The sequence below is a fragment of the Amblyomma americanum genome, chromosome 4, assembly GCF_052857255.1.
Source record: "Amblyomma americanum isolate KBUSLIRL-KWMA chromosome 4, ASM5285725v1, whole genome shotgun sequence".
In the NCBI taxonomy this organism is placed as follows: Eukaryota; Metazoa; Arthropoda; class Arachnida; order Ixodida; family Ixodidae; genus Amblyomma; species Amblyomma americanum.
The window spans coordinates 76560005-76848362 of NC_135500.1; the positions used below are offsets into that span (position 1 = coordinate 76560005).

The following is a 288358-nucleotide window of genomic DNA, read 5'->3' on the forward strand; positions in this document are numbered from 1 at the left end:
GTTGTTCATGGGACCCATGACGAAGAGCAGATTGTAACGCTTGGAGGGCTGCCTTTGAATCAGTGAAAACAGACCATTGCTGGGGTGATTCTTCACATATATGCTGAATGGTGACACCGATAGCAGTGAGTTCTGCATCAGTCGATGAAGTCCGGTGTGTTGTTTTCGCTTTCTTAACTATGGCTCTTGCGGGGATAACTACGGAGCCCGAGGAACTGGAAGGGGTTAATGAGCCATCGGTGTATACGTGCAGTCGGTGTGCTTGTTTCTCATGCAAATATTCTAGAGTGGCCCGTTTTAGTGCTGATGGAAAGAACCACACGAGGTTGGTGCAGACTCCATAATGGAGAAGACGGTCTAGAGGCTGGTGTAAATTGGGTTGGTAGGAAGTCGCGATGGGCATCAATAATTTTCGCAAACGATCAACTCGGCCAGTTAGCAGGAAGACTGGCAAGATGGCGTGCGGGAATCAGAGAGAGGTGACGAATATGCGATCTCAAGGCATCGATTGTGACATAGGCAGTCACTGTATTCTCCTGAGCAATGAGTACTGTTGCGGGTGTAGACGCGCATTTTGGCAGTCCTATGCACGTCCACCGAGCTTGAGCCTGAACACTTTGCAGACACCGTATGTTCGTTTTCCTCAAGTTTCGTAGTGCACGTACGGATACTGTACCGAAGGAATCCCATGAATAATGTGGTGTACAGCTGGAGCATCGACTGCACTGATGCTCTCCACGCCTTCCCTCCGAGAAAGGGGAGAACGTGAACGATCGATGTCAGTCGGTTTTTCATGTACGAGATATGTGGGCTCCATGTGATATTACGATCGATGATTACTCCAAGGAAGCGATGGCTTCTTTCGTAGGGCATTGTTGACACATTTATGCGTACGGTGTAATGGGAGATGCTCTTGCGCGTAAAGGCAACAACATTTTTCTGCAGAAATATCCAGGCCTTGCAAGAGGAGGTAGGCCGCAAGATTGCCTGCCGCCTTTTGAAGCCTTGCTCGAACTTGTGGACGCGTAACTCCTGATGCACCAATACAAATGTAGTATGCATATACTGAGACTCTCGCCGACTGTGGTAGTACATCGCCAAGGCCGACAAGCGCAAGATTGAAAAGCGTTGGGCTAAGTACTCCGCCCTGTGGGACCCCACGGGATGAGTAATGTGAAGATGTTGGTCCGTCCTCAGTCTGCATAAATAGTGATCTGTTGGACAGATAACTGCGTATCCAGCATAACATGCGACCATTAAGTTGTGCAGCTTCCAGAAAGTTCAAAATATCTTTATGAGTGACGTTACCATACGCCCCTTTACAACCCAGAAACAACGCCGCGGTCAAGCGCTTAAGATGCTTCCGATGTTGAACGGATGACACCAGGTCAATCACGCTATCAATAGACAAACGTCCCCGCCGAAACCCGTACTTTACATCCGGGTATATTTGATAGCGCTCCAGATACCACTCAATTAGCGTAAGTACCATTCTTTCCATGAGTTTGCCCACGCAACTAGCCATTGCGATTGGACGGTACGATTCCAGGTCAAGCAGCGATTTTCCAGGTTTAAGGACTGGAACCAGACAATTTGATTTGCACGTGTCCGGAACTGTACTCGCACACCATGATGAGTTGAAGTGGTCCAAAAGAACACGTCGAGCCTCCTGACCAAGGTTTTCAAGTGCAGAGTATGTAACTCCATGGGGCCCCGGCGATGAAGACCGCCTGCAACCGGCCATGGCGGTGTCTAGTTCTTCCCTGGACAAAAAATATCCATTCGCGAATCCCTAGATCTAGGCACTTCGCAGCAATTCAGAGTTGTGGATTCATTCCTCGGACCTGCTATTCTTGCGCAAAAATATTCACTAATCTCCACTTCGCTACGTCGCTGACGCAGTGCGAAAGACTTGAATGGTTGGAGCTGCTGAGGAGATGTTCGCAAACCACGCACCACACTGCAGATGCGTGAGAGAGGCTTTCGATGATCCAGTGATTCACAGAATGCCTTCCAACGCTCAGCGAGCAAGATTTGAATTCTGCGCTCGATTTTCTTCTGTGTGCGCCTTGCATCCCTTATGTCGTGCAGCGACTTTGTGGGCCTGTATCTTCACTCTGCTTTTAGTCGAAGCGATTGGAGGCGCTGCAGCTCCACATCGGAGTCTGTGAACTTTAGCGTTGGAGTGAAGAAGCGTCTCGCGTGTTCTATAGCCACCTTGACGCACTTTTCAATGCCTGTTGTAATATCTTCTCTGCTGGCTTCCGCCATAAAGGCTTTAAACATAGCCCAGTTTATTCCTTGCAAACGTTTGGCAGATCTGCATCCAGCGGGACCAGGAACAAAAATATCTGTAGTGATGTGGTCCCTTCCGTGCGTTTCTACGTCGGCGGACCACCGGGCGCGTCTCGCAAGGCACCGAGACACAAACGCCAAGTCCAGACAACTGCTGTAAGGCAGCCCGCGAATGTGCGTCGGAGAACCGTCGTTAAGGCATTGTAGGTCTTGGTCAGAGGCGAAACAGACAAGGCTTGTTGCCTTCGAAAACATCCGGATGCCTCCCCACATGGCGTGATGGGCATTAAAGTCACCAGTGACGATCCAAGGCCCAGGTGTTACAGCCAACAAGTCCGTCAGTCTGTCGGCGTCAAACGTTGCTGGAGATAAGTACGCGCCCCCAAGCGTAAACGCCAGGGTGCGCCTTTTCACCGTTAAACAGGCGCACTGGTTATGGGTTTGAGGGAGAACCGTATGCTGCACATAAGTAAGATCCCTTCGAATGTAGAGGATGACCTTGGTATTTTCCCTGCGCGTGGAGGATGCAAAAGCTTCATAGCCAAAAATTCGAATGGGATTTTGTAAATTGGGCTCACAAATAATAAGGATTGGAAATCTGTTTTATCACAAGGAAATATGTGTTTATCACAAATCACAAGGATTGGAAATATGTGTATGAGCGGATGTCCGAAATGCGGGAATTGAGTCCACGGACATTCGACTGGAAAATCGATGCTTCTCTCTTGGTTTTCAAATGGTAATGCTGGGAGAGCCATTGTGTCTGCTAGTGGAAAGCTGCAAGGACTGGATTTAGTGCGTCCAGTACCTGCAATGCATTCCGTGTTGCTGGCGAGTGAAAGCTAGACAGCATCACACGCATGGCGTTCATAAATGACCAAGGTGGCGAACACCTGCACTTCCTCACCAAGGGCTGGATCTCTGCCTTGGGCTCACTCAGTTGTAGGCGTGGGACAGTGGGGGCGTGGTGCCTGCTCAGACACAAAGGTCTAGCGTGGCTGCGGCAATGGTGGCCATGCCACCTGTGAAGAACTCGTTCAGGCTTCACCAGTCACCGGGCTTACATAACTCGGTGGTGGGTGAGGACAAGTCGCAGTAGCGATGGGGGCTCCCCTGCCGCTGCCCGCCTTTTGTCTAGTAGATCGTCGGCGACGAGGACGCCGACACACCGTAGCGGCGGCCTCTCTGTGCATTGAATGGTCTCGCACCATTTGCTTCAACACCGCCCGCCCTTTCTACCGGTGGGGACAGATTTTCGAAGAAGTGTCATGAGGGCCACAGCAGTTGGCGCGCTTCATGGCAGTAGCGCGGCAACTGTCAGCGCTATGTGTTTCTGTGCAGCGTGGACATGCTATGGTGTTATTACAAACAACACTTACATGCCCAATTTTCATGCACTTCCGACACTGAAGAGGCTTCGGGACGAATGGGCGCACTGCATGTCGAAAGTGGCCAACCTTCACCTGCGATGGAATACAGTCGCCTTTAAAAGTGAGCTTAACGCACCTTGACTTGCCGAGGCGCTGAACCTTGGTTATTTGGATGCTGTTCGTCGCTGGTTTAATGAGTATCGGCAGATCGTAGTCAGAGATGTTCGCATCGATGTCGTAAATGACGCCAGCGGTTGCGCCATTGTTTTCAAGAGCAAGAGAGCGAAGGGGGTGTCTCCGATGTTCTTGATGGTGGCTAGACTTTCCAAAGCGCTCCACTCCGGTTCATCGATGGCGAGGAGGTTCCTTCGGCTGTTGATCCTGACATCCTTGATCAGCCCCGGGACGCGAGCCTCGAGGATTACCGACGGAGCTTGTCTGTTAGCAGGTTGAGGTGGTCGGTGGGCGTTTCAGGCGGAAACAGGACTATATGTGCCGATGCACTACACGTCGTGATGACGGTAGATGTACTTGATGAGGACGAGTCCTCACTCTTACGCAGACTTCTCTTGCCTTTCTTGCTCATCACTGGGACGAACCCGTCGTCCGCCGAGGAGTCCTCGCTTGTAGCCATCCATCCGTTCCCGCTCATTGTCACTGGTAGCGGCAGATGGTCCCAGCACAAGCTCCTCATCGTAAACGCTGAGAAACAGCTGGGCTGCTGGCGATCCTGTTTATAATATATGAAAAAAGGAGGAGGCAAAATCGTACAAGCAGGGTTGCCAGATTGGGCTACTGTTCGTCCGATTTGGCACTGAAATTTTGCATTTGTCTATGTGGCTATTTTTTGGATTACATTTTTTGCTGTGCCCATGTCAATATATATTGTTTTGTAATAAATATTCTGAATGTTTTCGTACAACCTTTCTCTACTTTGTGCCAGTGTTAAAAACTGTTTTCTCCGTTGGAGCCCTGTTAGCTGATGCAAATGATACTAAATTTTGTGTGGGCCTCGGGATATACTGGGCAAGTGTCCTGTGTGGGCAGCCCAACAGCCTGTAGACAAAAATGAAGGTAGAATATGCGTGCTTCTAAAGTGTGTGTATATCATTTCCTAGAGCTTGTCTGTCATCAGGCGGTCAATGTGCTACCTCCACACTGACTGCCTTGGCTGCTATTCTAAGGCAAGAATTCATGTGTACGAAACGTTCAAATGGATTACACATTCTCCAAAAGGGCAAGAGAAGGGGGCAATGTCCCTCATTATCATTTGGGACATACCCCGAGGTGATGGTGGCACATCTTGTGAGTGCCATCTTATCGCACAGACACCTACCCGACTCAGTGTGACATGATGGATCAGCATTGCACCTGCCTTGCATGGAATCATGAATCAGTGGGCTGCACTGAAAGCCCACTCTGAAGCAATGAAAAGTAAAACGCTGCAAGGCAGCAAGAGTGCATATTAAGCGGAATGTACACTGATCAGCAAAATCTACTTTTTGTTCTACTTATCGGTAAATTTGAGCGAATGAACAAGCTCATTCAATGCGAGGCCCTTTTCATCTCTTTTGTGAAAAAGTTAATGGCAAAAATTTAAATAGCTTCACCTACACAGGACAACTGAGCGAAATGGGAGCAGCACATACATATTACATTTCAGTGCATCGGAATTCTTTTCTTAACAACCTCGAAACGTCTTTTCCCAGCTTCTCTAACAAACGCTTTCTGTTGGATAGACACCACAACTTTATTTTTGTGTGCACTAAAGAAGTTACCCCTAGCCTAAAGCTTCTGAGCAACCTGCGCCTTCCTGGATAAAAAACGCAAAGTACTCAGTGATTTTTATCTGGCACTCACTCACTCAGTGCTTTTATAACTACAAATTCAATTATGCAATACAATCCGATGATTGCCAGCTATAAATGAAATTCGACGATCTGGCATAGCCTACCCGGTTGAAAATGAATTCTGGGTAAGCTTGAGAAATGTAAAAGATGTTGCCGGCAAGCTGACGTTCCCAATGATGTCTGAGCTGGCACTCTGTTGTCATTCACTTATGAAACGTCACCGTCGAGCGAGTGTTAAGCTACGTCTCTGTCACTAACACAGCCTGAAATATAAAGTGCCTAACTAGATTTTACAAGCGCTCCTTTACGTGAAGTTTGGCCTGGCTAGCAATGGAGGCTGCTACAAGGATTTTAAACCAGCCATAAATTTTTGTCCCGTTTCAGCTCTAACATTTCGTATGGGCCAAGCAGTTAGACTTCGAAATCAGCTCATGATGCCCCAGATCCTTCTATAACCTAATTTGTTTTGTCTGTTGTGCTAGAATTAGGCACCTCTGTATACAAGTCGCGCTAAGATATTCTTCACCTATCACTAGGTGCGATAAAAAGCTCAGCCCACTGGCATGCAACTGTCAGCTCTGCTATCATTTGATTCAGTCCGCAAAGAGTGAGCACGCAGCAGCCTGTGATACACCTCTATGCACAGTCACGCGGTGAACCCTCCCCTACCCCTCCCGAGAGGCTCAGAGAAAGAGAAAACAAGGTAGAACACAGACAACGACATGAAAACTCGAGTGTTTCATGTGTGCTCAAACGGGATACTTGTAGGAAGCCCAGTACACGAGCTTACGGGCCGTGCATGCGGCTTTAGAGTTATCCGGTCGAAATGTAAAACACAAGAAGGCAAACTTAGATGCAGGCATGACAAAAACTTACCGTCGTTCTCACCAGGTACGCAAATTTGCGAAGCTGGCTCGGCCGAATAGGAGCAGTCGCCAGCAAGTTCTTCCTCTAACTGGCTCACACCTCGTCGTTCCTGAGCTGCCCTACTCGTCCTTGAGGCGTCGTGAGCCGTTCCTAGCTTCTTCGAACGCACTGCGCAGCCTGCACTCCTTGGGGGAAATCCTTGGCTCGTACTGCACAGCCCGCGCGTAGTCGGAGAGGTCCTGAAGAATTTGCTCCTTTTCGGTGTACTGCTCTTCGGTCCCCGATCTGAATAGACCAAAAAATACACGTCACATAAACATATGCGCCAGAGCTGCAAAGAGAACAAACAAAAACACGCTCACTTTTTGAGATCCTTCGCATCTTGCCGCCTCCAGTAGCCGATGAGATCTACGCGATCTTTTATCCCGCGAAGCGTTAGCTCTCGGCCTACCGCCCGGTTAACGCTCGCGAGGACGCTCACCCATTTGAGCTCGTCCCCGAATGGCCTTGTCGCGGCCACTTCCCGCAGAAGGCAAAGATCGTCTTGCGCGCTGAAACATTTGCGTGGCTTCCTTGCTTGCAGGCGTGCTTGCGCCGCGCCCGTGCTCGATGAAGCCGACGCAGCAACGTCCGCACGGGAGGCCGCCATGTTAAATCTCGACGACGCTCGCTCGCTCGCACTGGCTGGGCGATCCCCGCTGGAAAGACGAGACGAGCGGGCGAGCGCGCAGCGCCGTAAACCCGCTGGCCGCCTGAGCATCCTGCGCATGCGCACTGGCGTCCTCTCTCGTCCGCTCCTCTCCGCTGGCCGCTGGCCCGCTCTCCTAAAAGTCTCTAGTACTGAGACACCGCGGCGGGTAATGTAGTACAGGGCTTCGGAAAAATTGTGAGCGCACTTAAGTATTCTTACGTGGAGGAATGCGAAAGCATGTGTTTTTAGGAAAGGAAACGTTTTTAACGAAAGGAAAGACCGCTGTAGCACTCAGGTCTCGACATATCAGTGGGCACCTCAGCCCCGCCTTAAACTTTTTGTGACCCATTGTGTGATCCATGACTCGGCCCTATTTGTTACCCATTTTTGACCCATGACTCATCACTTTTGTGACATATTGTCACACGTGACTCATCTCTTTTTGCAACCCATGACTAAGCACTTTTTGAGACACATTTTGTGACCCGTGACTCAGCACTTTTTGTGATCCATGACTGAGCACATTTTTTGTGACTAACTTTGTGACCACAGACTGAGCACTTCTATGACACATTTTGTGTCCATGAGTTGTTCATGACGTTGATCATCGCGACACAGTTCCCCAGGCAATGACTACGGTCATTTCCACATTGATTGATTCGGGTGACTCAAGAGAGGAAGAGGACCTTAGGAGCAATGCAGAGGGGAAAAGCAGCTGGTGAGAATAAGGTAAAAACAGATGTATTGATGGATGGAAGGGAAACTGCTCGAAATACTAGCCAACCTGTATACGCAATGCCTTATGACCTCGACCGTATCAGAAGCTTGGAAGAATGCAAGCATTATCTTAATTCATAAGTAAGGAGACGCCAAGGACTTGAGAGGTTACAGACCGATCAGCTTACTGTCCGTTGCAAAGACATTCCACAGTACAAAAAGCACGGGTGGTATCTCCTGCGTTCGAAACTTAGGTCACTCGGCCAATTTGGCCTGGCCCTACTTTTTGCGAGCCACCTTCAACAGAAGAGTGGTCCGGAAAAAGCAATGATCTCTACCAAGTGTGTCCCCCAGGTTCTCCCAGGAGATCACACATCAGATCATGTGTCTCGCGTAACCGAGTTGCCCGCAAAAGTTGGACAAGCAGCACCCGTGAGCAGCGTAAGACCAAGTGAGGAGATGAGCTCCACCAGCTGCGTCGTCTGGGCTGCTCAGAGCGCCAGCCCCACTGAAGGCTTGTGTGGTGGGGGGTATAGCAGATGCAAGGCCCTGGAAGCCAGCGTCAGCTCGCTGAAAGTGTGCGCTCGCTCATTCGTGAACCCGCCGTGGTGGCTCAGTGGTTAGGGCGCTCGGCTACTGGTCCGGAGTTCCCGGGTTCGCACCCGACCACCGCGGCTGCGTTTTTATGGAGGCAAAACGCTAAGGCGCCCGTGTGCTGTGTAATGTCAGTGCACGTTAAAGATCCCCAGGTGGTCGAAATTATTCCGGAGGCCTCCACTACGACACTTCTTTCTTCCTTTCTTTCACTGCCTCTTTTTTCCCTTCCCTTACGGTGCGGTTCAGGTATCCGACGATATGTGAGACAGATACTGCGCCATTTACTGTCCCCCAAAACCAATTATTAATCATTCGTGAGTCCCGGGTGATAGGCCACCAGAGTCTGGTTTAAAGAACCTCGTGCTAAAAAGTTGGGGGCCACGTTTCTATGATGGCCGAAGTGCGCGGGAACCCAAATCAACTCCACATGACAATAGTAAGATGGAAAGTTGGGCGAGTTGAATCTTAATCATGATGTATTTAACGGTAAAAACGAGGACCGAGGTGGAAGAAAGACACAACACAGGGAGGCGGTGCAGCAGGCGAGTCCAGTATTCAAAAAGCAGGCACGTGGACTCAGCCTCGTGTGCAATTTCGGATCGCAGTTTTTCAATCGGATAAAACATACCGGGCTTTTGTGCTGACAATTTGGAGCGCAAAGGCAGCTTGCTCTGCAGCCACGGGGGAGATGTCTGGAGAGAAGAGTACGGGTACCGAGGGGGGAGAGAGCGTGATCAATAACTGCAGCGGCCACTCCGTCGCCTGTCCAGGCTGCGTCTACTCATGCGGCGTCCGGTTCTGAGCCGTAATATTGGTGGAGTGCTTTAGCGCGAGCGCTATGGAGTTGGTCATGGTGTTCGTGGTGCATGTTACGAGAGAGCGGGCTAATGAGCAGTTCATGGTGAAGAGGTCTTGGTATAGAGTAATCGTGTATCGTTGGTAGGTACTTGGATTGCACGGCAATGCAGGATATGCCGGCCAGTGGCAATTGTGCGTCTAAGATATTGTGCTTGGCAGTGCGCGTCTACGAGTTCCCCGATTGTGTTGTGAAGGTATAGTTAGAGACGGTCGGCAGGTGCATTTACGGGAACGAGGTGGGGCACCTTGTATACCCGAATAATGAGGGCATCCAAGGCGTCAAAGTCAAGGCGAGAGAGCTGCAGATAACTGGTGGAATACAGTTTGCGGCTGAGAAGAAAGGCGCCTAGAAGGCGACACAGGTCGTGCTCTTCATTCCTCTGTGGTGGCCCGATGCCCGACGGATGAGGTGCGAGATCGCCCCTGCTACGTGCGTGAGTCTCCTGAAGGTAGTGGTGTTCTCCCCATCACTCTGGGTTCCATCCCGGTCGCAGCGGTCGAATTTCGATGCAGGCGAAATTCTAGAGGCCGGTGTAGTTTGCGATGTTAGCGCACGTTAAAGAACCCAAGAGGTCAAAATTTCCGGATCCCTTCACTACGGTGTCCCTCATAGCCTGAGTCACTTTGCGACGATAAACCCCCATAAACCAAACCAAGTCATATGCATACCCAGTATTCGGAGGAAAGTTTTGACCTCTGGTACCACTCTGCCATTCATTTCAATGACGATGGGAGAGCAGGGGGAGGTGCGGTTCTTGGGACGGATGCAGAGCAGTTCGCACGCCTCTGGTGAGCAAGGAAGTCCGACGCCAACTGCATTGTTTTGGGTCAGACTGGAGGCTGCTTGGAGGGTGTCCTCGATGGCGCCATCACTCTCATGCGTAGTCCACAGCCTGATACTGCACATCGATAGGAGGCCAGAGCCGCAAAAGTGCGGCCGATAGCTGAGACAAGGAACACTTTCGAGACGCTGCCTGGAAGCGCGCTCAAAGCAAGATGCTGAAGTCCGTACCAAGACCTTTGTCACAAGCAAAGGACTCGTATCCCACCTGGAAAAGGAACAGGATTTCCCCAAACCGATGCGAAGCAGCAGTAGCATTTAAGCCATATGCGTAAATGGCAAAATTGCGATTGAAGCACTTAGCAATAACTATCTGCATTTTCTAAGTTGTAATCGTTATTCCCTTTTCCTCGTAAATTGTTGGGTTTAGCCTCCGCAAGCGACACAATAGGAACATACACAGTAGTCGAACTTGCTTGCTTGTATACATACTGTATACTACGGTATATGTTCCTATTGGGCTTTTTTTAAGAACCTTAGCTCTTACTCATCCCGTTTAGAGATTTCGCGGGATCCGCTGGAACCCTTGGTCACAATGCCACCTGTGGCGGCAACTACTCATCACGTTTCGAGATTTCGTGAGGTCTCCCAGCACCCTCAGATCAAAGCGTCATCTGTGACTGCAACTAGAAAACAGCGGGTCTAGCAATGAGACTTGTAGCGCCATCTACAATAGCATTGTAGAAACAACCAGCTGCCGCGCACCAATGATGAGGCCATGGTCCAATATGTTGGATAAAGGTGAAACTATACAGGTATGATGTCAGGGGACGAAATGGCGGCATAGTTTCGGCTTGTCCAACCCAGAATGGCGGCCATTATGATTGGTTGTGCCCTCTCATCAATTTCTCCCGCACCCTCACCAAAAAATATTCTAAAAACGGGTAGGAGAACTGACCCGTTTTTCCTTGACGTTTCTCTTGACGAAATGCCCTTCTTGACGTTAGCGAAGTCATCATGACATAAATTATGTGTACATGTATACATTCGTCCCGCTATACATATACTCGGACAACAAAGGGCACCCATCCGGGGACAGATGTATACCGAATTTGGTAGGCAAATAAACCCCCTATGGTTTGTGGTACAGAAATAAAACCACAATGAAATTATAGGTAAACATTGTATACACGCAATTACTAATTGAAGCGTTGACATATCGAACCGAAATCCGAATTCTAGGCCCACCTTGACCCCACAAACGACGTAAATTCTATTTGGGACGTATCTTGAGGAGGGGTAACTCGACGATGGGTAGACGTGTATCGTAATTTCTCTGATAGATGGCGCTACGCGGCGATCGTTCTATTAGGCGGCGTGGGTTGGTTGGTTGTGAAACTTTATTTCCAGCGGATATAGAGGAGCGACACGAAGTCGCCCCCCGCTTAAACGGCGGCCGCTATCCCTTGGGCAGCGGCGGCGTCTTCAGCCAGCTGGAGAAGCTTGATCTGTATCCCCGGGTCGGGGCTGAGCAATAGAGCCTCCCAATGAGCAGAGTCGGTAATGAAGTGACTCGCGGGTAGGGACTGCGGGCAGTTCCAGATCATATGATTTAGATCGGCTTTCGCATCACAATTTTTGCATTTGTTTGAGTAGAGTCCTTCCGAATAGAAGCTACACAATTGGGGATTTGGATAAGTGTTAGTTTGAATTTTACGCCAGGCTTTGGCCTGTTGCTTGGAGAGCGTTTTATCTGCTGGGGGGAATCTGAGTCTTGCAAGCCTGTAGTGCTGCAGGATTTCTCTGTAAGAAAACAACCTGTCCTTGCCAGAGTATAGGGCGGGTGGGCTGCACGACCCAGCTCGGCGGGACAGTTCTCGAGCTAGGTTATGAGCCGCCTCATTACCAGCAAGGGAAGCATGAGCAGGCGTCCAGATTAGGCGAATGCGCCGCGTGGGCTGATACTTTAGCAGAATCCGTGCTGCTTGTGGGGAGATTCTTCCAAACGTGTAGTTACGTATAGCCAATTTTGAGTCGCTGATAATGGTTTCTGCCGAGGATCCCACAATGGCTAGAGCGATGGCTGTTTCTTCTCCAACATGTGTGTGCTGAGTGCGTATAGTGCCCCCAGTTATGAGTGTACCACGTTCCGTGGTGACCACAGCTACCATCTTGTCAGCCGAAGAATCTGCCGCATCTACATATACCACAGAGGTATCATTAATAAAGCGTTTGTCTAATGATTTGGCTCTCTCTGTACGACGTTCAGCGTGGAAATCTGGGTGCATGTTCCGAGGTAGTGGAGGAATGACCAGAAGCTGGCGTATATGTTTGGGAAGGTCAGTTGTGGGTCCGCCTTGTCGTTCGTATGTTATGCCTAGTGTGGACAGAATGTGTCTGCCAGTTGGTGTGGCCGATAGTCGCTCGTACTGCGAGACGGATACCGCTTCAATAATCTCGCTTAGGGTGTTATGAAGACCGAGACCTAACACTTTCTCAGTCGCTGTGTGCATGGGTAGCCCAACTGCCTGTTTGACGCATTTTCTGATTATGGCCTCCACTTTTTCTTTTTCAGCTGACTTGAGATGTAGGTAAGGGCATACGTAAGCTATGCGGCTTATCACAAAGGCTTGTACTAAACGGAGAGTATTGCTTTCCTTCAAGCCCGAGTGGCGGTTACTAATGCGGCGAATGAGTCGCATAATTTGCTGCGAGGTTCCCTGAAGCTTCCGAATTACGTCACCATTGAAGCCGTGTTCTTGTAGAATTAGGCCCAAGATTTTAATTTTGGGCACTCGAGGAATGGGGACTCCGCGAATACTGAGTTCGATGGCCGGTGGGGTTTGCGCAAGGGATCTGATGTTGCGGAATATGAGAAATTCAGATTTGGCTGGAGAGCACCGCAGCCCCCTAGGGTCTACATAGTTCCCCACGATATCTATTGCATGCTGTAGTCTCTCCTCGATTTCGGCATCATTGCCCTCGGCGGTCCACAAGGTGATATCGTCAGCATAGAGGCTGTGGTGGAGTTTCGGAACCTGCGCTAATTGGTGTGGAAGTTTCAACATTGCAACGTTGAAGAGAAATGGTGATAGGACCGATCCCTGCGGGGTGCCCTTGTTGCCGAGGGGGAAGTCATGCGAGTGGAGACCTCCTACTTGAAAATGCGCCTTTCTACCTGAGAGAAAGTCGCGGATATAGTTGAAGGTGCGGGCTCCCACCCCGAGTTCATGCAGGTTCTCCAAGATCGCATCATGTCTGACATTGTCAAAGGCCTTTTCCAGGTCAAGTCCAAGAAGTATTCTGGTGTCCCGCGTTTTTGCCTCAATAATCTGATGTTTGAGCTGAAGCATTACATCCTGCGTAGAAAGTTCTGGTCGAAATCCAATCATAGTTGGAGGGTACAGCTCGTTCTCCTCCATAAACCGTTTGAGGCGGGTATGAACTACGTGCTCCATGAGCTTACCTACACAAGACGTGAGCGAAATAGGCCTGAGGTTCTCAAGGCTGAGTGCCTTCCCTGGCTTTGGGATGAGAATGATCTCTGCCGTTTTCCATATTTGTGGGATGGAGCCCTCCGACCAGCATTTCTGCATATACTCAGTTAGTAATTGTAGCGACACTTCATCCAGGTTGCGGAGGATCTTGTTCGATACTGCACCTGGGCCAGTGGCGGATTTGCAGTTTAGCCTGGCAATCTCTGCCCTAACCTCATCCACAGTAATGGGGGAGTCGAGCTGCGTGTTTTCCGGACCAGCATAATCTGGGAAGGCTTGGATAGGAGCATTGCCAATATATCTATCTTTAAGTTCAAGGAAAAGGTCCTCTGGTGGGCCTGCATACTCATGCACAAGCTTCTGCAGGTTCTGCCTCTGGGTGGTTCTGCTACCTGTAGGGTCAAGTAGATGACGGAGCAAGTGCCAAGTCCTAGAGACTCCCATATTGCGATCCATTTGGTTGCATATGTCATCCCAGTTTTGTTGAGTAAGTTTAGCTGCATGATCCTCGATCTCCTTGTTTAGCCTCGCTATTCTTCTGCGCAGATTGCGGTTCCACCGCGGTCGTTTGAGTCGGTTCTCGAGTCCTCTCTTTGCCTCCCATAGGTGAAGAAGCCGGCTGTCCGCAATCTCCAGGTGGTCAGCCTGGTCTAACGTATGGGTGACTGCTTTGGCATCTTGACAAAGATCCTGTGCCCAGATATCTATGTCTAGTATTTCGGGGGTATCAGCTTCTCGAGCGGCTCTTTTAGCGCGGAACGTGTCCCAATCGACAAGGGTGGGGGCTCGAGCGCTACGACGTTTGGGGCCAGTTGAGGTCACTATTTCCAATATGTAGTGATCGCTGCCGAAATTTTGTTGAGTGTTTATCCATGTTGGAGTGCCCGAATTTTTAGCAAAAGTCAGATCGGGAGACGTATCCCTGGAAACACTGTTACCGCAGCGGGTGGGGACAAGTGGATCTGTAAGAAGAGTCAACCCACACTGTTGTGCGGTGAGCCACAGTTTTCTACCCTTAATGTCCTCCTGTGCGTAACCCCAAGCCGAGTGTTGGGCATTAAAGTCTCCCGTGAAAATGACGGGGTGATTGCCTGCGAGCTTCAGTGTCGCCTGAAAAAGCGGGCCGAAGCTTGCTTTCCGTAACTTTGGGCTGCTATAGACATTCAGCACAAACAGACTGTGACATTCCTTGTGTGCTGCGAGGTTCCGCGTTCCACGGCGCGGCGTAGACGGAGACCCAGATGACAGCGGCATCATCAATTACCCAGCCATGCACTTTGAGTGACGACCAGAACGAAGGGACCCGCCGCCGTGACAGCGGCATCATCAATTACCCAGCCATGCTCTTTGAGTGACGACCAGAACAACCGGACCCGCCGCCGCCGCCGCGGGGAAACAGGCTTTATCCTCCCCAATTTCCGGGCACATTCCAGGACAAGGGAGCTGTCAGCGGGCCAGAGCGCGCCGTACCACAGCCGACGCTATGCGCTACCGCGAAGACAACATTCTTTCCCTCCTTCCCCTTTCGACGTGGGCTATCGCCGGGAAGGCACCCACAGCTTCCCGCCGTGCCTCGTGAACAAAAGCGCATTCCCAGAAGGGCCGTGACGGACACCTGTCATGGCGGACAGGCAGTACTCGCCAAGAATGTGGAAAGACAGGCGCTAGTGAATTAGCTCCGAAGAGAGAGCCTTTGTATACTCTCACTTGAGAGAGAGTGGTGGCGTTTTTGTTGTTTATTTAGTTTGTATTGTTAACAGACTCTGGGTTCGAGGCTAAGCCCAACCCAAGGGGTGGTCCCCATCTCGCATGTTATTTTGGATTGGAGAATTGATGCTTTGGGCGGGCCACTGGAAATGACCGCCCTTAGTCCTTTGTTAATCAAGTGCTTAAAAGCACATGTAAACGGATGCAGTCGAGTCTGAGCTGAGGACGACATCGTTCGCCAAGAGGGCCTTCAGCGCCGAAGCCCGACGGCGTGCAGCTTCTGCCAGCAACCGCTCGAGCCCAACTCCGGAGCCACTCCATCGCCCCCATGAAGTCGTCGGCACGTAAGCTCGGACGCCCCAGCCTCTGATGTATAACCTTAATCATGTGTAATTATTGAATATACCTGTTTGTTTAAACTGAAAAAAAAATGTCTTTATCTGAGGAGCTCCCACTCCACAGCCGTCGCTCGGAGCAAGCATGCTGGCATTAGGAAGCGTCATTCCGACGTTTACAGGAGATAAGACAGGGGTTCCAATCTGCGATTTCTTTTCCATGCTAGAAGAGATTGGGAAAATGGGGGGATGGTCCGATGCTCAAATGCTGGGAATGGCGAGGTGTAAGATGGCAGGAGCTGCTCATGATTTTGCATGGCGAGACGAAAAAGTAAAATCCACAAAATCATTTGCGGAATTTAAGAAGCTCGCGTTTGAGCATTTCGACACTGAACCACGTCACGTGCGGGTACAGAGGTTCCGTGACGCCGGACAGATGGTAGGGGAGGACGTGCGAACATTTGCGTCGCGGCTTCAGCGCCTAGCGCACGATACGTTAAGCAGGGAGGAGGAAGGAGACCAGCTTAAGAAGAAATACGCGGAAGATATACTTAAAGAGGAAATGACCGCTTTGTTCGTGGCTGGTCTGCAAGACCCCGTGCGCCGGTTCGTGCTCTCGCGCAAGCCGAGCAATTTCGACCAAGCCGTGGAGGCCGCATTGGATGAGGAACAAAATGAGGCGTTAACGACAGCCGCAGCGAGAGTACGCGTCATAGAGAGAGCGGTGCTCAACCCTGAGGTTGCTCTCTTGACAGAGCGGTTAGATCGCTTAGAACAGCTGCTATCTCAGCAGGTAGAACGCCAGGTTGAAGCGCGCGCTCAACAGCGCCCATTCGCGGGAAACCGGAGACCGCCACAAAGCTACAGGCGCGGTATGCGAGATTTTAAAGAAATCGTATGCTTCGCTTGCCAGGGTCGCGGACACTTCGCCAGGTTCTGCCAAAACGTGCGCCGTGGGGAGCCACAAAGAGAAGCAGGCGAGACACGCCCTAAGCAAGCCTACAGCGGGGCTCCAGATACCGAGTCAAAAAACTAGTTAGTCCTCCCCAGCCTGAGGAGCGTGGGGAGGGAGCAGTAGATGATGAGGTGGTGGTAGTTTGTGTGGCCGACGAGGCATGCCCTGTTGCGCGTTGCAAGTTAAATGGTTGTTGTATGGAATTGTTGATAGATACGGGGTCAAAGGTGACATTGCTTAAGGAGAGCAGTTTTAACACGCTTCGAAGGAAGGGGGACCGCGAGGTGTTGGAAGCGTCTGGTGGTATGGCAACCAAATTTGTAGGCATAACGGGGGATCCTCTTGGCATAAGTGGACTCTACCGGTTACACTTCTCTCTCGGCGGAATTGCATTGGAGCACCCCTGCTACGTATGCCCGGACACGGTGTCTCTGCCAAACGGAGTGTCAGGTATATTAGGGCAGGATTTTTTGAGAAAAGGGAAGGTAGTAGTCTCATTCTCTGAGGAAGAGGTTAATGCGGGCGGCTCAAAAGTTCCGTTTTTGAACAGGAGAGCGGCTGAGATTCGCATTACCGATATTGACACCCGTCAAACAGTGGGATCATTGGAGAAGGTATATTCGCGGGTTGCCGTCCGGCTGGTCGAGGAGGCGGTCGTCCTTCCTTGGTCGGAGCACATTTTGTACGAGTTTGTGCCTTCAGATGTAGAGAGCGGCGCCGTGGGAGTGCTTGAGCCGGTCGACTCTCTCAGCAATGGCCTGAAGGCAGCCGCGTGCCTCGTGACAGTTAATGACGCCCACAGAGTGCCCCTACGGGTGGTTAACTGTAGCCAGCAGCCACTGAGCCTTCCCAAGAACAAAACATTGGCTTTTTTCACCTCTGCGATAGAGCAACGTGAGCCCACCGATACGGTACTCGCAACTGTAGAGCATGCTAGTCCTTCGGCTGCTCCAAAGGTGTCGTTCGATCTTTCTCACGTAAAATCCAGGGAGAGGGAGGCTCTGGCTGGTTTGCTGAACGACTACTCGGAGGTATTCGCCGCGTCCAACCTGGATTTGGGCTGCTGTGGCGTTATAAAGCACAGGATAGAAACCGGCACTTCATCGCCCGTTTACCAGCGTGCGTACAGGATTCCTTACTCCCAACGTGAGGAGATGGAGCGGCAGGTGCAGGACCTGATTGATCGCGGCATTGTCGAACACTCAAAGTCACCCTGGGGAGCACCAGCACTATTGGTGGAAAAGCCAGATGGCTCGTATCGATTGGTAGTGGACTACCGCAAACTAAATGCCGTAACTCGCATCGATCCATACACCATCCCCAATATACAGGAGACGCTTTCTCAGCTGGGCTCTGCCAGGTACTTCACGGTAGTGGACATGGCGGCGGGATTCTGGCAGATAGCAATGGATCCGGCAGATGCCGAGAAAACGGCATTCAACACGCCCTCAGGGCACTATGAATGGAAAAGAATGCCGATGGGTCTGGCCAACAGCCCTGCTGTCTGGCAGAGAACCGCTGATGTTATCCTGGCAGGTCTTCTGGGGAGGCTGTGCTTCGTGTATATGGATGACATTATCATATACAGTGACAGTTTTGAGAACCATTTGCGCGATATTGAGCAGGTTTTTGGTGCGACTAAGAGGAGCGGGTCTCAAGCTGAAGCCCTCTAAGTGCCAATTCCTCAAAAACGAGGTGAAATACCTCGGGCACGTTGTTTCAGCTGACGGCGTGCGACCGGACCCTGAGAAACTAAGGTGTGTCTCGGATTTTCCATCCCCGACTAGCGTCCGCCAGGTCCGGCAGTTTCTCGGCCTGATCGGTTACTACCGAAGGCACATAGAGGAGTTCGCCAAGCTCGCTAAGCCGCTCACCGCCTTAACAGCCAAAAATGTCGCCTTTCGCTGGGACGAAAACGCGGAGAATGCTTTTGGGGCCCTGAAAAGGAAGCTAATGAGTGCACCGCTGTTGCGCCACCCGGATTTTAATTTGCCCTTCGTTATGGCCACAGATGCGTCAAAGTTCGCAGTGGGTGCCGTGCTATCTCAGGTTATCGAGGGCAAAGAACATCCCGTTGCTTTTGCTAGCCGACAGCTGAGCCCCACAGAGCAAAAGTACGGAGCTACGGAAAGGGAGTGCCTCGCCGTTGTCTGGGCAGTAAAGCACTTCAGATGCTACCTTTACGGCCGCAAATTCAAGCTAGTCACAGACTGCCATCCTCTGAAATGGGTGATGAGTGTCAGGGACCCTAGCTCGCGACTCGCTAGATGGAATCTACACCTGCAGGAATACTGCTTTGAAGTTGAGCACAAGTCAGGAAAGACGCATCTGAATGCTGATGCACTCAGCCGCACAGCTGCCGTGGCAACTATAGATGAGTTTGTCCCCGTAGTCGACCCCGCCGAATTACGCACAGAGCAGTGCAAAGATCCGGACCTGAAGCGAATAATCGAAAGCTTAGAGGACGCACCGTCTCACCCCGAACAGCTAGGTTATTTCATTGGCAAAGACGGCACCCTGTGTCGGCGCACGAGGCCAACCAGGAAAGGGAGACCAGAGAAAACCGCTTGGGAGTGAGTCGTCATACCTCGGTCGTGGACAGAAAGGGTTCTTCGCGCGTTTCACGATGCGCCATGCGCCGGTCATTTTGGCGTAGCGAAGACACGCAGGCGTGTGGAGCGTTTGTACTTTTGGAGTGGCATGCGACAGGATGTTAGAGACTACTGTGCGAAGTGTCATTCCTGTCTCGAAAGAAAAACACCCAAGGGACGAAGACCAGCTCCAATTCAGCCGTTCCCTGAGGTTTCGGCTCCCTTCGAGCGGACAGGTATGGACATAATGGGCCCATTGCCCACGACCACTTCCGGAAACAAGTACATTTTAGTATTTGTCGATCACCTTTCAAAATACGCGGAAGCGGTAGCACTCCCAGATCAGAAGGCAGACACGGTTGCAAGAGCATTTGTGGAACAGATCGTGCTCCGACATGGACCCCCGAGGCAACTCTTGACAGATCGGGGAACGAACTTCGTGTCGCAGCTAATGAGGAGAGTTTGCGAGCTGCTTAAGATCGCTAAGAAGCAGACAACACCATACCATCCGGCTTGCAACGGCGCGGTGGAGCGACTGAACCAAACCGTGGCCGGGTTCCTGTCGCATTTTGTTTCGCGCGACCAGCGGGACTGGGACTTGTGGCTCCCGTATGCAATGTTTGCCTACAATTCCGCAGCACACGAGAGCACGGGCGAATCGCCATTCTTTCTTCTCTACGGCCGAGACCCGGACCAGCCTAGTGAAGTGCCAGAGGGCCCCCGTCGTGTCCCATACGCTTCACTGGACGACTATAAGGTTGAGCTAGAATCGCGCTTGCAAGTGGCGAGGGACATCGCAAAGGAGTCCTTAAAGAAAGCGGCGAAGCGCAGGAAGGAGGTGCACGATCGCAGTGCTAGAGACGCGCCGTTTGATGTGGGGGACAGCGTGTACATTGAAAACTGCCAAAGGCAGATTGGGCTAGCTCGTAAGTTCCAGACGAAGTGGAGAGGACCGTGCGAGGTTGTCGAGAAGCTTTCTCCGGTAAACTTCAGAGTCCGAGACGTGAACCGGCGTTTGATAAGGATACACGCAAATCGCCTCAAGTCGGCACCGGTTCAGTATTCACGAAATGAGGCAAGGGAAAGCGCGGATTTTGATGGGGACAGAAGTGAAGCGGAGCGCGCAGATAGTTCGCAAGAAACGCCCTCTCCTGCATTTGTTCGGCAGGCGCCCGAGGTGACGGCCGGAATGCCACCGGATTTACTTCATGCATTGCTAGAAGAAGAAGCGCGCGAGGTTGCCGCGCAGATAACGCCAGGAGAGGCTCCTGCCACGAGCCCTCGCGAGTCCCAAAGCAGACAAAGGGGCACAGACTTACTTAGTATGACTCATGAAGGCCGATATCCGCTGCGAAATCGGAAAGCTAAGTCGGACTAATGGCGTAAACAGAGCGGAGTTGTGAACTGGTTAGAATTGTGTAATGCCGCAGCTCATAACATTGCTATATGCGTATGTGTTAAGTTATCGGAGTTAATAGTTAAACCTTTCTGTCATTAAGTAACACCTTCACAGGAGGAGAGCATGCGGAGCGCATGCAGAACCTGCCCTACTTCCTTTCGTTATCTATATTTTTGTCTGTGCCGTGATCGTGCTAGAAGTGGGAGCTCCTTTGTAACTGTGGTAAATTTATTTCGTCCAGTTTGGACTAGAAAGGAGAGGCTTGGGTGCTGAGTTTCATGTTTATCTGTAAAAGAAGATCAGTGCTGCCCCTGGAGACGCCAGTTATGACAGCGGAGGCATTGGTGTTGTGCAGTGGTGTTGAGTGCAGCGAAAAGTGTTTTGTCGGACGCACTGTGCGAGGCGATTCAGAAAGACAAGGGGAGCTGCAGGGACTCAAATGTTCGGAGAACATTCTTCTGGAGGGTGAGCGAGTGTGACATTCCGTGTGTGCTACGAAGATCCACGTTCGACGGCGCGGCGTAGACGGAGACCCGTGACAGCGGCATCATCAATTACCCAGCCATGCTCTTTGAGTGACGACCAGAAAAACCGGACCCGCCGCCGCCCCGGGGAAACAGGCTTTATCCTCCCCAATTTCCGGTTACATTCCAGGACAAGGGAGCTGTCAGCGGGCCAGAGCGCGCCGTACCACAGCCGACGCTATGCGATACCGCGAAGACGACATTCTTTCCCTCCCCCCCCCCCCTTTGTCGTGGGCTATCGCCGGGAAGGCACCCACAGCTTCCCAGAAGGGCCGCGACGGACACCTGTCATGGCGGACAGGCAGTACTCGCCAAGAATGTGGAAAGACAGGCGCTAGTGAATTAGCTCCGAAGAGAGAGCCTGTGTATACTCTCACTTGAGAGAGAGTGGTGGCGTTTTTGTTGTTTATTTTGTTTGTATTGTTAACAGACTCTGGGTTCGAGGCTAAGCCCAACCCAAAGGGGTGGTCCCCATCTCGCATGTTATTTTGGATTGGAGAATTGATGCTTTGGGCGGGCCACTGGAAATGACCGCCCTTAGTCCTTTGTTAATCAAGTGCTTAAAAGCACATGTAAACGGATGCAGTCGAGTCTGAGCTGAGGACGACATCGTTCGCCAAGAGGGCCTTCAGCGCCGAAGCCCGACGGCGTGCAGCTTCTGCCAGCAACCGCTCGAGCCCAACTCCGGAGCCACTCCATCGCCCCCATGAAGTCGTCGGCACGTAAGCTCGGACGCCCCAGCCTCTGATGTATAACCTTAATCATGTGTAATTATTGAATATACCTGTTTGTTTAAACTGAGCCATACGGTGTCTCTTTGCCTCTCCGTCCCGTGTGGACCTGCGCATTATGGGGGTCATCACAAGACTGTGGTCGGGTTTCCTAGGCGGAATTAATTCGGCTCGGACGTGGCGTGGATCGGACGCTCGCGCGAACGCTCCTCGCTTCACCCATGCCCACCGCTGAATTCAGCGACGGTCAACACCGCTCTTGCCTGGATTTCGTCTTCGAAGCTCGGATAACGCCGTCGGACGCATCGGCAAGTCCCTTTTTGCCTGTTTCTGCGGACTTTTCTGCGTTTTGGCTCTCGCCGGTACGCACGGGCCGCTAGGCCCACGCCAGGCCTAGCGACCCCGCTCTGACGGGGCTGTGCCGCATTATCTGAGTGGGATCTTCCTCCAACATTGGACATGGAAGTCACCGTGGAGGGGACTGACATTAGCCCCGAAGAAGTTTCGCACCAATATGGTTGGTTCACCGTCGGTGAATCGAAACGCTCCGGTCACGAACGCCAAAGGAATAACCCCGCGGCACACAATGGAACCGATCGCGCCCAGGGACAGGGCAGCATGCGGCACTCTGCCGACTCCTCTGCGAAAAAGCTTGGCCGACGACTTGCTCGACAATCGGTGGCGTCGAACCTACCTCGCCTACCCAAGGGCCTAACCAAGGTGATATTCCGGCCATCGGGCGGCCTCCGTGTACTCGAGAGCTGCGGCCAACTCGGCATCTTTCAACTCATCCGGGACGTCGCGGGCCTCACCTTGGCAGAATCATCTGAAGACTGCATGCTACTCAACTTCAAGCAACACACCATACTGGTGGCCACCCATTCCGCGGTACGAGTGGAACGCTACTTAAACATCAAGGAGCTCATCTACGGCGAGAACAAGATCGCCATCACCTCGTATGTCGCCACGCCGGATGGCAGTGGTAAAGGAGTGATCCAAGGCGTTCCGAAACATCTATCGGACGCTGACATCCTTGCGAACCTTCAGCATCCAAGGAATCCTCCAATATGTGGAGTCCGGCGCATGGGTGCGCAGTCGCAGACGGTCCTCATTCTCTTCAACGGTGAGCGAGTTCCCCGTTGGATCAGCTTCGGTGGTGGCATGATTCGCTGCTGCCTCTACAGAAAAAAATACGAAGTGTGTTCTTTGTGCGGACAACTCGGACATCGCAGAGACGTTTGCCCGGACCCGAAAAACGCTCGCTGCCGCGGATGCGGCGTGGCCAATCCTCCTGAGACACATAGCTGCGAGCCTGAGTGTGCCTTGTGCGGTAAGGGCCATGAACTGGGCAGCAACAAATGCCGCGAAATCTACCGCACTCCATACATTGTCAGCAAACGCCGCTGGGAACAGGAACGCCAACATCTGACCCAGCATAGCCAAGAGTCGCCGCAGTCTAAAGAGCGACGCAGCCGCTCCAAAAGCAGGGGACGAAGAAATCGATCCAGCTCCTTTCCACGACTGGAACCGAGAGGCCGGTCGTCCTCCAAATCCAGGACTCCTTCACACCAGCCATGGAACCCCGGTTTGAACCAGGACGCCGTCGGCACGCAAAAGGTAGGCTGGGCAGATAAAGCCTCCCAGAAATCAAACTCCAACCCCTCTGAACTAGCAGACCTGAAAGTGCTGGTAGGGAAATTACTTCGTGAGGTCGAGGACCTAAAGAAAGAAAATGCCGCTCTAAAACAGCAACAAATGCAGGCTGGGTCACCGCCTACGACCGATGGCGCCAATAACCCTACCCCCTCAACCTCCGCCGGAGCGGACATGCATGCTGAATCAACGCGGGCACCCCCGCCTAAGCGAAAAGCAGGCGATTCCCTGTCCGCAGGCCAAACACTAGCCGACACCATTCACAAAATTGAAGAAGCGCAAACGCAGACTAACAGCACCCTCATTCAAGTGCAGATTACAATGACTTCCATCATGGAAGAATTATGCAGACACCGGCAGGAATTAATTAACTTAGGCAGCTGGCAGCAGGAAGCAGAGAGCAGGATCCTTCCTCACAAAATTCGCAAACCCGCTTCTTCTGAAGCGATATCCGACTAGCAACAACATGGCGCCACAACCCAATTACACCATCTGGCAGTGGAACTGCCGAGGATTTAGCCGCAAACGAGCTGTACTCCAACAATTCCTCAACAATAGGGACGGACCGGACTTAATCGTACTACAAGAGACACAAACTAATAGCAAGCTAGCTGGGTATCAATCCTTTTCATCGGGGGGTGGAACGCTTGGAGTCACGACTCTTGTCAAACGAAATATTACGGTAGTACAGCACGATACCCCAGTCACAAATGTCACACACGTGCGGCGTGGGTGCACGCATTGCCGAGCATGGTGGCAATCCACCCGTTTCAAAGGGTATTACATTCCGTTTCTCGAGACCAGCGGCATATTCTTCTTTGCTTTCTTCATCTAGTAAACCAAACAGCTAACGCTCGGTACTTCAACGTTTTCCAGACAGTGGCGGCCTTTTTTTCGACGCGATACCCTTCTTGACGTTGGCGAATTCATTACGACACGAGGTATGCATTGTGTAAAGAAATTACCGAAAAAACAGAGACAAAGCACAGCGGAGGAGACACATGGTACGATTAACAAGCGCGTATGATTAACAATAACCAGGCATGTTAAGAACATTAACGAGACGAGGCATTAACTACAAGGCATACAACAAGACGATTAACACATTGTGTTCGTGGGATTTATACGTGACCGAGAATGCGAAATTGTTACGAATATAAATAGAAATACCACTTTCACAGAAACACTCTCTCTAATAGAAGTTGCTATGTAACGATCGTCGGCCAGTGGTGTTATGGGAAACGATAAATTTTTCTGACGATTTTCCTAACTGTGATCCTGTTGATGTGTAATTAGGTACATGGGCTCGCACAATTCTATACTACAAGAATGATCACCTGCCGCAGTGTCTCAACGATTAGTGCGTTCAAATACTCAACTGCAGAGCCCGGGTCAGAACCATCCGTGGTGGCCGCGTTTCGATGGAGGCGAAACAAAAAATTGCTGACGGCCTAGCTCTTTTAGGCCAGGATTTACGTAACGAAAGCGCGGAGACTTCATCGGAAGAGTGCATTCACTAGATGCGCCTTTATTCACAGTCGTTGCTTGAGCCTTCGTGACGGAGGAAGAGGAAGCCATTCTGAACGGCTGTTTGTCTAAATGCGTCCAGCTGGAAGCAGCGCATCGGCCGTTGACCGAGGTCTCCCGACATCTGAAGTTGCCATGGACTCGTACAAACTGGTCCTCCCTCGACTACCTACCGGCAGTGTTGTCATCAACACCGTCTTTCTGCATGCTGACCGCAAGGCTCACCCATACCGTGCTCCTGACTTCCGAGACGCGCTTGTGCAGGTGTTGGACCTCCGTGGGATTCTCTGTATTGACCGGTACCAAATGAGCCACGTTTGAATGGTTACCTGCGAGAGCAGTTCCTCAAAACTGAAGCTTATTGACAAATCAGAGTTCCACATCAAAGGTCTAAAATGTACCGTGTTTGACCCGGACACCAAAAACGTGAAGCTAAAGCTTCTTTGGCTCCCGCGCTATATGGAGCACCGGAGGATTGTGGAAGCTTTGGAGCCTTTTGGAACTGTACAATCTATGAAGCGCGAGAAGTGGCGGTGCCCCGGAATGGAGCGCATGGAAACAGCGAACCGTGAAATCTCGCTCATGCTCAAGGACGGAGTTTCAGCAAGTACAATACCTCACACGTTCAACGTTTTCGGGGTACAAGCTTTAGTTGTGATCCCAGGCAGGCCTCCGCTGTGTCTTCGTTGTAACCGGGTGGGCCATGTACGATGTCAGTGTTGTACGCCTCGATGAACCCAGTGCCGACACTTTGGGCACACGGTAGACAACTGTGTTATGAGTTATGTTGACAGGTTACGCCAAGGCAACTGGGCACATGAGGATGAAGTGGTGTCAGAGCACATTATGGATGTGTCGGATGTTGTGGAAGCGTCGGGTGAACTAAGCAATGAGCTCCAAACAGAAGATGGACCAAAGGCTTCGGCACCGAATAACGGCAAGGGTCCGCCTGCAAGTACGGACAAACAGGAAGGCCCGTCACGAGACCCAAAGCCACCGGACCCGGGTCTGACTGGGTCTGCTACTTTGAGTCCTGTGCTTGCTGCTCAGGAGCCGAATGTCACCCAACGATCCCGAGAGCAGAACGCCCCTGCTGTAGAGACAGTGGAAGCACTTCAGCCAGTGAATCTGCCACATGACTTCCGTGCCGGCGTTGCCCCTTCATCGCCAGAGTGCAGCAGTGTGTGGCCTGAAGTGCCAGCTTCTAGTGTGTTCGGTGCCCCTTCGGCTGTCAGCGTGGTTGAGAGTGACGTGGCCCACTCGGCTTCATGGGCCGTAGACTTGGCTATCTCAGAAGAGGCGATGGACAACAGCGCAACTTTGAAGCGTCCTGCAGAAGATGAGGTGTGTGTCAATTACGATGTGCAGAAGGCACCTGGTGTGGTGGCATTGGGAAGGGTCACCTCAAAACGCAGGGCGATGTCTGCACTACAGGCCACCGATTTGCAGGCCATCCACCCAAGTACAGGGGATGGCCCTTCAATAAGACAAGCACGAAAAATGGCTGGCGTCACAGCATTTTAGGTCGCTTCCCTTAACATTAGGGGTTTGCGTAATCGTCGAAGGGATTATCAGATACGGCATCTTTTAAACAAATGGGGTGTGAGTGTGGCAGTCATCCACAAAACCAAGCTGTCCTCTGATGAGGAGACTGAAGCTGCTGTCGAGCCTTTTTTGTCACAATTCAATGTTATCGTTAGTCACTCGAGATGTTTATCAGGTGGGTGCATGCTATTCCTGGCCAACACACTGGGGATTACTGCCATGTCGTATAGCACAGATGATGACGGGCGACTTACCTGCTGTGACCTCGAAATTTCCAGTGTACAGTTGTGAATTGTTTGTGTTTATGCTCCTGTAAAGCAGAGTAATAGAAGGCTATTTTTCCTGTCATTAGTAGGCCATTTGTCCACGGATCGTAAAATTATGCTGTTGGGTGATTTCAATGTGTTTGTAGGCATGCAGACCGAGCTGTGTTAAGTAAGCGATATGACCCTAGTGCTGCTTTACTCACTGATTTGGCATGCGAATACAACCTGGTGCATGTTGGGCAAGATAAGGGACATAACATTTATTTCACTCCTTTTCAGTGCTCCTCTAGTGCTCGGCTTGACAGGATTTACGTTTCAGCAGACATGTTATCCAGTGTTCTTGGTTACTGGGTGCGGCCCATATTCTTCAGTGATCACTGCATGGTGTCTCTTCAGATAGGGAGGTACAGTCCGCGCATACTCGATCCTTCCTCGATGGGAACTATGGAAGCTGAATAGGTGCCTGCTCTCAGATGAAATCTTCAAACGTGCTGTATCTAATTGCTTGAAGGACACGTGGTCACGCGGTGACCTCTCTGTTTTGCAAAAATTGGACTTATTTAAACAAGAAACAAAAACATTGCTTGCTATTGAAGCCCCAGCAAGAATCGCGTTTTTGAAGATACATCATCTTTGAGAGCTCGGCGGTACTTTAGTTGAGCAAAATGAGTTAGAGGGGGCTAGCCCAGGTTCCTATGTAGAAGATATCACTGCCGTAAAAGCAGAACTTCAGCAGTTTGAAACCGAAAGATACAAATGGGCCTTGATCAGATCCAGGACCCGTAGATTTCTGCATGAGCAACCATCTCCTCGGGCCCCGAGTGATGAAAGGTAGACTGCTCTAGCTAAAGAGATATAGAAAACTCAGTATGGTGGTTGCAAAAAAATCCAAGGGATTTTGGTTAGGCCATTGGGGTACAACGCCAAGTCATTACGGTAACACAAGCTGGGATTGCGGGCCCCTTCACTACATGTGGGGTTCCTCTTCACCAAATTTGCAACTGTGGCGCCTACTGGGATTCTCAGATAGTCTCCATGAAGCGACAAATCCAGGCTTGGATGGATAGGGAGCTATCAGTGTTGTCTTGGGCTCAAGTCTGCAACATTTCTTCATTTGCAAAACTTGCCTATGTGCTGCAGGTTCTCCGCTGTGCGAGGAAGAAAGTGCAGGTGATGCACAGAATATTTGCTACATTCGTGTGGCGTTCCCAATGGGAACCCATGCGTCGCGATAAAGGATTTCTTTCCCTAGAGTCTGGTGATTCGGCCTTGTTCACTTATTCGTGCATCAGCTTGTCTCGCTTTTTTTTCTTTTTCAAATCTTCACACCATCATTTTTTGCAGCCGTGCTTATTAGGCGTCTTAGTGCTCATTTGCATATCCTATTCGCACCGATGGGACACACTCGTGAGGGGCCTTTATGGGGACTCCTTATGGAATTTACTGACACTTTCAATTTCCTCACTGTGCGCTTTTTTTAGACTACCTGTATAGCCTTTTCAGAAGGCAGATGTCTCAGACACTTAGAGTATTTGTTCCCCGCACCGTTGTACCGGTAACCTTTTCTGGAGTTTCTTGACACCACTGTTTTAAAACGTGTTAGGCGAATGTGCATTTATTTTGTCGCGAAAACATTATTTTTTAAGCTGCAGACGTCAACGCTGCCTGTGAAAGCATGGCTTCATGCTAAGGAGATGCTTGTGCCATGGACGGTGAATTGTTGCCTGTGCAATACAAAAGAGACAATTGACCATTGTTTTGTTCTATGCATTGATGCTGTCTTCTTCTGGGAGTTTTTACAACGAACAGTTAAGAAGGACACTGACATCACAGCCTACAGTATTCGTTTTCTGCCCGCGGAGAAAAACAGTACTGTGCGATATGATCTATTTATGTTGCTGGGACTATTTAGTCTCTGGAAGAGCCGCATGATGGACCGCCACGCCGAATCACCACGGTCGTGGAAATCTTTCTTTCGTGAACAATGCGATTTGGTGCGGGGAGTATATGCTGTCCCGCAATAGCCGCCTAGCTTGCTCCCCTATCTGGATGCATGTGTGCCTCCCAGATATTTGATGTTTTGGAAGGAGGGTTCATGCAGGGATAAGGTGGCCTGGTGTTTAGTGGCGTAAGCGTGTTTAGACTTTTCTTTCCGGCATTATTTTCATGCAATGACGAAAAAAAAAGAGCCTTGTTGCGGGTTGGTAACGTCTCCGCCTCAAACGCCAAAGGCCCTGTATCTATTCCGAGCCTCGGCGCAGATTTTTTTTATTCAGTGATTGTGCGGGGGGTTTCAGTGGCTCGCTATATAGATGCCGCCACCGAATACGTTGGTTAGCGGTTCAGCGCAGGCTCTGTTAAGGCGCGTTTATACTCCGACGTAACGCGCGCGTGCGCGCTGCACGGAAACGTCCCGTCGGCCAAAGCGAGACCCTCTACACTCCAGCTGCGCTTGACCGCCGACGCGTTTGGCGGCTTCGGCTCACTCACTGGCGGAGACTTGGAACACGTCTCTATTTCGCGCCTAGTGCGCCAGCCGCCACCGGCACGGCCAGACCGGTTGGGCTCCGCGGCGAGGCGCGCGTTGTGACCTCATGTGCCTCCTCGGAGCACCGCCACGGCGAAATCGCAATTTCGCGGTTAGTAAGGACCCGTTAACACTTGTCCAAAAATCCGGCGAGGGAAGCGGATTCGGCCGGTTTTGACGCCGAGCGAGACGCAAAGCGGCGCGGTGAGGGCGATCGGGCTGGACCCAAATTTTTCGCGTTCGCCGCCACCGCGGAGAAAAACATGGCGGCGCCCTTTGACGCAGGACCCCTCGCCTCGGAATGAATTCGTCCTTGTTGCGGCCTTTTTCAGCGCGTTCACTGGCCATAAATCGCACACCGGTACATCGCTTCGTCTCACCTCACCTACAAGCAAAAGTGTAAGTGGTAAATTTGCTTTATTTTTTATTTAGTGTGACGATTCTGCCGCTACTAGGCTTTAGAGGTGCACCGGTTTTGTTGACAGTAGTAGTTCCCGTCCTGAGAAGCAAATGGCGCTACTAGGCTGGGCGTTTCTTGCGAGTCTGCATACGCTGAACAAAAAATGGGAATGTGCCTGTGTTTACGTACGCAAGCGTGCATACGGTTACGGTGCACAGACAGCATCGATTTCTGCTCTTTTCTAACCACAGCTGTGAACGCCGCGAGCGGTGACGTGGTGGCCGGGAAGTGTGTGGAAAAGCGAGAAACAGCAGCGGCGCGTCGGTTCCGCCTCGCCCGGGCGTCAACTGATGAGAACAGGTCCTAGTTTTCGCGGCGAGCGAATCCGCTTCGCTCGCCGGATTTTTGGACAAGTGTGAACGCGCCCTGAAGCTTTCGCTTTAAAAAAACGCCACGTGCTGTGCGATGTGTGTGAACGGTAAAGATCCCCAAGTGATCGAAATTATTCCGGAGACCTCTACTACGGCACCTGTTTCCTTTTTTTTTCTATTCCACCGTCCTCCTTTCTCTTACGGCGCATTTCTGGTGTCAACCGACATATGTGAGACAATTACTGCTCCATTTCCTTTCATTAAAAACTAATTTTCGTTTCTCTGGGATGAAGGAACATCGGTCTGGGTTCCCCGCTGCGATGGCTCAGATGTTAGGGCGCTCGGCTACTGATCCGGAGTTCGCGGGTTTGAACCCGACCGCGGCGGCTGCGTTTTTATGGAGGCAAAACGCTAAGGCGCCCGTGTGCTGTGCAATTCCCCAGGTGGTCGAAATTGTTCTGGTGAGTTTTTATACGGCGCTTCTTTCTTCCTTTCTTCTTTAACTCCCACCTTTATTCCTTCTCTTACGGCGCGGTTCGTGTCTCCACAGACATATGTGAAATTGTTACTGCGCCATTTCGGTTCCTCAAAAACCAATTTTCAGTTTCTTTTTGAAAATTTGCGCTGCATGCATTAGCGCTGTAAAATTACTCTTTGGTATTTTCATTCAAACGTGAAGGCCATGTGATTTTCTGCCGTTGGCCGAAGTCCGCTTCATGAACGTTTGAACCTTCCCTTGTAGAGTTGTGTTCTTCAGTCGAAGTTGAGAGTCTCTTCTCGCGTGTGGCGACGGCTGAGCGGAGACAGTTCGTCTTGGGCTGCTGCCTCGTGCCCGCTTTGGCTCCCATTTCTTGCACGTAAACTTTCGCGTGAAGAGAAAACTGTGGGCTTGGCTCTACCTTAGTCTTCCACGAACAGCGTGAGATGCCGCGGTGGCTCAGTGATTATGGCGCTCGGCTGCTCACCCGAAATACGCGGGTTCCGCGGCGGTTGAATTTCGATGGAGGCAAGATTCTAGAACCCCCCCCCCCCCCCCGCACCACCCCCCATCCCCCCGGTGGCTCAGTGGTTGAGGCGCTCGTCTACTAGGCCAGAGTACCTGGGTTCGAACCCGACCGCGGCGGCCGCGTTTCGATGGAGGCGAAACGCAAAAGACGCCCGTGGGCTGTGTGATGAAAATGCACGTTAATATCCCTCCAATTGGGGCCAGGTATGTAATAATATCGCCTGGCAGCTAATATTAAAGAAAGCCTTGCAGCTACTACGGCATCTCATACATGCTACACAATCACGCACCGCCTCCAAAAACCACATAACACGCCTTACACATAACTCAGCACTCACACCTGACACCTTTATAGATGAAATAAAAACCACACACACATCACCCGGTACCTTATTTTCCCCTCCCCACTCGTCCCGCGCTACACAGGAACCTCCAATGAGGTTCCGGATGTAGACATTACGGAACAAGAGGTCAGACTGGCTCTCGAAAACATCTGTAAAGCTCCGCTCCGGGAGAGGATAACATAACAAATTCTATGCTCCGTAACCTGGACGATCACTCGACCACCTATTTTACGACATACTTCAATAAATGTTGAAAGGAGGGATCCATCTCTCAGTCGTGGCGACATGCGAAAATTATCTTCATTCCAAAACCAAACTTCTAACCATAGACAACCTGCATCTTATATCTCTTAGCTCATATTTAGCAAAGCACCTCGAGCACGTAGCGCTAAACCGACTAACGCAACACATGCACGACCACAACCTCTGCCCACACAGCATGGTAGGCTTTCGCCTCCATGTGTCGGCCAACGGTGCATTGCTCTAACTTAAGTATGACAACTTTGAGCCCCTCAAGCCTGCTCACACCAAAGCCGTTCTGGCCTTTGATGTCTCCAAGTCTTTTGATCGCGTTGAACACCAAGCGAATATGAAAGGTGCATTGCTAAGTTCCAGATAGGCCCTCACGCGTCGTCACCAAACACTATTAGTGGGGTTGGCACCCCGCAGGGCTATGTCCTGTCACCTTTTCTATTCAATACCACACTAATGCCACTTGCCACAGCCCTCCACATGGACCCCCACTTCCGACATACCCTCTATGCGGGCGGCATCATGCTGTGGACCATCTACGGCAGATATGGAGCCATAGAGGAAATCCTACAAACCGTCGCTATCATCACAAAACAACACGCGAAAAACATCGGACTTTCCTGCTGCCCAGAGAAGTCCGAACTCCGCCTCATCCGCCCCACCCCCGCTCTCTACCGACCGCTCCCATCACCGTGCCCTTCGATGCACGACCAATCCCGGAGTTGGAAGGACTCCGGGTCCTGGGCCTTCACATCCAAACAATAGATACAACAGCTTTACTTTCCGGAAACCTTGGAGCCTAGGTCAGGAGCTTAGGGGTCAGCCGGGGGTCGTAAAGTCTCCCGTACTACAACCATATCAAGAGCGAAATACAACAGGCGGACGCGATTTAACACAAAGCGTATAAAATCGTGCTTCAACTACACCATAACACCTTAAATGAAAAGCTCTTAGCCTTGGGACTGCAGAACACGAACGAAGAACTACGGGAAGCGCAGCACGTCGCCCAAATGCGCAGACTGTAGCAGACCCCCACCGGCAGAGTTCTATTAAAGAAACTGGGCTACACCGAGCAAATTCGGGAAATATTGCGAACCAAAACGATCCCCCCGATGAGTACCGCAGCACTCCTAGGGTGGCACTTATGCCAAGAAATATGACCCCGACCTCCACAAAGACCGCAGAGAGGTAAGGGCCGACCGCTTACAGAAAAAAACACGAATCCCTGGATACAACAGTGTACGTGGATGCTGCAACATACGCCATGACAAGAGGGCAAGACACCAGAAACGCAGTGGCAACTGTATTCAACTCGGAATTACACGAGATTACCAGCGCCTCATTGCAAGACTGCACGATAGCCGAGGCTGAAGAGGCGACCGTCGCTCTAGCGGCAGCGGAGGGCTATCGGATTTGGCGATCACTGACAATTTTTACTGAATCAGAAGCACCCTGCCGTAACTATCTTTGCGCCAGAGTCGGCCACAGAGCGCTCCGCATACTCCGCTCTGTAGACTGCAAGACACAACAGACAGATGCATAACCGATCAAACATAAGATCATCTGGGTACAGGGGTACACGGGGTGGCAGGAAACCAAGAGTTGCACAGGATAGCTCGAGGATATACTAACTACCGAGCATCCAAAGTCAACGGCCTTGAGGAATCCCTGCCAGTACCTCAATAATACTCGGCCATACTAAAGAACTACAAAGGCAGCAGGATGCAGTACCCAACACCGCACAAAGAAGAGGCTGTCATGTGGAGTGAACTACAAACGGGGTCACATACAAACCTAAACACACTAAGTAAAATCCACTCCGCCCTTTACGAACATAAGTGTCCGTGGTGCCATGGTGCCATGGCACCACGGACACTTATGGGCACAATAACATGGGCATGTCAAAAAGTCGACGTCGTTCCAATTATACCAAACCCAAGCGCTGAGAAATGGGAGGGTATGCTCTCCAGCGACTGCCACGATGACCAGATCGGTATGATATGGCGGGCTCAGCTTACGGCAGTATGCAGCAGAGCCCTGGAATAGGGGCGACCGACCGTTGCGGAGGTGGACTGATCTTAACCGCATAAAAGCACTTGCGCTAGAGCTCAATAAAGTTATCCTATCCTATCCTATTCTATCCTACCCGGAAACTCAAAAAGGTGGTAGAAGCTGTATCGCACATCATCAGAGTGGCCTCCAGAAAACACTATGGCTTGAAGGAGCACGGCCTAAGTCGTCTTATTCATGCCTTTATTCTTAGTCGCTTCCTTTGCACAATTCCTTATCTTTGCCTCTGAGGAAAGATCCCCACCCTGGATGCCATGCTACGCAAGGCATACAAGCTGGGTCTCCACCTTCCTACACAGAAACAAACCGAACAGCTGCTACAGCTGGTCACCATAACTACACAGAAATTCATCAAGGCACACAAAGAAGCACGAAAACTGGAGGACGCTTAAACTTCGCCATTAAGAGTCGAACGCGACAGCGTGCTGCACCACTGCCAGGGAGTCCACGGAACGAACGCCATCGCCCGTTCGGCGCGACGCCTTGCCCGTTAGACAGATCGCTCTGCTAAGTACAGTGAAACGGAGGCGTGGAGCAGCAAACCACGTAGAAGCACTGCCAGGCGCCTTGCAGAAACGCGCGGGACTCAAGTCGCGGTCGTAGTTCGTCAGCACATCGTCCTAGACAAGCCCGATGCCACGACCGCCAGCATAGCTTCCGCGCCGAACGAACGGGCAGCAAGCCGCAAGCTTCGTGGTGTGCGCTCCTTGGATATGCTCTGCGTTGTTAGCCGCTCACCTCGGACCCTGAGCTCCAAATCACCGCCGTCCAACTGGCAGAAGAGGCCGCCGGCGAAACCAACCCGGCCAGCATCGAATGCGACCATCCCGTGCGGCTGGGCCGCTCCGAAGTCCTCTCCCCTGTAAAGGGGGGTGAGACAGAGCGGCCCAGGCGGTGTGGTCTTTCTCTGATGGACAATAAAAGTTTTCAACAACAACAACACCGCGTGATGCCTGCGTGCCCGCACGGCCCCACTGTGCTTGAACGAGAGATATGTCAGGCGCGTCACTTCCTTTCCTTAAAATCAATTTGAATTTCGTTTTCCTTTTCTTACGGCGCGGTTCGGGCGTCCACAGAGATATGTGAGACAGGCCTCACTATCACTTCCTTTCGTTAAAACCAATTGTCATTTCATTTTTCTTCCCTTGCAGTGCGGACCGGGCTGCCGACAGAGATATGTGAGAGGGGCCTCGATTCCTTTTCTTAAAATCAATTTTCATTTCATTTTCCTTCCCTTGCGGCGCGGTCCGGGTTGTCCACCAAGGATTCTTACATTGCCCAGGGGGCGGTGCGAAAATGGTGCTAAAGAACGCCCTCTGCCCTGCGGTGGGTAGCACAAGGCGTAGGCGTCTGCTCGGAAAGCGCGTGAGCAGTATGGACCTGCCAGTTTCGGTTGTTTTGTATCACGGCCTGCAACGAATGTCTGGCGCCGAAATTTTTTTCAGAGATGGCACGCTGCGTAAAGGCAGGAAATTATGCAACGCAAAGTACTTGTACGCCGCACAAGAAATAAGCGGCGAAGTTTCTGCGCGGTGTCATTCACAAGTGAAACGAGTCGAGTACGAAGTTGAACTTCAGGTAATATTTACACGTTGCTAGATTCAGGCACACCATCACGATGAAATGCTACCAACAAACGAATTTGCAGCAGTGATAAGCAGACAATATCTCCACAGCGCTGCTTAAGCGCATGACGGTACGTACGGGGCAGTGCTGTCATCTCTTCTCTTCAATGTGGCCATGACAGAACTTTTATGATAAACTAAAAAGCATAGGAAACCCCCGAATTTGAAATTGCAGACGACATTAATCTCTGAATAAATTGGGACAGCGACGCGGAGATAGAAGAAACTCTTCTGGAAATAGCGGATATTATAGCAAACCACGCGGCAGAAAGAGGGCTCGAATGCTCGCCTGAAAAATCGGAAATTTTCACATACAATACCCGCCGCGGTAGCTCAGTGGTTAGGGCGCTCGACTACTGATCCGGAGTTCCCGGGTTCGAACCCGACCGCGGCGGCTGCGTTTTTATGGAGGAAAAACGCTAAGGCGTCCGTGTGCTGTGCGATGTCAGTGCACGTTAAAGATCCCCAGGTGGTCGAAATTATTCCCGAGGCCTCCACTAGGGCACCTCTCTCTTCCTTTCTTTCACTCCCTCCTTTATCCCTTCCCTTACGGCGCGGTTCAGGTGTCCAACGATATATGAGACAGATACTGCGCCATTTCCTTTCACCAAAAAACCAATTATTATCACATACAACGACAAGGAAGTGAGGAACAATCCACCTTCTAAATACCAAATCCTAGTAGAGGACAGACAGGTACCCGATGCGGAAACAATCATAATCCTAGACCTGCACATGCAGTTGAATGGGCGTTTGCTGGGAACCCTGCGGAGCATGTGGCCCACCTGGTCCCTCGCCTTAGGGAGTTTGGCCAATGTAGTTTCTGGCCGTCAGTGTTTGTGGATGTAGAGTACGAGTACATGTATCTATTTTCGCGCATGGGATCACTGTCAAGGGAAAGACAGATTTGAGTTGTGCACTTTGGCGAGGGGCGGAGGTGCACAATTTCCGATATTTGAGGGGAAAATTGACGACCGCAGCGATGGGTGTAGCGGAATACAATCGTCGCCGCTTTTTGTAGACTGGTTTTAATGTCCGCTTTGCTGTATTGCATGGTCCACAGGGTGATGGCATCAGCACAGAGGTATGCTGCACGCCGGCGACCGTACTCAGCTGGCCGGCAGGTGCATCATAGCCAGATTGAAGAGCAGCGGGGAAAGTACCACACCTTGGGGGTTTCCCCGCGTGCCGAGTAGGTAAGGACCATGCACTGTGTCTTGGATGCGGATCTAGGATTAACGATCCGTTAGAAATCGGCGTATCTATTGCAAATTGTTGAGGCCACAGTCGGTCTGGCTAAGGTTAGTGAGTATGATGTCGTGTGTTGCATTGTTTAATGCGCCTGTAAGATAGAAGGCGAGTACTACCCGATCGTTATGGGGGCATTCAAGGGGCTGAAGGACTTCCCGATTGAGTTGCAGGAGGACATCCTGTGCGGATCTGTGTGGGCGGAATACGAACATGGTGCTCGCAGTCTTGTTTGTGTTCAAGGTATGCAGATAAGCGGTCGCGCACCATTTTCTCCCAAACCCAAACACGAACCAAAACACAGAAACATTTGCAGCGAGCCATGCACGCTTTCTGTGGCAGCACGACTCAACTGGCATTAGAACCTAATCCCTACATCACTTAAAAGAAATTATTAAATTGTATCAAACACAGAATAGCCGCTTTCATCTCACTGCGAAAGGGCTAACCAAAGGCGAGGACCGCTGGCACCTTCGCGTATATACCGACACGGTACTGTACCCGGCAGTGCTGCAATATTTTAATCCGGCTTTTAACGAGGAGTACCCGCATTGTGGATGCGCGCTCTCCTAGGTGTGCCACATGGTGTGGGCATGCCATTCTAATTCTGTTTACGCCCTTTCCCCTCAACTACCCGAGAGAGCTGGTAGGCTGCCCTGCTCGGCTGCTCTATATCAGAGAGCCAAAGAACCCCCGTCCCTAGGGCCCGAGCTGCCGCGGAAGCCACCACAAGGGTCCCTGACTAGGGACACCTAGAATTTGTAAGGGGCTGTCCCAGTCGCCATTCACTCCTGTAAATAGCCTTGAATAAATGCTTTCCATCTCCACCATCACCCTCGTGGATTGCTTTGGAGCACGTAGGCTCTCTGGGAGTGATCGCCGCTGTGCCAGCTGTGCCAGCGTAGAATTTTTCTTTTTTTGACAAAAAAGAAACATGTGGTGTAACTGTGCCACATATCTTGGTGGACACCCGAACCGTACCGTAAGAGACGGTATGAAGGTGCGCATGAATGAAGAGAGAGAGAGAAAGAGGTGCCGTAGTGCAGGAAAGTGAAAATTGTTTTTTGGGTAAAGGAATTGGCGCAGTCTTTGTTTCACATCTCGGCGGGCACCTGAATTAATTATTAATTGGTTTTTGGGGAAAGGAAATGGCGCAGTATATGCCTTATATATTGTTGGATACCTGAACCGCGTCGTAAGAGGGGCATAAAGGAGGAAGTGAAAGAAGAAAGGAAGAGAGAGATGCCGTAGTGGAGGCCTCCGGAATAATTTCGATCACCTGGGGATCTTTAACGTGCACTGACATCACACAGCACACGGGCGCCTTAGCGTTTTGCCTCCATTAAAACGCAGCAGCCGCGGTCGGGTTCGAACTCGGGAACTCCGGATCAGTAGCCGAGCGCCCTAAACACTGAGCCACCACGGCGGGTCGGACACGTGAACCGCGCCGTAATGGAAGAGATAAAGGAGGGAGTGAAAGAAGAAAGGAAGAAGTGCCGTAGTGGTGGTCTCCGGAATAATTTCGACCACCCGGGGACCTTTAACGTGCGCTGACGTGCGCTGACATCGCACAGCACGAGGGCGGGCGCCTTTGCGTTTTGCTTCCATCGAAATGGTGCCGCCCCTGTCTGGTTGGAACCCGGGTACTCCGGATCAGTATCCGAGCGCCATAAACACTGAGACATCTTGGCATGCAAAGTAGTGCAGGGCTCTGGAAAAATTCTGAGGGCACATAAGTATGCTTACATGGAAGATTGCGAAAGCATGTGATTTTAGGAAAGGAAACGTTTTTAAAGAAAGAAAAGGGGCAGTAGCTCTCAGATCTCGACATCTCGGTGGACACGTCAACACCTCCTTTTTTGACTCATTGTGTGATTCATGACTCTGCACTTTTTGTGACCCACTTGTGACCCATGGGTCAGCACTTCTTGTGACCCATATTGTGACACCTGACTCAACTCTTTTTGTGACCTATGACTCAGCACATTTTGTGACGATTTCTGTGACCCATGAGTCAGCACTTTTTGACCCATTTTGTGACCCATGACTCAGCACTTTTCGTGAGCCATGACCATAAAGTTTCTTATTATTAACTAGAGGGAAAGCTGGCGGCACGGCACCTGAATCTCCATGGGCGCGCAAAGCATCATGAGGCTATGAGCTACTTGGTGCGGAACAGTAGGGTTTTTTTTTTCAGGAACACAGAGTGGCGTTAGAGAGATGTCCCATGCCGTATCCACGGCGCGCTCCGCGCGCACACGACTTCGGCCAAAAAGTAGTGCGCGAAAGCCATAGCAGCGAAAGCACAACAGCACACGACTCCAATAAAAGGTATTTGTTTTCTGAAATGCTGTGGAAAAACCTTTTAAAATGTTTAAGCGACAACATTTTTTCAAAAACGTATCTCTTTTTAAAATTGCGCCTGTTAAGCACCGAATGTTGGCTTTTGTGGTCTGCAATGCTTGGCCAATAGGAGAGCAAGCCATTGCTTATTTCGAGCAAAATTTGGATTTACTTGATTTTCTGCTCGTTTGTTACGATTTATAGAGAGGATATTGAATGATAGGACATTCTTGATTATCGAACAATGCTTTCTTTCATTATTTTTTGGCCAAAAGTTGTAGTTCTGCAGGCGGTCGTTCTCTGCCCCATGATGCTTAGAGCGCCCATGGTGGTACAGGTGGTCTCGAGGAAGCTCTATGCAAACTTCCATAGGCGGGGCGCCAGCTTTCGCCCTAGTTAAAAGTAAGAAACTCTATGCCCTTGACTCACCACATTTTTGTGATTCACTTTGTGCGCAATCACTGAGCACTTTTGTGACGCAATTTGTGTCGATGAATTATGTTCAAGACATTGATCTCCAAGACACACTTCCTTCCTCAGACAATGACTACGGTAATGACCGCATTGATTATGATTCGAATGACTCAAGAGAGGAAGAGAGCCTTAGGAGCAATGCAGAATGAAAATGCAGCTGGCGAAAATCAGGTAACGACAGATCTATTGAAGGACGGAGGAAAAATTGTCGTAGAAAAACTAGCCATCCTGTATACACAATGCCTTATGACCTCGACCGTACCAGAAGCTTGGAAGAAGGCAAACATTACCTTAATTCATAAGAAAAGACACGCCAAGGACTTGAGAAATTACAGACCGATCAGCTTACTGTTCCTTTCCTACAAGTTAATTACTAAGGTCATCGCTAATACAGTTAAGGCAATGTTAGACTTTAATCAACGAAATGATCAGGCAGGCTTTCGTAAAGGATATTCCACAGTAGATCATAGTCGCACTATCAATCAGATGATAGAGAAATGCGCAGAATATAACCAACCCCTATATATAGCCTTCATTGATTGCGAAAAAGCATTCGACTCAGTGGAAACCTCAGCAGTCGTGCATACATTGCGAAATCAGAGTGTAGAAGAGCATTATATCAAAATACTGAAAGATATATGTAGGAACTGTACAGCTACCATATTCTTCCATAAAGTCAGCAATAAAATTCGAGTAAGGAAGGGGGTCAGGCAAGAAAATACGATCTCGCTAATGCTATTCACCGCCAGTTTACAAGACGGATTCTTTGGCCTTAATTGGGAACAGTTGGGGATAAGAGTTAATAGAGAATACCTAAATAATCTGCCACTGCGCGGTCCCGCACTGCGTCATTAGGGACCCAGCAGGGTCTAAAACCCACTTGCACCAATAAAGTTTTTCTGTCGATCTGTCTAAATAATCGGTGATTCACTGATGACACTGCCTTGCTGAGTCACTGAGAAGTATTGCAAAGCATGATCAATCATTAGTACAGGGAGAGCAGAACGGTAGCTCTAAAACCGATTTCACAGTGCGTTGCCAGTTGACCTTCAAGTGAGCCAGAGGTCAAGTGTGGCTACAGGCCTTAACAAAAGTCGTCCACCATGATGTCGCACCACTTTTGATCCTTCGTTCCGGTAAAGGGCGGCAGACTGGGCCGCAGCGTTCATTGGGTGACCAACCTCGCACGATCAACCCTGCCACATGCCAGGGTGGCAGGGTGGGCACGCTGCCTATCCAATGTGCGGAACACAACGTTACACACGCCAAGCCGCTTCTACTTGCCCGATGTACTGCAGCTTTCGCTCTCTAGCCAGGTTCAGCAGTAGTTAAGCCGGAGCAAAATTTTCATGGGACAGCGTATACAACCTGCTTGGTCGAAAATCCGTCGCTGTCATCTAAGATTGAGGGGAAGGCCTCAGAAACGTGCGGGTAAAATTATGGAGGCCTTGTGTGATGGGCAAAAACCAACCATGAATAATAATTCATTGTGCTGCCATGAACAGAATGTCAGGAACAACGCGAGCTGACGCTGGTTTGCGAATGCTTGAAAACCGCTCGGGAAATACCCAACTTTTCAAGCATTCCTATGCGCGTTCTTTAATATGACTTGGAGAAACTAGTGCACTGAATAGAATATCTCTCTCTACGCTCGGTCGTCCGTTGTTCATGGCGATGGCTGTTTTGCTACGCTTAAGTATGGTGCGGTCTTAGTAATCACCTGTAGTCTCGTGACCGATGATCAGTGGTCTCAGACTTTGACCTTTACAGTTCAGTGACATATAATCATTATTCGCAATGAATACCGCCGGCTTTGATTTTTTAGCTCGCTTATAGCCTCAGCCATTTTCTTAGAACTTCAGCTCTTACTGACGTTTGTCAAGGACGTGAAGGTCAAACTGACCAAAACCGTGACCACACTGAATCAAATAGCAGTGAAAGTCTTCCAGTGACTCTAGCTACACGCCTGACTCGGTACCTAATATATCGTAATTTATGTCAGTTACAAATGTGCCAGTATAGCGGCCATCGAAGTGGGAACCCCCCCCCCCCTCCCGGGACCACCATTTGCACAAACTTTGGGGGATACCCGTTTGGCGTTTGGCACGGAATGTTGCAAGTGGAGTCAAATGACGGCACGTTCCTGAGGATAAAATTACCAATTGAGACGAAGCCCAAAATATGTGAGGGATTCCCAACGACGACCTTTCCGCTCCCAAATCGTGCATTCCTAGGACTCTCAGACAGCCATTTCGGCTGAACCGTTTGTCGCAGGGGGTTCTGGATGGTGTTAAACTATTCTTCGCATTGTGATGCACACGTTTATAAGACATTAACTGATATAACAAGGAAATATACCGGCTATAGCGTAGCTTGCATTATTTCGCAATTCTAGTGCAAAACGGAACATATAGCGCTAAGACACCAGGACGAACAAAGAAAGAGACAACACGAGCGCTAACTTTCAACTCAAGTTTATTCATTGCATGTGAAGTTCTTATAGAGGCTGAATATCGCAGAAATACTGCCAGGCTATCATGCCGTGAGTCACCACTTAACACGCACTTACTTTTTATTTACACCATCAAGGAATTCAATTTCTTTCTTTGAGAGCCATATAGATGCTGCACTAACACATTTATCTTTGTTTTCGTATTTGTCTGGCTTCTACAGTCTCACGTGTTAGTTACTGTTTATTTTTACTGATGATATGGCATTCTTTGAAAACTGGATGGCACCCCACCGGCTTGCTATCCAAACAGTGTTCGGCAAGGTTTCCTTTGCCGTTCTCCAAGTTCCAATTAAGTTCTCGGAGTCTTTCATTAACACACCTACATATCTGACCAATGTAATATTTTCCACATGACAAGGGCAGTGAATATACGACGCCTTCTGCACATTCTACACGTGTCTGTTGGTGCCTTATTGTGCACTTTTCTTTTTTAACAGCAAAGAGATCGGTCATCCAACAAAGTTTGGCCAGTTTATCGGGTGCTGAAAACACTACTTTAACTCCTGCACGCTGCCCAATTTTTTTTAGATTATGCGAAATCTTGTGAATATACGAAAGCACTGCTACTCTTTTATATTTCTCGGGCAAGCTTTGACCTGGTGACTGTTTTTTTTTCGATCAAGCTTTCGGCTACTGCTACCAGGAGCGCACTCGGATAGCCTGCTTCTTGCAAGCGTTCAACCTGCTGGAAGAAATTGCTGCCCGTCATGTGCTGGCATGACTTGTCCAGCGCTTTCTTAAAGGTGGTTTTGATTATGCTTCGCTCGATTAGTTTCGAATGAGCTGAAGCGTACGGAAGCAATGGTTTGTTAGCCCTAGGTGCGTAGCTCCAGAATGTGCGATCTTCTGCAAATGTTAACTTGATGTCGAAAAAATGAATTTCATTGTTAGCTGGCATTTCATATGTTAGCTGAAGCGGGTTCAAACATTCTTCGAATACTTAAATTATCTCGGAGCTTGTGTTCCGAAGGTCATCCATGGTGTCGTTGATGACGACCAGAAAATCATCAACATAATGAAACACTATTTTTACACTTGTACACTAAGGCGATCATTAAGAGTCCTGTCAAGATGAGATAAGAACAGATTGCTTAGTACTGGCGCCAAGCAAGACTCGACACATATACCTTCCTTCTGAAGGTAGGGTTATGCCTGCCAGTTAATAAATGTGGACCGGAGATACAAAACTAAAAGATCTAAAAATCGTTGTACTGACACACCAGTAGCGTTCTGGAATTCAACGGCCCCGAATTCGTCAGTGCTTTTTTCTATGCACTTTACTAAGCCTGTCTGGGGTAGTGAGTAGTACAAATCTTTGATGTCAACAGAGAAGGCTTGAACGTCCTTGTAATGCTGTACTGTGAAGAATTCTAAGATCTCCTCCGAGTTTTTTTGCAAGGAATGGGTCCTTGAGAGTCAAAAGGTTTAGTTTATCTCTTAGAAAGGAAGTGAGTGACTTCTGCCAGGTGTCATTTTCCGATACAATTACCCGTAAAGGCATGCCAGGTTTGTGTATTTTCGCACTAAAAATACTTCCAAATGATTACGCGTACTACTTTCTATGTGCTTCACGACCCCGTCGAGGTTTAGCTGCAGACATAATTTTTTTTGCACGAGTTTTCAGTCTAGAAAGTGACTCCTTAGCGTGACAGTTAAAGAGGACTGAAATGGCCTCATTTGCTTTTGCATTGAAAATATCCTTAGGGAGAACTGCAAAACCGCCTTCTTTATCAGCATGCAAAACGCTTAAGGAATGTTGCACAAGGTACCCTGCAATGTATCGTACAGAAACTTTCCATGTTGACTGCTTACACCTAGAGAAGACATCCATCCCTTCGGCGACGCAGCAGTCCGCTTGCTCTACAGGGGCAAGCTGGGATACTGTACGGACAAGGGTTAGCAGCTCCTGTGGTGATGTCCTTGTTTCTACGGCGAACTTCGGACCAAGCACTAGAACATCCCTTATGCTTTCGGGCAAGACGACTTGTTCCGGAACGTAGATGGGACCTTTTTGCTCCAGATGCCTGGTGGGCAGACGGAAACAGAGGTGCTTCAGCTGGTGCTGCCACATGAACTGAGTTGTCTGTTCGGCTAGACGAAGGAACTGCTGTAGCTGGCGTCTCACTGTAGCCAAAAGCTTGATCGAAAAAAAACAGTCACCAGGCCAAAACTTGCCCGAGAAATATAAACGAGTAGCGATGCTTTCGTATATTCACAAGATTTCGCATAATCTAAAAAAAATCGGGCAGCGTGCAGAAGTTAGTGTTTTCAGCCCCTGATAACTGGCCAAACTTTGTAGGATGACCGATCCCTTTGCTGTTAAAAAAGAAACGTGCACAATAAGGCACCAAAAGAAACGTGTAGAAAGTGCAGAAGGCGTCGTACATTCCCTGCCCTTGTCATGTGGAAAATATTGTCACATTGACATTGACGTAGAGTGAGCAACGGCGGTAAGCGACCGAGAGTCAGTATCGGCGTAGCCCTGGACGAGAGCGCTACCTCAACACTTCGTTCTCTTCTTGATCGGCGCGTTCGTCTTCCCGAGCGCTGGCGTCATTAGCCACCTCCTCCGAAAGCATCGACACGATGCTGTAAAGAAAGCAGGGGGTCTCGAGAAGAGCTAGGGTGGTGTCCTTGCGTAGTAGGGCTTCAAGCGAACCACGTAGACCACCTCGGGCCGGTGGTGGCGTCGATGTTGTTGAGTCTCATGAGGGACTTCATAATTGAGGGCTCCAAGGCGTCGCACAATTCGGCAAGGACAGAATTGCGGCGCAAGAGCTTTTCACTCAGTCCGCGTCGTCGGATTGGAGACCAATCCCAGACAAGGTCACCTGGGTGGTATTCCACATGCCGCCTTCGTACGTTGTAGCGTTGTGCGTCCTGGCCCTCTTGGTCCTGAATTCGAACCAGTGCGAGTTGGCGGGCAGCTTCGGCGCGTTGTAAGAAAGACGCATTGTTCCGTCATCATTTGGATGATCGTCGACATGAGGCAGCATGGCATCGAGTGTTGTCTTGACCTGACGTCCATAAGCTAGGCCAAATGATGTCATGATGGTTGTTTCCTGCACGGCTCTATTGTATGCGAACGTGACGTATGGTAGGACGTGACGTATGGTAGGACGTCGTCCCAGGTTTTATGTTTCACGTCCACGTACATTGAAAGCATGTCCGCAAGCGTCTTGTTTAGACGTTCCGTCAGTCCGTTAGCTTGGGGATAATAACAAGTCGTTCGACGGTGACTAGTGTGACTGAAAATTAGAATATAGTGCAGGAGCTCAGAGGTAAAGGCAGCCCCTCTGTCCGTAATTAAAACTTGTGGAGCGCCATGACGTAAGACGAGTTGAGTAACAAAGAACTGGGCTACGTCGGTGGCGGTGCTACTTTGAAGAGATGCTGTCTCCACATAACGTGTTAGATAATCAGTGGCTACTATAATCCACCTTTTTCCGGAGTCTGATGTAGGAAAGGACCCGGGCAAGTCCATGCCGACTTGTTGAAACACTTGCGAAGGCGGCTCAATTGGCGTTCGTGTTGTCTTTCTTCTCCCTTCGTCCTTGTTTCTTGCGCTCATACCATGTTTCATAATAATGCAAACCAACTAGCCCAGCTGTCTACTCTTAGTGGCTTCAGGAATCCGGCTGGCTTCACGGGCGGAACTTTGCGGCGCTGGCAATCCCGGCAAGTGCGGACGTAATGCGCAACGTCAGGGCCCAGGCGAGGCCAGTAGTACTTGTCTTGAATCTTAGCTTGTGTTCTAGTAACACCAAGCCAGCCAAAAGCTGGTTCGTCATGGCGGGCGTGAAGAATTTCGTCGCGTAGGTTCACAGGAACGACCAGCAAGTATTGCCTACTGTTCGCGGTGAAATTCTTCTTGAAGAGAACACCGTTTCGTATGCAGAGAGACGACAAAGTTCGCCTGAAGGCTTTAGGAACTCTCCTGCTGGTACCTTCAAGATAACGAATGATGTCGTGGAGGTCGGGGTCGGCGCGTTGATGCTCGGCGAAATCGTTGGCATGTATTGCATTCAAAAAGACTTCATCCTCACCAGCAGCGTCGTCCAGAGCTGCTTGCACGGGAGCATGAGATAAGCAATCGGCGTCTGCGTGTGTGTGACCGGATTTGTAAATGACAGCGATATCGAACTCTTGAAGTCGAAGGCTCCATCGTGCGTGGCGCCCGGAGGAATCCTGGAGGTTGGTAAGCCAGCACAGTGCGTGATGATCGGTCACTACTTTGAAAGAGCGGCCATAAAGGTATGGTCTGAACTTCGAAACTGCCCACACGATGGCGAGGCATTCTTTTTCAGAGGCAGAGTAGCTGGCTTCTGTCTTCGATAGTGCGCGGCTCGCATAGGCGATGACACGTGGTTGGTCCCGCCGAACTAGGACAGCGCCCAAAGCAACGTTGCTAGCATCGGTGTGGACCCTTGTGCCTGCAAGTTCATCAAAGTGCGCCAGCACAGGGGCGATAGCAGGCGGCGTTGAAGCTCATGAAACGCCATCTGCTGTGGTGGTTCCCACCTGAACGGCACATGCGCCTTTGTCAGATCAGTAAGGGGTGAGGCAACGTTACAGAAATTCTCCACGAAGCGGCGGTAATACGCGCATAGTCCGAAGAATCGACGAACTTCCTTCTGATCACGCGGCGGTGGAAAATTGGCAATGGCGGATGTTTTCTCGGGATCTGGAAGGACTCCTTCGTAGTTCACGACATGGCCTAAAAACTTTTACTGTTCATATGCAAAATGGCATTTTTCGGCTTTTAGAGTAAGGCCTGATGACGTTATGGCCTGCAATACTTCCTCGAGGCGACGCAGGTGCTTCTCGAAAGACGGGGCAAAAACGACGACGTCGACCAGGTAGACCAGACAAGTTTGCCACTTCAAAGCCGCAAGAACGGTATCCATGAGCCTTTGGAATGTCGCGAATGTCGAACAAAGACCACACGGCATCACCTGGAACTCGTACAGGCCGCCTTGAGTGATGAATGCCGTTTTTTCGTGGTCCCTCTCGTCTACCTCAATTTGCCAATATCCAGCCTTCAGGTCCATGGAGGAGAAATATCTGGTGTTGCATGAGCGATCCAAGGCATTGTCAATTCTGGGTAGCGGGTATACATCATTTTTGGTGATGTTTAACCGACGGTAGTCAACACAGAATCGTAAGGTGCCGTCCTTCTTCTTCACAAGCACGACAGGTGCCGCCCACTGGCTCCTAGAAGGTCGAATAACGTCGTTGGCGAGCATTTCTTTCACTTGAGTGCTGATAGCCTCACGTTCTTGTGTGGACACTTGATAAGGTGACTGCCGAAGTGGTGGAACATTTTCATCAATAATTATGCGATGTTTCGCAAGATGTGTCCGCTTGACGCGGGACGACGACGCGAAGGCACCACGGTAGCGATACAGCAGTTCGCGCACTTTGTCGCGCTGCTCGAGTGGCAGGGTTGGGTTAATGTCGTACTGAACAGCAGGAGGTATATCAGGCTTAGTCGATGAAGCAGTCGTTAAACTGTGCACATACCTAGTTTCACTAAGAGCGTCAATATATGCCACAGTCGTCCCCTTGTTAAGGTGCTGGTGTTCGTTGCTGAAATTTTTGAGGAGAACGTTCACATTGCTGTCTTCGAGGAAGACAACCGCCCTGGCGACGGAAAGTCCTCTGTCCAGAAGCAACAATTGCTTGCTTTCCACGACACCCTCAATTTTCCATATGTTCTTTGAGCCGACGGTTACCATTACGCTGGAACGTGGAGGCACGGTCAGATGTTCGAATGTGCAGCGCCGCTGGGAGAGCACTATCGACAGATATGTTCTTCTCGGTCGAGAATTTGACGGCCTGCGATTGGAGATCAATGACGGCACTATTTTCAGTCATAAAGTCTATGCCGAGTATGACGTCCCGAAACCACTCGGCTAGCACTACGAACGTTGCCAGAAATGTTTGGCCTTGCACGGTTACCCGCAACGTGCAGGTTCCCGTTGGCGTGATCAAATGGCCCCCTGCAGTACGCATCTGTGGGCCGTCCCAAGCGGTTGTGAACTTAATCATTGCCGCCGCAAATTTTCCACTGAGCACAGAATAATCGGCGCCAGTATCCACCAGCGTGGTTACATCGGCGCCATCGACCGAAATCTCTAAGTCGGCTGTTGCTAGCGTCTTACTTTGGGGATGTCGAGGCATTCGGTCTCGGCTGCAGTGCGTCGAAGGAGTCCGGCATTGAGGAAAGGCGGCGTGGCCACGGAGGGGTACGTGAGGACATCGGCTTGTCTTGAGGCACTTTGTCTGATGAGTCGTCGGTACGACTAGGACATTCGGCGTTGTGTGTGAAATGGAACTGTCTTGCGGCGATGGAGGATCTTGCACATTTTGTCGTTGAGCAGCCGCATCTCCAGAGGCTGCTGCATCTAGTTTCCCCTACGGGAACTCCGAGACTGGTCTCGTCCTCGAGAACTGTAGCGTCGAGGAGATGATGATCGAGAGAAGCGACGCTGTGCTAAGCGCGCTTGCGAGATGTAGTCGGTGACCTCCTGCGGTCGTTCTCTATACGTCAGACGAGGACAGCCGACGGGGAATCCTCGAAGACCCATCTCCTTGTATGGGCAGCGGCGCCAAACATGTCCAGCCTCACCGCAATGGTAGCACAGCGGCTGATTGTGTGGTGCTCTCCTGATATCCGTTCTGCGTCATCCTAGGCGCTGGGGAAAATTCGGCTGGAGAGGTTGACTCCGCATAGCGGCGGAGGCAGGTGCATCGTAACGTGGGCTCGGCTGGGACGGAATAAAACGACGTGTGACGGCGGCCTAGCTGAGATCAGGGTGCTGCGGCTGTACCGGGTCTCGGAGAGGTAGTGGTGTGTTCGTGCTTAAAGCTTGTTGCACCTCCTCGCGAACAACATCAGCAAGTGTGCCAACCTGAGGCTGTACCTTAGCCGGAAAGAGCTTCGCCAGTTCTTCGCGCACAATGGATCGAATTATCTCACGTAGAGATTCTGCCGAATTCATCGTGCCTCCCTACAAAGTGGCCGTGTGCATCGATGCTGTTGGGCGGTCGTATACTGTCGGGCCCTCATGTCAAGAGACTTCTCGATGGAGCCCGCCTCCTTTATGAAGTCAGTTACAGCCACTGGAGGACTTCGAACCAGGCCGGCTAACAGCTGCTTCTTAACCCGTTTCATCAGGAAGCTTACCTTCCTCTCCTCCGACATGCTTGGGTCCGCACGTCGGAAAAGTCGCTTCATTTCTTCGACGTACAACGTCACACTCTCGTTGGGGAGTTGATGTCGGGCACGCAAAAGCAGGCCAGCCTTCTCCTTGCGTAATGTGCTGTCCTTGAACACTTGGAGAAACTCGGATTTGAACGTATTCCACGTTCGAAGGCCAGATTCGTCGTTGATAAACCAGGTCCTTGCGCAGTCTTCGAGGGCGAAATAAACATGACGCATCTTGCAGTCAGCGCTCCAGCCATTGTAGATGGACACCCGATCGTACTGGTCCAGCCAGTCTTCGGCGTCCTCGTGGGGTTGGCCGTGGAAATGCGGTGGCTCACGCTGCTGGTGGAGCAGGACCGGTGGAACTGTAGCTGGGTTGATATTCATTGTGGGAGCCTTTCGGGGTGGATTAGAAGGGAGTAGTCCAAATTCGGGAGATAGGCCTTGCAATCGGCGACTGCCCTGGTGGACTGGCGTGTCTACCTTAGGTATTTCTCCGGGACTTGAATTGCGGCTTGAAGGGGGCGTACGGTACATGAACAACGTACCCAGCACCTGCACCAGATGTCACGTTGGCGTTGGCGTAGAGTCAGCAACGGCGTTAAGCGACCGAGAGTGAGTAGCGGCGTAGCCCTGGACGAGAGCGCTTCCTCAACACTTCGTTGATCGGCGCGTTCGTCTTCCCGAGCACTGGCGTCGATATTACATTGGTCAGACCGGTAGGTGTGCTAATGAAAGACTCAGAGAACATAATATGAACTTGGAGAACGGCAAAGGAAACCTTGCCGAACACTGTTTGGATTGCAAGTCGATGGGGTGCCATGCGGTTTTCAAAGAATGCTATATCATCAGTAAAAATAAACAGCAACTAACACGTGAGATTGTAGAAGCCAGACAGATACGAAAACTGAAAGACAAATGTGTTAGTGCAGCATCTATCTGGCTCTCAAAGAAAGAAATTGAATTCCTTGATGATGTAAATAAAAAGTAAGTGCGTGTTATGTGGTGACTCACGGCATGATAGCCTGGCAGTATTTCTGCGATATTCAGCCTGTATAAGAACTTCACATGCAATGAATAAACTTCAGTTGAAAGTTAGCGCTCGTGTTGTCTCTTTCTTTGTTCGTCCTGGTGTCTTAGCGCCTTATGTTCCGTCATGGCAAACCAACTCGCCCGAATAGCCACTCTGATCTAGTCCAAAACCCACGAAGTAGATGGCGCTGCTTTTGTTTTAGAAGTAGGATGCCTCGATGCCATCGCCGGGTGGAGACAACTTAAGCGGCGCCACCATATTGAATCACAACTGGCCTCTCCCATGTACCGCAAAAGGCTCGACTGGTAGCCCAGTGTAGATCTCGCTAGAAAAAGCCGTTCAAGTTAAAGCACTTTGAAGCGCGCCGAGAGCATGAACGGCGCCGTTTACAAACGCTAGCGCCTCTGATTCTGTGTGATTCAATATGGCGGCGCCGCTGAAGTTGTCTCCACCCCGGCGGCGCTGGCATCGAGGTTAAATAGGGTGCCTCGGAGGTTAAATAGGGTGCCTCGATGCGCGTGCCCCCGCGCGGGCATCGAGGCACCCTACTCAGAAGGGACGTTTCCGGAAAGGAAACATGCGCGGACGTTTGGATTTGGACTTCCTCACTTTTGCTGAGCACAGCGATGAAAACACTTGAGCCTCACGTACCTAACGCTCTTAAGTCGAACACAGAGGCAGTGTTGGTGGAGAATTGCTTTGTTCAGCGAAAGCTTTACTACTCCCTTGCATAGCTTGCCGGCGTTTTTTTCATGACCACGAAGAAGCGCACAGGTGGCACACTGGGAAAGTGACACCAGTCGCGCTTTAAACTACTTGGCATGACGGTAGGGACAGATGTGCGCTGCATGTGACGGCATTGACAACGTTGTGGCAGAAACGCGGCACTGCAGCTATAGGACGTCGGCGTTCATTGTGTTTGTTGGCGTTGAGGAAGTTTTAGACTCCGATGATTTTGAGAAAAGGAAGGGCGCAAATCTGGCTCCTTGGGTCGGTGGACATCTCAATCGCGCTTTGAAATACGTGGCGGTGGTGAGCGAGATATGATAATAATGGTTTTTGGTGAAGGAAATGGCGCAGTACCTGTCTCATGTATCGGCGGACACCTGAACCGCGTTGTAAGAAAAGGAATAAAGGAGGGATGTGAAAGAAGAAAGGAAGAAAGAGGTGCCGTAGTGGAGGGCTTCGGAATAATTTAGACCACCTTGGGATCTTAACATGCACGTACATCGCACAGCACACGGGCGCCTTAGCGTTTTGCCTCCATAAAAACGCAGCCGCCGCGGTCGGGTTCGAACCCGGGAACTCCGGATCAGTAGCCGAGCGCGCTAAGCACTGAGCCACTGCGGCGGGTGCGAGAGATATGGGCTGCATGCATTAGCGCAGACAACGTTGAGGCAGACACGCGGCACTGCAGCAATAGGCCGCAGCGTTCGGTGGGTGACCAACCTCTATTAACCTGTTTGCGACTCCATCCCAATGCTGCAAGCCACTTTATCATAAAGGGTCGAGGAATGTCGTCCAGCACCCGATATTCGGCTTCTTCAGCTTTGGCTACAGCATCACCAGGCAGAGGTTCACACCAGCCGACACCCGAAATAAATCGAGGATCAACTCTGCTGCCGTCAGCTAACAGCCGCCACCTGACATCGCGAACGCCGCCTTCCGCCCCAACGCTGGCTGGCGTGGTGCTCTGCGCTGTGTCCAACGACTAGTACAGCCACCATCTGGAGAACGTTCCGAGCAATTGAAGGCACCCGCTGTGGTGGCTCAGTGGTTAGAGTGCTCGGCTACTGCGCCGGAGTACCAGGATATGATCCCGACTGCGGCAGCCGCGTTTCGATGGAGGCGAAACGCAAAGGAGCCCATGTGGTCGAAATTATTCCGGAGCGGCAGCGTCGCACGCACCGCTTTCGCACTGTGCGGAAAGCTTGTACTGAGGAGACATGTGACTGACGGGCGCACCGCAGGGTGCTCCCGATACAGCTCCAATAGAAGCTGCGTGATCGACGTTGGGGGTTGCATCGCTGTATGCCCCAATGGGAGCCGCGGCCAACCACGGTGTATGGCTATTCGAAGGAACAGCAGCCAACGAATCAAAGGCGCTACTACTCTGTAGGGAGCCGACACGTAACTGCCGAGTGCTCCGCCGGGGGTGGCAGACATGGTGCGCAAGCGTGATTGTCAAGGTGAGCTGCTCGACTAATGTGCCATCAAAGGCGTAAGAGCCAGTGACTTAGCACGTTTGGTGCCAGTTGTGGGTTTCTCAGTGGTCTCAGGCCACCAACCACCGCGGGTTCGGGCTTCGCGCGAGCAAAGGGCCCCTAGTGTCCCTAAACACCTTCGCGACGCAAGGAAGCAATATAATTCTAACCTGTTCAACTCAACACAAGGTCGCACAGACAATGTATGGAAGGCACTTAACACTGTAATTAATAGTGCATCAGAAGCGGTAACTAATGTAGTTAAGAATGGGACAGAAATTCAAGGCACTGAGTTAGCCAAAGCATTCAATGACTTCTTTCTGTCAGTTGGTGACCCTTGCCCCAGCACTTCTGACCTAAAATATATGAATAACCGAAGTAATCCAACCATATTTCTAGAGACTGTCTCAAATAGCGACGTTGTAGCCACTTTTTTAGCCTTGAGCGGCGGCTGCGTTTTTATGGAGGAAAAACGCTAAGGCGCCCGTGTGCTGTGCGATGTCAGTGCACGTTAAAGATCCCCAGGTGGTCGAAATTATTCCGGAGCCCTCCACTACGGCACCTCTTCCTTCCTTTCTTCTTTCACTCCCTCCTTTATCCCTTCCCTTGCGGCGCGGTTCAGGTGTCCAACGATATATGAGACAGATACTGCGCCATTTCCTTTCCCCCCAAAACCAATTATTATTATTATAGCAGAGCCGCGGACGCGATCAATATTCAAATGAAGCCTGTATAGCACGTAATTGATTTACTAGCACCTTGTCTTACCCATATTTTTAATATTAGTTTGTCGACGCGAATTTTTCCCCGAAGCATGCAAATTGCGAAAGTAAAAGTTGTATTTAAAAAGGGTAACAGAGATGATTTGTCCAACTACTGCCCTATATCGATTCTACCTGTGTTTTCCAGGGATTCGAAGAAAATAATTTTGAAACGCCTGACTTCTTGCACACACCGCTTTAACTTGATAATTTCTTCACAGTATGGTTTTCGCAAAAACAGATCTACTGAGTTCGCACTCCTCGCCCAAAAAGAATTTATTTTAGGAAAATTTGAATGATGAAATATGGTACTTGGGCTTTTCCTGGATTTCTCAAAAGCCTTCGACTTAATTTATCATGAACTTCTGCTACAAAACTTGATCACTATGGCATAAGAGGCATCGCGAACAAATTATTTATGTCCTACTTGCAATACCGTTCTCAATTCGTCGTCATTGAAGAAGAACATTCCTCGATAAAGTTCATTAAACAGGTGTCCTGCAGGGAAGGATACTGGGCCGGTTTCTGTTCATCCTTTATATCAATGAGATAGACCGCATAGATGAAACGGCCCATCATATAATCTATGCTGATGACACGAGTTTGTTCTTTTCAGGTGAATCGTGTACAGATTTAGCTAGTCGAGCAAATAGCGCGCTGTCCAAAATTAATGTATGAGCGCAAATGAACTGCCTTAATGTGGACAGTAATAAAACGAAGGCTGTTTTATTTCACCGCCGCCATACACATGTGCAGTTGCCTCCTATTTTGTTAAATAACTCTGAAATGGAAGTGGTCACAAACTTTCAATCACTGGGCGTATACTTTTCACAAAACATGACATGGGGTCATCACGTGAACTATATTATTAATAAACTATCCAGGACAACCGGAATTATGCGCCGTCACTGCTACTTCTTCCCTACGTCTGTTAACATACTCATATATAATTCTTTATTTTCCTCCTTATTAAGTTACGCGTATCTTGTGTGGTCAACAACAACAGCTGGAAATATTAGTAAACTTTCCGTCTTACAAAAAAGAGCTTTACGCCTAGCCTGTAAATTCTCTTATCGCTCTCACACTGCAGGTTTATTAAAGAAGCACCATATAATTCAGGTTTCATCAAAGTATGAATACAAGCAATGTCGTTTGAATAAACTCTGTTTACTAAAAAATAATGATGCCATAACAAGCTTAACACGGCTAACGGAAAACCTCCCAATTTACAATGTTCGCCTTTCCGAAATGTGGTATGTCGCCAGATGCAGAACCAATTATGGACATCAAATGCTGAAATTTCTACTTTCCACACTTTTAAATCACGTATTAAAAGAAAATAACATTAAAAGATCTGGTATATCACCTAAATAAATGCGTGAAATGTTTGTATAATGATGCCATACACTGATATTTTTCTGGTGCTTTCCTCTTCGTATGATGTAGCTTAACTCATGTATGTGTTTTTTGTCTAAGTGTACTTCCTTAGCCGCACGCTTCTATGCTGCCCGTGTGGTAGGGTGTCAGGGCTCCTCGAGCTGTTCCTCACAGCTTTTACCTGCCCTCCTCGTAACCTTTTTTTATTGTTGCAGAATAAATTTGATTTGATTTCATTTGTTAAACATCTTGCTTGCTTGGAAACGAACTTAAAGGCGCTCACACAGGACCGCATATATTTAATATAGCTTCGGTGATATTTAAAACTGTATTATTGCTCATTGTATGCGAAGATATGGAACCAAATCCGGTTCCAAATGGCACGAAACCCCTTCAGATACTTTCAGAAAGCCGAATTGAAAAAATAGCTGATGGCATAGCTCTGTTAGGCCAGGATATATGTAGCGAAATCGCGAAGATTTCTCCATCGGAAGAGTGCATTCACTAGATGCGCCTTAATTTCCGATTAAAGTTTGAGCCGTCGTGGCGGAGTGGTTGCGTCTCCGGCTCAAACTCCAAAGGCCCTGGTTCGATTCCGAGCCTCGGTACAGCTTTTTTTAGTCAGTGTGTGGAGGGTTCCAGTGGCTCCCATAGATGCCGCCATCGAATACGTTGGTTAGCGGTTAATTCCATACAAAAATTTCCTATGGCTGGCTATAGGACTTTGGCCGAAATAGCTATAGACCTTTCCTATTTCTGTCTATAGCTGTATATAAAGGCTGATATATTTTTCTATACAGAGCTTAAGACAGTTGTATGGTTCCAAAGCTATAGCTTTAATGGCATAGATTTTTCAATAGCTGGCAATAAGCACCTCTGTGGGTGCTTATAGACGTTCATGAAAGGCCATAGACGGACATAGCTTTTTCCACAGACGCCCGTAGGACGTTTTTGTTTGGATATAAGCGCAGTCTCGGTTAAGGCGCGTTTATACTCCGGCGAACGCGCGCGCGCTTCACGTCGGCCAGAGCAGGACCCTCTATATTCCAACTGCGATTGACCACTGACGCGTTGGGCGGCATCGACGCACTGTGACCGCACTGGCGGAGACTTTTGGAGCATGTCTTTATTTCGGGCCGAGTGCGCCAAGCTCCGCCGGCCCGGCCGGACAGGTTCGGCTCCGCCGCGGTGCGCGCGTTGTGACGTCATGTGCCTCCTCGGAGCACCGCCACGGCGAAATTGCAAGTTCGCAGCCAGTAAAGCTCTCGCTTTAAAAGAGATTGGTTTCTTGGAGAAAGAAAATGGCGCAATGTGAGACAGGCGTAATCTCCTTTTCTTAAAACCAACTTTCATTTTCCTTCGGTTAAGGCGCGGTTCGGGTGTCCACCGAGACATGTGAGACAGGCATAATTTCGTTTCCTCAAAACCAATTTGCATTTCATTTCCTTCCATTACGGGCGCGGTTCGGGTGTTCACCGCGATATGTGAGACGCGTCATTTCCTTGTTTGACCTCTAGCTATATTCAAGGTCAAACTAGTGGCCCCGCTGATGGCTCAAAAAGCTGGCATAGTGAAGCTTTTCGCTTCAAAAACTTGAAGGGAGCTTACCTTAGAAGCTACCCTGGGTTCATTAAACACTGCCCGGCCATCAGGAGAGGTACCCGAGTAATGGCTGCTTGCAGCCATCATCGCCATCCTAAAACTCGGTGTTGGGAATGGAGGGGCCCTTGATTAGGCCGACTCGTTCATCAACGCAGGTCCCGTCTTTGAATGCGTTGTCGGACTCCGTTACGGAGGGGAACTGTACAGTGGGGTATATTTACATTTTTACAAGCATGAGAATCAAAAGTGGGGATCTCTCCGAATAGAGGATCTTAAAGATCTTCTTCACTGCACTCGCTGTAGAGTTTTATACCGTTCTTTGTCACTAAGTTACCTAGGTTGAGGATGCCCTCGCCGGGGTGGAAGTGGCCTGAAAGTTTCATTCACGCGCGCACTCACGCCACCGCAAATAGGGACACGCCTCCGCCACATGTCGAGCCTGGGAGAGTGGAGGATGCCGTCGGGTTCCCGTCGACTACGGAAGTTGATGTTATCTGGCCAGTCAAAGGTTCCCAAGCACTGCTGACACCTGTTCTTCATTAAATGTTAGTCGACTCGTGAGGCTTGATCGCAAGGTCGGGTCGAGAAGTCGAAAGGGTTCGTTTCGTTCTTTGAGATGCTTGCGAAGATTGCGGACGATGACCGCTAGCCCACCGTTGTACTCGGCACGCCGTCTTCCCCCGGAAACTAGGCCCCTTTGTTCCCCCAGCATAGCCACGACAATTAGGGAAGATAACTGCCGCTCGTTTGTTGGGGCGGCGTCTTTCAGTCCTCCGCTCTCTCGGGTCCCATAATCCAACTGGGCGACGCTTGCTAACTGAAACCAGCTGACACCTGGGTCCACTCCGCGTGGTCCTTGGCTGCAAGCGTAGGAGTGATTACCATCGCGTTGCTCGGAGCCACCGCGAATAAGCATAAGTGTTGGCTTCCAGCAGGTGAGACATGCGGTCACCGTTGCTAATCCATATGGTCTGTCGTCGTCCGTAACACCGATAAACCTCATGACAACATATCCAATATTCGCCCAATTTCTCACGTCTACTGTGTGGAAATGGTTGGAACGTATGCTGCTAACTGTCTACAGTGGTGGCTAGATGTACATCACTGTTACTATCCGTCACGGATTGGCTTTCTCACTCATCTTGGTGCAGAAGATGACCTACAACACTTATCCTCCATGATTCTGATCGTTGCGGATCGTCCCGAATCCGGGCAGTTCACGGCATGGATGTGCACAAGGCATATGATCATACCTGCCATGCTGGCCTCATTTAGGTGCTACACTGGATCCACTTACCCGCATCCATCTGTATTTTTCTTCACACCTCTCCTACATCTAGAGACTTCGCCATCTGTAACAACAAACAAAATGTGCGATCCTTTCGGCCACATCGTGGTGTACCACAAGGGTCTGTGCTAGCTCCATTAATTTTCAACATTTGTCTCCTACCCTTGGCATGGCGCTGGGGCGACATTGCAGACCTGCACGCATTCATTTATGCGGATGACATTACAGTCTGGTCTGGTCATCCATTCCTACAAACTGAGGCCACAAGTTTACAACTCGCACTGACAATTACAGATGAACGGTGTTCTTTTGTAGGAGTCACGTTGTCGCCCCAAAAGGTTGCTCTACCTCCCATCGCCAACTCACGTGGCCGCCGTGCGTTTAACAGCACCGATATCAGCCTTTATGTGAACGAAAATAGAAGTCTAGTCGTCACCTCAATCCGAGTACTCGGCCTTGACGTGCATGATTCCGGCTCTGCAAGCCCCTGGCTTCGCACAGCATGCCAGAAGGCGTCCCATATGCTGCATTTCACTCGCCACATTTATCAGAAGTCAGGTGGCGCCACTTCCACCACCGCCCGCCTCCTCATACGCTCTGTGCAGCAGCCAAGATTGCTTTACCAAGCCCAATTCCAGCATGACACGCGCACACTGAGATCGCTTGAAATCGATCAATCGAGCAGCTGAGCGTGTTATTACGGGCCTACCACAAATTAGCCCATTTTACGCCCTTCATGCTGAAGTGCAAAATAAACACGCTTAACGAACTAATTCACCAGCGTCGTCAAGCACGGCGCACAAAATACCGCAACATTTCTGAAGGAGCAAAACTCCCAAAGTGTATGGAAGATGGCTCCGTGTTGCCTATCGTTTCCTGCTCGTCGCCACCACCGTGGCTTTACCAGCAAGTTACAGACAATTGGCCTATGACTCGCATACGCACATGATTTATTGGCCACCTGAGCGAGTGTATTGTAGAGACGGATGGCATCTGGTCTGCAGTTGAAAATTCACTACGGCGAAACGTGGCGTATGCGACGCTAGTGCGAGTGAAGTTCGTGTGACCACGGCTATCGCTTCCCCTGCATTATTACCACAAACTTCAACATGCTCATATGATTGGTCCTCTGCCTGGCCATCGCCACAGGCATATCTGTTGGCCAATCGGGAAGCGTTAAGCTTCCTCACAGACTCCACAGGCACCGTCTGCAGTTTGCGGCTTGTTCTGAACGCCAACTTATTGGCACAGCTAATTCAGGACATAATTAAAAAATTCTCCCTCACGGTATGTGTACGATGGATTCGTCGACATTTCCACCCCATCCATACAAGCTTTGATGGATGGAGCAAGTCACGAATAAGCTCCTCTACATGCCCTTCAAGCGGCCCCGACCTCTTCGGTGACAATACTCCTTCAAGAAAAAGAAAACCTCCGCCGCGCCACATGAGCAAATCTGTCACTATAGATCACCGACCTCTCTAGCGGCCTTGTACGCTGGAAAGGGGTCTTGCTTTGAAGGTTGCGCCTCCGTATCGCCCTCATCCCAGTGGTAACCTGGTCGTGGTCGGCACAGTACCATGCCCCTTTCGGTGACTCCTGCCCCTTCTGTGCCGCTCCTGTCTGCGAGGCGACCTGCGACGGTCGAGGGAACTGCCACCTGCGAGGGTGGCATGGTGGGCGCACTGCCTCTCCAGTTTGCAGAAAACACTGAACGTTACAGACGCCAAGCCACGTCTAATTGCCTGATGAACCACAGCTTTCGCTCTGTAACGAGGTTCAGCAGTAGTTTAACCGCAGGTAATTTTTAAAGCGAAAGCTTAACTACTCCCCTCCGCATTTTCGCAGTGTGCGCGAGTTTTACCTTGAACCGTGGAGAAACCACGTGGCAGCTATGACGTGACTCAGCCGCCACCGCCGAAACCGAGCGCTCGCCTCTTTCTATTCACGTTTTCATGGTTACAAATTTATTGCCACAAAAAGGAAGGGTTTAGTGGGGCTGGGGCGAGTCCAGTGTGGCCTCCAGTCGGGGGCGACCTCTTGAACTTTCGTGATGAGGGCCAGTTGCGATGTTTTTTTGGAACTGGCCAAGAGCTTATCCCATCCCTCCACAGAGGGAGCTGGCAAGATTGTCGTCGAAGAGGGTTTGCTGGAGCATTCTCATAAAATATGGTCTTGGATGGCGTGCGTCCCGGCACCGCAGTGCGGGCATGCAGGTTCATATTCACCGTTTGTGATTATCGGTAGGGACTAAGAATTGCCTTTGTTTCTAAGCATACACTGCTAAAGCTATTAGGTCGCAGCACCCGTCATGATCATCAGGCGGAGACGCGCGGTATAGAAGAGCTCAGGCATGCCTGTGAGCGGCTTCGTTTCCTCCTGGTAGTTCCAGCTGACCGGGAAACCAGATGACTCAGGCTTGGCTGGGTGGATGCTTAATCAGCACTGACAACCCTGACCAGTGCATTAATCTGTTTTATTGAAGTTGCGACAGGCGTTCTGGGAATCAGTGAGCACAACGGCGTTGGGTGATATGCTACAGCTAATGCAATAGCTGCTTCCTCTGCGTGAGTGGGGTTGGGTGTTTTCATCGAGCCGCAGTTCACCATCGATCGTGAAGGCGTTGAGACAACAATAGTCATCGCTTCATTCTGTGGTCCTGAGGCGTCCACGTAAAGGAATTTTGGTTGCTCGTCCCATTTCTTCTGCAGGGCTTCCCCTTTTGCTTTTCTCCTTTCGATGTTATATGCGGGATGCATATTCCGCGGAATAGGGTACACGTTGATGCGTCTCCTCGCATCGCGTGGTACCTCTTCCCTGTGCTTTATCGTATAGGGCAGATTAATATGAATCTTTTCGAGCAGTTCTTTGCCTGCTTTTGTGAGTGCGAGCCTATTGGGTTGTGAGAGCCATTTTTCGCACATCTCTTTGAAGGTATTATGTGCTCCTGGCACAGAACAGCCAGGAAGGAGTATCCACCACCACAAAAATTCCGCAATAAGTTAGAAGAAAACACCCTTAGGAGACTACAAACCACATATTCAACGCCAGCTAAGTTACACCAGTGCTACCCTATAGGGTAGCCCTGCTGTAACTTAGTAGAGTGTATACACTATACTAACACTATACTATATACTATACTACACTATACTCTCTGCAGTGCCCGCACTGTGGAGAGGTAGCTAACCTCCTCCACATCGTGTGAGCATGCGAATTTAATCCCATAGTTGTCCCCATTCCAAACCCCTCAGATGAGCAGTGGGAGGATATTCTGCTCCGCAATGATCCTGACCGTCATCATTGTCTGCTGGGGAGGGCCAGCGAAGCAGCAATAACCAGTGGACTGCCGGACTAGGCCGCCCACCATTATTCAATAAAGATGTTTTCAATCAGTTAATGTCTTTGTTTGCAGGCGTCTCGGTGTAGCGGCTTGCGCCCTGTCCAGGTCGAGGTGAGGGGTGGCATACGTGCATCTTAGCTCGCGATAAAAGCTTGTATTCTCCGCGTACGAGCTAGGCGCCTCGGCGGACGCGTCAATTCCCGAGAGGTGTCCCGTACCCCGGTTGGTTAAACCTCGGGCTTGTCGGTTGACCCCCCTCGTTTCAGGAGTTACCCGTGTGAGCCGAAACCCATACGAGATTAATGTTGTGATCGAGAGTTCGGGTGCGCAGAATTCGCATTGGGATCGCGCTTACCTAGTTTTTGGCGAAATTTTGAATGGCGCTCTTAGAGCCGTTTAGAATAGTTTTGGTGCGGGGCTCCGCGATGACCAGTGTGATAGCTACTTCCTGTGCCTCGCGTACAGATCTAGCGTGAAAGGTAGTGGCGTTAACGAGGGCTGACTTTGGAGTGTCCATACATGCCACTTATGTTCCGTCTTAAATGTGTTGAACTGCGTTCAAGTACACTGCTTGTAATTCGTTCTCGTACTGTTTCTCAATGGTTTGCGCCCTTGCTTTCCTGCGGGCGTCGTGTCTGCCTGACAACATGTTCTTGGCTCCTGGTTTTACAACTAGTGTTCTAGTAATGTTGACTGATAAATGTGATGTTGCACATACCTCCTCAGCGAGGTGGATGTGGAGTTTGTCGAGAATTACGCGTCCCGCAACAGTGCGCGACAAGCGGGTAACCTGTGCTGTCTTATGGGCTTCGATTAGCTTAGCGAGCACGTTCAAAATTCCCAAATGCAGCAGTCGATCTGAGTTGGCGTATGCCGGAAGGCCAAGGGCCGCCTTCTATGCTGTTCTAATGATGCTATTAAGTGCCTCTTCGTCCCTGCGACGCAGATGTTAGCATGGGCAGGCGTACGTGATTCGACTTATCATGAATGATTGCATGATCCTGCATAGGTAGGCTTCTCTCATGCCCCTGCATCGGGTGGCAATGCGCCTAACCAGCCCACCGATCTGGTGCGCCATGAAGCGTAGACGGCGGATCGCTTCTGTGTTGTGAGCATTATTCTGAATAAACATGCCAAGAACCTGGTCGTGGCTACCAGGGGTATTGGATGGTTCTCAGTGTGCAACTCGATGGGTTCCCGGGGTCTGGTGCTGCCTGTGAGGCTTTTTTGTTTCTAATAACTAAGAGTTCCGATTTGGCCGGTGAACACGCAAGACCGTTCCCCTGCACGAAAGAGTGTACCGTGTCGCTAGCTCGTTGTAATGACTCTGCAATCTCTCCATCGGATCCTGAGTTGGTTCATATGGTGATGTCGTCGTGTATATAGAATGATGTATATATGGAATAGCATCTAACAGACGCGGGAGGCCACTTATAATAGGGTTGAAGAGAAAAGGTGAAAGTACAGCGCCTTGCGGGGTTCCGCTGGTGCCGAGTGTAATTTTGTCGCTACTTTTGTCCTCGAGATGCACCGTAGCCGTGCGCTGGTTCAGAAAGGTGGCGATGTAGTCTTATGTCCGTTTGCCTACGTTCATTAGTGACAGGTGAGAGAGGATGGAATCGTGTTACACATTGTCTAAGGCTTTACTCACATCGAGTCCCAGGATGGTACGCGCGCTCTTATGAGATTTGGATTTAGAATGTCTTGCTGCATCTGCCACATGATAGCCTGAGTCGAGAGACCTGCTCGAAACCCAATCTTGGACGTTAGAAACGTGTCTTCCGCGTCGGCGTGCATTTGCAGCCTGTTTAAGAAAACGGGTTACATTACCTTTCCTAGATATGACGCTAGCGAAATTGGGCGGCGAAGGTTCTCAATCTCGAGTCTTTTTCCCGGTTTATTCACGTGACAACGATGAGGTCACTCAACTGCAGCTACGCCGCATCCGTGCGCTCGCTCTGTCTAGATAGCCGCCGCTGCCTCTCAACCGGTGCAACGGATTGCAACAGCTCAGGTAGCTCGTGCAGTGAGGCCGTGCCTGGCCCGCGCAAGCAGCCCACACCAGCGGACATTAAAGTTTTTTTTTTCTCTCTCTCTCTAGACAATTTAACGGCAGCGCTCGTCATGGATGATTCAGGCGAGACGCCTCGTGAAGTTTTGCGTCTCAGAAGAGCACCGCTGAAGAACTAAGCTTCAGTCATTACCACCAGGCAACAACCAAGTCTAGCCAAGCTTTATTAGACTTAACTTTAAAGGGACAGTGAGGAGAACTTTATCAATTTTTTTTTGTTTGCAAAATCTGATAGTTCGCCAGTTCATGGCTTTGTTTCCGCTTGTCCGGGAGCGAAAGGTGCATTTATTTCAAAGAAATTTGCATTCGAAGTTGAAAAGTTTTTCCAGCCCTCCGATTCAAACTCGGCGAACTCTTATGACGTCACGGCGTCCTCTTATTATGTCACAGAACGCACTGACGTGAAACGTGACGTAAACGCACACTCCGTGATTTCTGGCGGCTAGCGGTGCGGTCTAGCAGCAGCCGAAATGAAAGCTACCACCGCCGCACGTTGAAGGCATCTATCGGGGGTCGCTACCGTCGCTTCGTTTACGTTTGCACCGGTGTCTTGCCAGCGTTACGATGGATCCCGTTCCCGAACCCGCCAACGAAGTTCTCGCAAAAACTCCGGCGTGCATTTCAGCGACCTCAGCCCCAAAGGGCGTGCGATGCTTTTGAGGCAGCACGGTTAGGTTAGGCCCCCTTCCTCAGTGAGCAGCCGTTGCTAATTAAATATCTATGATATTTAATTAGCAATTAAATATCTAAGATATTTAATTAGCAACCCCCGTGCGGGGAGTCGTGAGGGGCAAGGACAAGGTCGGCACGTCGCGCCCATCGGAGGCTGGCCGAGGCTTTGGGGCCAATTGATTGTGATTCCTTGATGGTTTAGGTTTATGGGGGTTTAACGTCCCAAAGCAACTCAGGCTATGAAGGACGCCGTAGTGAAGGGCTCCAGAAATTTCGACCACCTGGGGTTGTTTAACGTGCATGACATCGCACAGTACACGGGCCTCAAATATTTCGCCTCCATCGAAATTCGACCACCGCGGCCGGGATCGAACCCGCGTCTTTCGGGTCTGCAGCCGAGCGCCATAATCAGTGAGCCACCACAGCGGCTTTGATTCCTTGAAAGGCGCTGTTGCATGGTGCAACAGACGGCGTCGAGGAGGTTTCTCACGGTTTCAAGAGCCAAGCTATTTTTTTTGCCACAAAAAATCGGATGGGTGCTCAAGGGCGCTCGCGTTTAAAGATGGCGGCTTGAAAGTAAAACCGATGCACGACGCTTCAACGTGTTCCGCGCGTTTCCGGAGGTACAGAGTCCACTTGATCGGGTTCTCTCGCCCTTTTGCATGTACCTTCAGATGTGTACTGTGAACGGATTAAATTAGCCGAAAGCTCGAGAAGAACAGCTCCGCCCAACTACCAAAGCTATTGAATGGAGGCGCTAACAAACGAGTTGGAGGAGAGCGGAGTCACGGTCTCGGCAGGTTCCAAATCTCTTTTAAAGCTTTACTGGCCGCGAACTTGCGATTTCGCCGTGGCGGTGCTCCGAGCAGGCATATATGAGGTGACAACGTGCGCCTCGCCGCGGAGCCGAAATGGTATGTTCGGGCTGGCAGCGGCTGGCGCACTCGGCGTAAACTAGAGACGTGCTCCAAGTCTCCGGCAGTGCGGTCAGAGTGCACCGAAGCCTCAGAAAGCGTCCGTGGTCAAGCGCAGTTAGAGTATAGAGGGTCTCGCTTTGGCCGACGTGACGTCGCCGTGCAGCGCGCGAGCGCGTTGCGCCGGAGTATAAACGCGCCTTAACAGAGCCTGCGCTGAACCGCTAACCAACGTATTCGGTGGCGGCATCTATGGGAGCCACTGAAACACCCTGCATACTCACCGAATAAAAAAAAAAACTTTGCCGAGGCTCAGAATAGAACCAAGGCCATCGGTGTTTCAGGCGGAGACGCTACCATTCCGCCATGGCGGCTCATGACGTAACCCTGAATAAAGGCGCATCTAGTGAATGCACTCTTCCGATGCAGAAGTCTCCGCGCTTTCGCTACGTATATCCTGGCCTAACAGAGCTAGGCCATCATGATTTTTTTTCTGAACTGCCTTGTACCTTGTCTCCCGTCCCTAATAAACGATTTCCGTTAAGTAGTTCGAAGTTGACTGGCACAGCCGAAAACGTTTCGCCGGGCAAGATTATGAAGACACAAGTGCTCTTTATACTGCTAACTGCCTTGCACGATCCCCGACCATCGTGCCATCATAGTGTTTCATCGACCGCGGCAATCATCTGACCAGCGTTAACAGGCTCCTTCAAAGGTTAACTAGCACTTGAAGCAGCACTTGCAGTCCCTCTGCAGGTCGGCGCTTGTAAATCGAGGCGCGTCAAAAGCAAAACCGCGGGGCACGCAAAGCTTATAGTAGCGAAGCGCCATAATAAACCGGAACTTTCCTGACCGCCTGTGGCACCACCAAGCATCGGTTTTCTTTGCTTCCAACATCCAGGATGTCTTTTGTCTCTCTTGCTTGTGTGATAAAAGTGCACTATCGGTTTCAAAGCAAAACTTACTTCAATACTGAACCAAGCAACGTTCCTTTGTCAGCCTCAGAGATTCGTGGCTCCATGGAGTAAGGAACATTCCTCCAAGGTGGCGTCTCTTGTGCTATGACGTCATCATGCTAGTACTTGCACGATTGGCCTGTGGCGGCGATACCTGTATTTGGGTTCTTGCTATTTTCTACCTTACAAGAGCAGTGTTTTCAGTAAGACTGGCGTTTTTGTGATCAGTAGCTGGTATTCTAACGATACAAGCCAACTTCAATTTCTCCTGAGTGTCCCTTTAAAGCTTTCGTTTTGGTTTCTTAGGTTTAGTCCGGTCAGCCCTTTGCCTACCTTTTGAGTAAAGGAAATGAGGAAATGGCGCAGTAACTGTCTCACATATCGCGGTGGACAAACGAGCCGTGCCGTAAGGGAAGGGAGGAAGGTGGAAGTGAAAAAAGCAAGAGATAAAGAGGTGCCGTAGTGCGGGGCTATGAAATAATTTCGACCACCTGGGAATCTTCAGAGCCACTGGAAGCTGGTGACTATAGGGATCTTCAACGTGCACTTTCATCGCACAGCAGACGGGCGCTTTTGCGTTTCGCCTTTATAGAAACGCGGCAGCCGCGGCCGTGTTCGAACCGGGTAGCTCCGGATCAATATAGCCGTGGTCTAACCACTGAGCCATCACGGTGGGTTCAGGAACCCACGTTTTGACAGGTAAGGTTGACGTGTTAAGTTTTAAAAAAATCTTCGCGGCCAATTAATACACATCGGCTGCGCCAGCTTTAATACACTGTTGTACAGAAAAGAGAGGTACTGCTGCCAACATATCGATATTGGAAATAATGTCTCAATCAGAACTTTTGTCACCTGTCTTCTGAATAGACTCTATAGACGCTATTCTAAAGAAAACCGTAGGCTGAAGAAATGGAATGGGTCGGCGACGTTCTTATGAAAACCGCAAAGGCCCCTCAGTACTATGACCAGTGGACGCAAACAAAATAGGCAAATTGGTTTACCCACCGCAGTGACTCAGTGCTAAAGGCGCTCGTCTACTGAGCCGGATTACCAGAGTTCGAACCCGACCGCGGCGGCGACGTTTCAGTGCAGGCGAGGAGGCGGAGGCAAAAACATATATTGCTGCACTGCACTAAATTGGGGATGAGTGATGGGGATGGTTGTTGCACTGGGTGGCTGTCCCTATTCCGGTATGCCATGGGCCGCCGCTGCTGCCCGTGCTCTCTGGACCAGGGCCCGCTGGACCTCCAGGTCCGAGATGGAGAGGGCCGCCTTCCAGCCCTCCTTAGTTGTACTGGCAGGCCCATATCATCTGGTATAGGTCAGCATACTGCCCGCAGAGTGCACCTGCCCGTTAATGTAGGGTCCACGTCTTTTATTATGGCGGGATTTAAGAAACACCCGGTTTGAATGAATGAATTAATGAAAAAATTTTTCTTAAGTAGAATTCTCGCGGCCTAGGTGGGTCCCTCAGTACAAGGCCCCAGTGGCCTTTGCAATCTTGCGAGCCCTGTCGATCAACCAGATTGAGCTCTTGTTCAGGCTTCCAGTAGAACAGCGCAGCCCCCCACTGCTCCGGTGTTGGTGTGTTGTTTATTGGCGCTGCCTGCGTTTTCTGACAGACCCATGTAAAGGGGTAAAGCGTTATGTGTTCCCCGCAGAGCGGGCATTTGATGTCATATGTTGAAGGATAGATTTTGCTTAGTAAAGTGAGGTTGGGGTATGTATTAGTCTGCAGTTTTCTCCAAGAAACCGAAAACTCTCTACTAAGGTTTTTTTTTTGTGGAGGGGGTACGTCCTCCTGAGGGCTCGTTGGTGTTCCAAGATGGCTCCATACCGCCTAGTGGCTACGTCCAGTTCCCCTTCCGTGTGGGCCTTCCGGTGGGCGTATGCTCGGGCATTTGCGTCCGCACGCTAGTTCCCTTTGACAGTCTCATGGCCTGGTGCCCACGTGGTGAAGCATCTCGCAAAAGTGATTGTTCTCGCCTTGAGTATGCGGATGGCCGCAGTGGATATGCGTCCACTGCTGTACCTTCTGCACGCCTCATGCGAGTCTGTAATTATGTGTGCATGGAGCTCCTCGCCCTGGTGGGTGATGGCGAGTGCGATTGCTGCTTCCTCAGCCTCGAGGATGTTTTGATCGAGGCACAGTCGATTTCTCTGAGCTGGTGATCCACCAAGCCGGCTCCCGAGCCCTATCGTTCTGTGTATGTGGTTGCGTCAACGTTTTTTACCAGCGAAGCTTCTTTCGTGGGGTTCTGATCTTGACTTTCTTCTCGCTTTGTGTATACCTGGATGCATGTTTCTCAGAATTGGGCTGAACTCAATGATCCCCCTGATTTCATTCCGTACGCTCGCTGTGCTGTTGATTTCCCTCAAAGCCTCCCTTATGCCTAGTAAACTCAGCGCGTTTATGCCCGTTCGGGACAGCATGAGTCTGGCTTTCTGCGCGAGAAGATGGGCCGTGATATGCCCTTATACTGTGTTGTTTATGCCAAGTTTAAGGATTTTCTTCGTCCAAGTTGTAACCAGCAGTCCGAGAGTGCATTTGTATGCTTCCTAAGAATTGCGTCCAACTGTTCATTTTCCTGCTCGAGTGGTGTTTCGTAGGGGACGCTGTATAATATTTTACTGACGACGAGGGCCTGTACTAGTCTACATGCGTCCTCCTCCTTCACACCTCTTCTTCTGCTGTAAATTCGTGAAATCATCCTTGTGATTTGTGCTGTGGTATTTGCTAGCAGTCTGATATTTTGTGATACATGCGACGGTTACTCTGTATCCACAAGCCAAGGATATTTACTTTTGATCATTGTGGAATCTTTGTTTCCCCTATGTAGATGTCAATGGAATTTTGAAGATCATACCCTCTTCTGTAGACTGAGCACCTCGGAGTTTTCAGGGAAGCATGCAAGTCCAGTTTTGGGCGTATGCGTTGACCGTGTTTGCTGCTCGCTGAAGAAGGTCTTGTTTTTCTCCTAAGGATCCCCTTGTCAGCCTGATTGTGATATCCTCTGCACATATTGCATGTCTGCTTCCTTCCATTTCGTCGAGTTTCCTTACTAAGCCAACCGTAACAATGTTAACAGCATAGGTGATATCACAGAGCCTTGCGGTGTTCCTTTTTTTGGGGGGATGAAGGTGACAGTCCTGATGCCGCCTATTCTAATGATAGCGGTTCCGTTGCTGAGGAAGGCTTTTACATAGTTGTATATTCTCCGCTCGCAACCAAGGTTTTCCGAACCCCTCCATCACAGCCCTGTGACAGACATTGTCGAAGGCCGCTTGATCGAGAGCGACCAAGATGTCTCCGTATTTTGGGATAGTATTGAGCACTTCCCCCTTGATCTGCAGGGAATGTCTTATTCTGATAGGTATTTTCGGAATCTGGTTTGAAGCCGCCAGTGCACGTGAAAAATCCCCAGTTGATCGAAATTATTCCGAAGCCCTCCACTATGACACCTATTTCTTCCTTTCTTCTTTCCCTCCATGCTTTATGACGTCCCTTATGGCGCGATTAGCATGTCCACCAAGATGTGTGACACAGTTACCGCGCCATTTCCTTTCCTCAAGTACCTATTTTTTCACATAATGATCTCTTAAACAGAACTAGGAGGAAGGGATGTTTTGCTGTTTAAAAAAGAAAAACCTTGAAACAAGGTGATCAACAAACAAGTGCCGACGACCAGCTCCTCCAGCCTGTTGTTAGTGGCTATTTCTTAATAAAATAACAGTGGAAGGAAAAGATGTAGCTAGCCACTGCATCTGCCATCGAAACCTGAAGCACCTGAGCTGCGGTTATCTGGAATAAAAAGAGAGGGAGAGGACAGGGAAAGGGAAAGAAAAGGGGAGCGATAGTAAGAAAAGATAGGGGTAGGGGGTAATATACATTATGCACAAATACAGAACAATAAATAAATGTGGGAAGCTGCGCCGCGCTTGATATCGAGAGGGAGAAACAAATTGTCTCGACGCACTGGCTGATGTCGAGAGCGCCCCACAAAAGTCGCAAAAGTTCTATGGAATGTCTATACTTTTTTCCTTGCGCAATGAAACACCTGAATGGACATAGGTTCCTATTGAGAGCGCAACATAAAATTCGCAAAAATTCTATGCATTGCCTGTACTTTTTTCTTCCACAATGCAACACTTGCATGGAATAAGCTTCGAAACCAAGAAGATATTCAATAAGGTGGAAACTTGGGCCTTTTAGAGGCTGTTCGTGATGGAAATATGTGGGCGCAAACTAAACGAGGAACAAAAAAAGAAAAAAAATTGCCTGTGGTTTACCTATGGTTAACCCTAGTTGAATTGCGAAAGCTTCGTTTCCTCGGCACGTCGTCTACGCAGCGTCTCATTCCGACGCTCTCGAGAACTCAAAGCGGTCTCTTCCGCAGTTGAAGAGTCACTCCGGGACGTGGCACGAGTTCTAGCCGCATCTTCGTTACGACGTTTCACGAGTCGTGCGGCGCGTTCTTCTGGCATCTCTTGAGCGCGTTGTCTCTTCCTTGCTTCCTTCTGTCTTTGTTGCGTATCTTTCGCGCTCTCCATAATGAATACAATACACTGAGGCGAACCGCATATATATATATACCCCCGCGAGGCGCCTTTTCTTCTCCCTTTACCCCAGCGGAACACTTCTGGTGGAGCGAGCGGCGACGGCAGCGGCGTCGACGGCGGCGCCATCTGTTGGAGCGCGGTTGGGGCGTTGCTAGGCAACGGCGGCTCAAGGTCGTTCGTCGGCCACGACATACGGCATACGGCTGAATTGCGCGACGAGGCGAGATGGCTCGCTGGCTGGCGTAATAAATCTTTCGCTTTAAAAGAAGACAAAGGTCACGCGCGTGTCCTGTGTCTTGTTTTTCGTTTTTTTTTTGTGCCTCGTTTAGTTTGCGTCCAAGTATTTTCACCATGAAAATAAGATATTGCAAACGTGCGCTCGTGCATATAGAGACAGCTCCCTACCGATCCAAGAACGGGTGGATGGATAGATGGAAGCAACTTGATTAGAGAAAAAAATAAATATTCCAGGGTGGTCCCCTACTGGTCCAGGAGTCGACGGGCTTAAGCTTCACATAAAGCCCGATACACCAGCCATTTCTGGCCGGCGGGCTGAGCGGTCCATAAAGCAGCCTCCGAGGAAGAATGAGTGGGATTGGGGGTGAGGGTACTGCCTGTGGGAAAGGGCATTCCCACAATTAGTGGAAAGTATGGATTTGTCCACGCCACAGGTTTTACAATGAGGAGGGAAACTAGGGTGAAAGCATGAGAGAAGGTAGGGCGAAATAAAGCAGCCTGTCTGTAATTGTCCTCATGGGGCTCTGGATAAGGGCGACAAGGTACTGTAGGGTGGTGGCAGTGTCATGCGGCGGTGTTTATAGAATGTGGTGATTTAATGATATGTAGAAAGGACGGATGTGGCCTCTTCCGCGGACTGGGTGCCTCATCATCCGAGGTCCTGGAGGAGAGTTCTTGGGCCAGCGCATAAACGCGCTCATTACCGGGGATCGAGGCATGACCAAGCATCCACGACACTAACCACTCGGTCGAGAGAGGTGGCTGTGGCAAGAATATGATGTGTGGCCGGCGTCGCCATGCCCTTTGGGTAATGGCGGTGTGACGCCTGAGAATCAGTGCAAATTTCTGTTCTGTTTTTGTCAATGGTGGAGTGGGCCAGCGCAAGTGCGATGGCTGCTCCTTGCCTCTCAGCAGGCGAATTAGTTCGTAAACCATTTTTTAAAGCGTTATACTAACACTGAAAAAGAAGGAACAGACAGGGACGAGCACAGACAACGCTCGTCCCTGTCTGTTCCTTCTTTGTCCGTGTTCGTTTAGCGCTTCGGTAAAATTTCAAACGTGCACCAACTTGTCCGATCCGCCACTCTTCTGTAGTTCGTATAGTGGCGACCTCCCCTACTGTGGTGTCTGTATAGGCTGCGACTGCCGTGAAAAATCCTGCTTAATTATTTTCAGCCACGTTGACATAAAGGGTATCGGATCGGTTTCTGTATGCTCTGGCGTAATAGGTCGCTCGAGCCTGCCGCCTACCCTGATAGAGGCTAGCGCTCATATTGCGCGGTAGGGCCTTCTGGTATATGTGATTCTGCGTGCGCGCAGAAATCGTGTAAGGTGTAGAACTTGTTAGGGTGGAAATGGGCGGATTGAGACGGAGCTATCGTCGTCGGCGTTGTCCTGTTTCCGTGCGACTCAGGCGGACTAACTGGTTGGTGCTTTGAGCCTCTATTAATTCGATCACGGTATTGTGGGTACCAGTGGCGAGGAGACGTCTCATGCTAACTGTACGTGGAAGACGCAGGGCGGAGGTGACAGCCGTGCGTATTAGGATGTCTGCCTGTTGTTTTTAGCTCTGATTGAGCATGTTGATGGGAGGTGCTATGTAGATAAATAGATAAAAAGGAGGAAGGAAAGGCAGGGGTGTTAACCAGAAAGGGGTTCCGGTTGGCTACCCTGCACTGGGGAAGAGGAATTAGGGGACTAAAAGAAGGAAGAGAGAAGGGGAAAGGCATAACACACACACACACACACACGCACAACGCTCTCACAGTTTGTCACTCAATCCAGTCGCTCTCAAGTAGGCAAAGAGAGCCTTGTATGCCTTGAGGGCAGTCGACTGCTGTGGCCACGGACCGAGGATCTTTTGCTCTGTTAATGGGCGAGAATCGAGGCGGTTCAGGGCACAACGCAGTGTATGTCTTGCACTCGAAAATGCAGGGCACTCACAGAGAAGATGAGCGATGGTCTCCTCACATCCACAGCTTTCACAGGCAGGGCTGTCGGCCATCCCCATCCGGAAAGCATAGTGGTTGGTAAAAGCAACACCGATCTATAAACGGCATAGCAATATATATATATATATATATATATATATATATATATATATATATATATATATATATATATATATATATATATATATATATATATATATATATGTGTGTGTGTGTGTGTGTGTGTGTGTATGTGTGTGTGTATATATATATGTAATAACGTGACAGTCTGTTGGCCTTGTCAATTAGGGGTGGGAGCCTCGTCAAGCTACTGAGTTTGTGGCTTTTTGCTCCTACCCTAGCATTTTTTTCTGTTCTTCAGGACAAAAAATGCTGAATAAAGGTGATTGATTGATTGATTGATTCGCGACGTGCTAAGTTACGTGGAAGACGAAGGCGCAGTCTAGGGACCAGTGCCTTAAGGCGCACGTTGCAAAACTCTCCCGTGTTCCACGCTGAAAGTGTGAGCACCAGCGCCAAAGGGCGAAGCCCACACGCAGCGTCAGGTCTTCATTTTGGGATCCTCACTGAAAGTCCGTGTGCTGTGCGATGTCAGTGCACGTTAAAGATCCCCAGGTGGTCGAAATTATTCCGGAGCCCTCCACTACGGCACCTCTCTCTTCCTTTCTTCTTTCACTCCCTCCTTTACCCTTCCCTTACGGCGTGGTTCAGGTGTCCAACGATATATGAGACAGATACTGCGCCATTTCCTTTCCCCCCAAAACCAAAACCAAAACCAACCACTGAAAGTCCGTCGTTGTGAGCAGAACGCGCAGCCGCATCGGCCCGGTGATTACTGTTAATACCACAGTGTCCTGGCAGCCATTCAAAAATGATGTCATGACCTTTGGATACGGTGCCGTGGTACAGTAAACGGACCTCAGCAACAAGTTGTTCCTGCGACCCGCGGAGTAGCGCAGCTTGCAGGGCTTGAAGGACTGTTTTAGAGCCGGTGAAAACCGTCCAGTCATGTGGAGGCTCTTGACGGATAACTCAACCGCAGCCCATAAGGCTGCGAGTTCCGAACCAGTTGAAGATGTTGGAGAGGTCGTCTTCACTTTCATGAAGATGGATCTGGCCGGTATCACCACCGACCCCGCAGAACTGGTCGAGCGAACTTCTCCATCTGTGTAAACATGTATGCGGTGACTGTGGTAAGAGTGCAGGTGATTCAATGTCAGTTGTTTGAGAGCGGGCAGTCATACACCAGCTTTCTTCGTAATGCCAGGAATATAGAGGTGAACCCGAGGTTCATGAAGACTCCATAAGGGTGAGCATGGTCTTGACGCTGGGAACTCCGATGGAAGATATGCGCGATGGGCTTCAATGACTTTGGCGAATGCAGTACGGGGCCTAATTATTGGGAGTGTTGCGATGTGATGACAGGGAACCCGTGTGAGGTGCCGAATATGTGTTCTCATGGTGTCAACAGCAATGTATGTAGTAACAGGATGTTCCTGGGGAACAAGAACAGCTGCTGCTGTTGATGCACATTTAGGCAGTCCAAGGCAGATACGAAGAGCTTGTGCTTACACACTTTGAAGAGTCTTGATATTTGTCTTTCTAATGGAACTGAATAACGGAAGACCGTGCCGCATGTAGCCCAGAAATAGGGAACGGTACAATTGTAGCATCGAGCGCAATGATGCGCCCCAGGACTTTCCCCCGAGGAAGGAGAGGACGTGAACAATCGCAATTAGTCTCTTTCTCATGTAGTAGATATGTGGACTCTACGAGAGGTTCCTGTCGATGACAACACCAAGGAATCTGTGGCTTCTTTCATAGGGAATAGCTTCGCCGTTGATGCGAATGGTGTAACGTGACATTATCTTGCGTGTGAACGCCACAAGTGAGCACTTTTCGGTCGAAATGCTCACGCCCTGCAATCGATGATAAGATGTCAATATCGAAGCCACCTTTTGAAGTCTCGCACGAACTTGAGGACGGGTCACCCCTGATGCCCAAATACAGATATCATCTGCGTATATAGAGATCTGAGCAGGTTGTGGCAATACGTCGACCAGGCCGATGAGAGCAAGGTTGAAGAGAACTGGGCTCAGCACTCCACCATGAAGGACTCCGCGCGAATTTCGGTGTAAGGACGTTGGTCCGTCCGCAGTCAGGACAAAAAACAACCTCTCTGATTAGTAGTTGCGTATCCAGCTGAACGTGCGGCCTCCGATCTCAGCAGCTTCCATTGCGTCCAAAATGACCTGATGCGTTACGTTGTCGTACACGCCCTTGATATCCAAAGTCAATGCCACGGTCAATCTTTTCAAACTTTTGCTGTGTTGCACCGATGTTACAAGGTCAACCACGTTGTCGATGGAAGAGCGGCCCCGTCGGAACCCAGACATGAAGGTTGGATAAATCTGATATGGCTCCAAGTACCATTCCGCGCATATGTTCAGCATTCTTTCCATAACTTTGCCGACGCAGCTGGCGAGTGCAATTAGACGGTATGATGAAAGGTGGAGCGGTGATTTTCCCGGTTTAAGAAGTGGAACCAGACGACTGGTCTTCCACTCATGGGGAACTATGCCAGCAGTCCATGACTTAATATAAGTGTTCAAAAGAGCCCGTCGAGCTTCTTGGCCAAGGTTGGAAAGTGCGGAGTACGTCACACCATCGGGCCCTGGTGATGATGACCTTCTAAAACAAGCCATCGCAGCATCAAGTTCTTCCATGGAGAATAGTACAACCATCCGAGAATCCCATCAGGGTGGATCATTGTTGTAGCGCAGCGTTGCGCCTGGATTTGGAGAGCCTGTTATTCTTGCGTAGAAATCTCATGATTGATGAATTGGTCATATACAGGGTTTCGCGTACATACAGCCGATGATTGCGTACTGCCACGCGCCTGATTAGTGAAGCGACCTGTTTGGTCTGTCTTTACAAGGGCTGAAGGGTGGCGGTTGCATCGAGTGTGTTGTCAATGAGAAGGCCGAGAATCTTCACCTTAGACACAGTGGGCACTGGATTCCCGTGCATGTGCAGTTCAATGGGGGGTGGGGGGTTGACTGGGGTGGGGTTTCAGCTGCAATAGTTCTGATTTAGTTTGAGAGCAACGGAGGCTTGTGTTTGACAAATGGGTGGTGGTGATGTCTATGGCAGATTGCAGGATATCCTGGGCTCTTCCAAGAGATCCGCCCGTTGTTCAGATGGTTATATCATGTGCGAATGTGGCTGTGCGGAGCCATGGGATAGCAGCAACGGCCTTTGTCAATGGCCCTAGGACAATGTTAAAACAAACGGCGATAGGACCGCCCCTTGAGGTGTTCACCGGTTAGGCAGGGGGAAAGGCGGGGAGGCGATATCCCCAAGATGATATTCTGCTGTGCGTCACCGAAGGAAGGCCCGAAGATATTGGCTTATGCGTGTGCCGCAGACCGTGGTGGCTAATGTCGTCAGGATATGGTTACGGCTTAATTGTTCTGTCGAAAGCCTTATGTATATCCAGGGCCAGTATGGCTCACGTAGCGGCTGTACTGCGCTTAGAGGAAAAGAGAGACTCTTTAAGGGCAAGAAGTATGTCTTGCACCGAGATGTTTGGATATGTTGGGGATGGGGCTGCAAGCTCATCGCAGGCCACCAAAGTTGGAGACGGAGGGGCCCTGGAGTAGGTTGACTAGTTCAGCACCGCAGGTCCCGTCTCCGAATGACTTTGTCGGACTCCGTTAAGGAGAGAAACTGTACAGCAGGGTTTATTTACTTTTTTACAATCATGACAATCAAAAGTGGGGATCTCTCCGAATAGAGGATCTTAAAAGAGGATCTTCTTCACTGCACTCGCTGTCACGTTTTATGCCGTTCTTCATCCCTAAATTACCTAGGTTGAGGACGCCCTCGCCGGGGTGGGAGTGGCCTGAAACTTTCATTTACGCGCACAAACTAACACCACCGCACATAGGGACACGCCCCCGTCACATGTCGAGCCTGGGAGAGAGGAGGATGCGAGCGGGTTCACGTCTGTCCACTGAAGGTCATATTTTCAGGCCAGTCGAAGGTTCCCACGCGCAGCTGACACCTGTTCTTCATTAGATGACAGCCGAATCGCCAGCCTAGATCGCAAGGTCGAGTCGACAAGCCGAAAAGGGACGTTTCGTCGTTTGAGATGCTTGCAAACATTGCGGACGATGACCGCTCTCCCGCCGCTCTACTCGGCACGCCGTCTTCCACCGGAAACAAGGCCCCATTTGCTCCCCCAACATAAACACGACAGCTGGGGAAGATAACTGTCGCTCGTTCGTTCGCTCGCTGCGGCGGCGGCGTCTTTCAGACCTCCGCTCTCTCGGGTCCCATAATCCAACTGTGCGACGCTTGCTAATTGTAACCAGCTGACACCTGAGTCCGCTCCGCGTGGTCCTTGGCGGCAAGCGTAGGAGCGATCACCATCGCGTTGCTCGGAGCCACCCCGAAGAAGCATTAGTGTTGGCTGCCAGCAGGCTAGACTTTCTGTCGCCGTTGCTAATGCAGACGTGCTGTCGCCGTTCGTAACAGACGGAAGCCAAATTTAACGTGGGAGAGAAAGCCTGTTGTTTCTAGGAACGGTTGCATGGGGCTGAGAATGACATGCTTGAGCTTTCCCACACAGCTCGTTAAGAGATGGGGCGCAAATTTTGAAGGGTTAGGGGTTTGCCCGGTTTCAGTATGAATCACATGCTGACATGGGTCCAGGCTTATGGGAGCGTACATGCCGCCAGTGGTTATTAAAGAGCTCCGTGAGTTCCCGGAGCGAGACCGTTCAGATTGAGTAGTGTCGTGTGCGTTATGCTGTCCGGCCCCGGCGCTGTAGAGCAGCGAGTACCGAGAGTGCTTAGTGGACTTCATTTATGGTGATGTCGGCATCAAGTTGTTACGTCGAGATAGATTGGGTAGATCTACTGAACGAAGGGATGTGGGTTTATAGGTGTTCTATAGTTGGCCAATTACCTCGGTGCCCTTTTGGAGCTCTAACTGTATTAGACGTTGTGTGTTTACTTGTGTCTGAGATTTAATGGTGTTTGGATCTCAGAGAGTTCGTAAGAGCGCCCACAAGCCTTTAGTGTTTAATGCGCCTTTGAGGACGTTACAAAAGGTTGCCTAGTTTGCTTTGGCTAGCGCGTTCACGTATTCTTCTGTCTCACGAGTGAGAGCGGCTATGCGGAGTCTCAATATACTATTGTGTCGCTGGTGACGCCAGCGCTTGAGAAGTCCCTGTCGGGCCTCCCATAGATGAGCCTGATGCGGATCAACCTGCGGTGCCGTAGGAGTATCTTTAATGCGTTTGATGTTCGCCCCTATGGCCTCCACCAGATGGTCTGTCCAATCGGTGACTGTACGGGAACAGTTGAGACGGCTGCCAAGTATGAGCGCAATTAATCCCAGTCAGTAAGAAGCTGTGCGCAAGGGTTGGAAATCTTGGAATCGTAAGCGATTGCAGTGGGGACTAGAAAGTGGTCACTCCGAAGGCTGTCTTGGAGCACCATGCGAGATTTAACAAATATGTTTGGTGTGGCGCCCATGTTTTGCCTGCATTTTCCCCTATTTTCGTATAATTACGTCTTTCCGTGCAGTTCGATCGTGTCACAATAGTAGAGTGGTTAGATGTGTCGCAGACAATGCAGTGCTTTTTGCAATCGACATGTCGTGGTGAAGGATTGCTTATGCCGCAATTGTAGCATCCTTTTTGTGGAGTGGGGAAAATGTCAGCACGGTGTCCTGTTTTCAGGCATCATCCGCAGACCTGTATCACTGGTCGGAATGGTTTGCACCTGTATGGTTTGCTGAGGTAGAGAAACCGCGGTATTGCTTTGCCTTCAAATGTATATAGACATGTCCCCTTTGTGCCGAAAGGCCTCGCTTGAATGATGTTTATTTGTTGAGGATATGTTTCCGTGCAGTTTAGCCACTCCTCTTCTGTTGCTATTGGTAAGGCGTCGATAATGATGCCTTTACATAGATTGTCCGGTGAGGCTGCATAAGCATTCATTGAATATTCCTTTCCTCCTAGATTGATTGCCTGGATGTTGCATATCTGTTCAGGGAGGTCCGGATCCGGGGTGCTCAGAATAGCGATGTTTTGTTCCAACTTGACTCTGACCCTGGCATCGTTAATTGGCGGTTGAGCTCGAATTGCAAAGCGGCAAGTAGTGACCTACCGGAGTTGTTCTGCAGCGTCACCACTCCGCATAGACGTATTACCACCTTGTAATCATCATGAGGCAGCCTCGGTAATTTGACGGGGCGCGCCGGTCGGGGTCTTCCTGCAGGCTTGTGTGCTTCTGCGTCATGCAGTGACAGGTTCGAATTGTTTTTTTCGTCATCCTGAACCATGGCGTGGCCTTAGGATAGGCTTCAGTCATGTCTCGTGTAGTCCAGTTGGAGTACGAGTTGGAGTACGGGTCCTCCTGCGGCGTCTCGTGCGGTAGGCCACCCTCCGGTTCGTGGATGTTAGAAATTCCGGGTGTGGAGTCCACGGTTTCCATGTCGGCAAGTTCGTGGCATCACTCTGTTGTCGTGGGCAGCGAGGAAGACCCGCTGTGGCTAGATGGGAAGGCAGCGGCGTTGGCAATATCATGCGTTGACGTGGAACGCCGCTGCACCGTGCGCCGTCGAGATGGCGTTAGGCTTAGTGCTGCGACTCCGCCTCGGAGGTCTTCGTAAGCCGCCTGCGCAAATATAAAGCGTGCTCACAGGCAAATAAGTCCTGGTAAAGGTCCCTGAGTTGCTTTGGGACGTAAAACCACCATAAACCAATTCAGCGTGCACGAATGCCTGAGGTAGGAATTTCGGGCACTATGAAGGGTAATTGGGAGAATAAAGCAGGAAGTTCGCAGTGCTCATGGGAAGCGCGTCCGTTCCGCTCGCTTCCCTCCTACTGACGAGATATCTAGGCCGGGTTTGTCACCTAACTGGGGAGATCTGAGAACACCAGTGAGGCTGACTATTACGATAATGATGCAAGGTCTCTCCTAATACCACCAAAAAAGCTTGGTTTTGCACCCGAGTAACCTAGCCAGAACGCCTTTCATTTGTCAAGGTTAAGAGACGCACTCGAACTATCACAAAAGTGCTGAGTTAACGCTAAACCTCAGGCACACTCTTTTTGCCAGACAAAAAAGGGCAACGCCATCAACATAAGCAAAAATCTTAATTTCACATTGCGGTAGTGAGAAGCCACGAATAGCATGCTGCATTCTTGATCGCACTGCGACATAGGGGCTCAAGATATACAGCGAATAACAAAGGCGATAACGGGTAGCCCTCTCAAATAGATGATTTAGTCGAATAGCTTTGGTAAACTTTTGATAAACAGTCAGCCTTATAGTTGCCGCTTTATAACATAGTTCTATGCCTTTAAGCAAGGCATCACCAATATTTGCACTCTCCAATATAGCAAGCAAAATATCGTCACGCACCTTATCAAGAGCTTTTGCCAGATCAGTCTGAATAATGACCCCTTTACTGACCTCATCTGACACTGCTTCTAACACGGGACATGTGATATGGATATGGTTTCGGTTACTGCGGCCTTTAATCACGCACACTCGGTGCGGCCCTAATAGATCTAATGCCCACAGCTGGAGACGAGAAGAAAGAACCTTCGCAAATATCTTATAATCCACGTTGCATAAGGATATCGAACGATCGCCTTCAACAGTTTTCAACCACTCCCATACACGCCTCGTGTTCAACTGCACCATACTCTTGCGCTGTGGATTGCAGGGCGTCGTCTTCATCAACTTTCATCGAATCCGCCCCGCGTAAATGCCCGCTCACTTTCGTGTTCTACGTAGCACAAATCCGAGCTTTCGCACCGATTCGAATGTAGTAAACTTTCACTGTCGTTTCGGAAATTATAAAATATGAGTGGGGCCCACCCCAGAAATCTGACCTTGGCCGACTGTGACCATAACCGATGCCCTTCCTTAATTAAGTGCGCCCGACGCCGCGGTGGCTCAGTGCTTATGCTGCTCGGCTGCTGACCCGTAAGAAGCGGGTTCGATCCCGGCTGCGGCGGTCGAATTTCGATGGAGGCGAAACTCTAGAGACCCGTTTACTGTGCTATGTCAGTGCACGCTAAAGAACCCGAGGTGACAGAAATATCCGGAGGCCTTCACTACGGCGCCCCTCATAGCCTGAGTCGCTTTGGGACGTAAAACCATCATAAACCAATTAAGCGTTCCCGAAAAGAAGGCTGCCTCCATATTTGGCCCTTGGCATTGCCAGATTGCTATCGTTCGACCTTTGTGTAAAACCGTGGTTGAACACTGCCTTTTTTTCCTCTACTTCCCAATCAATTATCTTTCAAGTAAAAAATGATCACACTTCTTTTTCCCCGTCGATAACTACTGCAAATAAAATTAAAAACTATTTTCCTGGGTTTCTATGAATATTAGCTTCTTTTATGTTTATTAATATTACGGGAGGTGTCTGAGCAGCAGGCTCGACAGGCCGCAGTCAGGGAGCACACAAACATCAGGTCACCCCAGCAGTAGCTCCAGCGTCCTCGACGTAGTCAATAGCACCGCGACAGAACAACGTCCTCTTCGACTCGACACTTGCATAAAGATGATGTCAAACCGCTTGACTTGATATTGCGTGAAAGGGCAAGGTGAAGCGAAAATAAAGGAACACAAACAGCAAGTGTAACGTATTCTTTGTCTTTGGCGTTGGTAGAGCATTATTTTGTCATTTTTTTCGAAATTAACCTCTGTCTCTGCATCTGTATTATGTCTCCGTCCGATCAGTTTTTGCACCGTTTAATTCTACACAACATTGCAGCACCAAGTCATCAAAGTGTCATTGTAAATAAATTGCAAGCACGTAGACCTGGTACTTTTCTAGCAATACAAAGAATGACAGAATACATTGAAGAGCTGACGACTTTTAAATATGGTCTGCACTCTGTGGCTATTTGATATGTTCGCCGAAATGTTGGCTGCAGCTGTAGCTCGAGAAGCGAAGGTCCAGGCACCTGCACATTGATTCACCATGAGACTTTTATACTACGTGTCTGCCGTCTCTCTTCGGCCACCGGTGTGCATAATGAGCGTGCAGTGGTCACGCCTCAGAGCTGTCGCCCTAGCCCTTGCGCAGCAGCTCCCGCACGACGCGCGTCAGCGGGTATCCGCCGGGAAGTTCGGGGTCCCGGCACGTGTCGTACAGGTCGGCCTTTTCGATGCGGTCCACGAGCCAGCCGAAACGGGCCCGCTTGTAACGGGCGGACACGTAGTCCACCTGCGAATATGCATGCGCCATCCGTTGCCATATTCCCAAACCCGATGGCATGAAGCAGCAGTTCTCTCTTGTATCTAAACGCGGCGTCCTTTAGAGGAAAATACAACGTATGATTCGTGAAAAAAAAAGACCACATAACCCTTCTGTGCCATCCGTTATATTTTCCGTAGTGGAAGCGCCATGAATAATCAACTAATCAGGACCAGCAACGTAGCGAAGTGTAACCAAAAGCAGTTCTATAAATTTCAGTTATTACCTAAAAGTAATTTTCCCCTCGATTTGCGTTATTCAGCCTTAGCCAGCGAGCAGTTTCACCCGTCTAATTTTTCATAGCTTGCAGAAATAGATACTTCCACACAGAAATATCGTGGTTTTTCTTTCATCGGATCATATACATGAGCTCGACACGGTGAAAATCCATGCTTGCAAGGCGGACGGGTCACAAAAATTACTCGGCTATGCAGCACACCACGGCGTCCAGGGAACTGGCCCGACTGCGTAGCGCCCAAACTGCTTCAGCGTGCGTGTACGCAAGACAAGTCGGGATGGCGGTGCTCTATTCTGAGGCGATTTGCCGAGAGGATAAGCCGTCTCAAACGCCTACGATATTTGCCAGCAGTGAGGAAAGAGGCGCCTCTGTGCGATATGAACATGCCCGGTGCACTACGCAGCTTGGCGTCCCGGTTAGCTCCGTTGGTAGGGCGAGAGCTCCGGTGAAGCAGTAGTCTCGAGCTCGAAACCCGGAACAGGACGAATTTTCTTTAACTACCAGATTTCTGGGAAAACTGTATAGCTTTCCTTTCTAGCCTTAGGGCTGCTCTTGGGTAGATGCCAATGAGTAATTACTCGGTTATTATAAATCTACTCCACTTCGGCGGATTTTCTTCTAAACATTTGACCAACGCTGCTCTAAGCATAGACAAGCATAGACAGCTAGCATAGGCTCTCGGTTCACTGTTTCTAGACGGTCCCAATTCTTCAGGGTAATTCGACCGAACTTAGTTCGATGAAGAAGTCGAAGCTGTAAACAAAGCGCACTTGTTCACGGGCCATATGAGAGCATACACCCCCCAGCTTACTGAACCGTGCACCGAAACAGATGGGTGTGCCAGTGGCCTTTTGCTATGCAGAATACACCCAAAGCACTGCAGAGCCAGAACCTCCCTGTTTAACTCCTAGCACTCGCATCGACGAGGCAAAGTGAGTTCTTGAGCGTTCAGTGAGTGCTGTATAGGGTTTCTGAAATTCCGCATCGTCCCCATCGGTTCGAGATAGACAAACTTTTTCTGTTAAGCGGAGAGCGTGTTGTTGATTGAAGCGCATCACTGCGAGGACTTTTCCAGAGGTCCAGAATGGACTGACGGCCTGCCTCTTGGAAGCTAAGATTCGTATGTGCTTACCAAACTGCCACATCGTCTGCATACATCACAGAAAACATACCCGGAACAGTAGCCAACTACCATGCCAAGATAAGAAGTGTCATGTTAAAGAAGTAAAGAAGAAGCACATCATGCCAAATACGACATATTCCAGAAAATGCAAAACTTTTGCCACCCAGTATTCTAAATGGTCTTCTAGAAGATCATCTGAGGACCCTACCTACAGATATAGCAATAGACACTGATGCATCGCAATGCAATGAAAAAGCAGGTGTGGGAATATTTTGCTCGCATTTAGACTGGTCCTTTTCACTGCGCCTTCCAGATTTCACCCCTATTTTTCAAGCAGAGTTTCTTGCAGTTGTACTTGCTCTACGCAAGCTAGACCCCTCTATTACAGCAGTTGCAGTAATTACTGATTCTTTATCTTTGTGTTCGTCCCTCGCTGCACATGTTGACGGTCCCATTTTAACAACTTTCTTATCTCTACTTCCTCCACAATTGAGCCTTGTTGCATAAAAAAGGAACCAGCGAAAATAGACGCAAGACAAGAACAAAGGAGGCACACACCACAACGCTGGACTTACAAATGATTTATTGCGATGAAGAATCGCTCATTTTAAAGGCATTTCCGGCCTGTGCACCCACCCTACAGACAATACACTTCGCGCACCACATGATGACATGCCTACTATAACGATAAAAACTTGTACTCCTTTTCAGTGATAATCACAGACGGCTCGCTGACGCATTTCTGCTTATTCTTTCTGATCATGAATGCCTCCAATAGCTCACGCTCACGTTTAGATTTCCCCCGCCCGATAATGCTGGCAATGTGAAAACTAGGAGAACATTTACAGTCCTTTAAATGTAAGGCTACAGTGCTGCCTGTGCCTGTGCCCAAATCTAGCCTTACATGTAAAGGACTGCAAATGTTCTCCTAGTTTTCACATTGCCAGCATTATCGGGCGGGGGAAATCTAAACGTGAGCGTGAGCTATTGGAGGCATTCATGATCAGAAAGAATAAGCAGAAATGCGTCAGCGAGCCGTCTGTGATTATCACTGAAAAGGAGTACAAGTTTTTATCGTTATAGTAGGCATGTCATCATGTGGTGCGCGAAGTGTAGTGTCTGTAGGGTGGGTGCGCAGGCAGAAAATTTCTTTAAAATGAGCGATTCTTCATCGCAATATATCATTTGTAAGTCCAGCGTTGTGGTGTGTGCCTGCTTTGTTCTTGTCTTGCGTCTATTTTCGCTGGTTCCTTTTTTATGCAATATGAACCAACTAGCCCAGCAGTTTGCACTCTTGAGCCTTGTTCATTTAGTATGGGTTCCCGGTCACAGCAGTGTGACAGTAAATGAGATTGCTGATAATCTCGCAAAGGCTTCCCTCAGCGGCCCCGTGTTGCCAATCATCCCGGCTACAGCCTATATTACATCATCTAGATTTCGGCGACGTGCGTTTTTAAGCACGCAAGACACATCATTTTTAACATCAGCGGATTATGAGCACCTTAAATATTATTGCAACAGGAAAATTTGTTGCTCTCGGCAGCTTGAAGTATCACTGACGAGGCTGCGCTGCCGCATCCCCCCTCTAAATTTCTATTTACACAAGTCGGGCTTGGCGCTCTCTCCCCTTTGTGCATTTTGCCGTGAGCCTGAATCTATTGACCATTTTTGGCTGTATTGTCGCCGATTCAACTCTCTGAGAAAAAGGTTGCTGGAGGAGTCCTTGCAGCATCTTGGCCTTAGGTTGAGCAGCCCGCTCTTGCTATCATTTGGCGCCACCACCTTTGGGTTCAGCCAGAGATCTGTTTGTACCGCTGTTCTAACTTTCCTGATAGAATCTCACCGACTGCCTCTCTAAGTGTTCCAACCTTTTCTTTTCTATCAATTATTACATTTTGACTAAATTATTAATATTTTTTCCCTCTCTTTATTATTATTCTTAAAACTTTAAAATCAAAACACTCATCCCTTTTCTGTTCATGACGAAAAATTCACCGGTGTTGCGCTCCCACGTGCTTTTCCTTTTTGTTAACTGCGTTCAGGTGAATAGCCACCCGATTTTTGGCCGATCCCCCAGTGTGGGTATGTGCCATCTTTTGACAGGCTAACAACAACAACAACATATCTAGGACTTAACACAGAATAATACTTCGTACTCTCACGTAACGACAGTATCTATGAAGGCTAATCGTACTCTCGGCTTTCTCATGCGAAATCTGAAATTGCCCCCCCCCCCGTCCTTAAAAACCGTGGCTTCAAAATCTCTTGTAAGCACCAAGCTAGAATATGCATGCTAAGTTTGGGACCCTCATCAGACTAACCTTAACAGTCCCGTTGAATCTACACAAAACAGCGCAGCTCGATTTATCTTCCATGACTATTCTTCGTATACTGGTGTCGCAGCACTAAAAACTGATGCAAATCTTGCGAATCTAGAAATACGACGTAAAATATTCAGGCTCATTATCATAAATGCTGTCAGTTTTGAACTGATAACACCGTTATATCTTCTGCTCACCGCTCACCACCATTCCTCCCGCACCAGTTATAAGCGCCCACATCACCGCATCTTCACTCGTTTTTTGTGCAAACAGCAAAAGAGTAAAATGCCCTGCGTGAAGAAGCGGTAAACCACTCCGGCGCAACGAATTTCAGGACCGCAATTGAAAACTTTCTTCTGTGAAACCGCCCGCCACTCACGTAAAACCCCAGCTCAGGGGCATTTCAGGAGTAAATAAATAAATAAATAAATAAATAAATAAATAAATAAATAAATAAATAAAGAAATAGGTATCTCCGCAGGTGTCTGTGCTCGACCTGGTTGACTTCGGACTGTCCTCGCCGCTGCTGCCGTCGTCCCAGTTTCTTTCAATAAATCCCTGCCTTATAAACACTACAACAACCAGCACAAAACCGTGAGGTAGACCCTTCTTTACCACGAAGTGTACAGTGCGTTCTTTGCCGATGCTAATTAACTTTATTGCATGTCTGTGTTAGTGCACGCTAACGAACGCTGAGTGGTACAAATTAGTCCGGAACCTTCCATTACGGCACTTCTTTTTTTTTTACTCGTTTACCCAGTCCTTGAAGGCAGGTTTGAGGTCTGCAGTGAGATGTGAGACAGCTAGTTCTCCTCTCCTTTTTCTCTATATACGCGGAGAATCAGACAGGCGGAGACTCAGGATGGTGGGTGTAAAAATTAATACGCAGGAAAGTAAAGTAATATTCAATGGTCTCGTAAGGAAAGAGCTGTTTACAACTCGTGGCGAGGTGCTGGAAAGGGTAAGATAATACGTTTAGGGCAGGTAGTGACCACTGACCGGAATCATGAGAGGGAAACAGCTAGAATAATAAAAATGGGTGGAGCAGATAGGGAAGGTTCTCTCAGATACTGGATGACAGTTTACCAATATCTCTCAGGAGACAAGTATACAACAGCAGTACCTTACCGGTACAGAAACGGAGCAGAAATGTGGAGGCATACGAAAAGGGTTCAGCTAAAGGTAAGGACAACGCTGCGAGCTACGTAAAGAAAGATGATATGTGTGACGTTAAGAGACAGGGAGGGGGTCAGGTACCAAACACGAAAAAATGACATCCTACTTGAGATGAAGTGGAAGAATTGGACTTGGGCATGGCATGTAATGCGAAGGCAAGACAACCGCTGCTCCTTAAAGGTCACAGACTGGATTGCAAGGGAAGGAAAGAGTAGTAGGAGGCGGCAGAAAGTTAGGTGGTCAGATGAGATTAAGTTTGCCTGGAGATGGTGGCCACAGCTGGACCAGGACAGCGTTAATTGCAGAGATATGGGAGGGGTCCTTGTCGTGCTGTGGGAGTAGCCAGGCTGATGATGATGGTGGAAAATCAGAAATAGCCTTCTTCGCCACTTCTGGCGCAAAACGACTTTCCGACTGTCCCCATGCGATACAATCATTGCCCACGGGGTCCGGCGATTGTATGGCTGACTTGCATGTAATGGAAGGTGCGCCAGATCGACCCTTACATAGACGATGGGCCAAGAGACGCCCACCAGTCCAGGCATCCCTGGTGGGTGAGGCACTTCTCATGACTGCGTGCCACAGCTGTTAGCCGATGTAACATGTCTCGGCGTTCCGCCCACGATAGGCATTGATTTACCGCTATTTTCTCACGTCGAGGCGTTGCCCACAACAGGAGGAGGTCGGCTTTCCTCCACCCAACTCTTCCGAGTGGCATTTCAAAGAGTTTCCCACAGAGCTTGTCGTCCCGATGGAGCTGTTAAGATGAAGTCACTTAGGATCTTCTGGAACAAAAGTATCATTCCGCGAGCAGCAACAGAATAAAGAGAGGAGCGAAAAATCCAGATTCAGGCCAAAAAGCCGGAGAAAATATCGCTGCCCCAACAGTCCAGTTCTCAGTCCCAGGATATAGGTTGCGTGCGAAGCCACCAACACGTCGTTTGTGGAGGGATAGATCAAGAACTCTGCCTCAGAAAATGTATTCAGCACTTAACTGCACCACGCACTGAAAGACAGACAGCCCGAAATCTGATGAGGCGCATTATTTTTGCTGCCGACCAGTAATACACATCTCGGATACGTGCGACGAAGGTGAGCTATGCAACCCAGCCGCAGACGAGGAGCTCTGCCAATCAGTGAATGCGCGTAGTACGGCCCAATAATCATGTAAGTGTGAGAGAGGCAAATTAGCACGGCCATTACCACTTGTCAGGTGTTGCACTAAAGACGCCAGTGAAACTTCAGTCTGGGGATGGCAAGTGGCTGCGTATACCGAGGGTGTTTACAGGTGGTATCGATGCAGTCCTGTAACGGCAGTCTCAGAGAGTCGGGCACGCGTGAGCGATAAAGCCAAAGAGCGGCTGCAGGGCAATTGCCTCTTCAAGAACTAAATCCCACGGAGCAGTTTGCCTATGCGCAGTTGATGGTGGATCTCCCCTACCCTGCTGGTTGAGCCCCGGCATTTACACTGCAGCGCATATCAGTGTCGCAACAATTCCATAGTTCCGAATACACATTGCCACAAAGCTTTATAATGTTTTTTTGTGTTTTGCTATCTCGAAACTTAGCTCTAAATTGAGCGTGGCCGAGAGCGGCGATGAGCACGCTTATTATTGTCGCTGCCGCCGAGTTGCTCTATTCTTTGAGGGTGCAAGTGAGCCCAACTAAATGTTCATTCTCATCCCACACCCGCGTACTCGTCTTTTCGCGGCGTTGTCAGCACCTCGTGACATCTGGTGGGGGTGCTCGATCGCGGACCTGCTATAACACTGAAGATGGAGACTGGTGCACTGCCAACGGCCATTGGGTTTCGCCAGTACCGTGAGGTGTCTACGTTCCAAGGACTACGCACGGAAACGTCGAAGAGTGCTTGGACCTGTTCGAGCGAGTGTCCTTTCTTCATTCCTGAGTCAAGACTAGTAAGCTAGAAAAATCATCTTGTGACTTAAAGCCCCAGCAGGTTCGTGTTACTAGAATCATGAGAGTTCTGTGATGACGTAGTGCTTTGAAGAAAGAACTCCTGAGAACGTTCGCGAGTATCCTTCGCAAGAAAATTGCTGATGTTTTGCTCCTGTCCCGAAAACCAGCATGCACCCTAACGAGACAGTGATCCCTACGTCAGTGTGATGGTGCGGCTTCTTCGCCTTGCGGATACACAGCTGACTTAACAAAACAAAGTCAGCTTCCTAATGCGAGGCATCAAAGAGAAGTTTTAGCCAGACGAATGCGGAAGGCACCAAAAACAGTGGTCGAATTTGCCAAAGAAGGATCGGCAGTGAGAAAACTTTGAAAGCAAGAGCTAACCAGTATCAGTGAGACTTGGCACTTACTATAAAAGACATATAAAAGCAATCAAAACAACAGCAATGACATTCGAAAAACCGTCCAAAAAATCGGTTAAGAACTGTACCGTCTTGTGCTGTCTCCAGCACAGTCTCACCTAGCGACACCTGCGGACATCGCCTACGAGGAAGCACAGGAAGCTTTTGGAGTCCCGCAGAAAATGACCACAGCCTCTAGCAGTGATCTACGCTGAAGAAGTACGCGGTCCTAAGCCACGAAGAGATCTCCCAAGCCCTCGACGACATGAACCTGCTAAGCTAGAACGTCGTTCTGTACCAACCACCAGACATGCATACGAGCGACGTTCAAACCCCAGGAAGTGCGACGCCTGGAGAGCTAATGCAAATCGTCCAATGTGCTTTCACTGCAATGAAACTGCCCATATCTTGAGACAATGCCCATACAAGTGCAAGTGTTTCGCGATTTCTTCTACGACGCACCGTAATCGCGACCCGGACAGGCACCAAGTAAAGTCGAAGACTACTTGCGCCACATTCAGTATGCACCAAGCCTCTCGTCGAGATCTCTATCACCTTTACTTTCCCACTTCGCATCGCCAAGCCAAGCTTATGCAGCGGCTACTCCCCCCCCCCCCCCCCGTAGGAAAAGCCCCCGTAGGAGAAACTAAACAAAGCAATCTTTTGAGGTAAGGTTACTTCCCAGCGAAGCGACGAAAATCTTCCAGCGAAGACGACGCCATGTGCGAAGGCCGCAACATGACCCAGCTAAGCTACTGCGACGTCACACAGTATTCTCAGGACCACGCCCCATTACGGCTCTAACAAAAGAGCAAGAGGTGACCCGACGCCGAGAACGGCGTACAACACGACAGCAATACCTCTCAACCAGGAGGTAGCTTTAGCTTACACGGGAGCAGACTAATCCATGATAATTGGATCCTTTGTCTGGCAGCTCAAGAAAGTGACAATCGCATGGGATGGCCCACAAATCCACACCACTAGAGGACACCTCATTATGCCATCGGGACGGTGCACCGCGAAAGTAAAGGTCAACAGACACACATAGCTTGGCAGCTTTCTAGATCCGCAGCAGTGTTCCCGCGGCCGAACCTTGGACATCGAGTTTCTGTCCGAAAATCAACGGTCATCGGCTTCTCATCCAATCTCACTACACTTTCGTCGGACAAAAGCATACCTTTGAAGACAAATCTGAAACATCACGGGGCCCTGAGGGTCCTCGATAGCGTCCAACCCCGCTGAAGCTCGTTCGTCTCCTTGTGAACAGGGGATACCGAGAACATAGAAGGTATCATCGAGGGAAGCACGCAGTTGCTTTTAAATTGAGAACTCCGTATTGCAAGAGAAATCGCCTGCTTCTGGAATGGGCAAGCGGAGGTGCTGGTGACAAACTTTAGTGCAAAATACCGCCGCCTCATCAAGAGCTCGATCATCGCCTTCTTGGAAGACACTGCTAAGCAGAACAACGCATTCACTCTATCATACCCGTCGTAATCATCCAAACCTCGGAGCCGACTTTCGACATTAACCCAGCCCTGCACCAGCGCAGAACAGAACTTCTGGAGAGCGACTTTTCCTCTTCTTCATAAAAAGTTTGGTGAATTCCTATTTCCAAACCTTGAATTACTGCCGATCATAACGCCCAATTTCTCTTTGAAAGTTTATGCTGTGAGTCGCCGCAAAAATGCAAAGCCTTCCGGAAAGAAGGGGAGGAAATGCGCCGTGACGACGTTACCCAGCCATCAAAGAGCCTTTGGGCGGCACCAGTCGCCCTCAGAAAAAAAGACAGACGACAGTATCCTGTTCTGCATCAATTACCGTCGACGCAACTGCCTAACAAAGAGAGACATCTGTCCAGACACAGAATCCGGGATAGGGGGTAAACACTCGAAACCGTCTTTCCGACGTCAAGCACTCCTCGTCCGTGGATCGAAATAGTAGGTATTGGTAAATCAATGTTGATGAAAGGGACGGTGAGCAGACCGCCTTCATCGCACCCGATGGCCTCTATCCACTCAATTTAATGCCTTTTGGGCTATGTTCTGCACTGCAGCGACGCTCCAGTGGGTAACGGACACAGTGCTGCCAGCCACGGAGTGGCAGATTTGTCTAGTATATACTTGGGCGTCGGTGTCTTCACCTCGAACCTTGACGACCACTTTGAAAGCCTTCTAACGATGCTGGAAGCAATCAAGTCGGCAGGATTAGCCTCGAAACCGGAGAAGTGCCACTTCGCTTAGAGGATCTGCTGTTGCCTGCTCACACCTCCAGCAAGGATGGAGTAAGCCCCGATCCAAAAAAATAGCGGCTATACACACATTTCTGAGACTGCACGCGTATTACCGACGATTTGTGAAGAAATTTTTGCGCATTGTCGAACCCTTAACATTCGGGGAAAAATTCTACAGGCTTCGAACGAAGACCCGACAGCTGAGCACCTCTTGTTTTCTTGCACCGTCCACCGGATTCAAGAGAAATATCAGCTGCCAGTGTCGTACGTTACGTGAAAATCTGTCGAGACTGTCAGCGATTAAAGGAGCCAGTGACCCACCGTGCAGGACTTCTGAACTCTGAAGAACGACTATCAAGGCTCTTCCAGAAGATCGGCATGGATCTGCTTAGCCTTTTCACGAAGTCAAAATCTAGAGTAGAGGGATAATCGTGGCGAACTATTTCCTGACCCGCTTAAGGGAACAAAAAGTCCTGCCGAATGGGACAGCAGCAGAAGCGTAGAAATTCTTCATGGAATTCACGCTCCTGCATCAGGGCAGGGGAAAGGCTCATGGTGTAGGTGACGCCAGGCATCTTGTGCTACAACAGACAAGCCACCGAAGGCAACTGCATATCATGCATATCATCCGCAGAGATATTGCCTCGCGAAACGGCTGAACCACGCCATTGCAGGCGTGGTTGTCATATATGCCGACGCGTAACAAAATACCTGGGATGCCCCTACGTCGTCTTTGCCTTCAACACCACAGTGCAGCAGACCATCGAGATTACACCATATGTATTTGTCCACGGCAGAGAGGAAACGGCCACGCTCGACGCCATGCTGCCGAACGCCACCGACGAAACTAACCTCGACGTCACCGCCTACCTCCAGCGCCTGGAAGAAGCCCGGCGGATTGCCCGGCAGCACACTGCAGACCAACAGCAGACCAACGCCCGACACAACAACCTACGCCGACGTGCCACAGAGTACAATCTGGGTGACTACTTTGTCTACACGGACGCGAATTCACCGCCGCGGACTCAGTGAAAAACATTTGCGCCGCTACATTGGCCTGTATGAGGGACTTCGTCGACTTGGAGAACTTGAATTCGAGGTCGTCCGCGACGGATAAACTGCATCCCAGCGACAGCAGGTGTGACTATAAGTGGTGCATATCGGGCGTTTCAAAACTTATTACAAGTGCTCACTGCTAGACTATACTTTGTGTTTTCATTCTCATTGTTTATTTTTCCCACCTTTTTTCCGCTGAAGCATCGTGTCGATGCGTTCCTAAGGAGAGGGGGAATGCAGGAAAGCTTTGTAATAGTTGTTTATGCCGGATATCGCCGTCACGCGCCTTTGTGATGAGAGATGATACAAGATTTATCTGGAATGTTTGTAGCCTGGAGCAGATATTGCTACGCTCTTAGAGATAAGCGTAGTTTCTTTGCACGACTTTGTCAAAACTTCGTCTGATTTGAATTGACCCCAGCCGAGAGCGGTGGCAATCCTATTCTTCGACAACCGCCGAGCACGCTTATTGCTGTCGCTGCCACCCAGTTTTTCCGATCCTGTGTAGGCACAAGTCAGCCCAACTGCAAGATCATTTTCGTGCTCCGTCAGTATACATCAGTCTGCTCCTCTGCACACGGCATTGTCAACATCACGTGACCATATAGTTACGCAATCTGAAGAAACTTATCTATCGACAGCTGCGTCAGCTGTTGCAGGTGCTTCGCCTCCATGTGAATGGGCCCTACGACGGGCAGATTGGCAGGCTAATCTGTGGCGCCGGGGCAGGCGGTGTGGGTGCATATCACTGGGTCGCCGTAGGTGGAAGAGCCTGACGACGAACGGGTGATCGGGCAAGGAAGGTGCTTCATTCGCTGAGCCACTGCAGACGCCACTGCCAGGCGCAAGTTGCAGGGTGCTCTGTTAAGACGTGCTTTGTTCCGTATCACTACTTCCCTGTACGTTAGCCTCTTGCGCAGAACTCTGCAACAGTTTGTGTAACAGTATCCTCTCAGGAAGGCTTCAGCAGTGTAGATCGGTTGATGTAAGCACGTCATCATTTGAGCACTGCGCTTGTCGCATCGGATGAAAGCCCTTAGAGCGCATGCATCGCTTTTGTTTGGCGCGTCACGTTACCGAACATTACGCCCTCTGAAGGAATATCCGGTGAAGCGACGTGCCATCTTTGAACGCAATGTCGTGATTATCCCTGCGACAAAGGCCGCATTGATAGTGTGGAAGTCTTGATATAGGCGTCTGCAGCATACGGACAACATGCTTGCGTCTGTCCACGGTGAAAGTGCCGCTAGCAGTGAACAACTCATGGCTTGTATTAGCGGTGCAGAAGGATGCCACTAAAATACATCACGCAAGTTGGAGCATTAACCCGCCGCGGAGGCTCAGTGGTTAGGGCACTCGGCTACTAATCCGGAGTTCCCGGGTTCGAACCCGACCACGGCGGCCGCGTTTTTATCGAGGCAAAGCACTAAGGCGCCCGTGTGCTGTGCGATGCCAGTGCACGTTAAAGATAATAATAATAATAATAATAATATAATAATAATATTAATTGGTTTTTGGGGGAAAGGAAATGGCGCAGTATCTGTCTCATATATCATTGGACACCTGAACCGCGCCGTAAGGGAAGGGATAAAGGAGGGAGTGAAAGAAGAAAGGAAGAATGAGGTCCCGTAGTGGAGGGCTCCGGAATAATTTCGACCACCTGGGGATCTTTAACGTGCACTGACATCGCACAGAACACGGGCGCCTTAAGCGTTTTTCCTCCATAAAAACGCAGCCGCCGCGGTCGGGTTCGAACCCGGGAACTCCGGATCAGTAGTCGAGTGCCCTAACCACTGAGCCACCGCGGCGGGGAGTTAAAGATCCCCAGGTGGTCGAAATTATTCCGCAGCCCTCCACTATGGCACCTCTAATTCTTCCTTTCTTTTTTCGCTCCCTCATTTATCCCTTCCCTTACGGCGCGGTTCAGGTGTCCGCCAATATATGAGACAGATACTGCGCCATTTCCTTTCCCCCAAAACCAATTATTTTTATTATTATTAAGTTGGAACAGGCAGGGGTCGCTGGAGCGTGACAACTCGCATGTTCTGAGGCCAAATAGCCAGCTTCCATCAAGTTACGCTTTGGACATTCCAACATAGCAGCAAGATGTTTCGTTGCCACGGCTGATCTTAAAAACGATGCAGGAATTTTGTTGGTAATGGCCGCAACGGTACACGTCAGATCAAGTGACCTGAGAAGACCTGTGTGGCCGGATTAATACTCCCAGTATTCTGTCCGCAGTGTAAGGTGCGTTTAGCCATAAAGACGTGTTAACTTAATGACTGCAATTATGGTAAGCAAGGTCGTGGAGAAGGTGCACAGGGAAGCGCGATCGCCGCTAGCGTGCTCTAGACAAATATGTGTGTGTCTGTACTCCGTGCACGATCGGCAGCAAATGTTTAAACGATGCGTTTCTGGACAAAAATGTTTTGGGACAGCTTTTTGTGCAATAGCGTCAAAACGAACATTTAGTGTAGCCGTCTCTATAAAAAATGCAGTGATGATTCAGTGTGTATATTTTCTGAGAGCCTGGGATATACAGGGTCTGCCCTGAAAATAAAGGGACAAGTCTCGGTACTGCGCGTATGTGCACTTGATTGAGAAACCGGCGGGGGGGGGGGGGGGGGGGCGAAGGCGGAGAAACCTCTAACTTCAATATGCAACGAGCTCGGCTAGGCTGCGAACAGGCGAAGCGAGTGAATGTGCTTAAGAGTGTACCACTGTTTCGTCGCTGCATTACGGAAACAATGGAGCGAACACTACAACAGCGCTATGCCCTAATGTTTTTTCTTATGCTCAAGAATTCCGCTTTCGCAACATTCGGCATGAGAAAGGCTGCATATGACAACGATGCAAAGTGCAGATTGAGTGTTCAAACGGCAAAAAGCCTTTACAGACGGCCGAGAAGGCGCCCACAACGAGCAATGGTGCGGCTGCCCGTTCACGACGGTTATGGACGCTAATGCTGATTGTGTGCGTGTTTCTGAGCGATTGGCGTTTAAGTGCACGTATGATTAAAGAATAATAATAATAATAATAATAATAATAGTAATAATAATAATAATAATAATAATAATAATAATAATAATAATAATAATAATAATAATAATAATAATAATAATAATAATAATAATAATAATAATAATAATAATTGGTTTTTGAGGGAAATGAAATGGCGCAGTATCTGTCTCATATATCGTTGGACACCTGAACCGCGCCGTAAGGGAAGGAATAAAGGAAGGAGTGAAAGAAGAAAGGAAGAAGAGGTGCCGTAGTGGAGGGCTCCGGAATAATTTCGACCACCTTGGGATCTTTAACGTGCACTGGCATCGCAGAGCGCACGGGCGCCTTGGCGTTTTTCCTCCATAAAAACGCAGCCGCCGCGGTCGGGTTAAGGACCAGAAAAACGCAAGCTCGTGAAGCTTCGAACAGTTTTGCAGATTGAGACCCGAATGTCTGTTTCTGCCGAATTGTTGCAGCGAGTCAACAATGATGAAAACTTTTTAACGCAAGTTTTTACTGGAGATGAAACATGGGTGCTTCAGTATCATCCAGAAACCAAAAGACAGAACGCGCAGCGTGACACCAGGGTGGCCGCTGCGCTTTCTGTCTAACTCGCTCAGAGTGGCACAACATGAAGGCGCGGATGTCGAAATATAAAGTGAAATTCATGTTGCTCGCTTCCATGATGGCAAAAGAATAATCCTCCATAATGGATTTGTTCCGTCGGAGACGGCGGTGAGTGCGTTTCTACGTGCAAGTCTTCCATGGACTGAGAAAACGCTCCTTGCGCTTGTGACGAAAGATCGCGGCATCATAGGTTCTGCTCCATGGCAACGTTCCGGCGCACACTGCGCTCAGTGTCAGGGAGTTTTTAACTGTACTGCGCATATTTACGCTTCCCCGACCGCCATGCAGCCCCGACGTCTCTCCCTGTGACTTCTTCCTAAGGACACCGATACGACACCGTGGAATACGACCAAAGGGTCGCAACGAAGGTGCTCAATGATGCTACATAAAAGCACTTCCAAGACGTTTACAAACCCAGGGTAAATAAATGGCTCGGCTCGCGGTGTTGATGCCACAGGTTCTTATTTTGAAGAATATTAGATGTTGTATATACTCTATTATAGTACAGTGTGTTTTTATAAAATAAAGATTTTATGCGTGAAGATTTAGTCAAATAAAGTGTGTTTTTTAGTCTCAGTCTCCTGCATTTGGACAGGCCTTGTATATAAAATGCTTCTTTCCCCTTCACTTTATTTCACGTCGACGGGGGCACAGTTTCAAAATTGGTGTCACCCAATTCCAAACATCGTCTTTTTTTTCCTACACTTTCCGTAAAGGCAAAATTTGTGTTCGCTGTATGCTATAGCAAATAACCGTTATTACATCATTTCGTTACTCAGTTTAATAAACCATTCCAGAATGCTTAGGAAAGTAAATGGTTTCGACTAATAATGTTAAAACAGAAGAGCAGCGCTGTTCCTATGATGAAATAGTTTATGTTATTCTGAACCTGTGAGAGATGCACCATTTATGAAATTTTCCCTTGTTTAGGAAATTTTTGGCCTAAAATTGGGCCTCAGAGAAAGAGAATCTTCACGAGTCTAGAGCAAATTTTCAAAAGTAACATGAAATTAAGGGATTTTTTCAGTTAAACATAGTTTTGGCTAACCCGAAAAACTACGGCCTGAGAAATGCACAGACAAGGCTAACAACAATATGAACGAATAAAGCGAAAAAAAAACAGGATAGAATAGAACAGACAGGAAACACCTAACGACGGAGGAAAGAAAGGCAGATGACGGCAAAAATCTACGCCAGTGAGCAAAATTTTTTCTTGCGACCACCTTCGAAACTTCCGAAATAAAGACAGTCGCTACCGCTACTACCGCGCAGTTTAATGCGCGTCATCTTTTCATGAGAGTCGATTCAAGACTCCGAGATCATGGAATTTCTAAATATCACCTAGGGGTTAAGCTAGCGCCACCGTCTATGCGAGTTTCTGAGAGCACTTCATCCACCTCCTGGAATGCCTGGAAAAGGAGGTTTTGTGTTTGGCTAGGTTAGTGTTGGGCTGCTGCAAACGTGGATTGTGCCTCGAAACTGGCGTGATCTATATTTTATGCCCAACAATAGTCAAGTCAAGTAAGAAGCTTCGTCTTCCCGGAATTCTTGCGCCTCTCCATGATTGATTAAGTGTAGAGCAGCAGCTTTCCCTTTAGTTATAAAAAGCTTCATACAGGGTGTGTCACCAAAGACTTTACACAATTTATAAAAATTGGCCGTGGTTTAACTCTGGTTAGCCCTAGTTGAATTGCGAAAGCTTCGTTTCCTCGGCACGTTGTCTACGCAGCGTCTCATTCTGACGCTCTCGAGAACTCAAACCGGTCTCTTCCGCAACTGGAGTCACTCTGGGACGTGGCAGGACTTCTTTTAGCCGCATCTTCGTTACGACGCTTCTCGGGTACTGCGGCGCGCTGTTCTGGCGTCTCTCTTCCTCGCTTCGTTCTGTCGTTGTTGCGTCCTTTCGCGCTCTCCATAACGACTACAATACACTGAGGCGAAGCGCTTAAACCACGCGAGGCGACGCCTCCTCACCCTCTACCCCAGCGGAGCACACCTGGTGGAGCGAGCGGCGTAGACGGCGGCACTATCTGTTGGAGCGCGGCTGCGGCGTTGCTAGGCAACGGCGGTTCCAGGTCGTTCGTGGGCCACGCGTATGGCATACGGCGCGACGAGCCGCAATGGCTCGCTGGCTGCAGTAGTAAAGCTTTCGCTTTAAAAACAGCTTGTGGAGACCCGCCGCGGTGGCTCAGTGGTTAGCGCACTCGGCTACTGATCCGCAGTTCCCGGGTTCGAACCTGACCACGGCAGCTGCGTCTTTATGGAGGAAAAACGCTAAGGCGCACGTGTGCTGTGCGATGTCAGTGCACGTTAAAGATCCCCAGGGGGTCGAAATTATTCCGGAGCCCTCCACTACGGCTCCTCTTTCTTCCTTTCCTCTTTCACCTCATTGTTTATCCCTTCCCTTACGGCGCGATTCAGGTGTCCGCCGATATGTGAGACAGATACTGCGCCATTTCCTTTCCCCCAAAACCACTGTCAGACGCACTGTCAGCGGTACAGTACAGACTACATCACCCTTGTGTAGAGCGCTAGAGCTGTGCGTACCTGGCTACAAAAGCTGGAATTAAAAAGCAGCCCCTGATTTCTGAGCAAAATGTTCCTGTCTACTTTGTTTGCTGGTCTGTCTGACACTACGTCCGTGCATGTGTTGCCTCTAGACCCTAGAGGCTGCGACAAGATCTGGATTTGTTTGCATCTAAGTGCAGCGGCAGAGCGCTCTCTCTCTCTCTCTCTCTCTCTCTTTATATATATATATATATATATATATATATATATATATATATATATATATATATATATATATATATATATATATATATATATATATATATATATATATATATATATATATATACACAAGCGTCACGTACACTGTACACCAGAATAAAACTAAGACGGGCTAACTAGCAAGCTGGTTAACTACTACTGAATAGTTAGAAAGTTAAATATTACTGTTAGGCTTCTTAATTGTTCATAGGCGCGTAGAGCACCGTAAGAAATATCCGCATCAGTTTTTAGAATTTCGAAAGCGCAGTTACCCTCTGCGCTGTGGCACAACAAATTTTGGCTATTTCTACGGGTAGCGTGCACTGAAGAGGCTACTTTGCCTGCAAGCTTCCCGAAAGCGCATGTATTTTGGCGCGACGAAACCAAGATTTGGTGAGCCACTGAACCGAAGGTAACCGCTTTTTCGAAAAGCTGAAAACTGATATTGATATTATTTACAATGGGCTACATGACTCTCAAAAATTAGGAGCCTAACACTACCAGTTAAAAAGTTAACTATTCAATATTCGCTAACCACCCTGCTAGTTAGAACGTCTTGGCTGTATTCTGGTGTACCAGACCGCTACAATGCTATGGCGAAAAAAAAATGGTTTTCCAACTCAAAAAGCCTATTTTTAAAATTCTGTAAATTCTTAGACGAAGCACCCTGAACATATCTGAGACAAGGCCGATACGGTGATCAGCACTCGAACGCGGCGTCGTCTTACCATAGGCGCGCGTTCGCACTGCCGTTGCTTCTTTGTTCGATAATACACAGCTGCTAATATACAAGTACTTTGCAGATAATATACTTTGCTCAGCGCTCGGATGTTTAGGTTTTGTGCAAAACATTAAAAAATTCAAAATAAGGCGGTTCCATCTTGCGTATTCTCTGGCGCTGTCCTCTACAACCAATGTGTTCAGGGAAACCCATGAAAGTGGAATAACGTTTGAAACAAACGAGCGAAAACACATGGACATCCACATAAGTGCCATACTGCTACGAAGGAAAGGTCTTCAATTTTCGCAGAAATTAAGTTCAAGAAAAATTCTCCGCCGCATGAATCCTCCTTTTCATGTCGTACCTATTGTTGTACCTGCTGAAATTCTAAGGCAAAGAAAAATTATTCGGGGGGCCACCACCTGTCCCAGGCTGTAGCTCCACCGACTAAGCTAACCAATTGAGACTACCAGTAATTACTTCCTTGTTTCAAATGTAATCTACCGTGATGGATTCACCTTTACGCACTGGCCTAACACCATACCCACTTCGAGTTGTTGGACATTTCGGCCTAGCCCTGCCATCTGCTTGCAGCAAATAAGTAGATAATGCTACAAATTTCATTACCGAACTTTTTAATTGAAATGCGCGGATGAAAACTGGCTGTGCCGATCAGTGGCGCGTGACGCCGGTACTCATGCGGGCCTTATGCATCAAGTATGGCACTTTCACTGGTTCAGACCGCGGAGGTCAGCTGACTCTGTCCCAGGCTGCTCAATGTATGGATATGGTGGAGAAGGAAGTGTTGCACAGCCAAGCGCTCACAGCCAGCCCATCCACCTTCTGACCTCCAGAAACGGGTCACGGGTCATTCTCAGGTTCGCAAATAATATGATTGCCACTCCACCACTGCGGCCATTGCAACCGGTGGCAATAGACGGACACCCTCGATGGTGAAAGGAAAATCAGCATTGCTTGAGCCTGCTGAAGATATGCTGGCTTCGAACATACTGGATGCAACCGTTATTGAACACACACAATTTTCTTTTATCTTTCGGGCGTCGGGGGCAATTGTAATCTATTCTACGCGGTGGCCTTTCCTGTTCGCGCTTACTGGAGTCAGGTCGATTTATTAAAGGCACATTCAGCACAACGCAGTTGTTTTCAGTAAAATTCAATATTTTCCTTTTTTTGCTAATTAGTGCTTGCTCGGCACTGGAATACGTATTTAGTGCTGCAAAACTGGGTAGTTTTCTGTGCCATTGTATTCAAACTTCTGAGGTTGATTATGACGTCAGTGCACCGGTGACTGTGAGATTATTAGCTGCGTAAAAGGGTATCGTTGTGTACTAGCTTCTTGAGATTCGTAATAAAAATGCACTATGGTTTATTTTATTGACGTGTGGTGGCTCCAACTATTGTTAATTTCTTGTTTTTCAATACTGCAAAGCCACCGTTTTCAGTGAAAATAGCATCTTTTTCATTAGGACATGGCAATCGCTCGAAACAGGCCAATTTCATCTCGTCCTCAGTGTCCAGTTTCCTGCGCTTGTGCAAGCGTCGTACTTGGGCCGCCCGTTCACAGCAGCTTTTCGTATGACTGCGCATGTCTTCGATTGAGTAAGTTGTCTCTTGCGCAAACTGCCCACTCTTAAGTCATATACGGCTCCTTAGTCAGCAATTTATACCTCAAGGTGGAAATTCGGGCTATTTGGAAATGGTCGCTTGAATTTATAACGCTTAAGACAAAGGGCGAAACAGAGAACAGGCACGCTAGTCCCGTCTTTATGGCCTACCCCAGGCCGAACACGTAAAGGTCTTTGGCTAAGCCCCATTATGCCGTTAAATATTAATTGTCATTTTAATCATATACTAACTAGCCCGACAAGAGGTCCTTATAGCGTGGGTTTTCCTTAACCCTTCCTCAACATGTTGCTGCGTATACTATAGCGCAGGCAAGTAGCGCCTCTCAGGACACCGTAGTCCGGCCGTGCGCGTGCAGCCACGCACCTTGTGCCGGACCGTGTGCTTGGTCTCCCAGAGGCAGGGCTGTCCACTGGGGCTCATCTTGCCCATCATGACGTGCGCCTCGTTCACCAGGGCGGCACTCTGCATCTGCTCCCAGCAGCTCTGCCTCGCAACACAGGGAGAAAGAGAGAGTTCGCTGTTAAACAATGCGGTCAGTTAAGGGCGCTTTGCCTCGTATTTGGAGAGCACGCGCCGTAACAGTGGGAAGGATGGCTGGAGTCGGCACTGTACAAACGGTCCGCTTCATTTAACTAGGGAAACATCGAAATGCTTTTGGCAGGTGAAATATGTGTCAACATCATCCGTTTCACGACGTCGTTGTTTAAATCTCTTTTTGTTTCACAGTAGTGTACACTCTTCACACTTCAGTAGTAATTAGTCTTCATACTTTTACAGAGCTCGATAAGTTGCGAGTTTGAGTATTGTGATGACCCCCATAATGCGCAGGTCCACACGGGACGGAGAGGCAAAGAGACACCGTATGGCTCAGTTTAAACAAACAGGTATATTCAATAATTACACATGGTTAAGGTTATACATCAGAGGCTGGGGCGTCCGAGCTTACGTGCCGACGACTTCATGGGGGCGATGGAGTGGCTCCGGAGTTGGGCTCGAGCGGTTGCTGGCAGAAGCTGCACGCCGTCGGGCTTCGGCACTGAAGGCTCTCTTGGCGAACGATGTCGTCCTCAGCGTGTATGCAGTAGAATTTCAATAGTCGTCCGTTTCTTCGAGGATGGTTCACAAACCCTTCCTCTAGTGTCGTTCGGCTTGGAAGATGAACAGGAGGCGAGCTTGTAGATGATGACAGCAGAGCATAATTTTACAACAGAACAAACTTTGCACTACTTTACTCATCGACCGGGCAGGTTAGTGCCTAAGTAGCATCACATTACATGCTAAGCATGGAGCCCCAGCTCAGATTGAACTGCATCCGTTTACATGCGCTTTTAAGCACTTGATTAACAAAGGACTAAGGGCGGTCATTTCCAGTGGCCCGCCCAAAGCATCAATTCTCCAATCCAAAATAACATGCGAGATGGGGACAACCCCCTTGGGTTGGGCTTAGCCTCGAACCCAGAGTCTGTTAACAATACAAACTAAATAAACAACAAAAACGCCACCACTCTCTCTCAAGTGAGAGTATACACAGGCTCTCTCTTCGGAGCTAATTCACTAGCGCCTGTCTTTCCACATTCTTGGCGAGTACTGCCTGTCTGTCTGACAGGTGTCCGTCACGGCCCTTCTGGGAAGCTGTGGGTGCCTTCCCGGCGATAGCCCACGACAAAGGGGGGGGGGGGGGGGGAAGAATGTTGTCTTCGTGGTAGCGCATAGCGTCGGCTGTGGTACGGCGCGCTCTGGCCCGCTGACAGCTCCTTTGTCCTGGAATGTAACCGGAAATTGGGGAGGATAAAGCCTGTTTCCCCGGGGCGGCGGCGGGTCCGGTTTTTCTGGTCGTCACTCAAAGAGCATGGCTGGGTAATTGATGATGCCGCTGTCACGGGTCTCCGTCTACGCCGCGCCGTCGAACGTGGATCTTCGTAGCACACACGGAATGTCACACTCGCTCACCCTCCAGAAGAATGTTCTCCGAACATTTGAGTCCACGCAGCTCCCCTTGTCTTTCTGAATCGACTCGCACAGTGCGTCCGACAAAACACTTTTCGCTGCACTCAACACCACTGCACAACACCATATGCCTCCGCTGTCAATACTGGCGTCTCCAGGGGCAGCACTGATCTTCTTTTACAGATAAACATGAAACTCAGCACCCAAGCCTCTCCTTTCTAGTCCAAACTGGACGAAATAAATTTACCACAGTTACAAAGGAGCTCCCACTTCTAGCACGATCACGGCACAGACAAAATATAGATAACGAAAGGAAGTAGGGCAGGTTCTGCATGCGCTCCGCATGCTCTCCTGTGCAGGTGTTACTTAATGACAGAAAGGTTTAACTACCAACTCCGATAACTTAACACATAAGCACATAGCAATGTTATGAGCTGCGGCATTACACAATTCTAACCAGTTCACAACTCCGCTCTGTTTACGCCATTAGTCCGACTTAGCTTTCCGATTTCGCAGCGGATATCGGCCTTCATGAGTCATACTAAGTAAGTCTGTGCCCCTTTGTCTGCTTTGGGACTCGCGAGGGCTCGTGGCAGGAGCCTCTCCTGGCGTTATCTGCGCGGCAACCTCGCGCGCTTCTTCTTCTAGCAATGCATGAAGTAAATCCGGTGGCATTCCGGCCGTCACCTCGGGCGCCTGCCGAACAAATGCAGGAGAGGGCGTTTCTTGCGAACTATCTGCGCGCTCCGCTTCACTTCTGTCCCCATCAAAATCCGCGCTTTCCCTTTCCTCATTTCGTGAATACTGAACCGGTGCCGACTTGAGGCGATTTGCGTGTATCCTTATCAAACGCCGGTTCACGTCTCGGACTCTGAAGTTTACCGGAGAAAGCTTCTCGACAACCTCGCACGGTCCTCTCCACCTCGTCTGGAACTTACAAGCTAGCCCAATCTGCCTTTGGCAGTTTTCAATGTACACGCTGTCCCCCACATCAAACGGCGCGTCTCTAGCACTGCGATCGTGCACCTCCTTCCTGCGCTTCGCCGCTTTCTTTAAGGACTCCTTTGCGATGTCCCTCGCCACTTGCAAGCGCGATTCTAGCTCAACCTTATAGTCGTCCAGTGAAGCGCATGGGACACGACGGGGGCCCTCTGGCACTTCACTAGGCTGGTCCGGGTCTCGGCCGTGGAGAAGAAAGAATGGCGATTCGCCCGTGCTCTCGTGTGCTGCGGAATTGTAGGCAAACATTGCATACGGGAGCCACAAGTCCCAGTCCCGCTGGTCGCGCGAAACAAAATGCGACAGGAACCCGGCCACGGTTTGGTTCAGTCGCTCCACCGCGCCGTTGCAAGCCGGATGGTACGGTGTTGTCTGCTTCTTAGCGATCTTAAGCAGCTCGCAAACTCTCCTCATTAGCTGCGACACGAAGTTCGTTCCCCGATCTGTCAAGAGTTGCCTCGGGGGTCCATGTCGGAGCACGATCTGTTCGACAAATGCTCTTGCAACCGTGTCTGCCTTCTGATCTGGGAGTGCTACCGCTTCCGCGTATTTTGAAAGGTGATCGACAAATACTAAAATGTACTTGTTTCCGGAAGTGGTCGTGGGCAATGGGCCCATTATGTCCATACCTGTCCGCTCGAAGGGAGCCGAAACCTCAGGGAACGGCTGAATTGGAGCTGGTCTTCGTCCCTTGGGTGTTTTTCTTTCGAGACAGGAATGACACTTCGCACAGTAGTCTCTAACATCCTGTCGCATGCCACTCCAAAAGTACAAACGCTCCACACGCCTGCGTGTCTTCGCTACGCCAAAATGACCGGCGCATGGCGCATCGTGAAACGCGCGAAGAACCCTTTCTGTCCACGACCGAGGTATGACGACTCTCTCCCAAGCGGTTTTCTCTGGTCTCCCTTTCCTGGTTGGCCTCGTGCGCCGACACAGGGTGCCGTCTTTGCCAATGAAATAACCTAGCTGTTCGGGGTGAGACGGTGCGTCCTCTAAGCTTTCGATTATTCGCTTCAGGTCCGGATCTTTGCACTGCTCTGTGCGTAATTCGGCGGGGTCGACTACGGGGACAAACTCATCTATAGCTGCCACGGCAGCTGTGCGGCTGAGTGCATCAGCATTCAGATGCGTCTTTCCTGACTTGTGCTCAACTTCAAAGCAGTATTCCTGCAGGTGTAGATTCCATCTAGCGAGTCGCGAGCTAGGGTCCCTGACACTCATCACCCATTTCAGAGGATGGCAGTCTGTGACAAGCTTGAATTTGCGGCCGTAAAGGTAGCATCTGAAGTGCTTTACTGCCCAGACAACGGCGAGGCACTCCCTTTCCGTAGCTCCGTACTTTTGCTCTGTGGGGCTCAGCTGTCGGCTAGCAAAAGCAACGGGATGTTCTTTGCCCTCGATAACCTGAGATAGCACGGCACCCACTGCGAACTTTGACGCATCTGTGGCCATAACGAAGGGCAAATTAAAATCCGGGTGGCGCAACAGCGGTGCACTCATTAGCTTCCTTTTCAGGGCCCCAAAAGCATTCTCCGCGTTTTCGTCCCAGCGAAAGGCGACATTTTTGGCTGTTAAGGCGGTGAGCGGCTTAGCGAGCTTGGCGAACTCCTCTATGTGCCTTCGGTAGTAACCGATCAGGCCGAGAAACTGCCGGACCTGGCGGACGCTAGTCGGGGATGGAAAATCCGAGACACACCTTAGTTTCTCAGGGTCCGGTCGCACGCCGTCAGCTGAAACAACGTGCCCGAGGTATTTCACCTCGTTTTTGAGGAATTGGCACTTAGAGGGCTTCAGCTTGAGACCCGCTGCTCTTAGTCGCACCAAAACCTGCTCAATATCGCGCAAATGGTTATCAAAACTGTCACTGTATATGATAATGTCATCCATATACACGAAGCACAGCCTTCCCAGAAGACCTGCCAGGATAACATCAGCGGTTCTCTGCCAGACAGCAGGGCTGTTGGCCAGACCCATCGGCATTCTTTTCCATTCATAGTGCCCTGAGGGCGTGTTGAATGCCGTTTTCTCGGCATCTGCCGGATCCATTGCTATCTGCCAGAATCCCGCCGCCATGTCCACTACCGTGAAGTACCTGGCAGAGCCCAGCTGAGAAAGCGTCTCCTGTATATTGGGGATGGGGTATGGATCGATGCGAGTTACGGCATTTAGTTTGCGGTAGTCCACTACCAATCGATACGAGCCATCTGGCTTTTCCACCAATAGTGCTGGTGCTCCCCAGGGTGACTTTGAGTGTTCGACAATGCCGCTATCAATCAGGTCCTGCACCTGCCGCTCCATCTCCTCACGTTGGGAGTAAGGAATCCTGTACGCACGCTGGTAAACGGGCGATGAAGTGCCGGTTTCTATCCTGTGCTTTATAACGCCACAGCAGCCCAAATCCAGGTTGGACGCGGCGAATACCTCCGAGTAGTCGTTCAGCAAACCAGCCAGAGCCTCCCTCTCCCTGGATTTTACGTGAGAAAGATCGAACGACACCTTTGGAGCAGCCGAAGGACTAGCATGCTCTACAGTTGCGAGTACCGTATCGGTGGGCTCACGTTGCTCTATCGCAGAGGTGAAGAAAGCCAATGTTTTGTTCTTGGGAAGGCTCAGTGGCTGCTGGCTACAGTTAACCACCCGTAGGGGCACTCTGTGGGCGTCATTAACTGTCACGAGGCACGCGGCTGCCTTCAGGCCATTGCTGAGAGAGTCGACCGGCTCAAGCACTCCCACGGCGCCGCTCTCTACATCTGAAGGCACAAACGCGTACAAAATGTGCTCCGACCAAGGAAGGACGACCGCCTCCTCGACCAGCCGGACGGCAACCCGCGAATATACCTTCTCCAATGATCCCACTGTTTGACGGGTGTCAATATCGGTAATGAGAATCTCAGCCCCTCTCCTGTTCAAAAACGGAACTTTTGAGCCGCCCGCATTAACCTCTTCCTCAGAGAATGAGACTACTACCTTCCCTTTTCTCAAAAAATCCTGCCCTAATATACCTGACACTCCGTTTGGCAGAGACACCGTGTCCGGGCATACGTAGCAGGGGTGCTCCAATGCAATTCCGCCGAGAGAGAAGTGTAACCGGTAGAGTCCACTTATGCCAAGAGGATCCCCCGTTATGCCTACAAATTTGGTTGCCATACCACCAGACGCTTCCAACACCTCGCGGTCCCCCTTCCTTCGAAGCGTGTTAAAACTGCTCTCCTTAAGCAATGTCACCTTTGACCCCGTATCTATCAACAATTCCATACAACAACCATTTAACTTGCAACGCACAACAGGGCATGCCTCGTCGGCCACACAAACTACCACCACCTCATCATCTACTGCTCCCTCCCCACGCTCCTCAGGCTGGGGAGGACTAACTAGTTTTTTGACTCGGTATCTGGAGCCCCGCTGTAGGCTTGCTTAGGGCGTGTCTCGCCTGCTTCTCTTTGTGGCTCCCCACGGCGCACGTTTTGGCAGAACCTGGCGATGTGTCCGCGACCCTGGCAAGCGAAGCATACGATTTCTTCAGAATCTCGCATACCGCGCCTGTAGCTTTGTGGCGGTCTCCGGTTTCCAGCGAATGGGCTCTGTTGAGCGCGCGCTTCAACCTGGCGTTCTACCTGCTGAGTTAGCAGCTGTTCCAAGCGATCTAACCGCTCTGTCAAGAGAGCAACCTCAGGGTTGAGCACCGCTCTCTCTATGACGCGTACTCTCGCTGCGGCTGTCGTTAACGCCTCATTTCGTTCCTCATCCAATGCGGCCTCCACGGCTTGGTCGAAATTGCTCGGCTTGCGCGAGAGCACGAACCGGCGCACGGGGTCTTGCAGACCAGCCACGAACAAAGCGGTCATTTCCTCTTTAAGTATATCCTCCGCGTATTTCTTCCTTAGCTGGTCTCCTTCCTCCTCCCTGCTTAACGTATCGCGTGCTAGGCGCTGAAGCCGCGACGCAAATGTTCGCACGTCCTCCCCTACCATCTGTCCGGCGTCACGGAACCTCTGTACCCGCACGTGACGTGGTTCAGTGTCGAAATGCTCAAACGCGAGCTTCTTAAATTCCGCAAATGATTTTGTGGATTTTACTTTTTCGTCTCGCCAGGCAAAATCATGAGCAGCTCCTGCCATCTTACACCTCGCCATTCCCAGCATTTGAGCATCGGACCATCCCCCCATTTTCCCAATCTCTTCTAGCATGGAAAAGAAATCGCAGATTGGAACCCCTGTCTTATCTCCCGTAAACGTCGGAATGACGCTTCCTAATGCCAGCATGCTTGCTCCGAGCGACGGCTGTGGAGTGGGAGCTCCCTCAGATACAGTCATTTTTTTTTTCAAGCCCTCCAGTGCCTCAAGCCTCTCAAATGGGGGTAAAAGTCCCACAATCAGTCCCGTGATTCCCTTTTGATTACAATTTTGAAGTCATGAATGTCACAGCATTCAGAGGACATTTGCTTTTGAGACCCCACTTCTGACACCAGTGTGATGACCCCCATAATGCGCAGGTCCACACGGGACGGAGAGGCAAAGAGACACCGTATGGCTCAGTTTAAACAAACAGGTATATTCAATAATTACACATGGTTAAGGTTATACATCAGAGGCTGGGGCGTCCGAGCTTACGTGCCGACGACTTCATGGGGGCGATGGAGTGGCTCCGGAGTTGGGCTCGAGCGGTTGCTGGCAGAAGCTGCACGCCGTCGGGCTTCGGCACTGAAGGCTCTCTTGGCGAACGATGTCGTCCTCAGCGTGTATGCAGTAGAATTTCAATAGTCGTCCGTTTCTTCGAAGATGGTTCACAAACCCTTCCTCTAGTGTCGTTCGGCTTGGAAGATGAACAGGAGGCGAGCTTGTAGATGATGACAGCAGAGCATAATTTTACAACAGAACAAACTTTGCACTACTTTACTCATCGACCGGGCAGGTTAGTGCCTAAGTAGCATCACATTACATGCTAAGCATGGAGCCCCAGCTCAGACTGAACTGCATCCGTTTACATGCGCTTTTAAGCACTTGATTAACAAAGGACTAAGGGCGGTCATTTCCAGTGGCCCGCCCAAAGCATCAATTCTCCAATCCAAAATAACATGCGAGATGGGGACAACCCCCTTGGGTTGGGCTTAGCCTCGAACCCAGAGTCTGTTAACAATACAAACTAAATAAACAACAAAAACGCCACCACTCTCTCTCAAGTGAGAGTATACACAGGCTCTCTCTTCGGAGCTAATTCACTAGCGCCTGTCTTTCCACATTCTTGGCGAGTACTGCCTGTCTGTCTGACAGGTGTCCGTCACGGCCCTTCTGGGAAGCTGTGGGTGCCTTCCCGGCGATAGCCCACGACAAAGGGGGGGGGGGGGGGGGAAGAATGTTGTCTTCGTGGTAGCGCATAGCGTCGGCTGTGGTACGGCGCGCTCTGGCCCGCTGACAGCTCCTTTGTCCTGGAATGTAACCGGAAATTGGGGAGGATAAAGCCTGTTTCCCCGGGGCGGCGGCGGGTCCGGTTTTTCTGGTCGTCACTCAAAGAGCATGGCTGGGTAATTGATGATGCCGCTGTCACGGGTCTCCGTCTACGCCGCGCCGTCGAACGTGGATCTTCGTAGCACACACGGAATGTCACAGTATATTTATTCCTCAACAGCTGATTGGAATTACTTACATGCTTCCTTATATTATCTCCGATCAAAGCCGGATAGCATGGTGTTATTCTCCTGCTGCGTACGAAATATTTCGCAGCCCAGGGGTTAGATGTGGCCCCGTGACTCTATGAGGCAACGAGGCAATGACTGCATGACTGCGCAGTGAACCCGAGTAACACCGAAAATTAGACTGTTATAAAATAAGTTATGTAAGATGCAGTAACGTTACATGTTACATTAGAACGCTATTTTAATGTAAATATTGACAGTAACATAATGTGCTGTATTGTAAACGCTCTGTATTGTCGCGCTGCTGTATTGTATTATTACTATATTATGTGTTCTATTGCCGCGCTGCTCCGGGTCAACTACCGGTGATCGCTTAGATTCATCTCTCGCGCTGTTGGGAGTTGAAGAGGTAAGTTAACGATCAAAGGAAACTGGCCTGCTAGATTTATGAACTTCATTTGCCAGAAATTAGTCTCCTTTCTTTCAACCCACTTTCCCCATCTGGGAATTAAGTTGCACCCCCCTCTTTTCGTTTGGAGGCCAAATACAGTGAGTGCGGCCCCGCAAGAACGACCTCGAGGCTTCATATTGCCTTCGAAACAGCCTTTTGCTAGTTGAGCTGATTTCTCTACGGCAGGGGGCTACTTGGGCACGTTGCCTGCTGCCCGTTTGACTCGGAAATGGATGGAGCTCTCCCAGCACCACTGTCTGTGGCATGGAACTATTCGTAGGGAACATCACTATTCTGTCTGAGGCATCGGGAATGAACGAGCCTCCTGCACCGCCACTTGCACAAATGATGACAACTGCCTCAAGACCCAGGTCTTAATTTTTATGCACGATGCAGGGTCGCTATTGATGGATGTAGCTCTCCCAGCACCACTGCCTGTGGCATGGAACTATTCGTAGGGAACATGGCTATTCTGTCTGAGGCATCGGGAATGATCGAGCCTCATGCACCGCCACATGCACAAATGATGACAACTGCCTCAAGACCCAGGTCCTGATTCTTATGCACGATGCAGGGTCGCTATTGATGGATGCAGCTCTCCCAGCACCACTGCCTGTGGCATGGAACTATTAGTAGGGAACATCGCTATTCTGTCTGAGGCATCGGGAATGATCGAGCCTCATGCACCGCCACTTGCACAAATGATAACAACTGCCTCAAGACCCAGGTCTTGATACTTATGCACGATGCAGGGTTGCTATTGATGGATGTAGCTCTCCCAGCACCACTGCCTCTGGCATGGAACTATTAGTAGGGAAAATCGCTATTCTGCGTGAGGCATCGGGAATGATCGAGCCTCCTGCGCCGCCACTTGCACAAATGATGACAACTGCCTCAAGACCAAGGTCTTGATTCTTATGCACAATGCAGGGTCGCTATTGATGGATGTAGCTCTCCCAGCACCACTGCCTGTGGCATGGAACTATTCGTAAGGATCATCGCTATTCTGTCTAAGGCATCGGGAATGATCGAGCCTCCTGCACCGCCACTTGCACAAATGATGACAACTGCCTCAAGACCCAGGTCTTGATTCTTATGCACGATGCAGGGTCGCTATCGATGGATTTAGCTCTCCCAGCACCACTGCCTGTGGCATAGAACTATTAGTAGGGAAAATCACTATTCTGCGTGAGGCATCGGGAATGATCGAGCCCCCTGCACCGCCACTTGCACAAATTATGACAACTGCCTCAAGACCAAGGTCTTGATTCTTATGCACGATGCAGGGTCGCTATTGATGGATGTAGCTCTCCCAGCACCACTGCCTGTGGCATGGAACTATTCGTAGGGAACATCGCTATTCTGTCTGAGGCATCGGGAATGATCGAGCCTCATGCACCGCCACTTGCACAAATGATGACAACTGCCTCAAGACCCAGATCTTGATTCTTATGCACGATGCAGGGTCGCTATTGATGGATGTAGCTCTCCCAGCACCACTGCCTGTGGCATGGGACTATTCGTAGGGAACATCGCTATTCTGTCTGAGGCATCGGGAATCATCGAGCCTCCTGCACCGCCACTTGCACAAATGATGAGAACTGCCTGAAGACCCAGGTCTTGATTCTTATGCACGATGCAGGGTTGCTATTGATGGATGTAGCTCTCCCAGCACCACTGCCTGTGGCATGGAACTATTAGTAGGGAAAATCGCTATTCTGCGTGAGGCATCGGGAATGATCGAGCCTCCTGCACCGCCACTTGCACAAATGATGACAACTGCCTCAAGACCAAGGTCTTGATTCTTATGCACGATGCAGGGTCGCTATTGATGGATGCAGCTCTCCCAGCACCACTGCCTGTGGCATGGAACTCTTCGTAAGGAACATCGCTGTTCTGTCTGAGGCATCGGGAATGATCGAGCCTCCTGTACCGCCACTTACACAAATGATGACAACTGCCTGAAGACCCAGGTCTTGATTCTTATGCACGATGCAGGGTCGCTATTGATGAATGTATCTCTCCCAGCACCACTGCCTGTGGCATGGAACTATTAGTAGGGAAAATCGCTATTCTGCGTGAGGCATCGGGAATGATCGAGCCTCCTGCACCGCCACTTGCACAAATGATGACAACTGCCTGAATACCCAGGTCTTGATTCTTATGCATGATGCAGGGTCACTATTGATGGATGTACCTCTCCCTGCACCACTGCCGGTGGTATGGAACTATTCGTAGGGATCATCGCTATTCTGTCTGAGGCATCGGGAATGATCCAGCCTCCTGCACCGGCACTTGCACAAATGATGACAACTGCCTGAAGACCCAGGTCTTGATTCTTATGCACGATGCAGGGTTGCTATTGATGGATGTAGCTCTCCCAGCACCACTGCCGGTGGCATGGAACTATTCGTAGGGATCATCGCTATTCTGTCTGAGGCATCGGGAATGATCGAGCCTCCTGCACCGCCACTTGCACAAATGATGACAACTGCCTCAAGACCCAGGTCTTGATTCTTATGCACGATGCAGGGTTGCTATTGATGGATGTAGCTCTCCCAGCACCACTGCTTGTGGCATGGAAGATAAGGCGCCGGTTCAGAAGCTCTATTTCCTGGAGGCGCGCTTATAACCCTCATCGCTGGCGAGGGAGGATGTTGATAATAAAGAAGTGCCACCCCGTCTTGAGCTAGCGCGCACGGGCTCTAGGCAGTTCGCTTCCATAAACGGCATGACCGTGCGGTTAATTACGCTGCCGGATTTGCAACCATTTATAGTACTGAAAGGCAATTCCAACAAGCTTTTGCCGATGCTCTAGAGTTCAGCCAAGCCCTTTGAGCGTTTCCCTTCTTCCTCTGACAGCGTCAGTGGTCTTGAAAAAAAGGCAGAATTGTGCGCTTATACACGACGATGGTTGAATTTCGATGGAGGCGACATTCTAGAGACCCATGTACTGTGCGATGTCAGTGCAGGCTAAAGTGCCCCATGTAGTAAAAATTTCCGGAGCCCTTCACTGCGGCATCCCTCATAGCCTGAGTTGCTATGGGACGTTAAATCCCATAAACCAAACCAAACATTACAACATCGGCGAGACCCTGTGAGAAAACCATCATTGGGAAAGACATCACTGTGAAGACGTTACTTTGTTAAATACCTAATGAGTGCCAGAGAGCGTTAAGCTTCAAGCCAAAATTCCTAGAAAACACTTCGTAAGAACCGTGGTCCAGTACTTTCCGCCGACACGGGAAATCCTTTTGGCCACACATTAGGCCGAATTCGAGCATTATTCGCCCTAGGTTTCAAAAAATTACTCCATGCATCGGGCGGTAAAATTCGCTGCTAATGACACACAATTCACTAGAATTATGTCAGCTACTGGCGCACAGGTGCTGGGCCACGCCCACTGAGTTCTTTGAAGAAGTAAACGATGCTTTGCGGCGATATTCTCCTTCATGTGGCTTCAAAATATCGGCGATGCACTGTTAACACGAATACGCCAATAAAGCGGTGAAAAGAGAGTATACTGTAATATAATGCAATCTCTTTAGGGACAGGGTAGACTGCCAAAGTTCTCGAGTAGATTTCAATTACTAAATAAGCGGAATGTTACTAGTGACAACGGGGGTATACATAGTTACACTTGGAAATCATAGCAACCTGATGCAGTTAGAAATGGGAGGAGGCTTCTAAATGCGGCACCGGAAGTCCTGAACTTAGCCAATAGAGGAGATGACAACCTGTTCTAATATATTCGTAACTGCTATAACATCACATATTATGAAGAGCAAATTTGTTTGAGTTGCCAACTGTAAATATTACGTGTTTTAGTCGTCGAATTCGACCTCATGGCTTGGACAGCATACGCTGTCCATTAAAGGGAGTGGGCTAGGGGACAGATCGCAAATTTTTTACTCATTTCGTGTTATTTACGCACGAACGTCCTCACGCTCACACGCGCATACATATACATATATGTATATATATATAAACCAAAGCCCCAGACAAGAGAAAGGAGATTAGGGGCTCGTTATAAATATTGTTGAATGTAGGGCTTCAACCCCCCCCCCCCCCCTGAAGGCCCTCAGTCTTGGAGATGGAGGGGCCCTTGAGTTGGCTGACTCGTTCGGCACCGCAGGTCCCGGCTGCGAAGGGTGTTGTCAGACACCGTTAAGAAGGAAACAGCACAGTAGGCTTATTTTACATATTCGAAGTCGAGATAGGAGTGTGTCGGTAACAAACCAGCACCCCGTTAAATATCCTTCGTATTCTCCAGATCCGTGACAGGGGAATCAGATTCGGAGAATAATGTCCAAACAAGGAAGCGGATGTAGACATGGCAAGTGGCGGTACTGATGCTCTCTCAGAGCTCCGTCGATGGAAATGGGAAACAGTGCTACAACACTGCCACGTCGATGACGCCACGGCGACCAGGTCGATGCCTTTGTGGGAAAGGAAGACACGCCGATTCCCAGAAGGTGGACAGGAATAAAGACGCCTCGAGCACCGACGTGTCGTCTTCACCGTTTGTGGAGGGTTCGGCACCAACGTGAGCAAGGAATGTCAGCCGTCTGCCAACAGGCGGTTGAACGACCTTGTGCTTCCCCGCCTGTTATCCGAAGCGCTGGAACTAACGAAGTCGCAGCCGTCTTTCAATTATCCCCTGAGTGACCGATGCATAGTATTACTCCGTCCAGCGAGCCGAAGCAGACGCGGCCACCTGGCGCCGCCATTGTCGCCGCTGCTGTAGTCAATGCCTCCGCGAACGTCAGATCTCGCCGCCGCATGCCATCTCGATGACTCATCCGCCTTCACGTTGGTATTCTACTAATTCCTGCCAGGTACGAGTTCTCCGAACTTAACATTATGATGGAAGCCAATAGACACAAAAGAAAAAAGCTGCTTGGTGTCTGTGGCTCTTGGCTTCCTTCATATGTATATATGCACTGGAGTGAGTTCTCGGCATTTTTCGGTTAAAACCGGCAAGTGCACTGCCTAATCGTTCGACAGCGCTCGCTTTTTACTTTGCGTTCTGTGGCTGCATTTTCGTCATGAATGCAAGTGCATAAAGAAGCAGAAAGGAAAGCATGCGGTCATTTAGAAAGCTACAGCTGCAGCTTCGAACAGAAAAACCGAAACGAAAGCGCAGCCTATCCATTTATGAAGTAGTGTGATGCCAACTGCAAGGAAGCAGAGCTCATGCAGGGGACGATGCTCATGAGCACTCTCGGATAGCGAATTCCCGGAGCAAACCCCCTATTGCCACTTGCCCTTATTTAATGTCAAGAGAACAAAGAAACCAAATGAATAATGTTATCTCCGCATTATGCTGGAAAATGTCCCTACAATGAAAGCATATCAAAAATTAGCTAGCGCTGCTAAAATATGAGAGACGTGTGGGTCACCAATTGGAAAAATAATAGCAACGCGTTATATTCGTGCGTTAGTCCGAGTTGTGTGAAAGACCGAATGGGATTCCTCTAACAAACCCGAAGGCCTAGAGTGGGTAAACATTCTTTTATCCAACAAATATCTCCCTACCTTCCCCGGAACAGTTGTCAGCAAATGACTGAGGAGGAATTGTTGCACGCTGAGGGGAAGTCGCGCATTAACGCCCTATATTTACAGCGAAAGCTGTCATATATCTTTGGTCTAGCCATACAGCCCCGCATCCTAATGTATATCTGGTAACAACAGCGTCTGCAGCAAGAGCGTACCTTCTTAGTTATCTGATTTAATTTGCTTCCCTGAACTGAGCTATTTTAAATATGCCACCTAGCTTCCACGTTAGAAGGTGGAAAGAGGAGAGGGAAATTCCTCTCTCCGTGTTTAGGCGAGAGAAAAGAGAGCAGAATGTCCGAAAGAAGACAGGCTTGGAAATGACGGGTGGCCAGATCAAATGTCCCTGATGCGCATGAGCATCGCTATTCTTTTCTTAAGGCTGACAATATAAGTTACACAGTCGAACCCACTTATAGCGAACCTGACGGTCAACTGACTGGCGTTCGTAGTATCTGAAGTTCGTAGTAACGTAATTCCCATATTACAGCGAAGAAAGCAAAGTCCGATAAAAGTGACATTTGGTCCTTTAAAAGGTGAGTTTTGTGCGCCTGCTTCAATGTTGATCCTGTCGCGGTGGTTTACAGGCTCTGCTGACCGGTCATGTTCTGCTGGCGGAGACCTTTGCTGCTAACAATACGCTTTAGGAACGTGTTATAACTTAAATATGACCGCAGATGAAGCGTCCACGGTAGCTGCTGGCATTTCGGCCACCGTAATCAAATTCCCAGTGGTCGGCGAATGCTCGTACTTCGCGTAGAATAGCTTCGTTAGCGCTCGTCTCTGGAATGCTGGCGTCCGCACCAATGAAGTCATCCCATGAGACATCCGAGTAGTAGCGCATCAGAGACGCGTTGAACCAAATCCACTTGCGTCTGATCTCATGGGCATTCATAGCTTCAGCAGTAGTTTTTGGGCCCATGTAGGGACGAAGGTAGAGCGGAGTCTACGTTGGCATAGAATGTATCAGCTGCACTGTTTATTGTGTCCGCGTTGTCTGTACACAACAGAAAGGTCTGCAGTCGGCTGGGCAGGAGTTGCATACCACGTGACCTATTGTTACAGCGAGGCATTGCGACTTCTCAAACCTCTACAGTTCATTGATGGCTGACCGCGCGCACTGTAGCTTGGCTTTCGACACTGCCCCTGTACCGTGCCCACCGCACTTCTACTCAAACCCGACAATTGTGGAGAAAAGCATTTTTGAGCGGGAAACCGTTTATGAACGCAATTTTTGATATAATAGAAGATTTCACTATAACAATCGACATATCGGCTGGTCACCCGACGGCAATCGCATTTTTTTCTATTAGCGTTTTTGATATCCTCATGAGCGTTCCCTATCGGCTTTTTATGGCAGTTCTATGCGATCGATGGAAACACTTTAATAGAAAGATTTTGATACATATCAGAATAACGAACCATTACTTTAAATATTTCCACAGAGTACCTTACAATTTTGCAGGCCATCGGCGCACGCTTGGCCGGCGGTTATGAAAATTTTCAATGCCGCCTTTTTATCTTTATTGGAGTCACCATGTTCTCTCCGCGGTGGCGTCAAGGGGGATGAGGGATGCTCTTCCGTCTCCGCACATGCAGGAAGCGCGTGTTTTTCGGCTCCGGGAGAAGTTTATTGCGTCTGCTCGTTCGCTATAACCGACTGGTGCGGCAACAGTCGTTCGTTTTACATGAGATGCGTATTTGAGAAGCATATTTGGTCGGTAGCACCCCCCCCCTCCCTCTATCGCAATAACCGATCGTTCGTTACATCTGTTCGTTATAAGTGGACTCGACTGTAGAGGTTATATAGCTTTGGCTAAGCAAAGATAGATAACAGCTTTCGCTGAATAATATGCAAAGCCGGTAAGCATCACTCAACACATTTTTGTTCACACAGCTTGCTTAGAGTGACGTCAAAAATTCTGATCGGAAAGCGCTGGTTATTGAGAACATGACATAAAACTTAGAATCCAAGCCTCCAAGCTCCACTTACAAACGTGTTCACGGCGTAGAAGCGGTATGTCGCGAATTCGCGACACTGAGCATTAGGTTAAAGCGCCGTCACCCCCACCCCCCACCCCCCTTTCAAGGAGTGCCTCACGCAGTAGCTGTTCTGCGGTGCCATTCTATCTGTACACACGTCCATGCAGCGAATACCTCAGGAGTTCATAGAAACGCTTGGCATCCCAGCGCACGCTGCCTGAAATTGATAACGGGTCACGCAAGCGAAAGAAGTGAATTAAGGTGCAACGTAGTGTCGAGGCGGAGAAACTGGATAAGAAGAAAAAATGCTTAATTCCTGGAAAAAAATGGTTCATACAATCGCGCGTGTGCTTTTGGCGGGTTCATCGATTCATCTCTTCAGCCCTAACAAACACGATAGTTGAGCAACGGGAGTTGACCGAAAGCTACGCGAAAAAACAGGAGCGCCAGTTCTGCTACCGGACGGCGCTAGAATGCGCACATAGAATGCCGTGGGGTGGTGCTGCCGTGCGGTGTTACAATCCTTCGAGCAGATGTCGGATGTTTTAATAAAAGAGCCGTCGGCCGGAACTATAGACACTGCCTCTAGAGTGAGGTTGCTCCAAATATAATTTTTTAACACTTCAAGAAAGTGAGAAAATTACGACTTTAAGAAGAATGTTGTTACAGCTGTAGACGTGGACCACATCCTCCGCTCGTGCGTGGAACGCGAAAAGAACGAGCTGCGTTGGTAGTGCTGATATTGTGCCTAGATTAAACTGGCAGTGCTGGGGCCCCGCTTGCTCCGGTTGTTCGGCGGCGTGGCGCTGTGTGCTTTCCCTCTGCAAATATATTCACTGTTTCAGTTAGACGTCCTCACATTACATTATTGGTGCGATGTGCTCAGTGCAGCTACAGCAAGCACGGAGCTCCGCAACGGTCGTCAGCTTTCCAGCTCTTCAACCATGCCCGCTGAGGCAGCCGCTCAGTGGGCGTCCACCACTCCGGTGGTCATCATTGCCCATTCGAGAAATCCCGGTACCTTAAGCTAAACGTACGGCGTTGATGTGGAGGACTGGCTCGCAATGTACGATCGTCTGAGCTCACACAACAGGTGGGACCCGAGATTGCAGTTGGCTAATGTCACCTTCTACCAGACGGGCACTGCCGGAATCCGATTCGAGACCCACCAGGACGAACTCACCAGTTGGGACCTCTGCAAGCGCGAGCTTTGTGACTTCTTCGGTAGGCCAATTGGGCGCCAGGTGGGTGCGAAGGAGCTTCCGTGTCGTGCACAAACGTCCACAGAATCCTACATCTCATACATTCAGGACTTACGAGCTCTCTGCATAAAAGTCTACACCACTATGCCAGAGTCCGACGAAGTTGATCACCTACTCAAAATCATTGCAGACAACGCCTTCAACCTGTCTGTGTACAAGGACAGCGGAACGGTTGACGCAATCATCAAAGAATGCCGCCGGTTCGAACAACCAATAAACCGCCGCATTTCTCCGCAGTTCACGTGGTTACCGAATACAACTTCAATGCCGTCCTGCGCAGACTCGACACCACCGTGCCGCCCACCGAAATCTGAGAGCCTGACACGACTTGTGCGCCAGGAACTAGAGGCAATGCCCCCCGTTGCTTTTCAACCGCCCGCATCAGACAGCACTCCAGCAGTATCCCTCATACAGGCTATTGTTCGGCAAAAATTCGCCAATCACGGGTTCCAACCTCTTCGCTCAAAGTTCCCCAGGTGGTCGCCGCGTGCCCCCGGCTCTCGCTGCATCCGCAATCCTGATGAGTGGAGCACACAGGACACCTACTATCACTGGCCGAATTCTGCATATTCCTGTCGCTCTTCCTTGCCCTCAGAACCTCTCTTTTCTGGTCACAACGATCAGACCCCTCATACTAACCGTACGTAGCACCTCAGAGCCGTCAATCTCCATCGCCCCGACTCCGCCGGCATTCATCTTCGGCCCCATATTACCCCACCTGGTCGGAAAACTGATGACTGGAGCGTCTGGGGGTGATGCTGCTCTGACGAATAGGCCTGAAAATCTTTAACTCTTCATGCCCATCGGAACATCCTTAGCGTCGACGTGGATGGGGTTCCGGTTACTGCTCTGATGGATACCGGAGCGCACGCATTCGTCATGACTGCTTGTCTTCGCCGTCGTCTAAAGAAAGTGCGCACTCCTGCCCCCACAACAGTTGTCCATGTTGCAGATGGTGGTACCTCTAACTTCTTTAGAATGCGTACTGCTCGTGTGTTGATCGCCAAACACCATACTTCTGTGCTCTTTAGTGTCATCAAACGCTGCCCTCATAACATAATCCTCAGCACTGACTTTACCTCTGACCATTCCGCCCTTATCGATTCCGCCACAAATATCGTTCAGCTCACACTACCTCTTCCAGCGGAGCCTCGGGATCCAACTGTGTACCTACTGTGCACCGTCGACTTTGCGCGCCTGGGCCCCGAAGCCGGCACTTATGTCCGTTTCTCGTCTGTCCCGCCAGTTCATGATGATGACAGCATTATTACTCCAGTCCCTGATGTGCCCCTTACATGAAATGTTGCCCTTGTACATGCAGCTGTCAACATGTGTGCAAATAAAGCGTCCCTTCCAGTTCTCAACTTTGAATCGTACGTTCAGCCGCTGCCGCAAGGTATGTCGCTCGCCGCGCTGTGCTCTGGATCGGAATGAGTCGTATCGGCGCTGGCAAGCTGCGTGCCACCTTCGTCAAATTGCAGCGAGTCTGACATCCCACCATCTTTTGAATACCAAAAATGATTGCTACTGACCTCTTACCAGGGCAAGCTCGCGACCTCCGCTGTCTTCTGTCGCCTTATCGCGACATTTCTGACTTCGATGACCGCCCATTGGCTCGAACCACATTGGTTACGCATCGCATTAGCCCTGGTGACGCTGCTCTTAAACAGAGACGACCGTGTCGGGTGTCCATTACAGAACGCACCATCATACAGCGGGGGTGGAAAAGGTGCTCAGTAGAGGCATTAGAGAGCCCTCATTGAGCCTCTGGGCCTCAACAGTTGTGCTCGTTAAGAGGACGGCAGCTGGCGCTTTTGCGTTGATTTGTGACACCTCAAGAGCATCACGGGAAAAGACATCTATCCTCTCCCAAGAAAAGGTGATGCTTCGCACGGCCTCCACAGAGCCAAAAACTTCTCTTCCACAGATCTTCGGTCCGGGCAATCGCAAACTGCTGTTGATGACAAATACCATCAAAAAACCGCATTTGTCACTCCGGACGCTGTTTTTCTCGCGCTTCCTTCCTGCTGTGGGGTTCGGCGAAGTTGGGCGGGGGGAGGATTCCCTGAGGACCACCGCGAGGGTGGGTGAGCCCTCTGGGGGAGACGTGGCTGCAGGAATGCCGGAAGCAGCGACGACCATGGCGTCCCCACGTATTCGTGCAGGAATGCCAGAAGCAGCGACGACCATAAGTGTATTCGTACCGGTCCTCAGACGACGAAGTGCGGTATCAGTGTGGTCCCCTTCGGTCACGCTGTGGTTGAACAATTGCCCGAGCGCCGCAGCTTCGACAGAGGTTCCGCGTTCCGGTCATCAGTACAAGATCTTTCAATACCTGCTGGGAGACAGCCTGCATTCCTGTGTCATGCAGGCGCATCCTGGGTCAACATGGGCGCGGTCCGGACACACGTGCGCGCCCACCTGGAGGTTGCGTGGACGACAATGTGACCGGGTCCTGTTCCCTTTCCCTCGACCGAGCGGCGAAGAAACATCAGGACAGCCCTGCCGTGTGTGGTACCATCAGTGCCATCGTGTGATTGGACATCATTCTTCGAGCTATATTCCCCAGCTAGGGATCTGGGGAATACGAAGAGTATTTAAATAGCTGCTGGTTTGGTAGCAGAGGAGAACCCCCTCTTAAGAGATACCAGAGACTCCCGACTGCTAAGAAGCTCTCTTTACTGAGAATCACTCTCAGTTGCCCGTACTTGTACATTATGTAAATAGTCCTTGTATAAAGTTTTCCAAGTTTTCTTTCTCCAATCGTCCACGTCTCTTCTCCGGCCCAGTCACGCTACCTTACTCCCAACAACTGGTGGCAGCGGTGGGATGCTGCTACCTGAATCCGCCTTTTTCACGACGCGACTGCGCATGCGCCCATGCCCTGGTGGCGGTGTCACGAAACATATTGGAAGGGTCGCGCGCTCCACTCGAGACTGGCCGTGGAAATGTAAACAAACCGGCTTCTTACGCGGGGTGCGTTCCTGCAGCCGTCGGGCGTTCAGCGCGACGCATTTGGCGATGCATACGACATGTGTTGCATACGGCGGCAATGCCCAATATGTGAAGGGAAGCAAACTCGGATTTTTTCGCTTTCCGAACGCTTCCCGGGACCGCCTTCGACGCAAAGCGTGGATAAAAGCAGTTCGCCGGCTCGACGATCGTGGTCGCCCTTGGGCACCGTCAAGCAAGTCAAGACTGTGCGAGAATCACTTGGTGACAGGTACGGACGAGGTACTCTGGTTAAATGCGTGTGCAGTCTATCACGAAATGTTTTGTTCATGGGCAGGGAGGCCTCGCATGTCGCCACCGCACCCAGACTTCGTTCGGACGCTTTTTGCTTTCTGAAGCAAGAAGGCCGAATGGGCAAGTGCTGTGAGCCGCTTTCAACGCGCGACAGAGCGGACAACGAAAAAGAAGCTACGAGAACATTCACGCTTGGTGCTAGAATTTTGTCATAATATCCTATTGAAATTTCTTACTTTATGCCACTACACCTTGGCCAATCCCCCGGTGTGGGTATGTGCCATGTATTATCAGGCAGAAGAGGAAGATGGTGCGTTATGCGTGTGTTCGTATCATATCCATGATGAATAGCGCTGCGTGGTATCGCCGGAATGGCTCAATGTGCGCCTCTCGCGCTCGTATTTATGGATGCGCACGCTTGTTTAAGCTATGCAGTGGTGTGCTGTGGGAAAATAAAGTGAAATGCTAGCAGAGCTGCCACGTTGCGAGTACGCTTGCGCTTTTATAGCTCGTGTAGCTATTCGGCAGCGCTTGAGCACAAGGATTTCTTGTAAAAACTGTTGTCCCCAGTCGTTTTCAGTGCTACGGCGTGCACGATGTAGTATCCACCTTTCATGGATGGCAGGCATATACAGCGGAAAACGCCAACCTCATTGATCGGGGTTATTTCATTGAACATTATGTTCCGAATGTAGCCTTCATCTCTGAAGCGGCGGCCCTTGCTCAGCTGGCGTTCGCATCGCATGCTGGTTGATCGCAGATACTGAAGAATTTGCTCTTCGGTGGGCACAGCAGCCTGCTTCGGACTTCGCACCGAGCCATCAGTCAATCCTAGAAATCCTCCAGGTACCAGGTGCTGTCCAGGACACGCCATCGTTGACAGATACAAACAAAACTCAGTCCGGCCGGGTAGGGCGCACAGTACCCTTCCAGTGAGCTTCCAGCGTTGTACACGAGGTGGCAGCACAGGAATATGAAAAAGGCGGATTTCAACAAGGCCTTATATGGGCTTTAAGTTACGCTATTTGGTCGGCGCAATGCGCCAGCTACCTTCGAAAGAGTGATAGACTGCTTGCTGCGCGGCTCTAGGCCCACATGTTTATGTTGCTTGGACGATGTGGTGGTTTTGTCGCCCACGTTTCCCAGGCACCTCAAAATTCTGGCGATCATTATTTCTGTCTCCTGTAGAGTCGGACTGCAGCTGAACTTGTCGAAATGCGAATTCGGTCGCCGCCAACTCACCATTCTCGCACACCTGGACGACACTTCTGGTGTCCACCCGGAACCTGATAAAGTTTAAGCCGTCAAGAACTTCCCTAATATCCAATCGTATACGAATGTGCGTAGCTTTGTCGGGCTCTCCTCTTACTTCGGCGGTTTCATAAAAAAATTAGACGGCATCGCTTGTGCCCTCAAGGACCTCCGAATGAAAGGCACCCCTTTTACTTGTGGTCCTGGTCCTGTCCCCTAGAAGGCCTTTTGTTCGGTAGTCGACTTGCTCACCTCCCCAGCTGTATTGGCACATTTCGATCCCTTGGCTGAGACTGAAGTTCGCACAGACGCCTGCGGATATGAGATCGGCACCGTGCTCGCCCATCGCCATCAGGTCCATGAACGTATTATTACTTATGTGAGCCGCCTTCTGCCACTGAGCGAAATTACAGAATTACAGAGCGCGGTGTCTAGGCCATGAGCGGGCCGTGGCTAAGCTCCGACCCTACCTGTATGGCCGTCCATTCTTCCTTGTGACCGATCACCATGCCCTTTTTTTGGTTTTATTCACTGAAGGACCCCACAGACCACCCCTGCCGTTGGGCGTTGCGCTTACAAGAGTATTCTTACACCGTTCATTACAAGTCTGGGCATTTCTATCAAGACGCCAACTGCCGGCCTCGGCAGCCTTTGGAGCCGCCTGATCGTGAAGACAACGACCTCGGCCCATGCCTCTTCGCTATCTCCGATCTAAACATCGCGCACGAGCAACGGAAAGACTCTTGTATTCCAACATTGATCGCCTCATCTGTGCCAGCCCTGATTTTTCTCTTCAACTTTTCGTCCTTCAGGATTGCTTCCTATGCCGCCGAAGCGTTCATACTGACGGACTTCCGCTCTCGCTAGTCATCTGTCCTAGCGGAACTACACGACCTACCGACCGCGGATCATCTCGGGGTCTCCCACACGTACGATCGCGTTCAACGCCACTTCTTCTGGCCCGGCCTGCAGCGCTGTGTTCTGAGTTACGTTGCTTCTTGTGACCGCTCACAACGCAGCAAGAGACCATCCACGCTGCACGCTGGCCTTCTACAACGTATTGAACCTATTTTTGTCCCGAGTAGTAAACGACATCCGCCGGTCATGTGCCATGCAGCATAAGCTCACCAAAGCCTATCATCCCCACACGAAGGGGCTTACCGAGCGGCTCAACAAGACCCTGGCTGATGTGCTATCTATGTATGTCTCACCCGACCATTGCGATTGGGACGTTGCGTTGCCCTACACAACCTTTGCGTATAATTCGTCGCGGCATGACAACACCACCTATTCGCCTTTCTTAATTGTGTTTGGTCGGCATCCTGCCCTGCCCTTGGATACATTGCTACCGACTTCTAATCTATTCACCACTGTCTATGCACGTGACGCCATCTCCCAAGGAACTATGGCCCTCCAAATCACTAGAGAGCGGCTCGCCGCCGCCCAAATCTACTGAAGCCCCTATACGACCGCCGGCGTCGCATAGTAGACCGTTTTCCGGGCTCACTCGTCCTCGTTTGGACCGCTTCGTGCTGTGTCGGTCTCTCTGAGAAACTTCGTTAGTACAGTGGCTCTTATCGAGTGCTCCGTCAGGTGACCTACGTGACCTAGGATTTTAGTCCCCTCGCTTCTTCGACGTCGTCCATTCGTCCTGAAACTGACATAGTGCACGTCGTTCGCCTCAAACCTTACCACGCGACTGCTTATCCTCCATTTAGCACCGGGATTTATGTTACGGCCGTAGATGCGGACCACAATCTCCGCTCGCACGTGGAACGCGAAGAGAACGAAGTGCATTGTTGGTGCTGGGCCCCGCTTGTCTTGTTGTTCGGCTGCGCCTCGCTGTGTACTTTCCCTCTCTAAATACATTCACTGTTTGCGTTAGACGTCTTCACGTTACAATAAATTAGCATTTGGCCAAATAAAAAAGTAACATTGTTGTAATCTTTCGCTGCTACCTAGGAAAGAGTTCACAAAAAGCACTAAATAAATTTACAAATGACGTATGAGCAAGCCGAACTACTAATTAAGTAGGAAATGACGATTATGAGCAAGCCGAACTAATAATTAAGTAGGAAATGACGACTGAATAAACAAATGAATGATTGCATGCAATACCGAGTCAGTGACCGCTAAATCAGTGGGTGCTCAAACGAGCGAGAAGAAAAAGGAGCTAGGCACCATGCGATACTCCTCGAGGTTGGCGTGCTTGCAGGTGGCGCCGTAGCCGCTGGGCGCCGGCTCGATTGGTGAGAGGCTGAATTTGACCATGGCCACGCTCAGGGAGAACAGCACCACCACCTGGTCCCCAAGCTGCGCCTTGTTCATCAGCTCCAGCGCTGTGTCCTTACGGGGGACATGCGTCGCATACGTAAGGACTCCCAGGCACTGCTCGTATCAAGACTGCTTCAGAAACTAGCGATAAGGGAAACCCGCAGCAGTCACGACTGAGTGATAGTGCATGCTGCAGGGACTCACTTTCGAACCAACTGAAGTGAGCAGCCTAACGGGAATAGAGCGGATAACTTAAGTAACAAGCCATACGCTGATCTCTATATTAAGTTACAAAATACACTTCCAAGCACCTTATATAGCTTCCACAAAGCAGTTTCTCATCAAAACACCTCCGCGAATAGGCCAGGTTACAAACCAAGGTGCACGAAAGTTTACACATTTCTCTCTGCAATTGTTTACTTTTATTTATGTTGTTTTTATTTCTGTTTTCAATTTTAACTTTATTCTTGTTTTTATTTGTTTTGTTTCTTACGTCATTCTAGTAGTCCACGCTGTTATTGTTTTCATTTTTCTTATAATATTTTTGTTTGCGTTCCGCTGCCTCCCAGTGTTTTTTGCATACCGGCATGGACCAGAAGGACGCAACGAGTATTTTAATATTTGTATTTCGCGCCCCGCTGCCTCCCAAGGTCGTTTTATCAAATCGACATGAACCTGGAGAACGGGAGGGGTAGAGCTTTCGTTGTAAAAAAAAAAAAAACACTGCTAACCGCGTGATGCGTCGCGTGTGCGCGCTTGGTCTGGCGCAAGTGCGAAATAGTGGGAAAACGATTTTCAGGTGAATAGCAACATCGAAAAACGGAGCTACATTATGAGAACACACGATTACAAATTATTCTCGCTTAGAATAACTCTATTCTCGCTGAACCAGTGCCACTATCCCGCGCCGCGCGCAGATTACACGGCTTTGAAGCCAGGTTGAGGATGTCAAGTGTTAACGCTGGACATGATAAAATTTTTGTGCAGTCGCACTCTTTCTTTACCTCCGCGAAGATTCATGAATTCCTGTTCAACGCAAGCGAGTTTTTTGTCCCTGTGAACACTGCGCAGCTTAGATTCACAACAAACTGACACAATTTAAACTCATTCACATCAATATCGAGTAGGCCGCATTTTTGCTCTCTCGCGTTGCGAGAGTTGTGAGCTTTCTGTATAACCAAAGAGTTAAAATGAAAAACAAAAAGTTGGCGAATAAAACGTTCACCATTTTCAAGACGCTCGTGGACATTATCGAAACCGTCACAGAACGCATTTTCAAATTCACAACTTCGCGAACGTCCGCGCGGCGTATGTAACTTTTCTTTAGCGCGCGGTGATCGCGGGGTTTCAACTGAGTTTCTGTTATATCGCACACAGAACGGCACTGGTGGAGCATTGTTGCATACTGCAGATGTACTTTGGCATCACCCTCATTTGCATTGCAGTTTGCAAAGCATCACGTACGTTTCTTTGAACGACAGAGTCATGAATGCGTGACGCTCTCGTTCAGTGCAAACAAACCAAATTAAGTGGAACTGGAGTAACAAACCAATGCCTTTCAGAATTCCCAAAGGCCTACTAGAGATCGCGAGTGATCCAAAGAAACTAAAAGGACTGACAATGATGTTTACGGCCCTTTTTCAATCAGTCAGCATCCACAGTGTGTACCTACGCACTAATTAATTTGCATTCAGACCTGCGCCACGGTCTTATGATCAAAGTCAGGAGCGCGTAAAACGCAGCAGCGCAGGTATAATTGCTCGGAATGAAGTATGCTTGCTGGATAACTTTCACGGGAAAGCAAAAAGAGTTTTGACCATAGAACTCACTATATTCGGCAGCGGTTGGGGTAGTGTGTTCTGGAGGACGGTCGGCCCGGCTATAATACATTCGGGAGTCCAACTTGTTATGTGGGTGTACACGGCGAGCAGGTCGACGCTGAATTCCCTGAAGCGAAAAACACGCGACGGGAAAGAGCGTCACCAATGGACTCTGCGGCTTGCGGTGTAAATGGCGCGCGGAAGTTGAAGGGCAAGCAGTGCATTAACGTCTGGCTTTGAATGTTACCGCTGAAACTTGACTGCTTCGATTGACGTTGACAGTACACGAAGGAAACAAGCACGAGCAGCAGCTGATTATTTCAGCAGTTAAAAAGGCTTCCGCTTAAGCACAGCTCCCCAGCCTGGACGTTTTCAACTGGTCGGATTTTGTACACACACATTCAACAACTCCGCTACACGGTATAAAATACCCAGCCCGGACGTATTTAACTGGTCGGATTTTGTACACACACATTAAACACCTCCGCAACACGGTATACATTACCCAGCCCGGCCGTTTTTAACTGGTCGGGTTTTATACACACACATTCAACAACTCCGCTATACGATATACATTACGCAATGTCAAACCACTATGCTAGGCATGATGAAGCAGCAACCAATCTTCCCATACCTGACATTAGGTGACGCATCTTCAAGATTGGCGGACTTGCAATGGACCAAATGATGTAACTAAATGAACAGATCACTGCACTAAAAGCGCATGTGGTACCTCCTCCGCCCTTTACTCGGTCCACCGGTCCGCACAGTGATCGAACATTTGATCACGGTAGGCGCGAAGCAACCGACACAAATCTTACAAACATCTACTGGCCTTTTTTCTGCATTCGTCGTCCCCACCATGCACACGAGCACCTGACCTAGGAATAGTGAACGAGTTCACCGTAGTTGCACTGGAACACGCCCTACACGCACTATTGAGTTCAGTTTATTACCTTAAAGGCTCCCTTTTAGGGGGTATTACATAAGGGTGAGATTTTAATGAAATGAGCAAACAAAGAGCGAGCATTATTTAGCACTGAAGGTGATCGGTGAAGGTGAAGGTGACACACTATGCAACAGATCAGCACAGGTGGCAGATTGTGTCCCATATACCCTTTTAAAATATTTTCCGAATAACCACAAAATTATCCTACACAGTGAAATAAACCGACACCGAAACGCAGTCACCCTTCTCACCGATCGGAAAAAGTCTACAATTGAGTTCCTGCCCAAAGCAGAAGACACACAGAACCTTCGACTAGTGTCCTTTATATAGGCCAGATAAACAGGAAAGACACCTGGGTGAAGTATTTCATGGTATCAAATTGGCTGCAAACGTACCATGACCTAAATTCACGCACTAGTCACCACTTCCGTTAGGAGAGCATTCGACAATACTGAACGTGACCCCCTCTCCCAGAATACAAAGTCCACCAACTGCAGCCCTCTACAACTATATCAGGGCTTTTCTATGGAACCGAACAGCCTGACTCCACCTACCTGAAAAAACCTCTGCCCCGATTCTTCTCAAGAGGCATACCACAGGGCTCAATATTATTGCTCCATAGCATCCTCAGCCCCGTTCAAAATAAGTAAGCGTAGCAGGGGGCGGCAGAAGGTTAGATGGGCGGATGAGATTAAGAAGTTTGCAGGCAAAGGGTGGATGCAGCTGGCAAAGGATAGGGTTAATTGGAGAGACATGGGAGAGGCCTTTGCCCTGCAGTGGGTGTAGTAAGGCTGATGATGATGATGATGATGATGATGGTGATGATGATGATGATGATGATGATGATGATGAAGGGCACCTGGGGAGGTTGGAAAGCCGTACAGGAAACCTAGACACGCTGGAAACCTACCTTCTACCATTGGACTAACTCTGTCGCCGGATAAATGGCACCTTTTACTTTAAAACGGAACAAATATCAACGAGAACACAACCAACCGATGCGCGCTCTCCCGGCAGATTAAGACATTCCTCGAGCACTCACAGGTTGTGTACAGGCATACACGTACAAGAAACTTCGTACCAACAGAATGTGTCCGCCCTATCTCTACATACGAATATTAAGCCACGTGATCAGAACAATCATCAGAAGCTACACATGACTGGAGGCGGGTCACACGTGCCTGGCAATCCATGCGCTGGCACTAAGAAAAATTCTCTACACCCACCCATATCTTCAGATGAATCAACTCAACACCTTATTGCATTACCTATACAACTTATTCCAATTCCAACATCTCATTACGTTTCTTCCCCGTAGGTGAGTACCGGTAAGAAACAGCTGTTGCACACTTTCACTTTTCTCTTGAGGGATATTGGTAGACTGTCATTTATGATATGAGAGAACCTGCCATATGCGCTCGACCCCATTCGTATTATTCTAGTTATTTCCCTCTCATAATACGAATCAGCTGTCACTACCTGCCCTAAGTAGACTTATTCCTTTACCACTTCCAGCACCTCGCTACCAATTGTGAACTGCTGTTCCTTTGCCAGACTCTTGAGCATTACTTTGGTTTTCTGCATGTCCATTTTTAGACCCACCCTTCTGCTCTGCCTGTCTAACTCATTGATCATGATTTTCAGTTCACCTCCTGAGTGACTCAGCAAGGCAATGTCATCAGCGAATCGAAGATTATTTAGGTATTCTTCATTAACTCTCATCCCCAACTGTTCCCAATTCAGGCCTCGGAATACCTCCTGTAAAGAGGCGGTGAATAGCATTGCCGAGATCGTGTCTCCTTGCCTGATGCCCTTGCTTATTGGAATTTTATTTCATACTTTACGGAGGACTATAGTAGCTGTGCAGTTGCAATACATATCTTCCAGTATTTTGACATGCAGCTGTTCTTTACCCTGATTACGCAATGCCTGCGTAGACTACCGCCGTCTGAACAAATTTTTCCGCTAGGACATTCACCCTATCCCTCGTATCGACGACGCCCTCGACTGCCTGCAAAGCGCTGAGTTCTTTTCTTCATTGGACTTACGTTCCGGTTACTGGCAGGTGACGATGGCCGAGGCCGATCGCCCAAAACCGCTTTCGTCACACCCGATGAATTTACTGTCATGCCTTTCGGTCAATGCGGTGGGCTAGCCACATTCGAGCGCATGATGGAAATCTTCTGAGAGGGCTCAAACGGAACACATGCCCTTGTTACCTTGACGACGCTGTGATCTTTTCCTCGGATTTTTCGTCTCACCTCCAGCGCCTTGAGGCTGTTCTTCGATGCCTTGCCGAAGCTGGTCTCCAACTTTATTTAAAGAAATGCCGCTTCGGAGCTCAGCAGCTCACTATTCCCGGACGTGTCGTGTCAAAGGATGGCGTTCTCCCTGACCCTGCAAAGTTGCGCGCTGTGGTCGAATTTTCAAAGCTCACTTCTGTGAAAGAACTCCGCAGCTTCATCGGCCTCTGCTCCTACTTCCGCCGCTTCGTCCGCAATTTTGCCATTATCATCAACCCCCTGACCAAGATCCTTTCCAGCTACGACCTTTCGGACTGGTCGCCAGCCTGTGATGAAGCCTTTACGACACCCCGCCTTCTAATGACTCCGCCAATCCTGCGTCATTTGAACCCTCGTTCTCCCACGGAAATCCACACCGATGCCATCGGCGTCAGCCTCGGTGCAGTACTCGCTCAGCGCAAGCCTGGCTTTGACGGGTACGTTGCCGCTTGCGCCAGCCGGACACTCACAAAAGCTGAAGCCAACCATTCTGTCACCGAGAAGGAGTGCTTAGCCATCCTTTGAATAATAATAATAATAATAATTGGTTTTTGGTGGAAAGGAAATGGCGCAGTATCTGTATCATATATCGTTGGACACCTACGATCCTTTGGGCAATCGTCAAATTTCGCCCATAGTTGTACGGCCGCCCTTTTGACGTTGTCACAGATCACCATGCCCTCTGCTAGTTGTCCTCTTTGAAATATTCCTCCGGTAGACTGGCGCGTTGGGCTCTGCGACTCCGAGAGTACGACGATAACGTTGTCTATCGTTCCGGCCGTAAACGTGCAGATAATGATGCCCTCTCACGTTCGCCTCTGCCATCTTAGGCAGTGCCTTGTACATCCGCCCTGAGTTCTTTGTCCTTTGACCCCACTAATATGGCTTCCCAGCAACGCAGAGAACTATGGATCGCTTGCCTCTTAGATTTCTTATCTGGCCGATCGTCCCCACTTCCTTCATGCGATCTTCGTCACCAGTCCCATCATTTCGCCATAAGAGCTGAGCTCCTTTACCGTCGAAACTACCTCCCGAATGGTCGCAAGCGGCTGCTTGTCATATCCATCCATATCTGCTCTGACATTTCCTCCCAATACCACGTTGATCCCCAGTGTGCCCACGCTGGCTTTGAAGACCTTCAACCGCCTACGACATCGGTACTATTGGCCTGGGATGTACCGTTATGTTCGTCAGTTCGTCCAGTCCTTGCCCGAATGCCAGCGCCGAAAAAACCCACCTCGCTGACTCGCCGCTCCTCTGCTGCCGCTGCCCTGCCCATATAAGCCCTTCTGGCATGTTGGCAATGTTGGCAAACAGCAACCGCTAGATCATCGTGGCTGTCGATCATCTTACACGCTACGCCGAAACGTCGGCTTTATCATCTGATACAGCCCACGACTGCTTCGTTCACCCTTCGTCGTATCATTCTTCGCCATTGTGCTCCCAAACTGTTGCTGAGTGATAGAGACCCCGCCTTCATCTTTGAAGTTGTTGGGGCTGTTCTTCGGGAATGCAACATCATTCTTCGCACCACTTCCGCCTAGCATCCGCAGACCAGTGGCATGGTTGAAAGTTTTAACCACACCCTCGGCGACATGCTGGCTATGTATGTTGCTTCCTATCACTGCAAGAGGGGCCGCGTTCTACCTTTCGTCACCTATGCTAACAACTCTGCTGCTGAAGCCACCCAGTTGACCTTCTTCATACTTTTTCCTGTACGGCCGTGAGCCTTCTTTCACAATGGACACCATTCTCTCATACCGCCCTGATGCTTCCGAATTTACAACTATTTCTCCGCAACTTTGCCGAAGAATGCCGACAGCTTGCCCGGTCCTTCACTCCTCATGCCCGCAAGCAGCAGAAAAGCACCGGGGATAACTCTGCACTTCCTGCTTACCTTCCTGACTCTTTGGTCTGGCTATGGGTGTCTTCCTCAAATCTCGGGCGTTCCGCCGAAGGCTTCTCAGAAAGTACCAGGTCCCCTACTGCATTCTTAAGCAGACCTCACCCGTCAATTACATCATCCGACCCCTTACTCCGTCCACTGATCACCGTCGCCGAGGCCGTGAAATTGTCCACACAGACCACCTCAAATCATACTACGACGCCGACGTCACCACATCGCCCTAGGCCGCCAGGATGGCGCCGTTTAGCCCGGAGGAAATTACAAGACAAGCCTTCGGCTCCACAACGGTCAGCGGCTGGCGCTTAAGGAAGACGACGACAAGCGCTGAACGTTCCGATGCTCATACGTGCTCTGGACTGGTCGCTGCTGCTGGACTGGATCTGCATTGTACTGGTAGTCGTTCGCGGCGCAGCGCCCCGAATTACTGCATATATATATATATATATATATATATATATATATATATATATATATATATATATATATATATATATATATATATATATATATATATATGTGTGTGTGTGTGTGTGTGTGTGTGTGTGTGTGTGTGTGTGTATGTGTGTGTGTGTGTGTGTGTGTGTGTGTGTGTGTGTGTGTGTGTGTGTGTGTGTGTGTGTGTGTGTGTGTGTGTGTGTGTGTGTGTGTGTGTGTGTGTGTGTGTGTGTGTGTGTGTGTGTGTGTGTGTGTGTGTGTGTGTGTGTGTGTGTGTGTGAGAGAGTGTGTGTGAGTGTGTGTGTGTGTGTGTGTGTGTGTGTGTGTGTGTGCGCGCGCGCGTGCGTGCGTGCGTGTGTGTGTGTGTGGGGGGGGTGTCGACACTTCGTCCTTTACGGCATCAAACGCACTACCAGGCGCGCGGGTCGCTACAGGGCTCCCCCCCCCCTCAAACAGCCGATATGTGATGCACAAAATGGTGACAAAAAAGTGCTGGCCAAGTCGTGAAAGAATCGTGCAGGACTTTCGGGGTCCGAAGGCACGGCTCGAGCGGTTGACTTTGGCAGTGGCGCTTTCGGCCTAGCTCTCGGAGGGCGTCGAGGGACGCGTAGTGGCAGTTGAGGGCAGCTAGGCCTGCTGCGTACCGTGAGATTCTCGTAAATGCTGCCGGGCTGAGCGGCCCGGTACCCAGGCAGGCGGCTACGGGAGGAGCAACGAGGTGTGTGGCAGGGAAATGGCCGAGGTAGACTGCATGTGACTCCTGGGACATGCGCACAGGCAGCCGTGATTGACTTGAGCGCAGCGGGCGGCCGCACGACTGGCGCCCTTGCCACTGGCACCGAGCCGTTCATGGAGGAGAACGCCGGTGATGTAGCGGAAATCGGAGGCAGCCACGACACCGGTGCTGCAACCGGGGCACGTCAGCGGGACTGGTCAGCCGATTTAACTTCCTAGACGGCGGCTGATGAAGCTGCTGTGTGTGTGTGGGTGGGGAGCAAGAAGAACCCACATCAGAGGCCTGGTTTGGCTGGAGGACGGGCGCTGGCGCCGGTTCAGGGTGCTTGTCAGGCAATGTAGGGCGGGTGACAATCGCCTAACTTAGCACTTCTGTCACCGGTTTGGCCTTCTTATCCTGCTTCGTGTGGCTTTTACACGCATTTCGAACCTTTGGAGGCGCTGGGGGTGTGGCGAGCAGGCTACGGGAGCTGTTTAGCACCAGCTGGCTGCGGCATCGACGTCACTTTATTATGGCGCCTTTTTATTCCTCATTATTAATGATAGGTATTGCTTCACATGTGTTAATTTTGGTAGTGAAAAACAGTGCTGATTAGTTTGGATTACGAAGATTTTATTACCACTGTGTTCGTGAAGGTATCCGCTATCATCCGATACCCGACTTTCCATCCAAGGTGCGTTTTTCATCGATTCATCGGACTTTTCCTGGTTCACCGCCAAGAGGAGACGCTAGGCCGAAGCGAACCCAGGGCTCGCTAGGCCTAGCCAGCTGTTCTTCTGCCACAACATGGAGGGTTCCGCCGCCGCTTTGACGCACGGTTCCCAGGTTTCCCAAATGTGCGTGCAAGTAGAAGGAGAAGAAATTACGCCCGAGGAATTCCGACGCTCGCCCGGATGGCTGCACATCGGCGGGCACACGAGCCGAACACGCCTGCAATGAACGCAGGGTGAGTCGACTTCTCGTGCCGATACTCCGAGCTCTCGACAGAAGCCTAAATTCAACAAGAACGTTAGGAGCGCAGTTATTCGGGCGGCTCGCATGCCCGCCATGCCTGTAGAAGAAATTAAGATCGTCGTGCGGCCCCGCGATGGGCTCGATATTTTCAAGGCAGGAGCTGCATGCGTGGCTAATGCCATCATGGCGGCAGCGGGAATTGAGACGGCAGACCGAGCTGAGGATATGGCGTGTCCCAATACCCAGCAGAACATTATGGTGCTCAGCACTCCGAGCGAGGAACGAGCGGAGAAGTATGCTCGAATTCAAGCTATCAACGTCCGAGGCAAAATATACGAGGTGCGCGCGTACGGAACGACCGCCCACGACACAGTCAAGGGCGTGATCAGGGGCATAGCACTCGAGGACAGCGAAGCCGAAATAATGCAGCAGATTGTTACCAAGTACAACCCCCTCGCCGCGGAGGCGAAGCGTATCGGAAACACGACGACAGTAATCGTAGTGTTCAACGGTATCAAGGTTCCCAAGTATGTGCGTTACGGATCCACGCTCTACCCGTGCAGTCTCTACAGGAAGCAAATAGAAGTTTGCAAGGTATGCGGCAAGGTCGGCCACAGGCGCGACGTGTGCCCCACACCGGACGTTCGCGTTTGCCTTGCCTGCGGTGTTTCTAATCCAAGAGAGGGCCACAAGTGTGTCCCCAAGTGCAAGCTCTGCGCCGAAGAACACCCCACCGGGGACCGCCTCTGCAGAGCCAAATACAAGGTTCCATACGTCGTACGGCGACGGCGATGGGAACGCCGTAACGCCGAAGAAGAGCAAAAGCAAGCACTCGAATCAAGCTCGTTTCCACGCCTCGGACGCTCCCGCTCGCGCAGTGCGTCCCGTAGTGGATCCCGCAGCGCGTCGCGCAGCGCGTCGCGCCATGCCTCACGCCACGCTTCCCGTCATGCCTCGCGCAGCGCATCCCGCGGCCGTGACTCATCTGACGGGAACAGCTTCGGCGTTCAGCGATCGCGCTCCCGTGACAGAGTCAGCTGGGCCGACGCCGCAAAGGGCGGAGTTAAAAGCAGCAGCGCTAGCTCCAGCAGCGCCACTAGTGGCCGAACCACGCCGAGCAGCTGGCAGGCGTGGATTACCAGCCCCTACTACAAGGAACTCGAACAACTCCGCGCAACCAACGCGACGCTGGTAGAAACCACGCGCCGGCTCGCCCAAGAACTAGCCGAGGCCAAGAAAGAACTCCAAGCACAGCGAGCCCAGCCAGCCACTGTCCCAGCTCAGTCATCCGAGACACGTACACCCGCCGTTATCACCGAGCAGAAAACCGACACGCCATCACACCAAGGCACACAATCAATGGATACAACCCAAGACGAGCCCCAGCCGGAGCAGATCACTGACCCAACCCCCAAGAAACGAGCACGCACCTCATCACGACAGTACAAGGACCTGACCCAATTGGAAACTCAGCTCGAAGCAAAAATCGAAGCGTTCGCCAACACCTACGCCAGCACGGCTGCCGTCACCGACCAACGCCTGGCGCGGCTGGAGGAGCTGATCACCACGTCCTTCTGCACCATACAAGAGCGTTTTGCCTTCATTGAACAGACCCTTAAGCCCATAGTACGCAGCCCCACCTTTGTGGCGCAATTCTCCAACCACCCATACCTTCAAGAAGAGACGCAAGCCCCAACTCCGACACAATCATGTCCCAGCCCCAAGCCACAATAGGATCGCTACCGGGCCTTACGGTCTGGCAGTGGAACTGCAACAGTTACAACAGCAAGAGAGCAGTGCTGCAACAACACATCACCACAGTAACCAAGAAACCCGACATCATCCTGCTGCAAGAAACGGCGACGGTGACCCCCACCCTCCCTGGGTATCGCGCTCATGTTAGCCCGGCGGAGAGACGGGGCGTCTGCACGTTCGTCCGCAAAGGGCTCACGTTCATCGAGCACCAACTCAAACACGGCCGCAGCAGGGTGGAATATACCTTCACCGAAATCATCCCAAACAAACAACGGAAAGGCAGCCTGTTCATCGCCAACATCTACAGTAACCCCAAGCACCAAACACAGAAATTCAAGACCCTACTACACACAGCCAGCACCCAAGCCAAAGACAACACGTTGCTGATCGGAGGGGACTTCAACGCCGCCCATCGAGCGTGGGGTTACGTGAAGGATACGGCCAAGGGACGGGACCTATTACAAGATATCCTGGACCACAACTGTGCCCTGATCACGGACCCCGCTCATCCCACCCGCATCGGCAACTCCGTAGCACGAGACACCACACCAGACCTTACGTTCATCAAGAACGACCACACGGGCAAAGTAACGTGGCACAACACCGGCGTCGACCTGGGCAGCGACCACTACATCCTCGAAATTACGATACCGAACCAATTCCGGGGCAACACCATTATGCACAAGTGGACGGACTGGGAGGGCTTCCGTAAGGGACGTCCCACCACAGCACAAGACATCACAGACATCGAAACCTGGACGGAAGAGCTTTGCGATGCTGTGCACTCGGCCACCAAAACCATCGAAACGGACGAGGACGTCATCGCCATGGATAGCCGCCTGGCCCATCTGTTCGAGGCCAAACGTTCGATACAGGCGCGCTGGAAGCGGGCAACGGTGGAATCGCAAATTGAGAAAGAAGGTAGCCGACTTAAACAGGGCCATTGAACACCACTGCAAGGTCCTGTGCCGTCAGCAATGGAACGAAATCTGCAACCGAGCTGACAGGCAACTGCATCGCGGTTGCACCTGGAATCTATTTCGGCACCTCCTAAACGAAACCAAGACCAAGTCACACCAGCGCGACCGCCTCGCCCGCCTCCTGCACACCACAACACAACAACAAGGAAAAGACGCCGTTATCAAGAGCCTGGAAGCCAAGTATCTGCCGGACACGCCAACGGAAATCCACCCGCCGTACGGGGGGCTGCCCAACGCGTGGCTCGACCGAGACATTACCGTGTCAGAGGTACGAGTAGCGCTGCACGAGCTCAACACCCGCTCAGCAGCCGGCCCCGATCTCGTTACCAACAAGATGCTACGAAACCTCGACAATGCATCGATCGAGGCACTAACCCGTTACTTCAACGAATGCTGGCGTTCGGGCAAGCTCCCCGGACAGTGGAAAACGGCAAGAACAATCCTGATCCCGAAACCGGGCAAACCACCGGACATCGGCAACCTGCGTCCCATCTCGCTTACATCCTGCGTGGGCAAGGTGCTGGAGCACGTGGTGGCCAACCGGTGGCAGGAATACCTGGAGAAGGAAGGCCTCTATCCGGACACGATGATCGGCTTCCGACACAGACTCAGCACACAAGACGCCATGCTACAACTAAAACAAGAAATCATCGACAACAAGACACAAGACAGCAAAGTAATTCTGGGGCTCGATCTACAAAGCGCATTCGACAAAGTCAAACACTCAGCCATATTAGCACAAGTATCACGACTCAACATGGGGGTAACGAGCTACAATTACATCCAAGACTTCTTGACCAACCGCACGGTGGAACTGCACGCCGGAGACCTCAGACTCCCCGAACGCAAGCTCGGTAGCACGGGTACCCCGCAGGGTTCGGTCATCTCGCCGTTGCTCTTCAACCTCGTTATGATCGGGGTAGCGAGGGCAGTAGCGGGGACCGGCGTCCGGCATACGATCTACGCCGACGACATTACCCTGTGGGCGGCCGGCGGCACCGACGCCAGCATCGAGCAACAGCTACAAGCCGCGGTTACCGCCATCGAGCAGCACCTTGACGGCACCGGCCTAGTGTGCTCGCCCGCCAAATCCGAGCTGTTCGTCCTCACACCATTACGACCGGGACTGAAACGCGCTCCCCCTCGGGAGTGCGATCACATCAAGATCATGACCGCATCGGGGCAACGCATCCCCGAAGTTACCAAGATCAGAGTCCTGGGCCTGCTGCTAAACAAGAGCGGCCGCAACGACGACACCATCAACAAACTTACCACCAAGGCAATGGACGCCATCCGGCTCATACACCGAGTCTCGACACGACGGGCGGGCATGCGTGAAGACAGTCTCGTGCGCCTCGTCCAGTCGTTCGTGATCAGTCACATCGCCTACGTTGCGGCCTACCTCAACTGGCAGGTCACTGACAGGAACAAGATCAACACGCTGATCAGACGGGCTTACAAGACGGCGCTGGGCTTAACGGAGACCACGAGTACGGCTCGGCTCCTGCAGCTCGGCGTCCATAACACCCTAGAAGAAATAGCCGAGGCGCAGCTCACCGCGCAAATGGAGCGCCTCTCTACCACCAAGACGGGGCGCAGTATACTGACATCCCTGGGTTACAACCCCCGAACCCCCAGCCGGCAACCATGCGAGATCAGCGAGGAGGCGCGGGCTCACATCCATGTGGACCCCATCCCGAAGAACGTGCACCCCGAATACAACCAAGAACGGCGGCAGGCACGGGCCCAGGCCCTCATCGAGAAACACGCCCAAGACCCGCACGCCCGGTACGTGGACGCAGCGGAATACAAACGAGAAGGCTTCGCGGCAGTGGTCGTTGCGGCGGCTACCGGCACCACGACAACGGCAGCGAGCGTGCGGTGCACGGACGCCACAGACGCCGAGGAGGTTGCCATCGCTCTGGCGATCTCCGAGGCCGAGTGTCACACCGTGCTCAGTGACTCGAGGAACGCCGTGCGCAACTTTGCCAAGGGGAGAGTGAGCGCGCCGGCGGCCGCCATCATCGGCAAGCTCCAGCCCCAAGACCGCCGCAGCACCATCCGTATCAAGTGGTTCCCGGCGCACGCGGGCGAGTGTGCATCCTCGCCGAATCACAACGAGACGGCCCATTCGGCGGCGCGAGCGCTTACCCTCCGCGCCCCCGAGAGTGACCGTTCCGTGTGGTGGTTCGAAACCAAGGACCGCGTAACCAGTTATGGCGAAGTTACCATGTGTTACCGCCTAGCTCGACGGACAATGCCGCCTCCCCACCCGGCACTCAGTCGGGAGGAGGCCGTCATCCTAAGACAGATACAGACCGGGTCACTCCTCGCCCCGGCAGTGCTACACGTACTTCACACAGAACTCTACCCGAGCGATGTGTGCAATGTTTGTGCAGCTGGTCCGGCGGACCAATGGCACATCATGTGGGACTGTGCCAGGTTCCCGACCGAGGCTACCTCCAGGATATACCCGCCCGAACTTCAAAGTGCAGTGCAGTCTGCAGACAAGGACATTCAACTATGGGCCGTCCAGCAGGCCCGGGGTGCGCTCGAAAAGCACAAGCCTCACGACCCACCAAAAACGGGCCGAACGGGGGTAGTGCAGAGGAGGGCATAACCCCGGGTCGACGCTTGGCCAACGTCACGATGAGTCAAACCGTCGGTTGCCGGCATTTTCAATAAAGTTTTTCCTACCTACCTACCTGGAGGAGACACTTAAGCTCCGTTGTAAGCGCGTAACGCGATAGAGTTAATGGGCTGATGCCCATATATGCGTAATTGGTCATTCTATGCTTTTAACGCGACCGCGGCGGCTGCGTTTTTATGGAGGCAAAACGCTAAGGTGCCCGTGTACCGTGCGATGTCAGTGCACGTTAAAGATCCCCAGGTGGTTGAAATTCTTCAGGAGCTTTCCACTACGGCACCTCTTTCTGCCTTTCATCTTTCAATCTCTCCTTTATCCCTTCCCTTACGGCGCGGTTCAGGTGTCCAACGATATATGAGACAGATACTGCGCCATTTCGTTTCCCCAAAAGCCAATTATTTATTAACGCGACAGCGTTAAGCAGCTCGTGTCGCAGAAAAGCCGCTGTCATCGGCGTCGGCCGTGAGCTAAAAATCCCTCTTCCTCCTCCTCCTCCTCCTCCTCCTCCTCCTCGCAATGTATGCCACTGCCCCAACAGATAGCGCGCGACGACAGCGCAAGGAAAGGAAGGGACGCCTGTCACATATTTCGGTGGAGAACCCGTACCGCGCTGCAAGTTAAGGGAAATGAAATGAAAATTGGTTTTAAGGAAAGGAAGTGAGGCCTGCCTCACATATCTCTGTGGACACCCGAACCGTGCCGTAAGGAAAAGAAAATGAAATGAAAATTGATTTTATGTAAAGAAAGTGACGCGTCTGACATCTCGTTAGGGCGCAGTGGGGCCTTGCGGGCACGCAGAAATCACGCGGTAAGCGGCGACCAACGCAGCGCACATCCAAAGCGCGTTCACGACGAAGCTTGCGGCTTGCTGTCCGTTCCTTGGGCGCGGAAGCTATGCTAGCCTTCGTGGCATCGGGTCTGTCGAGAAAGATGTGCCGACAAACTACGACTGCAACTTGAGTTTTACGCGTTTCGGCAAGGCGCCTGACAGCGCTTTACGTGATTTGCCGCTCCGCACGTCCGTTTCACCGTACGTAGCAGAGCGATTTGTCTAAAGGGCAAGGCGTCGCGCGGAACGGGCGGTGGCGTTCCGTGGACTTTCTGGCAGTGCTGCAACACGCTGTCGCGTTCCACTCTTTAAGGCGAAGCTTAAGCGTCCTCCAACTTTTTTTATTCACATATTCCAGGGAGACCTCATACCCATCCTGGAGATGTGGTGCGGCGGTTAAGTAACGCGCCATTGCCTTGCGATGGCAGGTGCTGCCATCGGTGGGGCCTGTCAGACCCAGGTTGCTCTTCCCGAGGAACCTCTTGCGGCCAATCATTAATTTAACTGCCACCTCCCAGGGTAGGCAGTTCGCTCACAATCCGGTGGGCAGACTTTGATTACGCCACAAGGTAACGTGACCTAGGATTACGTTACCGCATCACGTGACCGGCTCAATTTTTTCAAGAGTGTTAGCCCTTATGTTTCTCGATTTCTTGGGGTCTGCTACCACCTCCCTTCGGCGTGAAATTTTCGGAATCAAAGCAATTCAAGGTGGCGGCCCCCATAGCAAATCGATATAGGAAACCAATTGGTGGTTCATTGGTGACGTAATTAGTATATGGAATTGCTGACTGATTGGTGATGCCACGGATATATCTAATTGGTGACGTCTCTTATAAATCGAAGACGTCGGCCAATAATTGTAATTAATTGATGGCATCATCAATTATTGGCGCCTTTCATAGCCTGAGTTGCTTTGGGACGTTAAAGCCCCATAAACCAAACCATTAATTAATCCAAGATGGCGGCAGCTAACGCTCGTTACTTCAACGCCTTCCAGGCGGTGGCGGCATTTTTTTTCGACCATGGCGAGTTGCGCGAGGCTGAGCCGACTCTTATTCCGGGTTGGCCACAGGGCAGCCACCCTATCCCGATATTTGACACAGCCCCTAACAAATCAGCAGAGAAGGGAATGGAAAGAGGTGCTCGCGCTGTTGGCTTCTGTCATGTATGTCATAAGGAGCCCCCCTTTCCAATCCCTTGTCTGCTGAACACTTCATCGAGGGACTCGAATCACGTGGTATTGATGCCGCAGTTAGCATTAGAGGGGTATCGCACTGCTTCCGTCCTCGACGTTAGGCTACGCTCCTAAGTGGCAGTCGCGCTAGTACAGGAGGTACTACGTGCACAGCTATGGATGAGGCTGGCGCTGGTGAACACTCTCGTGGTTTGATTACTCTACACATAAATACGAACGAAAGCAGAAGATTGTACAGCCGTAGCCGTAGCTCAGTTATTATAGCACCGGACGTGAAATTCGGAGGTCGTGGGTGCGGAGCCCACCGGCAGGATGTGGTTTTTTCTTCTTTTATTTGTATCCGATTGATGAAAACTAAAAATTGAAATAAAGACTTCTCCTATGCTCCATGATTTCGGTGGCTGTTGGTTTTCGTTAAGCACCTAACAAACGAAGATGGCGCATGCGAATTCCTTCTAACCCAGTAAAAGGCATCCTTTAAGTGCTACGAGGCGCAGAGCCGGATTTGAATTGATCCTAAATGCTTTCAGCTGCCGCCACAGATAACGGCGCATGCTGGAGACGGCTTCGGACAGTCAGCCCGATGAACAAAGCAGACAGAGGCCACAATTTGAGAGCACGACGATAATGCAGAGATGACGTCGCACTCCCATTGTTTCTTTGTGCTTTCTCTCTCCGCTTCCCTTCTTTCGTTTGAATACGGTAGTGGACATTTTCTCTAATTCACGACTCCTGTCGTACTCACTTGTGTGAGCTGTCTTAATGCCAGCATCGCATCGAGACGTCATATTCGCAGTTAGTGTTCCCATGTATGCTCCAGGAACATATAAGAACACTGGTCATGGTTAAGTAGCTACACCATCTGAAACCATTGCTGCGAAACGAATAGCCGGCGGATACGCCAGCCATACTGTCTCGACCGACATGGCGCATTTAACAACGTGGCCCATGCTGCCATCTACGCTGGCCTTAACTACATTTATTGCGGCTTCAATACCTATTCGTACCTAAGCAGCCTCCTCTCGTCTTGTACCGCAACCCTCGTCTTCTGTTTTGAGCAATCCCCCTCCTACACCTTGGGAAGTTTTGGCACTCCCTAAGGCTCTGTCCTTACGGCATTCCTCTTTAACAAGGCTATGATGCCCATACCTACTTCCCTTCGTTCCACTCTCTCCCTCAATTTCTCTCTTCACATCGATGACATTACCCTCTGGGTATCCGGAGGCTCTGATAGTCACATCGAAGATACCCTTCAAACAGCTGCAAATATGGTAGTAGAGCTTGCTACCGCAGTGAACCTACGCTGTGCTGCTACAAGGACTGAACTCCTGCTCTTTCTCTCGCACCGTCGTTATCAAGACTCCCCCTCTATCTCTGTTCCTGTTAATGATCACTTCATCCAAAAGGCCTCTCAAATTGGGGTACTTTTCATTCAAGCCAACCCACCGACACGCATACTCTTCAAACCTTTCCTACAGCTGTCGATCACACCCACCGCCTAATAGCGGGCGTGTTCAACAAGCACGGAGGTCTCAGTGAATCGGAACTTCGTCTTGTCCAGGCCGTCGTCCTGAGCAGACGTACTCACTACCGTACCTTCGCCTCTCCCGTGCTGAAATCGACGCCGCGGTCATTCTTCTCCGTTGTGTCTATAAATACACATCCAACGAAAGACTTCATACCGCCATCCTCAGCACCCTCCCTGAGAGTAGAGGCTCGTCGTCGCTCACGGTATGCCCGTATTGCTCGTATCACCACTGACAGGGATATACTTCAATCCCTACCCATCGACTTTATCTCGGTTACTCAGTCCAAGCACACTATCCCCTGCCAATTAAATCAAAACCTACACAGCCCCCTTTACCCAACAATATGCACATTGTTTTCAATCGACAACGATGAAAAAAACGGGAGGAAGCTCTTCATAAAGGCCTTTCCAACGCCAGGGATTTGCTTTAGGTTGAAATCGATGCGGCTAAATATCCCTCTGACCTCCCTTGTGCCGTTTCAGCACTTCATTCCCGCGGCTGCCCTAAAACTGCTGCCACCATACACACCTCCTCTTCGGAGGAGAGAGAGACGGTCGCACAGATGCAAACAATGTGCGGATAGTGGGTCACTAGACCATATTATTTGGAAATGTGAGCAGAGTCCAAGAAGGATATCGGGGATAACAGCCAAGACAGCATGGGAGACCCTTCTGCTGAGCAGAATCAACTCAAAGTAGCCCGACTGGCCGAGCATGCCGCCAGGAACCAAGAGCTCCCGGCATGCAACTAAGCTGACCACCGGAACTCTGGGGCCCTGCCCCAGGTCTTAGGCGCGGTCTATTCTGCTGAACAAAATAAAGTTTACTCTCTCTCTCTCTCTATCTCTCCAGGAGTGCAAATTTCAACGGTGGCGTCTTTAAAGGGGTAAGATCGGTTGGAGTGGACGTTTTTCGCAACCGGCTCAATGTTGACATCAGAAACAGGCCACGCTGGAGTGGGCAGAAGTGGCACAGGACTAGGCAAGGTGGTAAGGGGTAATGATGATTCGTCCCCTACAAGTGAAGACGGCAACTTGAGTAGCGATGGAATACCAGGTGCAGGAGGTGCTGAGGAGAAGCTTTTGAGGTGGAAGGGCCGGCGAAACAGCAGAGGCATTCCTAGCGGTATGTGATCTTGCCATGTCATAATTACTGTTTATGTACGTCGGCCAATCTGAGGAAGTCCAGTGCGTCTCACGGAATGAACGTTGGCATTGTGAACGCAACGTCGGAGGAATCGTCCTGGGAGAGAGAGAGAACAACTTTATTTATTTGCCACTTGAGGGTTGGGAGTTAGGGCAGGTGGACTGAATGTGGCCCAAAGTGGGGGCGACGTCTTGAGCCCACGAGACGAGTGCGAGTTGTGTATTCTTGCCTGGTCCTGCAAGAAGTTGGATCCAACCCTACGCGGAGGGAGCTGGCAGTAATGTTTGTGGGGGCGGATTACCCTCGCATCCCCAAATGATGTGTGCCTGAGTGGCAGACACTTCGTGGTCGCAATTAGGACAGATGCGGTCGCATTCCCCGTCAATGATGAAGTATAGTTTAGAATGACTATGAATTGAATTGGTCTGCAATCTGCGAAGCATGGTGGCTTGCGTTCGGTCGAGGACGGGGTGGGGAGGCGAGTACACGCGTCTTGTCTCCTTGTAGAAGTTGGTGATTTCCTCTTAAGATAGGGGGGCCTCGGAGAGAGCATCCGGGTTCGTTAAGCCTTGGGGAAAATGGTCCACCCCTTCATTCCAAGAGTTCCTCACGTGCGCAGGTGCAGACACTAAGCCTACAGTGCGGTCGAGAGTGCAGCCGCGGAGGATTTCTGCGGCAGGTAGACAAATTGAGTACATCGAAAAATTTTGAATGGCTCGTTTAGAGCCACTGAGAATCGTGCGTGTGCGGGGATCTGCGATGTAGAGCGCGACCGCGAACTCTTCGGCAGCGGTGGGGGAGTGTGCGCACTGTGGCGGTGTTGATGAGGGTAGTGGTTGGCGTGGCTACGCAGGCCCCGTATGTGTTGGAGTCGCATTTCGCCGCGTCCACGTACATGGTGTGTTCATCGGCGGAGTACGTGTCGTCGACAGCCTGGGCCTTGAGTTGGCGGCACGTATCGTGGCGGCCGGGCAACATGTTCTTGGCCATGGGTTTGACGATTAGTCGACTATAGACTCCAGTTGGAAGCGGAGAAGTGGGGCGGATGTCACCTGTAGGGTTGATGTTAAGACGGTCAAGAATGTAACAACCGTGTTTGGCTTGAGAGAGGCGGTGTATCTAGGCAGTCTTGTGTGCTTCGATAAGCTCTGTGAAGGTGTTGTATACCCGGAGCTGGAGGAGACGGTGCGTGGTGGCGAACTGGGGCAGTCCCTTTGCCGCCTTGTACGCTGAGCGGATGACGCTGTTTACCGCGTCTTCATCTTTGCGGCGCAGGTGGTACTAGGGGTATGAGTAGACAATCTTACTAAGAAGCAAAGCTTGTGTGAGGCTGCAGAGGTTGGTCTCCCGCATGCCTCTGCGGCTAGTGGCCTTGCGGCGCATGAGGCGGTTGATCTGGTGGGCGGTCGTTCGGAAGCGTTGGATGGCTTTCGAGTTCTGCGTGTTGTTCTGGGCCAGTATACCAAACACGCAAATAGTCTGTACGGGAGGTATGAGGTGGTCGCCGATGTCGAGTGTGATCGCCTCTTGGAGTTCGGGGACTGGTCGGCGAACCCGCCTATCCCGGATGACTAACAGTTCGGATTTGGTGGGCGAGCAACCGAGACCGTTTGCCTGCGCGAAAACGCGGACGGTGTCGATTGACTGTATCTCCCTGTCCGAGCCAGAGTTAGTCCAGAGAGTGATATCGTCGCCGTGTAGTGACTGATGTGGGGTACGGTGTCCACAAGTTAGGGGAGGCCTCGAATAGTGATGTTAAAGAGGAACGGGGACAAGACTGCTCCCTTTAGTGTCTCCTGGGTTCCCATGGTGATTTAGTCGCTGCAGAGGTCCCCAGTGTGTTCTGCAGTGCGGTTGTGGAAAAAGTTGGCAATATGGTTGTAGGTGCGAGTGCCTACATTCATCTTTGAGAGGTTGGTCAGTATAGATGCGTCCGACACGTTGTCGAACGCCTTACTGGCGTCGAGGCCGAGAATGGTACGTGTGGCCCGGATGGGATCCGTCTCGAGTATGTCGTGTTCTATCCGCCACATTATGTCCTGGATGGAGAGTGCAGTCCGGAAACCAATCATGGTGGGCGGAGGAAGTTCTTTTCTACGTGGGTGTGATGTCTGTGTAGAATTACGTCCTCCATAACATTCCCCAGGCAAGACGTGAGCGAGTTGGACCGGAGGTTACCCAGCTCGAGTCGTTCGCCTGGTTTGGGTATGAAGATCATCTTGGCATGCTTCCAGGAGTCTGGACGGCGACCTTCATGCCACTATTTGTTGAAAAGGTCCGCAAGTGCTTCGACCGAATGGTCGTCGAGGTTGAAAGCGGCCCTCGCTCTTGCTCTGACCACTCCCGATATTACCAGCATTGTCAATGACTCTAAATCAGCCATCCACAATTTCGGATCGGATATTCCGTCCAGCCCGGTTCCCTCTTAAAACACTCTTCAACCCACTCTATAAACCTTCTTTGGACCCCCTCAAACGTAAGCCTAGCTGGTAACGAGGTGACTCATGCCTTCGCCCGAGGTTTCACTGTGCGGGCGCTGGCCATAAAGTCCGCCTTCGACCACGTGGTTCCGCTTACTGAACGGGACCACTTCCTCTGCTTTACATGATATAAGTCACTATTAATGTCTCAGTCCTCTTGTATACAACGCCTGCCACACCGAAAAACATCTCGGTATCGCGGGATTCTGTGGAGTCAGCTTCGGACTTGCACTTTTCCCACTCCTAGCTTCCCCCACCTCATCCAGCCAGCTATCTATCCCTCCTCAGCCTGTAATTTCTGCTCGGCCATAGCCAACCTCGACCGCGTCATTTGGAGCATTGTTCGTGACCCCCATCAAAATCCCTGAATATTAATTCAAAGGAGCAGTAGGAGGCTGCCCAGCGCCTGATCTCCAGGACAAGATCCTGGATTGGGCTCAAAGGGCAGCGGAGGCCTGCCCAGAATAGGGCTTCGCGCCCTCCCCAGCTGCCCCCTTCCATGATAAATAAAGTTGGCACTCACTCACTCACTCACGCACTCACTCACTCACTCAAGCGGAACGCGTTCGATAGCGTTGTGCGTACATAGTATGACGTGACCACAGATTCAAGTCACAACGCAACGTTTCGGTTGCACCTAAAAGCTCCACCGGTATGAAGCATTAGTCGCACAGTGTTATCCGGGTAGTCGGATCTTCTGCCTGCTCAAGTTCACGGTATGTTGCTATCAAGACGCGACAGCGCATTTCGGTTCTTTTCTTCGCGCATACGCTGTCTCCTACTTGATCACTTTCGTTAGGTGGTGGGCAGCCAATAAAAAAACAAATTGAAATTCCCTGACCGGCATCACTGTATGCTTCGAATGCCAAGTGTAGCTGCTTAGCAGATGTATTTTGACGTACGTGATGAGCGTCTGCAGGAGGGGTACCCACTCGTCCATGTAGGTGCCGGCGCCGCGGGGATGAAGGCCCAGCATCGTGTACGACTTCTGAGTACTGTAGGTGCCGTTGAACGCGTGCAGGATCATCTGAAGGTCACGGAACCCCTGCACCGAAGACACGGCACTGAGTGGAAACCGCGCAGGGGATTATGAAAAAGCCGTAGTTGCGTCTCTGCGCCAGAGGCCGATGTAAAGGGTGGACTGACCGCTCCCATTAAGAAACAATATATTTTTTTTACCGAGGAGCCACATCGACTTACCATTAATTGAGCAGATAAAGTTGCAAATAACTGCATGGTTAGGAGAGAGGGGCATGTGGTACCGCCCTTCTCCACTTCGTCCTCTCCCATCAACCGCCTCTTCGACGAGTTGCCCTTAAGATTCGAACCTGCGCTACGGGCGCCTAAACCCTTTCACGGAAGTGCAGGGAAAAATGTGCAAAAGAGCTGAGCAGCTGGGTTATCTACTACTTTGTAACAAGGCTATGTGGTATGCTCCAAGGGTAGATTTATTGGTAACTTTCACAGGGCAGTATTTTATGGTGGCGTCATATCTGGCAGAGTCATTGAGAAGGACCTCTCTAACGTATGCAAGAGAAGAGCGAATTCTGCATCGCTTGGCAGCAACCTTGAGTACTTTGAGATGGGTGGGGATGAGGCCGCGCACAAATGCCGGGTCACCGTCGACGAAGTTGACGCCGTGGTGCTTGACGTGTAACTTCCACAGTGCCACGACGGCGCGGATTCCCGTATCTTCAGAGAGGTCCTTCATCGTCGTCTCTCCATACCTGCGGAGAACAAGGCAGGGCCTGACCGGTGATGTGAACCGACCGACAGCTGGCATGCTCAAAAAAGTTTTTTCCGTCGTAATGTTATCGCAGCGGTGGCCTCGTGGTTTGAACATCAGCTTCATATGCGGGAGGTAAAGAGTTCGATCCCTAGTGGCTCGAACGCCAGCCGCCGGTTTTCAATGGGTACAAGCTGGACCATGTCACGTGCTCTACACTTCTAGGGTGAAATGGTTGGCAAAATTGGGTCTCGGAATCCATCTCTAGAAGAACAAATAAATTATCCGGGACGCTGTTATGCCTGGACGCCCCTGCGGCATTGCAATCAAATCCTCTTCACCGCCATCAGCCACCGTGGTTACCATTTCCACGCTAAACTCCAAATCTAGTTCATTTCTGTCGCCGCTTCGCCCTCTGATAGCTGACGGAGGCAATAATAATCGAGCGGGGTATACGCGCTCGATTTAGCTTCCGCTTCAGTGACATAATTCGCTAGGGGTGCGCAAATACTCGAAAACTTCGAATAGCAAATCGATTATCCTCTAAGTCGATTATTTCAATGCATCAAATAGGGCGCGTTAAAATAATTTTAAACGAATCGAATATGTTCTATACGTTACGAATACTATTGAATAACTGGAACGAAGTTCGAATAAGGCCCGCCGTATTTATATTCAACGGCTGTTCCGATAACAGGACCGACACCAACTCCGGGTACCATCCTGTCGCGATCAGTATGCGTGGGATGGTGGGATGAAGTGTTCAACGACGAGATGCAGTTCATTCGTGGGGTGGCGATAAAAACACCCACACATGACTCTAGCCCTGGACGACATGGTAGGGCTTGTGCAAGTTCAGCAAACCCTGCCTTGATGCCCAACCTCGCAGGCCAAGGCTCATACGCTGCTGTCGTACGCTCCAGTTTCTCTTTCGAGAAGAAGAGCGAAATTCAGTTGTCGTATACGTGTCATTTGACGGCCATACAAAGTTATACTGACCTCGTGTTGCGACCCCTTAGTGGAGGCTAGTGTAGCGCCTTTTAATTATAACACCGTACCGCAGCACCTGCACCGGCGCTTCAAAGTTTTTCACGATTGCTCGGTTTTTACTAATATTCGCGTAAGTAGCGATTATTCGTAATAATATTCGATTCGTATTCAGTTCAATTTTCTCAATATTTGATTGTAATTCGATTTGTTGTTTATCTACATTACTCGCATTAGATTCGATCTGGAAAAAGTAATATTCCCACAGCCCTAACATTTGCTCTTCTTTTCCACTGGCAGCTTCCGGAAACAGCGATATTTGATGATGATGATGATGATGATCAATTTTTTTGGCGATGGCGCATCTGTGCCAAAGAGCGCTATTGACCAATGTGTTTTTCAGTGCGTCAGAACTCAGAAACAGATCTCTCCGATGTTTGTTTGTTCGAAGCCTCTCTCCGCGACCTTGAGATTGCTCGGCAGGAGCAAACTAGGTCCCACACGCCCCACCGGTGGCAGCACTTGCCAGCGCAATGCGGTGATGCATCGCTTAACCGCTGCACCACTGCGCCGGGTGTGGTGGAGCCCCGGCGATCTATGAATATATATAAAGTAGAAAATGACCAATTCCGCATACACGAGCATTGCTCAATTAATGCACTCGCGCCATACCAATAAGTCACCGATTTATGTCTGAAGCTTGCTTGACATTGAAAACAGAGCTTGGAACCGCAACTGAAATGAAAATTGAAGTGCTTGCGCACTTAACTCTAATTTGGCCTAACGGCGTTGAATCGTCCGCCATCTTTTTCATACACTCGAGTTTCAGGGGGAGGGGGCAGATACCGATTTCGCGAGCATTTCGGCCTGAATAAGGCAAGCACCAGGCCAGGAGAAAGATTGTACACACTGTACCACAGGTGTGTATCCGGTGTCACTGGCGATGGAACCCCGCACCTTCGGCATGCGAGGCTGATGCTCAAACCACCTAGAGGCTACCACTCCGGCATAACAGCGAATATTTGATAGCAACCGCTCCAACATTACTCGTGTCCAATCAGGTAGGCAGCAAGGGTGCAGCGTCTGTAGAGATGTACCGCACTTCCAATTGCTTGTCCACCCTCCGCTTCGCAAATCCTTCCCGGACACGCATTAGACTCGCAAGTAGAAGCGCTGTAATGGCAAGCACTGCGGGACATAACATGCCCGTAGCCGGTGCTCGACTTCTCTGCAAGCCCTCAGTAATGAGGGCGTATTACCTGTCGCATAACTAAGCTCTTTAAATTTTAACGGCAACTGTTTCCCGATTTGTCTGCATGATTCCTGTTGCAATATGCTGTAGATTTGAGCAGCCAACTCTTGCAGGCTTTGTACCGGAACAGTTATCTTCTACAATTAGCTCACCACGACCAACAAAGATGTTTTTGACGCAAAATAAGCGACAAAAACATGCACGCCACCATAGTTGCCACCGCTGCTTGCAGTAAACGCTTCGTTTCCGACGAAGCTAATTCCGCAGAAACATCGCGACGCCGATTTGCCTCACACTGCACTTCATCCGACAGTTGCGATAAGTGTGTCGAAAACCCGCTCACGTGTCTTGGCTACTACCTGCCGCGATGGCTCGTTGTGGTTAAAGCGCTCTTTTATACTGAGCAGGAGTACCCGCGGGTGCGAACCGGACCGCGGCGGCCGCGTTTCGATGCTGGCGAAACGCATAAGGCGCCCGTAGGCTGTGCGATGTCAGTGCACGTTAAAGATCCCTAGGGGTCGAAATTTCTCCGGAGCCCTCCCTGTCTTCCTTCTTTCACTTCCTACATTATCCCTTCCTTACGGGGCGGTTCGGTTGTCCACCGAGATATGTGCACCATTTACTGCGCTATTTATTTTCCTCAAAAACCAATTTTCAATTTCGTGATTAGTAGAATCTCTCCTCGTCGCTATCTCACGGCTTGAACACAGCTGCCGTTTAATCCAATGAGCAAGGTAGGTAGGTGAAACCTTTATTGATGAGCCTTATGGATGAGACACTGCCTAGGGTTGGTCTGGCTCTTGATCCCGGGTGGTGGCCAACAGTCCATTTCGTGCGGCGACCACTCCAGCCCACTCTACCAGCCGCCTTTGTGAGGCTGGTTCGGAGCTGGAGACCGCGATCTCCAAACCCTCTTTGTCCGTGAGGTTCCAGCGAGATGGTGGTTGGAATTCTCGGCAGAGATATAAAATGTGGTCAAAGTTGGCTCTCGGAACCCCACAAAGAGAGCATTCGGGTCTTTATTGGCCTGGATGGATAAGGGCTAACAAAGCCGGTGAAGGGAATGTGCGAGCCTGGAGCTGTCTCTAGGTAGTTTGTCGTTCTTTCGAGAGGGAGATGTGTGGGGGGGGGGGATATACAAGCCTTTGCTCCCTGTAATGGAGGGTTATTTCATGATAGGAGACGAGCCGGTCCCTAGCGCTAGCCCGGTCTACGGTGTGCCCTACTCGGTTGACGTACGCTCGAGCAAGAGAGTAGGCCCCTTCGTTGCCGGGGTTGCCTGCGTGGGCTGGCACCCAAACAATTTGAACTGGTTGGGGTTCTGTGGAGCAAACATTGAGAATTTTTCGGGTGGTAGAATGAATCTGTCCCCGTGCAAAATTCGTGATTGCTGTTTTAGAGTCACTCAGAATGAGTGTGGCAGCGGATGAGGAAATGGCAAACGCTATGGCTGCTGCTTCGGCTTCAAGTGAAGTTGTTGCCTTAATCGAGCACGAGGCTATGTGTTTGAGGTCATGCGATGCTACAGTGATGACGTAGGCCGAATTGTGGGTCTACTCTGCCGCGTCTACGTAGACCGCGTCCTTGTCGTTTGTATGAGCTTTGTGTAAAGCCTTGGCACGAGCTTCGCGTCTGGCCTGGTTGTGAACTGGGTGTACGTTTTTGGGCAGAGGGTGAACTATGAGTCTGTCCCTGATATGTGTTGGGATAGCGTGGGTGTTGTTGGGGGATGGATCTGCTGGCTGGATCTTTAGAGAGGTGAGAATGTGTCTACCTGTAGCAAAGGACAAGAGTCTCAGTATCGCTCGGATGAAGCGAGCGAAGCTGCACATCAAAGCTTGCGGCTTCGTTTTGTATCCGCCCGCGGCGATAACTTACTGTTTAATGCAATGACACTCGTTTCGATGGCTTGAAGTCCAACCAATGTGTTCAAAACGTGAAGATAAATTAGGCGTTACAATTTACCCCTTATAAGCAGCAATAGGTAACATTCTGCCCTTCATCGCACTGGTTTAGTGCGAAAAAGTGCCTGGTTTCTTTAGGTGCTAAACATGGTAGGTGGCATCTTTTAAAGGGACTAACTGAAATCGGTCTGTGTCTAGAGGGCACCACGTTCTAATCACCAATACACAGCTCTCACTGAAAACCGACCTTCTCAAGGCTAGAAAAGTCGCAAAACTTAAATGCAGGTGCCGCCATGACCGGCCGATTTCGAAGGTGAAATGCATGCGTCGACATCTTTTTTGCGGATCATAGAGGCTACGCTACCCTCTCATTCAATTCAAAGCAGCGACAAATTTTCTAAGCGATAAATGCGTCTTTTGCTGCAGGAGACACTTAAACATACATAGAATATGTGACGGAATTAGTTTTTACTCAGCACATTACTTCCATGGAGCTGTCCTCATAGTTCTCTTAACAGCATTACTTTGAACGGCACAAAGCGTGGCCGCTTCCCATAGCCTTGTAATATACATTGCACCCGGCATTTGGTTTAAAGAATTAGGTATGAAAAATATTTCCTGTACCGCTTCGAAGCACAAGTCGGTACTTCAACTACTGTAACATGCATCCACATGTTTGTCCAGGAAGCAGCGTAACTTCCAACGGTAGCCTAACGTATACTAAGGTTCTGCTGCTGTGTTATTATATTGCAAATAATGTAGGAGTAATTACTCATTAGCATCCACCCAAGAGCAGGCATACGGCTAAATATGAAATACATGCAGCTTCCACAGAGACTTCACAGTTTAAAAAAAAGTTCGTCCTGGACCCCGGACCACGGCGAATTTTCGTTCATTTTGGTTGAGCTTTCTTGCAAACGTCGGGTGGCATGGTTCACCTCAAGCTCAGTAGGCTAAGCTTCACCATAACCTACTGATTAGGGTGAACAAGCTTCAGCTTATTCACCTCAATTCAGAAGGTTGAGCTTAAACCGACCACCTTGATAACAGAAGGTATCAGTGACTGTAAATGAGTGGGCGAGGAAGTAACTAAAAAATGAGCAACCAAGTGCGTGAGTGAATGCTTAATGAGGGAGGATGATATACGAACGATCACGGTCAATTGTCAGAAATGTGAAACAGCGACGTATCCGCACAGCGCATTCCACTCAGCGCTACTGCTTGCTGCGACCGCCGCAGACAGTGCGCCTGCGCAGGCCGCCTCGAGGCGCCAGTTGCACCCGCAGCTGGACTGCTCCCGCCAGCTAAGCGATGCAGCATGCGGTCCGCGCCCATTTTGAGACAATTAATCTTCGGACTGCTCCTAACAGAAAGCTCTCGCTATTGCTTCCACAGTGATGGAGCCATGTGCACACAAGTGCATAATGGCGTGCATGAAACGCAATTAGAAAGGCGCGTACGCTATGCTAAAACGCCGTATTGATTTGGACCGCACTCCAAGGGAGCTAGACGTCGCTGCAGACACCCACTCGTCGTCCACGGAGACACCCATGAGGGTGCGCCTGGCGACGGTAGCGGCTGCGGCGATCTTGGCGGCACAGCGACTCTTCTCCCACTTGGCCAGCGGCACGCGCTTGCCGTCCAGGTGGTAGAAGAGGAAGTCGCACAGGCCGTCGTGCGGGAAACGCGCGTGCCGCTTTCCCGCCTCCACGCAGTGGTACGCGCACAGCAGGGGCCGCTCTGGCATCGGTGGACCCACGATGTCTGCGCGCGTGCACCAGCACTCAGACGCGCGCCTTCATCTACACTGTTAACTGGGACGTGCAGTCGCTCACCCTCCGGTCCAATCAGGATAATCGGTGTGGCTGAGATGGTAGATTCTGTACCTGCGTGTAACAAGGGAAAGAAAACAGGGCCATCAGAGCTAACCCTCATTAGGAGCTGAGAAATTGCTAAATTCGCTTAACTTCTAGGGCTGTTCTTATCTATCTGTTCTTCTGGACTATCTGTTCTTAGTTGCAAATAGGTTCCAGCTATCTCCACACATCGTAGGTTCCGCATCGAGCTTTATTGCAGGAACTCATTTAACGGCTGCACCTTCGCCTCCTCTTTACTGCTCATTTTTGTACGTCTGGTTGCACAAACAAATGCGAAAAGGAAAGTCGTGCTGCAGGGTACAGCTTAGGTGGGATTCGAACCAAAACCTCTTCGATGAGCAACTGAGAGGGGACTTCGTTGGCACTTCTAATCCCTTGGCTATCATCGCCTTTCTGTTTCTCAAGGTCTGCAGCTCAACAAAATGTTTTTTTTTATGTATGGATTAAGAGGGTTTAATGCCCCATAGCAACTCAGGCTAACAGGGACGCCGTACTGAAGGATTCCAGATAATTTCGGCCACCTGAGGTCCTTTAACGTGCACTGACATCGCACAGTGCACGGGACTTGTAGCATTTCGCCTCCATCGAGATGCGGCCGCCGCGGCCGAGATCGAACCCGTGAGCTCCGGCCGGACGCGCTAACTGAGCCACCGCAGCGGGTTCATGTGTAGTTTAGTCGCCGCTTTCGAAGTAGTCCAAGTGGCGGAAAAGAAAAACGTAAAACAGATCCCATTGAATACAAGGCGGCCATCATCAAAGCATTTGGTCTGGCGGTCGTATTCGCCCCAAGTCAATTCTGTCGTGCGAAGAAATGTTGTGGCCCATGTGCTCACTAGCTGTGCGGCGAAGCCAACCGAAACAGGTGCTATCGCGGAAACCACCGCTGCTCGCCGCCCTCTTTTACAGCAGCAGGTCTAGGCTTCAGAATGTATAAAAGAAAGCTAAATATTCTAGATAATTCTGCCGATTCTCCACGACATAATTTATTTAAAGTCCCTTTGATAGGCTGTGAATATCATACGGGTTGCGGAAGACACGTAAGCGCGTTGGCAAGGCACATACATGTACGGCGTACTAAATGCCGGCTCCGTTGTCTCCGCTATACGTAAAGGCAATGAACCTGCTGTGATGCGACAGGTCGCATATCGCTTTAACGAATCAGATGGTATAACGAAGAAATCGCCGGGCCTCTTAAGACTTCGATATACCAAGTTCAGCTACCAAGAACAGAATGACGTTGCGCGCTTGAAAAAATGTGACAAAGTACCGAATTTCACATACTACGCTGCTTTGATTTATTACTGCTTTTGTTTCTTATTTTGGCATAAATAATAGTGTAAATAAAATATATATTCGATTCAGCATTTCCTCTTTATAATCGAAATGGCGCTGGTCTAATGCGATTAAAACGTGTACGGCTCCCTTTTTTAAATTTCTCGGAAGATCTCTCTGAAGACAGCGCACATTCAGTTCAGTTCAGTTCAGTTCAGTTTTATTCCTTAAAGGCCAGACGTACCTCCAGACGTACCAACCTCGAGCAAGAATCTTGTCATCTTGTCTTGGGCTTCAAAATTACCCGAGATTGCGCGAGTTAATCAGATAATTTCGGAGGAGCTTCGCGCAAGCAGCAGCCAATGGGAGCAGGCGTCATCACAACCTGCCGTGGCAGTCGGCCTTTAAGTTAATCATTGGTGGCGAGAGGTTGCTCGGGAAGAACAACACGGGTCGCACAATCCCTACCGGTGGCTGTGGCAGGAACAGCCACCTGTCAATGCAGTGGCGTATCGCTTAACCGCTGTGCCAGTGCGCTGCTGATAGTCGTATGAGGAGCCGCCGCGAGCTGTGTTAAGTAGAGAACGACGAATTCTGCATGTATGGACATTAACCAAATAAAGCTGTCGCTCCATACCCTCAAGGCTGAGCATAGGTTTACCCTCCAATTGAAGAATCAATACCTTCTTTCGAACGTCGACTCGGTTTAACTACGTTAAACCCATTCCACTTGTCTAAACGTAGGCGCCATGGACGCCTGAGCGCAGCTTTATATTGTGGGGTTTTGATTGTAAAACATTTTATTTGTTAGAAAGAGCTTGGTGCTAAGACGTTGCGTTAACTGGTCGAAAGTACGTAGCCCTCGACGACTTTGTGAGCCCACTCCCCCGCCAAAGACTGCGTTCTGGGGTCAGAGCTAGCCAGCACGGCCTCCCACCGCTCGAGAGAAGGAGCGGTAACTAGGTCACCCTGAGGTGGCTCTATTTTACAATCCCACAGGATGTGATCGTAGTTGACTCGATGGCCACAGTGTTTACAAGTCAGTTGTATAGATCCGGATAAATTTGCGCGCGGAGTGATGGGGTGCGTATCGATCTCGCCTGTAGACGATGCCACGTAGCCTCTTGTTCTTTAGTCACGCTTTTGTCCGGAGGGGGGAAAGCTCTTCTCTCTAGATTAAAATGATTGGCGAGATCATGATATGTGATCATGGAGTACTTCGTGAAATTCAGAGAGCCAGGCTCATGCACTGCCCGGTCGACGAAACCTCGGGCTTTATTGTGGGCTGCTTCGTTCCCCGGATTCCCCGTTTGGACTGGGACCTATATCAGTTCGGAATAATTTGGTGAGAATTTTTGGGGTTCTACGGCCCCTTTTTATCCATTTGAACTGCGCGTGCTGGCTGTGAGCCTTCTAGGTGCACACCGGTGCAGGGCAACTGCGCATGACCGAATTGTTGCTCGCTAGATATGGCATGTGATCTCTGCGGCGATGACTTGGTAAGGACGGCGAAACCAGCGCGCGGGAGGATTCCGGCGGGAGCACTTCTGGGGCGTTGTCACGGTATCGGCAGATGTCAGCATGTATACACGGACGGGCCGGCACCTTAGCAGGAAGAGAGAAGACGGAATAGCTGTTTTGCGTGAGTGGCAGCTATGCGAGCTGCCTGGTTTCTTGTACCGCTTCCAGCCCACTTAATCTGTGCCACTTCATCCATTATCCCGTGTGTTTGTTTTGCCGCGCTCAGGCGTTAGGGGTCGTTTTCTTGTTGTCCGAGCATTGCGCTCTCGAGAACCTAGACCGCATGCTATGCTCCGCCCCTGCGTTCCCTGTTGCTCCCTTTCGAAAGCGTTGGTTTGGACCGCAATAAACCGTTGTCTATACTATGCCGGCTGTGGGTGTGTCACTCGTCGGGCGGGACCATGGATCGCGTACCCCATTGCCTAGAAGGTGAGGCCTTCAATATAGAAGCACGAATGCATTGGCCTGCGTCACATGTTCATTAAGGTGCAGGCTCCTCATTTCTCCTTCCATGTTTATTAATGAGAAGGTGTTATATGGCTGATTGGCAACGAAACGCGGCGTTGTTGATCGCAAAAATGTTCACAAAAATCCCAGGTTACGTCACTATGATAGCAAATAAAAATAAAATTTCTTCCCAAGGTGCGGGGAATTGAAACCCGGACTGTCGGATCGCGAAACGACCGCGCAACCTATAGGCCACAAAAATCGCGTTGCTTCCGATAGAACAAAGAGCATATGCGTTGCCTTACGACTGTATGCTAATGATTAGGTGTGCCATTAGGAAGTAAGAGCAAAAAGAATTTGAGGACGATTACGCTACTACCTAATGAGAAATTTTAGCGCAGCCCAGTCTGCCGCAGCGGCGCGAACGGCAGGGTCATCTCGGCGACAGCGCTGAGCCTCTGTTCGGGCAGTTCGTTTAGCAGCAGCGGGAGACGAAGCAATGCTACCGGTTGCGCCGCTCATTCTTCAGAAAGAAATGGCTGAAACTATTTTGTGTATTTGTAAGCAGAGTGTTTATACTAGGAAGGCAACACTCAGTGGCGTGGCCGACGCGGACAGTTTATCGCCTGCAGCAGATTTCACAGCACCGCCCGCCAACGGAGCGGAGCTTGGGCGCAAGTGCGAGGACGCAGCGTGTGGGTGCGTGTGCCGCTGCAGAGAGAACCTTCCCTCCCCTAGCGGCCCTACCTTCTCTCAAGCCTGGACTCCATGTACGCGAAAACTCACGCGAACGCGAAGGCGACGGCGGCAACCGACTAGCGACGCCGTCGCGCGAAGCGAAAATGCAGGTGTCGTTGCCGTGTCGCTCGGATCTGCACCCACAGAAAATTTCGCTCGTCGCCCGGACGTCCCCCACACTACAGGCCAACCACAGCCCCCCAAAGCCGTTTCCGGTTTGTCTACGGTTTCTCACGGGTACATTTCACGAAACCCGTCCGTCGTCTTGATCATCGCCACCGTCGATAAAATATTTGGTTTTGTAGCTGAGAGGCAGACCCGCATGATCTAAATAATTAAAATAATCTACTTGTTGGTTGCGGAGGGCTAACAGCATTTGGAGCGGGCTACGCGAGCGGGCGTACTGCAGGGAGAGATGCGTGTCGAGCCGCGGGTACCGGCGCTCGATCCACCGTGCCGCTGCGCTCCAACTGTGCAGAAACACTCACGGCGCGCATTCTCACTGGTAAATTATAGTTTGCTCACTTACAATCAAACTGCGGTGACAGTTTATGGGAGTGTTTTACTAAGCCGGAGTGCACAGGCACCGAACGAAAGCACACCTCCCCCGTGAACCCGTGATGTGACTTCGTCTCCGTAAGCACGCTTTGGCTATCTCTACTGCCGCTACAGCGCTGCCGTAGAGGAAATATTCCTTTGGACCTGACTATCAGGCACACTCACAAAATTTTAAGGGAGAGAACAGGTTACGGGTGTGTTTCTAAGCTTGAGTGCGCAAAGCACGGATCGAGTCCGCTGCGCACGTCGCGGGTTCGCGTCGCCTGCCGCCCTCGCTTGCATGGAGGTTGCCCACAAGCGACGGAGCGAACGCCAGCCGTCGCCACCGCCATCGCGTTGGCGTGAGTTTTCGCGTACTTGGAGTCCAGGTGTCACGCACTGGCGATGGACGACGGCAGCGCGCCCAAAGCCCCTGGGCTCGTCCGTGCAACTACTCTGGCGCCATCTGTTAGCGAGCAACAGTGATCTCGTTCGCTCGGTTACGCCAACGACGGCGACGCGGCTCAACCCACTAACAGGCGCTTAACAGCTGCTCTATGAAACTGAAAATTGAAAGAAGAAATCAAAACAATGCTTTCTCCTTCAAAGCACGTCAGTAGTCGTAAGTTCCCCCGTAATTTTTTATTTCACAATGCTGCAGGCAGCGCCGCTGCCCAGACTAGAGAGGTTACGGTAAGAGAGTCTTCACTCAGCGCTTAATCATAGCCTCATCAGTACATTCAACTACAGATGGAAGCAGACAGTTCGATTTATCGATGGTGGGTAGAAAGGACAATTTTTGACATAGTTTGCTGCACTAAAGGTACGGGAGCACTGCTTTGGAGTGGTTAAGGCGTGGGTATCATTTCGGTGAAAGAAGCAAACTTTCTCACTTTGTATGTAAATATGCTTTCTCATGGTAGATATAAGGGTCCCCGAAAAGGGTGTTTGAGGTTGTCTATAAATTGCTGCTGTAAGACTGGACACGGGCTTTAGAATCTTCAGAGGCTGGCGCTCAACGAAGAAGACGACGAGAAGCGCCGAACTTTGCGAAGCTCGAGCGCCGAACACTCCGAAGCTCGAGCGCCGAACACTCCGAAGCTCGAGCGCCGAACGCTCGGTCGCTCGTGCGTGCTCTGGACTAAACGCGGACTCTGTTTTGTGCCTGGACGGTTCGGCTGGTTGTTCGTGACGCTGTGCTTATTACTGTGCTGTGCTCTTATTACTGGGGTGTGTGTGCTGTATTAGTAGTGTGCTGTGTTCTTATTACAAGTGGTGGAGGTGCCAACGATCCCTTGCCCTGGCGCTTCGCACCCGCGCATTGACTACCACCTCTGCAATGCCTGAGACCGTCACCCAAACCGCTTCACCGCTTCCGTCGGCTGTCTTCTGTTCCGGTGCCGCGCGGCAGCGTGACCCGGCCATCTACAGCGGCACAGATGACACGGATGTGGAGGATTGGTTGGCCTCCTATGAACGCGTAAGCGCATACAAGTGGGACGATAGCGTCAAGCTCACCAACGTTATCTTTTGTCAGAGCGACGTAGCCAATCTCTGGTTTCGAAACCACGAGGCTGACATCTCAAGCTGGGCAGCTCTAAAAACCAGTCTGACCGAAGTCTGGCCGTTGTTACGTTTCGCCTACGACGCGCGGTATAGCCGGCGCGGATGCAACAGACGCCGGGGCTTTGTTCAAAGTGGCGGTCATTTTGGCCCGTGCAGCGCTGCCGCAACGCCTCCCGCCAAGCGCGTCCAGGCAGGTTTCAATGCCACGTGTCTTATTGTGTGCGTGTGTGTGTGTGTGTTGGTGCCCACGCTTGTCAAAGCGCGGCAGCTGGGTCCCCAACTGGGAGGCGAGGAGGTCTGACCGGCGCCGGCCCGGCGGACGCGTCACTTCTCGTCTCAACGTCTCCGTGCGTCGCCGTCTCGTGCGCATCATCCCGAGCCGTTCCTTCTTGCCCTCGACTCCGAGAGTATAAAGGCAGCTGCCCCGGACGCCAAGAGATTTCTTCCGTCGATTTCTTCCGTCGAGTAACGTGGTCGCCCGTTTCTCCACTTCGGTCGGCCTGACCGGCTGCTCTTTTGCGATGCTAGAATAAACAAGTTGTTCTTTTGGCAGTCGACTCATCCTTTGCCAGGACCTTCGGATGTTTCCAGCTGCGCCCCAGGCCGCCAAGCCAACGTTACACTTGGGGCTTGCGACCCATTTGCAACAACTGGTTGCCAGCGGTGAGATCGCGACAACGGAGGGCAGCAGCGAAGATATGCGGTCAACTGTATGCTGAGCAGCACAACGACCATCCGGGAGCAGTGCAACGAGCCCTGTGTGATGACTGGTTGCCTGCAGCGGAACGATTGCGCTGAATTCTTGGCTGCGAGGTTTGGGGAGTGCGGGACTTTCTTCTGAGTTTTGCCAGGCTTTTGTTAGTGTCAGAAACAGAGCTGGTAATTGTGGTTGGCGTTGCTGCCGGGTTAGTTTGCGGCAAGACAATAGTAGGCAGTAGAAAAAGCAGCATTCGGAGCAGCCATGGATTGGAAGTCGTTGCGCAAACCGAAATTGCTGGAGCTTGCAAGAGAGTTGGGTCTGGATGTCTCAGACAAACTCAGAAAACCAGAACTGCTAAGGGCTATTCTTGAGTTGGAGGCTGAGGATGACGAGCTGTCGGAATGCCTTGAGACCATTGAGGAGAGGGCAAAAAGACAGGAGCGCGAACGTAAAGATCAAAAAGAGAAAGACGAGCGCGAACGTAAAGAACAAAAAGATAAAGAGAAAGAAGAGCGCGACCGTCAACACGCTTTGGAAATGAAGCGTCTCGAGGTAGAGATGGAACGCGCTCGTAATGGAAGTCAGGCACACGGTGCAGGAGAACGAGTATCGTTCAAAATGACTGACCTGATGCGGCCGTTTAAGCTTGGAGAGGACATTGGTTTGTTGCTGGTTAACTTTGAGCGAACTTGCGAGAAGCAGGGATTCTCTCGGGAAACGTGGCCACAGCGCTTGCTCACTTTGTTACCCGGCGAGGCGGCCGACGTAGTCGCTCGCTTGAAGAGAGAGGAGGCAGAGGATTTCGACCAAGTGAAATCGAGTCTGCTAAAAAAGTACAGGCTGTCAGCGGAGGCGTTCCGTCGGAAGTTTCGGGAAAATGAAAAAGGCAGAAGTGAGTCATATACAGAGTTTGCCTACAGGCTTATGTCAAACATGCAGGAGTGGCTCAAAGAAGAGAAAGCGTTTGGTGACCACGAGAAAATTCTGCAGTGTTTCGGGCTGGAACAGTTTTATAGTCGGTTGCCTGAAAACGTGTGGTACTGGGTCTTGGATAGGCCAGACGTTAGTACAGTGGCTAAAGCCGCCGAGCTAGCCGAGGAGTTTGTGACGCGTCGGGCTCGCGGAGCTAAGGACGGTCAAAAGGGTGAATTTGGCTCCAAGTCTGAGAGGCCGAAGTTCACACCCATGAGAGAAAGGGGGGACACACGTAGTGCGGATGCGAGTGAAAGCAGTCCGACCGAACGTAAAGAGACGGCGGCAGCCGAAGCCGAACGCAGAAAGCGGTTCGAGACGAGGCAAGCGCGCGTGTCTTATACGTGCCAGAAGCCGGGTCACTTTTCGGCGCAGTGTCCAGAAACAAAAACAAAAGTCGTGTTTTTGTCATTCTGCAGCACTTCCGAGAACATGAAGCTTCTCGAGCCTTACATTCGAGACTTCCTCGTTAACGGGAAAGAGTGCCGAGTGCTTCGTGATTCCGCAGCTACAATGGATGTAGTTCACCCCTCTTACGTAGAACCCGATATGTTCACGGGCGAGTGCGCATGGATCAAGCAAGCCGTGGAAGCTCATAGCGTGTGTCTGCCCGTAGCAAAAGTGCTTATTGAAGGACCTTTCGGAGCACTTGAGGCGGAGGCCGCAGTGTCATCTATGCTGCCCCCCCCCCCCCAGTACCCGTACCTATTTTCGAATAGGTCCGATCACCTCCTGCGCGAGAAGGGGCTTTTGTTTGGTGAGGCTAGCGTTCAGGCCTTAACCAGATCGAGAGTTCGGGAGCTCGCTGCAAAGGCGGTAGTTGCGGGGCCGACGTTGTCGAACAATGAGAAAGGGTCGGAGGCGCAGCAAGCTGATATTCAGAGCACGTCCGAACTGAATAAAATTGAGCCTGTAGCGTTGAAGACACCAGGTACTGGAGAGGAAATGCCCGACGCGGGAAAGTTAGAAGAGCTATCTGCAGATTTGCTCATCGCGCCTACGTCAGATGGACTTAATAGGTTGCTAAAAGTCAGCCGGTCGGCTTTGATAGCCGAGCAAAAAAAGGATGGCAGCCTAGAAAACATGCGCTGCAGTGTCAAGGAAGGTATCGCCAAGAAAAATGCTCGTTTTGCGGAAAGAGGTGGGGTCCTGTACCGGAAGTATCTAGACCGCAGGGGAGTGGAGTTCGATCAGCTGATCGTGCCTCAGTGCTACCGTCAGGATCTGTTGCGCTTGTCGCATGGGGGTTCGTGGTCCGGACACCTAGGAGTTAAGAAGACTAAGGACCGTCTCTTGCAAGAGTACTATTGGCCAGGGTGTTTTCGTGACGCAGAACACTTTGTGAGGACATGTGACACCTGTCAGCGGGTTGGCAAACCAGGGGACAAATCGAGGGCGCCGTTGAAGTTGGTACCTATCATTACGGAGCCTTTTAGACGGCTCGTTATGGATACAGTGGGACCTCTGCCGGTAACAGCCACGGGGTACAGACACATTTTGACTGTGATCTGCCCAGCGACAAAGTTCCCTGAAGCAGTGCCGCTAAAAGAACTCAGCTCAGTTGAGATAGTCAATGCACTACTGTCCATATATGCGCGAGTTGGTTTTCCTGCGGAAATCCAGTCAGATCAGGGCACAGTGTTTACTAGCACTTTGACGACAGCCTTTCTCGAAAGGTGTGGGGTAAAGCTGTTACACAGCTCAGTGTACCACCCACAGTCGAATTCCGTTGAGAAGCTCCACTCCGTCGTGAAGCGCGTGTTGAGAGCATTGTGTTTTGAACAACAAAGTGATTGGGAGCTGTGTCTGCCTGGGGTGATGTTTGCATTAAGGACCGCGCCGCATGCGGCTACGGGGTTTTCGCCAGCTGAGTTGGTGTACGGTCGCTCGCTGCGGTCTCCGCTTCGCATGCTTCGAGACTCGTGGGAAGGCAGGGGCGACGACCCAGTCGTGGTTGAGTACGTGCTTAGGCTCCTCGAACGCTTAAAGAAGGGCACAGGAGTTGTCAGGTGAAGCAATGGCAAAGTCCCAGCAGAGAGCCAAGGTTTATTATGACCGGACAGCCAGGGCCCGTCGTTTTGAGGTAGGCGATGAGGTAATGATATTGCGCACATCGCTAAAAAACAAACTCGACGTGCAGTGGGAGGGCCCAGCACGGATTGTTCAAAAACTGTCGGACGTTAACTACGTGGTGAGTCTGCCAGGAAAACGGAAAGCACAGCAAGTTTACCACTGTAATCTGCTCAAACTCTATAGACAACGGGAAGCAGTGGTGTGTATGATGGTAAACGTTCCCGAAGAGTTTCCGGTCGAGCTTCCGGGACTAGGCTCAGTGACGAACAGGGAAGACACCGATCAGGTCATTAGTGACTTAATCAGTAAAGCACCGCTGTCGCCTGAGCAGAAAACCGAACTACACCAACTCTTACAAGAGTTTCAAGGTCAGTTCTCTGAGAGGCCTGGTAGGACTTCTGTCCTTACTCATGAAATAGAACTTACCTCCCCAGAGCCAGTACGATCCAAGGCGTACCGGGTGTCACCCCGCCAGCGCGATATTATGGACGCTGAGGTAAAGAAAATGCTACATCTCGGTGTTATTGAGGCGGGTGAGAGTGATTATACCTCCCCTTTGATTTAGTTGAGGTACCGGGCAAGGAACCTCGTCCTTGCGTCGACTACCGCAGGCTTAATTCCATCACTAAGGATCAAATTTATCCGATCCCTAACATCGAGGAGCGCCTTGAGAAAGTTAGTAGCGCTCAGTTTATTTCCACCCTAGATCATGTCAGGGGTTATTGGCAGGTTCCACTTACAGAAAAGGCTAGTAGGTATTGTAAGGTTTCTGGCGACAGCCGGCGGTCTGATTCAGCTGCGTATTCGGCCAGGACACCTGCAATCGGGGTCCCTGCACGGCGATAGGCATCTGGTTTCCCACGGCCGGTCCTCGCGAGGTTTATTGGATTCGAGACGGAGGATTCCACTGCCGTTTGTAAACCTTGTTCCCGGAAGATCGTACTGCCCGGAGGCAGTTAGCGACCGCCAGAACCGAGCAGGGGGTGACTCACCCCTTCAACTGTGCCTGCTCGCCGGCGCCTCGCCCATTCGGACTTCCCGGAAGGCGTGTCCGGCTGGAGCGTGGGAACTGTCGTTCGGACGCGAAGACAACGCTCTCTCTGGTGGGGGCGATTGTCCAGCGGCACCCTCTTTCTCCGGCGAGGCATGTGACGGGGACGTGTCCCTATGTGAAGTGGTGTGTGAGTGTGTGTGTGTGTGTGTGTGTGTGTACGACAACGCAAGTTAGGCCACGCCCAAACTGGCGAAGACTTCCTCAAACCTGGGAAATCCTAGGGACCGGACCCTTTTTAAACCGGACGACGAGTGCCGTGAGAAGAGAATCCTCGATCATCCTCATATCTTCTCAGATCCTCCGACCTTCCTCCATCACCCTCCAATGGGTTCCAAAATCTTGTAAATAGTGTAAAATAAACCCCCCTGTACAGTTTCCTTCATAACCAAGTCCGACAACGTCATTCGGAGTAGGGACCTGCGGCGCTGAAAGAGTCAGCTCACTCAAGGACCCCTCGTCCCCAACAACTGGTGGCAGCGGTGGGATGGACCGTGCGACATCGTGCTTTCTCAACCGGTAAGCGTTTCGGCATTTTGCTATAGGATTCGCCAGGCTTCAGATTTTGAGAGAATAATCTACAATCACTGGGAAGTGTATGTCAATTGAGAAAGGGTAATCTCATGACATTTTGAAGATAGCATTGCCAAAGCGGAGAAAGCATTGTCATGGACCTTATGGAATTGTCAAAGTCGGACTTGCTGTTGTTATGCGAGGAACTGTCAATAGAAGTACAGGGAAAAAATACAAAACTTGAAATATGCAAGACAATTCAAAAGCACGTAGATGACGATCAGCTGGTAGATACGTGGAATTTGGTACAGGAAGAAAAAAGAAAAAGGGAAGCGGAATGGGAAAAAGAGAAAGAACGGCCAAAGTGATAAGCTGAAAAAGAAGAAAGAAATCTAAAGCGATTGCAGCTTGAAAGCGAAAATCGAAAAAAAGGCGACAGTTCGAGAGCCGGGTCTCCTGAAAGAGCAAGCGATGTACAATCATATAGAATGAACAGATTCATGCAGCCCTATGAAAGTGGAAGGGACATAGGATTGTACCTGGGAAACTTTGAGAGAACTTGCGAAAGGGAGAACTTTGCTCGCAGTACATGGCCGCAACGGCTTCTGACACTCTTGCCATGTGAAGTAGCTGAAGTCATAGCGAGACTTAGCACACAAGACGCAGCTGACTACGAAAAAGTCAAAGCCAGCCTGCTAAAAAGGTACCGGCTGTCAGCCGAAGCTTTCCGACAGCGCTTCAGGAACGCAATGAAAAACGATAGTGAGGGCTATCCGGATTTCGCGTATGGACTAAAGACGAATCTGCTAGAGTGGCTAAAAGGAGCCGAGGTTTATGAAAGCCGAGACAAAATCATTGAGTGTTTTTGCCTTGAGCAATTTTACCGAAGCATTCCCCAAGTGGTGAAACTGTGGGTTCAAGACAGGGAAAAAGTCGACACAGTTGAAAGGGCCGCTGAGCTAGCAGAGGAGTACGTTTCGCGCAGAAGGTTGAGCACTGAAGAGGGTGCGTCACACGCTCGAAACGCGATGCGAGATAAAGGGCCTAGCAGAAAGACGCGAAGTGCTAGAAGTTCGGAGCAATCAGAGGCAACGAAGGTAGCGCCAGAAAAGCGTGAAGAACAGGCGAAGAGACAGGGAGCAGACAAAGCCGCGAAAAAAGAGTTTGAGGCTAGTAGGCCATTTGGTTGCTACAACTGCAATGGTGTCGGGCACTTTGCAGCCAAGTGTACAAAGCAACGTTTGGTGTTCTCGTGCGTCGAGGATAACGCCGAGAATCTAGAGCTCCTTAAGCCATACCTGCACGAGCTGCACGCTAACGGGAAACCGTGCAGGGTGCTTCGTGATAGCGCCGCGACAATGGACGTTGTCCACCCGTCTTACGTGTCAGTGGACGATTTTACGGGAGAAGTCTCGTGGATAGAACAGGCAGTAGAAGAACACAGTGTATGCCTTCCCATAGCTAGAGTGATAATTTGTGGACCGTTTGGAGAGCTAATCACTGAGGCCGCAGTTTCGAAGGCCGTGCCACTTCAATATCCTTACCTCTTCTCGAATCGATCAGACCAATTGCTACGCGAGAGAGGCCAGAAACTCGGAAGCGGGGTGATACAAGCTTTGACAAGATCGGAAACTCGTCAGCTCGCATCTCAACTAAGTCAGATTACCGAACCTCAGGTAGCCAGAGACGCACCAGCCAGCATATCGTTGCAATCAAATGAGGAGGGAAGTGAACCAACGAGGAATGAAAGACAGACAGCTGACCGAGCAAATGAGCGACGAGGGACTTCAACCACTAAGTCGGTAGAGGAATCAGAAAACGCTGAAGGATCCGTTTTATCTCCAACATCGCGTAGTTTTGATCGCCTTCTGCAGGTGAAAAGGGAGTCCCTAACAAAAGAACAGAAGCAGGATCCCACTTTGGAAAGACTGCACTTTACAGCTAAAGAGGGTATCGCGAGACGCAACATAACGATGCACGAGAAGGGAGGCTTACTATACCGACACTACCAGGACAGAAAAGGCAAAACATTTGATCAGCTGGTCGTGCCCGAAAAATACAGAGCGGGCATTCTGAGTCTCTGCCACGGAAATGGCTGGGCAGGACATCTGGGAATCAATAAAACAAAGGAGCGCCCATTAATGAAATATTATTGGCCGGGTTGTTTCAAAGATGCAGAACGCTACGTAAAATCATGCGATGCGTGCCAGCGCGTGGGCAAGCCGGGAGAGACATGGAAGGCTCCACTGAAAATTGTTCAATTGATCTCGGAACCTTTCCGCCGGCTTGTAATAGACACAGTAGGCCCTTTGCCTAACACGAAATCAGGCTATAAGTACTTGCTTACTATGCTTTGTCCCGCCACAAATTTTCCCGAAGCAATTCCGTTGAAGGACTTGAGCTCCACAGAAATAGTTGATGCCCTTTTGTTAGTGTCCGCGAGAATAGGATTTCCGGCCGAAATCCAATCCGATCGGGCGACGGTCTTTACAAGCGCCTTGACGACCACATTCCTAGAAAGATGCGGAATAAAACTGTTGCACAGCTCGGTGTATCATCCGCAGTCCAACAGTGTAGAGAAATGGCATTCGGTGCTGAAGCGGGTGCTACGCGCTCTTTGTTATGAGCATAAAGCAGACTGGGAGGATTGTCTGCCGGCCACACTTTTCGCTTTACGAACAGTCCCCCACGAAGCTACGGGGTTTACGCCAGCATAACTCGTGTACGAAAGAGCCCTCCGCTCTCCCCTCCGAATGCTGAGAGAAATGTGGGAAGGAACAGGAGAGAATCAGACAGTGGTTGAGTACGTGCTTAAGCTACTGGACCGCCTTAACAACACGAGGGAATTAGTAAATCGAAATATGAAAGCTGCCCAGGAGGCCGCCAAGGTCTATTATGACAGAGACGCTCGCCTTCGAGGTTTCACCGCGGGCGATCGCGTGATGATCCTCCGGCCATCGAGAAAAAGCAAGCTGGAAGTTCACTGGGATGGTCCAGTAGAAGTGTTGCAAAAACTTTCGGAGACGAATTACGCACTAAGGGTTCCAGGCAGCGGAAAGCAAGTGAGAATCTATCATTGCAATCTGATGAAGCCGTTCGTGGAACGCAGCGGGATCGTCAATCTGACTCTAAATGAACCAGAAGAGCTGGACAGCGAGAGTCAGGGTTGGAAGGGAGGTGCGGACGCTAGTGACAACGTGGAAAACATTCTGGCTCACTCCGTGAATGCAGATTTCCTAAGCGGGACACAGGTCGACACGCTAAAGCAGTTGTTGAGCGAATTCGCTGACCTATTTAGCAGTCGCCCGGGAAAGACACACCTCTTGACACACGAAATCGAGCTCACCTCTGATGAGCCGGTACGGTCGAAACCCTACAGGGTATCACCGCGACAAAAAGAAATAATGGACGCGAAAATTCAGCGCATGTTGGAGTTAGGGGTTGTAGAGCCAGCGGAAAGTGACTATACCTCACCGCTAATTCTTGTTGAGGCTCCAGGGAAAGATCCTCGTCCCTGCGTGGATTATAGAAAGCTTAATGCGATTACCAGGGATCAGCTATACCCGATTCCCAACATAGAGGAAAGGATAGAAAGGGTGAGCGGCGCGAAATTCATTTCCACCCTCGATCTCGTACGGGGATATTGGCAAGTTCCCCTCTCAGAAAGCGCGAGCAGGTATGCCGCTTTCATCTCCCCAGCGGGCACCTTTCGACCCTTAATGCTTAGTTCTGGGTTGAAGAATGCCCCCTACAGCTTCTCGAAACTCATGGACATCGTACTGAAGGACATGCAGTGCTTTGCACTCCCTTATTTAGACGATGTGGCAATTTTTTCGGAAACCTGGCAAGAGCATCTAGAACACCTAAAGACCATGTTTTCCAGTTTACGACAGCCTGGACTGACACTGAAGGCAGAAAAGTGTAGATTTGGTTGCGCACAGGTGACGTACTTGGGCCACGTTGTAGGCCAGGGAACTAGGAGCCCATCCGAGTTAAAGATTGCCCCGATCGCAGCATTTCCGCAACCACGGACGAAAACGGCCATTCGCTCATTTTTGGGATTAGTTGGGTACTACCAGCGATATATTCCTAACTACTGACAGCGGGCTAGTCCCTTAACTGACGCCTTGCGAAAGGGAGCACCTACTAAAGTAAGTTGGGATAACCAAAAAGAAAACGCCTTCAAAAGCCTGAAGGAAGCACTCGTGTCCCGACCCTTGCTCAGGACCCCTGACTATGGGAAAGAGTTCATAGTCCAGTGTGATGCCAGTGATAGAGGGCTGGGTGCTGTCTTAAGCCAAGTTGGCTACGACCATGAAGAACACCCAGTTCTGTACATCAGCCGCAAACTGACCAGTAGAGAGGAAGCGTACAGCGCTTCCGAAAAAGAGTGCGCGTGTTTAGTTTGGGCAGCGCAGAAGTTGTCGTGTTACCTGCACGGAGCAAAGTTTGTATTTGAGACTGACCATTGTCCTTTAACGTGGCTGCGACAGATGTCCCCCAAAAATGGTCGCTTGCTCAGATGGAGTCTGGCTCTCCAACAGTACAATTTCTCGGTGCGTTATAAGAAGGGGAAACTGCACGGAAATGCTGATGGCTTGAGCAGACTGATGTAAGCGGAAGAACTAAGGGGAATCTCCTCCTGTGTGAGTGTTTTGTTTTACTTTGTTCCGAGTAATCCGGCTGTGGCAGTTTTAAAAGGAGATGTTTCGCGCTCAGTCGCCACAACATTAACCCAAATTTGAACACAATTTTTTTAAAGTGTATTGTTGTCAATGGAAGAAGCCTGGTGATTCTTTGGCGAAGTCCGAGCGCTTGCGGGTGGGGCAGCGCTTTGCTGTTTGGAACGTCCCACCTGCGCTTTCCTTTGTTGGTGGTGCTTTGGGTTCTGCCTTGGGGGCGATGATATTGCAATCCAGGGGACCAACACGGACGCCATCTCATCTCTTCCTGCCCAGCGGTCGTCAACGCTGGACATTCGAGATTTTTCGGGCCACGGAGGAGCTGTAAGGTTTCTGGCGACAACCGGTGGTCTGATTCAGCTGCGTATTCGGCCAGGACACCTGCAACCGGGGTCCCTGCACGGCGATTGGCATCTGTGTTCCCACGGCCGGTCCTCGCGAGGTTTATTGGATTCGAGACGGAGTATTCCACTGCCGTTTGTAAACCTTGTTCCCGGAAGATCGTGCGGCCCGGAGGCAGTAGGCGTCCGCCAGAACCGAGCAGGGGGTGACTCACCCCTTCAACTGTGCCAGCTCGCCGGCGCCTCGCCCATTCGGACTTCCCGGAAGACGTGTCCGGCTGGAGCGTGGGAACTGTCGTTCGGACGCGAAGACAACGCTCTCTCTGGTAGGGGCGATTGTCCAGCGGCACCCTCTTTCTCCGGCGAGGCATGTGACGGGGGCGTGTCCCTATGTGAAGTGGTGTGTGTGTGTGTGTGTGTACGACAACGCAAGTTAGGCCGCGCCCAACCTGGCGAAAACCTCCTCGAACCTGAAGATCCTAGGGACTGGACCCTTTTTAAACCGGACGACAAGTGCCGTGAAAGAGAATCCTCGATCATCCTCAGATCTTCTCAGATCCTCCGACCTTCCCCCATCACCCTACAATGGGTTCCAAAATCTTGTAAATAATGTAAAATAGACTCCCCTGTACAGTTTCCTTCATACACAAGTCCGACAACGTCATTCGGAGAAGGGACCTGCGGCGCTGAAAGAGTCAGCTCACTCAAGGACCCCTCGTCCCCAACAGTATGCGGCGTTCATTTCACCAATGGGAACATTCCGTCCTAAAGTTTTGAGTTTTGGTTTGAAGAACGCGCCCTACTGCTTTTCAAGCCACATGGACAAAGTGTTGCGGGGACAGGAAGAATTCGCTTTACCGTATTTAGACGACGTAGCGATATTCTCCGCATCCTGGTCTGAGCATATGGCACACTTGCGGGCAGTGCTAACCCGCCTGCGCGAAGCGGGCTTGACAGTCAAGGCTCCCAAGTGCCAATTAGCACAGGCCGAGGCTGTCTACCTCGGTCACGTGATTGGACAGGGTCGTCGCCGCCCCTCTGAAATAAAGGTGGCCGCTGTGCGAGACTTCCCGCAACGGCGCACGAAGACTGATATTCGGTCGTTCTTAGGTGTCGCCGGCTACTATCACAGGTACATCCCCAGGTATTCTGATATCGTGGCTCCCCTGACGGATGCTCTAAGAAAAACAGAACCCCAAACAGTCGTCTGGGGCGAGGCAAGGGAAAGGGCTTTTAGCGCCCTAAAGAGCGCCCTAACAAGCCAGCCTGTGCTACGATCGCCAGACTACACAAAAGGGTTCGTTGTTCAGTGCGATGCTTGTGAGCGAGGCATGGGCGTTGTACTGCGCCAACGGGAAAATGAAGAAGTGGAACACCCCGTCCTGTATGCTAGTCGTAAGCTGACCTGTCGTGAGCAGGCGTACAGCGCCACCGAGAATGAGTGTGCGTGCCTCGTGTGGGCCGTTCAGAAATTGTCATGCTACCTAGCCGGCTCGAGGTTTATCATTGAGACGGATCACTGCCCTCTCCAATGGCTGCAGACCATCTCTCCCAAAAATGGCCGCCTCCTGCGCTGGAGACTCGCTTTGCAACAATATTCCTTTGAGGTGCGTTACAAAAAGGGGAGTCTCAACGGTAACTCCGATGGCTTAATTCGAGGCCCCTAACGTAGGAATCCCCCTCAAAGTTGTTTGTTACTGATGTTTTCTTCCTGAGGCAGGATTTTTAACATATTGCTTTTGTTTAGTGTTTCAAAGTGATGACGTTCTTTCTAGTGCAATTTTCCCATTTGTGGACGCGTTCTGAGTGCTGTTTGACTACTGTAAGGAACTAGGTAGTAGTATAAAAGGGGAAAGAGCCTGGCAGCGCTTAGTGAGGGTTGTGTCGTGCTTGCTGACTGAGCGGTTGCGTTTCGGCGTAGTTCTAACACTTGCTGGAAACGAGAACAAAAATGGCAACTCTCCCGAAGTCAATTTGCAGTGTCCTGTGTGAACCTGAACCTGAGAACGAGGCCTTCTCTGTGCGCTGCGCTCAAGCAACGCCGAGGGACGACCGATTTCGATTACGAGCATCATCGAGCGACATCCCTCCGGACAGCGGATGCAGTCCCCTGACCATCGGGATCTCCTTCTCCCGGCGGGGCGGTCTGTTACGTTTCGCCTACGACGCGCGGTATAGCCGGCGCGGATGCAACGGACGCCGGGGCTTCGTTCAAAGTGGCGGTCATTTTGGCCCGTTCACCACTGCCGCAACGCCTCCCGCCAAGCGCGTCCAGGCAGGTTTCAATGCCACGTGTCTTCATGTGTGCGTGTGTGTGTGTGTGTGTGTGCATGTTGGTCCCCACGCTTGTCAAAGCGCGGCAGCTGGGTCCCCAACTGGGAGGCGAGGAGGTCTGACCGGCGCCGGCCCGGCGGACGCGTCGCTCCTCGTCTCAACGTGTCCGTGCGTCGCCGTCTCGTGCGCCTCATCCCGAGCCGTTCCTTCTTGCCCTCGACTCCGAGAGTATAAAGGCAGCTGCCCCGGACGCCAAGAGGGAGGCTTCGATTTCTTCCGTCGAGTAACGTGGTCGCCCGTTTTTCCACTTCGGTCGACCTGACCGGCTGCTCTTTTGCGATGCTAGAATAAACAAGTTGTTCTGTTGGCATTCGACTCGTCCTTTGCCAGGACCTTCGGATGTTTCCAGCTGTGCCCCAGGCCGCCAAGCCGACGCTACCCTTGGGGCTTGCGACCCATTTGCAACACCGTCCCGCCGTGCGAAAGCTTCGCGCCGGGCAACGCTTGCGAAGTCGGGCCCAGCAAACCGGTGAAAACTTCACCAGTTACATAGAAGATGTCGTCGACCTCTGCAAGCGTGTCAACCCTTCTATGAGCGAGGCCGACAAGATCAGACACATTATGAAAGGCATTGAGGATGATGCCTTCCAGATGCTCGTCGCCAAAGATCCCCAGACTGTCTCCGGTGTCATCGGCTACTGCCAAAGCTTCGATGAGCTGCGCAAACAACGCCTTTCTACCCGGCGTGCAGGCTTACAGGAGACCGCACTTTGCAGCTTGGCTCTGCCAGGGGACGGTCGCTCCTCCAGAGCCTCCAGCAGTTTGTACGTGAGGAAGTCTCACGCCAGCTATCTTTGTCTACCTGCCCGCCTACGCCTGCGCCGTCGCTCACTCCCAACCTACAGCGTGTTATTGAGGAGCAGGTCGCTGAAGTCCTGCCACCTCTTTCTCAGCCACCCCTGATCGCGGCTCCTCTTACGTACGCCGATGCCGTGGTGAGGTCGCGGCCCTCACCTGCTGCTCCTGTCTACAGGTCACCTACCCGGCAGTTAGAACCCCAGCGACCTGCAACCCCACCTTACCGTCCGGTTGCCCGCCCCCGATCACAGCCGCAGCCACTCAACCCCTGGCGCACATAAGACAACCGCCCTATTTGCTACGCCTGTGGCGTCGCTGGTCACGTTGCTCGTTTGTGTCGCAGTCGTGACCACCGTCCCTACGATCATAGGCGTGAGCCGACGTACGACCTTCCGCCGTCGTCCTCGCCTGCGTCACACTTGCCGCCTCCGGATTCTTCTTCTCCTAGTTACCATCCCCGCTCCCACCGCTCGCTGTCTCCTGGCCGTCGTTCCCGTTCCCCAATGCTCCGTCGCCAACCCGCCATCCACGCGGAAAACTAACCACCGCAGTTCCGCAGGCAAGAACTGCGTCACCAGCGGCTCACTCAAGACCTGTTTCTGCGCCTGCCAATATTATTACCGTTTTCGTTGAAGGAGTCGCCGTCGAAGCACTTGTTGACACTGGCGCAGCCGTTTCGGTTCTCAGTCACACCCTCTGTCGCAGACTCAAAAAAGTGACGACGCCCCTTCCTCCCGTTTCTCTCCGGACGGCCAGCGCTCAGGACATTCGACCGTTAGCCGCCTGCACCGCCCGCCTGCTCATCGGGAACGTTCCCTACACAATCTAGTTCATCGTCCTCGCCCGCTCCTCTCACGACGTTATCCTTGGCTGGGACTTCCTCTCCTCACATCACGCCGTTATTGATTGCACCCGTGCTCAGCTTGACTTGTCGCCCTACAGTGACGCCCCCTTGGACGTAACCGGTGCTGCTGCCGCTACTGTGGTCGTCTCAGAGGACACAGACGTTCCACCTTTCTCTTCAGTGCTGGTGCCTCTTTCTAGTGCTGCGCTCTCAAATGCAACAGTGACTTATACCCCCTCTTTACGATGCGCTGACCAGAAGTCTGTTTTGCTGCCTCATGCTGTGCTGACAATTGTTCGTGGCTCCAGCGCTATCTATGTGGCCAACCCGTTCTCCTGCCCTACCACTTTACTCCGTGGTCAATCGCTTGGTAGCGTTGCCGTTCTCGATCCCGCCTCCGCATACACCCTCGTGGATAGCGCGGCCGGCCTTCACGTCAGCGCCATTACGCCGGTTCCCATCACGAATCAGTCGTCTGTAGATATTTTTCACCGTTCCGTCGACGCCGCCCTGACGTCTACCCAACGAGACCAGCTTGTAGCCGTTCCGCAGCGTTTTCAATCTTCGTTTGACTACCAGCAACCTTCCTTGGGCCGCACCACCACCGTTACCCGCTGTATTGACACTGGAACCCATGCCCCTTTGTGCCAACGTCCGTACCGCGTGTCAGCCGCTGAGCGCAGCATCATTGACGCCCAGGTGACCGACATGCTCCAGCGTCACGTGATACAACTGTCGCACAGCCCGTGGGCATCGCCAGTTGTTCTGGTCAAGAAAAAAGACGGTTCCATCCGTTTCTGCGTGGACTACCGTCGTCTGAATAAGGTTACACGCAAGGACGTTTACCCTCTCCCCTGTATCGACGATGCCCTTGACTGCCTGCAGGGCTCCGAGTTCTTTTCTTCATTGGTCTTGCGCTCCGGTTACTGGCAGGTGCCGATGGCGGAAGCCGATCGCCCAAAAACTGCATTCGTCACACCCGACGGGCTCTATGATTTTAATGTCATGCCTTTCGGCCTCTGCAATGCACCCGCCACATTCGAGCGCATGATGGACAACATACTCCGAGGGCTCAAATGGCACACATGCCTTTGTTATCTAGACGACGTTGTAATCTTTTCCCCGGACTTTCCGTCTCACCTCCAGCGCCTCGAGACTTTTCTTCGCTGCCTGGCCGGCGCTGGCCTCCAACTTAATTTGAAGAAGTGCCGCTTCGGAGCTCAGCAGCTCACCATTCTCGGTCATGTCGTATCGAAAGATGGCGTTCTCCCGGACCCGGCCAAGTTGCGAGCTGTGGCCGAATTTTCAAAGCCCACTTCTGTAAAAGACCTCCGCAGCTTCGTCGGCCTCTGCTCCTACTTCCGCCGCTTTGTCCGCAATTTTGCCACTATCGTCGACCCCATGAACAAGCTCCTTTCCACCCACGACCTTTCGGCCTGGTCGCCAGCCTGTGATGAAGCGTTTACGACACTCCGTCGCCTCCTCACCACTCCACCAATTCTGCGTCACTTCGACCCTCGTTCTCCGACGGAACTCCACACCGATGCCAGTGGCGTCGGCCTCGGTGCCGTACTCGCTCAACGCAAGCAAGGCTTTGACGAGTACGTTGTCGTTTACGCTAGCCGGACACTCACAAAAGCTGAAGCCAACTATTCTGTCACCGAGAAGGAGTGTTTCGCAATCCTTTGGGCGATCGTCAAATTTCGCCCCTACCTGTATGGGCGCCCTTTTGACGTTGTCACCGATCACCACGCCCTCTGCTGGTTGTCCTCTTTGAAAGATCCCTCTGGCCGACTGGCGCGATGGGCTCTGCGACTCCAAGAGTACGACATTCGCGTTATCTATCGTTCCGGCCGCAAACATGCCGATGCTGATGCCCTCTCACGTTCCCCTGTACCATCTGGGGCAGCGCCTTGTATATCCGCCCTGTCTTCTTTCAAGTTTGAGTTCGCTGATATGGCTTCCGAGCAACGCAAAGACCCGTGGATCACTTGCCTTTTTGATCTCCTATCTGGCCAATCGTCTCGACCTCCTTCCCGTGCTCTCCGTCGTCAGTCCCACCATTTCGCCATCCGAGACGAGCTCCTTTACCGCCACAACTATCTCCCGGATGGTCGCAAGTGGCTTCTCGTCATTCCGACACATCTGCGCTCCTTCATTTGCTCTTCCTACCACGATGATTCCCAGTGCGCCCATGCTGGATTCTTGAAGACTTTCACCCGTCCACGACAGCGGTACTACTGGCGTGGGATGGCCCGTTACGTCCGCCAGTTCGTTCAGTCCTGCACATGCCAGCGCCGAAAACATCCACCTCGCCGACCCGCCGCTCCTATGCAGCCACTGCCTTGCCCAGTACAGCCCTTCGAGCGTGTTGGCATCGACCTCTACGGCCCTCTTACCAGCACATCAACCGGAAAGCGCTGGATCATCGTTGCCATCGACCACCTTACACGTTACGCTGAAACATCGCTTTTACCATCCGCTACAGCCCACGACATTGCATCCTTCATTCTCCATCGCATCATTCTTCGCCATGGTGCGCCCAAAGAGCTGCTCAGTGATAGAAGTCCGGCCTTCTTCTCAGAAGTTGTAGAAGCTCTCCTTCAGGAATGCAACGTTGTTCACCGCACCAGCTCCACCTACCATCCCCAGACAAATGGCATGGTTGAGCGTTTTAATCGCACCCTCGGCGACATGCTGGCCATGTATGTTGCCTCCGACCATTGTAACTGGGACCGCGTTCTCCCTTTTGTCACATACGCTTATAACTCCGCTGCTCAAGCCGCCACCGGATTCTCTCCGTACTTTCTTCTGTACGGCCGTGAGCCTTCTTGCACAATGGACACCATTCTACTTTACCGCCCTGATGCTTTACAACTCTTTCTCAAGCCGCAAATTATGCCGAAGAATGCCGACAGCTTGCCCGGTCCTTCACTTCTCACGCCCAGCAGCAGCAGAAAAGCACCCGTGATCCCCTTGTACTTCCTCCCGCTTACCGTTCTGACTCTTTGGTCTGGCTCTGGGTACCCTCCTCAGGTCCCGGCCTTTCCTCCAAACTTGTTAGCAAGTACCAGGGACCCTACCGTATTCTTCAGCAGACATCCCCCGTCAATTACCTCATCGACCCCCTTACGCCATCCCCTGATCATCGCCGCCGAGGCCGCGAAATTGACCACACGACCCGCCTCAAACCTTACTACGACCCCGCCGTCGTGACATCGCCCTAGGCCGCCAGGATGGCGCCCTTTCGCCCGGGGGGAAGTGTAAGACTGGACACGGGCTTTAGAATCTTTAGAGGTTGGCGCTCAACGAAGACGACGAGAAGCGCCGAACATTGCGAAGCTCAAGCGCCGAACATTGCGAAGCTCAAGCGCCGAACACTCCGAAGCTCGAGCGCCGAACGCTCGGTCGCTCGTGCGTGCTCTGGACTGAACGCAGTCTCTGTTCTGTGCCTGGACGGTTCGGCTGGTTGTTCGTGACGCTGTGCTTATTACTGTGCTGTGCTGTGGTGTGCTGTGTGCTGTATTAGTAGTGTGCTGTGTCCTTATTACACTTCCATTATTTAGAGTACAGGCCAATGAGCGTTCATGCGGCGGACAAGACCTCAAAAGCGAGGCGATAAATAACAGTACAATTTTTAAAACTCCCGCTTACGTGCCTAGCGGCGACCTGCGGTGCTGGGCTTTCGCCCGAATCCGCGCTGGGTGCGTCAGCATCCGCGCTCGTTACGTCTGCAACAGACCGCTGGCATTGGCTCGCGCGCTTCGGCAGCCGGCCGAGGGGGTAAGTGCGAGGGGCCGGCTGAGGAGCACCGACATTTCAGCGTGCAAAAAGTAACGAGAGGAGAGGGAAAGGCGCGAAGACGCGGAAATCCAAATTTTGACTACGAATAACTCAGCTTCCACAAAACGCATCTAAAAAATTCTTGCTGGAGGATATTTGTGAAGCGGCGTCCTTTACCATCCTACGCACATCGCATCTTTGTTGAGACCCCCTTTCACAGCCCCTTTATAAACTGGAATTTTAACTTTCCTATATCTCGTCGTGCTTTAAGTGTCTCCAGACAACGCTACGTCATCATGTTACAAACCGATGGTATATGCCTGTCATCTAACTTGCTAGACTTAGCTGGCTGCAAGTAACTGGTTCTGGTCCAGCCTAGCCACACATCTGCTCCATTATTTAACTGATGTAGGCCTGTTTATAACGTGGCCGTTGGTTTATTAATTGAAAATAATGGGATTGTTTCGTTGTTATGCTCAAGGAAACAGTTTTAGTAAAGTTGATTTCCGCACGTATGGGCATTAACTTGTGATGCAAGAGTATCGATAGTACTATTGATAGTTGTGCCACTGTCGAACTATCGATAGTAAAAAAACTATCGATAGTGGTATCGATAGTACTATCGATGGCAGTATCGATAGTGCTATCGATATTATTATCGATACTAATATCACTAGTAATATCCATAGCACTATCGATAATACTTACCAACTGTCCCAGCCACCTTTTAAACTGAATTGTTTCGCTTCTGCTTCTCAATTTAAAGGGGTAGTCATTTTATTCTAACTCTAGCAAGATCTCACAACCCCGACAGTTATTTTCACAATTCGTTAACTTGTATACAGCTCGGCGTGCTGAAGAAATATGCACTAGGCTTGCACAGTGCATGGGCCATGCTATCATGAGCCACAGCAATTAACGTTCGTTCTTCTTCTTGCGTCGTCTTGCTACATTCTTCGGGATGCCTTCAGTGCCTTCGCTACGATGTTATACATAAATAAATATATTTATGTAGAACTGCTTCCTGTGATCTCAGATTTTTTTCTTATATTTAACTGTTATCTAGTTGGTGCATCAAGGCGTCCTTCTTATTTGTTGTTCCATTGAAATGCTTCCGAGGTTTGAACAATAAACCACTGCTACGCTTACAACCTCACCACCGACGAAATGCTTAATAAGAATCACCATACATTTGCACAAGGTAGATATGGCCGCGCATCTTCTAGACAAGTATGCTGCAGTGAGGGTGCGACAGTTCAGTAAACAAAGATCGCACAGCTCAAAATCGTGCAACAGTAATTTTTCCTTATGCATCAAGCCATGCATATATGCTTGTAAAGAAATTTCCGTGCCATTCACATGCCGCACGTAGCGAGCCAAAAATTCACCCGGATGCCCTTAAGTAGTCTTTAATGCCACCACTAATGGTTAACCCAATTTCCTTTTACGTGTTTTCTGTTACGTTTTTACTAAATATTTTCCCAAAAATTAATCTCAATGAATGACACCATGTTGAACTAAATTCGTAGTAAAGATGTTACAAGGCCGTTCCTTCTTCGCACCTCACTTCCTCGAGGTGCTCGGTTATTTGGCATTGGACGTGTAGCCAACAGTTATACTGTGGACGATCGACGACAGACAGACGAACGAAGAAACTGGGCTGTTATAACACTTGAAAAACTCCACACAAACAAGAAGGAAGAAGATGAAAGGCAAAAACTATACACAGAAACCACAGGGGCTGCACATTCAGCTACTAAAGCTGACACAAATTAACGCTCCTTCTCGGCGCTTTTATCTCAGCGACCAGTGTATAACCCCTTCGGACTGTCTCAGAAGGTTCGCTCCTTTTCTCGGTTGCTATCGCCACCCTGTGGGTTCGCGCACTCCTTCCGGTGGCGTTGTCCTTTTTGCTTTTGCCAGTGTGCCCAGAGAGCGGTCAATCTCTAGCGATGTGGCCTACTCCGTGGCATTCGAAGCAGCCGCTCCATTTTCCCTGCTTGTTCACATCGCGCTCCTTCGTGCGCCCGAGCGCTGTCACCGGTTTTCACACAGCTGCACCTCTACCTTTCGCATCTTCAAATGTGTCGAGCTCGCCGCGTAGCTCCAGAGGCGTGAACCCCTTCTTGCCCTCACGCAGCCGGATGTACTCTAGTCCTTCGGCGCTGAAGCCAGCTTTCATGCGGTCTGCTACTACTAAAGAAACAATTTCTTCTTTTGTTTCTGCCTTTCTGGACTGGAAGTAATAGTCAAAGTATATGTGAGCGTAACGGAAGCAAACTTCATCCACGTCTCGTCTTTTGTCTTGAGCGTCTTTTCAAAGCGCTCCAGGTACTGTGCCGGGGTCAGCTTCAGCTCGTTGAGTACTGCGGCCTTCACCGCATCATAGCTATTGCGTTCCTCGGCTCCTAGTCCCTGCAGGAGGTACCTCATCCGTTCGGTCAGCGCTGGCATGATGAGGTGCACGCGGCTGTCGTCTGGCACATTGCACGAAGCGAGCATGCTTTCTACCTCAGCGGACCATAACGCTACGCCCACATCATCGGGGAGGTTGAGACCCTTTAGAATTTTAGTGCACTGAGTATAATTGTAATGATGAACTTACTCCGGAACTTTTTCTGCGGAATTAAATATTTTACCCGTCTGCAATATGTTTATTAAATGCATGAATTGAGAATTGCTGACAGTCAATTGTCGCAAATGAGTTGCTGTGGCACGGGGGTTATGGTACTTGGCTGCTGACTAGAAAGACGCGGGTTCGATTCCGGCCACGGCGGCTCTATTTCGATGGAGGTGAAAGGCTAGAGGTCTATGTACTGTGCAGCGCCAGTGCACGTTAAAAACCACAGCTGGTCGAAATCATTCGGAGAACAGCACAACGCACCCCTCATGGCGTGAGTCTCTTTCGGGCATTAAGCCTAATAAAACCGTGAAACCAACAAGTTATCGCAAATGTTTTGGCAATATTGCTAGGCAACGAATGCAGAATATCGATAATGTTACTATCGATAGTGTTATATCGATAGCCTTAGTATCAGCGGTCTTACTATCGATAGTCTCACTGTCGACAGTCTCACTATCAGTAGTCTCGCTATCGTTACTATTATCGTTAGTACGTACAATAGTCTATCGATAGCTGCACTATGGATAGACTTTTACACTATCGATAGTACTATCGATAATACTATCGATAGTACTTTCGATAATACTATCGATAGTCTATCGATAGTAGCATATATGACAGTTTCTTTACACTATCGATAGCTTAAAAAACTATCGATACTATCGATAGTAAATTTTTCGATAGTTTTGCATCACTAGCATTAACCCATTAAAGCTATCGCGTTATCGAGTCATGAACAAAAACAGTGCAGGAACAGGGATAAGCGCTAACATTTACTTCTTATCGCTTTTGAGGCAATAACAACAGCAACAACTTATTCTTTGCTCGCCTTTCTTGTCCCTGTTGATGCGCTGTTTTTGTTCAAATATGTACCAACTCGCTCACTCGCCGTGTTACTAAAATGGAGTCATACACTTAAGACGGAGCTGACTGTGCACTTTATTTTCAAAAATGTGCAGCTGAATTGATGTGAGGCCTCTTTATTTTTATAAAACCATTTCCTATTTTTTTTAGGTTGGTTTGTGGAACGTTTCTTTGTCTGACAAAAGCCTCCAAAACTTCCGAGCGGACTCTAAGGAAGTTTAGCAGCGTTGACCTGCAAAAATGTCATTGTGTGTTTTTGTCTACTCAACCAAATCGCTTTTGAGAGAGGCAATCTCAGCTATGTTTCTCGCGCGACCCTTTCGTTTTCACGCAAGGCGGTGCTTCAGCGGTATCATTTCCTAGCGATCCATGGGTTGTAACAGTTTAATTTTCTTCTACGGATAGGGACAAACTTGTCTATACGCTCCTTATTACCAAGAAACTCAACCGTTTCCAGTATAAACGCACATCACCGCGATTCTCCAATTCCCTAAGCGTAAGTGCAGGTTATGGTGGTGGTAGTGGTTTTATTAAAAATAATAGTAAAAAGGAAGGAGAAGATTTTTGCTAGCCCCGGCATCTGCCATCGACACTGAAGCACCTGAGCTGGGGCAGCGGAAATAAAGGACAGCAGGCAGTATGGAGAAATGAAATGAAAGAGGTGAGGGGACAGGAATAGAGGACAGGGGGAGAAGTAATATGTACAAACTATTTACACAATAAGAAATGTGTCCAGGTTGTGCGCGTGATTAGTTCATTTTAGAGGAATTAAATCACACACGCGCACAGCACTGTGTTGGTTACAACTGGAGTGGGGCGTCCAGTTATTACGTGCAGGCTATCTATAACGGATTCATCATGAGCTCACGAATAGTCAAGAAAATTTCGGGTCATTCGCGTTGCTCTTTCAGGTGTTACACCCATATTGCTGTGAGCTAAACCATGGTCTGAAATGTCTGTGTTTGTTTCTGCTGCGCAGTGTTCAGCAAAGTTTACAAAAGCGAGAAGTGACACGTGTTGATACACAAACCAGCTGAGTTAAATCGCGAAAATTTGTAGTTTAGGAAAGCAAATGATGCAATAACTGCATCACTTATCGATGGACACCTCAACCACGCCGTGAGGCAAGGGAGGAAGGTGCGACAGAAGGAAGAGATGAAATGCCGTAGTGTAGAGCTGCGGAATAATTTCGACCAACTGGGGGGGGGGGGGGGGGGAGGATCTTTAATGTGCACTAACAACGCACAGCAGACGGCCGCTTTTAGCGTTTCGCCTCCACCGAAACGCGGCCGCCGCGGTCGGGTTCAATGCCGAGTACTCCCGCTTAGTAGCCGAGTGCTCTTACCACTGAGCCACCACGGCAGGTCTTAAAAAGAGGTCAAATCTAGCCGGGCGCTATCAGCGTCTTGGGGTGATAATATGTCACATCGATTGCAGTTGATGCAAAGCAAGTAAAACTTTTCGGTAACTATACATTTTCGTCTTGAATTGAATATTTGCGAAATATAATCAGCTAAGGATTGTATGAAGGGTGGTGGGCTGTTTGGAAGCTCATCAAGCCAACCGCATGTAACCACAGTGTTTGCTATTAGCGAAACATCGTCTCCCCTACTACAGTGGTCCCGTATAACAATTTTGTGTAATATTTAGCGTATACGGTAGCCGAAGCACCTTGTACGAAACTCGTGAAATAGCTCGTTATCAGAATAGTAGCATGGGCGGAAGCGCAAGCTTGGAAGGCCATAATGTTTTGAATACAGGACGAGATCAGAGCAGGTAAACTGCCTGTCGCTTAGTAAACTCTCTCAGGGTAACAGCCTTTAAAATACTTCCAGACTCTTTCGCCTTGGCGGAGAGGTGATATCGCCTGCGTAAGCGCCAACGACACGGTCTCCTTTGCCCGTCTTGCTGCCCAGCTTCCCATCTGGTGCTCAAAACATCCTGCTGCAGAGCACTGTAAATTTGGCCGCGCTTACTTGATTATAAACGTACGATAAATATTCAGATCTCGGTTTCTTTAATGTCACGGTGCGGTATTTCCGAACTGTGTGGGAGTTACACTTGTGCACGTAACAGACTTCAAGAAATGGATTAGAAGAATATGTTGAATGAAGTAGCACTTCCGCATGTGGCGTTAATTTATGACATCCATGCTTACCTCATCAAGCTATCTCAGCGATTAAGCGCGGAAGATAAAAATTGAAGGACACTTAAGCTCCGCCTCAAGAGTATGACGCGGTAGCGTAGTTGGTTAGGCTTTATTGTGGGAAGTTAAGCAGCTTTGAACGCATTTTTTCGATTCTTTCAATTAAACAATTGATCAATTGCACACTCAAAATTTTCTTAATTAGCATTATCAAGCATTGTCTTTGTGCTGTGAGCATTCTGACACCTTTAAGCCTTCTTTTCATTTTTCACTTATTTAGTAATTGATTAATTACAATGAGGTCAATAACTCGTCATCGCTTCTCACACACCAATAAATGATCAATAACAAGAAGCACAAATTACCATGATACGATTTGTTTACGCAGCCCCCGATTATTTCTGACACGCGGTTCCGACTAATACTGCGCCGAGGACCTTTCGACCCGAACCAGCTGTATAGGCTGTCACGTAAAGTTACAAAATTTGAAGACTTCCCGCACTGCCGACAGACAAGCACACTAAAAACCACCGCGTGACCCACGCAGCTGTCTTTCTTCTATGCAGTGCTTACCGGCCGCCGTTGGAGTTCTTTTAGTTATTGTGGATGAGTTGCATGACACTGGAAACAGGCAAAACGTACAGGGTGTGAGCGAAGACTGCGTATGTGACATTGAGTACGTAGCTGAAAAACGAAAATGTCAGTGCACGTTAAAGATCCCCAGGTGGTCGAAATTATTCCGGAGCCCTCCACTACGGCACCTAATTCTTCCTTTCTTCTTTCACTCCCTCTCTTATCCCTTTCCTTACGGCGCGGTTCAGGTGTCCAACGATATATGAGACAGATACTGCGCCATTTCCTTTCCCCAAAAAAACCAATTAATATTATTATGCACCTGTCGGTCTGTGCCCTCAAGCAGACGCCGAAAATTAACAAGTATTTATTAGCCTAGAGATTAATCTTGCACTATTGACATTTCGAGTTTACGTGGACCTACAACCTAAATATATACCTGCCTCCGTAGCAGTGCTGCAGCTGAATGCCTATTTGAAAAAAATATCACTAAAAGTAGCATTTGCTGCAATTTATATTACTAATAAAAATTGTGTGTAATACTGAACAAATATTATAAATGTCAACGCTGAGAACGATTATGCGCAAGAGGGCACTTGGAGACTACGTTGCGCAGTACTTGCGTTTTATCCCTTAAGAAACAAAAACTGTTATGCTGGTTCTTTTATACAAGACAAATTCAGTACACTCTCACTAGTTTAAACACGCTTAATTTGAACTTTCGGTCTATTCGAACTGGCACACTAGTCGCAGCAAAATCAGGCGTCCTGAGAAGTTTGAAACACGTAAATTACGAAAAAAAAATTTTTGGTCCTTTCCCAGATCGAATTGTCGAGAGGCGACTTAATTTGAAATGTCAGAACGCCAGCACGAAATCCAAGTGCTGTTCTCTATGTGCTGTCTGCAGGCAGTCATGGCTTCTTGCAATGAGCGGCTATCTGGTAGGTGAATATTACGACGTGCATGTGGGACAAGAATGGATTATTCCCACATTAAACAGGCGCACAGCGTGCCACTAGCAACGTAAACTACAACACAGGGAAGAAACCTGCCTACCTTTAAAAGATTTTTCTGTTGAAGAAGGAAAAAAACAATTAACAGCATTAATGGCACATCCTATTCATTGCGTCTTATGCGCACTGTACTATCACAATACAATGTTTACGGGACGCAAATGCGAGGAAAAAATATTATTTCGGTGCAGTCAAGATGTCCAGTGTTACCTCTAATGTGTCATGATATGAGGAGGTCTGCGTATTCTATTCGCTGGTAACAATACCGCCCAACTAGTTTGCGCGGGAGAGCTGGAGTAAACGTTTTTTTTCGAGAACAATCATCCCGGAAAAAAATTGATAGGTACAGTAAAACATAGTCGAAGCGTTTTGTTTTATAGCACTTGACTCAGGAGCAAGTTCTGCAGCGAGAGCTATAGTTGCGGGATGAGATCCGCCGACGGTCAGGCTTAACTCTCCTACGAGGTGAAAAACATATTGGTCTTTCATGTCCAGCACTTTCGACAAAAGTTTTGAAAATTGGTAAATTATAAGGTACTTTTACGGTAAAATTGAAGGTAATGGTCCCCTCTACTGATATGTAGCAAACTTTTTCTTTTAAAGTGTTCCCATTAGTCGCATCGAACAGTTAACACTCCCATAAACAACAGATGGGGAACGCTTTTGACAGTAGCAAGAATGTTAATAGAAAACAAGATGCAAGACTGCAGTCGGGTGATCTGTAGATATGCTGACTGTTATACTGAAAAATTACCATTATACGAAATTGCGTTCATATAACATTGCCGGCCTTTGGGCATACGTTAAAAAGCTATGAATGAACAGAATACCGCTCGTAAACCTGCAGAAAACAGCAGCGGGGAAATGTGTGTCAACCGCCGCGGTGGCTCAGTGGTTAGGGCGCTCGACTACTGATCCGGAGTTCCCGGGTTCGAAACCGACCGCGGCGGCGGCGTTTTTATGGAGTAAAAACGCTAAGGCGCCCGTGTGCTGTGCGATGTCAGTGCACGTTAAAGATCCCTAGGTGGTCGAAATTATCCCGGAGCCCTCCACTACGGCACCTCTTTCTTCCTTTCTTCTTTCACTCCCTCCTTTCCCCTTCCCATACGGCGCGGTTCAGGTGTCCAATGATATATGAGACAGATACTGCGCCATTTCCTTTCCCCAAAAAACCAATTATTATTATTAAATGTGTGTCACCCCGCCGCGGTGGCTCAGTGGTTAAGCCGCTTGTCTACTGAGCCGGAGTACCCGGGTTCGAACCAAACCTCGGTGGCCGTGTTTCGATGGATGCGGAACTCAAAAAGCTCCGGTGTGCTGCGCTATGTCAGTACACGTTAAAAACCCCAAGTGGCCGAAATTATTATTGCGAAAGCATTACTGGACTGTGTACGCAGCTGACGTGTCCGCAAAAAGTGGACGCAGCATGGGGAAGCACAATGTTGAAGTGAAATCTGTCGCAGGCTATGACGTCATCAGCTAGTGTACAGTGTCATGACTGAATGTGCATGACAATTGGTGTATAAATAGTGTCAGATCAATGTCATCGTCATGTGAGTCATGAGCCTAAAATCATGAGTCATGACCGGAATCATAATCAATGTGCTGACGAAAGCGAAATCAGCGTTTTATAAACGAAGGTTTGAAACCTCAGTCAATAACAGCCGCAAAGTCTGGAAAATTTTTAATTAATACAACACTGCCAGCATAAGTATTGTGCCTCCTCAGAAATTGATGGCTAACATTGCTCGGATTTAGCACTGGCAAATTTGTTCAATGAGCATTTCATAAATGTTGGTGCGGCCAATATATACTAAAAACAATATTACAGACTATGTTTCTTAGACCTGTTTGTGAAGAGATCCTTGCATTCCTACTCTCGCTTGACAATAGATCAGATTCTGGCTATGATGATATCAAGGCCTTACCTAATATAGAGGTCGCACACGAAATCGCAGGTCTCCTAAAGGATATATGCAACAAAATGTTGGACTCGGGTATTTTTCCGAATGCACTGAAAATCGCCCGTGCAGCTGTCATACACAAAGGTGGCCGGTCTAAAGGCCTAAATAATTACCGACCAATATCGGTGCCGCGACTTTTCTCGAAAATAACGGAACGCGTACTGTACACAAGGTTAATGAATTTTTTTTTTCAGCTTGACACGTAAATGCTGAACAACAATGTGGCTTTCAAAAAGGAAAATGCACTGAGACAGCCCTTCTACAGGTGAAGGATATTATTATCAAAAACATTGAAGACCGTCTTTTTACACTTGGTATATTTCTTTCCTTCAGGAAAGCTTTTCACTGCCATAATACAAAACATGCTGCTGTAAAAACTACCGCTGTCCGGTATCAGGGAACCAGCAAATAATCTTATTCGTAGTTATCTTGAGTCTCGCTCTCAGTATGCGTCTTTAAATGGGTTTCATTCTTGCAAAAATGTTATCAAGAACGGTATCCCACAGGCATTAAATCTAGGCACGTTACTATTTCTTGTTTGCATAAATGACATTGCAAACATTCCCAAGACCGGTAAAATTGTATTATACGCGGACAGTGCAAACGTTTTCTTGTTTTTTTCTGGTAGCAGCCTACAGGAACTAAAAGACGCTGCTAACGTCTGGTTGCACGAACTAAATCAATGGGTCTCTCTAAACCAGCTAGAATTTAATGCCAAGAAAACTAAGTTCATGTGTATTCACGCCAATACTGAGGCAATAGATTAGAACACAAATCTCTTTTATGCCTCCTAGCGTTACCTTTCAGTCTAGTTTGAGCTGGTCAGGTCATATACAGAACGTACATGTAAAAATAGCTAAATCCTTTGGTCTGTTGCACAGAGCAAAACTTTTTTTACCCTTATGGCTGAAAAACAAATATACTTTTCAATAGTTCCCTCTCACCTGAGCTAGTGGGCATCAGTATGAGGAACCAGTAACTGCACCGACGCCTGCACCGACGCAGACAGGCTTTCCAAATTGCAAAGGAAGGCCGTTCGCACACTTCAGTCTTTCACGGGAATGCATGACTGCTAGAGAAGTTTTGCATACACATAATATTCCAACATACAGCAATGCTTATAGGCTTAAAATGGCTATGTGCACGTTCCAGAAAGTTGAAACCCGAATACAACACGTTTATGGCCCAGCATTACAATAGAGATACAGGTCAATACTTACTTCCAACTTCCATTATTACCGACATTCCACGGACTAATTACAATAAGCAAGACTGCCCATTTCACAGTCCAAAGCATCAAATTTAAAATGCGTGCTTTCTTTCGCTCACTGCAAGGTTACACTAAACCTGATAAATTTGGCATCTATGTCATTTATAAATATAATTATGAATCTTTCAATGATTTATTCCTTGCAGACACTTTTTATTTGAAGAAGCCAAATGTCGTTTGTATTCTTTTTGCATTCTATCTTGTATTTGCAAACAATTGGTTGTTATACATACTTTTGTATTGCGGACCCCATTTGTCTTTATGGTCTGCCTTTCTTTGTGTTGGATGACTAATTCTGTCTTGCGTGCTTAACACAATCATATTCCCATTTAATGAGCCGAAGTTCACTTTGTCTTACATTTATGCCATGGTATGAGTGTTTCTGAATGCTAATTATAGGGTTGTTCATTCTACTCTATGCATGTAATATATCGTTTGTAATAGTACATCACTGCTGCTGTGCCCTGCGGGGTCAAAGCCTAGTCAGGAGGCCTTTTATCTCCTTTAGACCTGCCTCGCAGGCAATTCCTATGTATTGCGAAATAAACAATCAAGTAAAAAAGAAAAAGAATGTGGTCAGTACCGGAGTCATTAGCGGAGGAAGGAATTCAGTCGTGGTCATCAAAGTCATGAGTGGTGATCTCATAAATCATGGACCCAAAATAGGCTAAAAAAGAGCTGAGTCACGGTCACAAGAAGGACCGACCGAGTCAACGGTCACAAATAGTGCTGAGTCAATGGTCACAAAGTGAGCCACAACAAAAGTGGTGAGTCACGGGTCACAAAATTGATAACAAACAGGGCCGTGTCATGGGTCACACAATGCGTCACAAAAAGTTTAAGGGGGAGTTGAAGGGTCCACTGAGGCGTCGAGATCTGAGAGCTACTGTGCCCATTTCTTTCCTCAAAAAAATTTCCTTTTATTGTGTAAATAGTTTTTGTGTACATCACCTCTAGCATTTTCATCTTTCCTGTCCCCTCCTGTACCCGCCGCGGTGGCTCAGTGGTTAGGGCGCTCGGCTACTGATCCGGAGTTCCCGGGCTCGAACCCGACCGCGGCGGCTGCGTTTTTATGGAGGAAAAACGCTAAGGCGCCCGTGTGCTGTGCGATGTCAGTGCACATTAAAGATCCCCAGATGGTCGAAATTATTCCAAAGCCCTCCACTACGGCGCCTCTCTCTTCCTTTCTTCTTTCACTCCCTCCTTTATCCCTTCCCTTACGGTGCGGTTCAGATGTCCAACGATATATGAGACAGATACTGTGCTATTTCCTTTCCCAAAAAAAAACAATTATTATATTATCCACTCCTCTCTTTCATTCATTTTATCCATTCTGCCTGCTATCCTTTACTCTCTGCCCCAGGCCAGGTGCTTCAGTATCGATGGCAGATGCCAGGGCTAGCAAAAATCTTTTCCTTCCTTGCATATTATTATTTTTAATAAAACCACTTCTTCAAAACACATGCTTCCGCATTCCTCCAAGTAAGCAGACTTAAATGTAGTAGTACTAGTAAGTGGTTTAATAAAATATTAATAAAAAGGAAGGAAAAGATTTTGCTAGCCTCGGCATCTGCCATTCATACTGAAGCACCTGAGCTGGGGCAGCAGAATTAAAGGATAGCAGGCAGAATGGAGATATTAAATGAAAGAGGTGAGGGGACAGGAAGAGAGGATAGGGGTAGAGGTAATATACACAAACTATTTACACAATAAGAAATGTACAGGTTGTACGCGTGATTAATTCATGATGAAGCAAGATTGTTTTTTGAGGAAAGGAAATGGCGCAGTAATTGTCTCACATATGTCGATGGACACCGGAACCGCGCACATCTGACGGGCCCGACCGCGGCGGCCGCGTTTCGATAGAGGCGAAGCGCAAGGCGCCCGTGTGCTGTGCGATGTCAGTGCACGTTAGATCCCCAGGTGGTTGAAATTAATCCGGAGACCTCCACTACGGCACCTCTTTCTTCGTTATCTTCTTTCACTCCCGCCTTTATTCCTTCCTTTACGGCGCGGTTCAGGTGTCCAACGATATATGAGACAGATACTGCGCCATTTCCTTTCCCCAAAAAACCAATTATTATTATTATCCTCAGAATTTTCCGGAGCGCTCCCGTACTGCCCCTCTTCTTTCACTTCATCCCTTTCCTTAGGGCGCATGTGAGGTGTCCACCGAGTAGTGAGACAACTACTGTGCGATTTCCTTCTAAAATTGCACTGGTGACCGCACGATGTTGTCCAGCGTCAGCTAGTACCTTAAGAGTCAGAAGCCTTTAAGTATATTTAATTAAATACAGTCTTGCCAAGGAAATTGTAAACTCTTGCTTGTCGTTAAACGTAGTGTAGCAGGCGTACTGACAATATCGATATTCAAAAAAAAATATTATTTATAAAGTCAAGAGTTGCGATTTAACCCAGACCACCGTTGCAATCCCTGTGAAACGTCGTGACGGCAGGAACATAATAAATCGGTATAGAATCATTAAAGCACCTCGACGTGTGAATATTGGCTTTAAGGTAGCAATGTGCCACAGCGTGTAACTGAGGCGTCCGGCTCACTTGTAATGCCGCAAATTAAATAAGATTTATTTGCTCATGTAGGATGGCGCCTAGAAGAAGGTTGATGCCTCTGTAACAAGCTTACATATATCTCGAATTGCCACAACCACGCCAAACCGGTTCTAACCTGTACCTAACTGGTGTGGTTACATTGTATGCGGTGGGTGGAACCACTTATTGTCGTAAAGGTATTCTCCTAGCAACCCGCCGCGGTGGCTCAGCGGTTAGGGCTCTCGACTAGTGGTCCGGAGTGTCCGGGTTCAAACCCGACCACGGCGGCTGCCTTTTTATGGAGGTAAAACGCTAAGTCGCCCGTGTGCTGTGCGATGTCAGTGCACGTTAAAGATCCCCAAGTGGTCGAAATTATTTCGGAGCCCTCCACTACGGCACCTCTTCCTTTCTTCTTTCACTCCGTCCTTTATCCCTTCCCTTACGGCGCGGTACAGGTGTCCAACGATATATGAGACAGATACTGCGCCATTTCCTTTCCCCAAAAACCAATTATTATTATTCTCCCATAATATATATATATATATATATATATATATATATATATATATATATATATATATATATATATATATATATATATATATATATATATATATATATATATATATATATATATATATATATATATATACGCTTCGCGTGCCTGATACTTGATTTAATATCTGCTGCTGGTCCTTGGACCCAAGATATTAAACTTATTTTTGGGATATGGCGGAGTGCTAGACGCACTCTGGCACGGGTCGGCCCGGTATTGCACTGCCTCCGGGATCGGCCCGGGGCCTATGGGCCTATTATCACGCGGCGCCTTTTCTCTTTCCCTCCTATCCTTAAAGTCTCCTCTTTCAGCACGCGGCAGCGAGCGTGGCTCGGCTTGAGCCAGTAGGCTCGGCTTGAGCCAGTAGGCAGGCCCGTGCTCTTTCCTTTTCCTACTTCCTTTCAGCAACATCAGTCAGTCGGCGCTCCGCCTCAGTGTATTGTAGTCGTTATGGAGAGCGCTAAAGACACGCAACGACGACAGAACGAAGCGAGGAAGAGGCAACGCGCTCAAGAGACGCCAGAAGAACGGGCCGCACGACTTGAGAAACGTCGTAACGAAGAAGCGGCTAGATGAAGTCGTGCCACGTTCTGAAATGACTCTTCAACTGCGGAAGAGACCGGTTTGAGTTCTCGAGAGCGTCGGAATGATACGCTGCGTCGACTACATGCCGAGGAAACGAAGCTTTCGCAATTGAACTAGGGTTAATCAGAGCTAAACCACAGCCAATTTTTTCCAAAGAAATATGTCATATTTTTGCACAAGCCATTCAGTAAGAGCAATTTCGGGGCTTAAACGGCAGCCATGGAACACGTTATGTATAACTCGTTACGTAACACATTACGTGGACAGCACCACCACATTCCTCGTAGGGCAACAGTGTTAACTAGACTATCTTTTTCATGCATGGGGGCTCTCGAGTCCGGCTCAAAGTCCGGGGATCGGACGTGCCTGAACCAGATAGCACATCAGTACAATGGAACGGATGAAGAACTACTTAACGACTTGAACGATAAGTACCTAAAAACGACACAGGGTGGGAACGCAGCCACGGTGTACACTACGGCGGAGAATGAGGCACTAGACGCGGAAATCACTGCCACGTAACTGATGGCTGCGATGGGGGACTTCGGACGTCCTCGACCGCACGGCAGGATGGAGTAACTAACAAAATCCTCAGAAATCTGGATGAGTACTCGGTCCAGGCTCTAAGAGACTACATGAACAAGTGCTGGAAAGGAGGGAGCCTCTCGTCGGCATGAAAACACGCAAGAGTCACTTTCATACCGAAACCCGGCAAGCATCTGAACATTGAGAACCTTCGACCTATCTCCCTCACATCGTGCCTGGGTAAGCTCATGGAGCACGTGTTTCTCACGAGTTCGCAAAACTACGTGGAGATCCATCGCCTCATGCCGCACACGATGACCGGATTTAGGCCACACCCGTCCACGCAGGACGTAATGCTGCAACTCTCTAGGGAATTCGTAGACCAGGTAAACGGTCACAGTACGCCGGCCATCCTAGAGTTGGATTTGAAGAGAGCGTTCGATAACGTCTCGCACGAGGCGATACTCGCCAACCTCTCAAAACTAAATTTAGGCTGACGCACGCCTGTATAAGAGATTTTTGTCTAACAGGACAGCGCAGCTAACTATAGGGAAACTCCAAATCGGAAAACATACTACTGGGAAATAAGGGTGCCCTGTAGGGGTCGGTTTTATTGCCCTTTGTATTCATAGCCGCGCTGATCACGCTCCCTGGAAAGCTTGACGGCATAGAGGGCATTATAAATACCCTATATGCGGATGGCGTCCTGATTTGAATGAATTGTGGATCGTACGGGCAGGTAGAAACGGCCCACCAAGAGGCGGCGGATGTCGTAGACGCTCTCGTCCGTTGGAAAGGGCTGGAATCCTCCCCACAAAAGTCTGAACTGCTGGTCATCCATAATAACGGATGAGCCTGCAAAGCGATGCCGAATATGGTGCAACTAAAAACCCAAGGCAATGAAATTCCGGAAGTAGACAAAGTACGGGTGCTAGGAATGCTTATACAATCCAACAGATGCAACACAGTAACGCTGGACAGGTTGACGATCTTAGTCCAGCAGGCGATACGGCTCATTAAGAGCGTGGCGATTCGGCGACAGGGCATGACAGAGCGCGACACATGTAAGCTCGTTCCGGCTTTCGTCGTCAGTCGACTCGTCCACGCCACCCTTACCTGGATCTCAAGAGAGTAGAAAGTGAAAAGCTGAACTGCCTGAGAAGGGCAGGCGAACATGGCGGCTCTCGGCCTCCCCAAAAACACGTCCACCACGAGACTTCTGTCTCTTGGGGCCCACAACACCCTTGAAGAGTCCACTGAGGCGCAACTTACATCGCAAGAGCAGCGGCTCAGGTAGACAGATACGGGGCTCTACATTTTGCAAAGATTGGCATACAGGGCGAGCACACTTCATGCGATGTGACTATACCTGCAGAGATGTGTGAACGCTTCAGGGCAAACCTATCCCAAAGCACATGCAAGCGGACCGTCACGAAAACCGGAGGAGGGTCAGGGCGAAGACGTTAAGCAAAAAATATCAAGGGGACAATAGTGCCGTGTATGTTGATGCCGCACAATATAAAGGCAAAGACGCTTTCGCTGTGAGCGCGGTGAGCATCTCCCGCAGGGTAGCGACTGTGGTGGTCACGGACAGAGTGGAAAAGGCCGAAGAGGCGGCAATAGCACTATGGATTGTTCAGGAAGGCACCGGCACAATTCTCAGTGATTCTAAAACGGCCCTTCGAAGCTTAACGAACTGCTTACAAAAATTATTCGTACGATGCCAAAAGATAGGAAGGCAGTGGATCTGGTATGGGTCCCGACCCACGCGGGTGTTCCAGGGAACGAGGCCGCTCACCAGCATGCTCGAGGTTTGGTCAATCGAGCCAGCGATGGGGTCTCGGACCCGGATGTCCCCAGGAGTGAAACGACAATTACATATCAGGCCATAACCAGCTATTACAGGGAGCTTAGAGTCAGCCTTTCTCCTCCGCAAATTTTGCTCAGCCGCGAACAGGCTACCACGTGGAGGCGGCTGCAAACGCGGTCGTAGCCAAACCCGTGGACGTATTCCAATATCTTTCCCGATTTGGTAAATTCGTATTTTCAGCTGTGCGGTGAGTCTGACACCTTAGACCACCCGGACTACGGCAAGAGCGCAGGAGGTTGCCGACAGACAAACTCCCGGCCACCTGGAGCAGCTGAAGTAACCCAAGAAGATCATCTTCCTCACAATAATATTTTGTCTTTCTCTGTGCCGGCAACTCGGTGGAATTGAAGACGCAAGCTGAAGAAGACAGATCATGAACGTGAGCATATTGACGCCAAGCCTCTCGAAGGCTGTTTTCTCGGCATGCAGGCACCACAAATCGGTTTCAAGTTGCCAAAGTAGGTCAGGTAGGTCAAGTTGCCAAAGTAGGTCAGGACACTTAGTCCAAGACCACAGCGGCGCTGTCCGACGTGGTCGCAATGAGCATGAGCTCTTCTTCACCCTCGAGGGTGGCACTTGTCAGCTCTAACCTCTTCTAAAGCACTAACCTGTAGGTTCAGACGAAACGCAAAAGCGGCAAAATGCTATGCGATGTCAGTGAATGTTAATGATCCCAATGTGGCGGAAATTATTCCGGAGCCCTCCAATACGGCACCTCTTCTAATGCGAAAGCATTTCTTGCCTCATGAGTGGCGTGGACAGGATACGTCTGCTGGCACTAATCAATAACCAATACATAATCCAATCCAAAGGCATGCAAAAAGCCAATCCATAATAAAAATCATAATCCAACAAACCAAACAACAATGCATAATGTAATCTATATTCCAACAAGGCACAAACCATCAACGAAGAGAAATCAGGAAAGAAAAGTCTGGTCTGAGCGAGAAACGAACCCGGGCCTGTGGCGAACGGGAGGGGGGCGATTCCACTTCGCCACGACGATTCCATGTTTGCAGCAGAACAAAGGTACCACTAGTGAATGCAGGGCTGTCTTAGAAACGTATGTCCGAGATATGTTCTGAGATGTACATGAGTAATTATGAGCAGATGAATTGCCGATTTCGCAGCCAACACAGCACAAAAAATGGCTGTTATTTAGCTCTGGTTAAACCTTGAGTGAAGCCAGAGCTACATCTGGCCCCGTGGAACTGGCTCAGTGGTGGTAGTGGTGTTTATTAAAATAATAGCAAAAAGGAAGGAAAAGATTTTTGCTAGCCCCGGCGTCTGCCATCGATACTGAAGCGCCTGAGCTGGGGCAGCGGAAATAAAGGATAGGCAGAACGGAGAAATGAAGTGAAAGATGTGAGGGGAAAGGAAGAGAGGGTAGGGGGAGAAGTAATATATACAAACTATTTACGCGATAAGAAATGTGTCCAGGTTGTGCGCGTGATTAGTTCATGTTGGGAGAATTAAAACGCGCACAGCACTGTGTTGGCTACAACTGGAGTGGGGCGTCCAGTTATTAATCGTTCAAGGTTGAACTCGCGGAACGTTCGGTCACTGAGTGTAACTACCCGACGGAAAAAAGACGGGACGTCAAGCCCGTGAGTTCGAAGAATGCACAGAGGTTCAACAAGGTTCGGTCACGAGTGCGCGCACTGCCCTGCGGCCACAATAGCGTCTTGAGGGAGTCTGGTAGTATGCCCAGGGCCTATATCGCGACGAGCATCGGCGAACGCGGCACACTGAAGTAGCAGGTCTCGCTCAGTCGAATTGCAAAGTCGTCTTTCGCCACCCCGTTTCGCTGGGCGTTCCTTCTTCATCTTTGTCCCTCGACGTGGATTCACTCCCTCCCCTTCTCCCCCACCCCACTTGACACGGCGCATGCGCACAGCTGCTGCAGCTCGGTTTCTATAGTGCGCCGCGCCGCCAGCAGCAGCTGCTGCTCCTCGCCACGTGACCAACCACGTGACCAGGGGTGGCCACGCTGAAGGCTCGAAGAGGTGGCGCAGTGTAGCTATCGCTACAAAATACGTTTCTGGTAAATTTACTCTTTGCTTGGCGTGTGGTAGCGCCATCATGCGGCACCCACTGAAAACCCCCTCGCAACGAACAACGCTGGCTCAGCAGATAGCGCGCGCGCTGTAACACAGCAGACACCAGCTCGGCCACTTGCCATGCTCCGACGAAAATTCAGATAGCGGACCGCGCACTGCTTTCGCATTTCCGCATGTAACGAGACTTAATGAAAATTGAATTTGGCTTTTGATAAAGGAAATAGCGCAGTAACTACCTCATTTATCTCGGTAATAGAATGAATAAAGGAAGGAGTGAGAGCAGAAAGGAAGAAAGAGGTTCCTTAGTGGAGGGCTCCGGATTAATATGACCACCTGGGGATCTTTAACGTGCAGTGGCAACGCACAACATACGGGTGCATTTCGCGTTTCGCCTCCATCGAAACGCGGCTGATGGGGTCGGGCTCGAACCCGGGTACTCCGACTCAGTAGACGAGCGCCTTAACCACTGAGCGACCGCGGCGGGTGAGACTTAAGTGCACCTCGCCTCATGATTTGACGGAGGCCTCCTCTGCGGCACCGCTCTCTCCCTTTCATCTTTCATTCTCACTTTCCTCCCTTTCCGCATGGCGCACATGAGGTGTCGACCGAGAAATTTGGTTTATTTGTTTATTGGGGTTTAACGACCCAAAGAGACACCGGCTGTGAGGGATGCCATTGTGAAGGCCTCCGGAAGTTTCGACAACTTAGGGATCTTTAACGTGCACTGACGTCGCACACTACACGGGCCTCTAGAATTTCGCCTCAATCCAACTTCAACTACCGCGGCCGGGATCCAACCCGCGTCTTTCGGGTGAGCAGCCGAGCGCCACAAACACACAGCCACCAACGCGGCCTAAACCGAGAAGTAAGAGTCACCGCACCATTTGATATCCTCAAGAAACGCTAGTTTATCACCGTTTTATATGGTATTTCAGGCCTATTTTACAGCCATAGATTTGTACGAGCCATTTAGTTGGAGCAATGCCGCGGTAGCTGAGTGGTTAGGGCTACTGATCCGGATTACTCGGGTTCAAACCCGACCGCGGCAGCCGCGTATCGATGGAGGCGAAATGCTAAGGAATCCGGGTGATGTGCGATGTCAGTGCAAGTTAAAGATCCCCAGCTGGTCGAAATTATTCCGGAGCCCTCCACTACGACACCTCTTCCTTTCTTTCATCTCATAGTCCCTCTTTTATCCCTTCCCTTACGACGCGGTTCAGGTGTCCGCCGATATTTGAGACAGATACTGTCCCATTTCCTTCCCCAAAAATCAATGTGAGGTTCTTCTCTTCTTGATAGGCGCGTTCGTCTGCACGAGCCCTGGTGTCATTAACCCCTCTTCCGAAAGCATCGACCCGATGCTGAAAAGAAAGCAGGAGGTCTCGAGAAGAGCTACGGTGTCCTTTGGTAGTGGGCTTCAGGCGAACCACGTGGACCACCTCGGGCCGATGGCGGCATCGAGATTGTTGAGTCTCATGAGGGACGAATTCATAATTCAGAGCGTCCACAATTCGGTAAGGATTGAAGTAGTCGCGCAAGAGCTTTTCAATCGGTCCGCGTCATCGGATAGGAGACCAAACCCAGACAGGGTCACCTGGGTGGTATTCCACATGCCGCCTCCGTAGGTTGTAGCGTTGCGCGTCTTTGCCCTGTTGGTCCTGAATTCTAACCCGTGCGAATTGGTGGCCAGCTTCGGCGCGTTGTAAGAAAGACGCAACGCCGTCATTTGGATGATCGTCGACATGAGACAGCATGGCATCGAGTGTTTTCTTCACCTGACGTCCATAAACTAGGCCAAATGGTGTCATGTATGTTGTTTCCTGCACGACTGTATTGTATTCGAACGTGACGCAGGGTAGGACGTCGTCCCAGGTTTTACATTCCACGTCCACGTACATTTAAAGCACGTCCGCAAGCGTCTTGTATAGACGTTCCGTCAGTCCGTTAGTTTTGAGATGATAAGAAATCGTACTGCGGTGACTGGTGTGACTAAAAATTAGAATATAGTGCTGGAGCTCAGGGGTAAAGGCAGCCCCCCTGTCCGTAATCAAAACTTGTGGAGCATCATGACGTAAGACGATTTGATGAACAAACAACTGGGCTACTTCGATGACGGTGCTACTTTGAAGAGATGCTGTCTCCGAATAACATGTGAGATAATCAGTGGCTACTATAATGCACCTTTTCCCGGAGTCTGACGTAAGAAAGGTTCCGAGCAAGTTCATGCCTACTTGTTGAAACGCTTGCTAAGGCGGCCCAATGGACTTGAGGAGCCCAGCTGGCTTCACGGGTGGAACTTAGCGGCGCTGGCAATCCCGGCAAGTGCGGACGTAATGCGCAGCGTTAGGACCCAGGCGAGGCCAGTAGTCCTTGTCTTGACTTCTGGTTTGTGTTGTAGTAACACCAAGACGCCCGGAAGCTGGTTCGTCATGGCAGGCGTGAAGAATTTCGTTGCGTAGGTACACAGGGACGACCAGCAAGTATTGCCTACTGTTGGCGGCGAAATCCTTCTTGAAGATACCACCGTTTCTTATGCAGAGAGACAACAAAGCTCGCCTGAAGGCGTTCGGAACTCTCCTGCTGGCTTCTTCAAGATAACGAATGATGTCGCGGAGGTCAGGGACTGTGCGTTGATGCCCGGCGAAATCGTTTGTATCTATTGCATTCAAGAAGAGTTGATCGTCGTTAGCAGCGTCGTCCAGAGCTGCTTGCATGGGAGCACGAGATAAGCAGTCGGCGTTTGCGTGTGTGTGACCGGATTTGTAAATGACGGTGATATCGAACTCTTGGAGTCGAAGGCTCCATCGTGCGAGGCGCCCAGAGGAATCCTTGAGGTTGGTAAGCCAGTACAGTGCGTGATGATCGGTGACTGCTTTGAAAGAGCGGCCATAAAGGTATGGTCTGAACTTCGAAACTGCCCACACGATGGCGAGGCATTCTTTTTCAGGGGCAGAGTAGCTGGCTTCTGTCTTCGATAGTGCGCGGCTCGCATAGGCGATGACACGTGGTTGGTCCCGCCGAACTAGGACAGCGCCCAAAGCAAAGTTGCTAGCATCGGTGTGGACCCTTGTGCCTGCAAGTTCATCAAAGTGCGCCAGCACAGGGGCGATAGCAGGCGGCGTTGAAGCTCATGAAACGCCATCTGCTGTGGTGGTTCCCACCTGAACGGCACATGCGCCTTTGTCAGATCAGTAATAGGTGAGGCAACGTTACAGAAATTCTCCACGAAGCGGCGGTAATACGCGCATAGTCCGAGGTCCGAGATCCGGAAGAACTCCTTCGTAGTTCACGACATGGCCCAAAAACGTTATGCAAAATGACATTTTTCGGCTTTTAGAGCAAGGCCTGATGATGTTATGGCTTGCAATACTTCCTCGAGGCGACGCAGGTGCTCCTCGAAAGACGGGACAAAAACGAAGACATTGTCAGGTAGACCAGACAAGTTTGCCACTTCAAACCCGCAAGAACGGTATCCATAAGCCTTTGGAATGTGGCGGGTGGCGAACAAAGACCAAATGGCATCACCTGAAACCCGTACAGGCCGTCTGGAGTGATGAATGCTGTTTTTTCGCGGTCCCTCTCGTCTGCCTGAATTTGCCAATATCCAGAATTCAGGTCCATGCAGGAAAAATATCTTGTGTTGCATAAGCGATCAAAGGTGTCGTCAGTTCTGGGTAGCGGGTACACGTCGTTTTTAGTGATGTTGTTTAACCGACGGTAGTCAACACAGAATCGTAAAGTGCCGTCCTTCTTCTTCACAAGCACATGTGCCGCCCAAGTGCTCCTAGAATGGCGAATAACTTCGTCGGCGAGCATTTCTTTCACTTTTTTGCTGATAGCCTCACGTTCTTTAGTGGACACTCGATAAGGTGACTGGCGGAGGGGTGGAACATTTTCATCAATAAATATGCGATGTTTCTCAAGATGCGTCCGTCTGACGCGCGACGACGACGCGAAGGCACCACGGTAGCCATCGAGCAGTTCGCGCACTTTGTCGCGCTGCTCGAGCGGCAGGGTTGGGTTAATGTCGTACTGAACACCAGGAGGTATATCAGGCTCAGTCGTTGAAGCAGTCGTTAACCTGTGCACACACCTAGTTTCACTAAGAGCGTCAATATATGCCACAGTCGTCCCCTTGTTAAGTTGCTGGTGTTCGTTGCTGAAATTTGTGAGAAGAACGTTGACCTTGCTATCTTCGAGGAAGACAACCACTCTGTCGACGAAAAATCCTCTGTCCAGAAGCAACAACTGCTTGCTTTCCACGACACCCTCAATTTGCCGTATGTTCTTTGAGCCGACGGTTACCATTACACTGGAACGTGGAGGCACGGTCACGTGTTCGTCTAGAACGTGCAGTGCCGCTGGGAGAAGTCTATCAACGTATATGGCCTTTTCGGTCGAGAACTTGACGGACTGCGATTGCAGATAAATCACGGCACCATTTTCAGTCAGAAAGTTCATGCTGAGTATGACGTCCCGGGAGCACTCGGCTAGCACTAAGAACGTTGCCAGGAATGTTTGGCCTTGAACGGTTACCCGCGACGTGCACGTTCCCGTTGGCATGATCAAATGGCCCCCTGCAGTACGCATCTGTGGGGCATCACAAGCGGTTGTGACCTTTTTTAGTGCCAGAGCAAATTTTCTACTGAGCACAGAATAATCGGCACCAGTATCCACCAGCGCGGTTACAGTGGAGCCATCGACCGAAATCTCTAAGTCGGCTGTTGCTAGTGTCTTACTTTGAGGATGTCGAGACATTCGGTCTCGGCTGCAGTGCGTCGAAGGAGTCCGGCATTGAGGAAAGGCGGCGTGGCCACGGAGGGGTACGTTAGGACATCGGCTTGTCTTGAGGCACTTTGTCTGATGAGTCGTCTGTACGACTAGGACATTCGGCGTTGTGTGTGAACTGGAACTGTCTTGCGGCGATGGAGGATCTTGCACATTTTGTTGTTGAGCAGCCGCACCTCCAGAGGCTGCTGCATCCAGTTTCCCCTAGGGGGCTCCGAGACTGGCCTCGGCCTGGAGAACTGTAGCGACGAGGAGATGGTGATCGAGAGAAGGGACGCTGTGCTGAGTACGCTTCCGAGATGTAGTCCGCGATCTCCTGCGGCCGTTCTCCACACGTCGGACGGGGACAGCCGACGGGGAATCCTCGGAGGCCCATCTCCTTTTATGGGCAGCGGCTCCAAACATGTCCAGCGTCACCGCAGTGGTAGCACAGCTGCTGATTATCTGGCGCCCTCCAGATATCCATTCTGCATCGTCCTAGGCGCTGTGGAGAATTCGGCTGGAGAGGTTGACTCTTATAGCGGCGGAGGCGGGTGCGTCATAACGTGGGTTCGACTGGGACGGAATGAAACGACGTGTGACGGCGGCGTAGATGAGATCAGGGTGCTGCGGCTGTACCGGGCCTGGGAGAGGTAGGGGTGTGCTCGTATTTAAAGCTAGTTGCACCTCCTCGCGAACATCAGCAAGTGTGGCAACCTGAGGCTGTACCTTAGCCGGAAGAGCTTCGCCAGTTCTTCTCGCACGATGGATCGAACTATATCACGTAGAGATTCTGCTGAATTCATTGTGGCTCCCTCCACAGTGGCCGTGTGCGCGGTCGTACTGTCAGGCCCTCATGTCAAGAGACTTCTTGATGGAGCTCGCCTCCTTTACGAAGTCGGTTATAGATAAAGGAGGACTTCGAACCAGGCCGGCGAACAACTGCTCCTTATCCCCTTTTATCAAGAAGCCTACCTTCCTCTCCTCCGACATGCTTGGGTCCGCACGTCGGAAGAGTCGGTTCATTTCTTTGACGTACACCATCACACTCCCGCTGGCGAGTTGATGTTGGGCCCGCAAAAGCAGGTCAGCCTTCTCCTTGCGTAACTTGCTGTCCTTGAACACTTGGAGGAACTAGGATCTGAACGTATCCCACGTTCGAAGGCGGGATTCATCGTACATAAACCAGGTCCTCGCGTAGTCTTCGAGGACGAAATAAACATGACGCATGTTGCAGTCGGCGCCGCAGCCAATGTAGATGGCCACCCGGTCGTACTGGTCCAGCCAGTCTTCGGCGTCCTCGTGGGGTTGACCCTGAAAATGCGGTGGCTCTACTGGTGATGAAGCGGGAAAGGAGGAACTGGAGCTGGGGTATTCATTGTGGAAGCCCTTCGTGGTGGATTAGAAGGCAGTAGTCCAAATTCGGTAGTATAGTCCTTGCAATCGGCGACTGCTCTGATGGACTAGCGTGTCTACCTTAGGTATTTGTCCGGGGCTTGAACTGCGGCTTGAATGGGGCGTACGGTACATTAACGACGCACCCAGCACCTCCACCAGATGTCACGTCGGCGTTAATCGACCGAGAGTCAGCAGCGGCGTAGCCCTGGACGAGCGCCTCTCCAACACTTCGTTCTCCTCTTCTTGATATGCGCGTTCGTCTCACGAGCGCTGGCGTCAATATTACACACCTCCGATCTTTATAGCAAACATATACCAGACCAGACTAGCTTCATGGCCATCCTCGATTCACTACTCGAACAAATACACCATATCGCGGGTAGAAATCCTCTAATCATAGGAGGTGACTCACTTCCAACATACAGACTGGGGATAACACCGGTCTGTACGTTGGGAGTAAACCACACTACAGCGATACACTACAGCACGGGGTCGCAGGCTTTGGACTACTATCCAAGACCTGCGCTTCACAACAGAACTTTCTTCGGCATTGTTATTGCGCTACTTGAGGTTTACACAGACAAGAACGACACATACAGACAGGGCGCAAACTATCAACTGATTTTATTGCGTGCGTAATTCGTTTTATATGAGTAGCGCAATAACAATGCCGAAGATTACAAACCAACTAGGCCCATTTGAAGCTCTTCTTACATAACTTGCATGCCCCAGCAAGGATCGGCAATAATGTAACCATGGATGTTAGCCCGGAACTCACATTCAGCCGCCACCACAAAGGACTCTCGGGGTCACTTACGCCCCACATAATTGGTAGCGACCAGTACATTATCGCCATCCAAGGACCCCACACACAACATGGCTCACGACCGCTAACTCACAGATTTATTATTTGGGACGCGGTGCGATCCACACGCCACCAACTCCCAGACACCCCCAAGCAAGAGGTTGATAATTGGGTCATCTCTATCCTGGACGACATAACAGCACACGCGCAACACATTACCACATCGCTCGACCCCCCTACTGGAATCTCGCCTAGTCCACCTCTGGGAAGCCCATCATAGCATCCTGGAGAAATGGAATCTACAAAAACATGGTAACGTTAAAGCGTCGGCTGGCCGCGCCACAGACACTAAAAATGTTCCAAGTCTGTCTGGTACCATTAGCAATTATATAATGATGTTTCATGCAAAAGACACAAATTAAATAGTATAGAAGTTTTTACTTCTCAGAGTTCTCTTTTAAAGGATTAACATGTGTAAGCAATCTTTCAATATTTTCGTATAACTACGATCGTGAGGTGCTCTGAATACAAAGTGCAGCTTTCCAAACATGGAGTCTTCTCCACGCTTCTGTAGATGTGCAGTTACTTCATCCCCTCCTGCCTCATTTTTCCTCTGCATTGTTTGTAAGGCTTTTACGACTGCAACTTCGTTCACAATTATCTTGCTATACATCTAAAGGACATCACTAATGACACTGTTTTATCTGCCTCTCATGGCCTGTAGTCATCAAAAAATGTTTACGTGGTGTGAGTTCGCAGAAAAAATGAATGACTCGAGAATACGAAATCAGTTGAAGAGCATTAGCCAAGTTGGTTTCCCCTATGCTTTCGACAAATCGGATACCAACGTGTACACCACGAGACTACTATTCGTTTGATACCACCAGAATTCCTCTGCGACTACTCGTTCGCCCGCCACAGCCCTTCAAAGGTCACCCCCAATTACGGTTTCGAGGGCCAAAGGTCTTCAATGCGAATCCGTCAAACTCTCCAGGCTTCAAATTACAACTCTGTGAGCCGAATTGTGCCAATTCGTTTGCCACCACACCGAACCCTCTGCGCCAAACGAGTGGCCACAGTTTTTTCACCAATGGCAACCCCAAGTGGCACCAGTTTCGGCACCCGCTCAGACGGTACATTTATAGCGAAACGCCAGCATAGTTGGTAAACCGGCTGCCGTGGCAACCCGACGACTGCGCGCGGTCACGTGGTGGTTGATCCCATTTTGCTCACTTGGATTTCCGGCCGCCATCTTGAAATCACGGAAAAACAAGAAACCTTAGATTGCGAGTAGTAAGAGCTAACGCTCTTAAAAATAGGCAGTGACGACGTTACCGGGAGACAAGACTCGCGCATTAGTCGTAAGGCGCCGATTCGTTCGGACTGTATTTCACATAACGGATCAACACAGCAGTCTGCAAAGTACCCCAGTAAATTATCCTAATAGAGTAGAACACAGGAGAACAGCTTCGTCGCCTAATATGTCGTTTTTCCGAATATTTAGCACATTTCACTGCTTGCGAAACATTCGGGACAGTGCGTGATCGCCGTCACCTTTCGAAGGCGCCTGTGGTGTAGCCGACAAAGCTACCTCAAAGCGAAACTACAGCAGTACTGCCTGGTCTGCAATATGCTGCTACTGGAAAAACTAGGGTGCGTGGCAAATATATAATAGAATTTAACTATTGCAAATATGGGCTCGATCAAACTTGTTCGCTTTCTGAGAGACCCTAACTGCATATGTGCGAGGCAGCCCCAATTTTAATGCCGCATCTCCTGAGACTTTTCACCGCATTTTGAGGCTATTGTGTCAAGGGCTTTAGAGTACTCACCTTTGTACAGGTCTGTTGGGCCACTACGAGTGATGAGACATCGCGCTCACGGTAAGCAGCGCGGCGAAAAGTTTGCCCCCCCCCCCCCCCCAAAAAAAAAAACAAGCAAAGCGGTGCGTACCGTTGGCCTTAAAAATCCACACAAAGGAGGCGAACAGCAGGCAGATGAGAGCGACGACCACCAGCAGCATGGTACAGTCGAGCACGAATATCGTGAACGGGTCCATGCCGTCCGCCCTGCAGAGCGCGCATCGTGTCTAAACTTAGCAAGGTACATGAATCAGCATGGCCTACGCCATGCGGATAGTGACGGAGACAAAGTGGCCGCCGTGAAGCTTCACAATTTACACACTTAAAATGTTGACTGTCACCTTTATAGACCTTTATAGGTCCGAAATTCGCCGTGGAACCCAAGAAGTCGCCACCGGATCTACTGGGCTTGGTCAGGCAAGTGGCTCATCGTGCTCAGGACTCTGATTTCGCTAGCTGCCTGTCTGAAGGAGTTGACGTCAGCGCTGTGGTGTCTTGTCTCGCTTCGTCCCCGTCTTTATTCGCGCTGTATCGCATTATGAAAAATTACCAACTAGCCCGATCTGCCACTCTTGCAAGTTATATTTCTAGTTCCTCGGGCCCTTTCATGTGTTTCTCTGCTGAACCTTCCTGCCTCATTGCCCTCTTCGCTACTGCTGTCTGTCGCGCCCGCTCTCTCGCCTTTTGCATCCGTGTCAAGCTGCTTCCTGGCGCGATTAAGACCCTCCTGGGAGGTTTCCAGCCCTCGCTCCATCATGGCATAAGAATCATGAAGATCCTACGGTCAGAGTGGCAGCGCCAAGCACGCTTCTTCCGTGAAGCGCTGTACCTGCAGCTTCATCGCCTCGACAGGTTCCCAAGGGCCATGATGAAGTGGCGTGAGCTTTCCGCGCTTGCTGACAGAACTGCTGAGGCCTTATGGCAACGTGAGCTTTGCTACCTTCGTGCCATCTCACCGAAACAGCGCTCAAGTCACAGCAATCGAGTGCACACCCTTGGTGATGTGGTGCTCCCGGACAAAGTGGCTCGTGTTCTCAGCCTAGGTCCGAAATTCGCCGTGGAACCCAAGAAGTCACCACCGGATCTACTGGGCTTGGTCAGGCAAGTGGCTCATCGTGCTCAGGACTCTGATTTCGCTAGCTGCCTGTCTGAAGGAGTTGACGTCAGCGCTGTGGTGTCTTGTCTCGCTTCGTCCCCGTCTTTATTCGCGCTGTATCGCATTATAGAAAATTACCAACTAGCCCGATCTGCCACTCTTGCAAGTTATATTTCTAGTTCCTCGGGCCCTTTCATGTGTTTCTCTGCTGAACCTTCCTGCCTCATTGCCCTCTTCGCTACTGCTGTCTGTCGCGCCCGCTCTCTCGCCTTTTGCATCCGTGTCAAGCTGCTTCCTGGCGCGATTAAGACCCTCCTGGGAGGTTTCCAGCCCTCGCTCCATCATGGCATAAGAATCATGAAGATCCTACGGTCAGAGTGGCAGCGCCAAGCACGCTTCTTCCGTGAAGCGCTGTACCTGCAGCTTCATCGCCTCGACAGGTTCCCAAGGGCCATGATGAAGTGGCGTGAGCTTTCCGCGCTTGCTGACAGAACTGCTGAGGCCTTATGGCAACGTGAGCTTTGCTACCTTCGTGCCATCTCACCGAAACAGCGCTCAAGTCACAGCAATCGAGTGCACACCCTTGGTGATGTGGTGCTCCCGGACAAAGTGGCTCGTGTTCTCAGCCTAGGTCCGAAATTCGCCGTGGAACCCAAGAAGTCACCACCGGATCTACTGGGCTTGGTCAGGCAAGTGGCTCATCGTGCTCAGGACTCTGATTTCGCTAGCTGCCTGTCTGAAGGAGTTGACGTCAGCGCTGTGGTGTCTTGTCTCGCTTCGTCCCCGTCTTTATTCGCGCTGTATCGCATTATAGAAAATTACCAACTAGCCCGATCTGCCACTCTTGCAAGTTATATTTCTAGTTCCTCGGGCCCTTTCATGTGTTTCTCTGCTGAACCTTCCTGCCTCATTGCCCTCTTCGCTACTGCTGTCTGTCGCGCCCGCTCTCTCGCCTTTTGCATCCGTGTCAAGCTGCTTCCTGGCGCGATTAAGACCCTCCTGGGAGGTTTCCAGCCCTCGCTCCATCATGGCATAAGAATCATGAAGATCCTACGGTCAGAGTGGCAGCGCCAAGCACGCTTCTTCCGTGAAGCGCTGTACCTGCAGCTTCATCGCCTCGACAGGTTCCCAAGGGCCATGATGAAGTGGCGTGAGCTTTCCGCGCTTGCTGACAGAACTGCTGAGGCCTTATGGCAACATGAGCTTTGCTACCTTCGTGCCATCTCACTGAAACAGCGCTCAAGTCACAGCAATCGAGTGCACACCCTTGGTGATGTGGTGCTCCCGGATAAAGTGGCTCGTGTTCTCAGCCTAGGTCCGAAATTCGCCGTGGAACCCAAGAAGTCGCCACCGGATCTACTGGGCTTGGTCAGGCAAGTGGCTCATCGTGCTCAGGACTCTGATTTCGCTAGCTGCCTGTCTGAAGGAGTTGACGTCAGCGCTGTGGGGTCTTGTCTCGCTTCGTCCCCGTCTTTATTCGCGCTGTATCGCATTATGGTTGAGCGCGTGGCCTCAGACGTCTGCGCCCTCGTTTCTCTCTAGCCACGCATGTGCTGGGGTGCAGATGTGAAGACATGTGTTCGGGCGATCCCGATACTCGCATCTATGTGAAATTTTGGCTGTGCGTCGAGAGATGCGTCCATGTTCTTCATTCCGGTAGGCTCCCCGGGAGTCGGTTATGGTAACCCCAGAGCCTGGTACTGCCGCGGCGAGTGCTATGGTGACCTCCAATGCGTGTGTAATGTTTGGGTAACGGAAAGTAAACCCCCTGAACGTAGGTGTTTTGATGGATTACTGCCGCCGTATACCATTCCTTGAGGTGTGGGCCAGCAGCATCCGTGTAGAAGACTCCATAGCGAGAGCCGTAGCGGTGGCTAAGGGGCGTCGCGCGTGTGGTTCGACGGTCCTCATGAGTCTCCTTTGTCATGTTTTGTGGCATCGGTTGGACCTGGAACCCGTGGCGCCAGTCTTCTGGAACATCAGTCCTTTCATCTGCATGTGATTTGTAGGTAATGTGCCGACAGTCGAAGAGGTTTTTCCGGCTGACTATTTGCTCAACCTCATGTATTGGTCGTTTAAGAGCGCCTCGCGTAACTCCGAAAAGGTGTTGGTGATTCCGAGATCTGTGAGCTGTTGATTGGACGTCGTTATGGGGAGGTCGAAGGCGTGCTTATGTATTTTGCGAAGGATCACCTCAAGGACGTTCTAGTCACATTTCCGCAAGTAGAGGTACGGTGCCGAATAAACTACCCGGCCGGTTTCGAATGCATTGACCAGCCTCAGGGCGTCTTTGCTTGGTACTCCCTGTTTGTTAGATAACCGGTGGACCATGCGGCCCACCTGGTCCCCAATGTTGCGTAGCTTCGGCAGGCTTCTATCGATCTTGCGGTTGCGGTGGTTAAAGAGTCCCAACACTCTTACCTTACAGTGTTCAGGGATGGGGCCACTAGGAAGGGCGAGGTCAATTTTGGTGATACACTTCGGTTTGGCCCGAAAATGCGCGAATTCTGATGTGGTCGTGGAGCATTCCAGGCCACAGTGGCGAGCATATCCGCCCACGATAGCCGCCGCTTGTTGCAGGTTGGCCCCGATCTGTCCCAACGAACCATGTGTTGCCCATAGCGTGATGTCGGCATACAGGGCATGTCTGATGCCTGGGACATCATTAAGCGGTGTGGGTAGGTGGGCCATGGCGAGATTAAAGAGGAGGGGAGAGAGAACTGCTCCCTATGGGGTTCTTCACGTATTTAGGGGATATGGGCGCTATGCGCCTTGTCTTGTACACGTATGTAGGTTTGCCGATCAGTGAGAAACTGTCAGATGTACCTAAACGTGCTGTGGCCACAATTCGTCAGTGACAAATGTGTGAAAGTGATGTCGTGAATCACGTTGTCAAACGCCTCCTCTGAGGTCGAAGGCGAGGACCACCTTGTCGTCACTGGAGTGTTCGATCGGATCCAACACTTCCTTGTTTAGTTGGAGCAGGACATCCTGCGCGGATTGGTGTGGGCGGAATCCGTACATGGTGTCCGCAAAGGGGCGTTTGGATTCTAGATATGTTGAAAACCTCTGTCTGACCATAGTTTTCATCAACTTCCCCACACAAGAAGTTAGTGAAATAGGTAGGAGATTCTAAACATTTATGTCTTTTCGGCGTTTCGGTAGGAAAGTGACTAGCGCAGTTTTCCTGTACATTGGAAGGGGTGTGCGCCCGCCACATACTGTGTTAAGGTGGGGAAGAAAGCAAAGGTATGCCGGGTCCGGGAGGTTAGCAAGGAGCTTAACCGTCACTGTATCCCGTCCGGGCGCTGTGACGCGCTTTATTTTTTCCAGGGCCGCTTTGAGGTCGTGGAGCTAGAATGGTTTGTCTAGCTCGTCATTCTCAGAGCCTGCATATTGTCGCGAATCTTTGCAGTGTTTGTTTGTTCATTCTTCAGAACTGCCGGCACGTCGCTTTATCGCTTTGTTTACGATGCAAGACGCGTTTAGATTTATCACGATTGATCGCATCCAGACACAGCTAATTCTACGTTGTTCCAGAACGTTCCAGTAACTTCGCATGCTTTATGTCGAAAGTTCGCTATCAGCTTTAAATTGAGCACGGCTGACAGCGGCGGGCATTCTGTTCGACGACCGCCGAGCATGCTTGTTGCTACTCCGCCGCTGAGTGATTAGTCAATTGTGGGCGCAAGTCAGCCCAAATAAAAGTTCTGCTTAGACACCATTTTCGCAGCCTTTCTTTTCTCCGGACTGCAGTCCCCACTTTGTGACATCTGGTGGAGGTGCTGCGTGGCCTTCCATGTTCCGGACGCCCCCTTCAAGTCGTGACACCAGCCCTCTGCGCATCGCACCGGAGGACGAGCCAGCAAACGTCTTCAGAGAGAGAAGTCTGAGTTTGGAACCCTGCCGGATCGCGCCCGACAACGAAAAGACACTGCTACGAGCACCACAACCTCGCCAATGATGTCGATCCCGATCGTATTGCAACAGCCGCGGACGCCGCCAGCTATCAGTAGATCCCTAGGCGAAGATCCCGAAGAATGGTTGGACCAATTCGAGCGCGTGGCATCATTCAACAGTTCAACAAGTGTGATGATGCGGCAAAAAACTGGACACGTATTTTTCTCACTGGAGGGCTCAGCACGTGCGTGGTACGAAAACCACGAGTCGTCGCTAACGACATGGGAGCTATTCAGGAAGAAACTGTTCAAGGTTTTCACCAGTTTCATGAGGAAAGAAAGAGCCGAAAGACTACTCGAATACAAAATCCAGCACGCTTGTTTCTATGCCGCCGATAAGATAAGATCCAAGCACGTGTTTCGTTAACGGATCGAGCAGCTTCGGTGCCGTTTGCAGCTCCCAACACAGACGGTGGCGCCTCGCGAAGCCGTACACTAAAAGAAGAGGTGTGGTGCTCATGATGACGGCCAGGCAGACGTGCGTGCATCTCAGGTAGAACAAAAAAGTGCAGTGCCCGTCTGCATGCTTCGAAATAAGCCTTTCAGCAAACTTACAGCTCTTTCTGAGAGACTGGTGCACCTAGCAGTGACTTCGTTGTTTAAGTCCAATTCAGCACCCTTCTTGTCGTAAACAAGTTTTTTTTATCGTGTAGCCAACGCAGCAAATAATATTCTACATAACAATGAGCTAGGTAGCACTTTGTCCGCCATTTCTGTGCAGGTAGGTTTTGCCGTTTTGCCGTGAATAAAAATATCGCTTGTTTTTGCTCACTTCTAAGTGTAATGTGCATCTTCGAAACAGAAGGGGATTCCACGTTCCCTAGGGTGCTTACCTGACACACGAGAACATTTCCAAGTTACTATTTCTAAGAAATCTGACACTTTCTACGGAATTCTGCACATCGTAGTAAAAACTTACCCGCTGGTCTTCCACACTCAAAAACTCACAAATTCCCTTACTTGAAGCCTGAATATACTACCTAGGTAAAAATATAATTGATTTCAATCAAAACAAAAATGACGCCTGAAAGGGATAAAAAACGCATGATTTGGTAACCTGCCGCACTAAGGGTTTGAGCGTGCGTGGGTACTACAGTTAACGTCTCCTTAATGCACGTGCCTCCACGAAGACAAGGGAAACACTCATAGCAGAGTACGCCGCCTTCCAACATAGCAGCCGTTTCCTCCGGTCTGTTTTTGCGACTTTTCCGAACCGATATGATCCAACCACTCTTCTTTCTTCTCTGCTTGTTCGTTGTCCCGTCCTTTCTTTTGTGATGTCTTACAATTCTGTAATATATTCTGGGTACATCGTTTGTCGTTGAAGCGACATCCGCTGAAGTAGTGTCTGATCCGGTGTTTGGGGGAATCCCCCAGGGAGAAGTAAATTTGTAACAGGGGAGTAATTGCGCATTTGCATCGACCAAAGCGCCGCCGTATGAAAGCTTTACAGAGTTCACGAAGACTTTGTAAATGAAGAAAATTTCGCCCTAGTTGTGTCGACACCGAAACCTCTGTTTATGTCTATAGCAAAACCTTAAATTAGAGTAGTTGCTGCACAGCAAGTATAACCCAAGTGGAATACTGTGCACTGAGAAAATTTTTGCGCCCATGGATGTTTTAAACAAACACGGAAAACAGGTATTTTTCTTTTAGTTTATTTGAATATGTCGTTTTGCCCTACTGAGACCCAATTTTACGATGTCGAGGAGGACTGCCGAGACCTTCCTATTATCGGGAATTTCGTTAAATCTCAAAACAAAATCACAAAATATCTGAAAACCTCAAAATCTTGTTTTCTAGCGAGTGAGTCGGTTGTTTCGCCGCTTGCGTGGTTTCCAAGCTAGGGCATTTGATGATTTTTGCAGCTTGCCGGAGCGACAAGAGCCTCATCAGCTTTCATTTCAAGGTATATATCACCAAAGCGTCTACGGGCTCGACAACATCGGCGGCTTTTTGCCGACTGAGGTGTGCCGTACTCATGAAGTGATAGCACGTCCAGGTGTAGCTTTGTGCGTTCTTGTTTATGTCATATTTTGCTTGTAAGTTTTCTGCACCGTGCTTGTAACATGACCGATTGATGTAAAGGCGGCCGCTTTTACCTAGCCTACCCAGCGGATGAATGGATGGAAGGTAGGAGTGTCCCCTTTGAAACGAGATGATGGCAGTAGCCACTAAGTTCAGCTTTTTTCCCTTTATTTTCGTTTGACTGTGTTGTAAGTTATTAAATTTCGCCCTTTTCTTTAAATTCGCCTTCCCACACTTCTAACCTCATGTCACCTCTCTGCTTTTGAGCCACCAATCCTCCAATCACTTTTTCCTAATTTCCACTGCAGATTTATTTACATGACTATTGTTATCTCTAAACCCTAGGGCCTCAGGAAGAGTGACTGTGCCTGCATCGACACCGGGATGGATACCATCACATTTTAGTATGAGGTGTTCTATTGTTTCTTCAGGTTTACCTCACACAGCACATGTGTCATCTTCTTCGTTAAATTTCTTTTTATAGCTGCGCGTTCTACGACATCCTGACCTAGCTTCAAAGGGTGGGGCACTGCCTCTTGAGTTATCATAAAACGCTTCCTTCCTGATATGCTGTTTCCAGAATCGATATAGTTCTACACTCTGCTCCTTTCCCATTGAATTTATCCAATGTTTACCTTCCGCGTTTTTAACCTGTGGTTTAATGGTCTTTTTTTCTCCGCCCTCGTGTCTGGCATATTTGCTAGTTAGCTTCCCAGTTCTTTTCCGCCATTGTGAGTCAACCCTTTCTCTGTATAGGTACCTTAGCTGCCCACATGCTATCGTCCAATTTCCTCGGGCGTTCTTCATACAGAATTTTACTTTGAGCTTCCCGGGCTTCGAACGATTCCCAGCTCATATCCCCCTATACTACCTCGATCGTTTGTAATTTTCCCTTGGGCACGTAGTGCTAATCTTCCAACGGCTCTGATTTACCTGTAATTCCGACTGAACTTCTGCCCTTAAGCCCAGAACCGCATTCCCGAATGTATACCCCGGCACCATTATCCCGTTTCCAACTACCTCTCAGTACTTCATACCTGTTGTACCCCCACAATGCCCTATATTTCACTATCCCGGCATCTCTTCGCCCTTTTGCTATGAGAGACTGTTCGTGCTTTTCCGTGTACATCCGTGCACCCTGATTAGCAGCGCCGTGGCGGTGTTAGAGCGACTAGGCACCCAGGTACGCTGTGTGATACACCACTCTAGCACCTCCGGCGATTCTTCGCAGCACTTATTTCTGCCACCTCTCTTTCACCCTCCAGCCTTTCCTTCACATGATGGTTCAAGTGCCCATTCCAAATCATAAATGTGCCCCTCGTTCTCCGTGCTCGTAAATTAATTCACAAGGGCCGGCTAACAGTTGACTGCATTTTATGATGATTGTAGAGTAAAACTCTGGCCTTTCTCTCGATAATGCTGCCGTGTGTGAGTATTCTACTCCCACCACATGTGGCCGCCGCACACACTTAAGCAGCGCAAAGCAGAAGGTACAAATGCAGACGCTGGTTTCGGTTTTGTTTACGCACGCTGGTCGCATCGTCAAATGCTTCAGCGTTTCTCCGGCGGCGGTTGCACTGCAATCAGGGTCATTCATGCTCTCTCCCATCCGTAGCTAGAGTTACTGGACAGCCCGTACCGAGCGCTTTGTATTGAGCAGCTATGGTGGAACTTTATCCATGCATTTTAACCGTCATGCGGTGAAGTCACACGGGCGCAACAACCTAAAAACTGCTCTGTGTTGTTAGTAAAAAGCAGTGCAACAACGCTGGAGGGAAAGCCACAACGCAAGTTGTTTTTTTCTTCTGCCCTTGTGCGCAGAACAACTTATCCAAAGATCCAATGAACAAAGTAGTCACTCACTTTGTACTCCTTTGTAAAATCCGGTGGCGCCAAGATATCATTCCTCTTTTTATTCAATCAAAACATTTATGTTTTTATTAAGGATAAAAACGAAAACGGAAAATCTACTGTTGTACGTTCTGCAGAGCGATGTATTCAAAACGTACATGCACAGACCTATACTTCACTGACAGCTGTGCAACATCCATCACAAGTTCGCCACATTGTAAACGAACTACCGTAGTAACTCGCACAATGGACCCCCACCCTCCTCCCCTCCTCACAATTTGGATCGCAAACAGTACATTTCCTTTTTTTTCGCATAATAGATGTATCGCTTGGTTTTGACGCGCAGCTCGCTGATAGCTATAGTGAATGGTAGCACCTTTTCTCGATAAAGAAACAACGACGCAGTAACGTAAACCAACAACATATGTCGATCGTCAAGAGCAGTACACCTCTCCCTTATAAGGAAACGAACAGCTAATAAAGATTTCCACGAAGAATCCGAGTATGCCAACAGAAACAGCACCTGGTCTCAGAGGGTTTTTTTGTTCGAACTACCATATTGAGAATTGTAGAAACTTGGCTTTCGCGCAGAATGTGGTTAGTTTTATGAGATTGAATTCTGCTCTCTTTGAATAGAATTATGGGCCGCTACGCGAGTCACAGGTGCGAGTACAAGAAAGAAGTTGTTGGCTATGCTCTCGGTCGCGGAAGCCGTGCTGAATAGTGCAATTTGTCTTTTTTAAGAGGTGAGTCATAATGTAAACAATACTTATTCTTCTAGCCTACTCCTCTCCTGTTTTTACCGCTTCAATTCTTCCTGATTATTATATGAGACGAAATACGTTGTCTAGTTGTCAGTGGTAAAAGTTTACAAAGCATCCCGGCAATGAACAACAGACGCTATTCTTACCTTCCTTCGAGCACACCGTTGATCCCGGTAACCTTCTTTCTATTTACATTTGCTGCTGCAGACAATCATGCTTATCGTTTTCCCAGCACAATATTTGCGGGTTCTTACTTACACATTTCCACATCCACCTCGCTGGATGTTGTGTGTGCGCGCTCAATTTTATGCGTACGCAGTATAAACCTAAGGACAGCGATATGAAAAGGAAGTCAAATACTTACCCTGGTTTATTTTGAAAATAAAGATAAGCAAGATATCAATGTATAACCGCTCTGGAATCCTATACCTAATGCCGGAATATACATCCGTCAAGAGGATCTTGCGTCCATAGAAATAAGAACATAGAAAACTACCTGGAGCACTTACGCATGCATGCGTGCTATGAATGCGAAAGCCTTGTGCACCACTGCTGTTTCCATTGGTGCGTTTGTGATTCGTGTACCTTAGTTCGCGTTGGCCTCCAAACCGCACACCATTCGGAGCTCCTTGGGTTAATGCGCATATATGAAGAATTGGTCATTCTCTACTTAACCTTCATAGATGCGGAGAGTCGTCATACCACTACCAGTGCAGTAGAGCAGCGGTTAAGCGATGGGCCAGTGCACTGGCAGGTTTCGGTACCTGTTGCAGCCACCAATGTTTCTCCTCTTGAGCAACATCTCGTGCAAATGACACGACGCTACTCCGAACTTGCCCGAGCTTACCCGAGCTGCCTCCCATTGGCTGCAGCTTTTGCGGCGCTCCTTCTAACTTACGCGAGCTTAACCGAGTTTCTACAGAGTGACCCGGGTAAGCTCGGGAAAATGTTCATACTTTATGTTAACACTTCCTGTACGAACTTCGTGTGCACACTTTCCGTAGACGCCACGCACGAACCAAGTAATGCTTACGCATTAATAAACGGAAGTTATGGATCCCTCATTCCTACTTGGGGAGTTGTCTATAACTGCATTCCAATAAAATGTTGGCTTCAGTGCTATTGGTTCATGTATGGGCTGTTGCGACCGGGGGCCAAGTCCATTGACTAACCCGAGAGGGTGACTCGCTTGCTCGTCTTGTAGTATACGCTGGACTCGTCCGACAGCAAATGGGCTGGCCGGTTCACACTGCAACGCGCGTCAACAAACAAACGGAATGCGTTAGGAGTGCCGCTACTAGGTGCACTCATCGTCATCCAATCTCTCACCAAGAATTCAGGACTATTGTTCACTACTTTTGCAGCCACGTGGCACATGACAGGGAACTGAGGGTTGCAGCTCGTGCCGAAAACGAATAACAAGTGAGTGTTAGCGATGATTTGATCTGGGAGCCTCTTGTTCTGTGCGGTGCGTTGCCAGATCACTCGGCTACTGGACGACGTACACGCGCGTGATGACGTATTCTCTGCCAAACACGACCTTGAATAATGAAAAGCAGAGCCCCCGGTCTGTTTTTAGCCGTTTGAAAAGCACGCTTGCTGCCGTAGATTACTCAGGAATCGTGTTTTTGCCTCCGAAAAATGTCACTCGGTTTCGGCCGTGTTTACAGACTTCTATTGTTAAAACTTTTAGTGCTCTTGCAAACAGATTCTTGGCGAGGCCTCAGAACGCCGCTGCTATCGACATGTTCGGAAAATCACCTATAAACTAAAACGAGTAGAAAAAATCAGTCTGCTGTCTGTACGATTAGTTATTGCGAACAACACTTCTCCGTCGAAGCACCTTAGGCCGCCTGGCATAGGGCTGATGGCTCGCAGCTCTGCCGAATTGCAGACAACCTAACGTTATCAGTCAGACAGAAAACCGTTCGTTTTGTTTTGCACGTTGAAGACGATAGTTAACGTCGTAACTGTGCTTATTGACTAGGGAGGCGCAGGCGTTCAAAAGGAGAACAGATGTTGTGGCATTCTATTTTGGGACATCTTGGACGTTTCTCTCAAGTTTTTGTACATGTTCCGTGGCACCGTCACCGGCAGAGGAGTTGACCAGACAGTTGCTATCCTGAGAGTTGAATCGGTCAAAAAATAACATTATGACAGTTTTGGTTTGGTTTTAAAGGATTGACGTCCCAAAGCGACCCAAGCTATGAGGAACGCCGTCGTGGAGGGCTCCGGATAGTTCCTCCTCCTGGGGTTCTTAACGTCCACTAATGTCGCACAGTACACGGGCCTGTAGCATTCGACCTTCATCGAAATGTGACCGCCGCGGACGGCTCGAACCAGCGACTTTCGTGTACTGTTAGATGACAGTGCACGTTAAAATCCCAGGAGGTCGAAATTATCCGCAGTATTCCACTACAGCGCTCCTCACAGTCTGAGTCGTTTTGAGATGTTAATCCTAAAAAACTAAACCGAATGTGCCGTAATCCTATTTTGCAGACCAAACCTATACACATTTTTCGATAGAGATAGCTGCGCTTCGTTGCATTTGCATCGCCCTTGCGCTTTTTGTGCCGTTTTTCTAATGAAACTTCCCCAGTTGCGCAACAGAAGAACGAAGATCGACTGCAAAAAAGCGCTGTTTAGACAGCATACCTTCCCAAGGTTTTTCACACGCCGTAAGTAACGACTGTAACAATTGAAGGAGCGGTTGTTGTGTTGTAAGCGAGCGTTGGCAAAAGTTAAGTACAGCCCGCAACATCAAACCGCGCGCTTGTGATCCTGCCTCAGCGCAAGCACTTCGTTCGTCGATAAGAGTGGCTATCACGAGACGTTGACCCAAAGTTGAGAGGTCAAACGCCAGGGAGTTGTCAGAAAGTTGTGTAATCTTTGTGGAAGTTAACGCGGGCCGTAATTAAGCACGAAATAGCTCTATAGCCGACGCCATCAGCTAGCCATCATCGACAAAAGGCCCTGTTTTGACCGCTACTCTGTACCATTGGAGGCAAAAGTAAGAGCCCCCCTCCAAGTTCTGGCCCGTGAAACTCTGCGTGGGGGCGCCACCGGACAAAACAGTTCAGGAGTTGAGACCGGCGCAGTGGGTCCATCGCGACGCCAGAAGTCATGGACGAAGGATGCCAGAAGTGCTTCATCAGGTGGTGCCAATACGCAGAGTGGCACAAGTCGGAACCTGGAGGGGGGAGCGCGTTCTGGTGCATTTGGCCCGGCGGTGCATATCAGCTTACACACATTTTAAACACTGCCTTTTGTGCAAGCACTGTGATCACCAGATAAAAATACCTGTTATATAAATATCTGTGTTTTATTGATGGCTGGTCTAATTTATAGTGATTAATAGGTAACGCCGAAATGAAATTGAAAATTCCTTATGTTGAACAAGCAACAAGCTGTTATACAGACCACCCATAGTAGACTGCTTTGTACAAAGCGTAGAAGTTTTGCTTTCATAAATCAAAATCTAGACTGTGTCTAATTTTTAGCAGGCGCGCCGTGCAGTGGTGACAGCTATTGTGGTATGAGAAAACGCCATACTATCATGTCGCAATTAAGATATGCCATATGAAGTACAGTCAATGTTTCAAGGATGTCTTCAATTATTGATCGCGTTTGCTAAGACATTAGCCCTAAGGTGCCGCACTGTATTTAGGGCTTGTTGCTTTAGAGCTGACTCCTTTTTACTTGAAGTAGTTCGAAATCGCGTCGCTATTCAGCGGACGAAAACTAAGTGCGCTCTCACGAATTCAGCTGCATCTGCGAAATGGTCTAGGACCTAGCGATGCTGTCCATGTAAAACAACACGTGTATCTTACTCGCTGCCGGACATGCCGCTCCCATAATTCACGCTTCCTCCTGCACAGAAAAAAAAGAGGAAAAGAAATAGGATAAGTATATTATAAAGGCAGAGAGATGGAAGCGTACTATGCAGTGCCCTCCGAAGAGATATCCTTGCGAGCAAGGTCAAGTATGACACATTTCGCGTGATGCTTCATCTACGCTGCAACTAAAAGTGTATTTGATGTTGGGCTTTGGTGACAGTGTTTTGTTTCAGGATGTGCACTGACCGAAACGTCAAAAAAAAATGTCTCACCTAGAAGCGCCTGCCTTCTTGGCTTATATGGCGACTGTTTCACCTAAGATTTTCTGCAATTTTCAAAAACAGGTTTTTGAGTCAGAAGAGCGCTTTTTCCGACATAGCATTCTCAGCAGTGTACCAAATCAGAATACAGCTAAGATGTGCTAACTACTAGGCTCGTTAGGTCTTACCCAACAATTCTGGACAAAAGCATTTTTGAGCGAGAAACTGTTTATGAACGCAATTTTTTCATGCAACGTAAGATTTCCATGCAACAATCATTAAAAATGCAGATCACCAGACGGCAGTCTTGTATTTCTTTTTCGATTCACGTTTTTGCTATCGTCCAGCGCGTTCCCCATTGGTTTTCTATGGCAGTCTAAACTGTTCGATGAGATCAATGGAAACGCTTTAAAAGAGAGATTTTGCTACATATCAGCAAAATGGACCATTGCCTTCAATATTTCCATACCATTACCTTACAACTTTTCAATGTCCAATTTTTTTGTCTGAAATTTTTGGGCATGCGATACTGAGTAGTTCGGTTTCTAACTATTAATGTTAGCCTCCTTATTTATTGGGAAGCGTGTAGCCCACCGTAAGAAATGTTTATATCAGTGTTTAGAATTTGTAAAACGCAGTTACTTTCATTGATGTGGCCCAACAAATTTTGGCTGTTTGGACGAGTTCGTGTACTGATGGGTTACCCTCTTGCAGAAAGCGAGAGTATATAGGTGCGATGTAGGCAAAATATGTTGAGCCGCAGCGCCGAGCATAATTGCGTTTTCCAAATTCTAAAAATTGATATGGATATTACTTACGGTAGGCTACACACCGCTCAATAAAAAAGGAGAAAACAAAAACAGTTAAAAAATTAGCTACTCGATATTATTTATCCAGCATACTGGTTAGAACATGTTAGTTGTATTTTGAAGCGCTACACCGCTGACAATTTTATACCAGAAAAGCTCTCTTGTAACTCTAAAAACCAATTTTCAAAATTGCAGAACATCTTAGGTTAAGCGCCATGTATATATGTGTATGGATTCAGAAGGTAGGTTCTGTTGGGCCGGCTTCCGCAGGTGAACTGAAGAAGGCAAACACTTCCGAGTCAAAACATCGAGAATAATTGCCTCGCTAGGAATCACTAATGTTTCAATATAGACTTACTGAGGTACAAAGATGGCTTTTGAGACATTACTACCAGCCTTGGCAGACGTGAGAAAAGAGGTATTATGTTAATTAGTAAGCTGGATAATTATTTTTTTACCCTAGAGGACCAGGACTGGGCATTGCATAGGAGGGGAATGTGTCAAAGAAAGCAGCAACGGATAACAAATGATCGAAAATGCAGACCAAGCAGAGTTGAGTTAACATTTCGGCATAAGAGAAGTTTCAAGAACGGAGAAAACACGTTCGTGCACAAAGCAAGGACACATTTCTTATTGTGTAAATAGTTCGTGTATATTACGTCTCCCCCTACCCTCTCTTCCTATCCTCCTTACCTCTTTAATTTAATTTCTCCATTGTTCCTGCTATCCTTTGCTTCCGCTGCCCCAGCTATGGTGCTTCAGTATCGATGGCAGATGCCGGGGCTAGCAAAAATCTTTTCCTTCCTTTTTATTATTATTTTAATAAAAACCACGTACTACTACTACTACACAAAACAAGTAGGAGGTGGAGGAAAATTTTTCATTTACACATTTTTATATAGATTGAACATATTCAGAGGACGGCTCCCAATTTCAAAACGCTGTTGGTTTGGTCTGCACTCGTGGCCCGGTCGACCAGCCACTTGATGTGGTCGGAGTCACAGCCGGACACGGTGCGCTCCCACCTATCCATGCTTGCGCTGGGGATGACAGAGATACAGTGGTTGTCTCCGTAAGCCCATACATCATAGTTGGATGTGGCTGGGTCCTCTCCGCAGTGTTGTCAAGTCAGTGGGATACCACTTGTGGAAGAGTTGTGGTCCAACAGGAGGAGTTGTGGAGGAGCAAACAGTCACCGAAACCAAGGTGCATAGGGGAATGTTTCATTTTTTTAATGTGCAATGGGATAATAATACTTAGATTAATCTATCGAGCGAAGAAAATTACTTTTGAAGCAGCAGAAGAAACAACCATGCCGCCGATGGGATCCGAACCCACGACCTCCGGATATCACGTCCAGTGCTCTACCAACTGAGCTACAGCGACGGCTGTCCAATCTGCTGCTCTCATGGGTATTTATTTTTATTGCGTTTAAGCGAACCCCGACAGTGCTCACCAGCGCAGCCCTCGCCAATAGCGGCGGGCGTAGCTCGTCGTCTATTACCGCGGGTGTGACGTGGAACGTCATCTAACGGCGAGGGCGGAAACTGTGCGAGAGCCCTCTTATGCGACCTATGGCATGAAGACTGCCAGAACCGAGACGCTCGTTAAGCTATTAGCAGACAAGGTATAAAAATGAGGGGCTCGTTTTGACAAACTTATAAAGGGAGCCAACGATCACCGAAACCAAAGTGCATAGGGGAATGTTTAATTTTTTTATGTGGAATGGGATAATAATACTTAGATTAATCTCTCGCTTAAAGAAAATTACTTATAAAGCATCAAAAAAAGCAACCATGCCGCCGGTGATATCCGAACCCACGACCTCCGAATATCGCGTCCAGTGGTCTACCAACTAAGCTACAGCTGGTAATATTATTTTTCACGCACAACCGTGTTGCCGTGAAGCTGACATGAGGGCGATATTCTGACTATGCTTTCATGCGTTCCTGACTGAGTATCTAGAGCTGAGTCGTTAGATTGGCCTAAATAAAAGCATATCGGTGCGTATGAACTGTTCAAGCCGAGGAGGGAAGCTGCACAGCAGGGTAATATAGGCAGAAAGCATATTGTCACCAAAGCACAGAGGCCAGTCTGATCAGCGAACTCCTAGTCAAGGTTCTAGGTTTCAGTTTCTATTTTTTTTTTTTGTAATCATGTCACTGGCTGAAGAGGAGGGGAAAAACCGTAATGGGCGGCTTGACGGAGCTCCTCAACTCCCGGTGGCTTCGGTTAGTAGTTCGGCGGAAATAATGCAAAAGGCCGAATCATTGAAAAATGTCTTCAGGCGATTTGCAGAGGAAACGATCGGGGTTGGGGCGAAACAGAGAAGAGACGGAGAATAATGGTGCGCATGATGAGAACGCGGTGGATGGCATAGCAGTACTTAGAAGGCAACTCTGTCGGGAGCCGCCCAATAGTTGTGCTCTCTTTCTGCCCCCCCCCCCCCTCCCCCCAACCACATGTAGGTCTGGGCGACAAAAGCTCCGAAAGAATAGAGAATAGGGAAGGGAATAGGAAACAAAATAAGGAACACGTCGTCGGTTTCCTGTTTCGCCCTCAAGATAGGTGCGACTGCAAAGCGCACAGTGCGGTGCCTTAGTTATGTATTAGAGGTTGTCATTTGGCTGTCTCGAACAGCCTGCGTAGAGTTTGCTGAACGACCCTGCAATTCTGTGCGACGCGCGTTGATCCCGAGGGACTGCATTTGAGGCTGGGTTTCTACAAGGAGATCACGTTTTGTGGGTCGCGCACGTATACGACATCGACTTTGAGGGTGCAGTGGCTGAGCTTAGTTCTTCGCCGCAGAACTTCGCATGAGCCAAGACAGGAAGTAGTTCGTTTACGAAATTCGAGACTGGGCATGCTCTTCCCTTTAGTCACGGACTACTGTCCCTTTTCAAAGTTCGTGGCTTCAGCTGAAAAAGCAGCTCCGTGCTTACTTGCATTGAAAAACTGGCTGGCGGCCATTTTATTGCTCAAGGCGGGCAGGATAAGATGTGGGCGGAGCCAGGCTATAATAGGAGCCTTTTCATACGACGCAGTCAGCAGCCATTCATTGTCGCCATTCAAAGCAGACAGCTACCGAATAAATGAGCACTGATTTTTGATCTTGCTGACGCAAATATGGGACCATGTTTCAGGAATAGCGAAGAGTGACACCAATAAAACTTGAAGGATACAGCTGTAGCGGTGCGTTGAGTGAAAATTGCACACGGCTAGATTAGAAGCAAGAAAACAATTCCCGCGTCGAGCATACAGCACCCGTGAGCAACATTGCTACTTGTGCTCCACGCGAACAGAGTACGTACGTATTAGTCATACTCCTATATAAGTAGCGGTTCTGGACACATCGAACAGAAATTTTTTTTTAATCTGAAAAACGTAACGAAGGATATTTAAAACACGAAACTGATGGAGCACGTTTAGAAACAACGAGAACAGAGAAGCCTGTGGCACTCTGGCATCAAAAAATGAACGCGAAGAGGGCAGGGCCCTAGGACGTCTATTATATGGACACGCACCTCAACTGTTGTTTTAATTTTGATGTGCCAACAAAAAGAGCGAAGTTCAGACCACCCCATGGTTTTAAAATTTCGTGACGCAGAACCGTGAGGAGACGCTGGCTATTTCGTATAGCGATTGGTAAGCGCGACTTCGTTTGTTTTGACTAGCGGAAACAGTTCGCAGCGCCTTTCTATCCCTCCCTTTCACTAATGAAGCCATGCTAGCGAACAACACCAATATCATTGCATGCGCATGGCCGAAACAAGGCAGCAGTCCTGGATCAGCCATGTGCAGTTCAAAAAGTACTGTTTGTAAGCGTCGCTCGGCAAGCGTGCACTTACGCGACGCGCGTTTTCTCCCTCGTTGAGTGAGCATGTTCGGCTGGGACGGAACTCCAGTGGAATCGCCTACGAAGGTTCGCCAAAATGAGCTTAATCTTCATTCGACGACACTCGGGCGGGGGGCTCCTTACTTCTTCGTTCTCTTTATTGGTCTGCGCTAAGAGGCTGATGATGTTGGCTACGGATGCAGCTAGCCTAGCGGTATATCTGTGCGCAATTGCTCCACCGTAGTGGCACATTATAGAACAATTAAAGTGAAATGTTTGTGTATTCGTGTGATCTATCAAAACACAAAAGCATCCACTAGAGTCAGATCGCCAGTGTAGCCATTTCAAGTCCGGCTCAGTTTCCTGAAGGAATTGTAGGAGAAGGCGCTACTCGTGGTGTGAGTGCCTGCTTGAATTCGAGGAGGCGCTGCTCGTGGACGCCGTAATACGCCCAGTTAGGGTTGTGTTCCTTGTTGCGCATTATATACGGCCCACATATGACAGCTTTTATCATCATCATCATTATGAGCGATGAGCGTTAGCTCATCGGCTCGTTTGGTGGCGTCCGGTGTCGCACTTAGGTACCAAATGTAAGTGCATGGTTTGTGTCTCGGAATGGATCATGTAACAGTACCAGACATAGCACGGTGTCAAGCGTAGTAATGGCCATGACCCATCAAAACGACTGAGCGAGTGTGACGCCAACCAACCGGACGTGGCGACCGCAAGTGACGTCACCGAAAGAACGCGTCAGCGATGGTGGCGTGTGTAGCGGGACGAAGGGCCTCAGAAGGGAAAGGTGACGAGGCTCTGGGTCGACAGGTGAACGAAAAACCGACGACCCTTTATTAACGCTAAAGCTCAGTAAACACTAACTAGTGCTATGCACAACTCGGAGCCACAACTTGTGCTATCGCAAATCAGGCTGAGCATTTTTTAGGCGTCCGCTAAGTTTTATGCCTTGAGTCTCAATTAACTACGTACCCTGCGAAGGAAATGTATGATGTCCGTTGGTGACGCCATGGACTTCGGTGTGGTTTGCCTGACTTTGAGCTTCCCGTGAGCATTTGGCCATTGGAGCTTGACAGACAGACAGACAGAAAAACTTTATTGATGAAGTGAGTTTTAGACCCAGCTGGGTCCCTGGGTCACTGCGCGGTCCCGCACTGCATCAAGTAGGTCATGCCGGGACATGAAGTCGGCAGCCCGAGTCACCGCAGCAAGCTGCGATGTCGGGCCTGCAGACAAAAGCAGGACCTCCCAGTCCTCCCAGCTCGAGATGGCGTGCTGTCGCCGCGGGGGAGGGTCAGCAGGGCAGCCGAAAAGGATGTGGGAGAGTGTGGCGTGGGGGTCACCGCATAGGGAGCATGCAGGGGATGTGCCACATTAGTGGGATAAACGCTCAGGGGATGACAGCGAGCGGGTCTGGAGGCGTCTGAAGAGGATCTGTTGGGAGTGCGTAAGAGAGGAGGAGGGTAAGTACGACGGTTCAAACGGGGTATTTGCGTGAACTCCGCAAAGGTGTGCGCCCGCTCCCTTGAGAATCCTGGATCGAGACTGTCCTGAGCCCGGAAAATCAAACCTCGGGCCAGTTTATCGGCAGCCTCGTTTCCAGGGATCCCAGAGTGAGCCGGCACCCACTGAAGCTCTACCCTGCGCGGTAAATTTTGGGTAGGGGTGTTCAACAATTACCAGGCAGGGGCGTGAATCCTGCCTTTGGCAGAGCCGTTTTGGAGTCGCTGAAGATGTATTGGGCGTCCGAATGTGCAAGGGCTAGGGCGATGGCGGTCTCCTCTGCCTCCTCAGGCATAGAGCCCGAGGGAAGACGGTGAGTTAGGGGGTGAGGTAGGGTTGGATTGTAGGCAACTGCTACCACTTCATGCGCTGCACATGCGGCGTCTACCCAAACGGCATCGTGGGCTTGCCCATAATACTTATGGAGGGCATTAGCGTGAGCTACGCGGCGAGAGATGTGATATTGGGGATGGACGTTTCGAGGAAAGGGTTTCACAACGAGCGGTGTATGGATGTGTCGAGGGATGGCTATAAGGGTTGACTGGTTAGCGGGTATGTTGATGCGAAGGGAGAAGAGTATATGGCGGCCAGTGGCGCCCATGGCAAGTCTAAGGTACTGTGTCTGAAGGTGCGCGTCAACTAGTTCCTGAATGGTGTTATGCATGCCTAGTGAAAGGAGTTTGGCTGTGCTAGTGCTACGAGGTGGGTTTAGGGCTGCCTTAGTCGCAAGGCGGATCATTGCATTCACGCGTTCGGTTTCCGTGCGGTTCAATTTGAAATATGGGGTTGCGTATAGGATGCGGCTAAGCGTAAATGCGTGCACTACTTTCATGTTGTCCGCTTCGTCTAAACCCTTGTTAAGGGAGGACACTAGACGTACAAGGTGCAACATGGATTGCGTGGAGGCCTTGAGTCTTTTAATGGTGTGTTCATTTCGTCCAGAATCCTGCAAGTGGAGGCCAGGAATGCGGAGGGCGGGTGTGATGGGGATAGGGGATCCTTTTAAATTGATTTGGATGGGTGAGTTAGCGCCATATTTTGGCCTAATTAGGAAGAGCGCGGACTTAGATGGGGAACATTCGAGCCCGATGGATGACGCGTGAGAGGAGATGGTGTCTGCTGCTAAGTGAAGAGTTTGCTCAATTTCCCCGTCAGAGCCATGAGTGGTCCATGTGGTAATATCATCAGCGTACAGGGTATGGTTTAGGTGTGGGATTAGAGCCAGTTTGTGAGCTAGGGGGATGAGAGCAACGTTAAAGAAAAGGGGAGAAAGGACCGCCCCTTGAGGGGTTCCGAGCTCTCCGAGTGTATAAAGGGATGTGGTAACCTGGTCTATGTGCAGGGAGGCAGTGCGGCCCGAGAGAAACGCGCGAGCGTAGTTGTAGGTTTTAGGGCCTACCTGTATAGCCTGCAGTTCCCGTAAGATGGCATCGTGTCGAATTCTGTCAAATGCCTTGGTGAGGTCAACTGCCAGTATAGCTTTAGTGTGGTGGGGGATGGTATCATCAAGCACGTCATGCGTAATTTGAAGTAGGGCGTCCTGCGCAGATAGATGCGCACGAAAGCCGAGCATACTGTGAGGGAGAAGGTGGTTCTCTTCCATGTACGTTGTTAGCCGATCAAGAATTATGTGCTCGAAGACCTTGCCTAGACAGGATGTAAGAGAAATGGGGCGGATGTTTTCTAGGGTGATAGGCTTGTGGGGTTTTGGAATAAAAGATAATTTTTCCATGCTTCCACGAGGCAGGGAGAGTACCTGCCTCCCAACATTCGTTAAAGTAGTTGACTAAGTCAGAGATGGAAGCATCGTCAAGGTTTCTGATAGCTGCATTGGTAATTTGAACATCTCCGGGAGCGGTATTCCGTAATTTCAGTAAGGCGGCGCGAAATTCTGATTCTGTAATAAGGGCGTCAAGCTCGGGCTGGGGTGGGCCTTCATAATCAGGATACTTGCAAGGGAGACCGGGGGTTGTATAGGTGCATTTCACCTGGGCGAGGAAGGCGTCGGTGTCCTGTCGATGGTTGTGAGCGAGGCGGCGAATGCTAAGGCGCGTCTGAGATTTGTATTGCGTGGGGTCCAGCATTTGCCGTAACAGATGCCAAGCGCGGGTTGTGGAGAGATTGCCGCGGAGACCGTCACAAACCTGAGCTCAGTTAGCTTTGAAAAGAGTGGCACTACATTGTTCTATTTGGGATTGAATCTATCTATTGAATCTCCTATTGTGCTTCTGAGTCTTCCACCTTTGCGTTATGTTGTCCTGTGCTTGGAGGAGGCGGGCGAGATTGATGCCAATAACAGGGGTGTCTGGCGTAGAGTCGAGCGTTTGAGTGTGTTGGCGAATGTCTTTTTGCAACTGAATAATCCAGGTGTCTAGGTCGAAGGGGGCCTGTGTTGGCTGCGCTTGTCTAAATTTTCGGAGCGCGTCCCAATTAGTGTGCTTAACGGTAAATTTGCGCTGAGATCGGCGATAGTTTAGCGTTATTATAATTAGGTGATGATCGCTGCCTAGTGTAGAAAGCATCCTTTCCCACTGCACGTGGTCCAAGTTTCTACCAAGCGTGAGGTCTGGGCTAGTATCGGCAGTAAAACTGTTACGAATCCGCGTAGGTAAGCTGAAATCATTAAAGATGGTCAGGTGGAGCGCCAGCGTCTCATTGTATAAAACTGTGCCTCTGTGGTTGGTGCGCCGATAGCCCCAGTCCACGTGTGCGCAATTAAAATCTCCGGCAATAAGTAGGGGGTTTGATCCGGCCAACTGGGTTGCGGATTTGAGAAGTGAGGGGAGTAAGTTAATTGGCTGACGTGGGAGAAGGTAGCAATTAAGAAAGAACAGGCTTGATTTTGCAGGGGTGGGCGTTAAGACTTCAATAAGGCTGTTAGCGATAGGGGAGGTAATTACGTGCTCCACGTAATGCAAGGATTTACTGACATATGTGACCACCCGAGGAAGATCAGTGGAGTCTGAGGGGATAAAAGCGTATCCTGGCAGCTGCCTGTAAACATTGGCGTCCTGAATGGCGATAATGTCTGGTGGGGATGACGAACTTGCGATAATTTGCTGCAGAGGATCGCGCTTTCGCCAAAAGCCCCTGCAATTCCACTGAATAATCTGTAAAGAATTAGGGCCCGTCGGAGGAGCCATGTTGTTGGGTAGTGAAGGGAAGGAGGTGTGTGGAGAGTGGGACTGTGGGAGGATAGTCCGTTCAGAGTCCAGGAGTGAAGCGAGTTAAGCGCTCCTCTACCTTGGTCATGATGCTACATATGACACTATCCATCAGACGGGTAATGGTAGATTCAATCATAAGCTGGCACTGTGCAGTGAGCTGCGCAGTAATGCGCTCTGTGAGTCTGGCTTCCAAGTTTTGGGCGAAGGCCTGAAATTTGGCGTCTAGGTCTATTGGTTCGACTGGGCTCTCATCCGGCCTTCTTTTTTTAGGGGGAGGTTGGGCGGGTTGGGTGGGTGAAGGGGAAGGGGGTGGTGGATGGGGAGATACAGCAGAGGTGGCGGTAGAGAGGGCTGCCCTGAGCTGCTTTACCTCCTCTCGCAGAGCCTTCACGTCCGGGTCCTGGGAGGTCCTGGAGCTTGAAAGCTTGAAATAAGAATGCCGCGACTCGTACTCCGGGTCCACGATACCATGATGAGTAGGAAAATGCAGGTGTAAACGACACCAAAAGCACAACAGCGACGACCAGTGAACAACATCAGAGTGTCGCGCTCGTGAACGCACTGTCTCCTGTCAACGCAGCCTTGAACGATCCCGTGGGAGCCAGAGCCTGAATCATCCTGTGCCCCCCCCCCCTCGCCTATTATGTGTTTAGTCGGGGGAGGTAATCCGCTACGGTTGCATGCTGCCAGGCCAGCCTTCAACCCAGCGGCAGCGGGCTCCACCGTCACCAGCATGACGGTCCACAATGGTCTCCGGCAGCTGGAGCAGCTCGCAACTCGGCGGTAGCGGGCGCCACTGTGAAGCATCGCACGCTGACGGCAACGCGTCGGATGAGCGGCGGAGGTTAGAGGTGTTGCGTCGCGATGACCCCGAATCCCAGGGACCCTAAACTCTTGCGCAGCTCGCCGGCCGACCACGTGCCTCGGCAACTTTGCGGCATTTTGCTGAGCGTCGAGAGTGACCGCGACAGTGATTGGTAGCCCGCTCCAGGAGCGAGGGGATGCACTGGAGGGGGACTTCGCGCTCCGTCCCAGGGGTAAACATGTTTATGATTCGAGTGCTTTGTTCTGGATACTTATTTAATCGTGTGTTTTGGGAAATGAGAGAGAGCGTGCCATAAGCGGAGTCAAATCTTCTAATCCCCAAGTCCCACCTTTTCTCCAAGGTGCCAGTAGGCACGGCCCAACAGACCGCTGGACCCTCTCACGTGCACGGCAGGCGAGGGCAAAGAACTTCACCGAGGTGGAGTGGCTAAACAGACCGACGCACCTGAGTGTTGCACATCAGGTAGCAGCCAGGAAGCGACCAATATAAGTTTTACTGGTAGTTATGGCTGATTTGTTGGTGACTGACTGCAGTATAGAGCATAGGCTTCGCTGCCCTTTTGATTAACTTGGTCGACTCGCTTGGCGATCGCATCGACAGATTGACTCCCGGTCTGGCTCGAAAAATGATAGGTTTACAAGCAACGGCCACCAACCCGCGCCCTCCCGCACCAGAAAGCGTGCCTTTGCATGCAGAAAGCGTGCGACATTGCATTTTTTGCTTCCGCGAGTGATATACACTCTCTTAAATATACTTTGCTGAATTACGGCAATGTTCTTGACAGATGGTTGTGAGGCACTTATCTGTCCCTCAGTGTGAAGAAATCGCATTGTTAGTTTTGCTGGCTACTCACCCTGTATATAAATATCTGCGTGTTCTATACAAATTATACAATTCTTCAAGTTCAAGTCAACTATCCCGGAGTAATATAGCACACTACTCTACTCTGGGGGGCCCACATTGAGCAAGTTTCTGCAAAAGGGGTTGTGGCCGTTGGCATGCTCTATAGGCTTTGCGACGCTAGGTTAGGCATGCGGAGGCGCCCAGTACTGTTGATTGTCATAATATATGCCCACCCAATTTTAGAGTTTTGCTGTGATTTATTCTTTGGAACTCATCTATATAAATTTCGCTTACTTGTGCTCTTGGAGCGTGAGGCGTTGTGCCTGTGTCCGTGGATTCAAAACTATGTCGCTAATGCTGTTCTGCACCTTGAGTCGCGAATGCCATCTCTGTCAGTTAGGTGTCCTCTATTAACAGCTCACATTTTTTCTTAAACTGTGGGACTCACCTCTTCACATTTCGAGTATAATATTGCTTTGTCAATCTATGTCAATTCTCTTCGTGCAGTCTCTCCTGGATCCCTTGAACATTCATTTTACGGATGTCCTCGCAATGTATAAGTCTTCTCATTTCCAGAAGTATTTGATGATATCTTCTCCAAGAATGCAAAGCAAGGGCCCTTTCTTCTCTTTCACGGTTTGATTCAGGATAACCTCAGCTCCCATTCCTCTCATTCTTGTTGCTAGTGATGCCTCGCAGTGTCGCGAAAAAGCAGGTGTGCGCATTCCCCCCCCCCCCCCGCCCCCTCAATGGATTAGTCCTTTTCCCTACGTCTTCCCAACTTAACTTTAATTTATCTGGCCGAATTATTATCAGTAATCTTAGCCTTAAGTAAATTAGAAAATTTTGTTTTCCAAATCATGGTTATTACGGACCCCCTGTCTACGTCCTTCACTCTCTACGTCCACAGAGTCTCGGGGACTACGAAAATTTCAGATCCTTATGCTACTACGCATAACAGTGCTACTACGCATGTGATGACAGCACTGTGTCTCGTGAAGTGCAACCAATGAAGGTAGCTTTCATACGTGATAGCTAGCCAACAAAATTAAGATAGCTGCGCATGCTCTATTTCAGTGCTAAAATCGTAGTGAATAAAACAGGCGTACTGGAGGCACTTTTGATTTCATATGATCCCCATATTTGTGTAACTATTGAGACCTGGTTGCAGAAAGATGTACTTGACGATGATATCGGGCCATCTCGTTATCCCCTATATCGGCATGACAGAAGCGCACTTGCTGGCGGCGTAGCAGTTGTTGGGAAGAATTTCGCTGATCACGGATGTTAATAACGGCTTCACAGATCGTTTATGCAACCACCTCTAAGGACTGGCCAGATAAATCGTTCTGATCACGGAGGAATTTAGCTTGCCTTCTCTTGATTGGCGCTTCTTCAATTATGGCGCTTCCATATCAGCAGATGTAGTACTGTATATGACGGTGTATCTCAATTTGGAACATAGTGTGCGTGAATTCACTCATGGGACATCGATTCTCGATATTTTACTCATTAGAAAATTATATAATGGATCAGTGATTTCAGCACAGTAAGGAATTTCTGAACACAAGGTGATATTTTTAAGGTGGTTTTCACAAAATTGGGATTGACCGCAAAAAAATTTAAGAATAGGCAAAGACTTTTCCTGTGCAGATGATGTTACTGGAACTGACACATAAATTCAATACTGTTGCTTTGAGTACCGGGTCACAAGGGCTTTCACTTAGATGAGGTTGCAGAATCCTTAGGAAGAGCCTCTCCCTGCGGCCCAATTATTGCTGTCCTGCCAACCTGTGCACATAGAGCTGCGGTGAAGATTCACAGCTACAAAGTATTTCAGGAATTTGCTGCCTCGGCACTTACATTATATCCCAAGCACCAGCATCCTCTGCATCCTTGGAGTTGCAACGACTGGTTCTCGAGGATGCTAGAGGTCTATTTCATGCGCTTGACTGCTAAACTTCTACCTCCACAGATCTCGCCTGGTGGCCTCCTCATTGAGACCATTTTGTGCTGAACCTAAGACAATAGATCACTACCTGCTGTATTGCCACCGCTTCACCTCTTTGAGGAGGCGCTTATTACAAATTCCGTTTCAACAGTTGCAGCTGTTCTTTATACTGGCGCTTCCTTGCTTGGTCGAAGCAACATGAATGTGCGCTCTGCTGTCAAATTTTTCTTCAAAAACGCAGCGACTCCCATTGTGAGACTTTTTTTTTCTTCCAGTTCATTCAATGCGAACTGGAAGCATTGCATGCAATATAGCGGAATTCGCACATAAAGCCATTGTTCCGTCGTCAGTCTTCTAGTTAACACGTCCCCTGCAGTTCTGGCGTCTAATCTGTCAGGCAATCATCTGTTTTTTTTTCCTCAAATGCTCCTGTCTCCTGCACTTAATCGCCTGTGTTCTGCCAACTCCCCCGTAGTGGGTATGTGCCTCCTTTATTCGAGGCCAGCAACAACAATGCGATGCTATCTAAAGCCTACCAGACGTCATGATGTTTTTGGGTAGATAAAATTGAACGCAAAACCCAGCCAAATTTCACGGAATTGCGCCGAAAGCACCAGCTGTGATGAACGTTTCAGGGCCAAAGACACCTTCCGATTGCACAAAAAGGTCGTATATATGCTGTTTAAACACGGGACTTCATTTGTTTTGCGAAACTTCACCGAATCATCCAATTCATCTATCATATTCTTTCAATAATAGCCCTAAATGTTTGTCCAATCTTCTTTCTCTTTTAGTTTCATAGCTCCCTTTTCTTGATACAAAGCTGCGCACAATTATTTTCATACATTCGTCGTACCATGTGCACGGTGGAATTAGTGAAGTCATTTCTACTTGTCAGATCAACGCACCTCGTATGTGCGTGAAATTTTTGTGAGAAATCAGCCCCGCGAATTTCGGCGCAGAAAAAAAAGTATCTACTCGTGTAGAAGAAGAAGAAATAGCCGCTTGGACGGACGCTGCCATTATGTGAGGCGAACAACAACAGCGTCTGTGCTCTGAGGCTCCAGGAAACGACTTCTCCATATGGGCGACGCAACGAAGGCTAGCGGCAGCAGAGAGAAGAAGCGGCCGACGGACAATACCGTGCAGCCCGCTGTCGCAACCTCTGACCGGCCCTCGCCGCTGGTGGACCCCGGCGCTCCGCAGAGCCGCGTCAGTCCCCGCTTATCCTCGCCGAAGGTCAAGAAGAGGCGACGGGGAGGCAGCGGCGCCTCGGGGACGACGTCGCCCTCTGTCGGCGGACGGGGGCCTCCTCCGGTTCTCCACTCTGGCCGCTCCAGCCTTTCAATACCCTCGACTTTCTTCGACATATCCGAAGGAACGTCGACAGCTTTGTTACCATCCACAGCCGCTGCCGACGAGGATGGCGTCTGCGGTACGACCCCCTGCTCCCTGCAGTTTTCATTTGGCGCTGTCCGTTTGACAAGTTCCTGGCTACTCGCTCGTAGCACAGAACTCCCCAAAGGCGGCCCCGAGGCACAGATGCACGTCAAATGCGGCAGAGCCAGCCCCTCGCTCTGAAATTCGGTTTGTCCCTTTCACAGGAAGCGCTCTGCTACCTTTAAAACCTGCTCGCCCCTTTGAACCCGAGATTTTGAAGTTATGCCTCCCGGAGTATAAAAGCGTACGCCTGCGCCCTTCAAAGATGCTGCGAATTTCAGCGCTCGCTAGTCGATTGACAAGACCTCACGACGATGTTAATGCTAAATGGTGAGGTTACATGTAAGGATATACCATTGAAACTGGCAGCATCTTTGAGAGTCAGGAGCAAATCGGAAACCCAAAAGCCGACCGGGTTTGCGTTGGATTAGCGCTGAAACGCCGGTCTCTCCCGTCTGGAGACCTTGTCTTCGTGGCGCGCGCTTCTAATCCTGGCGCCGTTGTCTCAACTCCTCTGCAGCGCGTGCTCGCACGTCCGGATCCTCGGCTTGGAGAAACATTTAAGTCTAAAAGATCAATGGGGTGAGATTAGTGGCCCCTAACAAAGGGCGACCTCTCCCGCCTTCGCCCGCCAAACCGAAAGCTAGGATGGAGTGTTCTTGTACGGCTGTCTCAGCACCAGTAGCCAGGCCTCCTGTGAGGGAGCCGTTAGAAGGTCTTTTGGAGGTGGCTCTTCCATAAAGTGTCATACGACGTGTCCTTCTGTTGCTATGTGACCGCAATGTAGGCACTTGCCATCGATGGGTTGTTTGATAATTTTGACCGAAGAGTGGAAGTCGTGACAGTCCCAGTTTGTGCTCTACGTAGATTTCTTTCGCCGATGATGCTTTGTGGGCCAGCACCTCCGTGGCTTGACGCTGCAATCGCTTGCGCTGACGGCGATGTTCTTGTACGTCTTCTTTCTGACGCATTAGCTTAGGTCGACCCTTCTCTCCATATGATGTCACCCCGAGAGGCCTCGACGAAAGTGAGCTTTTCAACGTAATCTAGCACAGTTCCGTCGTGGCATTAGAACCGCAGTGGTGGCCTAGCGACTTGTGCACCCGCTTTGTAGACGGGACGTGCGGGGTTCAATCTCCAGCGCCGCCGGGCACCCAGCTGTTTCCAATGGGTACAAGCATTCCCTGGCGTGGTGCGCAGCTTCACTGCAGTGAAACGCTTGGAAAAAAGTGATAGGAGTGTCACCACTGTGTAAAACCAGATTCTGCGACAGCTGTTAAGGCATTAATATTTTACGACATGTTGAGGTAGAGGATATGAGAGGGGCAGCTTATCAGTAAAGTTCTCGAGCGCTTTTTTTTTTAAATTCACTCATACTCGTTTTTCGACCAGCTATCCTCTCCAGTCCACCGTCCTAAGCGCGCGGCGTCACCGATGGCCCTATACTCGGGCGGCGCGTTTCGCAGCAGCTCCCGCAAAAGGATCGTGATATGTTCTTCCGCTCTCGCCAAACTTCCCTCCTCTTTCCACGCCAACCATCCTCAGAATGTTCCCGCGGTAATCATCCTCCGGTTACGCATCCCTACACCTCCGCCATACTCTCCTCCTTCCAAATTAATCCTCATCTTCCTCTTTCCAAGATAACTACCCTCCGGGTGGTTGCCGTGGCAACCACCATCCGTTTTCTCCTTACGCTGATGCCATACGCTCCTCTTTCCACGGTAACCACCCTCCGGATTGTTCCCATGGCATGGCAATGCCTGCATCGGTTGCGCCAGCAACTACTACTACTACTACTAACTACTACTGAGCCGCCGCGGTGGCTCAGTGGTTATGGAGCTCGGCTGCAGACCCGAAAAACGCGGGCTCAATTCTGACCTCAGCGATGGAGGCGAAATTCTAGAGACCCGTGCACTGTGGGATGTCAATCCACGTTAAAGAGCCCCAGGTGGGCGAAATTTCCGCAGCCCTTCACTGCGGCGTCCCCGATAATAATAATAATAATAATAATAATAATAATAATAATAATAATAATAATAATAATAATAATAATAATAATAATAATAATAATAATAATAATAATAATAATAATAATAATAATGGTAATAATAATAATAATAATATTATTAATAATAATAATATAATCTTTATTTGCGCCATATGATATGACACGGGAGACCGGCAGTAAAAGCTGCCTCATAGGACAGCTTGACAAGGCCGCCGGCCCCCCTAAACACTTAGCAGCAAGGCATGGCACATTACACACAAAACAGGAAGAAACTGCAGGAACTATGCAACTGCAGATAAATAACTGCATAAAAGAAACGCAAGTTTATACACAAGAATGCAAGATTCATTTCATTTTTTGTAGCAACAACCAAGCAAACAAAACAATCCAAAAAAGGAGCAAGCAAGAGGTCACTCAGGCATTTTAAATAACAGTAAGCAGGATTGGAATGGTGATGAGTTAGGTAATGAATAAATTATATTCATTGCTTGCTTGAACAACATTCAAAGATATAACTAAATCTAGAATGAGATACGCGACAAGGAAAACATATAAATGGCACGGAAACTTATACTGTGAAAAAAATACTTGCGAAGTTCTTTAAATGTTATCTTTTCAAACTGAATATTTGCACAATGTAATCTGTTTAACAGTCTGGGTAACTTGTTTTGTAAAGTTTGTAGGCCAAATGTTGTTTTAAAGGTTCCTACTTTGCAAAGTTCTGTGTGGCGTGTCTGGCGTGTAGCAGTATTTTCTTGCAACCTGGCTAGATTATGTAGATGTGCACCATTATTTGCCTTTTCATTCTTAAAACCTTTACAGACAACATAATTAAAATAGTTAGTAGCAGGGAATATGTTGTACTTGCTGATCAAGTGATATGTCTGTGAATTAAAAAGCAGATTTTCCATTCCTCTCAAATATCTTTTCTGTAATTTGTGAAGCTTCTGCAAATTTCCATAGGTTGTTGTAGCCCAAACTAAATGACAATAGTTAAGTCAAGATGAAAACCAGGCATTATAGATTAACATAAGAACCTTTGGTGGCAGTACATAACGATTGCGATATACTAACCTTATTACCTGAGCCAGCTTGATTAGCATGCTGTCTACGTGAGCATCCCATGACATATTTTCCTGGAATATAACCCCTAACGTATTAAAGTGGAAGTAATTTCGAGAGGAATAGTGTTTAAATAGATAGTCTTTTCTGTAGCTATTCGTTTGTTTTTACTTCGAAAGAAAACAACTTGTTTTGCTTGCATTAATTTGTATACAATTTTTACCCCTCCACTCATCCAATTTTGCCAACAATACATTTGCAGCATCGACAAGTTCATCGCCAGTGCTACCTGTTAGTATTATGCTGGTATCATCCGCGTACATGATAAATTCAGCTGTTGTATCAATAGTTACAATGCCATTTAAGCACATGTTAAATAAAAATGTCCTAATATACTTTCCTGCGGGACACCAGAAAAGATGCGTAATGAGTTATAGAGGTGGTCGTTTATGACGACGATTTGTCTCCGGTTTTTCAAATAGGAGCTTATAATAGAAGCCGCTTTTGCACGAAAGCCGTAGCGTTGAAGTTTCTTAATTAAGGTGTGATGATTGATAGAGTCAAACGCTTTAGATCAATGAATATCCCCAATACAAGTTTACGTCTTTCAATCTGATTCAAGATGTATTCTTTTTGTTCTAGCAAAGCGAGCTGTGTGTCTAAACCTTTACGAAAGCCGTATTTAAGAATAAAAAAAAAAACAAGCTATATGTTTTTCTCGAAATTTGTTAATCGCTTCAGGGTCACTTTCTCCAAAGGTTTTGAAAATGCCGGTAGTATTGATATGGGTCGATACTTTCCTAAGTCATTTCGATCCCCTTTTTAGAAAATTGCGGTGACTCGTGCTATCTGAATTCTTTGGGGAAAGATTCCTGTGTTTAAGCAGAGATTAAAGATATAGGTAACACAAGGAGACAGAATATCTGCCACGTACTTAATGGGTATTATTTGAAAGTCGTAAATATCATTGGCACTACTAGTGTTTAGGCTACGAATTATGTTAACTATCTCTTCCTCATCTACTGGACATAAAATATAGATCTCGAATTGTATAATATGCCTTCAAAATCAGCGTCTGGTGTAGTGTTACTTTCTATGTTGACGAAATGTTCATTACATGCGTCAGCAGGTTCTTTATCCTGTACCTCAACGTCATTTATTTTTAAACGGCGTATTTCTTCCCCATGAGCATAGTAATTCAACAATGAAGTCAGTTTCTTCCACAACTGAGCCGTGCTAGCAATTGATGAGTTAAAGTCACGTATGTAGTAATCTCGCCTTGCCTTTTTTATATCTTTGTTCTAAACGATTTCTAAATGTCTTGAAGGACTGAAATAGCACTGTGTCTTTAGTCCTTATAAATTCGTTGAATATGGCAGTTTTTCTACGTATCTTGTTAGAAAGCTCTGTAGTCATCCATGGTTTACGTATTTTCTTTTTTTGTTTACCGCACTTGATCGGAAAACTTGCTTCGTAACTAACTTTTAATAGCTTGCAAAAAGCTTCATACACCAAATCTGTGTCTTTCAGACCGTATACTGGTGCTCAAGAAATGTCTGCTATTTTCTCACGAAAAACAGAAAGAGTATGGTCTGTTATAAGCTGAATTGTTTGGTTTGGGGGTGCATTAATTTTCTGTGCATGTCCCGTGAAACACATGTAGATCGGCAAATGGTCACTGAAACTCGTTGCGAAGGTGCCAGCTTTAACGACCTCAGAACGCAAATTTGTAATAAACACATCAATTAGGGATGTTGAATTTTCAGTCACTCTCGTAGGAACACTGATAGTATTCCAGCATGCATTCATCTTTAAAATAGTATTTAGCCCAAGTTGTATTGGATCGTTTTTCAGCATATTGATGTTGATGGCTCCTCCATAAACTAAGTTCAGTTTGTTGTTGTTTACAAAGGCAAGAAAAGTGTCCAGGAAATCCAGGAATGATGTTGCTGAGCCATTTGGCGGATGATAGCAAACAGAAATAATAATGTTATTTTTTTTCAATGACAGATTTTCATAGTCGTCTGTTATTATTGAGAACTGATTAAGTATTTCCAGTGAAAACTGCTTTTTAACCAAGATACATATCCCACCACCAAGACCAGTTGATCGATTGAGATAGAACGTGGTGTATATTTGTAGCTGAAAGATATTCACGTCATCCACGCACCAAGTTTGTGAGCATAATAACATCAAATGATTGCTCTGTCTGTTCAAAAAATAGTTCAGGATCCTGTTTCTTGTGAGTTAATGACCGTATGTTGAGGTGAAAACATTTGAAATTATTTGAAAACGCGGTACCTAAGTAACTACAAAACAAATGTGGTAGTATGTAGGGCTGATTAGGTGTGTGTACCATTTTGATTTCGTGTTCGTCTACATTTTCTACGGAAGTTTGTCACGGACACTAGCGCAGGAAGTGACCACTGCGCTCGCACCATCAGCCTCCCGGACCAGCACCTTGTTGTTCGAGTGCCAACCATACTTGTAGTCCTTGGCCTTCGCCCAGAGTTGAATTTCGCTCAGCAAGGCACGTGTCCTTGTCAAATTTTTTTATATGAAGAAACCTTCATTTCTTTCAGTCAGCACTTTCCGATGTTGCCATCATTGGTCTCGGACCGATTCCTTGACGAAGCGACAGATTATGCCAGGTATCTTATCTGGCTTGGAGGGGAGGCTATGAACGGCTAATATGCCACTTTCCAAAAGCTGCGGCAGTTTGATTAGGGTAGCCAGCTTATTTATCTCGACAAGCAGCTTCTCATTCTGCGCTTCTTTGATTCCATGAAATTCGAGGTTAAGTTTTTGGTTCCTCCATTCAAGACTATCCATTTCATTTTTCAGGTGGCTTATTTCAGCATCTTGCCTCTCAATCTTATCTACCATGCACTTTAGTTCCTTGACCTCACGTTCATTCCTTTCCACCCGTGACAATAGCGCGACATACTGGTCATTCATGTACTGGATGTAATCTTCAACACTATTCACTGTTTGTTCAGAGGTAAAAGGCACTCCAGCTTTTCATTTATGGCTCTCAAAAGTTCTCGAACATCTTGTTCATCGGAAATACTGCTAGATTTATCAAGTTGTGTAGTTCGATTTTTGGAGCACTTGCAAGTTGCGCAACGCCACGCACTGCGGTACTGTTCCCCTTTCGACTGTATAGTACTATCCGAAATACACTGATTTACAGTCACTGCATTCTATAATGGAATCTAGTTCCTCAATTTCTGCACCACATACGCCACACTGTTTATCAAAAGGCATACTGACATTGGTGAAAACACTTTGGCAGCAGTGGCAGCAGCAGAGAAAAACTGCAGGTAAAAGTATTGAGAAATTAGCAACCAACCTGCAATAGCAAAAAACACTTCTTAGAACGGTGCTCTGCCGGTGCCGCTGCCAGCGTGACAGCCGATGGGAGCAGGCCTTTCTTTATAGCACTGCCCGATGGTGCATGTCCGCTGCCGTTCGTGATGAGGTAGCGATGCTATCTTCCGCAGCAAGCAGCACAACGTTTTGGGACAGTCAACCGCCGCAAACTAAACCAACTGCTACTACTACTACTACTACCACTACCACCAGTACTACTATTACTACTACTACCACTGCCACTACCACAACCACCACCCCCACACCACCACCACCACCACCACCACCACTACTACTACTACTACGAGGACGACGACGCGGCGGCTCAGATCTCCTAGTGGTCGAAATTATTCCGGAGCCTTACACTATGGCACCTCTTTCTTCTTTCACTCCCTTCTTTAACCCTGGCGCGGTTTAGGCGCCCGCCGGTATGTGAGACAGATACTGCGCAATTTCCTTCCCCAAAAACCAATTTTTTTACGCGTAACAAGTTAAATGGCTGCCGTTTTACTCCTTAAATTGGTTAATTCTTATTGTTTTTTGGGGAAAGGAAATGGCGCAGTATCGGTCTCACATATCGGAGAACACCTGAACCGCGTCGTAAAGGAAGGGATAAAGGAGGGACTATGAGAAGAAAGAAAGGAAGAGGTGCCGTAGTGAAGGGCTCCTGAATAATTTTGACCAGCTGGGGATCTTTAACCTGCACTGACATCGCACATCACCCGGGCGCCTTAACATTTTGCCTCCATCGATACGCGGCCGCCGCGGTTGGGTTCGAACCCGGGTGCTCCGGATCAGTAGCCATAACCACTCAGCCACCGCGGCATTGCTCCTACTAAATGGCTCGTACAAAGCTACGGCTGTAAAGTAGTCCAGAAATAGCATATAAAACGATAATAAACTAGCATTTTTTGAGGAAATGAAATGGTACGGTGACTGTCTCACTTCTCGGCGAAGGCCGCGGTGGTGGCTCTGTGGCTGTGGCGCCCGGCGGCTTACCCGAAATACGCGGATTCAATCCCGGCCGCGGTGGTCGAATTTCGGTGGAGGCGAAATTCTAGAGGCCCGTGTACTGTGCGATGTCAGTGCACGTTAACGACCCCCAGGTGGTCGAAATTTCTGTAGCCCTTCACTACGGCGTCCGTCATAGCCTGAACCAAACTACTACTACTACGACGACGACGATGACTCGAGGGCCACGATGCGAGACCCAGAACGATTAGCAGCTGTCGCTGTAAAATGGGTATTCCACCCAACCCTAAGTAGGCAGAAACACAAGTGCCATGGCGCTCTTTCACAAAAAAACTGCCCCATTTCGTTGCGTCATACGACCTTCGGCTGTGCATCGCATCAACGCGTGCGTCGCACAGCTGAGCCGTCTTTGTGGCACTATAGTGCCGCCGGCCTGGAAAGGGCAAGAAGATCGCTGTGTCTGGACACCGCTTAGCCCCTGGCTTACATAGCCCAAGGCCAACCCTCCTTGGATTGGAAACGAGTTGCGGCGAAGCTGGGAAAAAAGATATGCCCTCGCGGAGAAAGATGGCGCGGCTGCTCCAGCCACTACAGATGTTTCTAGGCGACATAATGCGCGACGGCGCGAAGCCCGCTTACTTTGCTTTAGACAGGTAGCGCTTTAAAAGGAGTCTTCCCCATTTTTCAGCCCCGCACGAAACGCCCACTCTCCATTAGATATTGCGTCCTCTTCCAGCCTCGCCCGCATCACAGGATCATAGATGACACATGCTGGATGCACAATATTGCCCATAGGGCCATATTGTGCATCCACTATCCAGCATCCAGCCTTCCTAGATAACATTTTTTTTTTCTGGACAGAGGGACGCAGATATTACAGGTTACGGCTATGCTCACAGCGACGCCGCCTAACCTGGTCGAGGTCCCCAGTATTGCTGTCTGTAGGCTATGTTACTCCAATGGTGACATCAACAGTCTGCTCTAATAAGCAAAAACACCAAATTGCCGGTACAGGCTTTAAATTCGGCGGATGCATATAACTGCTGTACGGACTGCTGGCGCGCATAGATACATGGAATCTTGAATGCGAGATCTGGGTGCATTTTCCCGAGTTATCTTGAAAGTATGGGGAGCCTGGCAGCCGTCTATCAGCAACACGTTTTCCCTGTACTGTGTAAAAGACCCTCATCTTTCTGGCTAACGGCCGCGCATAGTTACATCTCGAGGGAAGCTGTGTGCACGATACTCAGATGCTGTTCTTTACGCAGCCACCAAGATTCACACATCTCAAGAGGGTTGGTCCAGCATTAGCGTCCTGAAGAGGCTAGGCTCGGCGGAAATGGAGGGCAGCTCTTCCACGTACGCCACCCCGCAGCAGCAGCACAGCGAGAGACTGGGAATCCTCACATTGGTACGCGCTGTTTAATAAAGACCTAAGCGCTTCAGGGTAGGCTTAATACTTTTTAGTCTCCCCTAACCTCACAATGTTCATTACGGAGCGCATGCAGTTTTAACAACAGGCAGCGAAAAAATGGCATGTTCTCTGTACAAACTGTACAAATGAAAAGCAACAGCTGGCTTTGCGGGAATATTGGAGGAAAGGCACTCTATGTTGGCTAATCAATCACCCAAGTGTTCGCAGGTTGGAATGGTTCATGCTGTACTCTTCTCTTATATTTATTTTTTTACTTACCCGGCCTAGAATGCTGAGCTCATGGACGGGCGCTGCAAAAATAAATTAATGAAAAACAAATTGCGTCATGGGCATACCCTCGTTGATTCAGCGTGCTCCGAAGGTACGTCGGCAGTGGTGTTGCACTCCGTTCGGCTATGGTTAAAGGTGAAGCGGGGGGGGGGGGGGGGGGGGGCGGGGGGGGGGCATTATTTTAAAGATGGAAGTACGCTCCCTGGATCAACCATTTATAGAAAGTAAAGCACGGTGCAATCCAGTACCATGCACAGAGAAGTGTTGTCCTATTACTAAGTTCGGTGCAATCCAGTACCATGCACAGAGAAGTGTTGTCCTATTACTAAGTTTTTTCTGCACAGGCACAGAAATGCCTCTTTCTAATCTGTTAATTTACAGGATGTGTCGCTTTTTGAATTCAAATTTAGCCAAAAAGGAAGGCGGTAAGAAGTAACTCCGAAATTTATTGCTAAATAATAAGTGTTTGCAATTCTGTTTTAACAAGGTTTCAATTTCGACAGACAACGCGGCCTCAAAAACGAAGCAGTGTTTGTGCAGCACTAATATATATATATATATATATATATATATATATATATATATATATATATATATATATATATATATATATATATATATATATATATATATATATATATATATATATATATATATATATATATATATTGCTATGTGGTCCAAGGCAGGAACGACGCAAGAACGCCCCGAGCACAGCACACAGGCCGAGAGCGCAAGGCCCGAATAGAGCACAGCACGCGCACCTCCGAGACACTTCGCTCACTTCGTCGTCACCAAGAATATCCGTTGGAATATATATATATATATATATATATATATATATATATATATATATATATATATATATATATATATATATATATATATATATATATATATATATATATACATTATATATATACATTATATATATACATTATATATATATGTATGTATGTATGTATGTATGTATGTATGTATGTATGTATGTATGTATGTATGTATGTATGTATGTATGTATGTATGTATGTATGTATGTATGTATGTATGTATGTATGTATGTATGTATGTATGTATGTATGTATGTATGTATGTATGTATGTATGTATGTGTGTGTGTGTGTGTGTGTGTGTGTGTGTGTGTGTGTGTGTGTGTGTGTGTGTGTGTGTGTGTGTGTGTGTGTGTGTGTGTGTGTGTGTGTGTGTGTGTGTGTGTGTGTGTGTGTGTGTGTGTGTGTGTGTGTGTGTGTGTGTGTGTGTGTGTGTGTGTGTGTGTGTGTGTGTGTGTGTGTGTGTGTGTGTGTGTGTGTGTGTGTGTGTGTGTGTGTGTGTGTGTGTGTGTGTGTGTGTGTGTGTGTGTGTGTGTGTGTGTGTGTGTGTGTGTGTGTGTGTGTGTGTGTGTGTGTGTGTGTGTGTGTGTGTGTGTGTGTGTGTGTGTGTGTGTGTGTGTGTGTGTGTGTGTGTGTGTGTGTGTGTGTGTGTGTGTGTGTGTGTGTGTGTGTGTGTGTGTGTGTGTGTGTGTGTGTGTGTGTGTGTGTGTGTGTGTGTGTGTGTGTGTGTGTGTGTGTGTGTGTGTGTGTGTGTGTGTGTGTGTGTGTGTGTGTGTGTGTGTGTGTGTGTGTGTGTGTGTGTGTGTGTGTGTGTGTGTGTGTGTGTGTGTGTGTGTGTGTGTGTGTGTGTGTGTGAAAATAAGAGGCACGTTGTGCCTCTTATTGTGCCTCTTATCTGGCCACAATGTGCCTCTTATTTTATCGTGTGTGTGTGAGAAAATAAGAGGCACATTGTGGCCAGATAAGAGGCACAATAAGAGGCACAATGTGCCTCTTATTTTCTCGGCGCCAAATAAGTTGGCCGAACTATGCCCCCGCATCTGCGGGGAAGTTGAGCGCGGTTGCAAAAAGCAACATGAAGAAGCCTTCGTCAAATGTGTCTTGGGAGTGGTCTATACGTCATTCACCTGTCCTGTGGAAAATGCTATATAGGGCAGACGGGGCGCTGTCTCAACGACCGTTTAAGGGAGCATGCTCAAAACTTAATCCTACAAGATAGACTCGCAAATTTAGTTTCGCAAGTTCTGACGTGCAAGTGCGAGCCCCGCTTTAAAGAGGCAAAGATTCTGGGCAGGAGCGCAAGCACCAAAGCCAGAGTTTTGCTGGAGGCTTTCTACATTAAGAACAAATCGAGCAATTGCATCAGTGACGCGTCAATAAGTTCGTTCTCCGAGCGCGCTTTTCTGGAAAGGTTTCTGTAAGAATCAAACCGCCTTTTTCGTGCGTGCCTGTTTTCCTCTTTTTCTTTTTCTCTTTCTTTTTTTCCTGTAGGTTCATCTTCATTGCCTGTTTGCCCCGCGCCCCTCCCCCTCTCCTCTCCCCCTTTTTGCAGATGATATATTTTGGTACTCGTTCTTTCTTCGATTGTACATATGTAATCAATTTTCCCCTTTTTTTCTTTTTCTCTCAAGAAGCCTTGTGTCGCCCTAGTGTCATGTGCGCATGCGATGTGTACACGTATATATTGACATCTGTTACGGAAAATAAAGCCAGTGGTTAGTAGCGTTCGTCGTTGTCGTGTCTCCCTCCCGTGCTCGTCTCTTTTGCGCTACATCTTTTTTCAAGCTCACGTCTTCGTACACTTCGTACAAGAATCGGCCTAATCCGCTTTTTAACATTTAAACTCCTTGAACGATGACAACGTGGCTTAATATAATCATTTCTGTCAATTTTTGGAGTCCCCTGTGGTAAGGAAGAAAGAGGAGTTCCATATAAGCGACGCGTCGATGACACCACATAGAAGGGAAACGTGCTTGTGCTCGTAGAGCATATGCACTGACGTGGCGTCAGTAGCCAGAATAAATAAAACGAAGCGACTTATTTTGGAATTCTTCTAGCTTTTGCTGAGGTGTGATTGCTGAGGCTTCCAAATTGTGTAGCCGTGCTGAAGGATGGGTCTCATGAGGGCGTTATAAGCTTTTAACGTTAAGTGAGAAGGCGCTGCTGCCAGTTTTCTGCTCAGAAATGCAGGTTGTTTGAACGCTTTTGCACACATGTAATATGTATTAATGTTCCGGATTAATACAGGAGTAGATAATGTGTTTGTGTGGAATCCTCCAGAGTAGAATAACTGTACTTTTTCTTCACTTACGAAGCTTTTGTGTAAATGTGATGTAAAAAGTTTTCTTGGCATTAAGTTTGCATTTCCTATGATTAGCACCGCCCAAATGTCTTTTTTAGCCCGTCGTCCCGCGTACGCACAGTAGTGTCCTGCCCGCAGTCATATTCGGAGAGCCTTAAATATTCTTTCTTCTGTTTCAGCGCAAGCATGAATGGCATTAATATATGTTAGGAAAACAATCGGTCCTAAGACAGATCTGTGTGCGTCCTGGAAAACCGGTCCAACGGTTCTAATTTCACATCATTTATTTCAACGTACTACGTACGGCCTGTAAAAGAAAAGGTTGTCCGGGTTACTACTTTACAATTAATTCCAACAGTTTGGACTTCGGCGAATAATTTATAATCCCGAGGACGACAAAATGGTCTACTAAAATCAGTATGGCATCTGCTGCAAGCAGGGGATCGGTCACTCCAGCAAAATAGCCAGATATTTCCAGGAACTGGCTTATTGCTGAGAGGTTTTAATTGAAGAAGTGTTGTCAGTTGTTCAGCAGGTCATTTTCTTCTGAATAAGTTTCCTCGGTTTAGTTTTGGTTTTTCGAGTCAGCAGCCGAGCGCCATAACCACTGAGCCTATGCTGTTGACATTCAGAGGACATAGCGCTGCTAACAGCTCAATCATAGCGCCGTTTTTAGCAGTTATATTAGCGCTATATCTCGTGCGTATCAGTCAACTACGTTCCGCTACCTCCCTGCCCTGGTACCAAACACCGCTAGACGTGTTAGACTGAACACCAACTATTCGTAGCCCATGTTCCTTTGACAAGACTTCACTGTTCTCCCTAGAACACGGGTCTGAAACTTATCTTCTCTCGCGGGCCTCAGTGGCAATTAAATGTTGGACTCACACGCGATAGGGGCTGCAAAAATATGAGAGCAATCAAGTATAATGCCTATTTTATGATGTTGCCTTGCAAGAATAAAACTAAAGCTTCAACCTGCATTGGTGACACATTCATGGGCACGCTTCGAAGGTCATCATTTCAGTCATTAATCAAACTGAAAGATATCGCGCTTCATTGGCAACTCCTTCGACTGCCATTGAAGCGTTGAAGGGGAGTGCTGATGAAATAGACGGTGTTTCACCTAAGATTTTCCACACTTTTTAAAGATAGGCTTCTTGCCACAGAAGAGCTCCTTTTTCGGCCTAGCATTATCAGCGACGTAGTACATCAAAATACAGCTAAGACGAGCTAACCAGCAGGCTGATTAAGTAATATTGAGTAATTTTTAACTGTTACTGTTATGCTTCTTAACTATTGGGAGGCGTGTAGCCGACCGTAATAATATCCATATCTGTTTTAAGAATTTTAAACACTATTACTCTCGCCACTGTGGCCCAACCAATTTTGGCTGCAACGCGCAAAAATACACGCGCTTTCGAGAAGCTTGCAGGCGAAGCAACCTTTCCAGTGCACGTAACTCATCGAAATAGCCAAGATTTGTTGGGACGCAGCGAAGAAGGTAACCGCGTTTTCGAAATTCTAAACACTGATGCGGATATTTTTAGATGCTTCTCATTGAGCTTAACAGTACAAGTGAAAGCGTTAATAATTCAGTATTAGTTAGCCAGCCTTAACCAGCCTGCTAGTTGTTGTACTACGCCGCTGACATTGCTATGTCGAACAAAGCGCTATTTAAACTCAAAAAGCCGATTTTTAAAAATTGCGGAAAGTCTGAGTTGAAAAATCTTGTATGTTATACCCATAGAAGATTCTGTTTCGTCCTTAACTGCCTCTGATGTCTGCAACACTCGGAGCGCCGAACGAATAAAAAGCGCTGTGCAACAGGGCAACTCCTAGGGGGTGGGTAATGATCCAGTTTACAATTACCGCCCTGTAATCATTACCAGGAATTATGGACAGCTTCCAGCCAGTGCCACTCAGCACAGCGGCCAATTGCTTTCTGTTCTGTCGCCACTCCGTCACTCTCTTCTTTCCTTACGTCACGGATGACGTCAGTGCAGTTTCTTCGGATGTTCAAATTAGTCATGCGCCACGTGGGTGGGAACTAGAAGCACTTGTCCCGAATTTCTGGTAGTGCACCGAATAGCGCGCCACTCATGCAGCCCACGAGCACTTAAATGCTTCTGCACCTTCTGTAGTGGCGAACCGTAAACGTTGTCTCAGAGCAGGTGAACATTTTTAAGGTAGGAGATTGCTGCCTCTCGATTTTCGAGCAAATAACTTCTAGCCGCTAACTTGCAAAAGATGCGTTGCGCAACCAGCAGGCACAACGGGAGCAAAAGAAGTGCGCGATACAAATGGAAAACACAGAAATAGTCTGCTTGCAAGGCGGCTTTGGCATCCGCGTGCCAGACGTCTCGTTTAGGCCAGCGAGTAGCGTGTTTCAGGCTCCTTGACTGGAATGTTAAAAAATTGGCGGTGGTTTAGCTCTGGTTAAACCTGGAGTGACGCGATAGCTGCAGCTAGCCGAGTGGAACTTGGTCACGTGACCAACCACGTGATCAGCCACGGCGCCGGCAGCTGCTCCGCATCACGTGAACAACCACGTGACAGCGTGGGGGCGCAGCCACAGGGTGGCGCGCTGCCACGCTGAAGGCTCGAAATGCTACCTTAAAGGGGCTCTGAAACGCCTTCCAAGGAGAGCACATTAACTCACTCAATCACTGCACTGTGTTGTCATGAAAACCAGGGCCGAATAATACTCTTCTACACGCAGCAGATGACCCACAATCACGCGTCAAAGTTGGCGAGGCCTTCCCGGCGACTTTTTCATGCTCGCACCATCCTCCGTCCCCCGCATCTGCGTAGACAAGGTGAGAGGGGGCCATTGGTTAGATTATTTCAGACGTCAGGCAGCTACCGAGGCCGCGGCGAATAAGCCGCTTAGCTCCGGCGGGTCGGGAAGCTCCGCTCCCAGAGGGAGGTCGGCGAAGGAGCGCCTACCTTCCAGCGTGCAAAAAGTTACGAGAGGAGAGGGAATTCGCCAAGACGCTGAAATTCAAATTTTAACTACAGATAACTCAGCTTCTACAAAGCGCATTTAAAACATTATTGCTGGACACTACTCGTGAAGCGGCGTGCTTCAATATTCCAAGCATGCCGAAACTTTATTAGAGCCCCCTTCACAGCCCCTTTAATGTAGCTATCGCTACAAAATCGCCGCGGGCAGGAGCACACAGACGACACCTCGTTGTCCGACTGCAGGACGGGGTTGTCGAGGCGGTGCCGATGAGCGGATCGCTGTCTATTTTCGAGTCCGCCGGGGGTCCGGTGCCACCCGGAGCACCCTGTGCGCCCTCACGCAACGAGGAGTACGCCACCGGCCGGAAAGGCCGTCACCAGTGGTTCGTCAGATGTGAGTGCAATATTCCTCAACGCTTTACGGAAACAATGCGGGGGGTGAGGAGGGGGGGGGGGGGGGGTAAAACTTGAACGCTCTAGTGGCCATGGTTGCAACACGACTACAGGGATCTGTCATTGGTAGGTGTGCGGCTCCCAGTTTCAGGAGATAAAGCTATCGGTTATGTTTAGGCATTGAAGAGAGTAACCGCACAGATCTATCCGACTGTTGGTGTACACCTGAATAGCCGCGTGAGCTAACAGGGAGGGGTTCAAAAGACGCTGGCGGGGATTGGGGGATGGGGGGGGGGGGGGACAGTAAGGCACCATCGGCAAGAGTCCAGCAGAGCGTCATACTCTGGATTGGGCCACACGGGTTGCAGTGTTAGAAATTCACAGTGCACGTGACCGCTTCCATTGTATAAACGCCGTCAAACCGGTGTAACGCCGACAATGTGCCGACGATTGCCCAATTTACTGCCCCATCGTTAACAGCACTGACCCCGACATCTTTCATAGAGATCTTACCTAAATTGAAACTTGGTGCAAACACCAGTTAATATCTCTGATTATCATAAATTATGTTTAATGGCTTTCTATCGCCGGCAGCTGCACGTCCCATGCATTCTTTCCGTTTCACAAGTGTCATTCGTTTCTTCCTGCCAGGTTTGGCTATTACTCTAAAGCACAATCTAACACGGTCGTCCCATATCATAAACATTGCGAATGAGGCCAACCGTACCTTGTGCTCTTTGCGTCATAATTTCTGGCTTGGCTTATGGGGGTTTAACGTCCCAAAGCGACTCAGGCTATGAGAGACGCCGTAGTGAAGGGCTCCGGAAATTTCGACCACCTGGGGTTCTTTAACGTGCACTGACATCGCACAGTACACGGGCATCTAGAATTTCGCCTCCATCGAAATTCGACCGCCGCGGCCGGGATCGAACCCGCGTCTTTCGGGTCGGCAGCCGAGCGCCGTAACCACTCAGCCACCGTGGCGGCTCCGTCATAATTTGTGATTCGCTACGCCATCTATTCCATCAAGTCATTAGCATACCTAATTTTTGTACGTCTTAAACTAGAATATGCGTCCACAGCATGGAGTCTTCATCAATGTAACCTCTTTTTCACATTATAAAAGATGAAAAATCGAGCTATTCCCTTCATATATTTTAATTACTAATATTACACTGTTATTTCAACCCTAACAGCTAGACCTAAGCTCTCTAACCCGGAGACGCGACAGAAAATTTCTAGATTGTCTATTTTATAACTTTTATCATTAGCCTTTTTGAACATCATTCACATTACTAATTCGTTGTCTATACAACCGCATATGCCATCATAAGGCTGTTTTTGTACCCCCCCCCCCCCCCCCCGTGCTAGAACCACCGCTCACCTTCGGTCATGTTTCAAGTTATGTAGGGACCGCTGGATGCCGTACACCACGCCAACCCAATCTATTTCAAGAATTACCTTGAGGTTATCATTATACAGCTCTGATATGCCTAACCCTCATGCATTTTCCCATTCCCGCAGGGCCTTTGAGGAAGTAAAATACTTGTACCACACGGTCGTTTCGTACGTCCCAAAAGCCGTTTTCTGCACCGCTGCTACACGAGTTACTCCGACGGGCATTTAGCCTATACTATTCCGGGTTAATGATGACGACTTAGACGAGCTATTCGACGTCTACAGCTACCTGCACCATGAATAGCGAGGTGACACCAGCCTCGTAGGTTCGTCTCTACGCGAAGTGATCAGCGCGTCTATGCGAGACTGCACGGTAGCAGAGCCCGATGAAGCAGTCGTTGCTCTAGCGGTGGCGGAGGGCTATAGAACCGGGCGGTGGCTAACAATACTCACGGACTCTCAAACAGCCTGCCGAAATTGCATGAATGGCAGGATAGGTTCTCACGCGCGGCGTATACTCGTCGCAGTGAACGACAGAATTTAAAACGACGAAGTAAACGACAAGATCACACGCAAAATTGTGTGGGTATCGGGACGCACGGGCGTGGCAGGGGAACCAAGAGGCCGACAAGATAGCTCGAGGACCTTTCTAAGCATTGTGGGGTTTTAATCGGGGCATAAATGGTTTCTCCCCGGTTAATCGCTGCTGACACAGCTCAAAACCACCAGACCCGACCCCGTGATCGTGTACGCTACTGAGCGCACGCCAACCTCGGTGGGCCTTGCTCTGAGGGAACTAAGGAACGACACCTTGGCTGACACACACAGGCATTTATTGCTACAGCAAGCTAGCAACAAAATACGCTAATGAATCGAGGTCGTCCGGCTCACCAGTACGGTTACGAACGAATGTTCGCCCGCGCTAGGGCAAGGGCTATACTCCGAGGCCGGACGGTACGAGATACGGGAGCGAGTCTCCCCATCGCTTCCTCGCCCCCTTTGGAAGAACGGAGCCGCGAGTGACACGTCCGCTCGCGCCGACGATCCCAGCCGAAGACCCTCATGCCCTCTCCCGCGCGTGGGCTTCAAGCAGTCTCTCGCGCTGCGACGCTGGCACCCTCTCTTGCTAGTTGATGCAACTCACAAGGGAATGTGTTCCTCCTCGAGGCGAGGCTGCTGCACGGTGCCTCGCGGGAAAGCAAACACAGGGGACTGCAAGGCAGGTCCCCACAGCTTCCAAGAGACCGCGGAACTCGTGCCAGCACCCAAGGAACACTCTGTCATACTGCAAAACTATAGAGGCAGAAGAATCCGATATCTCCTGCCGCACACATCTCTCAACAGAGAGGAAGCTGTCACTTGGAGACAATTACAGACCGGTTCTTACCCAAACCTACACATACTAAACAAAATTGGTTTGCAAATTGGTTTTTGCGGAAAGAAAATGTCGCAGTACCTGAACCGCGCGGTAAGAGAAGGGATAAAGGAGAGGCTTAAAGAAGAAAGGACGAGGTGCCGTAGTGGAGAGCTCCGGAATAATTTCGACCACATGGGTATCTTTAAGATGCACTGACATCGCACAGCACACTGGCGCCTTACCGTTTCGCCTCCATCGAAACGCGGCAGCCGCGGTCGGGTTCGAACCCGAGTACTCCGGATCAGTAGCCGAGCGCCCTAACCGCTAAACCAACGCGGCGGGTCAAGCTCAGGCTTTTCCACACTCTCAGACTAATCTTTCGCCTAAACAAAATGCACCCTATGATATACGCGGACAAATGTCCCTGGTGCGACGAAAAACCCACACTATATCACATCACATGGGCTGTCAAAAGACAGACGTAGTCCCCAAAATACAAAACCCGAATTCGGAGCAATGGGAGACTCTGCTGACCAGCGACCACTCTTTTGGCCAACATGGCCTGGTACAGCGAGCTCAACGGGCGGCAGTGGCCAGCCGAGCCCTGGACTGAGGGCAGCCGACCATTGATTAAAGTGGTCGAGCTCGACAGAGGACTCCTGGGGATACAACCAAGGAGAGAACATCTCTGAATATGCCCAAAACCACAGAGTACAATAGAGCTTTCTCCCCCTCTCATCTTCCTCATAGGGATACTGAAACATTTTTAATTGATTTTGAGGAAAGTAAATGCAGCAGTAACTGTCTCACAAATCTAGGTGGACACCGTAACCGCGCAGTTAGGGAAGGGGTAAAATAAAGAGTGAAAGAAGAAAGGAAGAAACAGGTGCCGCAGTTGAGGGCTCCGGAATTATTTCGACCACCTGGGGTCTTTGACCTGAACTGACACCACACAGCGCACGGGCGCTCCATCGAAACGTGGCCGCCGCGGTCAGGTTCGAACCCGGGTACTCCGGACCAGTTGACCAGCGCCTTAACCACTGAGCCCCCGCGGCGGGTTAAGTGCTTTGCGACATCGTTGGCGCCACTAAATGTCGCTCAGGAACTGGCAGCGATATTTACTCAGCTTCCGCTGCTTAGCCGTTTTTCGGGATTAGACAGTACCTGTCACCCTCATTAGTTATCACGAGCTCGTGAGTGGGACAGCAGAAGGCTCACGAGGACAAAGTGAGACTACAGGGCACAACACATGCGTTGTGCCCCTTCCTGTTTCATCTTTCCATATCAATCATGCAGTTAAGAACTGAGAGCGCTACCGTTGGCTCTAGTGATAAGGGAGCATTTAGAGCCCACCCAATGTGGCAGCGTTTTTGCACGAAAGCATCGTGCATGCGGCATTTCCTTCAGAAACGTGCATCATGTCTTTCGTCCATATTCGCCCTTCCCCGAAGATAAATATAGCCACGCGAAACTCCATACGGTCACCTCCCTTCATTTTCGCAACCTTCTCCTCTCCGTGTGCCCCGACTTCAGCAGTTGCCCCAGTTTTGTAGCGATAGCTACACTACGCTAACATTTCGAGCCTTCAGCGTGGCGGCTCCGCCACCATGTGGCTGCGCCGCCACGCTGTGACGTGGTTGGTCACGTGGTGCGGAGCAGCTGCCAGTGGCGCGTCGCCGTCGCTGATCACGTGATTCGTCACGTGGTTGGTCACGTGACCAAGTTCCACTCGGCCAGCTGTAGCTATCGCATCACTCCAGGTTTAACCAGAGCTAAGCCACCGCCAATTTCTTCCCCAGTTCGCGTTAATGCTACCTATGGCTACTGCCACAGCTGCCTCTTCCGCTAATATTTCTCGGATTCCAAATTGGCCGCCCGTTGCTTTGCGGAGGGCAGAATCTCGACTGCGGCACAACACATACTGAAACTAACCAGACAACCTTACAAGCAAAGTGAGGTGATATGGGTGCCGGCTCACTCGTGGAATCCGGAAAACGAGGCAGCCCACAACATGGTTCGAGGTTTCGTCATCCGAGTCGGTGAGTCGTCCGTATCCATGGATTACGTCCAAGGTGGGGCTTGCATCTTTCCACAATATATCAAGGCATTACAAATTGGAAAGGCACAAATTTCCACCTCCTGAAAAAAAAACGTTGGTAAGGCGCAAGGGACCGCCAGGAGGAGACTCCAAACGAGATCGTTTCTTAGCCCTTATCTATTGGCAAAAATGTACCCGGATGACTTTAACCCCGAGTGCACGTTCTAAGGCGAGACAGCCACGTATGATCACATATTATGGCAATGTGAAGAAGAACCCCCACTGGAGGATCTAGTACAAATTCCTTCTCTTGAGCAATGGGAGGCCGTTCTGGTCGGCTCGCACACGGGCATTCAAGCCTTGGCCACCGAGTTTTCCGCTAAAGTCACTCCTATAGCTACGGGCTGTAGGCCATCTAGCGCGGTCCGTCTGCGTCTGCATTTTGACAAAATAAACGCTTCCCAATCCAATCCCGAGTTTGCGCCACGGCAGTCAGGAAAAGAATATAGCGCGCGCGCGGAACGTGCAAAAGCAGGCGACAATAAAGTGGGAACATAAAGCCGCGTATATTAATGAAAGCGCAACTTACGCGTGCAACGTCCACGTTTCAAATGCCCCAGACGGAACAAGGCTAAGCGCCATCACCGCTAGTGTTAGCAACGCAATGTTTCAAATCTTCCTATCGTGACTAACCCGCTGTTTTATCTACACACTCGCCAGAAGCCGTTTGCCACGCCTTTTTCGGGCCCGACATGGGCGTGTGTCCTCTGATAGGCATTATCTGTCCCGTCACGCTGGAAAGCGAACAGTGCACATGCGGTGCATTCTTTCACCAACCCTTTCGATTCTTTCGATGAAAGCATGACCGCGCTAAGTGAACGAGCTCTGTGACACCATGCTGTTGCAGGACGGCGCAAGCTTCATTGCATCGCTTCGTTGTCATCGTAAACCGTGGTTAACGACTTACAAGCAGCTGCAGTGACAGCATGCAGCGTTTTGCTATGGGCTACATGGTTGTAATGCATTGTATAGTCTTTTATGCTATCTCAATCCGAGAGAAGAAACTCACGATAGTAATGCGTTGCATGATTTTGACAGTGATGCTCCGATTCATCATCGATTACGCCTATTGTAGCTGTCATATTTCGACAGTAAACATTGTTGGTGTCTGTCAGCACGGCTTTGCTGTAGCCAGGAGGAAAGTTCGGCTAGCTCAACCATAGTGTGTAGGCGCATAAAAGTTGTGGGCTGCGCCTGGGGTGTGGAATGTTTCTGACTGACAGCCAAACTCGGGCCGAACACGTGAATGGTGAAATCGCACAAATTCAACTCTGGGTCTGTCATGGCGGCGGCGGCAGCAGCTTGGGCCATCACTTAAAGAAGCGGAAAAGGCCAGTATGACCGAGTGGAGCCCTTTAATGACACAACCAAAGAAGAGTTTCAGCGTCATATTCGCCAGTCCAAAACGTCTGTGCACTGGCTGCGCAACGAGCGTGGCGACAGAGCCACGTCTGAGGATACTGCGTGGTAGCCTCGATTGCTCACAGTCGAAGGGCAAGTACTCGTGCCCGCCTATTTTACAGGGCCGGGAGTTTGCAGTGAAACGTCTGCTCAGACCCGTACATTAGACGTCAGACCACCGTTAGACGCTGTATAAGGGACGTCTCCAATGCACTGCTCAGATGTGGTGGCCCGCTTTTCCCCCAAGACTGCGGTCGACCGTGCATATATTAAAGAACGTCGCCTTCTTTGCTGCAGCAGCGCGGACGTTGTGGGATGTCACCGGCACGTATATAGAAATAAAGCCTCCTTAAAATTTTAGCCTAACCCTGCAGACTTGATCAAGGAAAAAACGAGATTATGCTCTCGTGAGTCCGGAAAACTACGAGAAGAGGAGCTTGAATGTTTCAGAGGAGCATAGACAGGGAATGAATACACCATTTACCGCAGTGATCAAACACTTGGTAAATGAAAACTTCGGCAGGGACACTTAGGAGTGCTTATAGGCATCAGAAGGCTAAACCCCGCCTGCTCACTTCCTGAACGCAGTCGTTCACTGTCCATACCACACGAATGCACACAACCGCTCGCTATGACTACTTGCGGTGAACTGACGTGGCAGAGGGAATCGCGTTGCCACGCAGCCGGCAGCTTTCTACCTCTTCATGGCTGTTTGAAGCTGCCGCTGCGGCGCCGTTGCGCCCCTCCTCCTGCTCCGCGCACTGCGGCGTGATGCAACTGCAGATGCCACGCAGCTTGAAATTCTACCTCTAAGACGTCCCCGCGACGTCGCGCTAACTGCGTGAACGCGCAGCTGCCGTGTTACCACGGCCCGCGCTCCCCTGCCTTACCAGCTGCTGCATCAAGTTGCGTTCGGATGCGCCGACCGCCAGCATGCGGACGCCATGTTTTATGGGTAACGTCAAGAGTTATCACACACACAGAATGGTTTTTGCTCAGTCTGGCAAGTAACGCTTTCGCCTTAAAACTTACGCTATTAATTGACAGTTAAGGTTTCGGGTAGTTCATCTTTAACAAGCGAAAAAAACTGTGAAGGCGAGTGTGGGCATAAATTAAACACTAGCTCGTTTAGGGATGCTTAGCTTGCTGGCTTTGCCCTGAAAATTCTTGTCTTTGGGATCGAGGTGTCTGCCTAGCACAGCTGTTCTGGTAACTTAATTTGCGGCCCAAGAAAAAGCTGTACGACGGTACGCATCTAGAAAACAGCTGGGACTTGATTTTCATGTCATTTTACTTGAGAATAATAGCTGAAAACTCCTCTCATACCACTAGTTGTTTTGCGTAATGTTGTAACATAGGCTAGCGCTGCAGTCGAAATCTGTTAAACATTGTCAGAATCTAGGTAGTCCTCAGCCGCAACTGCCGCGAATTCCCCACTACAAAATGTGTTTTCATCAGGCTGTAATCAAGCTTAAAAATCGGAAATTGAAACTTGGTTCTTGAGGAACACAAATGACGCAGTATCTGTCTCGCATCTCGATGGATACTTGAACCGCGCCAACAGTGAAGGGAAGAAGGTGGGAGTGAAAGAAGAAAGAGAGGTAGAGGTGCCGTAGTGGAGGGCTCCAGAATAATTTCGACCACCTGGGGATCTTTATCGTGCGCTGGCATCGCGCAGCACACGGGCGCCTTTGCGTTTCGCCTCCATCGAAACACAGCTGCCGCGGCCGGTTTCGAACCTGGGAACTCCGGCTCAGTACCGGGATTAGAACCCGGCTGCTGTGGCTGTGCCGGCGAAAAGTAATCGTATACCTCTTGACTTAGTGTAAAGGTATTCAAATTCTCGAAACCTAAGGTCCCGATCTTGGTCCAGAAGTTCAAAGAAGCGACGACAAGTGCTAAAAGAGGTGACCACATGCTATCGGGCGTGTTCTGACATTTGTAACTGGAATCGCGAAATTATGCATATTTATTTCACGGCGCAAGGTTGTCGATTTTCAAGCGATCTACGTATATTTACTTCCCACTGATGCAAGGTGCACACGCGGCCGTTGCTGATAAAATGCCGAACTTGAGTGCAGCTTTCTGCTAAAAGGAAAGGAGGTGCAATGAGGTGCACGGAAACAGACTTTTCGGCTCTCCTCCGCCGCCACTGTAGGCGGCGCGTCACCTTCGTTCGCACATGGCTGCGCGAAGGTAACCTTCATAACCACCGCTCCATTCAAATTACGCGCGGTATCTGCCAGGTCATTTAGCAAGAGGAAGCTCCTTTGCTCATGGAATTCTCGCCAGTTGTTAAAGCCGCCACAGCGTTCTCTAGGGGTACAAGGAAAAATGTCATGAATTACAAATTATTCCAAAGCTGGTTCAAAGCGCATCTTGCGCAGTATAAAATGTTTGGTACGATAGAGTGCGTTAGAAAAGTTCACTAATAACATTGCTTCCCTATTCATAACTCACTTGGAAAGGAAATGCCCTCGGTGGGACGAAACAACTGAAAGAAGGCACTGACAGTGTGATCACGTGTCGCCATTTGGCGACTGCCCGCGAAGCACACGAGATGACGCCCAAGTGTTCCAAAGCAAGAGTGAGCTAAGATAGCTCAATAAAGCAGGAGGCGTGCCAAGAGATGAATTTCGTGTCTTGATGCCTTTAGTTCATTCATTTCGGGGCGTCGCCAGAGCTCGGAGAGATCCTGAGTATCGCCATGCTCGGGGTATTCTGCATAGTGCCCCTGGTCTGCACTGAACGACGCCAAGCCCGTGTACAGACTTTTGCGTGATGTGCTCCTTGCGTCGCCATATTGCTTTTTGTGGCACATATACGATGCATGGAGGGCGCAGTAGCGCGAGCGTTGTGCACGTGCTCGCAACGGTCCAAGCAGGAATAGCTTTCACTCCATCACGCAAACTAGCCCTGGGGTCTGCAGCTTCGTGGTCCTCGACTCCCGTATCCTGTCTCCTCGCCTGCGCAGTCGGCGCCACGACGATCCGCGAGATCACCCAGCGCACCGCGTCGGTGCTGGGGCCTCGCGGCCTGCAGCACCTGCTGCTGGCGCTCATGGCCGTCTCGCTGTTTGTGCTGCTGCTCGCCGTGCTCGCCATCATCTTCGTGCGCGTCGAGGAGCCGCTGGTGCTGACACGCTGCTCGTCGCCCAACTGCCGCCGCGCCGCCCGGGACCTCGAGGCGCTGGTTGACGCCGGGGTGAGCCCCTGCCACGACTTCTACGGACACGTGTGCCGCCGCTGGACCGAGGGCGCCGAAGCCGCGCCCAAGGAGGACTTCGCAGCAACCGTGGTTCGGAGTGAGCACGGCGTCAGATGACGATTCCGCCTGGCAACTATATATGGCGCGAACATGCTAGCCACTATGTATCGATAAGTCAGATGCATAACGGCGTGCTTTGTGTCACTTTAATTTTCTATCTCACTTGGCCCTGCCGTCCGTCCCGTTGAAACAGAAGTTGAAAAAACAAACTGCCACTCACACGTTCAGCCGTACACTGCTAGCCATACTCCTGCCGCCTCATCCAGTCTACCTTATTACGTATTCCAATCTTTCATCTGGAGCAGCTTTCTGACTCCGCGAAGGAGATAGATATCCGTCGCGGTCCAATCAGAACTCAGGAACTGAATCCAAATCGTCCATTGAAACACGCTCTTCGATTTCGCGGAGCAGGAAAACTTGCTCCTCATGGCCAATTGGTATACGCTGTTAGTTGCATGCAACACCTTGCGCCAGTTCGCCACACAATAGCCACCCAGTTTTTTTTTTTTTTTACGAGACTGCATTACCACCTATGAAGCTCGTCAGGTGCATAAAACGTGTTTGTCGTGGTCTGTCGCTCGTCGACGCTCATGGATGGAAGAAGACCAAATTAACGCCAAATGAAGTGGATTGTTAGAAAACATGGTCTTCAGATTGCAGCAGTAGCTTAATCAGCCGTATATGATATTGGTTCTTCAGCGGCAGGAAAGAACTTTTGCGTTTTAAGCGTGTTGACATCGAAGTTGTTAGCAAACAAACGATAAGACCCACCTCCAGAAGTCTCCCGTTTTGCTGGTCTACTGCCAATAAAAACACGAGTAGATTTATTTCTTAACTGGCTCTTGCCGTAATTATAGTATATATGGGCCACGCGCATGAATAAAAACTCGTTTCATACGGATTACTCCAATTTCAGGTCTCTGAATGAGTATGCCAGTTGCTTACGCAAATAATGATCCTGAAAATGCCGCAATTAGACTTAAAGTGACCATTATGTGTTTTAAAACCTCGTATCTGCTTCCACAGGCGTTAACGCAAGTAACTTATAGAGTCCGGCAAAGAGAGATACAAATTCAACTAGTTGTCCCCCATCACTCATCGTCTCTGTGAGGACAATAAAAAACAATAGAAAACCTTCTCCTTCTATGATCCTGTGCACAACTGAGCTTTCATTGTACTTCTTCCATTTGTTTTCTGAATATTTGCTGTGCAGCACAGCTGAGTTTCGCGGCTGCTCGCAGTGTGACGTTTTGGATAAATATCCGAAAACCAAGTTATCTTGAAACTTGACGCGCTATAATGCTTCTCATAGCACTTACGCACCCAGTCGGAATAAAACGACAAAACTGTGTGGAAAATACGACAAAGTGTTTTGTAGTTTTGTTGTAACAACAAATTTTTCTGCAGTTCTGTAGTTTCTTTTCTCCTTTAATTTTCGGAACTAAGTCCGCAAATTTCTGTTGTTCCTACAAAAATTTCTGTTGTCACTAGAAGTTCATGGCCACAACGATTGCAGCAAATATGCTGTGACGACAAAAACTTCTCTGTTGTGTGTTGCGGCTGCAGCATAAGATAGCAAGGACTAAGAAGCCTCTAACAGCCACAGCTTTTAGGGCCTGCCGTAGTGACTGTATACTTCTCGCATGCACTAGCTATGAGGAGTTGGTCAGATATTATTTGCAAGAAGAACACGAACATTAGCTGCCAACGTGAAACAAAATTTCATTTGCTCAACATTTAGATCCAAGTGTTGCGCACCGTTGGCACACGGTGTATGTCCAGTTTTTATTAACCACTATTCCAAAATTCCCAATGAACTTCTCCGCTGCAGCAGCTACATCTTCGAAATCGCTCCAAACCTGCCGCCCCTCCGGTAGCATTTGAAGCTTTCGAAACAGAAAGTAGTCAGGTGAGCTAGGCAAAACCTAGTGATTAAAATGGTTAGCGAAGGTACCCTCGTGTCCCAAATGAGCAAAACAATGATTTCGTGTCGATCCTCGTAGAGGTGCAGTGGCCTACAAGAGGAGCACCAATTTTCGCAGCTTTTCCATTTTAATGCGAAAGCATTGCTTGTCTCATGAGTAGCGTCATCGGAAGCTGTGAACAGAGCGTGTCCGCACGAACTAAATAAAAGTAATGAAAGAAAACGGCAGCACAGGTGAGAATCGAACCCAGACCTCTGGCTTGCGGAGACTGTAATGCGTTCTGTCCGCCACGACGGTTTCTTTTTTATTGCCTGACTTAGGCAAAATGCCACCTAAACAACAGTAAGAATACAATCGAGCACACACTATACATTGAATAGACAATGTGCACATTGCGGATTCGAAAACACACAGCTCAAGATTGACTTCGCCCAACTAAAATTCACGCATCGCCACAAGTGGCTTTGCTCTTCAGAGCCACTCAGAGGTTCCGCGGCCGATATATGCACTGCGACAAACAAATCTATACGCGCCTCAAAATAAATCCTAGCCGGTCTGGTGTCTTTGTCACAATGATATCCGGTCATTCTCGATTGTCACAATTATATCCGGCCATTCTCGAGCGCCATATGCAGTGGACGCCCAAGAGCATTATGAGATCAAATGGTAACCCCTCCGCATTGTCAGTGCCCGAATAACGGATTCCTTGCGCGTAAAGTGGTAGCTCTTTCTTTATTGTTCTTTGTAGTACATCCCAAAAATAAATCCCTTCCCAGCAATCCAAAAAACAAGGTCTATTGTTTCTGGCTGTTTACAAATTAGGCAGTTCGTTCTTCACGGTAAAAAGTAATCCTTTCCCTGTAAAAACTGTTTAACTGTTAGCAGCACGGCGTGTAATTTAAAAAAAAGGTCTTTACTCCTGATGGCACCTGCATTTTCTTTGCCCTCTTTAAAAAATCGCTGCCCGGGCCTTCACTGTACAAGGCCCTGTACATGGGCTCTAGGAAAACAATATCACAAAGGTCACGATAGAAGATTTTCGTTTAGTTTTTTACAAACAATCGCTTGAAAAACGTGCAGGAAGAAATCTAAACCTTGCCACAATCTCTTTGTAGTAACCAAAAATCCCACCCGAAAGTTCTTTTGTGGGTACAACAAACTCTGACAGCAAGCGCGGCGCCCTCACTTGGCACACGGTGCGCAAGAACGGGTCTGTGACGCCGCGAAAAACAATTAGATTCTGAATGTTTACACGAGAGCAGTGCGATATCTGCATTACATACCAAAGCTTTCTGATAAAAAAAAAAAGGCTGCAGACTGCAGCTCTGGCGGAAATCGAGAGGTTAGCCCCTTTCCATTTCTCAGCTGGAACGAATTTGACAGTTTACTTGCCGCGTGTCGCCTTAATAAGGCTCTGAAAGGGGCTCTAAAAATGTTGTGGTGTGGCTGAGATGTTAAAGCAAGCCGTTTCACGAATATTTTCCAGCACGAATTTTCTTCTTAATGTGCTCCTCCGCCGGACCCACTTGGGTGCCTCGATGCCAGCGCCGCCGTTCGGCGGCGTGGGAGGCACACATCAAGGCACTCTAGGCCCCACCTCTGGGAGTGGAGCTTCCTGACCCGCCCGAGCTACACAGCTTGTTGGCCGCGGCCATGATAGCTGCCGGACGTCTGAAGGAATCTGAAGCTGAGAGGTGGCTGTTGGTTAACAGCCACCTCTCAGCTTATATACGAAGATGCGAGTGACGGCGATGTACATCACGAGCGTGATGTAGTCGCCGGAGAGGGCTCGCCAACTAGGCCACCACAGCGGTCTGAGCATCCGCCTCGCATGCGGGAGGTGCAGGGTTCGATCCCCAGTAACGCCGGGACCCATTGGTGATTCAAGGTGAAATGCTTGAAAAATGAGTCTCGGACCCCACCTTGAGTGGAAGAAGAATACATTGTGCCCTCGCGCCATAAAAATCCATTATCACCATCATCATCATCAACATTCGCGTGTGATTTTGGGTCATCTGCTGCGCGTAGAAATGTATTATCTGGCTCAGGCTTTCATGGCAACACAATATAGTGGCTGAGCGAGTCAATGTGCTTTTCTGTGAAGGTGTTTCCTAGTGGCTTTAATACTGGCACGATCTTATTAAAAGTGTTGCACATTCTACTTGAATGTGTCCAGTCGCCGTCGGCTTTCGAGAGCGTTCGTTGTTCTAGCCGATAAGCTCTTCATTGATCAATGACATAACAAGCCTTGCCTTTCATGTGGCCCTCAACTGTAGGTCCCTTTTGTATCTGCTGATCTGTCTACGCATTCCGGCGGAGTCTTCAAGGTCAGAACAGACTGACAGCGCAGACAGTACGATGCGCTGTCTCGTGTCAGTCGTCAAGTTTGAAGGCAAGGAGGAGAGAGAGAGAGAGTTTTACTCGTCGCCCCGCGTAATTGTCGCGCGGGGGGTGACGGCCCCATCAGATGGCCTTGAGCCCTTGGCGCTCGGCAACCTTGGTTGCCCGGGGCGGGACGTGCGCGTTGGAGCCGCGCAATGCCGCCTCCCACTGCTCTGGACTAAAGAGCTGTAGATTCGGGTGGGCGAGCGTGGCTCGGTCACCACACAGGCGACATTCGGGAGATTATACCCCGGTATAAATAAGCGCATTTACGGTGGGCTTTGGGGAAGCGTGTGCCACTTATTGAGGCCTAATAAGGGAGATGTGGGCAGGGGGGTAGACGAGCCTACCTTTACGGTAGGGCATAGTAATGTCGTTCTACTATCGCGAAGGAAAGAAACGCGAACAACGCGGCGCCTACGCGCTCTGCTGTTCGAATTTCTTTTAATCGCGCTTTTACCTGGATGATAATAAAAATACTTTACAATCGTCCTAGAATGCATCACAGACGACTGCGGCGTCTGTCTTTGTGCTACCAGCGAATAAAAACCACGGTGAAAATAAATGCGAACAGCGGAGCGCCTATAGGCTCCGCTCTGTTCGTGTTTCTTTCCATCGCCCCTGTATGCGTCACCATACAATCCCTCCCCGACCGCAGGTGCAGGCAGTCCGCTGCCCGATTCACGAAACATTTGGCCAACAGCCGACGCACACCGCTGTGCGCGAGTTAGCGGGTCTTAGCATCACCAGTATGGTCAGGAAGGAGCAAAGATGAACTGCTGAACTTTTGTTCGGTAACGAAGGTCCTAGTTCATGCTCTGGTCCTCACGAGTAATGTTTTCCGCCTCACTTACGCAGCCAGCAGCGACTACCTGGACGCCCATTGGCGGCTCACAATGGCGCACGTAAACGCCAGCCTGCACGTGACCGCGGCGTCTACGAGGGCGGATGGAACCGACTTCTCCGCAGGCACGGGACTGCGCACCGTGGCTCACTTCTACAGGTGACAACGCTGCCAAACATCGGCTGGGTGATAGTCAGATGCCTCTGGGCTCGCTGCGATCGTCTCCCGATCAGCTGCGAGTTGCTGCTTACACGCGCCTAGATAATTAGGCCCACCCGCTACTGCTCCGAGGTTACATGCGGCCTCAGACGGAGCAGCCGTGTTTGTGGCAGATTAGCGATTAATTCGTCATTAAACGTTCAGTCATGACTTGTCCTCCATGGTATGTATGTATGACTGCATCCTTCTTCTTTTCTGATTTTCAATCCGTTCTAGATGTCCCATTCTCTAGAAGTGATGCGATTCTTCGAGTGCAGTTTCAGTATCATGTCAGGACTTCCAGTGCATATGTGTAAATGAGCGTTTCTCTCATGGCCCCTTAATGGTGAGCGTAAAAAGGTGCGTAGCATATGGCAACAAATAAGAGCCAAACAGGGTGTTGTAATGGGCTTAGAGAGGTTAACTGATAAAGGCAGCTAAGTCGTCTTAAACATCATTATCTTGCCTGCTACTCTGCACTGTTCTTGAGACAGAGAAGAAAGGTGGTGTGTGACGATGTGAATAGAACAGAGAGGCAATTATTAATTGGTTTGGGGGGAAAGGAAATGGCGCAGTATCTGTCTCATATATCGTTGGACACCTGAACCGCGCCGTAAGGGAAGGGATAAAGGAGGGAGTGAAAGAAGAAAGGAAGAAAGAGGTGCCGTAGTAGAGGACTCCGGAGTAATTTTGACCACCTGTGGATCTTAAACGTGCACTGAGAGGCAAACATATCAGAATCGGAACGCTTATTTTCATATTAAATATTACAAGAAATATTGCGTGTGTGGCGTAATACGAAGGAGGCGACTCCTTTGTGGCCCTAGGCGTGAACGACTCTGGTGAAACATTAACGGCCGGTTCGGTAAAAACAAAGAACTCAGGTACAGCGGAGGAGGCGGCTATCGCCATGGCAATGACCAGCACCGAAGCAGTCACCATAATTAACGACTCCAAGGTGGCTAAATAATTTCGCGTGGGGTATGATCTCCCAGGAGGCAGAACGAATCCTAAGACACCAAGACTGGAACCATTGAGAGTTGGATCAAATATGGGTGCCGGCACAATCGGGGAACAGGGGAAACGAGTTGGCTCACAGTACAGCTCGAGGTTATGTCAGCCGAGCAGTGAGTCGGGTTGAGTCCCCAAATTTCGCGAGAGATGCATTGATATCCTTCCCCGACTACACCAATCAGTTTAAACTGTAAAGGAGGATCTATCCGCCACCAGACAAAAAGCTCGACAAAAGCCAGGAGGTAACGTGGCATTGGCTCTAGACGCGAGCATTCTTTAGCCCGTCGAGACTAGCACTCATGTATCCAACACAATACAATCCCACTTGCAAAGAATGCGGCGAGATAGCCAGATACGATCACATTCTATGGAGCTGCAAAAAGGCGCCGCCACCAGCGGACCTACTACCAGTTCTTTCTCTAGACACGGTGGGAGGCTATACTGGCCGGCTCAGACCCGTTTACGCAAGTCCGGGTTTCTGAGGGAGCTCACAAATTCGCCGAGAGCCATGGGCTCGAAGCCATCAAGTATATAGTGCCCACTAGGGCTCAGTGCTGACAATAAACGTTTTCCAGTCAATCGACATTGGCTCCAGGTTACACGGAACATTGTTCATTATTTCAGCCCCGATGAAAGATATTGAGCGCCGCCGTTATATGTTATGAGCCATAGGTAAATTAAAATTATATTGTGCCTGCCTAGTGTCACGTTCGGGAGAGATGAATATGATAGAGGGATGCGGAGTGTTTGTGCTAATTATTCGGTGGACTACAATAGCCGTTTTGCAGTGGCGGTTCAATGGTGAAGGGCATAATTTTTAATTCGTTGAACAGGGGTTTAAACACTTTTCCTTTCGGTGCAGGTGATATTATTCTGATAGCGCTTTTCTGGAGGATGCTAACTTCTGTTACTACGATGCGAGGGCTAATCCCCAATATTCAATACAGCATGTTAAATGAGTATGAAAAACACCGAAATATATCATTCATAATGTTTGCTTGGCAAGATGTTTTTGTGCTTTAATTAATGCATGACAGCCAGGGGTTAACTTTGTGCAAAGGTCATTTATGTGAGGCGCACAGTGTAGATTCTCGTCGAAAGTTGTTCCTAAATTTTCGTGGCTTTAAGTACCTTCAATGGGTATTCCATCGAGATGCAGGTAGCATGTTATTGGGGTTGATTTGCTTCGGGAGGCGAAAGCAATGGACTTCGCTGTTTTTAACATTCAGAGCTAGCTTGTTAGTACTGAACCAAGTTACTGCTTTTTGAAGACTAGTATTGGCGAGTGATTCATTGTGTCTTTGAATTGTGTGATATTAGTAGGCCGTTTCATCTTGTCCATGCTCAATCTTACTAGGAAAATCATTAATAAAGAGGGAAAAAAGTAGGGGGCCAAGCACCGACCCTTGCGGAACACCTGTTTTAACCTCCCCATTGGAGGTATTTCGTCTCATATTTTCACGAAGTTCATGTGGTTAGTTAGATAGCTACGGAACAATTTGGTGGCTGATCCTCAAAGTCCGTAATTCTCAAATTTCTGCAACAAAATGTTATTGTTAACAGAGTCGAATGCTTTTATAATGTCAAGAAATATGCCTGGAATAATCTTGTTTGAATTTAAAGCACAGCTAACTATTTCGGTTACAGAGTGTACTGCTGTACCTGTAGAATGGCTTCTGCGGAAGCCATGCTGTTCTCTGGCTACGATATCGTATTTTTCAGTAAAGTCCCGAATTCTCTTAGCTTTATGTATTAGTTTTTTTAGCAGTGCGTTAATACAGCTCAATAAATAACTTGGAGGAAATTTTAAACATCATCAGGATTATCGTTTTTGTAGATTGGAACAACCCTCGCAATCTTGAGCTTTCCGGATAAACTCCTGTTAAAAATGCCTGAATAAATAATTTTTACAGCGCACTTCTTAGTGGCTCGTTCATCGGTTCAGCAGCAGTGATGTGACCAAATCACATAACGACGCCCGCATCACGTGAATATGTTACGATCACGTTAATCAAACAACGCTTTTTTTTTTTGTTCTCGAAATCATGGCACCATCATCAAGAGTATATTAGACGATGCCCGCCTCAGCGTCATCAGTTCGCTCCTGCTAGTGCCATGGAGCTGCACGCAGGTGCGAGTCTCTCCGCATCTGCAGCCAAACGCAGCTGCCGCAGCACTCCCTTTGGGTATACGGGCTCTGTGTGCGACCGACTTTGGTTTCAGGGGGACTTGCAGCCGTTACCGCAGAGGTGCCACGAAACTTTGCGCTCGACTTTCACGAATGCGGACCTCGACCGGTTCCATTTGTGCTCGTCGTGCCTGCATTTGGTGAAGAAGAGACTCAAGCCATGCCTGTTGACGAGTAATGGATACAAGTACCTGCACGAGCCGGAACACCGGCCTAATTGCCAGGCGCTGCAAGATGGTTGGCCAACCGCGTGCATTCTAGGTAGCCGCACTCAGTGTCCGCTCTTTGTGCTCACGCCCAAGACATCCAACACGATCACGTGACCTTAAGTCTTCACCGCCATCTCATACACGCGCTTTATCACCGGAGCCATTGTCGTATCGACGCACGTATTAACGCCTAATGCTGCACATGGTTAAACACTCGAGCGCCTACCCCACTGGTAACTCCCACTGCGCGAGTTACACGACAAACTTTCATTTAGTCCCATCCTTAGATTGCGTTAAGTTTTATTTTCTTCCACAGACTGATGACTCACGCAATGGCTTAGATGGTTCACTGCGTTCATTGCGGACTTAGCAATTTTAGAAAGAAATGCGTAACCATGTTACCTGAAATCGTTGTAATAAAACCCTGTGTAACCCACCCAAGAGGTATTTGTAAATAAAATAATACATAAATAAAATACCAACGCACGCTTATGCTTCATATCTCATGATCCGAAACATGGATGGATTCTAAGGAATCTTTAGAGATCTCGAGCAGGAAAAAAAACATGCCGGCAGTAGTGGCAGTTTACTCGAGTCATGGAATGTCTCCCTTACCCATTGACCTCATCGGTGGAACTGATGTGGGAGAAGACTGCGCAGCAAAAATAGATAAAGGTCTACTGGTTTCTGGCGTCTAGTTCCCTCATACTGTGTCAGCCCAGAATGTAATACGACTGCCGAGGCTCGTTTTTACTGTACGTAGTTCCTCCCCCATTCTACTCGTTGATTTCAGCGACCGTATTGGAAATAATAAGTTAGGCTGGTAGTGGAGTCGACCTGAACTTAAAGGTGGTGACGCAGGGGAATGCAATCACAGCCTCGAGATTAAGGTGCACTGAATTCGCGCCTCCAAGGAAAGGATATGGTACGACAGTATATAAGCGTTCATTTCCCAGACCACAAGGTCCTTTTCACCACACTGAAGAACATTACTCCGAAAGAAGACGTGCTTCAAATTCTGAGAAAAAGATCTTGAATAAAATCAATAAAATATCTGCAGTGTACTGTAATAACACATTGTCGAGGACTGCAACCACTGTGAGGTTTTCCTTTTTTTAAATTGTCACCTGATCTTCCGTTTACGATTATGGGGTGGCATCTTTCATGCTTCGTATAGAATTACGCACTACGCTCCATGAGTTTCAGCCATTATTAATATCGCCCATATTTTGTAGCATCAGTAATCGAAGTTTCTCCAACAACCCTTAGACTCAACAAAAGTTGTGTATCTGTGTTTGCTATACTCCTCGTAAAGATGCATTAGTGTTTATGTGCTTCAGTCAGTTAATACTAATGATATAAGGTCCGTGACTGAAATAACCTGCTAAAACCAAAATTCAAAGCTAACTATATTGCAAGCAAACTGTCCTCAATAATATCATTCTGCAAATCATTACTAACATGAATAAAATAATGTCACACATTATCGGCTGCTCATCCCAAGAACGCGGGTTCAACCCCGGCCGCGACAGCGGGGTTTCAATGACGGCGACACGCATAAAGCGTCCGTGTGCTGCACAATGTCAGTGCACGTTAAAATTACCCGCGTGGTTGAATTTATACCGAAGCCCACCGCTGGGTGCCTCTTTCTCTCTTCTTTCTTTCACCCCCACCTTTTGCTGCCGCGGTGGCTCTGTGGTTATGGCGCTCGGCTGCTGACCCGAAAGACGCGGGTTTGATATCAGCCGCGGCGGTGGAATTTCGATGAAGGCTAAATTCCAGACGCCCGTGTACTGCGCGATGTCAGTGCACGTTAAAGAGCTCCAGGTGGTAGAAGTTGTCCGGAGCCCTTCACTACGGCGCCCCTCATAGCGTGAGTCGCTTTGGGACGTCAATCCCTCATACACCATGAGCCACTCCCACTTTCATCCCTTCCCTAACGGCGCGGTTCGGGTGTCCACTGAAGCGTGAGACAGTTACTGCGCGCTTTCCTTTCCTCAACACCCATTTTCATTTTCACATATTCCTCCGTCCAGCACTGCGTTGCGAAGACACTAACTACCTCGGGTGGTGGCTTCAATAGCGTTTCTTGCTCTAAGAAGGCAAAGAGGAGTAGTTTGTTTTGTTACGCTGGTCATATTTAATTTTACTATGCACTAGATATTTGGCATTTTACTGCCCTAGACCAAGCAATACAAGTGATTAATCAGGTTTTGAATTTTGTGAAATATGACCACCAAATTTTCTGTATTTAATGTTTTCTTATAAATTCTGATCGAAATAAAGCTGACATAGTTGAGTATCATTTCAAGGAAGAGGAAGACTAGCCAGATAACCAAGATGAATGTTTTCAGTTTCATGCAAGTGTCAGCACCCTTCATCACAAAATGTGCTGTGTGGCAGGTTTCGTCTTTCCACATTAAACATGACCAAACATGACCACTTAAGAAATTAAAAATGCATGTTCAAAGGGTGTAGTTTTCAACCTTCCCTCCTGCATAAAGGAAAGGAAATTCCTTTCTTCACGGGCCTCTGCAAGAACACGTGAAATGTGCACGTTTTAATTTAGTTTTTATAGACTTGCCTGTCTTTGACGTCTTGCATAATAAATTCAAGAATTAATTTTTTTTGTATTGTCTGTGGTGCTAGGGAAATACCGAATAAACTATACTACTATTTTATTTCCATCAAAATATTTATTACGTATACTACTGCGTTTAACTAAAAGAAATAATGAGCACACCTGAGCTATTTCCCTTTCAGACCCACCGACCAGAAGGCTGCACATTAGAAAAAACGCGATAGAAAGAACTTAATAATCTCCGATCAAAGCCGAAATCATTACCACGGCTTCCCCAAACGACGAGAAATAGAGAGATTTAGTTTCACGTACGTAGAGGCTTCATGTACGTAGAGCTTTTACGGGTGACCAGTGCGCATGCGCAGAACGCAAAGGGTATGCGCGAGTCTCACGTACGTACGTGAGATTCGGATTTTTACGTTGCGGTCTCTGCGTTGCTTGCGTATGTAGCGTTGACAAACATGGCGGCGCCCTGCTCGCCGCTTCACAGCGATAACAGCTTCGTCGCTAATCCCTCGAGGCGATATCGTGTTCTAAACTGCTGTATTCGCCTTCGATTTGCCCATTGTTACCCTCGCATAAGGTTTCAAGCGACAAATAGCTTTTGTTTTTCGGACAGAAGGGAGATTTTTCAGCTGTTAAGCCTGACGAAGTAGCGTTGGTCGTCGTCATAGCAACGGTCTCGCTATGAATGGCTTGGATTAAAGACTTGTCTTGGATGATTTAGGCTACAACCAGTGTTTGTGTTTCTTAGTAGATGGCGCTAGGCGTAACGCGCGGCGTGCGTTGCGTACGTGTAACTATAAGGGTTTCAAACGACCTGCGTGCAGGCTACGTAGGCTTCTCACGTTTGCGTACGTGAACCCTCTACGTGCGTGAATCTAAAGCTCTCTAATATCTCGATTAAGACAGTTCCACTTTCGGCTACTTTTCTTGGAAGGGCGGGGGGGGGGGGGGGGGGGAACCAGGGTAATTGCGTTGTCCACAAGGAGACCTTCGTGCGCGGCGTGCTCAAGTATGGGAAATTAATTTATTTTTCTGTTCGTGCAAGTCCAATAACTAAAATCGCGCCATTTAACTACACACCATCTGAAACAATGTTGTTAGAAGGTCGATTTTGTTGTAGATAGTTTGTTCGCAATGCGAGAATGTTTTCATAACCAGTTCACTGGACATTGGGATTAAACAAGGGCGTACCATTTAGTTTTCTGCGCATGCCAGTTTACCCTAAAATAGGCAACTTCAAATTTTGTGGCAAAAAAAATCTCTGCTGTTTATCTTTCCTAGGAGAATTCGAGCACCATTTCGTTCTTTTATTTGCAGAAAAAACCACTCACTAATGAGGGAATCCAGAAACCCTTGTTTGGATAGGAGTCAGGCGTTGATGTGAGCATTGATATGCTTGGCTGCTCTCGGTTTTTTATGTATATGGCTTTGTGAACCTCATAAATGAGCCTACACGTATAACACCATCTTCGCAAACTCCAATTGATGTCCTTGTTACAAATATTGATAAAACCTGTAATCTCTGGCACCCTTGTATAACTTCGCGATAACTTTACTATTTTTTCATTTATCCAGGATAGATATATCGCAAAAACAGACAGCTCACCTCCCTGGCTATTTCCGAATATCACTGATGTATTTTAAATAGTTTTCGCTCTGATATTCAAGCCCATAACTGGCCTCGTGTTTTCGAAAAAAACTGACGTTGATTCCATGTACGATTCTTTTATGTAGGATATTATAGTCCTATACAAAAAATATTTCCCGTACGTTTCATGCATGACTAACAAAAGCTTGCGGAAGCCATGAATTACAAGTTACCTTCTAGCTCAAGTGATATTGAAAAATAAGCTATATTGAAATTTCGTAAAATCAAAGGATGTGTCAGAACTTCAAACGTTCAAGCCATTCAGGAATAGTATAAATGGGAAACTTATGAATACCAAGAATCATCACTTATTGGCATATTTCAATGATCCAATTAAAAACACTGATTTGCTGTGGAATTGCTTAAACGATCTTCTGCGAAGCAAAAGTCATACTGCATTCACAAGCTTTTGTGTGGCCGATTCCGTTGTGGCTGGCAAGGAGCTTTGTGATATGCTTCATGACCACATCATTTGTGGTGGTACCTCAATCAGCCTGCCATAAATGAGTTCTGTCCGACTTCCTGGACCTAGTCCAGTTAGTAACACCATGGTGTCTTTCCTACCACTGAGAATGAAATCACATTACATTTACGGTAATGAAAAATTCTAAATCTTGGGATGCCAATGACATTCAGGTTTCTCCCGTTAAATACTTCCTTGACATCATTGCGCCTGTCTTGAGTAAACTGTATAACTTGGTTCTAGAGCGCGGTTGTTTTCTTAAGAACAAGCAGAATGCAAAAGTGAATGCAAAAGGAGGTGATAAAAATATCATGAATAACTTTCGTCCCATCTGCGTACCGTCGATATTTTCGAAAGGTTAGGAAAAGGTAATCCACACGCGCCTTTGCTGTTCCCTAAACAACTTCGCACTGATCTCGCCGCAACAGTGTGGCTTGCTCAAAAGAGAAATCCACAGAACTATAGCTCTATTAGCTGAACAGGAACTCATCATTGGTTTTATAGGGGTTTAACGTCCCAAAGCAACTCAGGCCATGAGAGACGCCGTAGCGAAGGGCTCCGGAAATTTCGACCACCTGGGGTTCTTTAACGTGCACTGGCATCGCACAGTACACGGGCCTCTAGAATTTCGCCTCCATCGAAATTCGACCGCTGCGGCCGGGATCGCAACCGCGTCTTTCGGGCCAGCAGCCGAGCGCCATAACCACTCAGCCACCGCGGCGGCTCAGGAACTCATCATTGACGCCTTTTAACATAAAGAACTTGTGCTTGGTATTTGCATTGATTTTTAAAAGGCGTTTGGCTGTGTCCATTATGAAACCTTATTGGCGAAGTCGGAGCACTACAGAGTGCCTGGCAGTGCAAATCTTCTTTCTTCATATCTGCATAACATGTGCCAGTATGTAAGTCGTAATCATATTCCGAAAACAAAAAACATCCCTTCGGGTGTACCGCAAGGAATTATCCTTGGATCGCTGTAATTTGTTGTTTATATTTATGACATTTTTCCTTCTATGACATTCCTGGTTAGTTACGCGGATGACACTTCCATGTTTTCTCAAGAGCAAATACTGAAGATTTAATTTGCTCTGCAATCATGCACTGTCACTGGTTAAGAACTGGGCGCAAAAGAATCATGTATGGTTGAGCACTAATAAAAAACTCAAGCTGTTCTTGTCCGCAATAAGAACACGAACGTAAACCCCGAAGGCAAAATACTTTCAGGTGGCGAAGACGTAAGCATTGTTAATGAAGTTAAGATGCAAGGGTGGTCAAACGGGCTAGTTGGTAGTTCATATTTGGAAAAAAAAACAGCGCACCTTAAGACACGCACAGAGGAACATATTATAGCAATACAGCGCTTACTTCAACTAGTTCTCTTATCGACACAATATATATATATAGGAAAAGTGGGCGGGAATGAATACATGGGAAGCAGCTGCTTGGTTGCACGCGACAGAAAGATAACAGAGGTTAAAAGACACGATATAACAATGCTGTACCTGGGTATGAATAAAAGGTAAGGGCTGGCAAAGAATGCCGCCGAAAGGCAGTAACAGAGTAACAAATGACAATGTGAGGTAACAGCATGAAAAAAAAAATGAAATAAAAAGCCAAAAGGCCGTTACAAGCAGAGTGAAGATCAAATGCATTAAAAGGTTCGAGAAATGGCTGTTAAAAGCAGAATGAAAATTAAAGTTCATTAAAAGAGCCAAAAATACCATTAAAACAGGAGGAAAAATCGATGCCAAAGGGCCAATAAGAGCTAAAGGCTGAATTCAGAACCGATCCAATAAAACATCGGAGTAAGGCACGACCACCTAATTACTCCCATGAAACCTTAAATAATCTAATCTAGCTCAAATAATGTAATTCCAGTTTTGTTAGAGCTATCGATGGTGTGCTCACACAATCTTCTCCTGGCTTTATAATGAGGGCGGCTTCTATAATTTCACGTGTGAGTTGATGTGCATTCTTCGCGATGACAGTGCATTCATGGAGAAAGGGCTCACAGGAACGGGCAGAGAATTTTAGGCAGTGGACTCCCAGGTTTCACTTTACAGTGTTGTAAACATTATTGGAATGCTCCATAAGACGATCATTGAGGCAACGCCCTGTTTGACCCCCATAAACCTTGCCACAGCTCAAAGCAATTTTATATACCATACCACCTTCGCTAGGAACGAAAGGCGCCTGGTGTTTAACTGGGCAGGTTGGCTCTCGCAACGCTGGGGCATTCACTCTGCGACAAAGCTTGGATAGCTTGTCGGGCGCCGAGAACACAACATGGACACTTGCTTTTTGCCCGACCTTTTTGAACATGTGATAAAGGTTGTGGAGGTAAGGCACCACAGCCACCTTGTGTTGGTGGTCTGGGCCAGCACTTCCTTCACTTCCTTTGAGTTTCTTTAAGAGGGAGCCAGCTGCTAAGATCAGCAGGTGCTCGGGGTAGCCAGCTTTTACCAGCAGATGAGTGTGCTCCTTGAACCTTTGGCCCATAGAGTGTGGACAGGATTTCATAAGGGCATTTGTGAAGCACAGGCTCACGATGCTTCTCTTAACTATCTTCGAGTGAGCCGAACTGTAAGGCAACAAGGACCAACAAAGGTGGTTTCTTGCCCTCGATAGCCTTAAGTGAAGAAAGCGTAAAGATGCACTCTCAGGTAACTCATGGGTCAGAACGAATGGGTTTTTCCTCCTGTTTTAAAGGCCTTTTTGACTCTTTTAAAGAATTTTAATTTTCAATCTGCTTTTAACGGCCTTTTTTTTAACCTTTTAATGCGTTTTATCTTCACTGTGCTTGTAACACCCTTTTGACTTTTTATTCCATTTTTTTTCATGTTGTTATTGCACATTGTCATTTATTACTCTGTTACTGCCTTTCCGCGCCATTCTTTACCAACCCTTACCTTTTATTCATACCCAGGTACAGCATTGTTATCTCGTGTCTTTTCCCCCTCAGTGATCTTTCTGTCGCGTGCAAACCAAGCAGCTGCTTCCCATGTTTTCCCGCCCACTTTTCCTATATAAGAACTAGTTGAAGTCAACGCTGTGTCGTCATATCTGCCTCTGTCCGTGTCTTAAGGTGCGCTATTTTCTTTTTCCAAATATGAAGTTAAGACTCTTGGTGTAACTTCCTCGGAAACCCTTACGTGGAAGAAATATATTGACCTACTCTGCAATAAACTTAAAATGGTTTGCGGGAAACTAAATGATACCGCCACTTCTTGCCAACAGCAGTTAAGCGCATAAACTATAGCGCACTATTTTTGTCTACATTAAACTACTGCCATTTAATTTGGTCAACTACTTCAAAAGAAAACACAGGGAAGCTTAAAATATGTCAGAAGCTTGCTTTGCGTAATATTGCCAATGTGCCATCTCATGCTCATAGTTTTGAGTATTTCGTTAATTATAAACTTCTTTCCCTGAAATCCATCTACCCTGTAATCATTTAAACTGTAATCAGCGTGTAATCATTTCTTTCTAATTTTGATAAATTTTCGACCGCTCACTTAAAACTACAACGCTCGTCAAAATGACTCATGTGTTGTAACATTCTTTCGCACATATTACGGTCGCCAGTCCGTTCATATCATGCTGCCGTTCTTTTAAATGACCTTGCGGAATTCGATATCTGCCCAGAAAAGATGTCCAAACGATCAATTCTTGGATATTTCCTTATCCAGCACTTTATAGTTTTTGTATACTTTTGTCTGTACTTCTCGCGCTCCTGATGTCTATCGCCCATTGCTTTTTTCTTCGATGCTGTTCTTTGATTGCCATGAAGTGCTCTGTATTTGTTTAATGGCGCTGAAAGTTTGTCTCACTGGCTTTAATTTCTAAGCTCGTATGTGTTCAGTTCAATGAGTTGTACCAAACTGAATGCGTTATGGCCCGACAGGTGTCCAACTGAATTTTGTTTTCAAATTACTGCCGAACTGTACACAGAGGGGGCCGGACATTGTCAAGCCGCAATTAAACGGCTTTTACCCGTCACCCCCTTTTTCTCCTTGAGAAAGGAAATAAAGTTTTGATTTGAGTTGATCTCGACTCGGACTGAGGCAACTAAGCGGAACAATTACAGGCAGACTTTGTGCTTCCCAGCGAAGAAAGTAGCGACGATGCGTCATTTGACGGCGGAACTGAACAGAACAATGCTTTAAAAAAGCCCTCCGGAACGTTAACGTCAAGAACTAGCTGGGTACTGTGTTGTAAAACCTGAGCCTATAATCGCGTGACGGAGAATATTGAGGAAACAGTGACGCTTCGGAGACACATTCTTTAACAGAAAAACGAGGAAAACTGTATTAACTGTACGGCAGGGATAAACAAGCAGTGCTCAGACGGAACACACGGCACAAAGGTCTCTCTTCCAATGGTGGTCAACCTCATGAGGTTTCGACCTCATGAGGTCGACCTCAACCTCAAAATGACCCCAAACTCACGTCGTGAGGTTGAGGGGAGGTCGGCGACGGCTCGAAATTTTCTGAGTGAGGTCAGCACATCAGACCTCAACCTCACGCGTGAGTTTGAAGTTGAGTGAGGTCGTCATTCAGTGAGGTCGAAATTTTGAGGTCGACACTTTTTGCAGTTGCCACGTCTTACTCCGATGAGTGCCGCTTCCGAAGCTGAGTTGCAGGGCACCGCGGCAATGTTCATGCAATGATGACGCTTGGTATTCGGCTTCCCCTGTTTGGACAATCGGATGCCTCAGTTCCCTCTTAGCTTCCGCTGCTGAGCCGTAATGTCCGTTCAGTCCTAGCCTACAGGAAGACGCACCCCTCTGGTCTTCCCGGAAGGAGTGTTCCTGTCACAGCGCGCCACTCTCCCTCCCCCTTGTCCCGCTGGCGTAGCAGCCGCAGGTGCGCCCCGGGCGGCTCGAACTGCCGGGAGCGCGCAAAGCACAAAACTCACGTTGACCCGCGGTAGCTTTGTTTGATTCCGCAAACAAATAAGTTCAGTCCAACAGGCACGCAATAAATTCGTCGCAGGGCGGGTGGCCCCAAGCAAGACTGCTTCGTGTTCATGCTCGTTGCCGGCGCTGACGTCATGGCTCTTGCCTTGCAGTCGAATAAAGGGGATCCTGCTGTATATTTAACAGATTGTATATTTAAGCTGATTTAACAGAAACTGGAATAGTCGGCAACGGCGAGAGAATGTGATTCAAATGGTTCCTAACTAGGACACCTGCTGATTTGACTAAAAAAGCACGAAACCAGAAAAACCTGTGTTACACCGTCGAAGCTTTCGATCGGTGACTTCCCCTTTCGAATCTTACACTAATGTTATATATTCCCGTTCCGTAATGCAAGCAGATGCAGATATATTTCCACTTTTTTATCCTTCCGAATAACCTCTCTTTGGTCTCCCGTTCCTTGTTCCTTCTCGGAAATTCTTTTATTATGCCGAAACACCGCAGCACGAAGTGAACGTACCGGCATAGCGGTGTTCCAGCGGCGAAAAAATGCAAAACTAAATGAATGTATGGTGATGGGGTTGCTAATTCCTTTTCCTTTTTTTAATTAATATATGTGAATGGAACTGATTACATGCTCGCGCTGTGCTGCTGAGTCGCTGTTTCAAAGCTTCTAATATGACGTTTAATGGCGCACACTGTTGTTCGCTTCCGTTTTTAGTGCGCGATTTTTGTTTGTGTGTTTCTAATCATTCTCTTTTTTTGTAGCGATAGCTAGATTACGGTAGCATTTCGAGCCTTCAGCGTGGCGGCGCCGCTACCCTGTGGCTGCGCCGCCAACCTGTCATGTGGTTGGTCACGTGGTGCGGAGCAGCTGCCGGCGGCGCGGCGCCGTGGCTGATCACCTGGTTCGTCACATGGTTGGTCACGTGACCAAGTTCCACTCAGCCAGCTGTAGCTATCGCGTCACTCCGGGTTTAACCAGAGCTAAACCTCCGCCATTTTTTTTCTGTTCTCGTATGGGATCAGTTAGGTTGGCGGCCTGCCTTTCAGACGACCAGGCACAACACGTTATCTTTCCTTTAAGTATTGTGCAGAGACCCATCGTTCACCTTAAATGGCTTCGCAGAATGCTCGCGCGGTGCTCGTGGGTAAAAAACGTCGAGGATGCTGGCATACCATTGATTACTTCAGTTTTGAAGGAAAACAAGTGATTGACTTAAAGCAGCTTCCCTCAGACTGGTTGACGAAATGGTGCCCAGAATTCTTATGAGGCGTATGAGTACTTAGGCGGGGTGTTTTTTTTCCACGGGGTGGGGTCGGCAAAAGATTTCGCTGCGGGGAAATTTCAGCGGAGAGCCATAGTGCTCTTCACAGAAAGAGCGGTTCACGCTGCCCGCTCTAGGCCAGTCGTTTTGCCCCGTGTGATTTTAATAGTTGGCACAGTGTTGGAAGACGTATACTCTAGCCCTTTCTTTCACAATGCCGCGGGTTCACCGATTCATCAGAGAATTCCCTGGATTTCGAGACTATTACCATCGCCACCTGGAGGGAAGTGGCGGAAACAGGGGAGGGTCCTGACCTCCCAGGAACACCAACATCATCGTCCTTAATTATTAGCTGCAGGCATTCCTATTTTCTCGCACAACAATTGAATTTGGTTGATGGGTAATGTACAATATTTATTCAATATTCTGGCAAATTTTAATTTGGTGGCGGTATATCAGACTTCCCCGGGCTCATAAGGATACACTGCTAGCATCATCACCATCGCCATCATCTCGATAGTCAAAGGCATGTGTCGTTGCATGACCTTTGCAGTATGCCATACATGAGAGCTGGCCCGTTTACCTGCTGGACAATCCGAATGTCATTAATGTGGACCGGGTTGTGGGCACTCTTTTTGTAATGCGTCATGTGCGCATGTGTTGTAATATGGGATTCATATGGATCTTGAAATGGGGGTGGAAGGGGGTGGATGGGGGCCTGGTATGACGAGAAATTACATAGCTCTCACGTGAGCAGGTGTGATGTCATATCACAGCGCCGTCACGTGACTAGGTTTGATGGCACATTACATCTCTGTCACGTGATTTGGTATGACATCCCACTCAAATAGTGGCATCACTAATTGTACTAATTAGTATTAGCGTTTCCTAATTATATTAATTAGCATTACTTGATTATGCGACGTCATCACCTTCGTCGCGTGACTCGTCGGCTCGTGACGTCAAATGATGCCATTTCTTGTGGGCACAGTTTTGCGGATATCACCTTGAAGGTGAGCCATCTAATGCTTTCGCATTAATAAACGAAGCCGCTCGCTTCTACACAGATATAAATGCAACGTTCCTCTGTTGGTGTACTAAAGTCGCAGCTTGTTAAGTGTTTTCGAAGGCAACACACGGAGGACTGAAAAGAGCATTCTCTTTGCCGGATAGAGCTGGAAAATCGAAATACACTGATATGCGTCTGCATAACCGTCGCATTAGAAAGTACATCGGCGACCAGTTTCTTTATATTCGGTAACTATTTTCAAGCCTTAAAAGAGTATCGTGAATACCTCCCTCCTCCTCCCAATTTCTGGTAAATGGTGTAGAAGGGCTGCGTTTGTCGATTGCCGGTTCGTGCGTGAATGAGCGAGATGCTTCCAATACGAAGAAGTATACACGAAGCAGGTTCCCAATATTGACACATATAAAGTACTCACCGACGTACTGGTGGTAAGCGTGTATGGGACACCCGTGCCCGCAGGCCATATACTCTCTGGGGGTTCATCCCAGATTATAACTCCTCCTATTGCGTGCACATCAATAGTGTCTGTACACACCTTATTAAATAATATCATCATCATTTTGGCTTTCTGTCTCACAGGATTCTCAGAATTGCTTTTAAATGAAAAACTTCTACATCGGTTTTTGTTTTTTGTTTTTCCTTTGTTTTCTGGGGTCGAGCAGCCGACCTCAACCTCACAATTTGAGGTTGAGGTGAGGTCCAGATTTTTTAGGTCAAATCCTCACCTCTGCTCTCTTCCTTGCCGTCGAAAAGGCCTAGAGTCCGAGGGGCCCTGCCGTTTTTTGCTGCTGCCCAACTCGCCTCCCGGGCACCGCCAACGAAACCCGATCCTGGGCAAGCCATTAGCGCTCCAAAAACCGGGAGTGTCCCCGCACTGCTCCGGTCCCCAATGACACCCCGTCGCGCACATGAGCATAGGAAACACACGTACACACTATCTCAAAGGAGGGCACCCGTGCGACGAGAAACACAGACACGAGTAAACGATGCCGTTCGCGGAAGACGCACTCTCCATGCCCCCCCCCCCCCCCCCCCAAGAAAAAAAGAAAGGCATTTCGGCTCCAGTTGACATTGAAGAGATTTGCTGCTTTAAAACTCGGCCGAGAAGCCTAGAAGCTTTTGACATATTTCAAACAATACATCTAAGAAAACTTTTGGGAATTTATAGCTACCAGAACCAACTCGTACTGGGTCCAATGAACGGAACAACACTAGTTGTGACAGCTAATGAGGCAAAAGCTCCGTTTGGAATGCACATTGTAATGGGCAACCTGAACTTCTCTCAGGCGCGCATAAATTGAGGTGCGGCGACTAGAGTATCGCTACTGCTGAAGCAATGCCTAGAGATAGACTCTTCCGCCTCGGAAACGCCTTCCATGTCTGCACCAACGAGAGCGACTATGATGGAAGCGACCGATGCTGAAAGGTTCAAGCACTTCTAGATCGGCAAGAGAAAGCCTGCCTAACATTCCAAGACCGCGTTCCCCAGCCTGCATTGTATGAACAAATGATTCCCTTCACGGTAAAACCCAACCCGACTGGACCCTGACCCTGCCGGTAGGGTATCGGGCTTCGAAATTTACCGAGACGCCACAGCACCCATTCTCCTAAGCACAAAGATCTCGGAATCGGAGGAATGATTGCAATGCGTCTTTCGGACACAGTGCCTCGCGGGGATGACTGCGTGTTGTGCTTTCGCAGATTTTTCACGTAAGTTCCGGTAATCGAAGGCCTTTTGCAGGACAACAAAATCAAAACTAGCCTGAAGTCAGATAAGGAACTTCTTTCTGAAGGCTGTGGATCAAACCATCAAAAGAATAGGGCTCATTGAAAAAAAAAATTGGAGGGAACACATAAGTTCTGCCTTAAGGGTATGACGCGATAGCGTTAATCAATTAATGCCCATGTATGCCGAATTGGTCATTCTCTACTTCACACTGAGAGATTCCTGGGACTCCTCACGCCACTCCTTCCGCAGTGGTGCAGTGGCTGAACGATGCGCCACAGCCCTGCGACGGCAGATGCTGCCAACAGTGGGGCTTGTGCGACCCAGATTGCTCTTCCCGAGTAACTTCTCGCGACCAGTCGTTAATTTAACTGCCACCTGCCATGGTGGTCAGTGTGCTCAGAATCCGGTAGGTAGGTTGTGATGAAGTCGCAAGGTCACGTGACCTAGGTTGCCCGCCTATGTTGCTTCTCCGGGGGTTTTTCGCTCACAGTGCCGACGTCTAGAGAGCTGCACGGGCCCGGGCCGTCCGAAGCGTTTTCCGGCGGACCCGGACTCGGGCCCCGCTCATTACAAGGCATAAGTCGGGAGTTCGAGCACACGTGAACCTTATACATTGCATGGCCTGAGATATTTTGTGCCAAGCTGAATTCAGTGGCACGTGCAAAGAGCTGCGTCATAGTGTACCTCAGTAAAGAAAATCGAAAAACAGATGAAGCTGTAATTGTTTCTTTTCCCTAAAAATGAACGTGAGCAGAAATGAGAGGCGCGCGAAGGAAGAAGCGTCAGAGACGGCCTCCGTTGCTAGGTGACAGCCGGCTAGGCGAAGCATGCGCAGAGGGCGGCTCACCCATAAGGAACTTCTTGAGAGGAACTGCTTCGTGCGTAATGCGGTACTAACGTCGCCATCTACTGGAAAAGAGAGAAAATAAAAAGGCTTTGGCTGTTCTGTGGTAGCTCGTCAGAGCGCGATGATGCTTTTAATGTGTTGGTTATCGGCGTTATATAGTTCGTAATTTGTCTCCTGTACACGTGGCACCTTGAATGCAGCTGTATTAAGAGATAAGCTCGCCGCCGGGTTAAGAAAAGCCAGGTTTGGAAACATTTCCTGGAAGTTGTTGACGTGCACACCCCATCACCATTAGGGCATGTGCATTGCAAAAGCTGAAAAGCTTTCTTCTAATATGATGGCGGGAAGACAGGAACGTCGCACCTGAACTGCCACAAGTGCAAGGCTGCAGATGACACCGCTGCCATTACTTCGTTCTTCACCGAGAGGCAACCCCACGTTTCATCTACCGTTAAGGAGAATCTGACGACTGCTTGCGCCAAGTGATGCGCAAAAGATATGCTGCCATTTGACGTTGTTTGCGACGACAGATTCCTAAAAGTTGCCGCCGAACTGATTGCTATCGGTGCCACGTACGGGAGCATATCAGCGAAGACCGTGATTCCGAATCCTACGATGGTGTCTCGCATGGTGTCCGAAGTTGCAAACGAACTCCGAGAAGTGGTTATACCTGGGATCTAGTCAGCGATGAAGGAAGACCGCTGCTCGATGACCCTTGACATGTGGACCGACGACTGCAAGAAAGTGGCCTATATGACTGCAACGGCGCATTACGCGAGTGTGAAATGGGGACTGAGGAGGCTTGTTTTGTTCACTAGCGACTTTCCCCCCGAGAGAAAAACGGGAGAGAACATCCGTAAAGAGGTTGTACGAAGTAGTGCGAAGTTGGGGATTGATGAAGGCATGTTAAGCAATGTGGTGTTCGTGAAAGACCAGGATGCCAACATTATTAGCGCGCTGCATCCGTATGCCAGAATGAACTGCTCTGCTCACGTCTTGAACACCGTTCTTCGGAACGCGTTTGATGACGGGTACCCCGCTCAGGAACTGCCCGACCTTTTGGAACAACTGCAAAAGGTGAAGGCTGTCGTGATTTTTTTAAAACCGAGCGGACTGACGAGCCAGCTACCACACGGTGTGTGCCAGGAGATATGCACGTGGTGGAATTCGATGCTCGCCATGATCAAGTCCGTGCTAACTCAGCACGACGCGATAGAGAACCTCCTGGATTCAAGGGGCAATCTACTATTGGAAGACGTCAATAAGGCCTTGTTGACGGAGGTCGTCAAATTCTTGGAGCACTTCAAGGAGGCCAGCGAAAAGCTTGAGCAGGACAAAGATGTAACGCTGCCCCTTGTATTGATTTACTACACTAAACTGAAGAAACACCTTACTGCTGCTTCGACAGACTCACCAGAAGTGTGCAAGCTCAAGTCGAGGACGCTAGAATTTCTTCCAATAAAAATGTCCATAGGAGAGCTTCACAATATCGCAGCGTTCTTGTGGCCGCCTGTCCGCCATCTCCGCGTGCTTGATGAGCAGGAGAGGAAAACGGTCCACGACAGAGTACGCGAATTGTTGATTGATGTGCATCTCCGTTTTCCACAAAGAGAAATTAGCACAGACCAGCTGGATAATGGACCCCCAGCGAAGCGTACGTTCCTTGACGAATTTAAGCAGTGGCACGATACTGCGGAAACTCAGCCAGCCGACAGTGAGCTTGACAGTTACCTTCGGAACAGTGACTCGTGTGAGGACATTGACAAACTGTTTGAATGGTTAGAAACGCACTGTAGGAAATACCGAGGGCTTTCATTTCTTGTACAAAAAGTACTTTGCATCCCATCCACGAGCGACAGCAGCGAACGCAATTTTAGTGCAGCTGGGTACGTGCTCCAATAGAGGAGGACCTGCTTGAAGCTGGAGAGCCTGGACAACCTGCTGTTTTTGCACAAGAACATGTACATTTTGCCTTTTGCTGGTCTTTTCAGACTCCTATTCCTGTGACATCGTTTTCGGGTGCGGTCTTTTTGTGTCACTGGGTGTTTCTTTAAGCGTATTTTCTATCTTTATTTCATTAGAAAGGGAGAAATTTTTGACCTTGGATAGCATCAAGTATGGTGTGGGACAGGTTGATTATATAATTATATTGTGCGCGGCGATTACGTTTCCGTGTCGACGTTAGAATATGTACGATTTATATTTCATTTGCTTTTGCTGATGAAATATAAAATATATAATATATGAAAAAGCTTTGTTATCTTGCTGGAACGAATTATTATTCAAGAGCCTCTTTTTAAAAAATTTGTAAACAATGTTTCCAACGCGAGTGTAGAAAAACGAATCAAGGAAAATGTCCCGGGTTTGCTTCTATCCGCTTTTCCTTTTTAGTTGTACACTCCTTTTAAACAAATTTTGTCGTTGTGTTTTATTGTCACTATACCTTTATTGTAATAACTTTTAAAGTACCGCATCTACATGTACCACATTTCATTTATATTCCTTAGTATTACATGCCAAAACCACAATATGATTATGACGCACGACATAGTGGGGACCGCATTAATTCTCACCTCCTGGAGTTCTTTAACGTGCACCTAAATATAAGTAAACGGGTTTTCTTGCATTTCGCTCATATCGAAATGTGGCCGCCGTGGCCGCGGGAATCGCACCCGCGTCCTAGGGCTTAACAGCGCAACAGCTTAACCGCTGAGCTACCACCGAGGGTAAAGCAACATTTCAATGCATGTACACACCGGATTTTCCGTCCGATCGCCAGCTACAAACCGCATGGCGTTAGTATTAATCATCATCAACAACAAATATCATCCAGCGCGCCCGGGCCGGGCCTGCAGGGTCATGAACACGCGCGCCCTGGCTAATTTTAGTAATGGACGCCCAGGCCCGGGTTTGGTATCACGGGCCTGGGTTGGCCTCAGGCTTCATAAAGCGGGCACGGGCCGGGCCCGTGCAGTGCTCTACCGACGACGCCGACGCCGAGTTCTCTAGAGAATGGCAGCCTCTACTCAATCGGACTAAAATGCCGGTCGTGAAATGGATGGATACGAGGTCTGGTACGCTGCTTTCTTTATGCGGTGAAATTCAACCTTTGCACTTCATATAGCGCTACGACAAAATAAAAAAGAATATGTTGAAATGGAAAGACCAGCAAGCGTCCAGTTCTGCATCAACCCCAACGAAGGAGTGGACCTGAGTGACTTCCATCCACATTAGCATGTATCGCATATGACTGGCGACTAAAAAGTGGTCTGTAAAGGTAATTGTTCACTTTACTAATGTCGGCTTAGTGAACAGTTGCATAAACTACAAGGAAGACTGCAAAGAGTCAGGCTGCAAAAGAAACAAGTGCTTCACTTCGTAGATTTTAGAATACAAGTGAAAGAAGCTCTCATCGGAGGTTCCCAAGGAAGAAAACGGCGTCGAACGCCATCTACGGATGCAACTCCTGAGCGCGCACACCACCATAGAGCTGCCGTGCGAATCTCTGACCGTGACGTCAGTTTCCATCAAGTAAGCCTTTGGCCAGAGCGACAAGCAATGGCGAAATCCTGTATGCCCCGGCTCTCTGAATATGAGGCCAAGTCTCAGTTTGAATGCTCGAAGTTCAAGGTCCTTTCTACGAAGACAGGCAAAAACTGTTTTCGTGACTTTCACAAAAAGTAGGCGCTGGAAGTTACTGAAAGTTTCATTGTTGCAACGAGCGAACACGATTTCCTAAGACCAATTCGCTAATTCAGTGATCCAAGTAGAACTTCTTTCTTTGTCTCAAGTCACAAAAATTTATTTTTGTGATTTTTAAAACAATTAGGCTCCAGAGTATATGTAAGACTTCACAATGTCAACGAGGAAAGAAATTTACATTCACCTCCTAGCCCAATAAATAAATCCCAGTGTCCAGTTCACTGACCATGGTTCTGTCGTAGAAACTATTGAAGCTATTGTCTTTTTTTATTTTTGCATGTTTCTCAAAAGCCTCTGAAGCAGAAAAAAGCACAATAAATTGTTTTGCTGCTTCGCACAAAATTCGGGGTACAAAGGGATTTGGTGTTAACTCAGTGAAGCCAGAAAACATGCGAATGAAACATAGAAAGCGCTAGTTACTCCTAGTTCTCTTTTCTTGTTTTCTTTTTTTTCCTACTCATTTCAATATACAAACCAAGGCCGAGGGAGCATTAGAAGGGGGACACGCACAATCGTATAAGTGCAGTGGTTCGTACACTTTTACGTGCCCATAGCTCAATATAACTGCATGTTACAGCCAACAAACCATATCTATGTACTATGTCAGACCACAGAAAAAACGTGACAGAAGTATTAAACGAAGGTTTACGAATTCCCTAGGCAAGTAGCAGAAAAAAAAGAGCAGCTGGACGTGATGTCTCACCTCTGCAAAAATCCGAGTCGTGACGTTTGCCTCTTCACACTCGACGCTCAGCACATAATACGACAGGGCTGGGCACGATACTTGAAGAAGTATATCTTACACCGGTGCCTGATAGCCTTAAAAATTGTATTGTCAATGCCGGTACAAGATACCGAACCAAAATCTATTTACGATACAGATGTTCGATAGCGTATCGTCAATACTTCAGTGCACCACTCAAATCGGTAAAATTAATAAAGCTGGTAATATGGTTTTCTATGCTAAACAATTTCTCCTTCGTTTCTAGAATTTGAAGTGTATATAATACAGCGACTGTACTTGAGAGGATTTTAACGAATGCGGCCTCAGAGATTACTTTAAGCTCCACTGAAGGTCATCACTTTCATAAGCAACCTAGGAAAATCTTTTCTTTTTTCACACATGTATTTCATGCGAGCTTGTCTTTGGGCTTTGTCTAATTGAATATATTTTAAGCTTTTTAGGATGTTCTTCGCTATTACTGCAGTATTTACGTGTTGGCTCTGTCTTTGACCTATGCTGAAAAGTGCAAGCTCTGTTCGCTTAGGACAGCTGAAAAATTATTTCACCGGCACAATCTTTAACACACTTCTGAAGTTGAACATACTTCGTTACAAGCTAGGAGGAAAACAACAAACAATGAAATGGCCAACAGTTTCTATTAGGCAAAACATACTTTGCTAATCGTTGTTTAGACTTTTTTTTTCCTTAATGGTAGCAAGTAACAGCACTTCCTCAAATCGGCGGTTCAATGCAGCCCCATGATTCGGCCGTGCTTTAAGCGAAGCAATAAAAGAAAAGCCTCCCTACAGGAGCCACACGATCATGCCGCCGTGTTGTATTTTATGCGGGCGCCTTTTATCAATGGATAAGAGGGAAGCTTAGCCACGTAGGATCAGGGATCCTCGAGGTATAATTAAGAAACTGAAGTTTCACTAGCACCTCTTGAGAACTACAGCTTGTAGGTTGCCCTTCCAAACGAAAGGAATGCGTCAGCTGATGCATTTCACGCTGCCGGAGTTGGTGGCCCCATTGGCTCGCGTGTAAAAAAGTGCGCGACCTTAATCTCGGTTAAATGTAAACAGCAAATTTTCCATCAGCTTTTAAGCATGTAGGCGAAAGTCTTCTATTTCTGTTGGCAACCACCGCAA

General features: G+C 49.4%; 1 protein-coding gene, 1 long non-coding RNA gene, 1 other non-coding gene and 1 pseudogene across 3 annotated transcripts; all 4 read right to left on the reverse strand.

The window, feature by feature from the left end:
* Positions 1-66826: 66826 nt before the first annotated feature.
* On the reverse strand, positions 66827-67657 carry LOC144129583 (uncharacterized; annotated as a pseudogene).
* Positions 67658-81085: 13428 nt separating this feature from the next.
* On the reverse strand, positions 81086-185050 carry LOC144130190 (uncharacterized). Its single transcript, XM_077664183.1, has 9 exons — positions 185002-185050; positions 154582-154632; positions 154276-154510; positions 148445-148604; positions 147780-147922; positions 127062-127179; positions 125140-125304; positions 100992-101111; positions 81086-81366 (listed from the first exon to the last, which is right to left on the reverse strand). Exons 3-9 carry the CDS (start codon positions 154491-154493, stop codon positions 81211-81213), a joined length of 1080 nt encoding a protein of 359 aa, XP_077520309.1. The 5' UTR covers positions 154494-154510; positions 154582-154632; positions 185002-185050; the 3' UTR covers positions 81086-81210.
* A 32062-nt stretch (positions 185051-217112) lies between these two features.
* LOC144130191 (uncharacterized) lies at positions 217113-224805 on the reverse strand. Its single transcript, XR_013313997.1, has 3 exons — positions 224678-224805; positions 219755-219794; positions 217113-217173 (listed from the first exon to the last, which is right to left on the reverse strand). It is a non-coding gene; the product is annotated as an uncharacterized LOC144130191 (long non-coding RNA).
* TRNAS-UGA (transfer RNA serine (anticodon UGA)) lies at positions 222143-222215 on the reverse strand. The gene has a single exon. It is a non-coding gene; the product is annotated as a tRNA-Ser (tRNA).
* Positions 224806-288358: the final 63553 nt, after the last annotated feature.

Excerpts from the sequence above, each read along its gene's own strand:
- LOC144130190 (XM_077664183.1), bottom strand. The coding sequence starts at position 154,493 with ATGCCAGAGCGGCCCCTGCTGTGCGCGTACCACTGCGTGGAGGCGGGA. Across the intron at positions 147,923-148,444 it reads CCCATCTCAAAGTACTCAAG|GGGTTCCGTGACCTTCAGAT; the intron begins GTTGCTGCCAAG and ends TCTTCGGTGCAG. Across the intron at positions 125,305-127,061 it reads CCCAACCGCTGCCGAATATA|GACACAGCGCTGGAGCTGAT; the intron begins GTGAGTTCTATG and ends GTCCCCCGTAAG.